The 268379-nt window shown below is 40.5% G+C and overlaps 10 protein-coding genes and 1 pseudogene across 18 annotated transcripts; 5 read left to right on the top strand and 6 right to left on the bottom strand.

Annotated features, from left to right (window-relative positions):
• The first annotated feature begins 33567 nt into the window (after nucleotides 1-33567).
• LOC119723668 (transmembrane protein 70, mitochondrial-like) lies at nucleotides 33568-35800 on the top strand. Its single transcript, XM_038194453.1, has 2 exons — nucleotides 33568-33922; nucleotides 34667-35800. The coding sequence occupies exons 1-2, from the start codon at nucleotides 33722-33724 to the stop codon at nucleotides 35243-35245; spliced, it is 780 nt and encodes a 259-aa protein (XP_038050381.1). The 5' UTR covers nucleotides 33568-33721; the 3' UTR covers nucleotides 35246-35800.
• Nucleotides 35801-40396: 4596 nt separating this feature from the next.
• Nucleotides 40397-114808, bottom strand: LOC119723666 (1-phosphatidylinositol 4,5-bisphosphate phosphodiesterase gamma-1-like). 4 transcript variants are annotated; one of them, XM_038194450.1, is made up of 34 exons: nucleotides 114701-114808; nucleotides 112019-112212; nucleotides 90511-90660; nucleotides 90076-90169; nucleotides 77903-77950; nucleotides 77209-77290; nucleotides 76373-76453; nucleotides 74789-74823; nucleotides 74123-74174; nucleotides 71388-71495; nucleotides 70840-70955; nucleotides 70061-70146; nucleotides 69617-69737; nucleotides 68442-68527; nucleotides 67417-67551; nucleotides 66647-66711; nucleotides 65962-66078; nucleotides 64154-64338; nucleotides 62773-62973; nucleotides 59370-59492; nucleotides 58179-58356; nucleotides 57501-57569; nucleotides 57180-57283; nucleotides 55644-55789; nucleotides 53932-54086; nucleotides 53388-53484; nucleotides 51980-52086; nucleotides 50897-51005; nucleotides 50414-50562; nucleotides 50171-50288; nucleotides 48355-48513; nucleotides 47834-47922; nucleotides 47209-47399; nucleotides 40397-42564 (listed from the first exon to the last, which is right to left on the bottom strand). In XM_038194450.1, exons 2-34 carry the CDS (start codon nucleotides 112209-112211, stop codon nucleotides 42528-42530), a joined length of 3786 nt encoding a protein of 1261 aa, XP_038050378.1. In that variant the 5' UTR covers nucleotide 112212; nucleotides 114701-114808; the 3' UTR covers nucleotides 40397-42527. The 4 variants fall into 4 exon arrangements, with proteins under 4 accessions (XP_038050378.1, XP_038050377.1, XP_038050380.1 ...); XM_038194449.1 differs by lacking the exon at nucleotides 62773-62973 and adding an exon at nucleotides 61586-61789; XM_038194452.1 differs by lacking the exon at nucleotides 62773-62973.
• A 983-nt stretch (nucleotides 114809-115791) lies between these two features.
• On the bottom strand, nucleotides 115792-124458 carry LOC119723664 (dolichol-phosphate mannosyltransferase subunit 1-like). 2 transcript variants are annotated; one of them, XM_038194446.1, is made up of 10 exons: nucleotides 124392-124458; nucleotides 123361-123485; nucleotides 122684-122783; nucleotides 121926-121959; nucleotides 121153-121229; nucleotides 120509-120534; nucleotides 120157-120252; nucleotides 119483-119551; nucleotides 118515-118629; nucleotides 115792-117340 (listed from the first exon to the last, which is right to left on the bottom strand). In XM_038194446.1, exons 2-10 carry the CDS (start codon nucleotides 123465-123467, stop codon nucleotides 117236-117238), a joined length of 729 nt encoding a protein of 242 aa, XP_038050374.1. In that variant the 5' UTR covers nucleotides 123468-123485; nucleotides 124392-124458; the 3' UTR covers nucleotides 115792-117235. The 2 variants fall into 2 exon arrangements, with proteins under 2 accessions (XP_038050374.1, XP_038050376.1); XM_038194448.1 differs by having other exon boundaries at nucleotides 123361-123482; nucleotides 124392-124429.
• LOC119723663 (tRNA-dihydrouridine(20) synthase [NAD(P)+]-like) lies at nucleotides 124459-135351 on the top strand. Of its 3 annotated transcripts, none has more exons than XM_038194445.1 (13): nucleotides 124459-124531; nucleotides 125618-125787; nucleotides 126148-126193; nucleotides 126888-127023; nucleotides 127582-127690; nucleotides 128603-128668; nucleotides 128802-128959; nucleotides 129144-129312; nucleotides 130708-130829; nucleotides 131567-131713; nucleotides 132192-132279; nucleotides 134055-134128; nucleotides 134622-135351. In XM_038194445.1, the coding sequence occupies exons 2-13, from the start codon at nucleotides 125632-125634 to the stop codon at nucleotides 135013-135015; spliced, it is 1665 nt and encodes a 554-aa protein (XP_038050373.1). In that variant the 5' UTR covers nucleotides 124459-124531; nucleotides 125618-125631; the 3' UTR covers nucleotides 135016-135351. The 3 variants fall into 3 exon arrangements, with proteins under 3 accessions (XP_038050373.1, XP_038050372.1, XP_038050371.1); XM_038194444.1 differs by having other exon boundaries at nucleotides 124476-124530; nucleotides 125623-125787; XM_038194443.1 differs by having other exon boundaries at nucleotides 124479-124537; nucleotides 125625-125787.
• Nucleotides 135352-135880: 529 nt separating this feature from the next.
• Nucleotides 135881-143349, top strand: LOC119724000. The gene is made up of 4 exons (XM_038194922.1): nucleotides 135881-136154; nucleotides 136372-136435; nucleotides 136690-142675; nucleotides 142893-143349. The coding sequence occupies exon 3, from the start codon at nucleotides 136895-136897 to the stop codon at nucleotides 142325-142327; it is 5433 nt and encodes a 1810-aa protein (XP_038050850.1). The 5' UTR covers nucleotides 135881-136154; nucleotides 136372-136435; nucleotides 136690-136894; the 3' UTR covers nucleotides 142328-142675; nucleotides 142893-143349.
• A 2441-nt stretch (nucleotides 143350-145790) lies between these two features.
• Nucleotides 145791-173761, bottom strand: LOC119723660 (lysophosphatidylcholine acyltransferase 2-like). Of its 3 annotated transcripts, none has more exons than XM_038194440.1 (11): nucleotides 173475-173761; nucleotides 171673-171821; nucleotides 163305-163525; nucleotides 155921-156094; nucleotides 153503-153596; nucleotides 152453-152590; nucleotides 151386-151511; nucleotides 150579-150726; nucleotides 149879-149977; nucleotides 149108-149246; nucleotides 145791-148422 (listed from the first exon to the last, which is right to left on the bottom strand). In XM_038194440.1, exons 1-11 carry the CDS (start codon nucleotides 173598-173600, stop codon nucleotides 148211-148213), a joined length of 1626 nt encoding a protein of 541 aa, XP_038050368.1. In that variant the 5' UTR covers nucleotides 173601-173761; the 3' UTR covers nucleotides 145791-148210. The 3 variants fall into 3 exon arrangements, with proteins under 3 accessions (XP_038050368.1, XP_038050367.1, XP_038050369.1); XM_038194439.1 differs by lacking the exon at nucleotides 163305-163525 and adding an exon at nucleotides 159811-160031 and having other exon boundaries at nucleotides 173475-173760; XM_038194441.1 differs by lacking the exons at nucleotides 171673-171821; nucleotides 173475-173761 and adding an exon at nucleotides 159811-160031 and having other exon boundaries at nucleotides 163305-163396.
• A 131-nt stretch (nucleotides 173762-173892) lies between these two features.
• Nucleotides 173893-183190, top strand: LOC119723661 (UPF0183 protein C16orf70 homolog). Its single transcript, XM_038194442.1, has 12 exons — nucleotides 173893-174126; nucleotides 175444-175610; nucleotides 176463-176506; nucleotides 177338-177503; nucleotides 178723-178823; nucleotides 179355-179467; nucleotides 179835-179968; nucleotides 180752-180832; nucleotides 181087-181169; nucleotides 181744-181849; nucleotides 182102-182233; nucleotides 182869-183190. Exons 1-12 carry the CDS (start codon nucleotides 174063-174065, stop codon nucleotides 182944-182946), a joined length of 1269 nt encoding a protein of 422 aa, XP_038050370.1. The 5' UTR covers nucleotides 173893-174062; the 3' UTR covers nucleotides 182947-183190.
• A 7935-nt stretch (nucleotides 183191-191125) lies between these two features.
• On the bottom strand, nucleotides 191126-215523 carry LOC119723999 (RAB11-binding protein RELCH-like). Its single transcript, XM_038194921.1, has 26 exons — nucleotides 215268-215523; nucleotides 213496-213634; nucleotides 211679-211840; nucleotides 210824-210882; nucleotides 210498-210611; nucleotides 210029-210232; nucleotides 209626-209714; nucleotides 208694-208834; nucleotides 207910-208056; nucleotides 207125-207302; nucleotides 205725-205837; nucleotides 204438-204600; nucleotides 203480-203617; nucleotides 203153-203317; nucleotides 201561-201732; nucleotides 200146-200305; nucleotides 199240-199363; nucleotides 197666-197714; nucleotides 197044-197233; nucleotides 196205-196387; nucleotides 195998-196061; nucleotides 195332-195470; nucleotides 194064-194180; nucleotides 193583-193671; nucleotides 192990-193045; nucleotides 191126-192757 (listed from the first exon to the last, which is right to left on the bottom strand). The coding sequence occupies exons 1-26, from the start codon at nucleotides 215490-215492 to the stop codon at nucleotides 192604-192606; spliced, it is 3534 nt and encodes a 1177-aa protein (XP_038050849.1). The 5' UTR covers nucleotides 215493-215523; the 3' UTR covers nucleotides 191126-192603.
• A 3801-nt stretch (nucleotides 215524-219324) lies between these two features.
• On the bottom strand, nucleotides 219325-232314 carry LOC119723659 (annotated as a pseudogene).
• A 1569-nt stretch (nucleotides 232315-233883) lies between these two features.
• Nucleotides 233884-241668, top strand: LOC119723658 (carbohydrate sulfotransferase 15-like). The gene is made up of 8 exons (XM_038194438.1): nucleotides 233884-233990; nucleotides 235808-236311; nucleotides 237628-237892; nucleotides 238325-238408; nucleotides 238918-239065; nucleotides 239357-239522; nucleotides 239907-240051; nucleotides 241029-241668. The coding sequence occupies exons 1-8, from the start codon at nucleotides 233985-233987 to the stop codon at nucleotides 241211-241213; spliced, it is 1503 nt and encodes a 500-aa protein (XP_038050366.1). The 5' UTR covers nucleotides 233884-233984; the 3' UTR covers nucleotides 241214-241668.
• Nucleotides 241669-243231: 1563 nt separating this feature from the next.
• LOC119723657 (alpha-N-acetyl-neuraminyl-2,3-beta-galactosyl-1,3-N-acetyl-galactosaminide alpha-2,6-sialyltransferase-like) lies at nucleotides 243232-249855 on the bottom strand. The gene is made up of 5 exons (XM_038194437.1): nucleotides 249673-249855; nucleotides 248827-249070; nucleotides 247570-247946; nucleotides 245019-245126; nucleotides 243232-243658 (listed from the first exon to the last, which is right to left on the bottom strand). Exons 2-5 carry the CDS (start codon nucleotides 249052-249054, stop codon nucleotides 243415-243417), a joined length of 957 nt encoding a protein of 318 aa, XP_038050365.1. The 5' UTR covers nucleotides 249055-249070; nucleotides 249673-249855; the 3' UTR covers nucleotides 243232-243414.
• Nucleotides 249856-268379: the final 18524 nt, after the last annotated feature.

Below are 268379 nucleotides of genomic sequence, written 5' to 3'. Positions count from 1 at the left end.
ACGCCCATGCTTTTATCTACCACGTTGGGGACACTGGACATTTGTTAGCAATAAATTATGACTGTATTGATAAAAAAATAATCAAACGCGCTCGCTCGCTTCTGGCAAGGTCAAGCGCGCACCCGGTTTGTCAACAGTGTATATAGGCCTATAATGCGGAAATGGGTCTTTGTTGGCCTCGTTGTTGTTTTTCTCTCTCCGGCCGCAAGCATTTCCCGTGATCTATGCAACAATTATCTTTTATCTACCGCATGCAGGTGCACTGAACAATTCCTGGGTTAATTTTACCCAAGCAAGGGTGAAAACTTCAACTACCCAAAATTGGGTTGTCCTTTTCACCATTGTTTGGGTTAGAATTTCTGTTAAACTCAACCAAACTTGCTGTCTTACCAGACTAAATTTAATTCGGTCTTGTATAATCAAAAGTTGTGCTTGAATTTAACGGGAATTCCAACCCAAAACAATTATTGCAGTTTTCACCCTTTGCTGGGTAATATCAACCCAGGCAATTTTTCAGTGTGTAAAACGGGAATGTTTTCATCCGGCACAGTCCAAAGAAAAAAAAGACGAATCAGGATGCAAGTTTGTTTTTGAAATTTATATCTTTTTGTATCATAGGCCCTTCTTGCAAGAAAAAAAAACAAGAAGGGAAATTATAGCATGCAGATGTAGCTACCAATTTTAACACATGTTAACAAATGGGTCTATTGTTTGGCCTTGTTGTTTTTTGCTCCCTCTGCAACCATCTCCAGTGGTCTATACAATAACCATCTTTTATCAACCGTGTTGGGGGACAATGGAAATTTTTAGCAATAAATTATGAATGTGTTATTAAAAATTATAAAGCGCGCTCACTCCCTATAGACTAGGTCAAGTGCGAGTCCTGTATCACCTGTTCCTATGGCAAAAGTTGCTACGACAACAGTCTGTAATTGTACACACTCAAAAATTGCCTGGGCTAATTTTACCAAAGAAAGGGTGAAACTGGAATCACCCAAACTTGGGTTGCTATATAACCAATTGTTTGGGTTAGAATTTCTGCTAAATTCAACCAAAACATGTGGTCATTCAAGACCAAATTTTATTTGGTCTTGTATGAGTACAACTTTTGGTTGAATTTTTAACATAAATTATAACCCAAACAATTGGTTATAGAACAACCCAAGTTTGGGTAATTCCAGTTTTCACCCTTTCTTTGGTAAAATTAACCCAGGCAATTTTTCAGTGCAAATCTTTATCTACCGTGTTGGAACAATGGACATCTTAACCATTACTTTATGCATTCATTAATTAAGGGATTTAGTGGATTTATAGCGCGCTCGCTTCTGAGGAAAGGCCAAGCGCGCATCCGATAATCACCTGTTGCTATACGGCAACATGTGTCAACAGTCTATATTGTACATGTATACAGGTGCACTGAACAATTCCTGGGTTAATTTTACCCAAGCAAGGGTGAAAACTGCAACTACCCGAAATCGGGTTGTCCTTCACCCAATTGTTTGGGTTAGAATTTCTGTTCAGTTCAACCAAACGTGTCGTCATACTCGTGCATCATCACTTATTAATGTCAACAATGTAACTAATTGCAGATGACGATGCTAAAGCCGGAAATAAAAACATCTAGGAGGTTGGCAATTGCCCAGGAAATATCGATCGCCCAGTGCTTGCATGCACGAGAGCACGTGAAATTCAATAAACATCGCTTTGTACGGGCACTGTGCCGTCTATAATATGGGGACAATTTTTGCGTTTGGTTGCGTCGAGCCATTTCTCCTCGCGTATCTCTTAAATTGCGACTATAGACCTTTCTGCGCTTAGTTGGCAAACTGCATTTTTGCCAACCACGGCCTGCAAAACTATGGAAGGTCCAACACTGCAAAAATAAAGAAGAGTTCTTACAGATCACCAAAATATTATTTGATACTTGAAAATACAACATTTTCAACAAAGCTACAAAATCATTCCTACACATGCCTTTTTACTATGTGTTGATGGCGTTATGAGGACTTTTTAAGAAAAATATGTTGCCTACCACGGCTTCAATATTTATGCGCCTACGGCAGCCCATACAAAATGGCGCCAATGCCTGTGCTCCACTGCTAGACCCACGTGCCCTATAAATCAAAGTGGCCCAGCCCTCAATTTGATTTTGGACCTTGGCACCAATGATTTATGTTCAAAGGACATAGGGCCTGTAAAATTGTGAGCCTCCTTGCGAGACTTTGTTGTCCAGTTGGCCACTGTAGTTTTCCTGCTAGTCCCAGCAAACATATCGGTACTGGGCTGATGCTGGCTTGTTATGGGCTTGTTCTGGCATTACCGTACAGTTTAAACGGTACAAAACCAGAAGCGGGCCATTACTGCAATCCTGGCCGAATATGGCTGGGCCCCCACCCTCCCCCTGGTCCCCGTTCAATGTTGTCTCTCATTGCGCGGTGTGTGCTCCATCAGCTGGAGAGAACTTAACATTGGCCGGGGAAGCGGGGGAGTGGGTGACTGTTGCTAGGCTCAGGAAGTGTCCCAATCATTTTGGCCGGGATTGTAGACACTTTCCCAGCCCCACCTAAATATATTTTTCAAGTCCAAAGGACAATGGGGTCAGAGAACCAGACTAGCCTGCACCCTTTAAAAAGCTACTGTAACGGCAGCTTTAATTATGTCATAGGGCATAAGTTAACCAATGCCATCCCAACTTCCTTCAAAAGATTCTGTGAAGCTCATCAGCCTAGCCCTTCCCGGCCCATCCAGCGCCCTAGGCCCTGTTTGCAGGACCCGGGGGGGGGGGGGGGGGGGGGGGGCACGTACGAAGCGCTATCGTAAAGGAGGCACATCGGTATCGTGAACAGCTCCCCTGGCACTGGCGTAGCCACGGGGGGCGTGGGGGGGGGGCGACAGCGCCCCCCCCCCATGAAACTTTGTCGCCCCCCCCCCCCCCTGTTTACTCGGTCTCGGTCTCGAGACCACTTTTTGCCGGTCTCTGTCTCGGTCTCGGTCTCGGGAGCTGTGGTCTCGGTCTTGGTCTCGGTCTCGGTCCCCTTTGGTCTTGATATTTTGGCTGGTCTCGAGTCTAGACCAGCCAAAACGTGAGGGGGGCGGATTCCGCCCCCGGCCCTTTTAGGGTTAAGTATTAAAGAATCAGTTTAGGGCAAATGTGACTGCGGTGTGATGCTAATGGACATGTCTCTCTTCACTTTCTAGTGAGTGAGACATAGTCCAATAACCATTGCTCCTCTTCTTATTTCTCGTTTTTATTGTGGGATGATCTGTAAAAACAACCACTTTATAGCCATCCTCATTGATTCCAAATACAACTGAGATTTAAATCTTATGAATCAAGACTGAAACATTATTTTTACCGTCAGAGTTTGTGTTTTGAATATGGAGAACAATTCAACTCTTTTTCCCCTAGAAATATTGGTGATTTTTTTTCTATTTTTCCTTTTCAATTTTTCCTTTATTCGTGGAGGCGGGAAAACGTTGTTTTTTTTCATTATATTTATTAATGGATATTCATCAATTCGTAGACCGTTAAATAGGTATTAGTGGTGGACAGCTGAATTTTGTGATCTCTTTATTAAAATAGACACGACTTGGGAATAGAGTATGCAAATTACGTGAAATGTTCAAAGTTACTACTCAATAACATGTTCTTTATCCCAATTATATTTTTTACCAAATGGAGCGTGCCATTTTTTTTATCATACGGTCACTTTCTTTTTGACTCGCCATGTATTCATCTTTTCATCTGTGATAAACACAAATTGAGCTACTGCCATAGTCACACAAAAATAGAGTCTAATTGCCTGCCTCGTCTCCTTCCTAAATGTCAATTGCATTTGCATGAGTCGAGAAGAATTGTGTTCCATTAATCGCTATATGCTGTTTACGGCCATCACAATAAACGATTAATATATAGGCAATATGTCGTACTTGTTAATCACTAAAATATTCAAGTAAATCGACCAGCAAAGTAGCCGATGCGTGCGATACGATGGCACGGTACAAAACACAGAGAGGCGTGCGCACTGAGCCATGAATCCTAAAAGTACTTCTCGCCCACCACATTCAGTTTGTGACAGCGCCCTTCTATTGTGTCTGCCATATTCTCAAATAGGCTAATGACGATGATGACGGCGGGCAGATTAACAGAAGATAGATCAGGCAAATATGGTTCATCAATCTTCTATAGTATATGTGACGTTATTGACATTAAACAAAAATAAAGTGGCATTACATTTCAGCCTTAGCCAGGCCTTCCTCAGAGGTAAATGACAGAGGAACAAGAAACAAACATGTAGGGGACACACAAACATGCAGGGTTGGAAGGAGAATCACAAAGAGGGATGGGGGGCAGACCAATCCATATCTGGCTACCATCTCTCAATATTTTGGTCTACATGTACAAATCTATATTCCATGACTGAAATTTTAAAAAATAAATCAATATTTTCTTGCTCCAAATTTTTTTTCGAATCAGGTTTGCAAGGAGGTCCAATGAAAATTAAAGTTGCATTTAAATATCCGTTAGTGGTCATTGCTGAAACCAAGGGGTGGCTGTGGAGTTTAGGGTCCGAGTTCCTATAACAGATGAAACATCCACCTTTAACTTTGTACTTTTGTCAAGTCTCAACATGTTCAAGTTTTGCAAAAACTAGTACAAATTGTCGTACTCCTAAGTTAGAGTTTCTTCATCAGATTTACACTTTATAGTAGTTAAACAATATTAAAAAAAAAAAATTAAAATAGTGGCAAAAATATATGGAGTTCATCAAATAAGGTTTTCCCCTTCTTTAAATTAGGTTGTTTCCAATTTTGTTAATTGATTGTGACGATAACAAATTCTGTTGCCATGTTGTAATTTATGGCATGAAGCAAACACGAAGAGCACTCGCATGACACAATTAAGCAGGTACAAATGATTCCTAACTTTTAATCACTTCCTTCACATCCCCATGAACATCAACATCTCAAGGACAGACTGTTCAGCTGTAATTAGTGTCTTGTTGTTTATTTAGATTATTGTTATTTATTATCCGCGGTCTCGGTCTCGGACTCGGTCTCGGACCATTTCGGTCTCGGTCTCGGTCCGCCTTGAAGGGGCTGGTCTCGGTCTCGGTCTCGGTCTCGCAACATCAGGTCTCGGTCTTGGTCTCGGTCTCGGACTATCCGGTCTCGACTACAACACTGCTTTTTAATGATATATCTGTCCCTAAATCGAGTTGGAATGTGTTCGAGGGTTCCTTCAGAGTCTTTCTATGAAGTTTGAAGCGTTTATTTTTTTGACCAAAATTGACAAAAATTGCAAGGGGTTAACCTTACATTTGTTTATAAAATTAGGCTAAAATATGAATTTCTTTTTAATGATATATCTGTCCCTAAATCGAGTTGGAATGTGTTCGAGGGTTCCTTCAGAGTCTTTCTATGAAGTTTGAAGCGTTTATTTTTTTGACCAAAATTGACAAAAATTGCAAGGGGTTAACCTTACATTTGTTTATAAAATTAGGCTAAAATATGAATTTCTTTTTAATGATATATCTGTCCCTGAATCGAGTTGGAATGTGTTCGAGGGTCCCTCAGGAGTCTTTCCAGGAAGTTTGGAGCAATTTCATTTTTAGACCAAAATTGACAAAAATTGCAAGGGGTAAGCCTTACATTTTTCATGAAATTTGGCTAAATATGAATTTCTTTTTCAAGATATATCTGTCCCTAGATCGAGTCGGATTGCGTTCTAGGGTCCCTGAGGAGTCCTTCCAGGAAGTTTGGAGCCATTTCATTTTTTGACGAAAATTGACAAAAATTGCAAAAGGTTAGCCTTACAGTTTTCATAAAAATTGGCTAAAATATGAATTTCTTTTTAATGATATATCTGTCCCTAAATCGTGTTGGAATGTGTTCGAGGGTTCCTTAAGAGTCTTTCCATGAAGTTTGGAGCATTTTAGGCTAAGGGGTTAGCCTTACCTTTTTTTTAAATAAAAGTTGGCTAAAATATGAATTTCTTTTTACTGATATATCTGTCCCTAAATCGAGTTTGAATGTGTTCCAGGGTCTTTTACGAGTCTTTCCAGGAAGTTTGGAAAATTTTCATATTTTGAAGAAAATTGACAAAAATTGCAAGGGGGTTAGCCTTGCAGAAGACGGGGGGCGCAGCGGCGGAAGGCGCTTGCTGCTGCCGAAAGCTTCTGAAGAAATGCAGGGTCATCCCCGATGTCATTGCACTCGATCATGCATTGCGCAAAACGATCGATGAGGTGCAGGTGCGGATCCGGGGGAGGGTCCCCCAGCTCTGTCCAAAAAAAAAAAAAAAAAACAATTCATCGAAATCCATGGAAAAATGCGAAATACCCCCCCCCCCCGCTCCGACACGCAAAAACTGGTAACAATGTTCGCTTTCCACAAAAATTCGGACATCGGCAGCTTTGTTAGGGGTGTATGCACATTCTGTGATATAGACCTAGTTTTAATAATCATCAGATTTGAATAATAATAATAACTAGAGGTTGTAGGAACAACCACACGGTGTTGGGCCATGGATTACCGCAAACTTTGCCACACACATCAACTCAAAATATGCATGTTTAAATCCATGTTTGACTTTTCAACATGCCGCCAGAGGGCGCTCTAACATTTGATGACGTCACCTGTAATATTGTTGTACAGTACTGCCCAGACACTCGAATCGTTGAAAGCAAGTTTGCATCTTCTGCCAATTTCAATGAATAAGGCACTTCCGGTTTTGACCGGAAGGAAGGGTCACGTGATTTTGCACTTAATACCAAAACTGAAGACCCTGCAATATTGTATCGATTGCCATAAAAACAAAATCAAATCTGTAGCAGTTGATTTTATATTGATTTTCAAAGATTAAATCTAGAAATCTTTGATTGCTTGTAATACGATACTTGATGACGTCATTATGACGTCATTACCAGAAAGTTCAAGAGCTATTTTAACTGTGCTATATACAGCCAAATCTTGATTATATCTATCACGGTATATTTTCTAGCAATTTTTGAAAGTTTAAAGGTCTTTTTATTGTAACTTCCGGTCTGATGACGTAATCATTTTTTTTTCGCACAGGTGTTGCCTGCATTATGGCCATCATGTACATTAACTTTGAAGCGATTACCGAAAACTTCGCCACAGACATCAAGTGAAAATGCGTTTTTTACGTTTTTTTAACCTGCCGCTAGAGGGCGCTCCAACACTTCATGGCGTCACCCATTATTTTTTTTGAAAGGTCAATCCAGGCAGACACTTCAATCGTTAAAAGCAAGTTCATATCTTTTTCCACTTTCAAAGTATTAGGCACTTCCGGTTTCGACCGGAAGGAAGGGTCACGTGATTTTACGCGCACAAAATAAAATGAAGATCATGTATTACCATGTCGATTCCCGCAAATTTCAGGTTCCGGTCTCTCATGGTTGATTTTATATGGAATTTCAAAGATTAAATTTATTAAACTTTGAAGTGACGTCACGTGATCCGTGATGACGTCATGATTACGTCATTGCAAAAAAGCACATCTGCGGTAGGTTGTGCATTCATGTATTGACAATTGAAGTTCATATATGTTTTCATTTTGACACACAGTTCTGGAGAAGGAATGTGTATAGAAGAAGAAAAAAACTAACTAGAGTTTGAGGACAAACACACGGTGTTGGGCTAGAGGTTTTGCTTTTTCGTATTGTTGATTATTGTTGTTGATTGTTGATGTTGGTTGTTGATGTTGATGTCGATTGTTGATTGTTGATGTTGATTGTTGATTATAGTTGATGGTAGTTGTTCATGTTGATGTCGATTATTGATAATTGATTGTTGATATTGATTAACATTATTGATGTAGATTGTTGATGTTGATTGTTGATGTTGATGATTTTGTTAATGATTGTTGATTGTGATTGTTAATGTTGATTACTGATGTTGTTATTGATGTTGAATGTCAGATTGTTGATGTTAATTGTTGATGTTGATTGTTGATGTTGTTTGTTGATTGTTGATGTTGATGTTGATGTTGATGTTGATGTTGATGTTGATTGTTGATGTTGATTGTTAATGTAGATGTTGTTGTTGATGTTTATTGTTGATGTTGAGTGTTGATGTTGATTGTTGATTTTTGATGTTGATTGTTGATGTTAATGTTGATGTTGATTGTTGATGTTGATTGTTGATGTTGATTGTTGAAGTTAATGTTGATTGTTGATGTTGCTGTTGATTGTTGATGTTGATTGTTGATGTTGATGTTGAGGGTTGAGGGTTGAGGGTTGAAAAATAGCGCGTGGAGTAATTATACAAAGGATAGTAAAAAAGAGTCAGGTGAGGATCTGCACGCGCGTATGCTGCTGTACTGTAAACTTATCTAGTACAATTGTTACAAAAACCCATTAAATAGCTCATATCTCAAGTAAAGGTCGCACACCATTGGCGCAATACAAGATATTGCTCGCCATACCCTCTTTACTCCAATGTGCATGTTTTTTAGAAAATAACGCCAAATTTAAAAAAGCGCCCAACTTTTTGCCAGCCCAATTTTTGAGTATCATATGACGGGAAGTTCCCTTTTACGCAATCGCAGCACACTGTTTTTCGGGATTTTCCCTCTGTACGCAATTATCCCCATTTGCTGTACACACAATGTACGTGGCATTAAATGAGCGTTTCAATGCATAGGCGTGTTCACTTTCAAACTTCAAGGGGGCTGCAGGGCAACTTCTAGTAAATTTATTGTAACGAAACCGTAGGAAGTTTTAGACCTATTATTGAAGTGCCATTTAAAGCACAAAACTGGATTATATCTCTGACGGTAATTTTTTAGCAATTCTCAAAGCAAAAGAGGTCTTTTTATTGTAACTTCCGGTCTGATGACGTAATCATCATTTTTTTGCGCACAGGTCTTGTCTGCATTAAGGTCATTATGTATATTAATTTTGAAGCGATTACCGCAAATTTCGCCACAGACACCAACTGAAAATGCGTTTTGGACATGTTTTAACCTGCCGCTAGAGGGCGCTCGAACACTTGATGGCGTCACCGATCATTTTTTTGGAAATGATTAATTGAAGAGCATGTATTATCATGTCGATTCCCGCAAAATTCAAGTTCTGGTCTCTCACGGTTGATTTTATATTGAATTTCAAAGATTAAATGTATTATTTTTTGAAGTGACGTCACGTGACCCATGATGACGTCATAATGACGTAATTGCAAAAAGCACATCTTCAGTGGGTTCTGCATTCATGTATTGACAATTAAAGTTCATATTACTTTTCATGTTGACAAACAGTTCCGGAAAGGAATGTGTCTTGGAGAAATTAAAAAAAAAAAAAAAAAAAAAAAAAAAAGTAAATTCTTACAATAACAATAGGTGTTGGGCTCAGGCCCAACACCTAAAAACCCTAGCAAAAACAATAGGTTTTGGGCTAAAGCCCAACACCTAACAATAGAATTTGGGCTAAAGCCCAACACCTAATAATAGTAAACCCTTACAATAACAATAGGTGTTGGGCTCAAGGCCCAACACCTAAACAAAAATAAACCGCGTCGCCGCACCACTTTTTGAGCTCCATACCAGAAACCGGAGACTTTTTTTTTTGGCCATAAGGCCAAAAAAAATATAAGTCAGTCTCTGGTCAGCGCGCGCGTCGATTTTAATCATGCGCGTCAATCTTTTTTCCCAAAATATTCCGCTGTAGCTCCAACAGCGCCCTCTATTGCCGCACCTCCTCAATTTTTTTTTATCAAAGAGCACCAAGGAATGGGAAATTGCACCAAGGCAAATGATCGAGAGCACCAAGGCAAATTATGGAGGACACCAATGTACATGAGGACCCCAAAAAAGCAAAATAGTACCCCACCTTGTCTGTACAATCCAAGCTTGAAGAAAAAGAAAAAAAAAAGCCGCGTCCCCGCGTCAATTCCGGAACTTCGGTCTGACCAGAGACCGATTTTTTTTTTTTTTTGGCCTAAGCACTATTTTTTCACAAAGGCATAGTATCGGATGAGCTGAACTTGGACAGGTTTTTTAAACAATGCATTAGAATTATAGGCGTTGGTCTCGGTAGAATGTACGATGTGTTATCAGTTTATTTACTCAAAGTATCCGTAGAATGAAATAGGAATCGACTTGAATCGAATCCAGCTGGAATAGACGAAACACAAGAAATACAAATGTTTCCGGGGACGTTCGATATAAGACAGCCATCAGGAATAATCTTTGAGGCCCGCGACTGGCTGCATAAGTTAGATCACGAAGTCGAGCTTTGATACTGTGACACTCGTGTTAAAAACTTTAGTCAGAATGGACGAGCAACTATACGGTCAAACTTGACCGGTACTTTAGAATCAGCTGGGGCTGAAACGATCGGCTTGCATTTCCTGAAAATTGCAGTTAAGTTCTTAAAATAAAAAGAAAGAAACCGAGAACTAATTTGACACAGTTGTTTTTAAGGCTGGTACTTATAAGAAAGAGGACCTACCTTGAAGCCGTTGTATGCGGAGGATGCTACGGTAGCTATAAGCTTATGAAGGAAACGAAATCGAATTTAATGTACAATATTTTCAGTACTTCGTTTCACACCACCAACTGTCTTACTGATGGGTTGCTCTTCAAGTGAAATAAATAGCAACCGTGGGGCTTGAAATTTATCACGAAGTGTTAAACCTATTTGCTTGTACATTAGCTTACAGCAACCGCCCCATCCGAGCTCACAGATGACTAATTAAGCCCCGCCCAGTGGTGTTTGACCAATCACAGCCCTGATTTAATGTCCGACAAGCGTGCACAACTTTACGTCCGACATGCGTGCGCGCATCTTGTATCGGAAACATTATACTTACACAACAAGTGGTTTTTTGGTTATAATAATACGTGCACAGTGGGCGGGGCCTAATGGGCCGATCTATTGCTTTGCAACCTCCGTCCCACGGTGTCGAGCAGTACGCTCCCAGTGCCTGCAGGCTTTCTCAACCTGGTATTTGACCTTTTATTGTGCGTGTTAAAAAATCTTGCACATGCACTAGGTACGCAGGCGCGGATCCGGTGGGTGTCAAACACCCCCCCCCCCCGTTTTGATTCAAAACAATAATGACAATGATAGCAATGTGCATGATCGTCGGATTTGAACAGCGCCCCCATCGGATATTGCTTTCTGAAGTACAAAATGAAGATTTGCGCTTTACCGTATTTTATGGTTTGTTGGAAAAGGGAACTGGATTAGATATATTTATTTTGGATTTGCATATTTATTTAGAAAACACATGTTCCGGACAAAAGGTATTTCAATTAAGTTCTCACAAATATGTGGTCATAGTGTGTTTTTTTCCCTCAAACTTCCTCATTACGTGTATTTCACAAACAATACTGAGAAAACCTATGTTTTTGGGGTTCACTTTTTCGTGGAACAACCATGGCGTCACAGGTTCTAAAATGGGCCTATACTACGTAAAGCAGGGGCTGCACTTTAAATGTTGTCTTTGGGAAAGAGGAACTATGTGCTTCATATTTATTTTCTAAACACGTAGGCTTGTGCCGAACGAAGGTTTCAAACTAAAACGGAATCACCGTAAACCGTGTGGTCATGCATTAATTTCATTTTTAAGCTTCCTCATTGTTTTCGCACACAGTTTTGTTTAACAACACTGTGTTTTTCGAAAATATCAAGGTACAACCATGAAGTTCTAAAAGTTATCCACAAAGCAAGATTTGCACTTTACAAGTGACAGAGTAGATTTAATGAGGGAACCAAATTTTTTATGTTCAATTGTAAACACAGACGATATGTTCTTGCAACATGTTCACAAAATAATCATGTATTTTTTTGTACTCTCAAACCAGTCCTCATGTTTTTCGGGGCATTCGGGAACAACAGTACTAGTCTACTACATAAGTTCTAAATCATAATGTACCGATCGAGTCATCATCGGCGACCAGTGGGCCCCCATGCGCATAAGGCGGCCATCTCCGAATATCAACGTCTGCAGCGCAGCACGCCCAGTTTCTGGGTCCGCGATATGGGGTTGGGCCCGCGTGGTAATGAGTAATTCTTCTATAAAATCTGCACCAATCACGATTTGACTGCCCGCAAATTCTCTGCTACATTTGCCATAAAATGATGAACTTGGGAACATTTGCCATGAACTTGAGGGTCACAGTTAAATATAAAAAAACGAGAGGTTGTAGGAACAACCACACGGTGTTGGGCCATAGATTACCGCAAACTTTGCCATACACATCAACGCAAAATATGCATGTTTAAATCTTTTCAACATGCCGCCAGAGGGCGCTCTAACATTTGATGACGTCACCTGTAATATGTTTGTACAGTACTGCCTAGGCAGTCACTCACATCGTTGAAAGCAAGTTCGCATCTTCTGCCAATTTCAAATAATAAGGCACTTCCGGTTTCGACCGGAAGGAAGGGTCACGTGATTTTGCACTTAATACCAAAACTGAAGACCCTGCAATATTGTATCGATTGCCATAAAAAACGAAATCAAATCTGTAGCAGTTGATTTTATATTGATATTCAAAGATTAAATCTAGAAATCTTTGATTGCTTGTAATACCATACTTGATGACGTCATTATGACGTCATTACCAGAAAGTTCAAGCGCTATTTTAACTCTGCTATATACAGTCAAATCTTGATTATATCTATCACTGTATATTTTCTAGCAATTTTTGAAGGTTTAAAGGTCTTTTTATTGTAACTTCCGGTCTGATGACGTAATCATTTTTTTTTCGCGCACAGGTGTTGTCTGCATTATGGTCATCATGTACATTAAAGATAATATACATCATTTGCTTTTGCTGTAATTTTCAGAAATGGATGGAATTGGGGGGTTGGAAATATAAAGCAAATATAGTTACACTGACTTTTTTGAGGTTTTGGGTTCGAAAATGCTATAAAAACCAAGAAAAACGATCATTTTCCTGTAGTCTGGTTCCCTGACTCCATATAAGAAGAAACAGAGCAGTTTACATACATTGGGGAATTGTAAGGTCAGGGAACCAGTCTAGCTGGCTCGTACCCGTTCATAGGTTTGTAATCGATTGCAAACAAATGCAATGGTCAATTGGGGCCAGTATTTAAAAAAAAAGGCAGTTGTTTCCAACGCTGATCGGCCGATCAGCGTTGGAAATTGATACAAAAATACCACTTTTCTTGAAAATGACAGTATACCAGGTGCCATAATTTTACTGGATGCTTTAGACTGTCATTTACCAACATCCTATTAAGGTATTTCGCAAAACCTTGGTAGTTTTATTTTTCGATGTTTGCAAATGTTGTATATTCCCTTTAACTTTGAAGCGATTACCGAAAACTTCGCCACAGACATCAAGTGAAAATGCGTTTTTGACGTTTTTTTACCTGCCGCTAGAGGGCGCTCCAACACTTCATGGCGTCACCCATTATTTTTTTTGAAAGGTCAATCCAGGCAGACACTTCAATCGTTTAAAGCAAGTTCATATCTTTTTCCACTTTCAAATTATTAGGCACTTCCGGTTTCGACCGGAGGGAAGGGTCACGTGATTTTACGCGCACAAAATAAAATGAAGATCATGTATTACCATGTCGATTCCCGCAAATTGCAGGTTCCGGTCTCTCACGGTTGATTTTATATGGAATTTCAAAGATTAAATTTATTAAACTTTGAAGTGACGTCACGTGACCCGTGATGACGTCATGATTACGTCATTGCAAAAAAGCACATCTGCGGTAGGTTGTGCATTCATGTATTGACAATTGAAGTTCATAAATGTTTTCATTTTGACACACAGTTCTGGAGAAGGAATGCGTATAGAAGAAAAAAAAACTAAAAACCCTAGCAAAAACAATAGGTTTTGGGCTAAAGCCCAACACCTAATAAAAGAACATTTGTAAAGCGCCGGTATCCGCCAAAAATAGGCGCTCATGGCGCTCGAGGAGAAAGTCAAGTTAGGATTGTGTATTGTGAGAGTAAGCTTGTTTGTACAGGTGAGATTTTATGTTTGTCTTAAATGTTGTGATGGATGGAGATGATTTGATAGCCAGCTCGGGTTGGTTCCACACTCGGGTTGACGCTGCAGCAAAGGATCTGTCACCCCATAGAGTGGAGGTCCTGGGCTCGTGAAGCATCATGAGCTCACTGGAGCGGAGTCCGGTGCGTGCTGTTGAGTACGGGTGGATGAGGTCGATGAGATACTCCGGTGCATTGTTGTGGAGGATTTTGAACACGAATAGGCCAAGTTTGTATTTAATTCTGTATGATACTGGAAGCCAGTGGAGATCTGCTAGTACAGGAGTGATGTGAGAATGTTTACTAGTGAGAGAGATTAGTCTGGCACTGATGTTTTGTAGTCGCTGCAAACGGTTTCGTTGATTTTGGTTAATGCCATGCAAAAGTGAATTGCCCATGTCAATTTTGGATGTGATGAAAGCGTGAACAAGTATTTCAGTTGTGTGTTTGTCAAGATATTTTCGTATGTGTCCGATGTTACGGATCGACATGCAGACTGATCTAGAGATTGATGTAAGGTGAGGTTCCATGGATAAATTTCCCCAAAAATTCTTGTATTTCTCAACAAATTCTCGATTTATCAGTTAAAGAGGGTGGCAGGGACAATTTGCACCCCCCCCCCCTCAACTCATTAAATTTACACCACTAGGACTTTGTGCCTCTTTGTGTGAGTTTGTCTTACATACGCAGTGTGGACTTCCGAACAAAAGACGTCCACATAATGTAGGTAGCACCGACGTTGTGTGGACTTACCCCACGTCCACACAGTGTTTCCCCATTTCTGGAAAACAGGTTTAGAGGCATTTTTGGGTTAGGTTTATCTGTAGCAGAATGAAGAGAAACACTAAAGGGAATCATAGAAAAAAAATTGGGTTGAAAGAGTTTTCACAGTTTGAGAAAAATGAGTTTTTTCACTGGTTTTTCTTAACTACACGAAAGCAATGGAAAGTCCACACTAGTCATGTGAAACAAGTATGTGTGTGTGTGTGTGGGTGAGCTTGTCTTACATACGCAGTGTGGACTTCCGAACAAAAGACGTCCACATAATGTAGGTAGCACCGACGTTGTGTGGACTTGCCCACGTCCACACAGTGTTTCCCCATTTCTGGAAAACAGGTTTAGAGGCATTTTTGGGTTAGGTTTATCTGTAGCAGAATGAAGAGAAACACTAAAGGGAATCATAGAAAAAAAATTGGGTTGAAAGAGTTTTCACAGTTTGAGAAAAATTAGTTTTTTCACTGGTTTTTCTTAACTACACGAAAGCAATGGAAAGTCCACACTAGTCATGTGAAACAAGTATGGGTGTGTGTGTGTGTGTGTGTGTGTGTGTGTGTCAGACCAGTGGAGGGGTTCGTACCCCCCCCCCCGCAAAAAAAACTTTCTCAAGATCCGCGCCTGCATGTTACTGACTGTAAAAAAAAAGCAAGTCAGTAAAAGCCCCATGCAATGGATTTTTTCCAATTCAATCCTTAATGTACATTATAATACTTTGTTTTTCATTTTTCCCCCCAGTTTTAAGGGTGACGGGCTTTGTTATCTTGCGTTTTGTTCCCCTATTTTGCGAATTAAAGGATAAAAAAATCAAAAAGTTATGTGCTAGTCAAGCTTTCAGGGATCGGTCTGAGCCATAACAATGCCCTAGCCAATCCCTTAGCTCTCTTCCGGGGTCTCGGCGTCCCCGACCAATACACACTTCCTTCCCTGTCCATCCATATAACCCCGGAGGGCCAGGCACCATGTAAAAGCAAAGAGCTAAGGGAGGAACAGGGCGGCCCCTAAACCTTGATCCTCCGAGTGGACCAAATGCCCTGAACCTGTACGAAGGCGCCAGCCTGGAACTCGCGGACAGTACCAGCAGCAGTGCTTACCGGTTAAGCTAAGGTACTGTTGGTATTTTACGACGGGAAATTAAACATCTTATACAATGACTGAACGAGTGCGATTAAAACCAAAAAGACACCGACGGGATTCGAACGCGTGCCCCGCGCGATGCGTGGACGGCGAATCTAACCACTGGGCCATTCGGCTTTCTTAGAGGTCTTCTCAAAATAATAGGGGGAGAAACGTGGCACATTGGTGGGTCCATCTGTTTGGGCTCCATGGGCGAAAAGAAGTTGACATTTCGGGAAATAATGAGCCCACTGTTTTCATTTCTTTGAAAAATTGTATACGGCAGCCTAGTCGTAGGCCTACGTGTGCTAAACGCCCTTCTCATTACGCAACAATAGAAACTTTTATTATGCAAGCCTTTTTTGAAAAAGACATCAGGCGTGCAGGGGCGGATCCTGGAATTTTGGCGGGGGGGGGAGGGGTCAGGCCCGTTAGAGATGTTTATATGCGATTGTTGCGGACAGGCGGACCTTATCATTATTATAATTGTTATAGATGTACATTTTTTGTGTGCGTCAGAACGTGGGTGGGGGGTTGGGAGGGTTCAAACCTCTCTCAGGGGTTCCGCACCTGACTTCTACTCTTTGTAATTGGACAGACACAGATTCCCAACTCCCCTATTCTATTTTAAAATCATTCGGACGTCTTTAAAAAGAAAACGATTTTTTTACGGATTTGTTTGTTAACATTGTATATCAGGCCTATATGCAATTTCCGTTCGCTGTTCCCAACAGTCCTTCGTCAGCCTGTTATCAAACATTATTTTCGTGAAAAATAATATGAACTGGAAGTTTTCATCTTTTTTTTCCAAAAAAAAAACCCGACTATTAAAATGTAGACAACATTACACCAGGACATGCACCGCATTACACCGTGAGGGGCGCTGTTCATGATACTAATGTGCATAGCGCTTCGCTCGTACCCCCGCCCTGCAGCTTGGGCCTAGGACCATGGGCGTCGCCAGGATTTTTCTGGGGGGGGGGGCAAAACATTTCTTCCCCAAAAAATTCTTGTATTTTTCAACAAATTCTCAATTGATCAGTTTAAGGCGGGGGTTCAGGGACATTTTGCCCCCCCCCATACTTATTAAATTTACACCACTATGACTTCGCGCATCTTTTTCTTTTCTTTTTGTTCCTTCCCCCCCCCCCTTTTTCCCCTTTCTTTTCGGGGGGGGGGGGGGCAAGCGGCCCCCTTGCCCCACCCCCCGCCCCGCGACGCCCATGGCACAACTTCTTCCCCACGGATACGATCTTTCCGCGCCTTGTTAGTTAGAAAATGCCTCGTGTGATGAACGCACATGAAGCCCATGGACAGAAAGTTGCGATTTATTTCACTGGTATTCTTGTCAGTGTTGTAGTCGAGGCCACAACCTCCGAGGCCGAGGCCAAGGCCGAGGCCACAACCTCCGAGGCCAAGGCCGAGGCCGAGGACACAACCGCGAGGCCAAGGCCAAGGCCGAGGCCACCACATCCGAGGCCAAGGCCGAGGCCGAGGCCAGCTATCAAAACACGTAATAAAATATAAATCACTAAAACAAGGCTAAGATTATGTTGGAGTTTTAACATCTTTTTAGTTGAATTCACTGAGTTTTGGAGTGCCTGGCTTACAAATTTACAGTTTGCAATGGGTTTCCTCTTGTAGAGAGTCCGGCGAATTTTATTTTTTAAAGAAAGAAATCTCAAGTTTTGTATCACTGAAAGCAAATTACACAACAAAATCAATGGCGTTTGAATCAGGCTCATAGGTGTTTGCCCTTTGGAGATACAACAATTTAAATGGCCAAATTTTGAGTTTCTATTCTGTAAGATTTACATCATTTACTTTTAGCATGTTTTATAAATCTTATTTTCAAAACCTATCAAAATGCTTAATATCATAGGAATCCCCATTAAATAAACAACAACTTGATTTTTGAATCAGGTTTTTACCACTCATAACCAAAAAGTTACGACCACGACCCCCGACCTTCGCACTGTCCTGGCGCGCGCCGAGCAAACACCGCGATGCGACCAGACAATGCCAGACGGCCCGCCGTTACGAACGGGCAAAGCATAGTTCCAATCCCGCTCCACACAACGGGATAAGTGACCACGCATTATCACTGTTAATACCGCGGTACCAGACAAAGTCTGGCAATGGCCAATCCCGCTCCAAACAACACGGCAACACGGACCATGCGTGCATGATATCACTCAGTTCATCAAAATGACCATGAATTCTCGGATCATCCGATTTGAATCCAATGGCTTCGAAGAATGTGAAGATCATGGCAAGAGGTAGGGAGTCCACAGGTTTTGGCCGTATATCTGTAACCACGCAAAATTAGTCAGTATCAAACCGTGCTACATGTAATAAGTATCAACATGGCTCTAAAATACAAAAAGTATCCTGGTACCACGAGGAATACTGACTCGTATTATTAAAACATTCATTCAGAACTTTGCATTCATTTGGATGGAAAAACGAATTCTGAAATCGCGCTTTCCATATCGACCATTTGCGCCAAACATTACCGTGTGAGCCGGAACTTTCATTTAAATCACCGTGTAAAAATAAAATCCACTTGATAAATCGTAATTGTTTTTATCATATCTCTATGAAAACAAATGGTACGGACTAGTACACTCGATCATACCCAGAAAGTTCAGACTTTTACTGAAACAGTGGCCTATAAAAAGAAATGATCAAGCTTGCCGCACCTTGCCGCAATTCATTTTTAAAGGTCGGGGTACAGAGGCGAAACGTGAAAATTTTGTACAACACTGCAACCAGACTAGTCTACTACCAAATGTTATTGTACGCAAATGGGATTGGTGCCAGACTTATGTAGTCTGGCACGCGGTAACAGTTATAACGCTTGCACGCACGTGGAAAGCTGAAGCGCAGGCTAGCCGAAGATGCTACGTACGTGGGTACGTTCAATGCAACCATTTCCAGTTCATTTGTGCGTACATTGTATATGCGTTCGTTTCACGGAACCCACTGCGGCAGAATCTCGAGGGTTTGATACGGTAAAAAATTAAAATTAATTAGAATAGAAAACACATCAAAATGGGCGGCCTCGAGCCGGCCTCGACCGATTCGCCGAGGCCGGAAGGCTCCGAGGCCGAGGCCAAGGCCGAGGCCTTGCACCTCCGAGGCCAAGGCCGAGGCCGAGGCCATGAAAATCGGCCTCGAGGCCGGCCTCGAGGCCGAGGCCGGCCTCGAGACCTCCAACACTGATTCTTGTAGTATTCAGTAAGAATAGGACAGTAAAAAAAAACCCATTCACACTCGATTTAGAGTCGATAAAGAATACAGCGCAATACTTTTATCATTTTCATATACACTCTGTGAAATTTTTGATCAAACTTTAGTATCGAATAATTAGTATCGAAAAAATCCGAATTTTCTGTCGAGTACTGCGCGACTGGGATCGAGTTCATCGAGTACAATTTGTTGAGTTAAGGGACGAGCCCGAGTACAAAATTACGAGAACGTGCCGAGTACTTGTTGTTTTTTTCCCGAGTACATGTACTTATGATCGAGTACGGGCCAAGTACTGATTGGTACTCGAGTTGTACTCGTGTTCGAGTTCGAATACGAGTACTCCAACACTGTTGTGGAGACGATTAATCAAGAAAACCAAATTCCATTGAATTCAAATTGCGTGCTATAATTCATCGTGAAGTACGACACAATAGTTTTAAAATCAACAAAAACCGTTGAAGAAAAAATGAACCCAACAAAAACAAAAGCTACAGTGTGTAAGGGCACTCCCGTACATTTTACCAACATCAACTTCTTCCAATAGAGGGTGCGCGTAATGGTCACCACCGTAAAGCAACGCGGATTACGATCTGCTTAAACGTCGGCATTCAGTGAACAAAAACAACACACTTTGTGGAGATCATAAAACTCAAGAAAAACACATTGCACTCGTTCAAGTATTGTTCGAGACATGGGACACAACCAGTTTGAAAATCGACGAGAACACTTGAAGAGTAATATGATTTAAAGAAATCCAGTGTACCAATCGCGATCCAATCTGAATTCAAGTCACTTTTGAATTGAACATCAATAAAGCACTCTTTGTGGAGACGATAAAAAAAAAAAAAAACCAACTTGCATTGAATTCAAATTGGGTCCTGTAATTGATCGTGATGTACGACACAATAATTTTGAAAATCAACAAAAACCGTTAAAGAAAAAATGAGCACAACAAAAACAAAAACTACAGTAAGGCCCCCCCCCCGTACATTTTACCAACATCAATTTCTTCCAATAGAGGGCGCGCTACACAAATAGTGGCCACCACCGTAAAGCAACGCGGATCACGATCTGCCCAAACGAAGTCGGCATTAGGTAAACAAAAATAACACACAGTTTGTGGAGATGATAACTCAAGAAAAACACATTGTACTCAGTGGCGTAGGGGGGAGGGGCGTAGGGGGGGGGGGGGCGACAGCCCCCCCCCCCTGAGATTTTGAGTTTCTAAAAAAATTATCATTGATCTACATGACGCCCCCCCCCCCATGAAATGATCCAGCCCCCCCCCCCCCAGCGCCCCCCCCCCCCACCCCCCACTGAAAAATTCCTGGCTACGCCACTGATTGTACTGAATTGAAATTTCGTCCAATAATTGTTCGAGACATGGGACACAACCAGTTTGAAAATCGACGAGAACGCTTGAAGAATAAATCTAATTTGATTTAAAGAAATACACGGTACAAATTGCGAAAACTTCAATCTGAATTCAAGTCACTTTTTAATTGAACATGAATAAAGCACTCTTTGTGAAGCAGTGTTGTAGTCGAGTACCAAAAAACTCGAGTACAAAGTTTTCCAAGTACACACAGTGCCGAGTACGGGCCGAGTCCGAGTACTTTTTAGTCGAGTCCTCGGCCAAAAATCCGAGTTCGAGTTTTTCAGAGTCCGAGTACGGGCCGAGTACGAGTACAAAGATATCGAGTACATCCCGAGTACATTTTTTTATCTAAAGCATTATGGAAATTAGCACCGTTACTTACATGTGATATGTAAAGTAATTACCCAGTATTCCATGAAATTTAACACGCACACATATTAAAAAGTGTTGTTTTTGTTTGGTAAAGTTGTTTCAGACTTCTCTGAAATCCGCAGCCCACATGACTTGCATACTGCGCTGTGCTGCTCCTGTCCGTTAGCGAAATATTCTTTGTGATCTCCGAACCCCCAAGATATAATTTCTGACGAGGAAGACATGTCTACGTCTGGATGGAACTCGCCGCCATGCGTCAGAGAATGTGACGCGTTTCCAACAAAGAGTGATGCGCACAACCCATGGGCGTCACCAGGACCTTTTCTAGAGGGGGCAAAAAAATCCCTAAAAATTCTTGTATTTCTCAACAAATTCTCGATTTATCAGTTAAAGACGGGGGGGGGGGATTTTTCATAAAAATTGGCTAAAATATGATTTTCTTTTTAATGATATATCTGTCCCAAAATCGAGTTGGAATGTGTTCCAGGGTCTTTTACGAGTCTTTCCAGGAAGTTTGGAGAATTTTCATATTTTGTAGAAAATTGACAAAAATTGAAAGGGGCTAGCCTAACATTTTTCATAACAATAAGCTAAAATATGATTTTCTTTTTTTATGATATATCTGTCACTAAATGGAGTGGAATGTGTTCCAGGGTCCCTTAGGAGTCTTTCCAGGAATTTTGAAGCATTTTCATTTTTTGACCAAATTTGACAAACATTGCCAGGGGTAAGCCTTACATTTTTTTTTAATGAAAATTGGCTAAAATATGAATTTCTTTTTACTGATATATCTGTCCCTAAATCGAGCTAAATCGAGCTTTTAGAGTTGGGGGAGGACCTAGACTGGTCCCGGTCCATCCACTGCGTATTTTGAATGATGCAAAGTTATTGGGGGAGGGAATAGTCTGTGAGACCATCGCAAGTTAAATTGAACGTATGCGCGCGCCGACGTTGCCTGACAATCATGCGAAGACGCTGCGGCTAATAGCCTTGGCACATTCTGGAAGTGGCGTTGAACTTTGCGCGCGAACCAGTACAGTTCGCACATGCTGTGTCCCGTCCATTGATCTCCATACATGGTGCTCTCAAAAGTGGTAAAACGCGCCCTCTTGGGTTGGAGCACGGAGCCCATACGGAGGCCAAGTGTCCGGAGAAAAGAACTTGACCACATTTAGGCGCGGATGTGCGAATGCAGTTAAAAATATTCTTAATGATAAACTTTCCCGAGTGGGGACTTATCATAGCAAAGACACTTATTAGACTGTAATTAATTTGCAATATTTCCACCTTTTCCAAATATACTGATACATTATCGGTTGATTTTTGATACATTATCGGTTGATACAGTATCCGTTCCGTGGTGATACATTATCGGATACAGTTATTTTGTAGTTACATTATCCGTCGACACGTGATACATTATCGGATACAAATTTTACTACACTATCAGTTAATTGTTGCTACATTATCGGTTAGTGATACAATATCGGTCAATTTGTGATACATTATCGGTTGGTGATACGTTATTCGTTGGTTACTACATTATCAGTTGTAACAAGCCTTACAGTTTTCATAAAAATTGGCTAAAGTATGAATTTCTTTTTAATGATATATCTGTCCCTAAATCCAGTTGGAATGTGTTCGAGGGTTCCTTAAGAGTCTTTCCGTGAAGTTAGGAGCATTTTATTTTTTGACCAAAATTGTCAAAAATTGCAAGGTGTTACCCTTACATTTTTCATAAAATTAGGGTAAAATATGAATTTCTTTTTAATGATATATATGTCCCTGAATCGAATTGGAATGTGTTCGACGGTCCCTTAGGAGTCTTTCCAGGAAGTTTGGAGCAATTTCATTTTTTGTCCAAAATTGACAAAAAAATGCAAGGGGTTAGCCTTACATTTTTTTTTATAATATTTGGCTAAATATGAATTTCTTTTTCAAGATATATCTGTCCCTAGATGAGTCGGAACGTGGTCCAGGGGCCCTTAGGAGTCCTTCCAGGAAGTTTGGAGCAATTTCATTTTTTGACGAAAATTGACAAAAATTGCAAGGGGGTAAGCCTTGCAGAAGACGGGCGGCGCGGCGGCGGTAGGCGCGTGCTGCTGCCGAAAGCTTCTGAAGAAATACAGGGTCATCCCCGATGTCATTTCACTCGATCATGCGTTGTGCAAAACGATCGAGGAAGTGCTATTAGAGGGGAAATTCCGTCGAAAATTTCAAGTAAAATCACTCAAAAAATTGTCATGATTGCTTTTTCTGAAAAAAAAATTGATAATACTTTCCCCAAATCTTTGAAATTGTGCGTGTGAAAGCTTTGATTGATGTTCCTCTTGCATCCAGATGAATTTCTGCCTTGTTTTGAGAAAAGTCAATTTTTGGCCAAATTTGACAAAAAATGTAAGGCTAACCCCTTGTAATTTTTTCAATTTAGGCCAAAAAAACGAAATTGCTTGAAAGTTGCTAGAAAGATGCTCTAAGGGTCCTTAAACACATTCCAAATCGATTCCTGACAGGTGTGCTGTTAAAGGGGACATTCCGTCGAAAATTTAAGGTAAAATCACTCAAAAAATTGATTGCTTTTTCTAAAAAAAAATTGGATGATTTTTCCCCCCAAATCTTCGAAATTGTGCGTGGGAGAGTATTGATTGATGTTCCTCTTGCATACAGATGAATGTCTGCCTTGTTTTGAGAAAAGTCAATTTTTGGCCCATTTTGACGAAAAATGTAAGGCTAACCCCTTGTATTTTTTTCAATTTGGGCCAAAAAATAAAATTGCTTGGAAGCTTGTGGAAAGATGCTCGCAGGGCTCTAAAACACATTCCAAATCGATTCCTGGACAGGTGTGCTATTAAAGGGGAAATTCCGTCGAAATTTTAAGCTGAAATTACTCAAAAAATTAATTGCTTTTTCTAAAAAAAAATTGATGATTTTTACCCGAAATTGTGCGTGTGAGAGTATTGATTGATGTTTCTCTTTCATCCAGATGAATTTCTGCCTTGTTTTGGAAAAAGTCCATTTTCGGCCAATTTTGACTAAAAATGTAAAACTAACCTCTTGTATTTTTTTCAATTTTGGCCAAAAATTTCAAATTGCTTGAAAGATGCTAGCAAGATGCTTTAAGGGCCTTGAACACATTCCAAATCGATTTCTGGACAGGTGTGCTGTTATAGGGGAAGTTCCGTCGAAAATTTAAGGTAAAATCATTCAAAAAAATTGATTGCTTTTTCCAAAAAAAAATTGATGTTTTTTTTCTCCCCAAATCGTCGAAATTGTACGTGTGAGAGTATTGATTGATGTTCCTCTTGCATACAGATGAATTTCTGCCTTGTTTCTTTGTATTTTTTTACAATTTTGGCCAAAAAACGAAATTGCTGAAAATTTGCTCGAAAGATGCTTTAAGGGCCCTAAAGCACATTCCAAATCGATTTCTGGACAGATGTGCTATTAGAGGGGACATTCCGTCGAAAATTTCAAGTAAAATCACTCAAAAATTAATTGCTTTCTCTAGGAAAAAAAATGGATGAATTTTTCACCCAAATGTTCGAAATTGTGCGTGGGAGAGTATTGATTGATGTTCCTCTTGCATCCAGATGAATTGCTGCCTTGTTTTGAGAAAAGTCGATATTGGGCCAATTTTGACTAAAAATGTAAGGCTAACCCCTTGTATTTTTTTCACTTTCGGCCAAACAAATTCAAATTGCTTGAAAGATGCTAGCAAGATGCTTTAAGGGCCTTGAACAATCCAAATCGATTGCTGGACAGGTGTGCTGTTAAAGGGGAAATTCCGTCAACAATTTAAGCTGAAATTTAAAAAAAAAATTGATTGCTTTTTCTAGAAAAAAAATTGATAATTTTTTCCCAAATCTTCGAAATTGTGTGTGGGAGAGTATATATTGATGTTCCTCTTGCTCACAGATGAATTTCTGCCTTGTTTTTGGGAAAAGTCAATTTTTGGCCAATTTTGACTAAAAATGTAAGGCTAACCCCTTGTATTTTTTGCAATTTTGGCCAAAAAAGGAAATTGCTTGGAAGTTGCTAGAAAGATGCTTTAAGGGCCCAAGAACACATTCCAATTCGATTTCTGGACAGATGTGCTATTAGAGGGGAAATTTGGTCGAAAATTTAAGGTAAAATCACTCAAAAAATTGATTTCTTTTTTCTAGAAAAAAAATGGATGATTTTTTCCAAAATCTTCAAAATTGTGTGTGGGATAGTATTAATCGATGTTCCTCTTGCGTACGAATTTCTGCCTTGTTTTGAGAAAAATCAATTTTTGGCCAATTTTGACTAAATTGTAAGGCTAACCCCCTTGTATTTTTTTTTTTCAATTTTGGCCAAAAAGTGATATTGCTTGAAAGTTGCTAGAAAGATGCTCTAAGGGTCCTTAAACACATTCCAGATCGATTTCTGGACATTTGTTCCATTAAAGGGAAAATTCCGTCAAAAATTTAAGCTAAAATTACTCAAAAAAATTGATATTATTTTCCCCAAATCTTCGAAATTGTGCGTGTGAAAGTTTTGATTGATGTTCCTCTTGTACAGATGAATTTCTGCCTTGTTTTGAGAAAAGTCAATTTTTGGCAAAATGTTGACTAAAAATGTAAGGCTAACCCCTTGTATTTTTTTCAATTTTGGGCACAAAATTAAATTGCTTCAAAGTTGCTAGCAAGATGCTTTAAGGGCCGTGGACACATTCCGAATCGATTTCTGGACAGATGTGCTATTAGAGGGGAAATTCGGTCGAAAAGTTAAGGTAAAATCACTCAAAAAATTGATTGCTTTTTCTAGAAAAAAAATTAGATAATTTTTTCCCAAATCTTCGAAATTGTGTATAGGAGAGTATTGATTGATGTTCCTCTTGCATACAGATGAATTTCTGCCTTGCTTTGGTAAAAGTCAATTTTTGGCCAATTTTGACTAAAAATGTATGGCTAACCCCTTGTATTTTTTGCAATTTTGGCCAAAAAATTAAATTGCTTGAAAGTTTCTAGAAAGATGCTTTAAGGGCCCTAGAACATATTCCGAATCGATTTCTGGACAGATGTGCTATTAGAGGGGAAATTCGGTCGAAAAGTTAAGGTAAAAACTCTCAAAATATTGATTGCTTTTTCTATAAAAAAATTGATATTTTTTTTCAAAATCTTCGAAATTGTGTGTGGGAGAGTATATATTGATGTTCCTCTTGCATACAGATGAATTTCTGCCTTGTTTATTGCCGAATAGACAAGACACAGCACAAGAGAAGTGGACAATGACACCAGTGTTCTTCGAGTTGTTTACGTATGGCCAGAGCAGTTTTATTGCCAAATCGGAGAGCAAGTTTGTTCCTGGTCGATGTGTGAGCCACGGAACAAGTTAACATGTACAGTATGATTCAATCAGAAGTGTCGATCGATCTTTCGCTTAGGGCCCTACCGCTGGCTGCGCTGAATTGAGGCCCAGCGTTAAAATTAAAATCATGGAAACGGTGAACAAAAACTTCACACGATATTGCACAGTACAACAAACAAACGGGCCCAAAACAAATGCTGTTTGATTGGAAAATTCTCACCTTGAATTCCATCATGCATGGCATGTTTCAGCATGATGTCCAAGCCTGTGTACCACGCGGGAAACCTCGAGAGAGGGTCGTGAAGAACAAAGATCCAGCGTTCACACTGCAGGCCGACACGTTTAATATGTGTATTAAATGTGAATTAAAAGCAGAACTGGTTCTGGTGTACATTTAGTGTGTTAATTTGCCGTCCAAAATTGAACCCCCCCCCTTTTTGATTTTCGCGGCAACTCCAAATGAGGGCGCTGTTCATGCCGTAAACAAATGCAGAGAAATCCAGGGCCCGTAAATGACGTCTGGGTACGAGACGGATTAGCGAAGCTACTGTGCTGTGTGTATGTACAGCCGCCGCGTACCCGTACGTGGCATTATATGCACACGTACGAATGTGTCTACGTGTACATATGCACACGTGGACGTGCCACGGTGCCACCGTTGTCGAATGAAAACAACGACGACTTTCATGGCCGTGAAAGTTCCGAAGACCGTCCTCTTCTTTCCTTAGCAAATCCGATGAAAATGGTATAGATTCGTCCGCTTCGAATCAGAGTTCTAATGATTCAGACATTGACTCGATGTTTTTTTTAGGGGCATGCCCAAGTTGCTGTACAGACCAGCATCAAAGCACCACGGCTCAAAGTGCAGCGCAGAGGGACTACAAGTATTGTATTTTTTGCAATTGTTTTGGGAAAAGTCAATTTTTGGCCAATTTTGACTAAAAATTTATAAAATAAGGCTAACCCGTTGTATTTTTTTTGCAATTTTGGCAAAAAAATCAAATTGCTTGAAAGTTGCTAGAAAAATGCTTGAAGGGCCCTAGAACACATTCCAAATCGATTTCTGGACAGATGCGCTATTAGAGGGGAAATTCCGTCGAAATTTTAAGGTAAAATCACTCACAAAATTGATTGCTTTTTCTAAAAAAAATGGATGATTTCCCCCCCCCCCCCAAATCTTCGAAATTGTGCGTGGGAGAGTATTTTGATGTTCCTCTTGCATACAGATGAATGTCTGCCTTGTTTTGAGAAAAGTCAAATTTTGGCCCATTTTGACTAAAAATGTAAGGCTAACCCCTTGTATTTTATTCAATTTGGGCCAAAAAATAAAATTGCTTGAAAGCTTGTAGAAAGATGCTCGCAGGGCTCTAAAACACATTCCAAATCGATTCCTGGACAGGTGTGCTATTAAAGGGGAAATTCCGTCGAAAATTTAAGCTAAAATCGCTCAAAATTAATTGCTTTTTTAAGGCCAAGGCCATCGTGGCTTAGAGCAGCTCGCTGCTCTAAGTCACGATGGCCTTGGCTAAAGGCTATGCATTAATTAGCGCCGCGCCCTCCCTGAAGAGTTCCAACAGTGGCACAGACAGCGCATAAAAAAAAAGCTAGATTGATGGATACTTGGTCACGTAAAACGTATCAGTGATCCAAACCGATTTCCTGAAGTCTCTTGGGAGGGAAGAATCGAGGGCAAAATGCCCAGGGGTCGCCCTCCAAAAAAACATGTTGCGGTGGACCACAGACTGCATTAAAAGTGACACCAGTTTAGAAACCTATCGAGTCGCTGGTGGTTGCAGCAAGGCTTACTGAAATGGAGGAAAGTCGTCTTGCAAAAACCATCACGAGGTGACTAAAGAATCCCGGGACATACCGTTATTTTATTTTACCGTTTTGGATTTCCTCAAAAACAAAAACAGTAAACGAACCATTGACCGTTTAACGTTTTACAGTTTTGTAAAACGGCCAAACGGTTTTAAGATAAATACGATTATTTCGTTTTGCAGTTTAGTAAAATTCATTACAGCATAACGATCAATGATTTTTGTTTTTCAGTTTTACACAAATAACTTTGAAAAACAGCAAAACGGTCAGTATTGAATACAGACTGTTTTTATTTTTTATTTCAGTGTCATAGTTGACAGTCCGTGGCGCATTTTGTGGCGGTGGGCAAGGGGGAGGAGGGTGGATGCCGGGGGACCATGCCGTGCACGAAGAAGTGTTACCTTGGCATAATTAATGCGTGGTGTGATTCCTGGCGTAACCCTGACCCCCATCTACTGAGATTAATTGGTGGGGCTTAAAGAGTTGCGAGCAAAAATGGCGCTGGAAAATTTCAAGGAGGAAATTTCAGAATGGATACAGGGTGGTAAGACGTATGAAGAAATTGCAGATATTTTGAACGAAATTGGAGTTTGGCACGGCTCTTCAATAGCCAATATTCACAAATTCTGTCATGAGAACGACATAATTGTAAGAAGGGCAACTTCCCAGACAATGAATCGATCGCAAGGTCGACACATTAACATTCCAAGGTGCATTGCTTAATTGCCAAACCTGAATCCAAAAATGGTCGACAAGACTATTGACCTTTTTGTCATTGTCATGTTTTTGTAAAACAACACTCTAAAAATAAAGCAACTAACCGTTTATCGCTTTTTACAATTTAAAAAAATAACAAAAAAGTCATTGTTTTTTTGTGACTTAATACTGTTTGACCGTTTAACAAAACTGTAAAACAACAAAACTGTCAATTGTTCGTAGACTGTGTTTGTTTTTGAGAAAATCTAAAACGGTAAAACGAAATAACGGTTTGTACCGGGATTCTAATGTGACCGGCGTGCCGAAGGCGTTAACCCCCTAAACCCCATGCCACCGTCTCTAAAACTGCATTTCGTCATTTTCGTCTTGTCGTCTTCTCCTCATGTTTCGTCAGGTTTGTGAGCTACTATACCCATTGCCGGTCGATACAAGTCTGATCCGGGACTTTTAAGACGTCACTTTAATTATCCCCAGGTTTTTCTTATGAAATCGGTTAGTTCGTTTTTGAAAATTACCATACCAATGATGTTCCTATGAATGTGCCTTGAACAAAAACAAAAAAAAATTGTAAAAGGCAAAGCGAATTAGAGTATAGTACTTTAGCCTTTATTATAATGTAGCTAGAGTGCAAAGTCATTACAATGATGTTTGTTTTTTACTGGTACAGAAAGTCTTTAAAATATTATTGAGACTCCGACTGACAGCAAATAAAAAAAATACTTACTGAAATACGGTCACTCATTATTACAACAATAACCATAAAAAGTAAAAACTAATGTGTCTGTTCCACCGCGGGGCCAATTAGTAGACAATACATGAATCGCACTTGCAACAACGGCTGATGAGTTTGCAACTGCTGAGTCGGAGATTAGTATGCAATTAAGAGGCCTTGGGTTTTTCTTAGACCAATTAGGTTTATTTTATGGGAAATAATCTATAGGCGTATCGCCCACACCATCATGCATTGACGGTAATTTACTGTTCATGATATACCTCTGAAAGATCGAACCCGAGGAAAACCTCCATGAAAACCTCTTACACGGTTTGTAAACAAAATATTGCTCGGTCTATACAGCCAGACCCAATCATGCAGATGGCTGCTTATCGCCACAGGGCCAATTTCATCAAAACATCCTTTTACTAGTTATTGAAAGCGCAATTAATTTCAAATTAAGATGATGATGCATATATACATGCAATGCACTGCATTAAGGCCTAATGGGCTTGTAAGGAGTCTGATGACATTGAATATCCATTATTTGTCATTATCTTGGGTTATACAACGGTCATATATGTTCATTTTCAGAGTACATGCGTTAAATTAACCACTTCATGTATGCCAAAAGATACGAGTTCACAATTGTATTAGTCCTTTCCTCTGAAATGTGTATATTCGGCTCAAAAACGTAAACGTGAGTTAAAAAAAGAAGCGAAACCCAAATGTCGGGACCCTTGTTTTAGTGACGTTCTGCATGTAGCCCTTTTCAAAATCTAGGATATAAAAGCCCAATTCACAGGCTTTCTTTTAGTACAAGAATCATTAAAATCACTCATGTACTTTTCAAGTTTTAAAGTTCTGTCCACGGATCACAAAAAAGGTGTGCGTTCTTTCAGCAAAACGAAACAATTCACACAAATCCCAGTGTGATTTCTTTTCGTTTTCCTGAAAGAACACTTACCTTCTTGTGATCCGTGGACAGAACTTTAAAACGGTGGTTGTGTTTAAAATCCCGTAACTTGTAACGTACTGGAGTGATTTGAATGGTTCTTGTACTATAAGAAAGCTTATGAATTCGGCTTTTATATCCTAGATGTTGAAAGCGCTACACGCAGAATTTCAGTAAAACAATAGTCCCGACATTTGGGTTTCGCTTTTTATGACTCACCCTGTATTGAGCGGGAACAAATTTCGGTCTCCAAAACATTTTCTCGGAGTGACTAGTGCCGCCTGCGTTTGGCGACAATGATCGGTCACTTGGGGCGATTATGATTGATTCGCTTAATCATACACACGGTAAAATACCTATAATCGTCATAAAGTTATACCTTAGGGCTACAAGGTAGATTAGGGTAACTTTTCAATGTCTCCTTTATGTCACAACTCCTAATTAGAGGCAAAATTTAAGTGTCGCAAATAGGCTTGATCGATTGCCGTGGTCCAAAACATTTGTACCAACATTTGTGGGAGTAGGATAAGGGGAAATTGGGGTAGTAGGGGTCATTATTAAAGTTGAAAAAAAAATTGTGTCCACAACCCTATGTCTCTCTATGGCGTAAGGTACCTATTAATTATTGCAGTTGTGTTTTTTTTTTAAAATTTAGTTAACAAAACAGATTCAAGTTTGAATTTCAATTACCTTTGCCAATCAAATTCAAATTTTCCAGATTGTCTATAATATAGAGGAGAAATTTAAGTCTCTGAAACATAAACGGAGGAGCCCTCGTTAGGGGTCATTTCTACGTCAGAGTTGAGGCTGTGCAGACGACATTGGCCGTTTATTGGCGCGAAGTCGAAGGAGAAGCAGCGGTCAAATTCGTTGCAGTACCCGGCACACCTCAGGAGAGATTTGGCCTTCTTAGTCGCCAGGGGTTCGGAGTTTGCGATCGAGCCCGCCTTGAACAGCAGTCGGTACCTTGTCGGTGCAGACACTTTTTTTAGGAAATAAAAAAAAACCCAAATAAACAAACAAACAAACAAACAAACAAACAAACAAACAAACAGGGAAATAGAAAGTGATGAGTGAATTAATATTCAAATAACGAATGTTTACGAGTGCAATGGTAAGAATAATTCCATGAGGTGACAGATGAAATGAAATAGAACATTCCTTTTGTCACCGAATGAGATTGTTCTTTCCATTGCATTATTAGTTATATGATTTTTATAACACCTGGACAAATCCTCGTCATCTGATTGGTCAGAGCCACCAACAGTGTGACCGTGCAATGGAAGTTCTATTTATATTTCTCCTCGCGGCCGGGCCGGCCGTGGCCGGCCGGCTGGGGCGTGGGATGCCGGGGACGAATAATTCAACATGTGATCGACGATCTATTTGTTCAGGCGTTGTATAACACGAACTGATCGCTAGTATCAATCGCCATACCCAGAAATAAATGTTTGGGGCAAATTTGCAATTAGAATTGGATTCTAGATGCTCTGTGGTGTGATCTGAAGCAATTTCTTACCACTTTTCTCCATGCTTTAACTAATATTTTCGTAGCAAAAGATAAGCAAAAGATTTGAACATCGTTTACGAGGTTGGAGTCGTTGAATCGGCTACCAGGATTCTGAGCTGCAGGCGTGGGGTTTGGGGCCCGCTAAGGGCCCCGAAAAAAATTGGATTCTAAATGCTCTGTGGTGCTATTTGAGCCAATTTCTGACCACTTTAACCAATATTTTCTAAGCAAAAGATACATTGAAGTACATAATAGGGCCCTGTAAATGAGACACAAGTTCAAAAATCTGGGAGGGGGGGGGACATATTGTGTCCCCCACCCTTCAAAAAGTGGGGGGGGGGGGGGGGGGGCATGTCCCCCTGTCCCCCAGGATAATTGACGCCCATGACGTGTGGCAAGTGTAAAAAAATTAACCTTGCTAATTTTAACCTACAATCATGGCTAACGTTTTTAAAGCAGAATCATAACGTGCATTTCAGAATACGAGTCCATATACGCCTAAGCCAGTGTGGTCAATTACAATCCGAAACCGTACGGTCAGATTAATTATTAACAATTAACTTTCCAAGTATGCATTTTTTCGTTTGGTAGTCCTATATTCACTGGATAATAGTTGCAAATTCCACTTTCGAATTTCCCGAACAATCGGGACCATGGCCTAATCACATGGCTTAATCACTTCAACTTTTTTTTTTTTTTAGTAAGGACACGAATAGCCCGACTGCCTCTGGCCGTACACTTTCTGTAATAGTACGGCCACATTCAGTCAGACTACGACACGAAAAGAGTTTTCGTCACACATTTATTCTTATTATACTTAACCCTGAAAAGAAACACTTACCCGTTAGTTCGCAATGAACGCGTAGAACAAAGCTCATCTGCATCATAAGGAAAAGTAGGCACACACACAGGGAGTTGTTAATTATCTGAGACATCGTTTGAGGATGCGTGGCCGAGACCAAAGCGCAAGGTAATGTGTATGTTTGGCGTATTTGTTGGTGCGTCCTGCATGAGCGCCCAGAAACGTCTGAGTATTATATTACAGCGCTGATGATTTTCGGGCGGCAATTACTTTTTCTGTCACTAATTAAAGTATAGTCACTGACCACGATGCGCATGCGTCTAAAAGCTTTATTTACGAGTCGGCCATACTAAACTGAAAGCGAGGTAAAATCTTCACTTTTGGAAGTTGAATACAGGATTCGGACTTATTCCTCTAAGCCGGTCCGTGACATGAGAAGCTTGAGAGGTCACTGTTAACAAGATGAATCTACCCTAGCATTAGGTAATTTGGTAGCGCCACCCATATTTCTCCTGATAATTTTTTGTAATAATGCAATTATATTCAAACCCCCCACCATCTCATAGTGTCCCAATTAAATGCAAATTTCCCTCCTCATTACTATTTTCCCCAGTGTTGGCCATCACTAACACCAGTCGCGCTTTACCTTAATTTAGGCATACAAGTGGTTTGAATTTCACCAAAACGGTGATCAACTGGAAAAGCTCAGATTGGAACCTTTAATTATGAGGATATAAGTACTTTCCGATCCTTTGAACGGCTTTGACATCATCTACTTGTTACACGACACCCGGCATGTGCACTGCGCTTTTGGCTCTCGCAAAGTCGCCGACTCGCGCCGTTGGGGGCGTTTCAACATGGCAGCCTCCATTCATGCCAGTGAACTGTTAAACGTGATCTAAAAAGAGCTTTAACTTTCCCCAGATTTCAGCGAAATTGGCCGTATTTGGCCGTAATCAAAGGCGGAGGTACACGGGCCGTGCATAATGGCCTTCAGCACACGTTGTTTTTCAGGCCTCTTTAGACTTAAACTGGTTCCTAAGCTAAGTCTGCGGTACGTCGGAAGCGACGGAATCCACCGTGTTCACAAGCATGGCGGAATGGGCATGTCGGAAGGGGCACAGTTAACATGGTTAATGACGTCGGGGAACGTTTTGAAGAGGTTAATGAGTGGCCATACTATGAAGGTAACTCTACTGTGACAGTGCGAGATTTTTTTGGGGGTTGAAAAGTATACATGTACAACTGTCACATGTGTCATGACTAAAACGTGTGCAATGTTTGCAACATGATTAAGTAATATGTAAAATAAGTTGAATGTCAGAAAGTTAACATTTGTTGACTCCATGATAGAGGTGACAGATTACAGAATGTTCTGGAGACAGCCTTTGTGAACAATGCCAATAGTAAAAAAAGATTCCCATATTTGGTCATCACTAATTTTTCCCTTCAGTGACCTATAGGCTATACTAGTATTAGCCATCAGAAAGTGATAATATGTATTAAAAAGTCCAATTTAGCAGGGAAAATATTGACGTATTTACTGAGAAAACACTTGGAAAATTTCAGACTAGTCTCATACTCATAGGGTTTGTGCACAGGGTTAAAAGTGATTACCAGATATGGGCATCTTTCCCAATAGTCTGTAGGGAGACCACGCAAGTGGTTTTCTTCAAGCGTTTGTGTTGGAGTTTTTTATTGTTTTTGATTCATGCAGGCATGCAACTTTTCCTCGGATCAGCTGATTTCCTTTTTTTTTTTTTACTTCCCATGTGTGCCATTCAAAATAAAAAAACCACTGTACAAAGTCTTGGAAAGATTTAAATTTCCCCTTTTTTTGTGACTTCCCAGTTGCATGCCTGTTCATAATGAATATGCTGTGGAGAATTAATATTGAGTTAATATATTTGTTAAAATTTTTTATCCTAAAGGTCACTCTGCAGTTTTCTCGACCAATGAGCCAACTCTCCAATGACGATGCAGACACTCAACGAATGCAACGAGTATTTGAACAGTCCAGTAGGCAACAAACGAAAGGGGACGGCGGGAGCAGGCTCATTTACGAGGTCCGCGGTCTGGGCATGATGCGCTTCTGCACCCTGTTCTTCTATGCCACTGCTCTGGTTGGCCTCTACATGTCACCGGATCTCATCTCTAGCGCCCTGGAGCACGAGACGGTCAACAGCGAGATGATCTTCGGTTTTTTGAGTGTCGGCTTTGGGGTGGTGGTACTTCCCGTCCTCCTAACAATGTTCAACAGCCGCCTGGTGTTGCGCATGTATTACAGCGAAGTGCACAAGTCTTACGTTGCTATGACACAGACTCCAGCCCTGACTCTCAGACGAGCGGAGTTCCGACTGAGCGACGTTGTCCCTACTGTGAAAAACCCTAACTCCATTCTTGGGTACTTTAAATTGAACACACTGACTGCCAAAGGCCGCCCTTACTTTGTCAATCCCTATAACTTTAAGCTGCCGAGTGATTTCAATCATCTCATGGGATACAATTAAATTCAGATTAGCGTTGGAACTTCTGTTTTCCTCTGCAGTGTAGCAGGCAGTAAATTAGTGGAGCATGGTGCTGAAAAAGGAGTTAAATTCCTGGTAGTAACTATGTGTGGGGTAGTCTGAGGATCAGACTACCCCACTAGACTACAAAATGTGGAACCTGTTTGGAAAAAAACATCACATAACAATTTTAGAGGTACGATATAGAGATATAAAATACCAGCCAAATGTTTAAAAATAAACGTGCAACCTGTTCTTAATAAATAAACAAAACAAAAATTGAAGCCACAGCCAGTCAATCCTTTGTGTAGGTAGGGAGTTCTTAAAATTAAAACTACCAGCTATTACACAAATTAGAACATTAATTGCATGTTCCAAAATGTAATTGTTTTATATTCGAAAGTGTAGTTGATGTTTTTATTGAGAGCTTTTAGTTGGTTTCTATTTTAGAATGTGTAATTGGTGTTTTAATATTAAGAGCTCCCTGCCTACATAAAGTTGGCTGACCATCATTGGGAAAAAACTTTTTTTCAAATACGGCCCCCAAATTAAGTTATTCCATTTTTTTGGCAATCGGTTACACATCTGTTAACGGCCGGATACATGCCAGCTAGTCTGTTTCCGACGTCTATAAATTGCTCGGTTTCGTCTGAAGAAGGATCAGGGGACCAGAGTACAAGAACAGCATGTTTTCCCTTGGTGTTTCCAGCATCTATGAACACAAAACTGTCAACATGTCATGTGTAACAATATTTGATATAAAATACCAATCCCCAAATCCATTCATTTATTTCTGAAATTACAGCAAAACAAATGTTGTGTATTACCTGTAAGGCCAAAAAAGAAAATAGTCGGTCTCTGGTCAGACCGAAGTTCCGGAATTGATGCGGCGACGCGGCTTTTTTTTTTTTCAAGCTTGTATTGTACAGACAAGGTGGGTACTATTTGCTTTTTGTGTCATTATACATTGGTGTCCTCCATAATTTGCCTTGGTGCAATTTCCCCAAACCTTGGTGCTCCTTGGTACAAAAATTTGAGGAGGCGCGGCAATAGAGGGCGCTGTTGTAGCTTCCGTGTTAATTTGAAGAAAAAAAAACGGTTGACGCGCATGATTAAAATCGACGCGCGCACTGACCAGAGACCGAGTATTTTTTTTTTGGCCTAACTGATAAGCAGCTGTTGGAGTTTGACCAGTCACAGTGCTTGAAATGTGATCCTCGAAGAGGATCAAATTTGTTTTGCTGTCTGTGACTGACAACAGCCAAGCCAATTCATGGTCATTTTTGTCAAGCATGCAGCAAAGGAAGACCTGATCACTAAAAAGGGAATGCAGAAAGGCAACCGTTTGGTTTCAGAGACAGATTTAATGTCATTCTTCCTCAGGTTACAGATTGTTTAATAAGAAAAACACAGAAGTGAATAAGGTCAATGTTGTTCCACAGTTATAAAAAAAATTGAAAGAATAAAACTATATCGATAGAAATCAATGAAATCTTATTTGTTACTAAGAAAATACAGAAGCCATTCTCGTGAAAAGATGCAAACTTTGCAAGTTTACCTAAAACTGCAATGATGTTAAATATAAATTTATATGCTTGCCGTTTGCGAAACAGCTGTTACAAAAATTACAATTGTCAATTTTGTTTGTGCAGTGTCGGGTGGGAAAAATCCATTACAAGCATTTGTTTCGACTTCAAAACTGCTTCAACTAACCTAACTTCCCCTAGAAATTACTAAATTGTACTCTTCTCTTTCCCCCATTCTTACAATTTGTGTCTCATAGAAGCATATTTGTGACGGTAAAATTTGCCTCTTAATAGGAGTTGTGACATTAGGGTGACAATGAAATTCTCCCCAAGGTATAACTTATGACGACCAAAAAAGTCTCCTTAAGGGTATATTTACAGGAATTAAATCGGCCCATAGAACATTTGGGTGAATCAATTATCAATGCAACTTGCATTTGTACACAATTTTGAATCTATCAATTTTTCCATTTTTAAATATTTTGTAATTTGTCAGTTCTGTAGACAATGTTTGTGTTACTTTCGGACCCCTTTTATTTTAATGTCATTAAGTCTTCTATCTACATTTATAATAATGAAGGAATGCTGCATAATTAGGAAATTAAATTCCCGATATCAACTTTTGGGAAAACAAAACTCATGGAACAAAAGTCCCAGTATGCTGTCGCTGAAAAAGATTTTCAAATTTTTTTTGATCAATTGTGAACATAAAAAATTGTTAAACTTTGTGAATGGCAATTAGACAGGTTCCTTGCCTCTAGCCTAATGCTGACCTAATCATCAAAGCCAAGGAACAGAACCAAAAAGTCAGCTTCACTGCATTTGTTTCGTTGACACATAAACAGAGCCAGATTTCCACTGCAACAATTTTAACTTTTTTTTTTTTTTTTAAAGAAAAAGAAAAGAAAATTCCCCTGCACTACCAATATACAGGTTTCTGATAAGCTATGGTGGCTTTGATAAAAGTTTGATGACTTTTTTTAAAATTTACACTGCACGATATAACACGTGATGCATAATAAATGAACCATTTACATACTTTATATAAATGACACATTTACACTTTATATACAGCAAGCTTTTTTTTCACAGCAGAAGAAAAAGTTTCACCGACTGGCCACTAATTTCTCGGTTGTTGAATTATATCAGCTGATGATGATGAAATATCCATTACTTATTTGTCTTTAATTGAATTTTAGAAAAATCAGGTTTGAATTTCGACATCTTGCTGTTAAGTATGGGAGAGTCCTGTAACTTGGAAAATAGTAACTACATATCGAACTAAGATAAGCACGGTTCAAGCCATGTACAGGAATGAACCTTAAATATTGATAAGCAACAAATCGCACAGACACTCTCAACTTGCATACATTTGAAGTGTTTGATGATGTGGAAACAGAGATAAAAAACATTCCGATGGGATTAAAGTTGAGAATTTCAGCAAGTTCCAGTTGCTGCATCTCATCTTGAGTATTCCTTTCATTACACAAATCACTTCTCCGTTTATGACTACGTTAATTCACAGTACATGTACATGATTTTGATCACATTCAACACTACTTAACTACACATAGGATGCAGTTGGACACTAATTAAGGCCGATAGAAAAACACAAAAGGACGCAACTCGAGACGCTGTTAAGGGCGATGCTTGGCCTTCCTTTAAGAGCCAAATAAGACAGTACAATGTTTGCATCAGGGCTGAATTAAGTATTCCGTAGGCCCTAGGCACCAGTGTTCGAAGGCCCCACTCTTCATTAGGCACCAGTGTTCCTAGGCCCCACTCTTCATTAGGCACCAGTGTTCCTAGGCCCCACTCTTCATTAGGCACCAGTGTTCCTAGGCCCCACTCTTCATTAGGCACCAGTGTTCCTAGGCCCCACTCTTTATTAGGCACCAGTGTTCATAGGCCCCACTCTTCATTAGGCACCAGTGTTCATAGGCCCCACTCTTCATTAGGCACCAGTGTTCATAGGCCCCACTCTTCATTAGGCACCAGTGTTCCTAGGCCCCACTCTTTATTAGGCACAGCACCAATTTCATGTTGATGCCGAGCTCAGAAAGCCTGTTGGCACACTGTTGTATTCCCATAGGCCCTCCCTTTTTTCGTAGGCCCCCGTTTTTGTTCCCGTAGGCCCTATGTACAGTGCCTAATGTGCCTATTGGATAATCCTGGCCTGGTTTGCATTCGTCCTCCAGAAAGTAGTCTTAGTCAAAGACTGGATTTGAATTGGATTCCGATCCTTGACAAGGGAGGTCGCTGTCAAGATGATGAATCGAATCAAGTCTTGGCAATATTGGCAGCGCTACCCAGGAAAATTCCGAGCTTCCTTCACATGCGCTGTATTCAAGCTAATGCATGCAGGCGAGGTATGCTCGGAATTTCCTGGGTAGCGCTGCCAATATTCCCAAAATCAGGATTTGATTCATCGTGTTTGATAAGAGACCTCCACCGCTGCAGGCAACTTAACTGCATTTGTCACGGAACTGGCTGGAAAATAGTGGGAAAATTCAAATTTACATTTGGACCAGGACTACCGGCAAAGTGGACACCCCCCCCCCCCCCGAGTCCAATAAAAGCAATTAGCTTTCTTGTGAACATTTTTAGTATGAAGTAGCGAAACAGAGCAGCACCTCTATCCCCAACAACAAAATATCCAATAGCCTTAATCATGTCAACTACACAATATACAGTAATATATACATAAAATGCACATTTTTCTATAATTTTTGTTTTGCATCATTGTTTTCACTGGTTTTTTTCCTCTCTAAATCAGCAGCTACCTACAGATTAATCACTTTTTTTTCGCATGATTTTTTTTTAACCGTTTCTGCCCTACTGTTTTGTTAACATTTACACTTCAACACACTGTAACTACAAAAATATATTTATGATGAAAATATTTTGATTGTATATACCTTGGTACAAATATAGAAATGTCTTGAATGTAACGTCATTTTGTTTTTTCTTCTGTGTAACATAAAAGTCAAAATGTTTTGCAGGCTTCCATAATCTGGCATTAAGATAGCACGGGTAACAAATACAACTAAGGATGTGGCCAAGCCCTTACACAGTACGTCCCCACAAAAAGTGTCCGTCTGACTATTTTTGGAATAACTACCAAACCATGAGGTCAATTTTGAAAATGTTTGGTTGTGCAGTTATTTCTTAGCCTTGGCCTCAACCCCTATGAGTTTCATTAAATATCAGTCAAGCATCACCACGCAATTATCAATTGATCACAACATTTTTGTACACTGTGACCAAGTTCCTTGCCTTGTTCAATTTCAGTGCTGTGTTAAGTAAGCTGGGTAAAATGCTTAGTTGTGAAAAGGGCTGCAGTTGGGATTGGAATCATTTGCCTGGCTATCAGTCATCATGGCAAGACCTCAATTTAATGTTCAAAGGCAAATGATTCCAATCCCAAACCACATCAGCTTTTTTTTCGCAACATGCAGTATTTTACACAGCTTACATAAAACAGCAATGAAACTGATTAAGGCATGGAACTTCGTCAGTGTCCAAAAATGTTGTGATCAATTGACAATTTTGCATTGATGCGTAACTGAAATGAAATGAAACTCACAGGGGTTGAGGCCAAGGCTTAGGAGTATCTGCACAGCCAAACAATTTCAAAATAGACCTGGTGGTTTGTAGTTATTTTAAAAACAGTCAGACAGGACATACTGTATATAAGGATAATGCACCTTACTTGAGGGAAAAAAACATGTATGGAATTACTACAGAGTGTGTTTTTTTCTTTAAAAAAACCCAGTTAACTGATAATATCTGAGGATTTGAAAATCATGATTGTTTAAATTTAAGGTACAATTGTTATGTGTTAAGTTACTTTCTTATACTAGACATAGTCACAAACAAGGACTTGAGTGACATGGAAAAGCTGCTCGAAACTTACAATGTGTATCCTTTGTGAAAATTTCCCTCTTCAACTACAGAATCCTCGATCGCTACTTGAAAAAAATATATATAATTTAAAAGATGTTCCAGATTATAAAAAAAAAAATCTGAAATGTCATTCTGCTTTTGGTACAAAACACAAAAATTGTTAGAAAATTGGAATAAGAGAATTGTTTTTAAGGCAAGCAAGGAGGACACTTTACATGCAGACACATCAAAGTATTTTTAAGTTACCATAGTTGGAGATCAGTATTTTTTTGTAAACACATGTACTACAAACTTTCAGTGCATATAAGTAATGTGCAGCAACTTTTACTTTGTTTTGTTTCATGTTGTCCTGCTTAATTTAAATTTGTATCTGGCCTAATTTTAATTGTGTGCGCCCTTAAAACAGAGCGCACTATTGTAGCAACTGACTCCCCTCCATTCAAAGACCATGTACAAAAAAAATTGACAAGCAACAGTTCTGTCTGAAAAGGCTACTCATACTTTTTTGAGAAATTGACAAAGTGGAATGTTTTGTACGACTTCTTGCATTAATTATGTGATATAGTTAAACAGAAAGTTTACTCAATGTCCTTGTTTTTTTTTGTGTCGTGTTTTTATCTCAAAAGACTTGTTTTGTTCAGTACATCTTAAGTTCAGTCACGGTGGTTTCAGGTGTGTACTTCTCGTTTAGGTACAGTCAAACTTTGTCGGACTCCTTTTTTTGCGACATAACTCAGAAAACCAAAGGAATCATACTGCATTATCGTTCACGGAAGAAATAATTATTTCAATGATAAAAACCACACTCAACATTACAAACAGAGCAACATAATAGAATGATTTCTTGCTTTGTGTTAGACGACAGTTCTCTTTTCATTCCGAAACTTCCACACAAAAAAAAGTGCCCAGATTTGTGTCTTTTTGTCCTCACAAAAACAGCCCCAGGTTTTGAATTGTCAAATGATTTAGGTCAAAAGTTCTGTTAATTACCAGTTTCCCAAGTTATTTTTACACAACAAGAAAATTACCACATTTTCTTAGTCTCTAAAATTTTACCCCGTTTTAGAAAAAGAACCGGAAAACACTCTTTAGTTTTAAACACTGTCACTCTTTAGTTTGCAAAAGGGCTTGTGCATTTTTACACCCGTCGTATACACACACACAACAATACAATACCGCACAAACTAAAAAAAACAAAACCTTGAAATGTCACATTTGTGGGAGGAACAAAATGAATGCATTCAGAAACAAACGCTATGTACAACTGCATATTAGATTCAACCAAAATTCATTTTTTTAAAGGTCTGAATAACGTTGTCAGAGTGTATGGACTGTTCCTTCTTGTGTTCGCGACTTGCTCATGCTAAAGAAAAACTGAACTGCATGGAATCCTTTGTGAATGACTTGTGATTGATTTGCGATTGACTTGCGATTGACTTGTGATTGACTTGTGACTGATTTGGGATTGACCTGTGATTTCAATGTGATTACAACTCCGAAGCAACTCTCGCTTACAACTCTTCCCCCGGATTGTAAAGGACCCTTACCTAAATTACAATGAAAGAATCCAACTAAAGACTGACCATGACTGAACTGGACAGATCCGGTCTGAACTGGATTGGACCAGATTGAACTGGATTGAACCGAAGTCAAATTTGCGGCAGCCTTTTCAGACAAAAAAAGTCTGGTTGGTCATCACGCATATCGAACAATGAAACTGAAAACTCCCATTCTCTGAGCTGTTTGTCAAGCACGTATGTACTAACACACTGGTTGTTGCTGCTGCTGGTTGAGACTGGATTGAACCGGGTTGAACTGGTATGATCTGCTCTGTCATACCAGAAGAGAGATGCTCATGCACTGTTGCTGTTAGTCTTCTTCAGTTTGGCGCTGGAGTGAATAAAAAGAGACACAAGATTGGAACACAAGACTGTTCACCAGTGTACACAAGCAAAGGTTTTGCGGTATTCGGAACGGATGTTGGATAAACGTGCAACAAGCGAGGCTGGAAATATCTGTCTGCGACCCGCTCGCAGCAAGCGAGGCCGGAAATATCAGGGTGTGCTACCCGTAGATTGCGGTCTGAACCCTTCTGGCATCGAGGTTCATGAAAACAATCCCGCGCCTGGGTCTGGTCAATGTCAAAATAATCCCGGCGCGAACTGGTTAAGATTGTTTCTGCACATTTGTTCCCTTTGTGGCATCTGCTTTTAAAGGTACACTTTGATTGCCAAACGTGAGTGTTTCAAATTGTTCGCTAAGTATATTTCAATTGACTGTCTTATAAGGAATCTAAAAGGAAACCACATTTGTTTACATCTACATTTCTGCCTTGCCTGTGATAGAGGATATACGGTGAACTCCGGCTAAGTCGGCACTCTCGGGACCAAAGAATTTGTGACGACTTACGCGAATGTCGACATACATGAATGGCCTTTTTGCACATATGATTCATTACACTAATTGGCTTCGATTTACCCTTGTTTATCTCCTTAATGCTCGAGTTGTTTCCAGCGAATTAATCCTCAAATTTTATCATCACGGGCTGGGGTATTGATAGTGGAGACCACATGTACGAAATAGTAATACATGTACGTGTACAGTTACGAATTAAATGCATGCGGGTCATTCCGTGTCAAATCAACACGCTTTTGGACCCGACCCTCACAGATTGAAACAATATTTGGTGTGATGATTGGCCTATATGAGAAACCCCCAGAACTGAATTTTTTTGTAAATTGACTCGTTAGTTTTTGAGATACGGGTCAACGAACTTTTGACTAATTAGCATGACCTCCGAATTTTAAATACTTGTATCTCAAAAACTATAGCGCCTACAAAGCCAAGTTGTACATCATATTAAAGTTCTTTGAATGGCCTCCATTTCATAAAATAAAACCAAAATCGTAGCATGAAGTGCAGAGAAAATGCGTAACAAAATGACCTTTGACCTCGAATTACGAAAAACAGTATGCTTCAAATTTTGTAATTTTTTTTCAAATGTTAGTTTATGATGTCAGCAACAATCTTAAAAAAAAATTGGGATGGGCGCTCTTAAAGTTTTTAAGTTATGATTTTTTGAAGAAAGCCTGTCCATGAAAAAGTATGCATAATATTAAATGTACATGTACATGTACATACATATATGTATACATTGTACTTGTACTGTGTACATGTGCACATTTTACCTGTGCATCATGTTTGCCCTTTACAACCGCATAGTCTCAACTCATATCCAAGTCAGGTGTGTTCACAAACACAAATGCCCCGCAACCGTGACTGTTCCCATGACATAACACCACTCTTTTAACATCAACTTACACGTACGTACCTTGGTCACATAGAATGTTCATTGACAGCATTAGTGTCTTCTATAGGTTTTATATGAATTAATCCCTAATCCCTATGATCTCAGAATAAATACAAGATTTTTATTGTTTTAGTCACTGTGACCTTGACCTTTGGACCCCAATGCGATAGGCCTATTTGGATTACCAAGAACGATCCACAAACCAAATTTGAAGTTCACATGTAAAGTATTTCTCAAGTTATTGCACTAACAAAATGTCTTTTGTTTTAGTCACTGGGACCTTGACCCTTGACCTTTCGGCCCCAAATGCAAAAGGGTTCTTAGGATTACCAAGAACAATACACAAACCAAATTTGAAATTCATATGTTAAGTATTTCTCAAGTTATCGCACTGACAAGATTTGTCCGGACACACACACACACACCCACACACGTTTGTTTTACATACGCTATGTGGACATTCCTTTGTTTTCGTGTAGTTAAGAAAACTCGGTACAAAAAATAACTTTACTTAAACTGTGAAAACTCTTTTAACCCAATTTTTTTCTATGATTCCCTATAGTGTTTCTCTTCATTCTGCTACGGATAAACCTAACCCAAAAATGCCTTTATACCTGTTTTTCAGAAAGGGCAAAACGTTATGTGGACACGGCTTAGTCCACATAATGTTAACACAACCTGCATTATGTGGACATCTTTTGTTCACAAGTCCACATAGGGAATGTAAGACAAACTCACCCCCACACACACCCACCCACACACACACACCCACCCACCCACCCACGGAAGGACAAGGCGGAAACAGTATGCCCCTTCGGCTTCGCCGCGGGGCATAAAAATATGTTATACCGGTCTACGTTACTGTCATTTTTCGCTCAACCAAAGTCTGTGTTGCAGTGTTCATCTCCTCGGCGGAGATCTTGTATACGCGTCCTGTTTCAGTGACCGGTTCCACTGCTGTTAGTACATCCTTGCCATGAATTACAAGTGTGTCTGGTCGATAGGGGAACTTGAAAGATGGAGATGGCCCATGGGGATGAAGGAAACTCAGTTCCACTTCTTGGGATGCTGGAAGGATCTCCTGAACACATGCTAGCCACCCGTAACAGTCATACATCACTGTAACATACATGTATCCCTTGATATCTGCAAAATCAATACATGCAGTTTGTCCTTGGACTTGGAGGCAAACTGGTTCCTCCCTTGAGTCTGAGGAGGAGGAAAAATCAAGCACCTTAATATTGTCTTTAGACATCGGACAAAAACAGTGCAGCTTTTGTGTTCCTGGAATGGTACGTGCAATTTGGAATCTTTGCCTGAGAATATCCGCTTCATTCTTCATCTCTCGCCGAGGAGATGAACACTGCAACACAGACTTTGGTTGAGCGAAAAATGAAAGTAGACCGGTATAACATATTTTTTATAAGTAATTTTGTTCTGCCCTTAATATATATGAGTTGAGACTATGCGGTTGTAAAGGGCAAACATGATGCACAGGTAAAATGTGCACATGTACATGTACATGTACACAGTACAAGTGTACATGTACATGTTTACTTGTACATGTACATTTAACATTATGCATACTTTTTCATGGACAGGCTTTCTTCAAAAAATCATAACTTAAAAACTTTGAAAGCGCCCATCCCAATTTTTTCTTAAGATTGTTGCTGACATCATAAACTAACATTTGAAAAAAAATTACAAAATTTGAAGCATATTGTTTTTCGTAATTCGAGGTCAAAGGTCATTTTGTTACGCATTTTCTCTGCTCTTCATGCTACGATTTTGGTTTTAATTTATGAAATGGAGGCCATTCAAAGAACTTTAATATGATATACAACTTGGCTTTGTAGGCGCTATAGTTATTGAGATACAAGTATTTAAAGTTCGGAGGTCATGCTAATTAGTCAAAAGTTCGTTGACCCGTATCTCAAAAACTAACGAGTCAATTTACAAAAAAAATCAGTTCTGGGGGTTTCTCATATAGGCCAATCATCACACCAAATATTGTTTCAATCTGTGAGGGTCGGGTCCAAAAGCGTGTTGATTTGACACGGAATGACCCCTGCGTGGTATTGACTGCATCATTCAATAAGACGACCCCCACAATGGACAGAGCGTATGCGTACAGCACCTGATTTCAACAAACTCTTTGTAACTTACGATGCATCGCTGCGCTGCGACGCGTCGTATCTCTACGATGCGTCGCAGCTACGACGCGTCGTGCGATCCATTTCACTAAACACGTCGTAAGTGCGACGCGTCGTAGGTGTACTTATAGCACAACTCGGTGACTGTTTTATGTCTTTAGTCAGCGTACAGTAAATAGTCGTCTGATATTCAACAAAGAGTCATCGGATCTCAGCTCGAAATTTGTTAAAACGTAAAACAAAATGGCGGCTGTGCACTGTATAGCTACTTTGAAATTTCAACTGCAATATTCCAGTGTGATTCATAATTATTCAATAAATTTTCTATTTACAACTTTACACACATTGCCTCGGTATTATAATCTCGTTTTTGTAACGTTTATGGTATTAAACTGGCTAAGAAAGGGACTCTTCTTATTTTGTGATGACCACTAGACACGTTGTAACTTGCGACGTGTTTTAAGCCGTTGTCAAGAAACTTACGATGCGTTCAACACATCGCAACTTTCGTGAAAATGGATGATACGACGCGTCGCGAGTTGCGACATGTTACATGTCGTAACTCCAGTTGCGACGCGTCGCAGCGCTTCGTGAAATCGGGTGCCAGCCTAGAGGGGGTACTGGTGTTGATAGGCTCACGTGCACGATGCATGCTTGCAGTACTGGGAAACTGTTTGGCTTGGCTGTGCAGCGACACCGCGTACCACTGATGCAGCGATCAGGGGCCGCACCAAACCACTTTTCACTCGACATTTTTTTGAATGCCGACTTACACAAAGGATTTTGTTGTGCTTTTTCACAATGGGGAGGGAACGAGAGTAACACGACGACTTGAGCGAAATTGGTGACTTATAATAGCCGACTTAGCAATAAATAAATCAATGGAAATGCATTTCAGACAAGCGGGACTTTAGTTAGACAGCCGACTTGAGCGATTTGACGAGTTGTACGATGTCGACTTGGCCAGAGATTACTGTATTTTGAAGCAGCGTTTTCAAACAGAAACAAGTCCGGAGGACGGAAAATGCTTAAACAATAGATTAGACGCTGAGGACATTCCGTCTATAATACCTTCTCTGCTCCTGGAGTCTGAAGAGCGCGTCCTGGCACCGTTCCAGCTCTATCGACTTGGCGTGGTAGGCTTCGTCCGGCCGTCTGGACGCCGAATTGGTTAGCTCCATGTCCCCGATCTGTTTGGTCAGTTTCTCGGTCTGGTCGCGCAGGCACTGGATGGAGGCGTACAGGTCGTTGTCTCCGCATTCCTGAACAAAGAAGCGAAAAACAAACGTTCAATAATGGAGGTTGTGAAGTCTGTCTGGAGCCAAAATGGCTCATCAGGTTTAGGTCTGGATTTCTGTGGCGTGAAACAAACTTAGAATATGTTAATAAGTGAGAGGTTTGCGGTAACACCATGTGGAATTATCTCTTTTGTGAGTATGTGTGGTTATGAAGAGAACCTGTTGGGTTAACTTGACGTTTCGGTGTCACCGCAAACCTCTTACTCATTGATCTTTCCACCATGCAAACCCCTGAGTCTTATTTAGAATATGTTCATACCCCTTTCCATTTTCCAGTGTATCGCAGCTTATTTGGCTGCACGTTCCCCCGTGCAGCCATTCCCGGACAAGTTCCCAAACCAGACAGCGCCCTCGTATTGTGTCCTCCGCATCTCAAATGGGCTAATGCTCATACTTACCCCGATAACCCTGTATTCTACATGGATGAGCAGTGAGGCCAGCTCTAAGAACTCCGAGTGGCCATTCATTAACGGCACTGTGCGATACCCTGTAAAAGACACGGAAACGGCAAAACTCAAGTCGAATGTCGTAAACAGATCAATCGTGTTCCTTCAAATGATCTTTTTATCATTATTGTAGCATTTGTTGACAACAAAGACCCTTCCAGAGTGTAACCCTCCTGCTATCTAAACAGTCACAGACAGTCAAAACAATCAATCCTCTTCCCCTGCCATGCCTTTTACGCAGGCCAGTCACCAACAGTCAGATCATATTTTTTTAAGCAAGCACCTTGACTAGACAAATTCAGTCACGGACGAAAGCAGGCAAGTGGTAGGCACAGCTGGCTTATCAATCACCTACAGTCAAAGCACAGCTGTAAAAAGTTACATCAACAGTCACAGCCAGTCAATCCTGCCTTATGTAGGCTGGGAGCTCTTAACAGTTGAAAACAGTTAAATGACAAGTTGAAGCCACGTACCTGTTCTGATTGCCCGAAGGGGCAGCGTCCTGTGACCCAGGAAGTTGGGGTCACCGAATACGTCTTCGTCTTGCAAGACGAAGCGGATGAAGGCCAGGTCCTTGTTGACGACGTCAAACTCGCAGCGCTCGTTAAATATCGGGTTGAAGCCGTTGTCAGCTGCATAAAACCAAAAAAATTAAGGATCTGGTGATCACTTGCTTCGGGTTTTTCAGTATCTGTCTATGGGCAGGGGCGTCAATCGCTTCTCAAAAGTGGGGGGACATACCTTGATCAGAACTGATGCGAGCGCGAAGCACTTACGTCGTGGGGTTCGTGGCCCGCTTAAAGGCCCCGAATAAATTTGGATATTAGATGCTCTGTGGTATGATCTGAGGCAATTTCTGACCACTTTCCTCCATGCTTCAACCAATATTTTCTTACCAAAAGAGTTGGTATAATTCAAAATCATTGAATTATTCTTAGCTGTAGGTGTGGGGTTCGGGCCCGCTCTATGGGCCCCAAAGAAAAAAATGATTCTAGATGCTCTGTGGTGCGATCTGAGGCAATATCTGACCACTTTAACCAATATTTTCTCAGCAAAAGATAATAATTTAAACAGCATTTTCGAGGCTGTAGTCATTGGATAAGCTATTATATTCTCAGCTAAAGGCGTAGGGTTTGGGGCCCGCTTAAGGGCCCCGAAAAATTTTGGATTCTAAATGCTCTGGTATGCGATCTGAGGCAATTTCTGACCACTTTAACCAATATTTTCTTAGCAGAAGATACGTGTAGTACATAAAAGGGCCCTGTAAATGAGACACGAGTTCAAAAATCTGGGGGGGAGGGGACATTTGATATTGTGTCCCCCACCTTTCAAAAAGTGGGGGGGGGGGGGGGGAAACATGTCCCCCTGTCCCCCCCAGGATTGATGCCCATGTCTATGGGCCAGTGTTGCAGTCCGGTCCATCAGAAGTTCTTTAACCAGTCACAGGGCATGAACAATAACAAAGGAATGCCTTTGTCCCAGTTCATTTGTAAAGCATGTGAAGGACTTCAGACTGGATGTCTTGTGGTTGACTTGTGATGGACTTGTGATGGACTTGTGATGGACTTGTGATGGACTTGTGATGGACTTGTGATGGACTTGTGATGGACTTGTGAAGACTTACATGTATGTTGGACCTAACTTCAACTTTCCTTATATTAGTACAATATAATCAAAATAATTACTGCATTCTTGACAAAATCACCCTGTTACGTTATCGTAAAAGAATTGGCATTACCCTATGACAAGCTGGCACTGATCACCGTGATTATGTGTTTATCGAAGAAATCAGGAATAAAAACCTCATAACAGCACGTTTTTATACATTTTGCACTTTCTGAAGATAATTGAATCTTTACCGAAGCCACGAAACTAGATTAAAAAAAAAAAAATTTCTGTTCTTCCACAAACCATTATTAACCCTTACCCTACTTGACCCTCCAATGCATGCCAATATGTGCCTCAAGAAAATCTCCTATGTTTTTTGCATGGCCCTCCAATATCTGCCATGTCATTTCAAGGGTAACTGGACAGGCATTCCAATACATGCCACAGAGAACAATGAGAGTCCTCTGATAACAAAGCTAGTGCCCCCAGCTGGTCAGTATCAGGCACCCTCCAGGGCCTCCAACTCCTGCCAATTGGAGCCTTCACTGCTACATAGAAGTATCCTCCAATAAACTGCAGCTGGAGGGCATTGGCATAACCAACTGACATGCAGTAAACTACCCTCAGAGAGTAAGGGTTAAACTGGCATTGTCTTAAAAAAAAAAACCCTTAATTGCCGACCTATTGTCTGTGTCTTGTATTTCTGGGTGCTGTCGCGTTCCACACCGATGATCTCCACTTCGACAAAGGGACTAGCGATACTCCGTCCGGTCTTCTCAAGGTGACGAGCTGCCAAAATCTGGAAGATAAACCGAAAATCAAAACCACTCAACCAACCGTAATGGTTTCGTTTTATTTATGCACAAACTGCACGGTTCAAAAATTCCGGGAAGAGGTGAGGGGAACAATTTTTTGACGACGTACCGTAATATTGAGATGAATGGGTTCCACTCCTTGCATGGTGCGGGGATCGTAGGGGTCAAAGTTGGGGTCTCTCATGCAGGGGGGTGTCAAGACGTAACCGCAGCGGCCGTTCAAGGCGAAGAAGCCTTCGTTGATTTGCATATAGCGGTCTGAAAACAATGAAGGAAAGAGAGAAAGAAAAGCAAAGTTGTTTATCCACTGTTGATCGTGCCATGATGACGAGTTTTACTTTGGCTCGTAGTTCACAAAAACGGCAAAGTCTACTGAATGTGACCAAATGTTAGGGAAGTTTTACTTCAAACTGAAATGTGAAGTCGCCCTGCCTGTTACTCCCTGTAGCGCTATAAACCACCCAAGCACTGTACGATTTTTATGGATTCATCAGAAAATAAATACAATGTAATACAAAGTAATACAATGTAATACAAAGTAATACAATGTAATACAATGTAATACAATGTAGCACAGGTGTTACTAACTGACCTGGTGTCTGGTAGTTGAGAGACACCATCTGTGTGCCGATGTTCCAGATTGGGACCGGGTCGTAGTTGGAGGAATCAAAGCGTTGGCCCTTGGGATACGTCCTACTGACCTGCAAAGACCCAAATAAAGACATTCAACTGGTAAGCAGTTTATTATCAAAAGACAATCTTGTTATCCTGGTTAACAGACCAATCTGTTAATATCCATTAACCAGTTAAGGCAACCAAAAGTTGCCAGAATTTGGGATATTTTGCTGTTATATATTTTCTTCTCTTCAGTGATTCGCTGTTGTGTCAGTACATGGCAGTAAGCCAGTGAGCAAACTTTTCTCACAGATGTTTCAAACGAACACATTTTTGGGTTCACAATATGAACAAAAACCCCTAAACTGAACAGTGTCTTCCTGAAATGACATCACAGCAGCAGCGCCCTCAGTTGTCCGGAAAAGCATTGAAATTTTTAAAAATGTTTAAAGAAGTGCCTTTCTCAATAAAATTAACCAAAAAGGGATGTTAGATAGTTTTCATATGTTTAAGAGGAGTAGAATATTGCACAAAATGTGTAACTAAGAAAAATTCATCTCATAAGACGCATGAAGCGTCTGGAACATGCAGTGTAGTTAAGTGTTGCCCAGTTTTGAATTGGGCATGGCTTAAGGCCAAAACCTGACTGGTTCATTGTGACCGTCCGCCATCAACTGGCTGTAAAGCCAAACAGGAAGTGTAAGGAAATACTTGCCTTGACTTTAAAAATATATAAATTCACATATACGAGTAAGAATGATTGGTGTCTTTTTCAAGCTAAATAGGTCTCTCTCACATGACGTCACTTCCTAAGCCTGATGCCACGTGCATCAGCCTTTCGGGCGTTAAAATTTTGTGACGCGCATCGGCTGTGCCGTACTTCAATTTTTTTGCAAGTTTAAAAACTTGGTGTTGAACACACAGTTGTAATTTTCCTACGAATATGGCATCCTATGAGAGAAATCTATATGCATTCACCTCAAAAATGGTTCAATTTCCAACTCTACAGCCAGTTAATGGTGCACATTCACAAATCACAAATTGGATAATTCGTCCAAACCTGGTGCTGGTTGTAGCACAGTAGTAGCTTGGATTTGATCGCTGTAAGGTACCTCTCCACCTTGGTCTCTGGGAATGAGGACATGTCGTAGTATTTGCCGGGAATGTCTGAAGGAAGGAACAAAAAGTAAATGAGATGTTTGGGATTTTTTTACCCAATCATCGGGGGGGGGGGGGGGGGGGGGGGGGGGGGGGGGAAGGGGGGAGGATATTCATTAGGTTCCCAATCCTAACACAGCCTACTTAAGGAGCAGCATCTCCAAGTCTCTTCAGTCTCCTGATGATGACTAGAGTAGGCTTGTTGAAACGTAAAGACCAAAGACAAGTTCTTTTAGAACTCTGCAGCACTGTTCTAATCAGAACTAAAAACTAATAGCGAAAGTTGATAAGCAGGACAAGTTCTTATTAGAACTAAACATCTACTGAGCGACGGTAGTTATTACCACATGGTGTTACCGCAAACCAAAACGATACCGATACTCCACCATGCAAAGCCTAAATTTTTACATCAGATTCCCTATTTTATCAATATATTGGAGCAAAGAAATTGACTGGGGAGGGATTCAAACCAAAAACCTCTGGGAACACATTCCGGTGCTCTACCAGCCCTGTGTTGGCGGTCTCCAAATTTTTAGTTTCCGTGTCCAACCTCGTATTGATTTTGCACTTTTCTGAGGAGTAAAGATGATGTAAGGTCATGGCCGTCAGTCAGATTTGGACATGAAACATTAAGTGCATCAACCTGCAAACACCCAACGGACAGCATACATAATACTACAGATGGAGTGCAAGTGAATAAACACTTTCACGGTAATATGCACCGTCTTGTTTACGGGGCAAAGTTTTTCTAAAAAGAATACGCGTTGCCTGGTGTGAGCGCATATTGGAATGAACGCATGATTGACGGTACATACATAGCAAAGAGTGTTAATTAAATTTGCCCCGTATGCAAGAAGGCACATATTCCCCAGAAAGTGCTTATTGTTGATGCATAAAAAAAGTAAAGTCTGTCACGAGCCAATGTGGCCCATCAGGCCGGCGTTTATCTCCGGTTTCAGTAGCATGAAATGACCAAGAATATTTCCATCCCTCCTGGATGGGCTAGTCCATCACAGGCTATTACCAAGCTAATGCCGGTACCCATTTACACTCCTGGGTGGAGAGAGGCAAGTGGGGATGAAGTGGCTTTCCCAAGGGCACAACATATGACCAGCAGCTGGATTTGAACCCCTGACCCTCTGATCGTGAGTCACGAACCCTAACCACTAGGCCACGCTCCCATTGTTGATACACGATGCTCTCCAAATCGTTACTCTTGTGGTCAGCGATGTATTCTGCAAGTCTTTTAGAGTAATCTAGAGAATGAAAAAGGAAGCGTTTTGAAGGACTGGAGGGAAGTGGACACTTACTATCTTCACGGAAAGGTACTGATCTGCAGTACACGATGAGATCAGAGAATTCCTTGGCGATGCGCATCTTGCGTTCATGCTTGGTCTCTTCCAATCGCTACAGTTTTTGGGAAAAAACACAACGAGTTCTATGAATAAATGCTGACTGTTAAACAAACTCTATACTAGCTTTTCTTGTTCTCTCTGAGTTGGGTTGGTTTTTTTGTTTGTTCAATTATATACAAATCTAGGCAGGCTAACAACTCTATCACGAAGCTCCCCTTCAAAAAAAGTGACCTTTTTCCTGTCCCTGTTACCTTGGTACTTTGTAAGTATCATTAAGAATGACTTCAAACTATGTTTTATTTTTGTGTAGGTAGTTTGAAATTTATGATCACTCTTGGAGGATGACTGCATTAACCACATTATCCGGCATTATTTTTCGCCAACAATTTTGAATTTTGCAAAAGGCAAAATTTTCCAGCCAACTTCTGATGTACAGCCAAACGCCACAAATACTGTTTTGCAAGAGTCATTTCAACAGTATTTGTACGATGTTTCTTACCCTGGCCTCTGCCTTGAGTGAGGCATCCTCTATCGTCTGAATCCAGTCGCTTAGGTCTTCGGTCGAAGATGCCGCCAAGTCGATGGCCCCTCGGTTGTTCAGAGGGGAGATTCTGAAGACGTTGGGGTGCGTGGATCGACTTGCGGGTAGCGTCTCTGTAAGTATTTAAATCATAAATATAAAAATATTTATGTAACTGAAAAGTCACGCTCATAAAGGGGGAGAAACACCAAGACTTCAGAAAACTTTGTAGAGAGTGAGTAAAAAAAACAACCGAAACCCACATGATGGGACCATTGTTTTAGTGAAGTTCTGCATGTAGCAATTTCAAAATCTAGGATATGAAAGCCCAATTCATAAGCTTTCTTTTAGTACAAGAATCATTCAAATCACTCATGTACTTTTCAAGTTATGGAGTTTTAAACAAAACCACAGTTTTAAGGTTCTGTCCACGGATCACAAAAAAAGTTCAGTGTTCTTTCAGCAAAACGAATCACATAAGGATGTGTGTGAATTGTTTTTGGTTTTGCTGAAAGAACGCACACCTTTTTTTGTGATCCATGGAACTTTACAACGGTGGCTGTGTTTAAAACTCCGTAACTTGAAAAGTACATGAGTGATGTAAATGATTCTTGCACTAAGGCAAGGAAAAGGCAAGGGGCATGACTGTTTCAAATTCTCTTCAAACATTTTGCCAACTTTGCCTAATTTTTAAAGATTGGAAATCTGAAAGGTCATCGATTACCACAAAAGCCTGTTTGAATTCCAAAGGCGCATGTGTATATCAAACTTCAAGAATTTTTCAGTTTTGGGGAAAAACGCAGCAGATAATAATGGGGGGGGGGGGTGGTTTGATGGTGACTGAATCCCACATCTGCAATTACTCACGTAATCCCCCAAAAAGACAAGTTGGAGCATGAAAAAAAATACGAAAATACAGTAGTTTTTCAGAGTTTTGTATTTACTTTGGAACAACTTCGTTTGTGCCCTCTATGATTTTTGCACAAATACAACAATTTGGTAATCCAAAAATGAAAAAGTGTCAAATCTTGCGCTTGGAAAATTGAACTAACTTTCTTACAGCCTTCAATTCATGATTACAATTGCTGATATTTTGTTTCGACTGACTGTTTTTGACTAATTGGTCAAAATGTTTTTCAGCTGAAATATGTGATTTTGTTGTTATTTATGTATTCATTTTTTGGTTCAAATGAAATTAGTGACAGTAAATCTTTCAATAATCTTCAACAGTTTAGTATACCTCAGTTGCTGACATTCTTGAAAAATTAAAAAAGTCCTCCACAGATTGGCCAAAAGCAACCTTCTGCGCTAAAAACCAGGATTTGTTTTCTTCGAATATTAACCCTAATGTACCTGAATCCATCAAAATCCACACCCCTGTTTTGGGTATACCTCCATATTGAAAAAGGATACCTCCATATTGAAAAAGTTGGGGGATTTTGATGGATTCAGGACATGGAACCTAGCCGTACTACAGGATTTTGATGGATTCAGGATACCTCCATATTGAGCAGTTGGGGGACTTTGATGGATTCAGGATCTCAACAGATTCACTCCCGGCTAACTGGTGGATTCTGATGGACTCACTGGCCACCAAATTTGTGTTGCATGGGAAAACTGACGGATTTTGGCGGATTCAGGATACTTTCTTGTAAATATACCCCAGGGGTTAGGGTTAAAAGTAAACTTACCAACAGCGCATCTTCGGATGTCAATAGCCCCCTTCTGCAGGTTGCCTAGTAGCGTTGACTCGGGACTGTTGTCGTTTGGTTGGGTCTCTTCCACGTAGTTGGAGGGGAACCACATGTTCTTCTTGCCGCCATAGTCTCCTTTCCACCTGAAACATTTTGATATTAGTACACTTTCTTATTTTGAATTTTTTAAGTTGAACAAAGAACTTGACTGGAGCGGGGTTTGAACCTGCGACCTCCGGATTACCGTTCCGGTGCTCTACCAACTGAGCTTTCCAGCCCTATGTTGGTGGTTCCCCATTTCGTCAATGTCTTTGTTCACGGGGCGCTAGTTAGAAGCCATAAACCAGTAAATGACATGTAGCCAGGGAACACGCCCAAAGTCACGATGCTAGCAACATTAGCAATGTTGCAAACCTAGGAAATAGCAGCAAAACTGTTTTTTTTTTTAATACTTTCTTGTTTTGATATTAGGATATTTTCCAATTTTGATTTCAGGATACTTTCTAACTTTGATTTTAAAGGGAATATACATCATTTGCTTTTGCTGTAATTTTCAGAAATGTATGGAATTGGGGGGTTGGAAATATAAAGCAAATATAGTTACACTGACTTTTTGGAGGTTTTGGGTTCGAAAATGCTATAAAAACCAAGAAAAACGATCATTTTCCTGAAGTCTGGTTCCCTGACTCCATATAAGAAGACTACAGAGCAGTTTACATACATTGGGGAATTGTAAGGTCAGGGAACCAGTCTAGCTGGCTCGTACCCGTTCATAGGTTTGTAATCGATTGCAAACAAGTGCAATGGTCAATTGGGGCCAGTATTTGAAAAAAAAAGCCAGTTGTTTCCAACGCTGATCGGCCGATCAGCGTTGGAAATTGATACAAAAATACCACTTTTCTTGAAAATGACAGTATACCAGGTGCCATAATTTTACAGGATGCTTTAGACTGTCATTTACCAACATCATATTAAGGTATTTCGCAAAAACTTGGTAGTTTTATTTTTCGATGTTTGCAAATGTTGTATATTCCCTTTAAGATACTTTCTAATTTTGATTTTAAGATACTTTCTAATTTTAATTTTAAGATACTTTCTAAGTTTGATTTTAGGATAATTTCTAATTTTCATTTTAAGATGCTTTCTGATATTGATATAAGGACTCTTTATTTCATAAAAAAAAAAAAACTTTCTTATATAGATATTAGGATACTTTCTTATTTTGATATTAGAATACTTTCCACAATTTTTCTCTCTAAAGGTGCACTGCTGTGAAGAAATCAAACAGCAATATTTTGTAATTATTTTTTTGACAATCGTGTGTTCGATCACCGTCCATGCACAAAGCTAAAGAGCGATTCAAAAAATAAACAATCATAATGCATGCGCGCAGGAGACCCAATCAATGGCTTTAAATGGGCCAACTACAGGTCCCCATATTTTTTTTTGGGGGGGGGGGGGGAAACAGTCTACAACTGTCAATGATACATCACTTGGCAGTTCGACAGACGGTTGGCAGTTCAATTGGCTTACCAGCCAAGGTCTTGCTTATCTACATTGGTGATGATGGCGTGCTTGCAGAATGTCAACTCATCATCTCGTTGGGCCTTGTAGTCATACAGGGCTTTCACTGTCACCTACCAAAGAAAAGCGTTTACGTTCAATGAAATAGGACAGAGTAGAGCAATTCTATCAATGAAAGGTGATGGTTAACGTTACCTCTCTAACTTTCCTCTTTGACCAGTTCACACCAGGATTATTTTGACGAGAACGGAACGAGGCATGGTTATTTCTGGTCTGCAAATGAAATTAGCAAATCACTTTTGGACAGTACTGGCATATTTATATATTTACCTTTGGTACAAACTGGTTTGGGTCCATGTAGAGTTCCGGGTTACCATACAAGGAATTCTCATCTGCTGCCTAAGGGTAAAAGCAAGGAAAAGCCTAATAACTAAATGGTAACTAAAAGCCTGTGTACGCGCCCGTGCCCATTGTCAATGGTCCGGAAATAAGCCACTACAGCAACTTAGAAGTGTAGTCTTTTTTATGAATGAGAAACGTATCAAGCCACAGAATGGTGTATAACAAATGTATAACAAATGTACAAAGACGTTGGCTGCACACTATCGACGGCTGTATAAATGCATGCGTGGCGTGTTTTGTCTACCAAACTATGCTGCTTTCGTTGGCCCAAATTGTGTCCAAAATGTTATGAATCTTAACAGCGAAGAAAATAAACATAATGAATCTATTTGTAGATAAAGTGTTGAGGGCAAACTGGGGGGGGGGGGGCAAACTGGGGGCAAGGAATCAACTTGGGGGAGGGGGGGGGGGTTGGCAAATCCCCCCTCCCCCGAAGCGCCACCACTGACCAGTTTACAACAAACCACCACATGAACTTCCACTTAGAAATGACCGTCTTCTATCTGTTTCTTCTAAAAAATCATTTTCTTTCAAAAGGTTTTGAAGAAATTGGGGCTGCAAATGATCCTATTTTCCTTTTATAATAATAAATGTTTTGTTTCGTACCCCTCCGAGTCGGTCCACGATCTCTTGGTTGACAGGGTACTTGAGCTTCATCTTGCGATAGAGCGGGAACTTCTCGTAGTAGGAGACCAACTCCACGATGCTCTCAAAGTGGGCGTTGCCGATGGCAAAGAGCCGGCCCTCCTGGTTGATGCGGCAGTGCTTGATCTTACCCTCCGCCCTGCAGTGGGAGGGGCCAACCAATGGAGAAAGATATAGATTATATGGTTTATTTCAACAAGTGGGCGTCGCCGATGGCAAAGAGCTGGCCCTCTCAGCTGATGGAGCATTGCTTGATCTTGCCCTCCGCCCTGCAGTGGGAGGGGCCAACCAATGGAGAAAGATATTGATTATATGGGTTATTTCAACAATGGGCGTCGCCGATGGCAAAGAGCCAGCCCTCTCAGTTGATAGGGCATTGCTTGATCTTGCCCTCCGCCCTGCAGTGGGAGGGGCCAACCAATGGAGAAAGATATTGATTATATGGGTTATTTCAACAAGTGGGCGTCGCCGATGGCAAAGAGCCAGCCCTCTCAGCTGACAGAGCATTGCTTGATCTTGCCCTCCGCCCTGCAGTGGGAGGGGCCAACCAATGGAGAAAGATATTGATTATATGGGTTATTTCAACAAGTGGGCGTCGCCGATGGCAAAGAGCCAGCCCTCTCAGCTGATAGAGCATTGCTTGATCTTACCCTCCGCCCTGCAGTGGGAGGGGCCAACCAATGGAGAAAGATATTGATTATATGGGTTATTTCAACAAGTGGGCGTTGCCGATGGCAAAGAGCCAGCCCTCTCAGCTGATACAGCATTGCTTGATCTTGCGCCCTCCGCCCTGCAGTGGGAGGGGCCAACCAATGGAGAAAGATATTGATTATATGGGTTATTTTAACAAGTGGGCGTCGCCGATGGCAAAGAGCCAGCCCTCTCAACTGATTTGCTTGATCTTACCGTCACACCGCCCTGCAATAGGAGGGGCCAATTACCAAAGGAAAAACGTATAGATTTTCTTGATTATTCAAAGAAGTGGGCGTCGCCGATTGCAAAGAGACAGCCCTCTTGGGTGATGTTTAAATTATCTAAAATGTTGCATAGCTACGCCAGGTTTTTTACCCAAGGAATAAGTTATGCACTGTTTCGTGAAATCATCATACAAAGCTAGCACTGCTAACTGACTGGTACCCAGACTTCTCTTACCTGAATGATATGGCGTAGGAGTCGTCTCCCTGCTCTCTCTTCCTGACCAGGAACGAGCCGTCTTGGTGGACTCGTTTCAGCATTTCTTCTGCCTGAGGCCGGCTCAACTTCTTATGAAACCAACTTAAAAAAAAAAAATTACAGAAATTGTTATTACATGCTCAGGATTACAAGATTAAGATTTTTTGTTTTGCAATGTATTGATTTGTTTAACCCTCCTACTATTTAATAGGCCACCAATGGTCAAAATTTTCTTCCTCACCTCCTGGCATTCTGTGTACAAACCAATGGGGGTCTTGACCAATATCGACCCAAGTAATAACAAGGCTGACAATGCATATTTCCATAGGAGGGTTAAGGAGTTTTGTCATGTTATTCTATAAACTTTCCACGCATATTTTTACACCATCCTTCAAGTCGAACATATAACTAAAGAGAGAATTTTTAACAAAGAAACTTGTCTGATTGGAACTCTTTTATTTTTAATGAAAGTGAATGACACTATCGCTGGATATTTGTAGGGTAACACTTGTGATATTTCAATGTACCCCTAGTTTATCTGGAGTTATTTGCATATACAGCACAAGATATTGTTGTTATTATGCAGAATTTACGAGATCCAGACAAAACATTTAACAACAAACACAGTGGAAGCCGTGAAAGTGACATCACATGCATGCTATCATAACCATCAAGAACAAAAATGGTGAGGCCAAGCTAACAGTATTAGAAAAAAATTACAGCATGCCAAAAAGGGGAGGATGCAGTAATAAAACTCATCAACTCAGGCTATTCACAATGCAGAGCGCCACCAACAGTTTGCCACGGAGAGTTCATTTTTCCCAGTGCATTGCGGGAGATGGTCGACAAATTCGCAGCGCGGGAAATTTGAAATTGTTTGTTTTTTTCCGGTCAGTAGTTTTGTAAGCGTATGATTCGAGTATATGTTTGCCCTTTTCTTTTCTTTGTATCAATATGGTGATTTTTGGTATAAGGCGGCAGAACGCTATGCCCCAATCTATAACAAATTAGCTCAAGTATCTACTGACACTCATTCAAATTTTTTGTTGACTGTAAACTTGAAAAGTTGACCCTCCATGGCAAACTCTTGGTGGCGCACTGCATTGTGAATTGCCCGAATTGATTTGTGCACAAACAGATGAAAATTACAAATGCCATCAGGCAAAAGTGTCAATCAACCAAAAATTATGAAACTCAAATGGTCAGGGAGGGCATTTTACACATAAGAGAGAAAACAAAGTGATATTAAAAATTAACAGGAAAAAGGCAAGGAACATAGAAGGAAACAAAGTGTAGGGAAGATTTTAAAAGCTATATTTGATTTTCTTATTTTGTTCTTAGGTAATCGTCGTAACTTGCATTGTAGTGTTATTACACTTGCAATCAGTTCCAAACTCAAGGAGTTGCTATAGTTGTGCCCTCCTTTGTGGATTCAAAATTATTTGAATCATTTGTGAATGACACAGTGTCGATGACTGATTGTATCTAACCGATCATTACCTTAATTGATGAATGACAAAACCCAATAAAGGTACTTGGTTACTTGGTTGGTTCTTCTCCTAAGGACTTCCACAAGGGAGTATAACTAGGAGGCCAGAAACACCAGGGCAAACCCCTTCTCTTAGCGATAAGTGTTACTGGGTTCTTTTACGTGCGTTAGGCCTTATACAACACACGGGACCTCCGGCTTAATGTCCCATCCGAAGGACGAAGCAATAATGGTTAAGTGCCTTGCTTAAGGGCACAAGTGTCCTGGCCCGGGCTCGAACCCACGCCACTGTTGCCTCTGAAACACCAGAGCACGAGTCAGGTGCTCTTAACCGCTAGGCCATGACACTCCAAGGTCTACCAGTTCTCGGATAACTTTAGATCTAGTTTCCTTTTTAACAGCCCAATTTGTGAATTTCTAGAGGAAATCGAATAACGAAAAACTGAAACGATGGAGTGAAATTTCAATGACTTTGCCTACTCTTCTGTGAAATAAGATTCAAAGCACTCCAAGGTTCTCATGAAAAATGCTGGGTACATTATTCCCTTTCGATACAAAAAATTGCAAAAATGAAATGTTTCAGTTTAATGAATGGCCTGATGCTTTATAATAAACTACACAATGTCGTTGAAATGATGTGTAATACACCAAAACGAACAAAAAAGTGTCAACTTTTTTAGTTTTCTCTGCTTTGGAAATAACTTACGGTTGGTTTTTATGTCCCAAAGCCTGGGGCACCGTGTAGGTCAGGATTAGCTCCAGACCGTTCCGTCCCCGGAGCGGCTTTTCGCGATAGAAGTTTACGAGATCGTACAGGTTTGAGAACGTCAGGCTCTCCGTGAGGTGGTACCTGGGCTGACCGTTTACGAGCTTGCTTTTGATTCGGCAGTGACTAACGTGTCCCCCAGCCCTGTTGTTTTGATATTTGATGTTTGTGGGTGTGTGAGTGTGTGTGTATGTTTTGATGTGAGGATGGGGGAATCAGACAGCGTTTCAGACAGAGGTGAAAAGTTGATGTCAAAGAAGTTGGAGGAAAGGACAAGACAAAAACGACCAAAGACAAAAACGACAAAAACGACAAAAGACAAAAACGACAAAAGACAAAAACGATGAAGACGATAGAAAAGGAAACCGGGAGTAGAAAAATGGACATGTGAAAAAAAGGCACAGAGAAATTTGATGGAATTATTTAAAAAAAAAAGGGACATAAAGATAAGGTAAAATGAAGCAAAATTTAAAAATGAGAAGCAAAAATGAAACAAATTAAAAAAAAAGGGAGAGGGAAAGAATGAAAGGGGATAAAATGGAGGGGAATAACACAAAATTTAGGATGAAAGCAGTAAAAAAGTAACACCATCACGAGTCAAACAGTTACAGAAAATGGATGACAAGTGAAAAGAAAACATTATGCAGGAAGAGAGTCGTTATTCATGGACCGGGTTTAGGAAAAAATGGGCAGAGCATGGAGGATGCAAAAAGAGGGACAACAAATGGTAGAACACAAGTGGTATGCGCAAAGTAAAAAAGTAATGCAGAGAATGGTTATGGCATATGTAGGAGAGAGAAATAAAGACAAAATAAACACAATACGATTAGTAACAAGGCATTAGGGCGCATGCACGGTCCATTGATAGGCAAGGAGGTTAACGTTGTTCACCACATCACACTAAAAAAAAAATTGGAGAAAAAAAATCCATGCGGCATCATGCAGTGTTGCGTTCTAGTAGAGTGCCACGCTCACATCCCGCAGAAACAAACAGAGAAAAAAAATACTGAAAGAAAAAGAAAGACATGCAGTTGGTGATTAGTATTGTCGAATCACACCACAGTTAGGCCACAGCTGGTGGGTGGTGGAGGGGGAAGGGGGGGAAGGGGAGGGGTCCGTCGACTTACTCTTTTCCCTCGTGGCTGAGGGGTTGTGGCACGGGCTCCGTCAGTAGGAGCTCGAGCCCCCGGCTGCGCAAGGGGCACTGGCGGTAGTGGGAGATGAGGCTGTAGAGACTATCGAAGCACGTGTGCTCCACCAAGAAGTACTTGGGCCGGCTCTGGTCTAGCTTGTACCGGATGCGGCAGTGGTTCACCTTGCCTCGCGCCCTTGGGTAATTTTGTTTTTGAGGGGGAAGAGGGGGGTTAGGTGATATACTTACAACAAAAGTCACAAAACTGCAATATTTGTGATAAATTTTTTTCATATTCTGGATTTTGCAAACTGTCCTGCTCCAATGAAGAAATTTGTAGCTGGAATTGAATTGAATGGAATTAGAAGGTCTCAATGACTTTAATACACAAATATAACAGGGTTTGAGGGCTGAAATAAGCCATGTTATATTTGTTTTACTTTACCTCATACATATTCAGTTGCCAAATTTCCCATTGCAGTACGCAACCTGGGCATACAATCTTGTCTAGCTCACCTCAGAAAAGTTCAGTTTTTTTGCAATACACTAACAGTTTCTACTGCACTGTGGACAACTTTTGTTTAGTTGAGGAGGCATCTTTATTGTCCACAATATTCTCCAGTTTGGCATCACTGAGCTCGGGAAAATGCTGATTAACATTTTTACGTGTGCGGTCATCTTTTCATGTGTATAGCTACCGTAGAGCGATGTTCACATGTGCGCACTACACCCCTGTGACAGTTCCACGATTGCTTGGTAATGTGCATGCGAAGTGGACTATGGCACGGATAACCCATGTGATAGTCTACTACGCATGCGCATTTACCCTGTGCGTGAATACTCGAATGCGCGCTTGGTATACAGCAAAGATAGTGGCTGGCATGTGATGATGAGTGGAACAGTGAGAATTCGGCTCTCGATCATGAATATGTTTGAGGTATAGTTATATTTCATTTTAACCTGTCAAGCAAAACTGCACTCACAATTTAAAAATCAATTTGACTATTCCAAACAGAAATGTGTTGACTTTATCTTGCACTTTTCACACACGTCAACATTTTTTCAAAGCTTGTACATTCAAAAAGTAGTTTAGTGGTTTTGCCCCCCAAATAGTAGTACACTACGCAAGGGCATTGTTAAGGAAGTTAAGACGTGTTGAACTCATCTCAAATTTTGTGAAATCCATCCTAAGATGAGTCGCGAGTTAAGATGAGTTACTCTACCTAAGACGCGTCACAGCGTTTCGTGAAATCAGCCCCTGGATATTTAATGTGATGACTCCTAAGCAAGTTTTTCCCTGCTAAGCAGCTACAGGTGATTCCACCATATATCTCTGTAGGGCTTTAACAGAGTTGTAATACTTAGTTTTTGCTTACCAGAATGACAAGGAGTAGTCCCCCTTGAAAGTTTCACTCTCTCGGACCAGGAAAGTGCCGTCGCCCTTCTGGTATTGGTTGAGCAGCTGCTCGGCAAGCATCCTGGGCGTGACGTCGCTGTTGCTGTTCAGCTTGCCGTGGAACCAGGGCTCGGAGAAGTGCAGCTCGTCGTTGGGTGTGGCTTGCTGCAAGACCAGGAAAGGCGTGAAACAAAAAAAAGGGATTTATCAGGATTGAAAATATGACTGTAAGGAGAGTATGCAAAATAGTGACCGCTCCGAGTGGTGCAGTAAAACTACAATCCTGGCCAAATCTCGCTGGGCCCCCAACCCCCCAGCCCCCGGTCAATGTTATCTCTCATTGCGCAGTGTGTGCTCCATCCCCTGAAGAGAACAACCTTGACCGGGGGAGTGGGGGAGTTGGTGACCGTTGGAGGCTAAGGTTATTTCGAAGTGTCCCAACCATTTTGGCCGGGATTGTAGCCTCCCGAGTTGATTTATGGAGCGCACTGTTTTACTGAGGCAGAGTGAAGTGCCATTCTAGTTTGAAATACTGGAAAGACACATATAATTACCCGGAAAAGTACTGAATTTAATGACATAAAGCTTTCTCAAATTGAGGTTAGGACTGGTATCGAATACATACACCCTGTGAAATTATGCTGCCTACAATTTCATCATTTGAAAGAAAACTAACAATGAAGGTGAGTTCCGAATACGGTGTCCGCAGGCACACTTTTGTTATGTGCCTTAGCAAGTGAATCCAGTTACGTGACCCAGAAATGCTTGACCCACGGAGTGCTGTGGCCCAGTGGTCCGGAGCGTTGAATGTGTGGCCTGCGGGTAATTCTGTAGGTTGTGGGTTCGAGTCCAGCCCGGGGTTATGGGGCGTGTGCCCTTGAGCAAGGCGCTTTGTCACTCATTGCTTCTCTCCACCCAGGAGTAGATGGGTACCTGTGAGGGCAGTGTTGGTTACTGTGTGAGGTTGATTACGGCCAAGAGTGCCGAAATGGCTGCCTACCGCCTGTCTACCGGCTGTGTATGCTCCCCAGGGAGTTGAGAAGGTTTCAGGAGTGCTTGCCCGTTGAAACAGGGAAAATAATAATTGTAAAGCGCTTTGATACCCCGTTGCGGCGTGAAAGCGCTATATAAATGCCTGCTATTATAAAAATGTTCTCATACGTATTCGCATTGAGCTGAAACTTCAACAGGCTAGTTGTTATGCACCCTACTTAAGATTTTGAGCAATTTTCTTTGCTTCAAAATAACAAAACAGACAAATGCACAAAAGAACAAATGATCTGAAGTATCTTTAAGTACATCAAAAACGAAGCGTATCAGCCTTGTTAGTTTCAAACTAAGTGCAGTGGAACGCCGCTATAACGGACATCGCAGGATCCACAGAAATTGTTCTTAATAGCGATCGTTCTGTATAGCGGTTTTAAGCTGCCAGTGCTCCGGTACTAATTTTGCAATAAATAGCGCCCTTCAGAACTTTCCCCCTTCGCGCCCTGGTACTTCTAGCTACTGAAAGATGACTCCGAACACGTGCCGACTATTGCATAATGTAATTACACAGATTTCGAGCTTACTACCAGTACCTACAGCAATGGGTGGCTTTCCCCTTCTATTCCTTGGGGAAATAATAGTCACTTTTCGCTCTTCTGTTGACATTTTTCAACAGCAATATTCGGTACATTTTGTACACACAAATCAAGAGCCAAGAACGGCGTTCGGTGAAGCCGAATGTTTGGTATAGCGGTGTTCGGTATAGCGACGTTTAACTGTACTTCAGTTTACACTACTTACCATGTCCAATTGGCTAGTTGTGTCGTCATCGTCATCTTGGTTGACAAGGTTTTGGGTTTGCTCGCAGTAGAAGAGCTTCTCTGTGGTCAGGACAAAGTAATGTGGGACCCATTCATTCTTTAATCGAGAGAGAGAGAGAAAATGAACAGAAACATTTTATCATTTTGGTCAATTGTATGTAAGATATTTTTTTTATGAAACTTTTTAATACTAGATTTCTGCCGGAGACTTTCTGCAATTCTGCCTGTGAACAATTAACAAATGAAAAAGCCATTTAAGGTAATATACATCATTTTCTTTTGCTGTAATTTTCAGAAATGGGGCCTTGGGGGACTTGAGCCTCCCCCCCCCCCAAGAGGTTGCCAATTTTTTTGGGGGGAGGGGGTTCAATTTATTTTTTTAGTCCTACGATTTAATCGTGGTGATATGCATGTGGCCTATTTTTGAGTAGTATAGTAGGGGTGTAAATGGCGCCACCAACGTCAAAATAGTCTCCCCCCCAAAAAAACCCATTATTTGCGGCCACAAATTTTGGGCAAAATTTTTTGAACAAATTCAGAACTTAACAAAAATTGAAAAAACCTTGTGAGCCCCCCCCCCCCCACAGCCAAATCCCGGGTGCGCCACTGGCCAAGACTAGAAATAATGTGGCTCTTATTACCCAAAACATAACAGAACTACTCACGTCCATTGGGTCTTCGATCTTGAGGATTCCGTTCTTCAGAGAGTTCCTCAAATCAAGACCAGACACTGTCGGGGTACAATTATCAAGCAAAGTAAAAAAAAAAAGGTTCGGAAAAAAAAATTAAAAATTGAAGGGATTTGAATCCACAGTGGGTTCTGGAAAAGAAAAAATCGATCAATCCACCACACTGAAACAAAAGCGAGGCTGCAGCTGTGCACAGAAAATTGGATTTTGAACAGAAAAATTATGCATTTTGAGGAGTAATTGCAGAATACCCCGCCACTCGGAAATACACCCCTAAAATCTCTGGCTACGCGGTTGGAATCACTGGACGAGAAACAATTCAAGTTCATTGCCGGCTACGCGGATACTGAGTGGGGGTCCCCTTGAGAACGAAGCAACACAAAAGAAATGGGAGCTGCTGAAAAAAATTCTAAGTCCAAACCAACTACCCTGTTGCCAGCTACGCGGATATGGAGTGGGAGTGCAGTGGAGTGTGACATGCGTAGGCCTGGTACGTACAGGTAGCGCTGAGAATGTTTATTGAGGGCAATCAACCATGACTCCGTAGCCGGCTACGAGGTGCACAGATCGAGTGGCGGGGTATTCTGCAATTGTGCCCATTTTGAACAGAAACAAATTTTGAATTTATCACAAATTCTCTGCAAGCAACTTTTTACTTCAAGCTGAAAAAGCAGGGTACATATAAATGATACTCAGTATAACAACTGGGAGGAATTGTTGTGATTTGTGACGTGAAATGAACTCACTTTCTTCAGTGGGTACGCTGAAGGTTTCATTGGTGCCCATCAGCTTCTTGTGCTTGAGTATGATCTTCTTTCTTAGCTGGTTGACCGTCGGCAGTATGGTGGCATCGCGATCCACTGGCTGCGTCAAAAGGGAGTCTGCATAAAAAACAAAATTGACAATAAAATCACCACAATTAAGAGACTGTATTTACAAGGAACAAACTTTAGACAGAACATTTTTAGTTTTAACCACTCCTTGGCAATAAAAAATCTAGGTTGAAAAAAAGTTATTTTTTAACTTGTGGTTGGTTTGTTTCACGTTCTAGGGATTTTCCTGTGACTGAGAAACAATTTGGTTTTGAGGTGAGCAAAGTCATGAAACAATATGGTAAAAAAAAAATATTTTAACAAAACAATGCTAACAAAACCGAAGAAAACTTCTACATTGATTATAAAACCTCCGAGTGAAGTGGTAGTTAGTTGTATTAAGCAGCACCGAGCTATGCTCTCCCAAGGAGTTCAGATTGTATATTTTTCATTGACCAGATGAGCAGGGGTAATAACAATGTTGTAGACTGCACTGGGTCGAATACATAAAAACTAGCAATTGCTTTTTCTAGGCTTTTGCTTACATTTTGATACATAAAATTAGCTACTGCTAACGAGCACAAGCTTCTACTTTTAAGCAAAAGCAAACCGCTTGTTTCTTGCAAGCAAACGCTTACCAGATTAGCAACTGCTTAAAAACGTGTACATAATAACAAGTTTTGCTTTTGCCATTAAGCGATTTCTTGTAGTGTTTTAAGTTCCCAACATAATAGCTTGAGCTCTTGCTTTTCAATTAAAATCGAGAAAGTTTCACCTCTGGATATAACAAAGGTACTTTAACACTTTATATCCTTTCACTTTCACCTGCAGGGTTTTAAAGCATATACATGCATATTGCTCAGAATATTGACTTCTCATGAGGAGGGTTAAAAAGTCCATGTCATTATAAAGAAGGCAGTCATTTACGTGTCAAGTTTTGGAATTTTCCCCAAACTCACCTCCAAAGACTTCCTGGAATGATGAAGCCATGTTGCGTTGCTGTATCAGTGTGCAGTGGTTCTCGATTGATAAAATGATGGGCAAACTGCAAACAGGGAAAAAGGAACGGTTCATCACTTCAAAAAATATATTTTCTTAAATAAATTTATTAATTTATTTATTTATGATCATTCAACAATTGGCTGGGAAAGCCCACAAATATTCTTTTCGACAAAAATCTTTCGATTTCTTTGGCAGAAGAATGGAAGATGTGGAAGGAAATTACAGTTTTAGTGGTGGGAGGAAAAACCCCAGAATCACATTCTAGGGGAAAACCACATGTCGGCCCAAGCGGGATTCGAACCGGGTCACAGCGGTGGAAGGCGAGGAAAGTACGGTTAAGCCACCTGATTCAACATGTAAAATTACAAGACATGCATATCTTTCAGGGAACTTATTCGATTGATGATCACACACTTCATTATACAGGGCGGGTAAAACAAAACGAAACCCGAATGGCAGGACCAAGTTTTGAATGAAGTTTTGCCTGTAGCACCTTCAAAATCTAGGATATGAAAGCCCAATCAATGAGCTTTCTTTAGTACAAGAATCATTCAATTCACTCACATACTTTTCAAGTTACGGAATTTTGAACACAGACACCGTTTATAAAGTTCTGTCCACGGATCACAAACAAGGTAAGTGTTCTTTCAGCTAAAATTCACAATTTCACATGCATCCCTATGACAATTGTTTTCAGTATGCTGAAAGAACACTTTCTTTTTTGGTGATCCGTGGACAGAACTGTAAAACGGTGTTTGTGTTCAAAATTCTGTCACTTGAAAAGTACATGAGTGATTTGAATGATTCTTGCACTAAAAGAAAGCTTAATGACTGGGCTTTCATATCCTAGATATTGAAAGTGCTACAGGCAAAACTTCATTCAGAAATTGGTCCTGCAATTTGGGTTTCGGTTTTTTTTTTTTTTACTCAACCTGTATTTCAGGTCTCAAGTAGAACAATGCTACCAGGAACCATAATCCTCAGCTTATTATCCTTCCCAACATCTTATACTCAGCTGCAAGTATGTGGATATATTTGTAGCAACTAATAGCGTTCCTCCCCCCCCCCCCCAGTCACGCTACTGATTCAACCAATCAGGGGCAACAACACATCCATAGAATATATAACTTACTCTGACTGCACCCAAGCGTGTTCCTTTATCGTCTTCAAAACGTCCATGAATTTGATTTTTGAAGTCAGTGTCAGGCCATGGTAGATAATGGGCATTCCTTCTGGCCCGTCCCAACAGTCAACTATTGACAGAAATTTAAGACGGTAAGTACATTTTTGTTAAAAAAAAGGAAACAGTTCCAATATGCTGTGATATAAACATTGCAAAGTTATCAGCTTTGCGGAGCCAACTTCTTAGCCAAAATGGAAGAATAAAAGTTTTTCTACGCCTACAAATGAGACACTATCGTTAGTGAATGAATGCTTAGAATATGCCAAACTTTCTAAAAACAAAACAAAACAAGGTATATGTACTGGTTATCAATCACATCAGAACAAGTTTTTTTTGCCAAATGATTAAAGATATTTCTGACAAGGTTTTGCTGTGTTTATCAAGTCGACTTACGTTCCAGACATCGGCAGCCCATGCGTAAACAACGGACGTACGCCTCACACGATGACTCACTAGCGATCTGATCCCCGGTAAGGTATCTAACATTGCACAAATAAGAATTGGTCAAGTATCCAACTGCACAAGACCAGTCACAAGTCCATCACTAGTCCAGTCACAAGTCCAGTCACAAGTCCAGTCACAAGTCCAGTCACAAGTCCAGACACAAGTCAAGTCACAAGTCCAGTCACAAGTCCAGTCACATGTCCAGTCACAAGTCCAGTCACAAGTCCAGTCACAAGTCCAGCCACAAGTCCATCACAAATCCTTTCACAAATCCTTTCACAAGTCCTTTACAAGTCCATCAGAAGGCCTTTCACAAGTCCAGTTACAAATAAGGGTTGAACAATGACAAAGGAATGCTTTTGTAACAGTTCATTTGAATAGCTAGTGACTTGACTTGAGACTGAAGGCCTTGTGATGGACTTGTGATGGACTTGCAGGGCCTTGTGATGGACTTGTGAAGGCCTTGTGATGTACTTGTGATGGACTTGCAGGGCCTTGTCATGGACTTGTGAAGGACTTGTGATGGATTTGTGATAGACTTTCAGGGCCTTGTCATGGACTTGTGAAGGCCTTGTGATGGATTTGTGATAGACTTTCAGGGCCTTGTCATGGACTTGTGAAGGCCTTGTGATGGACTTGCAGGGCCTTGTGATGGACTTGCAGGGCCTTGTGATGGACTCGACTCCAACACTGCCCAGAATAATGATTTTGTACAGATAAATACTTACGTATTGTGAGAGGAAGCTATCAAGTAGTTACAGAGCGGTTGGTCCAAGTCGTCCACAATCTCATCAAATTTCTTGTCCCAGATCTCATTATCCGGTGAGAACAAGTACAGCAGAAACTGAAAACGGGGACAAAAAAAGGTCAAAAGTCACTCCAAACGAAGAGCCATTAACAATTACATGTATATTTCAATAACATGTGCATATTTCTGTTACTGAACTCAGTACCCCTAAATGTTATACATTATACCATTATACCAAAAATATTGAAAATTTAGCTGTCTGCTGTAAAAACACACACTAAAAATACATTGAATGACAAATATAGTTAAACATCATATGAATAAAAATTGAAAGGTGGTGAAAAAATAAGAATACAAAAAATCAAACCAAAAAACCATACAAATCAGTTACATGTAGTTCAGAGTGTGTTCAATTTCCTATCCCCCCCCCCCCCGATGCCACTATTTGTACATTTGCCGTTTATACATGACTGAATTATCACATACATGACTAATTCGATATACATGTCTCGAATGAAATCAACGTACCTCTGGGACTGTGAATTTGGGGTCCGACTCCTGGCACGGTCGGCCGAGGTCCGTCAGAAACGATTCCATCATGGCCTTCACTGCGATAGGATTGTTTGCCGTGGTGTCCTGGAGCAGAGAACAAAAAAATAACTTGATGATCAATCTGTACTCAGGCAGCATAAAGAAGAAGAACAACTGCACGAAACCCTTTAATTTCAGCAGCAATCTGTGAGGTTTTGTTGTTGTTATTGTTGTTTCAATACAGGGTAGGTCAAAAAAAGCGAAACCCAAATGTCGGGACTATTGTTTTAGCGAAGTTCTGCATGCAGCACTTTCAAAATCTAGGATATGAAAGCCCAATTCATAAGCTTTATTTTAGTACAAGAATCATTCAAATCACTCATGTACTTTTTAAGCTACGGAATTTGAAACACAACCACCGTTTTAAAGTTCTGTCCATGGATCACAAAAAAAAGGTGTGCGTTCTTTCATCAAAACGAAAACAATTCACACACATCCCTATGTGATCTTTGTTTGTTTGCTGAAAGAAAAACTGCCTTCGTGTGATCTGTGGACAAAACTTCAAAATGGTGGTTGCGTTTAAAATTCCGTAACTTGAAAAGTACATGAGTGATATATATGATTCTTGTATTAAATGAAAGCTTATGAATTGGGCTTTCATATCCTAGATTTTAAAAGTGCTACATGCAGAACTTCACTTAAACAATTGTCCCGACATTTGGGTTTTTTTTTTTTTTACTCACCCTGTACAGTATTAAATGCACTGGAGGTTTTAATCATGCATACATTCTATAAATGGTGGGCCCAAAGTGTGATATTTGTCCTGTTCCAGTTACCTTGGTACTTTTGTAATTTGCTATTCAAGCAGAATTAATAATGACTTCAAACAATTTGTCTGTGTTTGGTACGTAGTTAACTATTCATAATCACTCATGGAGGACGACTGCATTAAAGGGAATATACATCATTGGCTTTTGCTGTAATTTTCAGAAATGAACTATTTAAGGGGTTAGTATAATAGATCAAATATTGTTACACTGACATGTTTGAAGTTTTGTGTTCGAAAATGCTGGAAAAACTAAGAAAAACAAAAATGTTCAAGTGGTCTGGTTCCCCGACTCCACTAAATATAAAATGGATCAATTTACAGATGCCGGAAAATTGTCAGGTAAGGGAACTAGTCTAGCTGGCCTTCACCCGTTCATGAACATGTAACTGATAGCAAACCAAATTTGGACTGAAAAAAAAAAGGTAAATTTGGAGCAGTAGTTGAAAAATAGTTTGGTTTTTCCAACGGAAGTCAGCCGACCACCGTTGGAAATTTTTACAAAAATACCATTTTCTTGAAAATGACTTCACACCAGGTGCCATAATTTTACAGGATGCTTTAGACAGTCATTTACCAACATCCTAGTAAGGTTTTTCGTAAAACCTTTGTAGTTTTATTTTTTGATGTTTGCAAATGTTGTATATTCCCTTTAAGGAGAGCATCCACAATTATAAAATCACAGATGTCAGATTTAACAGGGTCAGAACACGTGGACCCCAAATTTATATAATGACTAGCTTTTTAATAAGGACGTGACTTTGCGTTTAATTTTTTTAACGTTTAGCAAATATTTTAAGAACCGTTTAAATGGTTAGCCTTTCACGAAGGCTGACGCATGCTCATTACGTCTGCAGACCGGTGCGATTCAATAATGGCAGTCATTGAAAACGTAAAAACTTAACGCCGAATGTAATCAAGTATTGAAGTGCTTCAAAGGTTTTGTAAATGAAATAGGTTTGAAACCATCATTCATCATTTGTGCCATGAAGGTTTAACTCAAAGGAAGACTGTGTGAACGGTGAAAGTAGGTCCCTTTTTTATACTTTCGTTTAAATACTTTTTATACTTTTGGGTTTCATTTAAACATTTGTGGAAACTTTGTAAACGGATTTAGAATTGTTTTTGTTTAAACGTTTATAAACGTGTAAACGTCACATCTTTACTTTTTAACATCCAAATGGCTACTCATTCATGTTGGAAACAAATATTTACCCTAACCGCCCTGAATCCTTCAAAATACTCTTTGCCAAAGTGGAGGAATTTGGAGCATTGAGGTTACATGGCAAACGTGCGTTACTGATTTCATAGGATGCACTTTGTCAAGGTCTTGGGTCGGAGCTTGTGTTGTTTTTGCTCAGCCATGCATAAATATAGGCCTTGATTATGCTTGAAATCCTCTGTACTGCTCCAGGATGTCACTGGCCAAGCCTCAACATATTGACAGTCACTGCCGCAGGATTTTGCAGGATTCAGGCAGTGGTCACCCCTCCACGGACCACATTCGAGAAATAATGGAGGAATTTGCAGGATTCAGGCTACCGGATGCTATTTTTCCATGATTTTGCAGGATTGAGGCTACATCCCAGCAAAAAGGCCTGGGGAGTTAGGGTTAAGGCACCAGATATTTCTGATGGTGAAAAATATCACAAAAATACTGCAAATTGCGCCGTATTTAAAACTGAATTTTATATATTTTTTTAATTAAAAGAATAGGGCCAGGAGAAAATGATGCAGATGAGGATGATTAACTGGTATTTTTTTCTTATTTGGCCTAACAGTGGCCAGAGTGGGCTTTCTTCATTCCTTCAAAAACCATCAAAGCAACACCTCCTGATGGATTCTGAAGGATCAGGGAAGGATTAGGGTTAGTGCACAGTGCACGCAAATCTCGTGACTTCTTTACCTTTTGTTCTTGGGCTAGGAAGCGAATCATGCCATTCACAGTCACCAGATTTCTGCATTTCAAAAGAAAACACAACATTTTGTTTCATTTCAACACAATAAAAATAAGGAAATCAAATGAATATTTGTGGTTTCTTTTTTTAAATCCTCAAATATCACGCTAATGAAGACTGCACAAAGTACATTGCTTCTGGAAAGTTATATCAAGGGGGAAGTGTTGCAGTTATTACAAAGGAGGAATAAAGAAACATAACGTATTTACATTGAGATAGGATGATATGGAAAAGAAAACAGAGCAATTAAAAAAAAAATTGATAACATTTCTACATTTGTACAGTTGGTAATTTCTGCTTCCCCCTTCTTGGACGATAAAAACAATTGTGACTGTACCCTCAATACAGAAGTATTTCCCAAATTTCTATGATTCTTAAAACTACTGCACTGTGTGATGAGCTAAAATTCTTCAAATAAGCACCATAAATGCATGACAGAAATATTTCCCAATTTTCTCCGATATGAACCTGTACATGCACTGTATAGCAATCTCAAATTCTCGAGATAAGCAGCCTATATCATGTCGATCATGACAGAATACTTGACGGCCATTACACTTTTTAAGTATCAACTGTGTATTTAAGTCTGCCCAGTTTTTATCATTTGGTCTTACCGTTCATCGATGTACTCTTTGAATCTGTCAGCGACCTGTGAATGATCAAGTAAAAAACATTTAACAAAAAAATGGTTTGATAAACTTGTTGGATAAATATCAATTCATTAACAAGGCGGTTCTCGAACCGCACGTCTCGCCTGCTTTCACGAATATCTTTAAAGACTAAAGAGTGACCTTTGACCTTGGTGTGTGACCTTTGACATCATCATCATGAGAAGGTTCCCATGTTGCATCTAGGACCCAAATTTGGTTCCAATTGGACTTCAACTTTTCAAATGAGACCAATTTTAAGAAACTTTAACCAAAATACCACATAAATGTACCGTTACATGTACATGTACTACATACGTTTGTACATACAGACATAGTCATTGCACAGTCTCTTTCTTGAACAAAGTCCAGGCGAGACAATAATAACAACGTGTTTTTATAATGTGTACGTATCAAAGTCCAGTATTGGTGCTCAAGACGCTACAACATTATTACCCTGCTCATTGGGCTAATGAAACATTCCAAAGATAATCTCAGCTCCCTGGGGAGTATACAGCTCGATGCTGCCATTTCGGCGCAACGCATTCATGATCTAATCAAAGAACGTCAGTATCCATGTTACATGTAAGTCTAGGGGACAGTACATTGCCCTTTACATGTACGTGACATTGTGGACACAACACAAGAGCGCTATTTTGTAGTGGGTAAATTCTTTTGCCCCCATTTTACTCATTTGCAACCAATTCCTCTTATTGTGTCTGTCCATATCTCAATAAGACTAATAACGTTACAGGGATTCTCTGAAGGCCCTGAGAAATTAAACAATTGCTGCAAACTGCTCACTATACAATTAGAGCGACTTGAACTATACAAAATTTGAAAAAATTAGGATAAAATCTGATCAGGAGTAATCGGTTCCTTGAACATTTTGCTAGTTTTGTTTTACTTCCGTGATCCATGCAAGAATGGCATAACAGGGTCACATTGAACAAAGTTATTATAAAGATTTGGATTAAGCTCAAAGTTTGAAAGAATGACAACTAATGCAAAATGTTGACAGATCGACGACAGAAACTCTATGGGCTCCGTGCGCCAACAAAAGAGGGTGCGTTTTTACCACTTTTGAGAGCTCCTTGGATGGTACACCGGGTGTGCATACTGTACTGGTTCGCGTGCGAAGTACGCACGACTTATCTATCCTGAATGTGCACAAAAGTTAAGCCAAAGCGCCCTCGCGTATGAGCATCAGGCGTCATCGGCGTGCAAATATGTTCAAATTTAACTTGCGATGGTCTCCCAGACTAATCCCCGCCCCCAATAACTTTGGATCATTCGAAACACGCAGTGGATGGACCGGGAACCAGTCTAGGTCTCCCCCAACTCTCCTTTTCTGGCCGTTGAAGGGGTACTTGTGCACGGAGCCAATAGTCGCTCAAGATTTCTTTTTGATTTGGCAAAACTGTGGAACTTTGGGACAGATGATTTTGGTTCAACGGTCCTAAAGACACTTCCGCAAGAACACAAAACAAAAAAATGCAACATCCTCACAAAAAAATCTTTGAACTGATAGACAAGAATTTCTTGACTCACCTCCCTCTGGAAGATGAGGTTGTGGTAGAGCTGAACAAAGCCGTCAAAACCAATTTCTTGCTTGTTCCACCGATCCACTTCCTGTTGGCAAATTGCCAAAACAAACAAAAAGCAATTAACATTGGTATTTACCCTGTATAAAGTGAGCAAACAGTGTTGATGGTTTTTGTTTTGTTGATGTTTTTGCAAAATGCATTTTATTCTGACCTTGACTTAATTTAGAGTACAATAGTGCTGGTACCTGTAGAAAAATCCAAATTATGAAAAAATTCATAAATTCATATAATTTATGTTACCATGATTATTTTACAAGCTGCAGCATTTCAAGTTTAAATCAATTTAATCGGTTTCGTTGATGAGTTTGAGAAAAATAAATTTAAAAAAAGAAAAAAAGATAAGAAAAATGGGCTTGTGGAAGAAAGCGGGAATGAAAATATTAACTTATCAAAATTTAAAAAATTCGAAACTATTATTAAACAAAATCACACAGAACAACCACTTCATGGCTCCCCTAAAAAGAAAAAGTTAATATCATCCTGTGATTTAAATGACCAAAAAGAAAAAAATATGTTATTACCCCGAAAAAAATGTAAGTTATCTGCAAAATACTTTTACATATCATTAAACTTCAACCTTAACATCCCCACTCCATCAAAATCCATCCCCCAGTTTGATGGATTTTGGGGGACTTGGTCCTGCAGGCCTGGTTTGACTAAATATTGATGGAGCATGATGGACTTGGGAGTGAAGGTCTAAAGCAAAGCATGCAATGGAAGCAGTGTGATTGACGGATCCGGGCAGACTTGGTCCAGTATTTTGTCCGTGAATATACTCACATTGAAATATTCTTTAAGGTCCTTTGTGTTCATTTTCAGGTTGACGTATGGCATGAATGACTTCATGTCCCTAAGTGACACCCTGGAATGATAGACAAACAGAGAGAGAAAAATAGTTCATTGATGGCTTTAATTTTTTCTCATGTACAATAAGATAAAGTTTAAGTTCTTTTCACTGATCTGAATGGTCATGTGTGAAAATAAAGTCTCTTTAACCAGTTCGGGCCGGGATTATTTTGACATTGACCAGACCCAGGCGCAGGATTGATTTTCACGAACCTCGATGCCAGACGGGTTCAGGCCCTCATCTGCGGGTAGCACACCCTGATATTTCCGGCCTCGCTTGATGCAAGCAGGCCGCTGACAGATATTTCCGGCCTCGCTCATTGGCGTGTTTTTTTCGTCATCTGTTCCGAATACCACGTCATCTGACGTGAACTGGTTATTTCTCAATACACTAGAATTTCTGACTAGCGTCTGTTGAATAATGTTGGTGGAGCACTGGAAGGGCAATCTGGAGGTCACAGGTTCAAACCCCGCTCCAGTTATTTTCTTTCTTCAAAAAATATTGCGATTTCCAAATCTTTTGGGGTCTTATCCCCATCTGGACCTGCTGATGATCCACCAGATTTATTCCCTTCAGAAGTCCTTTATTCCGGATTTTGATTTCTCAGATCCACAGGGATATACTCACGTATCATTCTTTGTTTTCCCCATGGCGTAGAACTCCCGTCGTAACCACCTGCACGGAACAACAAAGATAAAAGATATATTTGTTTCAATTTCCCAAATTTCCAGGCCCTTAAGCCACCCTCACGTCGAACTGCGAATTGCTTGCGCCAAGACAGAACTGTTGGCTTCAAGAAGAAAAAGAATGCTCAGATCACAAAACTGAGAAATCGTGTGATTATCATGGAACAAGCGGCATCTCGACACAGAATAATCGCAACCATGCTCATGACACCCACGACGCAACGACGATTCACGACGGTCGACTGCGACTGATTCTGTACCTTTTCAGGTATCTGATCTCCTTAATTATTGTTTAGTTTTCTTTGTAAAGCGCTTTGAACATGTTAAGAGCACTATATATAAGTACTGTATTACACGTGTAAAGGTACCACTAAGGAAACACTTTATCGTTATTTTTTCGCAAGATGGGAGTAATGTCACATTCCCCCTTTAGAGGCAAAATTTTATTGTTGAAATTAGGTTATTTTTGTTGCTCGTGGTCTAATTAGTAAACATACCGAAATTGGTGGAAAAAGAACAAGGGAATATTGGGTTAGGGCACATTTAAATTTGAAAAATTGTGTGCACGAGTCTATGGGGATGACTTCCAAATGTCTAATCCAGGGTAATATTATTATGATGATTATTATTATTCCCGTCTGCCGGGGACACGTTCCATTACAACGCAGAAGTTGAATTTTTTCCTACTCTTGCATTTTAAAATTTATTTTGAGCACCAACTGGTACTAATCATCTTAAAATTGTCGCAACTACACTCAGGTTGCTAAAAAATCGGCAACTGATATGTTCCTGACGGTTGTAGCTCAGGCTCAGCTTGATCCTGAAAAGTCAGCCGCCAACTGATGTAATTCTGTGTAGGCGCAAGGTCGACCTAAGGCCGGCTTTACCAGTCCTTCTGATTTAAAAATCACAGGCGTGTGGAAAAAAGGCACACCTGGATTTTTCTAGGTGTGTGATTTTTCTAGGTGTGTGATTTTTCTAGGTGTGTGATTTTTCTAGGAGTGTGATTCTGCGGTTGCAGCTAGGACTGAACAATCTGGTATTTTGTTTTTATAATATTCATCTTGGTTTTTACAGTATAGCCATTTACTCTTCACCAACATACTTTTTTTTACACAAATTATGAAGTATAATTATGTCATAAATGTATGCCGAGGTGTGCGGTACAGAGGGATTCAGGCGTGCGATTATTGGCACTTCTCAGGAAGCTTTTAGGTGTGCGATGGCATGGGGGTGCGATCGCACGCCTCAAATCAGAAGGCCTGCTTTACATTGTACATGTAAATATCTGACTCCAACAATAATGCATTTTTTTAAAATAAGTAATGGCCTGGAAAAAAAGCAGAAAGGAAAATGCCATGATGTAAAAATAGAAACCTTTTGAGCTTACAAAGGAGATCATTCACGACTTGAAAGAGAAATTAACACCTGCAACTTTGGTTCTTTGTTTGCAAAGCCTTCAATAAAATTTATCAATAATGATGGAATTCATTTTTCGTTCATCATTTCACATGATTATTTATTAAGTATCACATTTCAAAACCAGTCCGCTGTCACTTCCTGGAATGAATGCATTGCTTCCTGGTCAACGCTCTTCCTCTGTTCAATACTGTCACTTTCCATTTTGACCACACGTACCAGGGTAGGCCTATGAATGTATTTTTAAAATCAATGTCAGTGGCTACAAATAAATGCAAGTGTAATTTCAGGGTCTGTTGTCTGTACATGTAGTGAACATGTCCGTTGGCAATGCACTATTAATTACAGCGTGTGCCAATTTGTTCAGCTTTTTATGAATTACAAAAGTCAACATTTCTTGTCCAAATCTTAGGAGGATGGGAAATGCAAAACGTGGCGGGAGAGGTCTGTTCGTGGCTGTATTTCCAGTAAATTACAGATTTTGAACAATAGTATTCTTTATCTTCCTATTTTTTTGCTTTTCTTTTTCCTTTTTTTTGGAGGGGGGGGGGGGGCTGAGGAGGGTGCATGCCTACTGTTTACACACTGCAATAATTGATGGGTGGCCGAGTATTAAAATTGGTGTACCCTCCCCCTTATAAAAAAAAATTGGGTGGGTGGGGGAGGGGATGTGACACCCCCCTTCACCCTAAGCACCATCGATATATCGATATTACTTGAATATTCAATATTATAGTGATATCAATATCGCCGATAGCATTTTTTTTTAATCATATCGAAATATATTGAAGTATTCGATATTGAGGAATCATATTGAAAATATCGAAAATGCGTTAGACTATTGTCAAAATAAATCTCCCGTTTGTGCTAAAACTTTGTGTTTATAGTTTGCTGTATAATGAAATAAAACTTGGCGGCAATTTGTGACTCAAAATAAAAACATCGGGAAATGACTAGCGGCGTCACTTTGTGCTCTGCGTTTGCTGAAATTCGCGGTCTCCCCCGATGTAAAACCTTAAAAGAAACAGCCCGTTCTGGACAAACTGTCAATGCAACGATTTGTTTTTAAAAATTTGAGCAATATGCTCCAGAGAAAACCGTGGAAAATTGGGACTTACGATGTTTTTTTAAAAATCAAAGTGTCATTTTTATGGTCTATAACTTTTACATGGGATACATGAAATCGATATATTGAATATTCTCGATATTGGATTTCCGATATCGATTATTGATAATTCAGATATCGACTGTGCTTACCCCACCCTCCATCGCAACCCATGACATCTTCACAGCAGACTAGTTATGTAGACACAACCAAATCTCAATTAAGAAAAAATAAATTTACATCACACGCACTTCATTCAAGTCAAATAAAAATCGCATTCATAAATCTCTCTTTAAAGGGAATACATGTACATGTGTATACGTACATCATTGGCTTTTGCTGTAAATTTCAGAAATGAACTACATTGTATTTGAGGGGTTAGTACAATAGATCAAATATTGTTACACTGACAAGTTTGAAGATTTGTGTTCGAAAATGCTGGAAAAACCAAGAAAAACAAAAAATGTTCAAATAGTCTGGTTCCCTGACTCCACTAAAATGAAATGAATCAATTTATAGATGCCGGAACATTGTAAGGTAAGGAAACCAATCTCTAGCTGGCCTGCACCCCGTTCACGAACATGTAACCAATAGCAAACAAAGTTTTGACTGAAAAAAAAATGGTAAATTTGGAGCAGAAGTTGAAAAATAGTTAGGTTTTTCCAATACAAAATACCACTTTTCTTGAAAATGACTTCACACCAGGTGCCATAATTTTACAGGATGCTTTAGACTTTCATTTACCAACATCCTAATACATTCGTAAAAATTTGGTAGTTTTGTTTTCTGATGTTTGCAAATGTTGTATATTTCCTTTAAACCTACATGTTAGATAATACTCTCCTCCTACAGATTCATAGCACAGATTCTGCATATTATATTTATGAGTAAGCTCCTTTCGTGTGATTAAATATTTAGCATTTTTCATCCCCATCGATCCCAATGAGCATATCAGCCGACAACCATTAATTTATCTCATCTTTTCTTATCTGCTCTGATGAAGGAAATGAAACAGATTTAATGTTCCTAATGTTTCGCTCATTTATTTGTCTGATGGAATAATAGTAGTAATATTAAGTAAAACAATACTAAGGCCAAAAAAAAAAAAGTCTCCGGTTTCTGGTATGGAGCTTGCCCAAAAAGTGGTGCGCCGACGCAGCTTTCCCCCCCCCCCCCCCGATTTTTTTGCTTCAAATGTCGGCTGATGACTGCAAATGGTGCCCGACTAAACTAAGTGCAAATATATGGGAGTCCAGAGAGGCCACATAAAGCTTATTCTCGACCATAACCCAATCTAAACACACGTTAAAATTGTGCAGCAGCAGGATTCCAGTCAAACCATTGAGTTTGGCGGTTTTGAGACATCATCTTTCATTGAAAAAAACCTTTTTCATTTTGCCGACGCGCATGGCTACGGCGATGCGCATGCATTCCAGAAACCGGAGACTTTATTTTTTTGGCCTAATGCTTCTAATGTCATATTATTAATTTTACTTCTGTAATAATTCATAATCGTTTGTGTTTTATAACTATTAAGTTTAAGTATTTCTCTTGTGTGTGTGTGTGTGTGTGTTAAATTCAAACTTATATGGTTTATTCACGGGGGTTGGCCAAGTACAATGTACAAGCTTCGGCTTTCTGCCAGCCTCCACAATTCATCACTCGATTGCTGTATACGTATATTCCACTCAAGGTACCGGTACAGTCCATTATTTGTTATTTGTGCATTACATAAAAAATGTACATTGTATGTTCCTTTGAAGCAACAAACGTGGTCAAATTCTAAAGAAGGGTGCTGAACAACTAACAGATGAAATTTAAGCTCAGTGAATGCTGTATATTCCGAGAAAAACAACATTCTAGGATTGCGATTTCAAATCCAAAGTTGCTGAATCATGTTTTGAATTGGGCCTGAGACACTTTCTCACTGAGCCGATTGCAGCTATGTGATGTTGCACTCTGATCAGACGAATTAAAGCAACTGCGCATGGGTGGGCATCGTGTCAACACTTGTGCGCACTTCGCCATATATAATAGCGAACTAGTAACGGACATTTCCAATGATGCGTCTTTAGACGCATCTTGGAAAGGCCTTCTTTCATTGATTTCTTCAAAACGACAGCATGCCAGAAAGAATTATTTCACAGGGAGTCTAGTCCCCTTACTGTCTTTCAACCGAGTATGTTTTTCAACAATAATTACGCCAGTTACTTTTTGGATAGCTGCAAATGATGGACTGTACATGAAGCTTTAAGTAATTGTTCAATGTTCATTATGATTATATACATGTAATGATGTTTGGAATTTTTATAAATTCAGATCAAAATCTATGCCTGGACAATATGGCTTTTTGCACATAAATACACCAGGCGTAAGAATGAATTTCAATGAAAAAAACCCAGGAAACTTGTGTAAAAACAGGAAAAAAGATGTGAAATAAGGCATAACAGGCTCAAAATGTGGGCAACAAATAAACAGGAATTCCTGCTTAAAGGGGAAGATTCTCATGCCTGATTCACATGTGCTTATGTACATGCATAATACATGCAGCTGCAAATGTACTGTACATGTATATATCCTGCTGTGCATTACACAGGGCCACTGATCTGACGTAACAGATAGGACATTCTTGGGATATGACTATCTCTGGGTTAAGGGCGTGTGACTGTGATATCATCCTACCGAGCATGGCATTAGCTTAATCAGCAAATAGTGCACTGTTATCATAAACATAACGTTTGGTGATAATAATGCAGATTACATGTATGCATAAAGTCATAAGGATCATACAATGTTGTGGCGCAAGCTGAAAGGAAGATCCAAACATTGGCAGATCCAAACCAATTTTTTTTTTTGGGGGGGGGGGGGGGGAGGGAGGGGGCAGGGGTGAGAGGGAGGGGGCAGGGGGGATAGGGGGTTAAGAAAATGGCAATATTTCTCCTCATGAAGGGTAATGTTGGTCGGCTGTAGAAAAATCCGGGCACGCTAACTATTCCATCACGAAGGCCCCCTTCAATGGCGAAAGCGCTGTTCAGATAATCCATCCAGGGATGTTGCTTTGTCAAGTAGCATGCGCAATGGTTTCTCCATTCAAGAGGGCTTCGTGAGTGCAGTGATCACGTGCCCCGATTTGTCTATTACCGGCACATATAAAGGTGAAAGGATGTGATGTTGTGAACGTTAACTATCCTCACTACAATGGAGTTCCTTTTTGGCAAGAACCAACAATGCAGCGATTTCTGTCGTGTACATAAAGCAAGTCTGGCTGTCAATGACGGAGTTCTCCACACACTGTAGTTTCAAGGCCTGTAAGATTATGACCCCTTTCACAATGATCTCTTTTGAAGGACTGAAAGACCACAGTCTTCACATTATACATGACTGGATATTGCAACCATGGTGCAACCTAGGACTAGGACCTATACCGTGGAGCAGCATAGCAAACATGTACATATAGTGCGCCTGTAGAGTACACCTCTTCCCGAATTTGTGGCGGCACAACGTCGCAAGTTCACCACGCACCAGATATGCAAAAAAACAAAACGATCCAGTGCCGCACCAAACAGTACTTTTCATCCCACAGGCATCATCATCCCACCTTAACCAAGACGAGTTTATAAAGGCGGCGAGGAAATGTGAATTTAAAAAATATTCTGGTGGCTCCAAAGCAAGCCTCCCTCCAGTAACTACGAAGCCTGTGGTTGGAGCAGAAAAATCATGCTCGTTTTATTTTTTCTGTTTTGTGTTACTTCTTTGTCAGCGTACTTGTTTTGTGTCATATTTATTTAGTTTGTGTGTGTTAACATGTATTCCCTGTAAAAAAAAAAAAATAATTGAAACGAAATTGACAGTCTATAATCTGAATAAGATGACGTTTTTCTCTTTTAAAGCTATAGTCCATCATTTACAGCTATCCGAAAAGTAACTGGCGTAATTATTGTTGAAAAACATACTTGGTTGAAAGATACCGGTAGTAAGGGGACTAAACTCCCTGTGAAATTATTCTTTCTGGCAAGCTGTCATTTTGAAGTAATCAACGAAAGAAGGCCTTTCCAAAGGTGCATCTTAAGACGCACCGTTGGAAATTTCCATTAGTAGTTGACACGACGCACACGCGCGCGCGCGTTGCTATAATTCGTCGGATCAGTGCGCGACATCGCGTAGCTGCAATCGGCTCAGTGAGAACATGTCTTAGCTAGAACATGGTTAGTTGTTCAGTACCCTTCTTTAGAGATTGAGCAATTTTGTTGCTTCAAACGAACAAAATGCACAAATTACAAATGATGGACTATATCTTTAACTTGAAGGTCTAGATGTACAGGTATGCATGTTCCACTACTTACAAGGTTAAACCACATGCACATCCAGACATACATGCCAAAGAGTGATACAAAACAACACAAGGACATTGTTTGATAATTCACTTGACATTTGCCCAGAAGCCGAGCAAGAAAGAGCGCCTATTTGCTTACACTTTCAGTGCGAGTCAAGAGCCACCGTGGGCATTGGCAAAAAAACGCTGCCTCTTTTTTCCCCCAAACACTATACACATGGAGATACTTTGCCATTGCAGACCAGTCAAGTGTGCAAGCGGTGAGTCTCCAGTGGCCGAATTGTAGCGGCGCAGAGCGGTGCGTTTTCCGCTCGCAAAAGGCAAAAGCAAACATTCAATTCCCCTAGTGTTTTTTTTTTTCTCAAACGGCAATAATACGAAATGACTTCCGCCTGTGCTTTCATCCTTGAGATACTTTGTGCCATGCTTTGTGGTCTTCAGTTATATCTGTAGTTTTCAATCAGGAAGTCTTACACAACCATTTGACCGGATCTCAAAAAAACGAGGCGAAAAGGCAATATTTTTCACAGTTAGAGTTTCCCTGTGTGGTATTTCTGAACAGCAAAGCGTCACGGATGTTGCACGGAAAGATGCTTGTCTGCATAGATATGAAAACATCTCGAGTACTTGTCTGTTACATGTGAATTACATGTATGTGCATGTACATGTGCATGTACCGGTACCTCATACAGTGAAGTACATTACATGGGGCTCATGTATACATACATACATTGTATACTTTAGGGTAAACATGTACACATGTACAGGTACAATGTACATCATGTACATTATACATGTACAATGCAGGTTCATACCATAGACGTTCCTGTAAAAACATTTCAACATGTTCAAGTACATGTAGTGATGTACCATGAAACTACAGAGCTTGTGGTGATCAGGTATCCAGATGAATCATCATATTTATCAGTGTTTTTTTTTTTGCCTACCCTAACCCTTGCACTGTATATTTCAAAACCAGTGTGCAGTTTTTCGAGGATTTGGCAGGATTGACATGATTGAGGAAGGTACATGTAGATCCCAATTGCCAATATTTCTCAAAAATCAGGCTTCATGCCACATCAAAGACTACAAAGATCAAATGTTCCATAAGGATTCTGCATGATGATGGGTGGTGAGACGAAGGATGTAGGATATGGTTGCAAACAAAAATGCAGAGAAACTTCACGTCAAAGGGAATGTACATCATTGGCTTTTGCTGTAATTTTCAGAAATGGACTATTTGAGGGTTAGCATCATAGATCAAAGATTGTTACACTGACATGTTTGAAGTTTTGTGTTCGAAAATGCTGAAAAAAAACCAAGAAAAACACAAATGTTCAAGTAGTCTGGTTCCCTGACTCCACTAAAGATGAAATGGATCAATTTATAGATGCTGGAAAATTGTAAGGTAAGGGAACCAGTCTAGCTGACCTGCACCCGTTCATGAACATGTAACCAATGGCAAACAAAATTTGGGCTGAAAAAAAAAGGTAAATTTGGAGCAGTAGTTGAAAAAATAGGAAATGTATACAAAGAGACCACTTTTCTATAAAATGACTTCACACCAGGTGCCATAATTTTACAGGATGCAAACAGACTGTCATTTTTCAACATCCTATAGTAAGGTATTTCATAAACATTTGGTAGTTTTGATTTTCGATGTTTGCAAATGTTGTATATATTCCCTTTAACTTTAGCCTTCAAATTATTTTGGCTATCGACATACATGTATGATATTCTCCTGAATGCAACAACATGCAAAATTGTCAAATTGAGAAGCCTACATGTACATGTACATGTACAGTGTTGCAAAATCCAAACTGCCTCAGAGTATGTGGTCACCAACTGCAGCATGGTACCGGTACAACTTTAGCATTGTTCAATGGGACTACATGTCAATCTCATTGTTTCAGAATTAGCCATTTATTGATGGCTCACAATGCAACAAAAAAGGTCCCACAGACTATTACATCTGATGCAATGTGTAGGGTACATGCAGCATCTAACTGGGTGAGGGTTAAAGATCATCATAAGTTCACAATGATCTTTTGAGTGGGTGATTATCCGCAACCGCCAAAGGTCTACATCGACAAATGTCTACATCACTAGTCGTGCCAGTCGCACCAAACCACTGTGAACTTATTTATTGCATGAATGATTCCACAACAATGCCTCTATAGAAACATAATTCACTCGGGAAATCCCCACAAAAAAACACGCCACAAATTCAGAGAACACCAAACACTGCCAAGTCTAGGTTACCCTTTTCTATCAATAGTTCCCAGGGTATTCTGGCTCAAATGGTTTCAAGTGACGCAGAATGACTCAGCATGCGAGACCTATCCACACACATTATACATGTATAAATCAGTAATCACTGACATGACTGAGGGTTTTTTTAATTACAAAATAATAGGGGGGCCTACAGGGTATCCCCCAGGGTGACCGTTTTAGCTGATTTTCGGCTAACTTTGACAGAATTTTTGTTAAAAAATGAGTTTGACAGAAAATTGGACAGAATGGATTTTTTTTGGCAGATTTCTGGCAGAATTCTGCAAAAATGGTTATTTGACAGAAAAACAGCAAATTTGAACAAAAAAGTGTACCTTTATTTAAAAAAAAATTCAATCCTTTCAAACAAACCCTTGCATTATGGGACAGGTTGGCTGGTCTAGGTTCTGAGGTTCGTGGCCGGATCCGCGTTTTGCCCGAAATTTTCCAATACTCTCACAACATCTTTATGTGACTAGATTGTTTATTATGTAATTTGAATCTTAATTTTAAAAGGCAATACTACCAATCTGCATATGATTTTACGTGTTTATAGTGTATTTCGAGTAATTCTGGGGAATTTGACAGATTTTTGATGTGCATTTAGCAGAATTTGGCTCTGACCTTACGGTCACCCTGCCCCCCCCCCCCCCCAAAAGTTGTGCAAGCACATTATAAATACTCTTGTGTGTCAGTGAAAATGCCATGGAAATCCGTTCATGCAAACCAGAGATCTAACGGATTATAAATAGGCTATGAGTTTTTCACCCATATTCCAATGGGATTTACACAGTTAGTGTATCATCGCATCAGATTGTCATGGGCCTTTTCACTCTGATGTAAATTAAGTTAACTGTGTAAATCCCATCCCCATTGGAATGGGTGAAAAACTTTTTTATAAATCTGTTAGATCTCTGGTTTGCATGAACGGATTTCCATGGCATTTTTACTGACTATGAATGCACAAGAGTATTTAATATGCTCCATCAAGATGAAATACTCATGCGAAGTAGTTTTTGAGAAATTTTAAAGGATATCTGCTTGCACAACTTTCTTTGGGACACCCTGTACAGCAATAAATATTCTTACATATTTTATTTTTTTAAGGGAGACAACTTGCTGGTCGAGATTGATTTGGGACTAATCACTCTTCATTGCCTGGCCATTCACTAACTTAGAAAATCTTTCAAAATTACTTTACAATGATGTAGACAACAATGCTTTTAACTTTGACGGTGTATTACATTTTTTTTAAATCCAAATTTCAGCTCTCAAACATGAAACCACTATGATCTGGGCCCAACTTCACGGCACTGCTAAGCATAAAAATTTGCTTACTACAAAAATAGTCTGGCTTATACATGTAAAAGCAGGTTACCAGCCAAAACTCCACGTGATGTATATTGCTCGTGATTAGTATTAAGCTGTAGTTTTTATAAGCCAGACTTTTTTTTGTGCTAAGCAAGTTTTTGTGCTTAGCAGCGCCGTGAAATTGGGCCCTGGATGTATTTCAAGTCACACCATTATGTTCCAAGTGTGAATGTGAACCTGTCGTTGGGTGTAATTTCAGTGTTTTCTTCCATTTCTTTGAATTTATCTTCAAATGTAACTACAGCTACGGTAGGCATCAAACCAAATCATTAAAAACCACAAAATATCCTCTCTCTTTTTTTTCAGGAAGCTGACAGACAGGCACACAACCCAACTAGCTCAGTTGGTCTATGGTTTTATTGGAACTATCCCAAAGTACCAAGCCCTGTGCGTGTGGGTCAGCCACTGACCGAATAATTTCTTTTCCGGAATTTTTTTTTTCAGATCATGATGTTGTATATAAATACTGCTTATAGATGATGTGCCAAATATCAATACTTTCATTTCGTTTCAGTTTCTCTGAAAAGTAATACATAAATATTGGTTTACCTCTGACCAAGATCTTTGAAAATAATTTCTCTTTCTCTTCTTATAAACAAAATACAGTGAGGAAACTTTGTATGGGATTCCCAGGGTATTGTTTTTGCATTTAAGCCTAACATGCCAGATTCTTCCAAATCCACTAGGAGTTTTTGGAATTTTTTTTGTAGGGTTACGAAAGGGGAAAACCCAGCTATTATTATTGAGGCTACATGCCAAAAGAAAGACTTTTTTTATTTAAAGAATTCTTTTTGTGGAAAGGGGATTCAGGACATTGTTGCATCTAATAGGTTTATGATTTCTTTGTAACTTTGTAAACGATATTCCTTTTAAGAAATTTTAAAAATTAAACAAATAAAATACAATTTCAACACAGACAAGTGTTTAGCAAAACAGTGGATAGCCCTATTTCATGATAGAAGCAATGTGCTCCAAACATTACCCAAAAAACTGTGGGCATAAGTATTGGAGTTGTTATCAATGGATATGGCTATTCACTGTAGTATTCCAATGGCTGAACATCGAAACCATAGTCACAAAATACAACAATCTGAAACGGCCCAAATATCAAAATAGTCGGACATGTTTACTACTACAGGGTGAGTAAAAAAGAAAAACACGAAACCCAAATGTCAGGACCATTTTTTTTAATGAAGTTCTGTATTTAGCCATGTTAGCACTTTCAAAATCTAGGATATGAAAGCCCAATTCATAAGCTTTCTTTTAGTACAAGAATCATTCAAATCACTCATGTACTTTCCAAGTTACAGAATTTTAAACACAAACACCGTTTTAAAGTTCTGTCCACGGATCACAAAAAAGGTGTGTCTTCTTTCAGCAAAACGAAAACAATTCACATAGAGATGTAAGTGAATTGTTTTCATTTTGCTGAAAGGACACTTACCTTTTTTGTACTAAAAGAAAGCTTATGAATTGGGCTTTCATGTCCTAGAGTTTGAAAGTACTACATGCAGAACTTCATTGAAACAATGGTCCTGACATTTGGGTTCCTATTTTTTGACTCGCCCTACATAGCTCAGATCTATTGGTGCATAAGACTTGCCAACAAACTTACCATTCTAGTCTGCTTGGGTAACTTGAGATTTTGTGGTCTTCTACTAGCCAGTTGAGGCCGACGATCCACTTGTGTCGTTCATCTGCATTGCCGGCTAAAATGAAAAGAAAAAAAGTGCAGATTTTTTTGAGATACAATTGAGATAACACTGTTTTCGTGATTTTTGATGCCAACATTGAGAGTTCTGGATTGAGGGTACTCATGGCTATATCACATTTTAACTGGCCAGCTGACCCAACCAAGCTCGGTGGTCGAGTGGTCAGACATTTGCACTGGTAAGCAGGATGATATGGGTTCCAGACCCACCCGTGGAACCTTGAGAATTTTTTTTTCTCCAAAACCTCTCACAGAGCACCGAGTACACGTTGCTTATAATAATTTCAATAATCACAATTGGTAAAGTTTATAATGGAAAATTGAGATTTTATTTCTTACCAACGACGGACAAGCTCTTGAGTCTGAACTCAGCACCGTAGCATATGACAAGACAGAGCGAGGTATCATACTTCTTGGCTTCATCTGGCCACCTCTCGAAGTCTCGTGAGTTCTTACCGGGACGAATCTCTTTTATCTCACGAATTTTAACTGCAAAGAAAAAAAACCCCGAAAATCCTTCAGTGAGTAATCCTATTTCTGGATGAAAAGCATTGCCCTCAAACACGACTGCTACGCAGACGATACACACGTAAATTGCCTACATGTATAGTGGAATTAACCAAATGACAACAAACATCCTCCTTTTTTGCCGATTTTTGTGTGTGTACCATCGTATGGAGGCATCTGCGTGTAGTCAAGGGATCAAGGTAGAAATTGATGGTTTTGGGTGTTTTCCCTCCTTTTTCCCATAAAAAAATTAGGGTAGGGGCTGTCAGCATAGGGTAGGTAGGGAAACCGGAAGCAGAAGTATTTTTTTTGGTCTTAGGGGTACAAAACATCCTGCCAAAGTAGTCAAACAACCAAACTTTCACATTACAAGCACATTTTTCTCAGAAAATACACTTAAAAAATTATTAGGATGTCAATTGTTGAATGTAATCCATTATAAGCTGATACTGTATCAGTATTAGCATCAAAACATTACATGTACATTGGTACAAATTATGCTAATTTGGGAAATTATCAATGTAGGGCCTACTGTAAACTATGCCAACATGATACATGTACCGGGTAATTACAGTAGATAGGTACTGGATTTTAAAGACAAAGAGCAAAAGTCCAAAGTTCAAATTGGGAGCGAAATGACTTGCCAAAAAACAAAAAAAAAAAAGTAAGAGAGATTTGACTAGCGCCCCTTGAACAAAGGGGCCAAATTGCCAAAATGGGGAGCCACCGACATAGGGCTGGATAGCACAGTTGGTGGAGCACCGGAACGGCAATCCAGAGGTCGCAGGTTCAAACCCCGCTCCAGTCAATTTTCATTGTTCAACTTTAAAAATGACTATAAAGCACCTAGTTAGTTTCCTTTTGTGGTTTATTTGAAAATAAGCAATCTGAATGAATTTTTCATTTTATCAGTTAAAATATTCAGATGACTTGGAGATTTTTTTCACATCCATTGAATAATTAAAAAAAAGATTACTTGTTCCATGTATACATATGTTACATGTGCTGTTACAAACCCTATTAGGCCAAGTAAAAAAATAAACTACATGTAGTTTCACGTCCCAACCTGCTCCCTTTTTCCTGCCCGCATCCTTTTATTAATTTTTGTTCACAATATATTATGCAAATATATTGTCAATATATTGTTTTTATTTGTTTCCAACAAAATTGCAGCAATGTACATGTAGAAAGGTAATTTACGGCTCCTTTGGACACAATTTTGTATATCAGCAAAATAGTTGAGAAAATGGTATACAAATATTGAGTGGCTCAGCGTGGAATGGGAGGAATATTATCGCAAGGTAAAATCTGGACTTTTCCATTTCACGAGGCGAAGCCGAGTGAACTGGAAAAGTCCAGATTTTACCGAGCGATAATATTCCTCCCATTTCACAATTTAAAGCCACTCAATATTTGTTTTATATAACTGACATATAGATCCTTGTCATTTGATATATTTGAACTTTTTTTTCAATACAAAACTGGAGGAAAATGTATCTCTCTCTTCCAACCACCCCTTCACGAAAATGTTTGAACCCAATGCTGTAGCGCTGGCTCTTTGGAACAATACCCAGTACGCGCTACGCGCAACGCTGAACGCGCTCACCAGCATGCATTTGCACACAAATACCGCGTCATGATCCTAACTGTTGAATAGTATTTCCCATTCCCCATGGGCGGATAGTACTTTTTGAGCCGTGGCGTGAATGGGAGCAATAACGAATGTCACGTGATGTGAGTTCCACCAATTAAATGACTAGGATCTGTACCGGTATGTCAGTTATATAATAGAATATATCCACAGTTGGAAAGTCTGCCATCTTGGGAAATAAAATAGCACCCGCCTACTTCATTTTTCCAAAAAGTCCGGACGAGAAATTATCATTTTTTTTTTACTTGGCCTTTTGTACATGTACATGTTCTAAATAAGATGTGTACCGGGTATGTAAAGTGAATCATTAGAGAGCTCCGTATTTGTAAACACTGCACAATGGAAGTCGTCACTAAGGCAACGAGGCCACATGTTTGCTAAGCCAAGGGTTTCAAGTCTTTGAGATTAACTTTGAGGATAAAAAATAATGCCAGATTTTGTGATGCGAGGCTGTCATAATGCTTTTCACACATTGCTATAATATCTCTGGAAATGTTGGTTGAAAGACGCAAAGTACAGACCAATAACAGTCGATATTCGCTCCCCGAGGTATTGGAAGTTGACAAACTAGTTCCCGAGGCGAAGCTGAGGGAACTAGTTTGTCAACTTCCAATACTGAGGGGAGCTGATTTCGACTATCCACCCAAAATAAACCATGTTATATTTGTTTTACTATACCTCATACATATTCAGTTGCCGAATTTTCCCACAGTATGCACCCAGTGGACTAACAAATCTCCGGAGTAACTTGTCCAGCTCACCAGAAGATAACACTGCTGAACCTCCGAAAAGTTCAGTTTGTTTGCAATACAGTAACTACGGTTGTAATAAAATTGTTTATGGACAACTTTCTTTTAGTACAGGAGGCATCTTTATTGTCCACAATATTCTCCAATTCGGCATCATTGAGCTCGGGAAAACACTAATTATCATTTACGTGTGCAACCATCATTTCATGTGTGGCTGTAGGGCGATGTGTGGCTGTAGGGCGATGTTCGCACATGCGACAGTTCCACGATTGCTTCGTAAAGCGCATGCGTAGTAGACTGTCGCACGGGTCACTAAGCATGCGTATTAAGCCTGTGCGTGAATACTCGCGCGTGCGCTTGGTAAACAGCAAATATAGCATCTGGCGTGATCGTGAATGGACCGATGAGAATTTGGCTTTCGGTCATGAATATGTATGAGGTATAGTAAATAAACAAGTACATGTATACCCCAACTTTCATAAAATGTGCTGATGTATGCCGTGCAAACAATAGCCAATTTTTTTGCGGGTACGGTAAATCCCTAATATGCTTGAATGCAGCATGAAAAGGAAAGCACCCACTGTTAAATTGGTCTCATGGAATTACAACAGTATTACTTCCTGGAACACGAAACACAGAGCAAAGAACAGGCAAAGAAAACAGACAAACCATAAAAAAATGATTCATGGAATTCCCTGGTTCCAATTTTGTATCCATAGCAACCCTCTCTGTGTGACCATGTTGAAAACATGGAAGCTGAATATTAAATGTATTGTCTGTCCTGTATCGGTATGTATGTAATATTTTTCGTTTTAAAGCTTTTCATATCTGAATCCATGCACAAGTATTCCTTTATGGTTACAGAGATTTAGGTAGGATTCTTGAATGCACTGCCTTCATACACCCGACACTCACTAAAAAGAAGCTACTTGTTTGAGCATATACTCAGATGAAAACTAATCATTTCAGCACATAATTTGAGCCATATGTGTTCAACCAGCACGCTCTAACCTAAACTCTTTGTAGACCTGTGAACAAAAGAGGTCCACAGGATGCAGGAAGCGTGAACACTTTGTGGACTTGCACACGTCCACACTGTACAAATGTAGGTCCCCCCTCTGGCATGTCTAGAATACAGGTTTAGACATGTGAGACTAGAGGAATTTTTGGGTTAGGTTTATCGTCATGAAATGAAGAGGAACACTCCAGGAAACCATGAAAAAAATTTGGGTGATATACATGTAAGACAGAGGGGTACCCCCCCCCCCCAAATCTCCCTACACCAAATACACACCTTGAACTATTTGTTACCTAACGCATTCCCCATCTCAAAAGAATTCCTGAGATTCTGGAAACACAATGACCAACACAAAGGAGGGGGTTCCCTCCGTTTCATATCGTGCTACATATGCTCAAAGAAGTTAGGCCTACATGTATGTCATGCATCCAGAAGAAATTAGCCCTTTCCAGCGCCCTGTTTAAGGGTACATGTAGGTACATGCACCGGTACCAGCAAAGCGACACACTGGTTCACGCAAGTATGGCAGAAAGTACCGCACTCGCACACACTTCTTTGTTCCATCTGCTGGGCTCTCGGAAGTGTTCAAGCAGTGTTATCTGCTGTTTGTACATTGACTCCATAAGAAGTACTTTCAAAAGTTTTAACGAGCATCCCTATGGCTTCCAATTTTATACACCAAGCACTGAATGCTGATACATGTACATGTATACTGAATATCTATTGTGGTCCGCAATTCCCTGTTATGTTCACCATGGCCTAGTTCCAAGCGCTTTCATAATCACAGAGCTAAATTTCCCTGATCCGGTCACAACCTCTTTTGCACAGTCCTGAATCCTCCAATTTCAATACGATTGTGCACACCCCCTAGGGAGTTCGGGTTAAGTCATGAAAAACGAGTGCAATAAAAAAAATGCAGGTTTAGATTGTTATGAGTTTATCCAACGGTATCGAGTTTGGAAGAGGAAGTGAAAATTGGGAAATTGGGGTGTGATTTTTCTGGGTCTGTTGTTGAACTCCAGATCTTTAACCTGGCATTACTAAAATTCACGAAATTCATATGTATACGGGTATTATATTGTACATGTATGCAAATTTAGGTTTGGTCGTGGGGATACACGTACGGTGCATTTTCCCAGGCAAAATGTCTTCTTTTATAAACATTACGATGTCGACTAAAAAGGATGTCACTGCATCTGCCTCAGCCTATTGACAGTCATAGCCGGAGGATTTTGCAGGATTCAGGCAGTGGTCACCGCTCCATGGACCATATTCAAGAAATTACGGAGGAATTTGCTGGATTGAGGCTATATGCTATTTTTCAATGAGGCCAATTGGAGGATTTTGCAGGATTGAGGCTACATCCTAGCAAAAAGGCCTAGGGAGTTAGGGTTAAGGCTGGATTTTAGGGCCTTGGCCTTGGCCTCGAGGCTTGAGGGCAAAAGCCTTGGCCTTGGCCTTGAGGGTTCAGGGCCTTGCAATTTTGAGTCAAGGCTCTTCAAGGCCCATAGATTTTTTGCATTTTCCAGATAAATCTGTTCGAAATTTTGCTGTTACCATTTTAATTGTATTACCATGGAGGAGGGAAGCACCCTGTAGATTTGTGTGCTGGGCACACTTCCACTTTTGTAGCATCACATTTTGTTACCATTGTAGTAGATTTGCTGCAAAAATATTCCGTACACTTGTGGGGCTAATGAGATGATCACTTTAATTGCATATAACTATGGAATAGATCTGATTGGTTGTATATGTCTCCCTGATAAGTGCTAAAGATTTGCATGTATCTGTTTTTAATGCTGATATTTCTGACCATGTTGGGCCAGCAAATAAAAAATTCCCAAATCAGTTTCTTGGATCCCCCTTTTGTTACACTTGGGAGAATTGTGTGTCAACATAGAAGTAAATCATTATTTTGTTTAGTTAAACCATATTGAAGACCTGAACTTATACTTTAATAGATACAGTGCAGTCATAAAATGGTGTAGGCCTATGCGAGCATGTTGATTGCAATTAAAGAAATGTTGTTCTTCGTAACGAGCAATTCGTGATGATAAGGGCGGATCCAGGGGGGCCAAAAGGGGCCATGCCCCCCCCCCCCCCAAAACCAAACGAAACCATTTTTTTTTATGTGACGTCGTAATAAAGGCAGGCAATGAGTACACCACCATCTTTTCCTAAAAAAACATTGGTTAAAATGGTCAGAAATTGCCTCAAATCGCACCACAGAGCATCTCGAATCCAAACATTTTTCGGGGCCCTTAAACGGGCCCTGAAGCCCAAGCCGTCATTTTTTGACCCACTTTTTTTGGGGGGGGGACACCAAAATTTCTTTGCCCCCCCCAAAAAAAATTGCGTGATGATGTGTCACTCATGTGACTATAATTAGTTCTATATCAGTGGTCATTTCATAAAACAGGGCCTTGGCCTTGAGGGTTAAGCCTTGGCCTTGGCCTCGAGGTTTGAGGGTCAAAGCCTTGGCCTTGGCCTTGAGGGTCAAAGCCTTGGCCTTGGCCTTGGCCTTGAGGGTCAAAGCCTTTGCTCCAACACTGACAGAAACATAACTGATAATTAATTACCGACTTCAATTATTACTCAGTTCAAGAAAACAATTACTACCAAATTAAGTTTAACTTTGAAAAAGGTGAAATATGAGTACTGTGCATGAGGAGAAATGATTGTAAATGTTCACAGAATGTACATATTGAGTAATGTTGTACTGTACATATGTGTACATCGGGTGGGGTTAAACCAGGCCAAACTGACCCGAAACATTATGTACATAAACCGAATCCGAACCGAACCCGATCTGAACTCCCCAAATCCAACCTGACCCGACAACAAAAAAAATCAGCAAAAACCGACCCAAACAGACCGGAACCAAACCGACCAGACAAAAAATTGAATATCGGGTTTGGGCAACTGTGTCTGCTTTTTGTGCCTGAACTTACCCGCGTCGCGTGAACATTGTCCTCTCTCAGTACACCATACAGTACGGTGAACACTCCTAACATGACCTACATGTACCTGTGGGCCCACACATAATAGACTGTGCGTGATAAACCGTAAACCACAAGTACATTCTTGCGGTAGGTTGACGTTGGACGTACTGGGCACAATAACTCAGCAATAATGTTGTACCGCGTGAATTTCTGAGCTGTTCGGGGTTTTTTTCCGGTTTATTTCGGTTTATTTTGGGGTTTTCACAAGATCACTTAACTGACCCGAACCGACCCGAAAATCTCAAACGCAAAATTGAAACCAACCTGACTGAAATTATGAAAAAACTGACCCGACTCAAAGTCAAAGTCGATTTTGGGTCGGGTCGGGTCGATTTCAGGTCCGGTCGGGTCGGTTTCGGGTCAGGTTTCCACAACATTAGTACATAAAACATGTACACATAAATGGTGAAAGTAATATGCAAGGAAACACGCAACACTTTTGTCTAATACAAGATAAAAATGACCTAGTTTTGTGTAGGGTCGTAGTACCAGGAACTACAGAGGAAGCATGTGGATTTGTGAATGGAGTCATGCTGCATAAATGAGTGAACATTATTTTCTTTTTCAAAGAAACCACCGTCATGAAAGCATTCATGTACTGTACCGGTACATGCATGTGGTTAATGAATACAAAATTAAATGTCACTGTGGATTCCGTGCTGAGTAACAGTGTGTGACATGGTGCAGCACGGTCTATGCTGGAGAACCTGTGAAGGAAATTAATTGGGTGCCCATGCTGCATGCATACAATTTACTGCATGCACTGCGTACGCAAGACCGATTTTTCTGAAGAATTAGTTCAGGGCCTACAAGCCATAATTATTTGCAAACATCACAAAACAAAACTACCAAATTATCATGAAATATCTCACTTGACTGCAAGTGAATAATAGGTCTCGTTCAAATGACGTCATTTCCTACAGACCATCCATGTGCATTGGCATTTTGAGCGTCAACTTGCATAACGCGCATCGGCTGCGTCATATTTCGAACACATTTCGAGCAACAAGCGCCGCATGTTTGGAACATTTTCAACACTGCGCAATGCATGCTTGATTGCATAAAATACGCAGTTGCAGTTCTCCTACAGAGATGGCCGTCATTGAGTGTGCCCTATAGTCTCAAGCATCCTGTGAAATCACGAGAACCTGGTGTGCTGTCATTTTCAAGAAAAGTTGAATTTTTAGTATCAATTTCCAACTATCATTGGAAAAAAACTTTTTTTCTTTCAAATACTGCTCCTACCGGGTACACCAAATTTATTTCACATTTTGTTTGCAATCAGTTACGCATCCATGAATGGGTGCGAGCCAATAGTCTGGTTCCCTGACACGACAATTCCCCAACGTTTATAAATTGCTCTGTTTTGTCTGAAGTAGGGCCGGGAACCAGACTACAAGAACAGCATTTTTCCTTGTTTTTTTCCCAGCATCTATGAACACAAAACTGTAAACAGGTCAGTGTAACAATATTTGCTCCAAGAAACACTAACCCCAAATACATCCATTTCTGAAAATTACAGAAATATCTATAGACCATTATGATGTTGTGGCCATCTTCATTTTTTCCCCATTCAAATCAACGTAACCAAAGCGAGGCTGGAAGGAAAAATAGTCTGGTTCCTTTTTGCACAAAAAGCATTATCATTCAGTACTGTTATTGGATACAGGGAACATGACTGAAATGGTGGCAGCATGATAACGGTCTATTACATGACCTTCAACCTCAATTTCTTAGCTCTGTTGGGAAGATCAATTCAAATTTTTTCTATGAAATACACAATATGAATTTTATAAGAACTGTTTAACCAAAAAGCTCTTTCTCAAAAGACAAAGTAACGAAAATCCTTCTCTTAAAGATGCATTTGCCATGCTCTTTTCATGTTTCATCCTGAAAACTCGATTCCTTTTCTTTAATTGCTATTTTTCTAGGAACAGAAAAGTATTCACTTTTTAAGTGAGACATCGGCCAGGGGAAAACAATTCAGCCCATGTTTACTTATTGAATTTTCACTTGACAAACCTTAGTTTAATTACTTGCGGCCTGACAATACTTCACCTCTCACGTGTAGGCTGGTTCCTGCCCCACAATAAGTATCGATTATGCACAGACCGAGAACCAGTTTGCTTGTAAGGCAGATCTATCTGATTTTACCCAACATAAACAAAACTTTTGTCTCCCAGAAGGTTGCAGATGACCAGGGTTGGAATGATACATACAAATTGAAAATATAGAAAGAGAGAAAAAAAGAATATGTTGAAGGGAACAAGTAACTTTTGATTGAATTAAACTTAAGGGAAAACAAAGGCTGGGCATAAATCAATTGTTTTAAAACTGCAGCTAAAGTTTTTTATATCTGTTCCAGATGCAGCTTAAAGGAAATATACAACATTTGCTTTTGCTGTGATTTTCAGAAATGGATGGATTGAGGGGTAAGTAGTTCATAGCAAATATTGTTACACTGACTTTTTTGAAGTTTTGGTTTTGTAGATGCTGGAAAAACCAAGAAAAACGTTGAAGAATCATGTTCTTGTAGTCTGGTCCCTGACTCCACTTAAGATGAAACGGAGAAATTTATAGATGTCCGGGAATCAGTCTAGCTGGCTTGAACCCATTCAGAGGCATGACAGGTGTGTAATCGAGTACATGTACAAAGAAAATGCGGACTATAAACTAAATATGATAAATTGGGAGCAGTATTTGAAAAAAATAACACTTTCTTTGAAATTGTCAGCACACCAGGTGCCATGATTTTACAGGATGCTTTGGACTGTCATTCACTAACAATCTGTTGAGGTACCGGGTATAATTTCTAAATAATTTGGCAGTTTCTGTTTTTGATGTTTGCAAATGTTGTGTATTCCCTTTAAATGCATGACCACATATGTTTTGCTACAGATAAAAATCTGAAATTCCTAATGAAAAAGTGAACCTTCTTAATTTCGGATGACAGCCCCTAATCGAATCTAACTGGGATTGGGCCCAGACCACCATCCGTCCAATTAAAACCGCAATCCATCAATAAAGCCTCGACCTTCAGAGTGTTAATGCAGAAACATCCATTAATTTCTAAAAAACCTCTCTGTCCATCCGTTCTTTCTTAAAAAATAAAATAGAAAGAGAGAGGGAGATCCACTCAGAGCAGGTTCTGTAAACACGTCGTTAAGAATCTCCCCGCTGCGTTATCAAAACAGCAGCTGGAAGTGTAGTTCATTATGGCCGAGGCAGAGCTAATCGATGTGTGTACATTAGGTATCAGAATGGGCAATGGGGAGGACTGTGCTGAGATGGCTCAGCAATGGGTAGAATTGGGTTAAATCCTTCCGTTAACTCAGACATGTATTCAGGGATTTTTTGCTGTCGTTTATACAGTACCGCCCAGAATTTACCATGGCACAATGCCCGTTTATCGGGACCTATTGGTTGCCGGGCATTGGGGGTCCCGAACCCTTTCTTAGAATTCCTAACCACAAGCCCCTATGCCCGCACTCTCCTAAACCACAAGCCCCAATGCCCGCACTTTCCTAAACCACAAGCCCCAATGCCCGCACGTCGGCATGCTTGTGAAATGATCAGGTACACAAACACAATGCCCGCAACACATTTCTTCGGGACACATAGAACACGATGCCCGCACTGAATTGAAATAAAACACAGCTCTATCCGGTTCGTAAGTGTGACGTCATCTCAACTTACTGTACATGGTGTAGCATGGCACCAATGGAACCGGAAGTTAACGCAACTTGAGTGTTTATCCAATGGGCGCTCGTAATCAGTGGTGCGTGCGCGTGTATGACGAAGTCACTTACGAACCGGATGATTGAACTGTGAGCCCTGCATGGCCCGTGCTCTTCTTCCACTCTTGAGAAAGGGGTGTGAAAATCTGGTCAAAAGGAATATCCCTCCTTTTTATAGTTAACAAGTACACAAGTTTTACAAGTAAACTCTTTGCGCAGTTCTGTTTACAAAAGCGATCTCTATTGTGAAATTTGTTTTGTGTTTATATTACTCGTAAGGATCGTCATCACACGCGCGGATCCAGATAGGGGCACACCCGGCCCGTGCCCCCCCCCCCCTTTCGCAACTGTTTTTTTCCCTACGAGTCTTCTTAGGGCGGGCGGGCATTAAATACATCCCTTTGAGAACATGGCTATCTTTTTCGTTTTTGAGGAGTCATTATGGCGGGCGGACGGGCGGTCATCAAATCAATCGCTTTGAACATAACTATCATACATAATTATCAACAAAAATATACAATGTATAAGTTCTGAAGGTCGCCTGTCAATCATTGTCTCAAAATTTCCTTCAAAGCAAGAATACTTTCAAAGCAAGAATATATTTTTATAAGACACTTTTCTATTTCCCGGCTGGAATAGGGGGCACATTTAATACAGCACTTGCATTTAATGCTTCATGTCCAAATATATTCCAAAATATGTTCTAGAGTAGAACATGTACCGGTACACGAAATAATGTAGGCCATGTTTTGTTTTTAATAAATGAAGAATAAAATCGTCATCCCCCTTTTTTTTTTATTTTCCCGGCCTCAGAGAGAGATTTACGTCTGGAGAGATTTACGTCTAAAATATTTTTTTTTAAAGCAAAATGATTAAAAAAAAAACCTAGCCCGTTAAAGTTGCACTCTAAGTTAATTCTTTTGTAGATTCCAGGGGAAATTTAATACGAATTATGCTCGTTTTTTCTTATTTTAAATGAATATGATCAGGATTAACAACATCCCTCAAATAATAGCGTCAAAATATATTCCAAAATATATTCTATAGTAAATCATTTTTACAAAATAATGTAGGTCATGCTTTTTAATTTTTAAATACACGAAGAATTAATCGTCCTCTCTTTAATATTTTCCCGGCCGCAGATAGAGAGAGACATCATATAAATAGGGGTTATTTTAATACGATTTAGTATATCTTATTCTCTCGGTTTATTTTTAAAGTAAAACGATTTCAAACACCCTAGCCCATTAAGTTCTGAACTCTCAGTTAATTCTTTTGTAGATTCCAGGGGAAATTTTAATACGAATTATGCTTAGTTTTTCCTAATTTTAAAAGGTATACGAACAAGATTATCAACAGCGCTTTGACTTCAAACTTAATTTCAAAATGTATTCCGAAATAATTATATTCTAGAGTAACATTTACAAAAATAATGTAGGCCATGCAGTTTTATTTTTAAATAAGCGAAGAATAAAATCGTACTACGAAAAAAAGACATCGGGAGCCCTACATTTAATGAATTATTTGGACTTGGAATATCATCCCCCAATCGTTTATCTATGTGCATGTACACAACACGGAGGTGAAATTTCACGTAAATTCAGTTTCCCACATTTTTCGCATAAAGTTTTCCCCTGTCTCTGAGAAAAAAAATGCCCAAATAAAATCTCAGCTCCGGAAAGCCTTTCCAGAGAATGATTGATAGCCGCATTGTTCAAATTGATACAATGCCACTCTAGTTGTTACAAAGCATATACATTTGGGTTCAGAAGTAGGCCACCGAACTTTAAGGCCTTTGAGAACTTGCCGCCAGCAATTGGAAGATTCTTAGATGATAAACAGTGATGATGGTATCTCAGCCAATGAAATGAGCCGGTTCCCGGCAAATAAATATGCCATTGGTTGCTTTCATCACTGACCGTCTGAGCCACAGGTGCATGGCTGCATGCCCATCACATTCCAACCTGGTTGCTTAGAAATACTGTTGCTAGGAGGCTCCCCTGTGATGCCTGGGACTGCCGTAATATTATATCAGACCATGATCAGACCAACACGGAGTCTAGTTTCAACAATGCCACACCGCACTAGTTGCCCGCGGGTCGACGTACCTCGTGCTCCTGAAGTTTGCGTTGATTTGGCAAACTTCTCAGTCAGTAGCCGTGTCGCAATATGAACAAGGTTTACTCCTCTCGCACGATCGTCCTGCATTACGTCTTTTTATATTGAGCATCCAGTCTAGTCCCCCCCCCCCAAAAAAATATATTAACAAGTTTTACTCCTCTCGCCCGACCGCATTATTTCTTTTTATGTTGAGCATGCAGTCCCCCCAAAAATATTAAAAAGTTTTACTCCTCTCGCCCGAGCGCATTAATTATTTTTATGTTGAGCATGCAGTCCCCCCAAAAATATTAAAAAGTTTTACTCCTCTCGCCCGACCGCATTATTTCTTTTTATGTTGAGCATGCAGTCCCCCCAAAAATATTAAAAAGTTTTACTCCTCTCGCCCGACCGCATTATTTCTTTTTATGTTGAGCATACAGTCCCCCCAAAAATATTAAAAAGTTTTACTCCTCTCGCCCGACCGCATTATTTCTTTTTATGTTGAGCATGCAGTCCCCCCAAAAATATTAAAAAGTTTTACTCCTCTCGCCCGACCGCATTATTTCTTTTTATGTTGAGCATGCAGTCCCCCCAAAAATATTAAAAAGTTTTACTCCTCTCGCCCAACCGCATTATTTCTTTTTATGTTGAGCATGCAGTCCCCCCAAAAATATTAGCAAGTTTTACTCCTCTCCCGACCGCATGATTTCTTTTGATATTGAGCATGCAGTCCCCCAAAAATATTAACAAGTTTTACTCCTCTCCCGACCGCATTATTTCTTTTTATGTTGAGCATGCAGTCCCCCCAAAAATATTAAAAAGTTTTACTCCTCTCGCCCGACCGCATTATTTCTTTTTATGTTGAGCATGCAGTCCCCCCAAAAATATTAAAAAGTTTTACTCCTCTCGCCCAACCGCATTATTTCTTTTTATGTTGAGCATGCAGTCCCCCCAAAAATATTAAAAAGTTTTACTCCTCTCGCCCAACCGCATTATTTCTTTTTATGTTGAGCATGCAGTCCCCCCAAAAATATTAGCAAGTTTTACTCCTCTCCCGACCGCATGATTTCTTTTTATGTTGAGCATGCAGTCCCCCAAAAATATTAACAAGTTTTACTCCTCTCCCGACCGCATTATTTCTTGTTATGTTGAGCATGCAGTCCCCCCAAAAATATTAAAAAGTTTTACTCCTCTCGCCCGACCGCATTATTTCTTTTTATGTTGAGCATGCAGTCCCCCCAAAAATATTAAAAAGTTTTACTCCTCTCGCCCGACCGCATTATTTCTTTTTATGTTGAGCATGCAGTCCCCCCAAAAATATTAAAAAGTTTTACTCCTCTCGCCCGACCGCATTATTTCTTTTTATGTTGAGCATGCAGTCCCCCCAAAAATATTAAAAAGTTTTACTCCTCTCGCCCGACCGCATTATTTCTTTTTATGTTGAGCATACAGTCCCCCAAAAAATATTAAAACGTTTTACTCCTCTCGCCCAATCGCATTATTTCTTTTTATGTTGAGCATACAGTCCCCCCAAAAATATTAAAAAGTTTTACTCCTCTCGCCCGACCGCATTATTTCTTTTTATGTTGAGCATACAGTCCCCCAAAAAATATTAAAAAGTGTTACTCCTCTCGCCCGACCGCATTATTTCTTTTTATGTTGAGCATACAGTCCCCCCAAAAATATTAAAAAGTTTTACTCCTCTCGCCCGACCGCATTATTTCTTTTTATGTTGAGCATGCAGTCCCCCCAAAAATATTAAAAAGTTTTACTCCTCTCGCCCAACCGCATTATTTCTTTTTATGTTTTTTTTTCGGCTCTTCGTTTTCTGTCGGCTTTTTGTGTACGTCGTGTGTGTATGGGTGAATTTCCCGACGTCGGCTTCCAGGCCTCTTGTGTTGTTACGGCGCGGTTTACACGTTGCCCGTTTTAGAAGGTAGTTTGTTGACTGCTAGGGATTATTGTCTGTGGTTTACACGATGCCCTTTTGCTGTATGCTCGGGGATTATTGTCTGTGGTTTACACGATGCCCTCTATTAATGACCGAATTCTAAGGAAGGGGGATTGGGCAAAGGGCATGCGGGACCATGATCGCAAACAGCGGGCAAAGGGACTTTGGTGTGGGCATTTGGGAATGGTAAATTCTGGGCGGTACTGTAGCTAGTCTGGTTCCCCGACCTGACAATTGCCCAACGTCCATAAATTGCTCTGTTTCGTTTGAAGAAGGATCAGGGAACCAGACTTCAAGAACAGCACTAAAATTGGTTTTTCCAGCATCTACAAACACAAAATTTTAAATAGGTCAGTGTTACAATATTTGCTATAAAGCAATAACTCCCAAACCCATCCATCTCTGAAAATTTTAGCAAAACTAAATGTTGTATAATAAACAATGTATTATTACCTAAAAAAAACACCTATAAATTTGAAGTAAAATGGTAAGAGATTTAAAGACTAACGCATGGTTGTGACATCAGATTCATTTTCCACACGGCCACTGTGCCTTTTTAAATGCATGTGCCCAAGGCACAACCATGACAACTACCAAGTATTAAATAGTTCAGTTGGTAGATTTGTACATGAAATCATGCATGTGTGCACGTACGTCGTACCCACCAGGAAGTTAGGGGGGAAAATAATACAATACTGCTGTCCAGTTCATACAATGTACAGCACAGAAGAATGGATATTCTACTTTATTGTACCCTAGACCATGATTGATAAACAAGTTTCCAAGAACATGTACTGGTACAGTACACTGTAGAACGGTGTTCCAGAAGTGCCAAGTCTTATAAAGTTATCTGCACTTTAACAACATGTCTCACAATAGAATGAACCATAAAATCACACACGCAAACAGGTTGAGCGCAGATACAGGAACATGCACAATGGTTGTAAATTATGCAACCCTACAGGTGTACTTGTATTCACACAATCCAAATTGTGCAAGGTTGGAAAATCCCGTCTGAAACAAAAGATGTTCCCATTCTTCATTCAGACGCTGTGGTGATTAGTCGGCTTTTTTCAATTTCAAAATTTGAAAAGGGGAAAATATATGTCAACAGCAAAGCCTGATAAAAATAATTCCCCCAAATAAACAAAAGCAAAAAAAAGCAAACAAACAAGCCAACCAACCATAAAACAAAAAACTCCAAATCCGCATCAGGACCACTTGCGGATCCAGGGGGGAGGGGGTGCAGAGGTGAACCCCCACCCCCCCCCCCCCCCCCTCCGGCAGTGACCTAAATTTTCTCAACTAAATCCGTTTTTCACTTGAAAGAGCCCTTCCGCCAACCCTCCCCCTTCCCTCCCCCCACGGCACACCTTCAGCGCCCCCCCCCCCCCCTAAGCTCTATGGATCCGCCCTTGAGGACAGTGTTAACTTTTGTTACATGTACATGTATGTACATGTACAATGTACACATGTACCGTACAAAAAATGTATACATGTGGTCAGTCAACACATAACTACATACCCGGTACATGTACTTTGATAAATATTGCAGTATGGAAGTATGGAAATGTTTTGGGGAACGATCACAACTTGTGATCGATATGCCACCCTGCTGAATCCTTCACTCCACGGAGCACTCTGACGAAAGATAATGTCAGTACAAGTAACAACTGGACGAAGTCAGAACACTCTGTTGTGATTGGTTGTCTCCGCATGAGTGGTTCACATTCCCGCTGTTCCAATTACCCGTTTAGATCCCCCATAATCCCTGCCATCACTTGTGATTTTGTGATGGTGGTTCAGCCGACACTACAGCAATGCTATGTTGTGACCGGCAGTCGCAAGTGAATGGTGAAATGAACGAGCAGATTTGTCGGAATGGTCTTTATTATGGGATGCTGACAGATGAAAAGATTCAAGGTTACAAACTGCCGAGAACTTCAAGTCACGTTCACATCCGGCAACACCAATACATGCAGACCGAAAGTCCAATTAAGTCACCCTCACGACATGAACATTTCATGTAATGAACACTTTATATTAGCCAGGGTGAAATCGGGGATTTCAAAATCCTGTTATCCTAATTTTATTCAAACTGAATAATGGTTATCTGATTTCACAGGAAATTCCCATCCAGCTCACAGTCATGCCAACAAAAAGTGACGAGTGAAGTGCCGCATAAAATGCCCTCATGGTGACTGGGTACAGTTTACAGGATTCACTGACTACTGGGCCTTTACAATTTAACACTCCAGAGATGTGATGTTGAAAAAATGGATGGGAACTACCGGTACATGTACCGGTATACCAAGAAGACCACTAGCAAAATTAACAGTTACAATCTGAGACCATCAAGCAAATTGACCTATCCCCGTTTGCGATGTTGCGCATTCTGCGGCCATGTATGCCCATGTAATTGGACAATATTTTACAAGCTGCGTTGACGCGATTCGACCGCGATAGGTCAATTGGGGGATGTCCATGGGGGATGTTCCAGTTTTTTTCTTTAGCCTGTGTCACTAAAGAATGGAAGGCTTAATATTTTTTAAGGTTGGTTTTGAATATCCCGTTTCCAAAATCCAAGCCTTGTAGTGGAATTCAAACCAAATGTAAAAAAATCTGGATTTAAATCCCACCACTATTTCAAATCTTCAAAAATTTTTTTTTGAAAAGCAGCTGGCTTAACAACTTCACATCGGATGACGTGTATACAGGCAAAGGTTACGTGGTATTCGGAACGGATGACGGATAAACAAGTGAGGCCAGAAATATCCGTCTGCGACCCGATCGCAGCGAGCGAGGCCGGAAATGTCAGGTTGTGCTACCCGTAGATGACGTCCTGAACCCGTCTGGCATCGAGGTTGGTGAAAAACAATCCCGCGCCTGGGTCCGATCAATGTCAAAATGATCCCAGCGGGAAGTGGTTAAGGAAGCTTGTGTGTAAAAAAAAAAAAAAAAAAAATCACTGCATTTCAAGGACATTTCCAATTAATGCCACAAATTTTCAAGTTAAGCATATTATGGGCAATTCCATGTTAGCAGGGACAAAAATCCAATTCATTCCTGAACTTCCTTTTCATTTTTAAGTTTATTGCTAATACATGTAGATGTAAGGACCAGGATATAAACCTTTTTAGTCAAATCTATATCGTTTGCTATGAAACATGTCACGTTTCTTCCTTGTTATGTTTGGCTTAAAAGTTTACTTTATGTGCATTTTCATTTGTTTGCATTTTTTCTTGGAAAAAGCAGTAGTCACAAAATTATTATGCAATTTACTAGTATGACTTTATACCTAAAAAATACAATGAAAATCTGCCCATTACTTTTCTTGAAGACATGTAGCAGCTGGACGTACATGTACCGGTACATGTAGAGAGGTATGAAATACGAGTGACGGAGAGATCTCTTTTGTATTTTTTTTAAACTGGTAGTAATTATATTTTTGACAATTGATAATTTGCTTCTCCCACCAATACCAAGTATAAAAGCAACAAGTAGGCCCTACTAAAACAAAACAAACAGCACATTATAATAGAGAGCCCTTGAAATTTGAAATGCGAGTGACAAATGAAATGTGAGCTTGACAAATGAAATGCAACTAACAATACCCCTTTTTAGTATTATAAGAATGCAGACAGAGAAACTCTTAAATTGCAATATTGAGGGAAGTGCATGCACAACGTATGCCTATTGTCTTAGGCCTATAGAAGGCGGGCATCATTTATGGTACCCATGATGCATTGCATCTCCATAGGAACAGTTCCAAGTTTCATTTCTATATGAACAGTCTGAACCTACATTTACACATAAAAAACTTGTACATGTAGGTTAACTCTTGAAAGTCAATTTTGGTGAAATAATTTATGCTCCTGCTGATTAGGTTGTGAGTTAATCACAGGTGTGTGGAAAAAGGCACACCTGGATTTTTCTAGGCGTGCGTTTTTTCTAGGTGTGTGATTTTCTAGGTGTGTGATCTGTGGTCCAGGGAAATTCGGGCATACAATTATTCACACTTCTCGGGAGGCTTTTAGGTGTGCGATGGTGTGGGGGTGTGATCGCACGCCTCAAATCAGAAGGACTGCAGTACAGGAATGGATGAACACAATTCATTATTTAACACTTAAGTATAAGTAGAGAGCTAGTGCCTTTGTGGCTGAGGATTATTACATGTACATTACAGTACCTTTGTAAATGTTTCAGAAAATACATTTTTTTCACTGTACATGTAATTAATATTTTGAGTCTTTTCAAACGACCTGTTGCTTGAAAAGACTTAGCCAAGACTTGATAAGAATTGTGGAGGGAAAGCTACATTTTGTTCACAACTTAATGTACAGACAAACTGAAATCTAACTCTAACCCCTCTAACTTAAGTACAGTTAGTTGTTGTATATATTTTTTACACTCATTTATACTTCAGTACGGTAGATACATGTATCTAGTACATATACATTTGGTTTGAGGAAACTTTTCAATTAAAACCAAGACAATTTTTGGCATGTCCATTTCACAAAATGCGAGCGACGGTTTTGTCCAACAGTGCCATGCATGCTCATATTTAGTATCATTAAATTGTCTTAATACCATAGGGTTAATGCCTTATATATTGAGTATTCCGTACCAAAAATGAAAGAGTAATTCACTGTAAAAAGTACATCACTGAGATTGTAAAAGGATGCAAATAAGTGAAATGTGAGTGATGCTGGAATCGGCCACATGTCCAAAACACTCTGACCCTTAAAATGTTAATGAAGTGCCAACACATCACTGAAACCATGGAGCTATGCTGAAACAAAACTCTTTAGACCTTGAGTTTCTCTGAACCACTTGCTAGAGTGCTTCTCATTTTACATACTGGTACATGTAGATGTGTAGTTACACAAATGTGCCCTTGGCAAGTTGTGAGGGGGGGGGGGGTCAGTAAATTTGTCCCAGATTGTGTGACCATGATGGAGGGATTTATATTGACTTAGGCCCTTTTCACACAAAGGCCAAAAAGAAAAACTAGCAAGATTTGAGAAACAATTTACAAACGGGGATTCACTCTATTGTGTAAATGTGAATGCTTGCTAAGCTATTAAATGTTATTCATAAATACCTAAGACAGTTTACGCGTTCCTATTGGTCGAGAGCTCGTCACGTGGCCGGTCTTAAACGGATGATAAAGACATGGCTAGCTGGTCTTAAACACTTTTCCAGTGTCACAATAAAATGTGGACTCCTAAAAATCTAGTGCCTCTTATCGTTTCATTGGTTGAACGTTCACAATCCTCACGTAGGCATGTGCAACACTACCAGGGAGTCAGAATTTTAAAGTTCTAAATTCAAAACGCAACGCGCCAGGTGCGTTCTGCGCGACATCGCGCAGAACATGATACGCGCGCGTCAATCTCCATAAAAGGGTTGTTTACATCTTACTCGCCAGCTGAACACTCCATCATTTTGCAAGAGGGATGTTTCAAAAAGCATAAAGTGAATTTGTTGAACAAAATCGGGATGTTTTGAACGAATTATATGATTTTTTCTTACCGAAAAGGTATTTATGAATGGGATCCGGCTCGGGTAATTATCAGCACCCAGACTCTAAGTGGTCTTAAACAGAGTGATAAAAACCTCCGAAGCACACATTTATTCCCTTATTTACACTGTACATTTAGATGCAGCTACATACTACATGTACATGTAGGATGTAAGCATACATGCCACTGACAAGGCACGTCACTGTGGACCATTATTTACACATCATGTGGTAACATCTTTCAAGCACCAAGCAACTACTTCTTTTCACTACATAAACCTCAATGATGGTCAGTTATTGTAAAAAAAAAATAATACGAGACTGAGAAACACTTTCAATTTTGTTTAGAAAATACACCCATTGACTTTGCACTCAACCACTAAAGTGTCATCCGGATACTGCATTCTTTTCTACTGTTATGTATAGGTTTACCCGGCCAATTTCCTAAAATGTTAATTCACTTCTGAAAATCGGTCATTCATGTTCGTCTGAATTTGAGAATCGCTCTGAACACGAGTTTTGTTTTTCGCTACCAGAGCATTCGATTCCATTTTAGTTCAATCAATTAAGTGATTGGCCGTCTGTTTCTCAAAACCGGATGCACGGACAATGAAAATGATTGAGCTTTCGTTGAATTGAAATGGGATTAAAGACGTGCATTCAAATTCAGACGAAAATGAATGACCTATTTTCAGAAGTGAATGAGCATTTAAGGAAATTGGCCAGGAAAACCTATATCGAAAAATTCAAACAAACATACTCACAAACAATGAAAATGCCCAGGGCCAATGTCATAGTGCCATTAGGCAGAAACTATTGCCTAGCAAGCTTAATAGCTGTGCAAAAATTATCAGGGAACCATTCATACCCCCAGAGACTGGCATGATATCTTGCTTTTGGTAACCCTGTTTTTGCTTAGCCTTGACCAAGCTTAAGCTTTCCAGCTGATCTGGTTTGTCTCAGCACTTGTCGCTCAGCTGCGCTAGTGCTACCGGCTGCACTGCGGCTCCATTGGACGTATGTTCATACCTGCACATTGTCCAGGGGTACCGCGCCAGTCACGCAAACAGCCCCATATTACAGACCATCCACGGACTCATGGCTCACTATACTGTCTCCAAATCATGTGAACAGATCCGTACAGGTACATGTATGTCGCACCACTGCTACGCAACTACCTGGCTTGGCAGGTACATACATGTCCAGTATGCGCTCCGTGCACAAGTACCCCCTCATTGGTAAGAAAGGGAGAGTTGGGGGAGACCACTCAGACAACATTCGAACGCATTACCGCCGACGACTGCTTTCACGCGAAGACACTGTTGCTTTGCGCACATTCACAATAAAATACGTTGTGCATATTTTGGGCTACACGCATGCAAACCTGTACGCATGCACGCACTGTGTCTCGTCCACAGGGCCTTCATAAGTGGTAAAAAAATGCCCTCTCTGTTCGCGCACGAGGCGGATAGCGCCAGCCACATGCGGAGCGAAAGAAGACAAGTTGATCAAGGCTACTTTTTTTTCAGAAAATAACTATTTTCAGCGATCAGACCCATGAAGTCGGCCCAGCTCCCAAACCCCCTACACCCCTTCCCCTGTAAGTACCTGCTCCGTCTGTCCGCCCAGTCTGTCGCCTCCACAAAATCTGCCGCGTCTCCATGCAGATTTCGAACGACCTCCTTTCCGGTCGTCGTTTGCCGTAGAAGCGCGTCAGGACGGTGCCCATTTTCAGCATCTTGGTGACGCTGGCCACCTCCTGGGGCGTCAGCTTCTTCTTGTAGAGGCTGTTGGTGGCCATTCTAGGGGGAGACCAAAAAACACAAGAGTTTGTCATATAGATTGGTATGATTTTCTGAAGGAAATTGGAGGTAACACAACGATGAAGATGACAAATCGCAGCACGAAAATAGAGATGGCTATCACTGCAGTGCACCGCAAATGCGCAAAATCGCGTTGATTAGCAAAGAGTCACCTATAACATGCGAAGGAAAATCGCATTTTCTACCCAAAAGATACTTATCAAAATTACCAGAAATAGTGTCATTAGAATTAAGAGAAGTCTCCTTTACGTTGCTGAAGTCAGTTTGGAAGGATTTAACAGGTTTTAAACAGGTTTTTTTTTATTCATTCCTGATGGACGGTGTGTGATTATGTAGCAGTATGTAATATAGCTACATTTTTGGTATTCATGTGTAATACTTTTGTTTACATGTGAATTTTGGCTAGGTCTTCATGTATTGGGTGGGACTTTATGTAATTTTTTTGCAGGAATGAAATTGCATTTTTATACAAGCACACATTTTTATCTTAATAATAGCATGTTTATTTTTTCCAGGTGTAATTTTGGGACTACTGTAAAATTGTAGCTAATATCTGTCATTGTTTTTTTATCTAAGCAGAATTTTATCCAAACGTGATTGTTTTCTAGGTCTTATTTGTTATTGGGGGACTCCATGTGATGTTTAACAAAAAGAATCTTCATTTTTTTCCCTTTAATAAGCAGATTTTTATGTATGTAGGCCTATGAGGCTATGTGCAACAAGTGTTTTTTTAATTACTCTCGCTACTCACGTGTTAGTTTTTTTATAGTGGATATTTTGCCGGAGGTAATGACGGCAAACTAACGTTTACTAAAGGTTTGCCGGCGGCAATCCATATCAACAGAGGTCGCTGTACTCTTTAAGATAGGGCTGCATTATAAGATGTATTAAATTCCCACCAAAAGTTGTGTAGCACGTTTGGTTTAGTGGTTAAGCAAAGGCTCTAGAAAGCGGGATGACTCGGGTTCGATTCCAACCACACCACATTTTTAAAGTTTTTTTTTCTCATCCCCAAATAAATAAGAATATTCTTCTTTTATTATTTTAACAGGTCTCAAACATTTTTTTTCAGAGTATTACATTTTCTTTTTCAGATTTGTGGCTCTGGAGGATTTTTTATAAAAGGGAAATATAGTCCGAAATTATAAAATGGTCTGAATCCCATCTTGTGAATACGAGGTTACAACGATAATTTTGGCATGGAGCCAGACTAAAATTTGTCACCGGAAAATGTTAAAGTACAAAAAAACAGTAACTGCGCATGTTCAGTGCATATCCGGCAAACTAACGTTTACTAAAGGTTTGCCGTCTCCGGCAAAATATACACTGCCTAGTTTTTTTACTCATACAGTGTCATATATTTTGTATGTTTTGTGAAAACTTTGAGTGTAATTTCTTGGCTACTTTTCTCAATTACAATTTCTTAGTTTAATTTTAACGTGAGGGCGCCTTTGGAAAGCAGTTTTTTTAAATAAAAAAAAATAAAAATTATCACTCTTTACTTTAGATTATCACGAAACAGTTGTATTAATGTCGGAAAAAATTCCGTACTCGGACGTCACTTTTTTCAATTAATTTTTCTAGCGCCAAAAGTTACATCTTTTATGGTTATTCCTCCACTTTCCCTCCTCTACTCTCACCCTCTCCTTTCCTTAATTTCTATTTATTAATCAGTCAGTTACTTCATCGGGATTCGAACCTCTGACGCTTGCTTGATACACGAGACTCTTAACTGCTAGGCCGCGCACGATCGCTGTTGCAATAATCAATCTTTGGACGTATTTGAAGTATCCATTGAAATAAACTAAATATTCATGAGAAAATAAATATTCATAATGACGTATTGCACTATCATTGGCAGGCTCATGCGACGTCATGGTTGTTGATGTCACGTGTATAACGTACCGCTGTCTTTCAGCCACTACAATCAGTTTTGACCGGCTGCTTCAAGTTAGTTCTGCATGACGTGTGCATCCAAAATGTGCTCTAAAAACACATTTTGAGTAAACAAATTTCACCTTTACACAGATTCCTGGATTTCTCTTGGTTCAAATGACAAGGTGAGGTGACAATTAATATGTTTGGCAGCAGATAAATTGACGTCCGAGTACGGAACTTTTCCCTTAATGTCTAGTATGCAAACTAAATTACACAGGTTTACTACATTAAAACTAACCTCGACCCCACACCACCCCCTATTTCAGGGGAGGGGCCAACCTAGGCCCATCCCTTAAAAAACATACCCTCACTCCCGCGCAGTGCATGCACAGCGCCTAGCGGCGGCGCATGCACTGCCGCACAAGCATGTCGACCGTACCAAAAACTTCACTAGAAATTTTAATTTAGCTTTACCCAACAAATATCCAGCCACGACCCTATTTCCCATGTCGATAGACCACACACACCAATGAAACGACTACAGTAATCCTATCAGGATAAATTTAGTGGAAAAATGTGAATTTTTTACCTGAAGTGAAGTCACCGGATCGAAGACAGTGTGACTCCGTAGTCATGCCACAAGCAGCTGTACTGTCGATGCTTAACGTACAAACTAGCAGGCGACACAGCCCTCTAGCGGTGAAACATAGACTCTTTTCAAGTCACCCTGATTGACTATCAGGTGACATGAAAGGATAAAGTGCAGCCACTAGCAGGTCTTGTCCAAAGCATGATTATTTTGGATTTAAAGAAAATTTCTTTGTTCCTACGGAAATCTTTATTTTGATGGAAATGGATAGAATTTTACCCGTATATATATATTTAAAATCATTATCCTCTTCGAGTTTCACTTAAAGCTTAGTGTAGGTTGTGGCCCGTGCATATAATTATGGAGAAACACTGCAGACCTTTCAAAGAGACTTTCATTTGGAGGTTTAAAAGTCAAATGGTTGAAAAATATTTCCACGAAATTGTGCATATTTTCACAGAAGATTTGATTATTTAGAAAGCAACATTTCGGCCAGTGCATTCTTGGGGACTGAAATAAAGGCTACAGTTTGGCAATTGTCACCGAATATCACTGTAGTGCATGGATTCCAGATTTTTTCCGTAATACTTCCGTCTTCTTGGCCCCCATTGTTTCGAGAAATTACGTGGTACAATCCACCTTCCATGCATAAAATTATAGACGAATGTGGAGTATCCAGTGCTGATTTCTTTCGACGAACAAGTTTTCCTAAGCATAATTCCCCACCCCTAAGGCTCAAGTTATTTGATCCATGGAAGGAAACAGGAATCAACTTTCAGTTTTATGACCGAGTTCCAATTTTCATTGTCAAACTTTTTATTATTAATTTTCATGTCTGCAATTGGAACGTCAAAAGGATCACTTCCATTGAACAAAATGGATTTGTGTAATTAAGTGTAATGCCTTAAAAAAAAAGCGTTCTCCGAACCGAAAATAAGCAGAATATACCCCCTCCCCAGATCCCCTCCCCGCCCCAGATAACCACCCATTAAAGCAAGATGAGCGCCCTCTGTTGGGCAAAAATGATTAAAAAGCGGCCTGGTGATTTTTCATAGCGCCCTCTGTTGAAACAAAATATACGGAACCACTGATTATATTTATACAGCATTGATAATTTTATTAATCTTGACATAATGATCCATTCATCATTTGTTTGCAATAAAATGTCCCCCTGTACTATTAACAAAGTTGGGTGCAGATCCCCTTTCTACCTCAGAAAACTACAGAAAAGTGACATTTTGTGATTAATATTTTAGCTCCAATAAAAATATGCCAAAATCCAGAGAACTTTTAAAAAAAGACTTGCACACGGGTACGGTTCTATCTGTTTTTAATTCTCAAGAAAAAAAGTCGTCGAAGTGAATCATTCACTTACGCAGTAGGATTCTAACAGTATCCTAACAGTATTTTTGGTGTTATCAAACTCAAGCCCTCCCCATCCAAACAAAAATTAGAATACAATTACATTAAAAAAGACCCAACCCTTTCTCTCGTTTACTTAAATTACATGTATTTGTCTTAAATTACTTTTCTCTTGTTTACTTATATGACATACATTGTCTTAAATTTCTAAAAAAGTAGTGTTTAGCTGCTCAACATCCGACCTCCCCCAAAACAGATTCCCTGTATGCGCCAATTAAAGGCATATACATGTAGGATCGTTCGCATTCACTCAAAAAAGTAACCAACCAAATTATTATCAAAAACGTTAATTGGATAAACCAGTTCGCACCGGATGACGTGTATACACACAGAGGTTTTGTGGTATTCGGAATGGATGTTGGATAAATACGCAGGAAGAGAGGCTGGAAATATCTGTCAACGACCCGCTCGCAGCGAGCGAGGCCGGAAAGATGAGTGTGCTGCCCGAGGGTGATGGCTTCAACCCGCCTGGCTTGAGGTCGAGTGAAAAGTAATCCTGCACCTTGTTCCGTTCTTGTCAAAATAATCCCGGCATGAACTGGTTAAAAATTGTACAATGTAATAAACACCCCATGGAAAGTTCTGTCTGGCTTGTCTATACCCGGCACGATTTGAGACGAAGGGGTACCCCCCAATCTCCCTATACCCTATGCAAACCCTAGACTATTGTTACCTAACACATCCCCCTAGAGATCTCAAAAGAATTCCTGAGATTCTGGTAACACAATAACCAACACAAAGGAGGGGGTTCCCTCTGTCTCATATCGTGCTACGTATGGGATTGTCTGTCATTTAGAAGACATTAAGAAATGTAGGTGATTTCCAACGATCAGTCAATTAACTGCATTTAGGAGTAAAGCGTGCTATTGACGAAATTGTATTTCATGATCAGAAGGCTGTGCATGGCTTTTCACTCCTTTTTTTTCAGAAAAGTGTGATATTCACTGAGCTGAAACTTCAACAGGTTTGGTTTCAAACTTTCTTCTTTGGATTTTGAGTGGTGTTATTATAAGCAAATGATCCTATATGCTTTAAAAGTATCAGTTGTATATTACTTCAGTGCCGTGGGGCCACACAGGCAATTTACAAAGACAACACCACGTAGTCAAATGCCTACGTTGTTGCAAACAGCATGAGAAGGCCTTTGGCAAAGCCGATGATCTCATTCCCTCCGAGTTTGGACTCGCCGTAGACACGATCCACAAAGGTGATGGGAACCTGCAGGAAAGTTGCAAAACGAAGAGAGCAAAAAACCCCAAACAAATGTGAGACAAACAGGTGGAGGTAACTTGACAACATTATATGAACTCCAAAATTGTTCAAAATTCAGTTTACAAACCGTTTCAGAACAGGCAAATTACATTGTTCTGGATCAAGATCAATCTGCAAGCAATCTCCCGTTATGGGATGTGTAGATTGCAGGTGTGTGTGGCTGGGGGCACTAATAATAATGTTGGTAATTTTGGTAATCTTGAAGAAAAATAAAGAGAACCGTTTCAGATTTCATCATATCCGGAATTTTTTTTTGGCAGTACACGTGTTCTCTAGCCACCTCAGAGGTGAAAGCTTAACTAACTCGTCAATGTTATATTTGATTTTGTCAGTTTTCATTGCGATCAGTTTATTTCATTCTTTTAGTTCCGGAGTTGTGATGCAGCCCATCAGTCGGTACCCACAAGTCGTCTACAAGCGCGGTCCACAACTAAGAGAGGATGCACTATAACAAAAAGAAATGCTTTTGTCACAGTTCATGGAAGAAGCTCGTCTCTTGACTTGAGACTGAACGACTTAAGATTAAGATGAAATTGACCACTCTGCTCCACACTGGAATCAGACTAGCTATCCCGAGTCCAATTATTCGAAAGATTTTAGTTAAGTACATGAAAATTTTTAATTCTAAAAATGGAGCCGCGGCATAGAAAAATAAACTTTTGCAGTCACTCCGAATGACTCCCGAGTCCAGTATGTAGTAACGTCTGTCATGAGCCAACATAGCTTATCAGGCCCGAGTTTATCTCCGGTTTCCTAGGCATAAGACGACTGAGAATATTTCTATTCCCCCTGGATGGGACGCTAGTCAATCGCAGGTTACTTCCCAGCTAATGCCAGTATACCCATTTACACTTCTGGGTGGAGAGAGGCAAGCGGGGTGAAGTGGCTTGCCCAAGGGCACAACATATGACCAGCAGCTGGATTTGAACCCCTACCCTCTGATCACCACTCACAAATCCTACCCACTAGGCCACTCTCCACCTACAGTCAATAAAAATGGAACATAACTTTGTCTGTCTGCAACCAAAATCTATTTGGGTTAATCCGAGTCGCTCTTAGTACTATTTTGTTCAGCTCAAATCTTGAAACATCAGCCTGACACTGGTGTTATTCTCCTCACCTCTCCTATGCTGTAGTTAAACTGTCTGGCCCTGACTATCATCTCCATTTGGAAGACGTAGCCTTTGGAGACGCAGGAATCAATCAATTTGTGCAGGACGGGCTTCTTGTACAACCTGCAAGATGAAAATAAAAAGGTGGCAAGTGAACAAGACTTGGGCTTGCCTTATCAAGCGGGACACGAAAGTCTCAGCTTGGACAATACTACGTCAGTCAGTGATTCAGTCAGTCGGTCTGTCAGTCAAAGGGCAAATGGCTGGCCCTCCTGGTCAAGCACAAACGACTTTCATTGTGAGGAGAAAAGCTACAGACATTTCTGAATCCGACTCTTTTATCTTTGCATTTCAGGGAGTTGAATATAACTCTTCTAGAATAAGCACTGTAAGAATTATTTATAAAAGCAACCTCGTTTTTGAAGAATTAATAACAAGGTTCACTCGTCAACCTAAAGTAAAATCAAAATTCAGGTCACAGGTGATGAAAAATGACAAAGGAGTGTCTCTGTCACCGTTAATTTGAATAGCTTGTGAGTTGACTAAAAATGTATATTTGCAACATATGTATTTGCAGTCAGGTGTAATTTTGGATCACGTTTGGAAAATTCATGGTCATTAGGAATGTGAACATGAAGCCCATTTTGATGGGAGGAGCTGGAATTTTGAAGAGCTTCTGTAAAAACATAGGTATAACTAACCTATATAAGATTTGAGGCTTTGCATGGTGGGGTATCGGTATCGTTTTGGTTTGCGGTAACACCATGTGGTAATAACTACAACTTAGAAGATATTAGTTCTGAAAAGAACTTGTCCTGCTTATTATCAACTTTGCTAAGTAGTTTTTTGTTCTGATAAGAACAGTCCTGCTGTAAGTTCTAAACGAACTTGTCTTTGGTCTCAACGTTTCGACTAGCCTGCTCTAGTCATCGTCAGGAGTCTCCTTTGGAGCAAACCAAAACGAAATATAACTAACCTGAAACTCCCTGTAAGGTCTGTTGCACCAGGCCTAAGAAGGATCTGTGTCAAGTAGTTTGCCCCACGGCTGGAGAAAAAAACCCAACAATCCTGTAAGTATCAGTCTTGACAAACTTCACACGGGAAAAAAATCAACCACTGCTGGATTGGTCTTCCCAGTCATCAATGGCTACTATGCATACTTATCACCTACAGATAATGGACTGCTCCAGATTTCACCATAGGCTCCGCCCTCGGCCTCCTTTAGCTTGTATACATTTTACACAGTGCTCTATCAGCTACCATGATCACCTGACCAATAATCGTGATTTGATTGGTCAATGCACGGTTTGATTGACAGGTTGGAAGGATGCACTGTATCATCAAGTCACACTTTAGCGAATGATGGTATTACAGAAAAAAAAACTGTGGTGACTGTTTTTTTTTCACATAACACAAAGTTTTTACGTTTCCAAAATTTAAATGTAAAATCCAAGGACACCATGCATACCTATTAAACTGGTTGCCAAAATTTTTTGTAGCTTTTCTTTTTTTTCCTGCTAAAACTAAGCATCAAGCCTTTTCAAATTTATAAAAAAAAATCGGACAAAAATTCAAGGGTCAAAATTATGCGCTGGAAATAAACACGATAAGCGTTCATTTTTTTAGATCTTTTGGCAAACCATTCCTTACCTTATAAGTTTTCTCTTAAAATCCCATCCGTAAACGCCTCCTGAGCCGGCGTAGCGAGTTCCCGATACAACATCGTAATCTTCCTCTTGCTGTTTTCTACATTTTGATATAAAATTTCAACATAAATTTGATGGGTTTGCGCTGTGGCTAAATATGATGGATATATATCTTGTGCAGTTCTTTGTTTTTACATTAACTATGAATCAGGTGACCAAATCTTAAAGGTTAAAGAAGAAATTTTATTTCAATAAAAGAGTTTTGTTACAAGTTCAAATCACAGAAATTTATCAAATGACCTGAAAAAATGTAGTAACTGATCAATCTTGAAATAAACATCTGTGAAAATACTCACTTTATGAATTCAGGGATGAATTTCGGCTGCAAGAGAAGAACAGAGACAACAACCAAATATCACTTCATCAATCTTAACGTTGTGCAAAGATTAAGCATAACAGTACACCTTAACCCTAAATCCCTAGGCATTTTTGCTAGGATGTTACCTCAATCAGGAAAAATCCTCCAACTGCCTCCTAGTAAAAATGGCAAACAGCCTCAATCCTGCAAAATACTCTTATTTCTTGAATCTGGTCATTGGAGGAATGACCACTGCTTCAATCCTGCAAAATCCTCCAGCAATCACTGTCAATATGTCGAGGCAGAGCTAGTGACATCCTAAAGCAGTGCGGAGGATTTCAAGTACAATCTAGGCCTACATTTATGCACTGCTGAGCATAAACAACACAAGGTCCGGCCCAAGACCTTGACACAGTGCATCCTCCGAAATCAGCAACAAACTTTTGCCATGTAGCCACAATCCTGCAAAATCCTCCATTTTGCAAAAAAAAAAAGATTTTGGAGGGTTAATAAACACTGAACTATACCAATATTTTGTAACAAATAGTTTACTTCTAGATTGGTGAATAGAATGCTCCACTGATCACCTTGGGAGGTTATAGTTTTACTATACCACTATAAGCAGTCAAGATATTTACTCACATGATGTGACAGGTCTGCATCCATGATGAAGATGAAGTTGCCTGTAGCATGCTTGATACCGTGTATGTAAGCAGTACCTGAAGACGAAATTCATACAGAGTATCATCAATGCTAAAAGTTACAATGTTGGGATTCTGGCACCAGGGTGGACTGTTTTCTGTAATATATGGGCCCACTTTCTTTTTAGTCCTTAGAATGCTTTTTATCATTCCAAAATGACTTCTGCAGCCATAAGCAGCCTTCTTTGAAATCTATTGACCCTTTTTCTGTAATTTTGAACAGTATTTTTGGGTAGAAAATGTGGTTTTCTTAAGCATTCTTTAGTTGATGCCATACACGTATCAACACGGTTTTGAGCGGGGCCCATTCACAATCATCTATTTTATAGGGTTGGCATCAAAAATTTACTTTCAAAAGTTTACCTTCCATACATCATTGTACATTAGTCTGATTTTTCCATTCATTCTTTTTTATTATTTGGTCCTTGTTTTTACTGGTGGATCAAGAACCAAATTTTCAAAGGGGAGGGGGTTAGTGGACTTTTTTTGACAATAGGGGAGCTCTTTTGACCCCTTTTTTCTATTTACGTTTAACAAAAGGAAATGAGTTGACTTCAGCATCATTTGAAAAAGTATTCTTCACCCCATCTCTGGTTTACAGATCAGCAGCCTTTTTTTTTGGGGGGGGGGGGGCAGAACAGACTTGTTCCACAAATCTTTTTGATCTTGCATTAGTTTTGTACTCTTTTAAATTGTGAGCAACATTTTACTTACCTAATCCAAGCTTTTTGGCTCTTGGTCTCAATACCTGGCAGAAAAAAAATGAAACACAAATTAAGAAATGTTAGACAACTCCTCTCTTTTGTGGACGAAAATCTGCAATCTTATCGCAAGATACATCTTTCATATTATGAATGTAAATGGCAGATAAAACAGAGTGCCAAAACCAGAAACTAGAAGTTAAAATGACTCGAGAGTTAAAAGGACTTGAGGCTAGTTCATACTTCAAGCCAAAGCAAAATTCATACAGTCAACAACGGTGGATGCGCCTCGAACGTATTGTTGATGTCACAGATTCATGATTTCGCGTAAATTTTTCGCGGGCTTTAGAGTTAAAATGACACGTCTCTGACTAAAACTTGCCTTAATTGCATGCAACAGTTCATCTGGTTAAAAAGTGGTACAGAGTAACTAACAAGTTCCATCATTGTCCATTGCCAAAGGGTCTGTATATTTCTAATTCTTAATCAAGTATATTGCAGTTTTGAGCACCATTCTTTTGGCATTTTGAAAGGCTAAGTTTGCACTCTTTGTTATGTTTTAATATGTTCTTCTAGTTCATATATCATCTCAATGAAGGTCAGTAATTGCAAAAATGATGATAAGATATGAATCTGGGACTGAGAAACATTTCCAATTTTGTTAGGAAATACTTTAAAAAAAATCTTGACTCTCCATAGACTTTGTACACAACCGCAGAAGTAGCGACAGGTTGTAACATTCTTTCCTAGGATTTTATTATATCCACTTACAATTTTATCCTTGCCGTAGATTTTTTCTAGTTGCTTCCCAACCTCTAGAGTACCGTCTGGGCTTCCATCGTCGATCACAATAATCTCATAGTCATGGTTACTTTATTCAGAAGAAAACAACAAATAATTATGTAACTTATCCAAGTAACTGGAAACATTCAAGGTAAAATACAACATTTTCAAACATCATAAAACACAACTTCCAAATGTTTATGACATACCTAACTCGACTGCAACTGAATAATAGTCTCAAGCATCCTGTGAAATCACGGCACCTGCTGTGCTGTCATTTTCAAGTGGAATTTTTGCATAAATTTCCAACATTGCTCAGTACAGAACGCAGATTTTTTTCATCATTTTTTTGCAAACTTCAGGACAGAATCCAACCGGGATGTTGGGGTGCATTGTACGTGAGTATGTCAAGAAATACCATACGGAGTTTAGGGAAAACTGTGCAGCAGTTTTCTGGCAATAGACTACATTTTGATGAAAATTTTTGTACTTAGTAGTCGTTTCGAAGTAGCCAACAAATTCATTGGTGATTCGTCTATGGCGCTACGCAGTGCACCATAGTTCTACTAGGTACAGCCATGACAGGCCAGAGCAGCTTTGAACTAGCGATTGCCACATTTATGCACAATTAATGAAAAAGTAAAAAAAAATGACAACATTTGTACCTTTCTGTAAACGATTTAACGAGCAACCAAACAATCAAAGGGAGGTTTTCTCGTTCATTATATGTCGGCAGAAGGACACTGTACTTGTTCTTCCTGGGCGGCGCCATCTTTCAACTACCCAGCTTCTAAAAAAAATATATATAAACAAATCAACTAGTTTATTTTTGGGGAATGTGTTGTTTATGTTTTTATTTGGAACGTGTAGTTGATATTTTTTTGTTAATGTGCAAAAAAAAAATCAATGAATTCGGAAAATTAGTAATAATGATATCGCTAAAATTAAAATGTGACGCAATGCACGAAACTCTTTTTTTTCTTATAGCTTCGTAGCGTAAATGGAGACAGTCCCGGCTGAAATTTGCATATAAGGCGAAGTAAAAAAAAACCCAAGTTTCTCGTCCCCGCCCGCTTCCTTTTTGGAGGCCGCCTGGATTTTTTTATTATTTTTTATTTTTGAAAAATGTAGTAGAAAAACACCGAAAAAGTCTACAAATTCATCGGAAAATAAATACCAATACCAATACAACTCTAAATGACACTGTAAATATGTTCAGTTCTCTTGTCCAACTTGTCTTTCATCTTTAAAAGTGTCTTTGAACAGTGGAACACCAACGGTTGCAGGAAATTTTGAAAAGGCGGTCATCTTAATAAAAAATAAAAAGCCCCGCTTCCTCCCTTTTTTCAAAAACCCTGGACGAGAAACTATTTTTTTTTTTTTACTCGGCCTAATTGAACGCCCCATTCATTCAGCACAAAAATAATATTGGCGCAAAAAAATTTCGACCTAGGCCTACCTACCCTATTTTTGAAAGGCACCCTACTCCATGTACTCGGCCCCGGAAGCAGAACTATTTTTTGTTTTGGCCTACAATTTGCTTACTTTTTTTTATAACTCCCTATAACCCTCCCGTCACAAAATTGTTGACCCAGTATTTCACATGTATTATCTTGACATGGTTAATACCTCTATGATTGGTTTAAATCCCCGATATATTATGCCAAAAAGTGAAATTTACGAGAATTTCGCTTACCGAGATCAGGTGCAATCTCCACTCTGTCGTCTGTAGCTGCACCGTCGGCTGTCAACGACTGAGGGCGCTTTAACTACGTATTTTCAACAAGTTGTTTCTCTCATGCTCTCATGTAGAGTGATCAAGCCGGCCGCACTCAAGTCAAGGTAAAGTATTAAACCAATTTTACTTGAATTCGTAAATTAGTTGAGCCAAAATCAGACTGAATAATGTTCGCGATCCGGTACCAGGAAAAAGGAACTCAAACAACTCGAGCGTTTGCCAACTCGACCCAGGTAGGACAACAACATGACAACTCCACCAGTCATGCCATAGATAGCCGCCAGTGTGACACTGACAACTCGAGTCTTCTGTGGCTGTGCTCAATATTCGATTCATGGGCGTCGCGAGGCCGAGGGGAGGGGGGGGGGAGGCGCAAAAAAAGCAAAAAAAGAAGCAAAAAAGAAAAGAAAAAAAAAGAAGAAATAAAAAGAGAAAAAAAGAAAAGAATTTAAGAAAATGAGGCGCGAAGTCAAAAAAAATCCTGGTGACGCCTATGTCAATATCATAAGCCTACAAGTCGTCCGTTGAGACGAGCATGACAAGGAGTCCGTTGAGACAAGTTGTCCGTTGAGTCAACTCACAAATTAATTTGGAAAGAATGTTGCAACCTGACGCTGCTTTTTTCTTCATATTATCATCTCAATGAAGGTCAGTCTTTGCAAAAATGATGATAAGGCATGAATCTGGGACTGAGAAACATTTTCAACTTTGTTAGGAAATACTTAGAAAATGTTCTTGACTCTTCCTTAGTCAGTTCTTTCGTAGACTTTGTACACAACCGCTGCAGTGGCGTCAGGTTGCAACATTCTTTCCATTAATTTTGGTGGGCGAGGCATTCGTGGCTGGTACATTCTGCGCGTAGCGGGCGTGAACGGTGATCCTGGGTTGGTGCAATGGTGGGGCTCAGTCGAAATTTTGTAATGTTTTGGAACAGGGTTGGCATGGTTGGGGAGGATTCGTTGGGGATTGTCCCGAGTTGAGGGTGGCAAACGGTCGAGTTGTCCGACATCCAGGAAAACGACTGTATTCATATCCGTCCCTGATACCTATTTCCCGTTGGGATTGATATATTGTCATAGACTCCAGTAACACTAGATTTCGCGTCTCACCATATTGGAATTTTCTGTTAGCAAAATATCATAACAACATTCATATGGAAAATGAAAACTTTTTTCGTTTTTCAAGTTGCAGGAGAGACATGTCCAATGCCGAGGATACAGAATCAGGGGGAGGAGCCATGGGCAACAGATTAACATATGCAAATAAGGTCATTCTTGCGCCAATGGTGCGGGTTGGCACATTGCCAACGAGACTGCTAGCTTTGGACTACGGAGCTGATATTGTGTATTGTGAGGTAAAATGAAAAAAACTGAAGATTGTATCTCGCTAGGAAGTTACGAATAAGAAAAAAAAGTTCTTCCCATCTTGGATTCTTTTCAAGATGTTGGCGTACTGTCCTATTTTCGAGTTTCACTTATTTTCCAGTTTTTAAATTGCAGCTTTTCTAGAAATAAAAAGTATTTCACTTTTGAATGAGAAAAATTGTGCATGAAATAATTAATGTACAACTTTTGAATTATTTTAGGCCAAACAAAATGCAGTTTTGGAGTGGAAGACTTGGCCCCCCCCCCCCATTGTTAATGTGGGACATATTGATGTATTTGGCTTTTAAAAACAAACTTTAACCATAGTTCTTTCTTATATTCCAACACAGGAGATAATTGACCACAAAATGTTGCAGTGCGAAAGAATTGAAAACGGTAAGAGCCACAATTCGGGCGATTCACCATGCAGTGCGCCATTAAGAGTTTGCAATGGAAAGTTCATTTTCCCCAGTGCATTGTGGGATATGGTTGACAAATTTGCAGCGCGGGACATTTGAAATTGTTCATTTTTCCGATCAGTAGTTTTGTAAGTGTATGATTCGAGTATCTGTTTGCCCTTTTGTTTTCCTTTTCTTTTCTTTTTATCAGTACGTTGTTTTTTGGGGAAGGTGGCAGAACCCTATGCCCCAATCTATAACAAATAAGCTCAAGTTGTGTACCGACACTCATTCAAATGGGCCATGTTTTGTCGACCGTAAACTTGAAAAATGGCAAACTCTTAGTGGCACACTGCATTGTGAATCGCCCATATTCGAACAATGAGAAATTTTATTGAGGGATCAACAGTTTTTCTTTTTGTTTGTTTTTCCCCCCAAATGTGGGAAATGCTTCGTGTGAGTTTTATCGTCGATCAATTGGGCAAAGTTTGAATTTTTAATCCAAATCTAAGAATTGATTATATTTTGTGTAGCGAGTGTGAATGCCCGCATAACAGAAAGTTACTACAATTCATACCTCAATACCAGTAAACCATACAATTATATCAGTGTTTTTATATTCCAGGTGTTTAAAATGATTTTCTAACTTATTTAATCATCTCTTCTTCATTCGTGTCTTTCTTGAACCGCAGATATTTTAGGAACAGTCGACTATGTGACAAGAAATGGAAAAGTGGCCTTCAGAACTTGCGACAAGGAGAGAGATAAAGTCGTCTTCCAGATGGGAACGTCCGACCCAGACAGAGCTCTCAGAGTTGCTAAACTTTTGTGAGTTTCCCAACAAACCTCTTGTCAAATTTTTCTTTAGTTAAAGCTTGTCTTGAAACTACTCAGAGTACTAAGTGAAACATAGCAGATCGTCCAAGTTGGACCTACGTTTGAAAATTACAGTAGTCTAGGCTGAAAATACTCGTAGAACCATTGATTCAAAATTAGGTCTTGTAAGTTTTGCTAAATTATTTTGCGCTGATGTTGTTATGTATTGTCCCAGTAACAGTTGAACTATCCTGACTATTGTACGCTGCTATAGTTTGAGGTGTAATATCAACAAAGTACCATGTCCAAATAATGTGGAGTCTCACAGCAATTTAACAAACACCTCAATCTACAACTTCCTTAGGTTTTTGCAATAAAAGATGCTCTTCATTTTTTTTTTTCATTTAGGCCCTTGAAAAACACTTCATTAGATTCCGGATGGACTTGTTTCATTCACCTCTTCTTATGCTCTGAACCACAAAATGTTTTTATCTTAAGACTTTAGGCAGATTAATTTGGCTCATTGTTGTGATTCAGACACGATAGATAATTTCTTTTATCCTCGTACAGAGAGAATGACGTAGCCGGCATTGATATTAACATGGGGTGTCCTAAGGAATATTCCACCAAGGGTGGCATGGGAGCAGCCTTGCTTACCGAGCCTGACAAAATTCTCAAGGTGAGTCACAGTTTCTGAGAATCCAGAGAGCCAGTTAGGGCTTTAGAAAAAAAAAAACTTTTTTTTTTCTTGCTTGTTTTTCTTCTTGCATTTGATCCATGCTTCACGACTTAAAGCTATAGTCCATCATTTGCAGCCATCCGAAAAGTAACTGGCGTAATTATTGTTGAAAAACATACTTGGTTGAAAGATAGTAAGGGGACTAAACTCCCTGTGAAATGATTCTTTCTGGCAAGCTGTCATTTTGAGTAATCAACGAAAGAAGGCCTTTCCAACGGTGCGTCTTAAGACGCACCGTAGGAAAATTTAAATTAGTAGTTCGTTTTGTTATTCGGCGAAGCGCGCGCAAGCATTGGCACGATGCACGCACGCGCGGTTGCTATAATTCGTCAGATCAGTGCGCGACATCGCATATAGCTGCAATCGGCTCAGTGAGAACGCGTCTCGGATGCTGGATTCAGGCCCAATTCCAAACATGATTCAGCAACTTTCGATTTGAAATTGAGATCCTAGAATGCTGTTTTTCTCAGAATATACAGCTGAAGCTGAGCTGAAACTTCATCGGGTTAGTTGTTCAGTATCCTTCATTAGATTTTGAACACTTTTGTTGCTTCAAACGAACAAAATGCACAAATTACAAATGATGGACTATATCTTTAATGTGGAGGTAGTAGCTGTGAAACCATTATGAACGAACGAAAAGGTTTAGAAATTTCTGTGATATTATTACAAACTTTAAGATTTTTTTTCGGTATATAAGGTTCACCAAAACAAATTGTTTTCAAAAGCAAATATGGGGCTGGACAAAATGGGTCCCCCCATGGAAGATCTTGTGTCCCTACCAATGTAAAAAATATTCACATACAAGCATTACATTTTGTATTAATCATTTTTTTTTTTTTTCACATACAGATTTTGACGACTTTAGTTCAAGGCATCTCCAAACCAGTCACGTGTAAGGTCAGGCTTTTACCCTCGGTAAGTTTTTCCGATTCGGTGCCCACTCAGAACGAAGAGTGGTATGAAGTCTTTCATCAATTTTACCTCAAAGTTTCTCCGTGGTTTGAGAAATGGCTAACTGATGCAATACGTGTTGTTTTGTGATTCTTAGATGGAGGACACCTTAGCCTTGGCGCGTACCATTGAGAGCACGGGGGTGGCTGCCTTGGCCGTACACGGGCGGACGAAAGTGGAGAGGCCCCAGCATGCGGTGAACTGTGAAGCCATCAAGGCCGTGGCCAACGCTGTATCCATCCCTGTCATTGCAAAGTAAGTCGGCAGATTTAAGAACAGAGTTCTGAAAAAGTCATGTTCTAATTGGTCAATGTACACTGTTTGATTTACAAACAGGATGGTCCAATTTGCACAATACATTTTCGTAAGTTTTTGGGGGGCAAATGCTGTAACTCCAACTTAAAAGTCTTTTTTTTTCTATTTTCCATGGTCTGTACAGTGGAGGTTCCAAAGAGCACATCACAACATACGAGGATATCGAGCGTTTCCGCCAGCAGACGCAAGCGTCTTCGGTCATGATCGCCAGGGAAGCACAATGGAACACCTCCATCTTCAGGAGACAAGGCAAACTACCTCACGATGATGTCATCAAGGGCTACTTGAAATATGTGAGCATTATGAAAGTAATGTTGTAGTCGAGTCCATCACAGGTCTATTCACAAGTAACAGAGGAGAAAAAAAAAAAAAAAAAAGAAATGCAGGGGTCAAAATTCATTGGAATAGCTCGTACTTGACTTTGGACTGGATGGCTTGTGACAGTGTTTTAGTCGAGACCGAGTAGTCCGAGACAGAGACCAAGACCAAGACATGAAGTTTCGAGACCGAGACCGAGACCAGTCCCTTCAAGGCGGACCGAGACCGATATGGACCGAGACCGCCGAGAATATATAACAATAACCTAAATACAAAACAAGACACATAATTACAGTTGTAAGTTGTAACCTTTTTATTCACGAAGATTACAGACAAAATTTTGACCAGTGGCAGTGTTGAAAAATGTACATGACACCTCACTTGAGCAAGAAGTACTTTCACGTGCAGTCCGAACCAACCACGATATATAAAGATTTGTTAACAAGGTTGACAACATGTTTTAACTGTCAACAGTACTGAACGAAGCGAACACAAAGTAATCGATCGAGCTGTAAATGCTACATATTGCCGGTCTCAACTCGAGACCTGCCAAAGTACTGAGACCAAAGGGGACCGAGACCGAGACCAAGACCGAGACCACAGCTCCCGAGGCCAAGACCGAGACCAGCAAAAAGTGGTCTCAAGATCGGTCTCGAGACTACAACACTGGCTTGTGATGGGCTTGTGATGGACTTGTGAGGAGTTGACTTATTTCTAGTTTATTTAAGCCACTCTTCCAGCCCTCAGGCGGAATTGAAAGGGCAGCATAATATAACAATATTGTATGACATATGTCACTGATTGTGAGACTAATTTTCTTTAGTTTATAACAACTATGGGCTCTGTGCACCAACAAAAGAGGGCACGTTTTTACCACTTTTGAGAGCTCCTTGGAAGGGACACCGCGTGTGCGTCCTGTACTGGTTCGCGCGCGGAGTACGCAGGACTTATTTGTCCTGAATGTGCACAAAGCTAAGCCATAGCGTCCTTGAATTTAACTTGCGATGGTCTCCCAGACTAATCCCTGCCCCCTTTAACTTTGTATCATTCGAAATACGCAGTGGATGGGCCGGGAACCAGTCTAGGTCACCCCCAACTCTCCTTTTCTGGCCGTTGAAGGAGTACTTGTGCACAGCTATGGGCTAGATTTAGCCCCTTCATTGTCATTAAGGTGTAATCCCATATTAGATAGCACTGCCCAGCTCACAAGTGTACAGTCAGTCAGTCAGTCAGTCAGTCAGTGAGATAGGTGCACATTAAGATGACAGTAGGCTGGTCCTGGGGACCAGGAAAAATAACATATCAGTTTAAAAACGGTTGCTTTTTCTAAATTTTGGTTCCCCTTTCGTATGCGTATTGATATTATGCAGGCAGTGGACTATGAGAACCCCCATGCAAACAGCAAGTTCTGTGTCTTACAACTCCTCCACGGGAACGAGGAGCTAAGCAGCCACCTGGCTGTACTGAAAACCAAGAACATGGCCGAAGTGTGGTGAGTGTTCTGAAGTGGAGGCTACAATCCTGGCCAAAATGGTTGGGACACTTCCTGAGCCTGCCACGGTCACCCACTCCCCCGCTCCCCCGCTCCCCCGGCCAATGTTGTTCTCTCCAGCTGATTGAGCACACGCCGCGCAATGAGAGACAACATTGAACGGGGGCTGGGGGCTTGGGGGCCCAGCGAGATTTGGCCAGGATTGTAGGCTTTGGGGGACTTCCTACAGGTGTCCCCACAAAACACCGAACCCTCAAAGCGCTCTTCTTTCTCAGCTTGTAATAAATTACATTGCAAGTATTGATACACATTTGACAAGTATAATTCATTAGCTTTTCAATGAGGACAACAATCTTTCCAAAGAAATTTTTTTTTATTGAGTTATGGCCAATTGAAAACAGTGCTGCTTTTTCATTTTGTCCATGGCACCTGATATCCGACTACCTCAATAAGAGCGCAGGCCGAAACTTGCATTTGTTAAACAGAATACCAAGTAGAGGACAGAGTAGAACAGAACAGAAATGTCGCATTTATTAAAGCAATTTAGCACCTTTAACCTACAAATAGTAAATCTTGCAACTTCAGTATGAATATAGAAGGGCAAAACCCAATTTAGTTGGTACGAAATCACAATTTCCCTCAAATGCATCGTACATTTTATAAGCTTATAATCTTAACAGAATCACCCTGAATTCTTGTCAAATTTAATTCATAACATTTTGTTTCACATCTAACAGCAAAATTTGGGGAATGGAAGGGTACTACGACAAGGTCAACGAACTCCACAGACTCGCCAGAGAGAGGAAGGAAAACGCCTTTGGATTCAAGAAACGGAGACTTGAAGATGGAACGGAGCTCTTTGAAATGAAGGTGAAATATTTCAGGTGAGCTCGTTGATCTTGATACCCTTTACATCTGAGGGCTTGGGGCAATTGTTGCCTGCAATAACAATGACCTGAGCCAAGTCCTCGGAAGGTTTTCGTGTACAAACCTTATGGGACGTGTTTTAAGTCCCACGATTTGACCATGGTGATAAGTATGTGGCCTATGTTCGAGTAGTATAATCGGGGTGTAAATGGCGCCACCAATGTAAAAATAGTCCGTCCCCAAAAAAAACCAAAATTAAAATAACCCAATTTTGTTTCTGCAGCCAACAACTTTGGGCAACATTTTTACCAAAAAAATGTGAAGATCTAAAAAAAAATTGAAAAAAAAATTGCGAGTCCCCCAAAGCCAAATCCTGAGAGGCCACTGATCGATGCATATATTTTACAATGGGAATACACTTTTAGAGGTTTTCATATACAATATCACTTGACATCATATCATCTGTAATCTTGATATTCTTCTTCTTTTCTCCAGGAAAGACTATCTCACAACGCAGACACCCATGGACATTTTGAACAGGCTTGTCTGCCATAACCAACTGCCTAGACCTCAGTTTACATTGGTAAGATGATCAAGAATCAGGCTTGTGCAATTTTTTTTCTGAACTGTTTAATAAAACTCTCAGCACCACAGATATTTTGTATAAAATGCATCTGCGCATTTATAGTATGTCCTCCAAACTAGTAGCAACAGGACCGCAATGCATATTACCATACCTCATACATATTCATGAGCGAGGAACTGAACTCTCACTGGTCCATTCACCATTACGGGTCAGCCGCTAGTTTTGCCGTTTACCAAGTGCACACGCGAGGGTTCATCACGTCTTGTTCCGTAGTTGTGGGGACATACACTCGTCTGTACGAGGTATTTGTGGGGACCAAAAACACTGTAGGGACAGCAGAAAGTCCCCATAACTCGGTCCTAATTTGCCTTACAATAAAAAACTTCCCCATAACGCGGTGACGGCCTACCCATGCAAAGGGTAAATACGCATTCGCAGTCAAGTATTGCATGGGTTGCCCGTGGAATAGTCTACTACGCATGTGCTTTACTATGCAACCTGGAACTATCGCATGGTGATAGTGCGCCCGTGGGTACATTGGCTCTAGCTGTGTAAAAAGATGGGGAAAGAATGTTGCATCTTGACGCCACTTTTTTCTTCATATATTATCTCAATGACGGTCAGTCAATGCAGAAATGTTGAAAAGACATGAATCTGGGACTGAGAAACATTTCCGATTTTGTTAGAAAATACTTTGTTAGAATATGAACTCAACTCTCCATAGACTTTATACACAACCAAAGAAGTAGCGTCAGGATGCTACATTCTTTCCAAAGATGGTGGTACACGCACAACTATGTTTTGCCGAAATCTCTAATGGAAAGAGTTCCACACCTGGACATCACTAGACACCCTGTGCAGAGATCCTATGAGACTGATCTGAAAAATTCCAAGTGTTTTCTCAGTAAATGCTTCAATATTTTCCCTGCTAATTTGACTTTTTAGGACATGTTATCACTTTCTGATGGATGATAGGTCATTGCAGGGAAATTTAGTGATGTCCATAAATGGAATTCTTCCCCATTTGATAGCTCAACACGCAATATACATTTTTTAAAAAGGCTGCCAAACAAAATGGCTGGGTTGAGAGACGGAAAATCTTCCAATTTGACTCGAATCAAATATACAGCTTTACACCCAAAATACAATCCACATGTAAAGTGCAACAAGTACATATGATTACATGAAGATATAGCTACCAGAAAGTTCTACATTTCATCAAACAAAATAATTGGCACATCGAAAGTTTTGCTGTGTGAACACTTCTAAATATCGACAATTTTCTACACTCACCGAAATTTGGCAGTTGGGTGAATTATCAGGCTCCAAAAGATGAGTTGTGATTCCAGCAAATGACAATTTCCATAAGAAATTCAGGACGTAATTAAACGGAGAGAATGATGAAGAGGAAGGGAGTGCCATCATACCACGGTGGTTGGTGGAGGAATGAGCCCATGACTGCATGTGAATCTTTATATATGGGGCGCGCCCTAAAAGGGCTCACTAAACACTGGGAATTTCTTTACTGCAAACTATGTGATTATGTAACTCAAGGCATAATTTAACTCAAGAAGCACAGCTACAAGTAAATTGTCGCCCCAAGAATGTTTTACACAAAGAGTAACACATGTATGCAAAAGGAGTGCCTATTAAAGTAAGTAATCAATCGACTACATCTGTAGGATGGTTGGTTATTATTAAAGCAGCGTCATGAAATTGGCCCCTGGACGAACTTTCACCTTTTTTTGTTCACTTTTTTGTAATTGTTGCAGGAGGTGGATGAATCCGAGAAAAACTACCGAGCGATTTTGACGATTGATGGAAAGAAGTACACTTCGACACAATGGTTTGTAAGAAATAATGCATAAATGTGACAGAAACACGGTTTGTGCTTGTTCACTTAAACCGTGTTCCTAAGATACTATTTTAATATATGTTGGTATGACATTGAAAATCTTCAACAGAAATTAAGCGGTTTTGTTGTAATAAAGGCGAGTGTTGGGCCCATAAGGGCCATTTCGTATGGACAACCATCAGCAAAATAATTCAACTGTGGTTGGCAGATGTTGCAATTTTTTTTTAGAGGAAGCAGCTGTTGATTGTGCAGTGTTATGCAAGTACCACAAAATTTACCTCAAAAATTATAACTTATTCTGATGGTAGGCAAACATTTACGACTGTGAAATAAACTTTTCAAATACACGAAATATATGCTAATCTTTACTTTCAAGTATTTGAATTCCAGTCATTTGCACAGAATTGGCTTGACCAAAAGTAGTCTGTTGTTTTATCATTTTTTTTTTTTTTTACGTTTGTCTATTTGTCTCTTTCTTTCTTAGGGAGATCAGCAAAACTTTTGCCAAGCAGGGCGCGACAAAAGTGTGCCTGCACGTAATGGGTCTTCTGGATGTGTCTAGACCGTTACATCACAAACAGCAGACTGAAGACAAGACCACACAGGAATTAAAACCGACTGCTGGAGGCGAGACTAACAAGGATGTAACTCACAACAGCCAATCACGAGAAGTGGCTACTGGACTGGATGCAACTGTATTTGACAGAGGGACTGGAGAAGAGTCTAGGCATATAGAGTCCAGCCGCTCACCATGTGAAATTGAGGCTGGTAAAGAGTCTATGAGTGGAGGTCAGATGTCAAATGATGAACTCGGAAAAGGAGCCAATAACATTGTAGATGGTTTAAAATACGTCCAATCACAAACTGACTCAAGCTGACGGGTGCCCTGTGAATAGAAAAATCAGAACGCATAAATTAATGGCTTAAGGTGGGGTAACATTTAAGGATAGTATTTTTTTCGAATTCTGTAAAATCAACTTGGAAGAATGGAAGATGTTACAATTGTTTTTTCGCTTCCTGACTGCGTCAACCATTTACTCTTTATTCATCGCATGCACATGTATTTCACATTTTGTACAAATTATTGGAAGAAATATAAATCAGAGATCAGTAAATGCATATATCTTCTGAGGCACATCCATTGCTTTCCAAGGTCAATCATTTGGCCTATAATTAGGTCATTTCATTTGAATGAATTAAAGTTTATAAACATTGCAAAAAAAGAAAGAAAGTCCACACTCATTGGAGGGGTTATAATTTTGAATCTGATCGTCTTATGATGAAGTCAAATATATAGACCTTTGGGGAATGTTGTTGGCTACTTTTGATACCCGTTTGCTACCCCAAAAATCGTCCAACATTGGCAACAGTTTATGAAAATTGATGCAGTTTGAAAAGGTGCAAATTTAAAGAGTACATGAATAGAATTTGTTGCATGACAATGCTACACCGCATTTGAAATTGAATGACCCATGCTTTGTTCGGGCACCGTGCAGTTGATAGGGACCGATTACGGGCATGTGTGGTGTCGCTCAGCAATTTCTCCTTGCGTATTCTATAAATTTGCAACTTTTCAAACTGTGTCATTTTTTTCATAAATGTTGTCAATCTTGGACAATTTACAGTCTTTGGTAGCAAACGGGGTATCAAAATGTAGCTAACAACATTCTCCAAAGGTCTATAAAATGACGTCATCATAAGATTCAGATCATCAGATTCAAAATTAAGACCTGTGCTGTACGCCTTTTTTGTTGTGTATGCCTTCCATACACAGGCGTGCCATACTCATGCTTAGAAGGGCATCGCGCATGCGCCGGCCTGTCTGAACCTTGTGGCAGCGGGCCTGTGTTTTTCATGTTCGCGCAGTCTCGACAACTATGTAAATAGAACGTCTAAATTATGAGTGTTCTTAGAGTTTCTTAACTTTTGTTCTGCATCCACATGTCCTTATGAGTTACACATTATTCTGCAGTTTGGACAGACGTCGTGGAAGAGTATGCTAGGTTTTCTAAACCTTGTGAGTGTTAACCTTTGAAGTTTGTCAATGTTTAAATTATCGTTAGAAGCCTAACTTTGGTTCTATTCTTGTGCGACCCTTGACATGCTCTATATTGTGTATTGTATAATGTACTGTGTATTCTATAATGTACTGTGTATTGTATAATGCGTTGTTATAATCATCTCGACTGCACACACATTGTTTAAGGGCCTACATTTATGGATTGTTTTTACAGCGTGATTACATAACACATCCATAGAGCTTCTGATTTTCCAGGAAGATTGGAAATCCACAAGTCTGTAAGTTTTTGTTGACTGGACATGGTAGCTTTTCATTTCATGTACACATACCTGTAATTATTTTGGTTTCACGGAATTTCTCACTATTTTGGATTCCCGATGTATTTGAATGTTTTGTATGATCACATGAGGATGTATCTGTCTTTTTCTTAAACTGTGTTAGGTCTTTATTGAATGCTTACTTTTTCACATATATGTACATGTACCATGTAGACATGCATAACCGATACAAGTTTTTTGTATTTTTCTTACAGTTTTACCGTATCTAGGCAAGGGAGTAGTTCTGGATTAAAGATGAGTAATTTCTTCTCAAGTGTCTTCCAGTTTACTTCTTAGTGCCGTGTGGTTAAACTACTGGATAGGGGCTTTCTCGTTTTGCTTCGAGGCCAGTATAGTAAAAAGACTTACGTCACCCAGTCGTCGACTCAACGTGTCTCCTGGAGGACTTCTGAATTCATCATGTCAATCAAGTCCGAAAAGCCAAGCCAACCGGACTTCAAAGAGGAAAACTCTTTGGAAATGCCATTGTTATCTGAAAATGGAAACTCTCACTCAGCCCCACAGGATAAAGCCCCCAGCCTGATTTCAAAACGGTCTAGTGCCAGTGCACTATCATCCTGTAACTCTGCTTCACTGAAGGCTCGCGCCAAGGCTGAGGCGGCCAAGGTGAGGTTGGAGTTTGCTCGCAAGGAGGCCGAGCTTAGAAAACAGAATGCGACACAGGAAGCTGCCCTCCTTCTACTCAACGCAGAAAGGGATGCTGCTATGGCGGAAGTGGAGGCTGCGGTTCTCGAGACCGGACAAGACGTAGGCGGATCCTCAAGGAAGAGCGATGACCTGAATCTTCCCAGCGGAGGCTACAAAGAACGAGTAGAACAGTACTTGTCCTCTTGTAAAAATGCAAGTAAAACTGTAGATTGTCAAGGACATACACAGGTTAATGATTCCCTTACTGCCCCCTCACCCCAGCATCTTGATTCAATAAAGGTAATTTCTGAGGTGAGCAACATGTTAATGAAAAAAGAGTTAGTAACTAGTGGTTTAAGAATGTTTAATGACGAACCAGGTGCTTACAAATCTTGGAAAGCATCTTTCAAACAGGCTACAGCAGAAATCAAAGTAAAGCCCTCGCAAGAAATGGACTTGATGCTCAAGTGGCTAGGAAAAGATTCTTGCAAGTTGGTAACACCGATCCATTCGATCCATGTCGACCGCCCGGATGTAGGTCTCAGCAGGATGTGGAACCTGTTAGATCGGAAGTACGGCACCCCAGAGGTCGTCGAGCAAGATCTGCAACAGCGAATCGAAGGCTTTCCAAAGATCTCTCATCGGGACAGTGCCAAGCTCCTTGAATACAGCCACTTACTCATGGAAATTGAGTATGTCAAGGACATGGACAACTGCCCAGGATTGCTACACCTCGACTCTGGCAGAGGGTTACGCCCCTTAGTGGAGAAGCTGCCGTACAACCTTCAGGAGAAATGGCTGATGGAGGGCGCTCGTTACAAAGACAAACACCAAGTGACTTTCCCACCATTCAAGGTGTTCAGCGAATTTGTGAGTTACCAGGCGAAAGTACGTAATGATCCCAGCCTTACAACGCCTCACGACCCCAAGCAACACGATGCCACCAAGAGGACTGTCAGTGTAAGGGCTACTGAAGTTGGGAACCTCAAGCAACCTAATGCCGGAGGAGAGCACTGTCCCATCCATAAGACCGCTCACTCCATCGTGAAATGCCGAGCCTTTCTTTCCAAAAACCAACCACAGAAGAGGGCCATTCTGAGGAATCATCATCTCTGCTTCAAATGCTGCATGCCGCAGCATTCTGCACGTGAGTGCAAGGCAAACGTCAAGTGTGACTCGTGTGGCAGTGACCAGCACATGTCCATTCTTCACAACGATCACCAGACCCAATCAACGGAGAGGTTGCAAAAGCCAACTAATGCTGCTCAACCGCAAATCACCAGTGCATGCTCCAAGGTCCAGGGGTCGATGTGCTCGGCCGGGATGTCCTGTGCTAAAATCGTCCCAGTTCTAGTGAAGTCAAAGAGGGACCAAGGCACTTGTGTCAAGACTTATGCCATCATCGATGACCAAAGCAACAAAACCATAGCAACACACAAACTTCTGGACAAGTTCAACATTGACTACGGAGAGGTCAATTACACACTGCGAACCTGCAGCGGAGAAGAGGCTGTGCACGGCCGGTGGGCAGATGATTTCGTAGTTGAGGACATCCATGGCACGGTGAGTGTAGACTTACCTGCTGTTACCGAGTGTTCTCTCATCCCAGATTTCAAAGATGAGATCCCCACGCCAGATGTCACCAAGGTGTATGATCACCTGAAAGGTGTAAACATACCGGAAATCGACAACAACTGCACGGCAACTCTGTTGATAGGGAGAGACGTCTCGGAGGCACACCATGTCCTGGAGCAAAGGATCGGACCCCCTGATACACCGTTCGCACAGAAGTTGAAGCTTGGCTGGGTTATCGTTGGCGAGGTGTGCCTGCAGGGTATCCACAAGGGTGACAATCATCGGAGCAAGATTTCATCATTGCGTACCCAAGTGCTCTTCACAGGACGACCTACCTTTCTTGAGCCTTGTCCGAATGAGTTTCAAGTGAAGCATCTATTTGACAATGACTCCGATGGTGTTAGCCTGTCCATCCAAGAGAAGCAGTTTGTAGATCTGATGAAGAGGGAAGGAGGCCTGAAAGATGGACAGTGGACAGCACCATTACCCTTCAAGCAACCAAGAGACCGACTGCCTAATAACAGACAGCAAGCCTTCAAACGTGCCCAAATTCTTCGAAAAGGCATGGAGAGGGATCCCACCAAGAGGGAGCACATGCTGACATTCATGGAAGGGGTGATATCTCATGGCCACGCGGAAGTTGCGCCCCCTCTTCAACCAGACGAAGAGTGTTGGTACTTACCTTTCTTCGGCGTGTACCACCCCAAAAAGAAAGACAAGATCAGGGGTGTCTTTGATTCTTCAGCCGAGTTCCTAGGCCACTCTCTCAACAAGGTACTGTTGAAGGGTCCTGACCTCACCAATGACTTGGTGGGTGTCCTCATGAGGTTCCGTCGGGGACGTGTAGCAGTTTGTGGAGACATTGAATCAATGTTCTTCTGTTTCTCTGTGTCGGAGAGACACCAGAACTTTCTTCGCTTCTTCTGGCACAAGAACAATGATTTCAACAAACCTCTCATCGAGTTCCGTATGCGTAAACATGTGTTTGGCAACACACCCTCACCAGCGGTAGCTACGTATGGTTTGAGAGATCTGGCTAAAGATGCCGAACCTGATGTCCGAGAATTCATCAACAATGAATTTTACGTGGATGACGGACTTGCGTCATGTGATGACAGTGACACAGCCATCTCGCTTATCAAGCGCACCAGGTCCATGTTGATGGAGAAGGCTGGTGTTCGTTTACACAAAATTGCTTCCAACTCCCAAGAAGTCCTCGATGCATTCGAGCCAGAGGAAGTCCAGAAAGACATAAGGAACCTCACGCTCAGCGACGGTGTACCCACACAGAGAAGTTTGGGCGTTCTGTGGAACATATGTGATGACACCTTTAGGTTTCAAACGGACCTGGAGGAAAGGCCCTACACGAGACGGGGTGTTCTGTCAACCATCAACGGGGTGTTCGATCCTCTTGGTTTTCTCGCACCAGTCATGATACAGGCAAGAGTCTTGTTCAGGGATATGACTGCACACAACGCTGGTTGGGATGATAGCCTTCCAGATGAATATAGAGTAGTCTGGGAGTCTTGGAAGTCTGGGTTAGCTGAGCTGCAGTACCTGTCAGTTCCCCGTACCTACCCAGCTCACCCTGATAATGGAGTGCTGCACATCTACTGTGATGCTTCTGAGGTGGCGGTTGCTGCGGTTGCATACTTGGTAGGAGCAGAGGAACCCAGGTCGGGATTTGTCTTCGGCAAATCAAAGCTGGCTCCTAAAGCAGGACATACTGTACCTAGACTCGAGCTTTGTGCTGCAGTCCTGGCGACGGAAATCAGCAAAGTGATATGCAGGGAGATGGATATTCAGCCTTCAGGTGTGAAGTATCACACAGACAGCAAGATTGTTCTTGGGTATCTGAACAATACTACCAGACGGTTCCACACATACGTCGCAAATCGAGTTCATAAGGTTCTCAACTTCTCTCGGCCTTGCCAATGGATGTATGTGCCCTCAGGCAAGAACCCTGCTGACTGTGGCACACGTCCGATTGCTACACAGAGCTTAAAGCACTCCTCGTGGCTTGAAGGTCCACAACAACAGGTGCCGATACCAACGGAGGTCACGTCATCAGAGTTCCCCCTGGTAAACCCTGAAGACGACATCGAAATAAGGCGCGAGGTGAAAATCCAGGTAACTAAAACCAAGTTGGAACCAGCAAATCTTGTCTCACGGGCCGACAGGTTTTCAACGTGGACCAGCTTGATCAGAGCTTTCAGCCTGCTTGTTCACGTGGCCAGGTCCTTCAGCACAAGGAATGAGCAAACCCAGAGTCATGTCAAAGATGTAAAACTCAAACGTGATGTCCAGACAATGATGGTGCGGATGGTACAAGAGCAGTTCTATCATCAGGAACTCATCTGCCTGCGAGAAGGTACACCCTTACCACGTGGCAGTCCACTCCTAGACTTGTCGCCAATGCTCAACCAAGATGGGCTGATCTGCGTTGGTGGACGCCTAAGGAAGTCTTCCCTTCCAGTGGTATTGAAGCATCCGGTACTGATTCCTGGAAAGAGTCACATTGCTAGGCTTCTTGTCCGACACTATCACAGTGTTGGCCATCCTGGTAGGCAGTTAACAGAGAGTTCTTTGCGCGAGGCTGGTTTCTGGATAACAGGCTGCAAGAGATTGGTGTCCTCGGTCATTCACCACTGTGTTGTTTGTCGAAGGCTCAGAGGGAAGTTGGCATCACAGCGCATGGCAGATCTCCCGGAAGAACGTCTCAAACCCGGCCCTCCCTTCACTCAGGTTGGCATAGACTGTTTTGGGCCTTGGGAAGTGGTCAGCAGAAGAACCCGAGGCGGGACTGCTCAAAGCAAAAGATGGGGAATGATATTCTCATGTCTCACGTCCAGAGCTGTCCACATCGAAGTCATTGAGGAAATGAGCACTTCATCATGCATTAACGCCCTGCGACGCTTCATAGCCTTGCGAGGCAAAGTCGAAGTGTTTTGGTCTGATCAAGGATCAAATTTTGTAGGAGTGATGAACGACAAGCTCTTTCAGTCTTACCTTGAGAAGAATGACACACAATGGAAACTGAATCCTCCCCATGCCCCTCATATGGGAGGAGTTTGGGAAAGACTGATCGGCGTGACCAAAAGGATTCTCAACGGCATCCTGCTTGAAACCAAACATCAAAGTCTTACTCACGAGACACTAGTCACTTTTATGACAGAGGTCATGGCCATAGTCAACGCTCGACCTCTCGTCCCGTTGACCTCCGACCCAGAGGATACTTCCTTCCTCACCCCATCAATGTTGCTGACTCAGAAACATGGAAGTATCGATGAAGTGATCGTCGAAGACTCCGCTTCCAACATGTACAGGGCTCAGTGGAAGATGGTTCAAGTTCTCGCCGACCGGTTTTGGAAACAATGGAGGCTCCGTTACCTCCAGAGTCTTCAGCACAGGCGTAAATGGATCAACCTGGAGAGAAACATTGCAGTTGGGGACGTAGTGTTGTTGAGAGATAAAGACATCAGGAGAAACCAGTGGCCTCTGGGTATTGTTGACGGTGTCAGTCCTGGAGATGATGGATTGGTTCGAAAGGTGAATGTCCGTTTGCCATCAACTGGAAAGACGTATGCCAGACCAGTGCACGAGTTGGTTCTGTTGGTGGAATCTGGATAACCAGATGCCTTTGTCTTCGTAGGTGTGAAGTCATTTGACGTCTATTGGACGTCGGTGGGGAGTGTGCTGTACGCCTTTTTTGTTGTGTATGCCTTCCATACACAGGCGTGCCATACTCATGCTTAGAAGGGCATCGCGCATGCGCCGGCCTGTCTGAACCTTGTGGCAGCGGGCCTGTGTTTTTCATGTTCGCGCAGTCTCGACAACTATGTAAATAGAACGTCTAAATTATGAGTGTTCTTAGAGTTTCTTAACTTTTGTTCTGCATCCACATGTCCTTATGAGTTACACATTATTCTGCAGTTTGGACAGACGTCGTGGAAGAGTATGCTAGGTTTTCTAAACCTTGTGAGTGTTAACCTTTGAAGTTTGTCAATGTTTAAATTATCGTTAGAAGCCTAACTTTGGTTCTATTCTTGTGCGACCCTTGACATGCTCTATATTGTGTATTGTATAATGTACTGTGTATTCTATAATGTACTGTGTATTGTATAATGCGTTGTTATAATCATCTCGACTGCACACACATTGTTTAAGGGCCTACATTTATGGATTGTTTTTACAGCGTGATTACATAACACATCCATAGAGCTTCTGATTTTCCAGGAAGATTGGAAATCCACAAGTCTGTAAGTTTTTGTTGACTGGACATGGTAGCTTTTCATTTCATGTACACATACCTGTAATTATTTTGGTTTCACGGAATTTCTCACTATTTTGGATTCCCGATGTATTTGAATGTTTTGTATGATCACATGAGGATGTATCTGTCTTTTTCTTAAACTGTGTTAGGTCTTTATTGAATGCTTACTTTTTCACATATATGTACATGTACCATGTAGACATGCATAACCGATACAAGTTTTTTGTATTTTTCTTACAGTTTTACCGTATCTAGGCAAGGGAGTAGTTCTGGATTAAAGATGAGTAATTTCTTCTCAAGTGTCTTCCAGTTTACTTCTTAGTGCCGTGTGGTTAAACTACTGGATAGGGGCTTTCTCGTTTTGCTTCGAGGCCAGTATAAGACCCCTCCAATGAGTGTGGACTTTCTGGGGTTTTTTGCAGTGTTTATGACACAGAAACTGCTATGCAGATGCAAACAATGCCAAACTCGGCACACAAATGTACAACTGGATTTTTCCAATCAACTTCTGTAAAGACATTTACATTTAACCTCCGTCAAAAATTGTCAAAAAAGGCGTACATTTCTACTTCTGAACTTGCCCACTCAAAATTTCTCAATGAAATAAATACTCTAGAAAAAAAAAATCAAAAGTCAAAATGTTTTCAAAGTGCTTACACTTCTTAATAGTGACAACTATGTTTGCACAAAATATGTATTTACAAGCTGTCAATCCTTGGCAATAAAAACTAGTTTCAACTTCCCAAAATAATTATTTAAAAAATGGTTTAACAGTATACTTCAAATAAACACTTCAGTTTCTTAATCTAAATAATAAATTGGCAAAAGTGTGTCATATTTTACGTTTTTCCCCAAAATAATTTAATTTCATTGAGTAGAATTTCACTGGTACTCCCGTTGCTGGTTACCATTTAATCCCAAAGTAGCAAAATTGTTGAGTACTACACACAGGGTGGCCCCCCCCCCCAAAAAAGTTTACCCTTTTTCAGAGGCAGATTTCTCCAAATTTAAGAGACATCAGTGTTGAAATTGTTCTAAGATATTCCTAAACTACAAGACCATGGTGGTATATAGTGAAAACGGCGTTGAAAATAAAGCTCAAGTTAAGAAATTACAGCCATTTACAGAAGAATGGTCAAAAACTAGTTTGTCCACGTCTATGGCAGTCATGTAGACCTAATTACAATTGTTGCAGTTCTTTGTGCCTGCAGTGCTATTGTGTTGACCATATCTCATAGACTTGCGTGTGGACAAATTAGTGTTTGACCATCTTTCTTTAAACTGTCAGCATTTCTTAATTTACTTTCAGCGCCGTTTTCACCATATAAGATGCTGTAGTTTAGGAATGTCTTGAAACAATTTTAACCTGTCTCCCCAAGAAATCTGAAAAATGTTTAACGTTTTTTTTCTGGACCACCGTGTGCACTAGCTTTAAAGCGCTTGCTTCAAAATGCCACTTTTTTTTTTCAAATAAAGTTGTCCGCAAACCAGTTCAGTAAAATAAATTCCAATGAAAATCTGAAATGGTAGCAACCATATGAACGAGCACAAATGTAATTTAAGGTGTATCGAGCTTTTTACCATGCAGCTATATATCACTACGTAAATCAATATATTTTTCAATCGGTAAAAAAATGTACATGTAGATAAGGTGATCATAAGTTTACTTGAAAAATATTTTTGTCTCTCTTGTAATAGCTTTTAGTGTAACTTACACTTTCATCTGAAAGACCCAAGAAAGGTATTGCCTTTTATTTTACTACAACTGCATGCTATTATGTTTCTATAAAATAACAAAAACAACTAAAACTAAAGGATATCACACACACAATGACACACCCAAGTTTACGTTACATACCTTGTGTGGACTTTCCATTGCTTTCGTGTAGTTAAGAAAAACCAGTGAAAAACTCATTTTTCTCAAACTGTGAAAACTCTTTCAACCCAATTCTTTTTCTATGATTCCCTTTAGTGTTTCTCTTCATTCTGCCACAAATAAACCTAACCCCAAAATGCCTCTAAACTTGTTTTCCAGAAATGGGGAAACATTGTGTGGACGTGGGCAAGTCCACACGTCGCTGCTGCCTGGTTTATGTGGACATCTTTTGTTCGGAAGTCCACACAGTGTATGTAATGCTTGTACACCCCTACTTGTTCCATAGTTGTGGGGACTCCACACAAGTTGTCTTAGAACTATAGTGCAAAGTCAAGCGTGGCAAAATCACCTTTAACTTACCGAGGTAAAAAAACATTTACTGGAATGTAGGCGTTATTTGCAAAAACATAAAACAAACGATGGCGTTGTGTAACGGACACTTAGCTGGTACACAAGCACTAGTCACTGTGAATAGAATTTCATGCATACCGGTGTGCATGGGACAAGATGGCGTTCAATGGTCCTTCGATAGTGGCACTCTTTTGGCATTTTAACACTGAAGGGCTGTACAGCCCGTCTAAAAAAAAACGTCAACATAAGTAAGTCGTTTTGAGCATCACATTAAAGAAAAAAGACCAGGCTTTCTAATACTTTTTGTTTCATCTCATTTGCTTTTGTCAATCCAGAGATAACTCCAGTTTACTGCGGAACACAAAAATCGATTTGTGCCACTTTCTGGTTGCGCTTCAAAACAACTCTGCCCATGCATAAAAGTGGCACAAAATCGATTTTGGTGTATCGCACTAAATTGATTATATTTCTGAATTGACAAAAGCAAATAAGATGAAACAAACACTATTGGAAAGCCCAGTCTTTGTTCTTTAATATTATGCCAAGTAAGAATGACTTATTTTGAAATTTCATATTTAACCAATTTTTTTTCAGATTGTACCTTTTTTGTTTGAGACAGGCTGTAGACTTGAGAACAAGTCACTAGACGGACATGTTTTGTTTGACGGCACCACCAACTTATAGTGCAGCGCCGTTTATTATTTTTATTACATCATGCTGGGTTTCGACGCGTTTGAGTAATTGGAGTTGACGTACATGCATATCGGGGTCGAAGATGCACTCTCTTCCCTGGGTGTTCGTGCCATACTGCATGCCACGTATGTGTATCTCTGAAAAGGATGCAGTGTCTGTCTGTATCGCGGCACGGTGCGCAGCGGGCTCACTAAAACCCGGCCAATTTAATACCAACTAACTGCATTCAAGTATAAGGGGATAAGTCACAGTGGCCACAAGCTTTCAAGTATATTTACATATAGTGTTCCAGGTTTCTTTGAACTTACTTTAAGTACAGAGTATCATTTTAAATTATATTTTCCTATAAAAGTGAAAAGTGCTAAGATAACCTCACTGCAAACCAAGCCAGATTTCTATTTCTAAAATGAAAAAAAATTGATGAATAATAGAAAAAAAATCAAGGTCATTCATCACTTCCAAAACAATGGATTAGCTTATTAAATGATAAATAAAATAAATACTTCTGACAACATTAAATGTCAAAAGGTGGCAATTATGTGGCTTGGCTCCCTATGCGATGATTTTCATTTTTCTGAACTCAAAAAGTGAACAAAAGCAGCAATTTCGAAGTAAGTTATACCTCAATGCAAAGTATAAACAACATAAGCACTAGCAGGGGGAAAAGTGAGGGCAGATTATTCGATTGAACAATGGGAAGAAACTTAAATTCAAAGTTTAGAAAATAAAAACGATTTCTGTATTGTTACATGGTGTTTCATTTTTCGAGCTTCGCACTTCTACAAAATATCAACCATAGCTTTTTTACATCTAGGTTACTTAGGTTTTATGTTATCCATTCTGATTTTTAAAAATTTACAGAATCATATTTCAAAGTTTAACTTTTGCATGCAATATGTACAGAAAAGTCCAGGCCGTTTAGTGCCTGATTTGCCTTCAATTTTCTTAATGCCCTAATAATGCCACACACAAACCTTACCTGAGGTGAAAAACAAAGAAAATACTTTAGATAGAAAAACACTTTGGTTGCTGAGTGCAACTCTACTGTAAATGCGGTGTATAAAAAAAATGCTAAAATACTGCTAGGCCAGCTTTCAGAGTATGGTTCTTAAAGGTACATCATTTGCAGCTATCCAAAAATTAACTGACAAAATTATTGTTGAAAAGCATACTTGGTTTTAAGATAGTAATGGCACTAAGTTCTCTGTGAAATTATTCATTCTAGCATGCTGTCATTTTGAAGAAAACAATAAAAGAAGGCCCTTTCCAAAGTTGTGTCAAGTGACGCATATTTGGAAATTTCTGTTAGCAGTTGGTTTGTAACTCGACGAATCCGTCCGTGTATAAATGTTTTGGGTCTAAGAAAATATCTAAGATATCTTTCCAAAGAAAAGTGGTTAAATTCTGAAAATGAAATAGGAGCTTGCCAGTAATTTCGACCATGCAAACTATCATGTCACCGCTAAATGAACGGTGTTTGGGTCCTACCATGAGTCTTCTGCTCCGACAGTTTTCCACACAATCCCAGCAAGCTTGGTGGTCGAGTGGCAAACATTTTCACTGTTAGCAGGAGGTCGTTGGTTCGAGTTCCACCCGAATAAGCATGTAATTTTCTTCTGCAAGCCCTCGGACAACAGTGAGTATTACACGTCGGCTTATAAAATACGTCAGTGAAGGGTGAAAAACCCACAATAAAATTTACATCTCCCCGATGCAAATTCCATCTTATAAAAATGTACGGTTGAGGTTCCCGCTGCTACATCAGAATAGAACCGGTCATTCGACCCTGGCAAGCTTTAAGGTCGAGTGGTAAGACGTCTGCTCTAGTAAGCTGAAGTCGTGGGTACGAGTCCCAACCCAGTAAACTAGTGAATTTCTCTGCAAGCCCTTGGACTAGACTGAGTGTTTACAAAATATGTCGGCGAAGGGCAAAACCCACTGTAAATTTGTGTTTTCACAGATTTTCAGGACTCGATTTCTAGAAGATAACAGTGGTCAAGAAAACCAAGTACAGAGACTGCACCCCACTAAGGAGATCATGGTTCCATGGCTAAATACTGTCATTGCTTACTGCATTCACCTATTAACCCTAGCCGCCCTGAATCCTTCACAATCCTCTTTGCCAAAGTGGAGGAATTTGCAGGATTGAGGCTATATATGCTATTTTTCCATGAGGGCAATTGGAGGATTTTGCAGGATTGAGGCTACATCCTAGCACAAAGGCCTAGGGAGTTAGGGTTAACCTACACTTTCGAGCTACAAAGAAAGATCATCATCATCGTCATCATCACATTGAGACGGGAGCCAAGCCGTCCTCATGTCAGTCTCTCTTCTTCTCCTCGCCCGTCTTGGCGGCCGACGCTTCCGTCTTCAGCTCCGTCTGGGAGCGTTCAATGTCCAGCTCGCTCTTTGTCGCGCACAGCTTGTTCTTGAAGTCGGCTTCAATCGTCTCCGGGAGGGTGGCCAGTTGCTGGTAGGTGATGAACAGCTTGGCGTACTCGGGTTTCTTCTGCATGTAGGCCTTGAACTCATCTTGAAGAAAATATTGGAAGGGGTCGACAAATTTATATGTCTGATAATAAGCAAGTTTGGTATTCCAACTGCGCATGTGCACATCAAGATTTGTCTATTTTTCTTTCGGGATAAAAATTCATCGTATGCGTGTAAAAGCATAGCAAGTACCAGCAAATTTGAAGAGATCATTGTGTTCTGAAGTATAACATTTTGCAAAAAGACTTTGGAAAGCGATGTGTTTTTAGGTGTATTGTGTGTCAAAACTTTTGTGCAAACAAAAAGTTCCATCTCTTTTCGATTGCACGAAAAATTGCACAGAATGCAGATTTGGTTACCACGTCCCCCATAGCCTTGTGTGCATTTATCTGCCGTGGTTATCCCGAAAGAAAATTGTTGAATCTTGCTGTGCACCAGACTATTTTGGAATACCGAACTGGCGTATTCTAGGCACAGTTTGGAGTTTCTGAAATGCAATTCTTGAATTCATCTCCAAATTGGGGGCAGGGGCATAACTAGGGTTTAACTTCTGGGGCATACATTTTTCAAGGAGGCACCCAAGGCAAATCAGATATATATTTTTCAATTCAAAATTTTAAAGGGGGCGGGGTCAAGGACATAATACTACATAATTATAATACATAATTTAAAATACATGCGAAACATTAGGAAATTAGAAAACAAACATTGGACATCACACATTTACCATATGTCACTTTTCTGCTGTTGTCTGCGTCGGCTTGCTTGAATATTTTCAGTGATTCTTCCTCTGCCATGCTAAATGCACTGTTCATGATCCGACACATGTCCTCGGGCTCAATGTAATCCTTGTCGCCGCCAAACATCTACAGAATTTTCAAAAAGAAATCAGTACTCATTAATAAAAAAAAAAAAAGTACTCATTAATATTGTTGGGTTCAACCCCTGTTCCAAATGGACTCTTTCTGGCTGTCAATCAAACAGTGAGCATCGACCAATCAGATCACGACTTTAGGTCAGGTGACCCTGATCAAACTTTGGCCATGTTCGAATTACTTGGCAACGGCTTGAAAAATTACAAACAGGTCTATGGCAGTGGCTGCGGCCGCTACCATGGACTTCTGTGTAATTCCCAGCCACAGCCAATTAACACGGAACACGGCCTCAGTAACAACACGAGCCGTGTCCGAAATGGGCTTCCAGAGCTACGGCTTTGCCTATTGTCAGCATGTGCCAACGTGTTTGCAACCGGCAAAGACCTAGCCCTAGCTCTAGACACAAGATTCGGATACTGCCACTGTACATGCTGTAAGAAATGTGCACAAGCCAAAGGTGGGCGGGGCTTGTAGTCAAGTACGGAACATTCCATTGTTCCACGGGCCTACATTTACTGGTCCCAATTTCATGAAGCCGCTAAGCGCAGAATATACTTGCTTAGCACAAACAAAGGGGTACAGGTACAAGTGTGGGGATCACACAGAAGATTAAGTACCCTTACCGCAAAGGCCAGTTTTAGCGTTTCGTCATTGTTGGCTGGCTGTGCCAGCAGAGAACAACCAATGACGTACTCCCTAAAGTCAATCTTTCCACTGCCGTCCTGCAGAAAAAAGAAAAAAAACAAGCAAAGAGGTAAACAAATATTTAAGTCTGTTTGGACAAGTGTGATAATTTGTAACATTGATAATGAACTTCAGTAACTATTATTTAACTCATCAGCAACTATACTACATTGTATTACAATGTGTTTACTCACTAGAAAATCAAAAACACAATGGAGTATTCAGGCGGTTTCAGGCACTACAGTGAGTTATAGGCAGGGCAGTTTGGGGCGGTAAAGTGACTACAGGGTTGATGTTTTGATAGAACTTCAGATTTTTATCAGTATTCATGCTGCTTATATATCCTCAGAAAAAGACTTTTAAAAAGGGGGGGGGGACCCCAATGGCACAAGGAACGATTCTCAATTTGACCACAAGCTCCACCTATCTTTGGGTAATTCATATATCTCACAGTGCCGGTGACTAAGTTTCACCAAGCAACTGGTCACCTGACCAAAAGTCCTGACCTAATTGGTCAATGTACAATGTTGGAGTGACAGGCACACAAGGGTCAACTGAAGGATTCCACTGAAAAAAAATACAAAATTATCAATTTTGTGAGCCCTGTTTAGAACACAAGCAACTTTACACTTTACTCACCCTGTCATAGAGAGCAAAGACCTCCTTGAGAGCAGGAGAGACGGGTAACTCCAGGTACTTGGCCAGATCCTCCATGTTGATGTAGCCGCCAGACTTGGCGATGTCGGCATAGGATTTCAACTTGTCTTGCAGGTGGTCCATCTTGACTCTGACGGGACGAAAGTGCAGACAAGACTTAGCTAAGTCCCAATTACTTGACTACGGATAGGCAGAAAGTATGGCAAAGGGCTTCAGTGGCTTCCATAGCCGCACGTGTGATTGCAAGTCGTAGCCATGTATTTTGGACAAGGGTCATTCTATAAATTTGGGGTCCACTTTGTCTCTTGTCCCTGTTACATCTGATTTCTATGATTTTATAATTCTGATGCACTCCTTATTGCAGTCGTCCTTCAAAAGTGATTATGAATAGCAAACTACCTACCCAACAAACAGATTATCAGTTGAAGTCGTTCTTAATGATACTTGAATGGCAAATTAAAATGTACCAAAGTAACAGGGACAGGAAAAATGACACACTTTGGACCTTAAATTTATAGAATGACCCACATGGCCATATTTGAGGTAACATTTTTCCGTCTCCTAAAATGTTTCCAACATGGTTTCAAAATAAGAGTTTGCCACAGACATGTTCTATCAAATTTTAAAACTTGTTAATTGTTCATTTTTTTTAATGTCCTTTGACCTTTGATTTTTAAAACATTACTATTACATCACTGATCAAACATTCTACAAGCGGTCCTTTATCGTAGTTGCTCTTTTTTTTTTTTTCAAACAATAAACAAGCACTGCTATCGCCGATTTACTCACCCGAGTTTGGTGAGCAACTTCTGGAACTCTACCAGGCCCACCTCTAGAGGGAGCCCCATCTCCTGGGCCCGCATCATCAGCCGACAGTCCTCAAAGGTGTGGTCTGTCACTGGCTTGTCAATCGCACTAAAGGGGGGGGGGGACAAAGGACGAACGATCAAAAAATATTCAACCTCCTCTAAGGCCAAACAAAAAAAATGTCGGTCTCTGGTCAGCGCTCGTGTCGATTTCAATCATGCGCGTCAATCTTTTTTTTTTCCTAAATGTTCCGCGGTAGCTCCAACAGCACCCTCTATTGCCGCACCTCCTCAATTTTTTTTAACAAAGAGCACCAAGGAATGGGGAATTGCACCAAGGCAAATGATCGAGAGCACCTAGGCAAATTATGGAGGACACCAATGTACATGAGGACACCAAAAAAGCAAAATAGACCCACCTTGACTGTACAATCCAAGCTTGAAGAAAAAAAAAAAGGAAAAAAAAAAAGCCGCGTCCCCGCGTCAATTTTGGAACTTTGGTCTGACCAGAAACCGAATATTTTTTTTTTGGCCTTACTTATAGCGGTCTTACTCTGTCTTGCAAAAATATCACATTATACAGATTGCATAATTTGGTCAAAATAAAGCTAAATTGTATAGAGTCAATATCACATGATATCTGTCACTGTTTTCGTACTTCTTGGAGTGCGGGAGTGAATATACTTTGAGGAGTTTAATGACTGCATGAAATTTCTCCATTAAAAATGGAAAAATTAGGTTATGCAAAAAAAACCTGTGAGTGGCAGGTTAAATCAAAAGCCATTGTGAAGACAATTTCTTGCTCAGCAGATATTTTCTGTGCTTAGTGAGTTTCCAATGCTTTACGTGGACCTGCTTATAGCGGGATATTCGTTGGGCAAATTTTTATGCTGAGCTAAACTAAGCTGAGAACCAGTCATGAGCATATGTACGCCACATGGCGTTTTGGCTGGTGACCTATCTCTGCTAAGAATATATCTATTGTGCTAAGCAAACCTGTACTTGGTAATGTTATTGGTTTTGTTATACTGGCCGCTGGGATCCACTTACTTGGCAATGACTGCCCGGACGTTGCGAGCAAACAGCTTAGGATCCTTGATCTCTGCCTCGCTGGGCTTGTAGACGGGCAGGAACGTGACCTGCAGTTTATTGCTGAAATTGCACAGGCTCAGCCACATGAGTTTCAGGCTGGATTGGGTCCAAAGGAAAAATCAAGATAGAGGTGTTTAGTCCAACTGACGTCTAAATTAAGGGACACCTTTTTGTTTGTTAAGTTGGAAAGCAGATTCGAAGTCGAAAACATTCACAGCAAAACTCGCCCCGAGTTGAAATGTGTTTAACTTTTGCTATAAACAGCTTGAAAAAATTAATGTTACGTCACAAATTCGTGTTTGCTTTTTGCCAAGTATTTGCGATCCTAGGTTTTTCTAAATGACTCAAACAGATGTGCCTAAGGAACAGTTCAGGCAGAGTTGTAAACAAGTCATCATAAGTCATCGTAAGTCCAGCACAAATCAATCACAAGTCATCATAAGTCAATCACAAGTCATCATGAGTCGATCACAAGTCATCATAAGTCAATCACAAGTCATCACAAATCCATCGCAAGTCATCACAAGTCAAGCACAAGTCAAGCACAAGTCAATCACAAGTCCATCACAAGTCATCATAAGTCAATCACAAGTCATCATAAGTCAATCACAAGTCATCATAAGTCAATCACAAGTCATCATAAGTCAATCACAAGTCATTATAAGTCAATCACAAGTCATCATAAGTCAATCACAAGTCCATCACAACTCATCTCATGTAAAGCCATTGCTTTGTCATTGTTCGTCCTCTGTTACTTGTGACTGACTGTGAGTTGGCTCAACTCGGTTGTACAAGTCATGAATATAGGACATACATTGTAAACCTTCCATTGAGAACTTGTGAACTAAATCTAAATCAACAGTTGAGGTCCTCATGAATACGTACGTTGGATTCATTGAACATTTGTTGAAAACACTGCAAAGCGTATCATGTTCTAACAGTAAAAAAATTATTTGATTTTTGGAGTTTTTTTCTCCAGAAAACTTGAAAAACAAGTGGCATACTTACGCTCCAGGCCCGTCCCACGTCCAAGTAAACGTGTCTAAAGCATTTTTATACTGTATGGCAACAGGCTGCACAGGCACACCAGGGTAGAAGGCACCTAATAAAGAAAGAGGTGAATTTTATAAATTCTTGAAAGTTTGTTAAATTTTATCAAAATAAATGACAGGAAATATAATTATTGAATACAATGTTGCTCATCTTAAATTGCCAATTAGAAAGAAGAAAAAAAAGAACTAAACCCTGAACATGTAAGATGCAAAATTAACTGATTGAAAACAATTATTATAATGCACCTGGCCAGTTTCCATTTGTGGTATATTTGAAAATTTGTAATAAAAAAACCCTATCCTCTCTGAGTGATCCCTGTTTGCTATTTCCTGGGTTTGCAGCATTGCTAATGTTGCTAGCATCATGACTTAGGGTGTGATCCCTGGCTAGATGGCATACATGTATATACAGGTTTATGGCTTCCTTGTTCAAGGATATTGCCAAATTGGGGAACCGCCAACATAGGGCTGAATAGCTCAGTTGGTAAGAGCACCGGAACGGCAATCCGAGGTCGCAGGTTCAAACCCCGCTAGTCAATATCTTTGTTCAACTTAGGAAAAAAATGATTGAAAACCGGCTAAAGTAACTGTTTTTATTTGACGTTCTGGGAGTTTATTTAAAATACGTCACGTAAAATCCCGCTGGCTGCGAACTTTCTTTTTTTAAACCAAAAAAGGCAAGCCTAATAAAGCTGGTCCCAGAGACCACAAAATTCTATCAAATGATCCAGAATTCAATTCAATTCAACATTTATTTCCAAGTAAAACAAACATTATTAGTAATAATTAGTAATAATTACATGAAGAAAATCAACAGTTGGAGGCATATACACAAAAAGCTGAAGCTTGTAAAGGGAATGCCTATTGAAGTTTAATGAACAATAAAGTATGATAGTAAATAATTACAACAAATCTACAAGCAATGGAGCAGAAGAAAATGTAACAAACAACAAACAAACAAACACTGAAAAATTGCCTGGGTTAATTTTACCCCAGCAAGGGTGAAAACTGCAACTACCCAAAATTGGGTTTTGCTTTACCCAATTGGCTGGGTTATATTTTCTATTAAATTCAACCAAAACTTGTGGTCATACCAGACCAAATTAAATTTGGTCTTGACCACAGATTTTAGTTGAATTGAACAGAAATTATAACCTAAACAATTGGGTAAAGCGTAAACCAATTTTGGGTAGCGGCAGTTTTCACCTTTGCTTGGGTAAAATTAACCCAGGCAATTTTTCAGTGTGCAAACACACGAACAAACACCCCAACACCCCACACAACCAATACTAACAAACAAACAAACAATAAACAAACAAACGAACAAAAGAAAAAGGACGAACAAAAGGTAACAAGTAGAAGTTGAAATACTAAAATATGATATCATAAGGGAAAGATAATGTTTGAATGATCGTATTATAATAAAAAAAATCCTGGCTGTGTCTGTACGTATAAAATGTAACCCTCATGAGAATAGCGCATCACCAAGCGGCACTGAAAAAACAGATGCTTGCCAATTTGCAATTGTCACCTAAAATAATACTCAACAGTAATGAGGCATAACCGCCACCTGACACCAACCTGATGGTGACAGACTGTACAGAAATGGAAAGCAAACTGCATTCACACCTACATTTCAAGAGGACTTCAATATTTTTAATATGTGCGGACATCTGTGGGAAATTGCCATATTGGGCACAGACTAGTATTGCTAGAAATACACAGATGTGGCCATGCAACATCTATACAGCCGTATTCGCTTCACTGGCCGTGATGAGGGGCAACGTGAATGGAAAACTCCAAGTTTGCTTTTCAATAAAAAGAAAATAAAACAGACCCATGGCTACATTGTACTACACACTAGGTAGTCTTCAGTACACCTTACATGTAATATTAGAAATAACTGGGCCTAATTTCTTGGCTCTGCTAACCACAGAATTCCGCGCTTACGACCACAACATTTGTGCTAACCGCGCTAGCAGAAAAATTCTGTGCTAACCCCGAAGGACAGAATCCTTAGTTACGGGATATGCGCATGCGCAGAAGCAAAAATTCCTCGCTAACGCGTGAAATATACTTACCGTAAGCACGGAACTTTCTGTTAGAGTAAGCAGGGATTTTTCAGTAATGGTAGGCAGACCCAAGAAATTGGGCCCAGGCCTAAACAACAATTGCCCCTTTGAAACATTCTGCCTGATTACAGCTGCCAAAATATACGATATTCACATAAATGCTTGTAGTAATCTTGGGGTATAAAAGACTACTTGGACTGGCTATTTTGTGGTAAAGTACTTCATGACACATGTATGGGAAGAGGCTTTAGTCACTTCCATAGGCACATGTGTAATTGCAAAAGCCACAGCCACAGCCTTACCTCCTTTGAACGTGATGAGGCAAGAGCCGTTCGTGCAGGTGCCTTCGGGGAAGATGACGATCTGCGGCCATTCGCTGTCCGGCTCACAACGCCTGTTAATTTCCTTGATCGTTTTGAGCCGCGAGTCTGGGTCCGTCCTGGAGACGTAGACAGGCTGAAGACAGTCCACCAGCGCTGGTTGTGGGACGGAAAACAAGTAAAAGAGAATACTTTTTTTTGAGAGAGACTTTCAATCCATTACATTGGTCTTGACCATCATAGTTGAAAACTACAGTTGCAAACCACCCTGTGCCCAAATTTATGGAGATGCTAAGCACAAATGTCTACTCAGAAAATGTTTGTGCTAAGCACGATTCAGCTGAGTACCAGTCACAAAGCAACATACAAATGCATGGCATTTTGGATGATAACCAGTTTCTGCTAAGCAATAAATAGTTTGGCGCTTAGCAAATGTTCTGTGCTTATCAGCTCCACAAAATTAGCCCAAGTTTTTAACAACATTTTCGGAATGACAATTGTTTTGGTTTACAACAGTTTCAAAGAAATTGTTGGTGTGTCTAGACTGACTGATGGGCTTTCTGTAAACAATACGGACCTCTTTTCTCGCAACCCCCCCAAAAAAACAACAATAAAACATTTCATGAAATTTAAATTTGAATCATAGATTATTAATCATCTGTGATTATTGCTCAGTAGATCGGCAATTAGCGTAGAGAATTCAGACAGAAAATACCGATCCATGTTCCGGAAGGCCTGCACAGAGAGAATCTCGCCAGCTAGACAGCACATACAGTGTACCCATGTAAAATTTCAAAAATGGATGGACAACAGAAAACACCAATGCAAAAAGGAGGGTAGTCTAGCGGCTAGACGTTGTTATGGTTTGATACGCGATAACCCGCCACCGCGAGAGGGCACTATCACGACCAACCAATATCGCCCACGGACTTGTCAGGAAGTCTGTGGGCAATATAGACCTTTCTTGTTTGTAAACATTGGCGCCATTTTATATGGGCTGCCGCAAGCGCATAATAGAAGCTGTGGTTGGCAACATATTTTTCCAAAAAAGTCCCCATAACGCCCTCAATACATGTACATAGTAAAAAGGCATGTTTAGGAGTTATGTTTTAGCTTTGTTGACCTTCCATAGTTTTGCAATTTGTGGTTGGCAAAATGTACAGTTTACCAACCAAGCATAGAAAGGTCTATTGGTTGGTCGTTATCGTGGCAGTGGGTTACTGCGTATCCAACCATAACAACGTCTAGCCCCTAGACTAAAAGGAGGGGGGAAAAACAATTTCCAACCATATTGAGCAAAAATCAGTCTTTTATAGCCATGCACCGAATAACCAATGCACATGCTTACACACTGTACATGCCCAGATGCAACATGCCTGCATGCTCAACTATACCATTCATGCCTTGCGTTTGCACATTTTTTTTTTTGGCCAGGATACATGAAGTACATGTGGGTCATTCCATGCCAACTCAACAAATGGTGCACATTTGAGGACTTCACTAAGGACCAACCTCAAACATATGTGAAGCAAAATTTGGTGCGGAATGTCTGACGTTGGTTTTTGGGGGGGTCAAGTTATCGTAAAAATAAACAATTTGCTTTTTGCAAGGGCTATATCTCATTCAATGAAGTTAATATAAGTGTAAGATTTTACATGAAAGTAGTTTCAATTGGGGGCTATTACAGGCAAAAAATTTGGTGAAAAAAATATTTTCAATTTTTGACTTACACCCCCCCCCCCCCCCCCCCCCGAACATTGGTCCAGATGAGTTTTCGGCCATTTTGGGGCCCCTTTAACTTAAAAATGAAACAAGCGACTTTCTTTCTGTTTAAATATTTGAAATCTACAGCAAAAAATAGCCCAGATTACCAAGTTTGAAATGTCTGGGGGGTATAGTTTTAAATATATGGCCCTTTAAACATTGAATTTCGTGACGCGACGCGCTTTTGGCCCCGCCCACCTCAAATTTCAAAATGCTGTTGCGCAAGAACGAAAAGTCGTAGAGACTCCAAATTTTCAGAATTTGCATTTCTCCTAAGTATCTTTCAGTACACCAAAAAAGAAAAAAATCCAAGAGGTGATGGTGTGCACCATTTGTTGAGTTGGCATGGAATGACCCATGTATAATATATGCATGAAATTTTTTCGGTAATTTTGATGTACACACATGCATCTATTGCTAGGTGAAGTGTCCATGCAAGTTAATGAATAATTTTCCAAATTTGGCAAATTACATGAAGCCACACGTACATCCTACAGTTACGATTTATCAAAAATTTTGTCAGTGAGTGGAACAGCATGAATACAGTGGAAATTTACGCAGTACTGCAGCAGCTCTAAATGTTACACATTAACTTACAAATCAGTGCCTGACTAAGTGAAAGGTGTGGCTGCCCTATTACTATGTTATAGCTGACTAAGACGACACATACAAAAATGATACACGTTGCCGCTGTCACTTGAACTTTGCACAACGTACAAGGTCTACTTTCTCATTCATATTCCACATTTCACATTGGTGTTCTCAAATCAGTAGGCTTTATGCAGACATAGGGCCTACATCTACAGGGTGAGCCACAAAGAAAGTGACCAATTTAGAAAAAAGTAACATATACATGTAACTCGCTCCATTTCATAACATAGGGATAAAGTACATGTTATTGACTAGTAACTGTGAAAATTTCACGTAATTTGCACACTCTATCCCCAAGTTATGTCTATTTTTCTTGGAGCACATTCAATTAAAATTGCCCGGTGATGGATTATCTGAACAATAGCTAGCACAATGCTTTTGCCATTGAAGGGGGCCTTCATGATAGAATGGAAAGCGTGCCTGGATTGATCTTTACAAACATGTCATGTCCAGCAGGAAGTATTGAAGGGCATTGGTCATCCACTGATTTCCTCAAACAAGTCTTTGTTCATGTCAAAAGTGAAAGGTGTGCATTGATACATGTACATTACACCTACATGTATTATCTATATCTTGTGTTCACAAGGCAGTATCTGTTTCATTTAGGGCAATCTTCAATTGTTACAGTTCTACTTGTGATTTAAACATTCAGTTAATAAGGGTAATAATAACATTCTCTGTTATGGGCTCCGTGCGCCAACAAAAGAGGTTGCCCTTTTACCTAGCAACGACGTCCCATGGGCAGGACACATATTTCGCTGGTTGGCGCGAGCACCGTTCCTTGTGTGTGACACACGTACACCAGGGGATTTGTACTATGTACACGTAGTGGCCGCGCTCCGCGGCAAAATATTGCAGTCAGGCAAGATGGCGTCGTTCGGTCACCCCCAACTGTATTTTCTTTGCCGGTGAGGGGGTACTTGTGAACGGAGCGGATATTGTGTGCTTGGATGCTGTAATTTCATTGGTCTAGGACGGCCACGTGTCTGGACCACGAAAATGCATGTCAAAACTGTAAAACTTGCAATGTAATTCTTCCATGACCCAGAAAACTTATCGCTGCGGACCGCAAAAGTTAAAACTTAAAACTTACAATTGACAGTTGACACTTGACATTTTGTGATATGTTTAGTTGCTGTCTGCACTGCACTGGGTTCTTAAAAGTTGACACAAGTCTGCGTTATTTTATCCAAAAAAGTCCAATGCCAATGCAACGAGCACCACCGCCCGGAGGATTTCAAGTATAATCTAGGCCTATTTTATGTACGGCAGAGCATACAAAGAGGATTTTAGAAGATTTGGGAGGGTTAGGGATTTAAGCTAGCCAGCTAGGACTATACAGTACTGCAATCAGCCTGGTCAGAATTGAATCGTACTTATCGTAATGTAGTAAAACACGCCGTAACCTGTAACAGAGGGCTAAGGTCTTTGTGCTCTCAAAATAAAAAAAAACCTACTTCCGAAAATTGGCACCTTCCCGTTTTCTTCCCTAGACACGCCACTGACCACTTCCCGGCAGGCAAAGATGGTCAGCGAGTCCATGAAGCTAGTGTGGGGCGCAAAGACAAGGAGGTGGGCCTCCGCGGGGGGCGCCCGACGACCTCTGACCTCGATCCAGTGGAAGCCCATCAGGAAGATGTGAACTCGGGCCAGGATCATCGCAAAGTTCTGTAGACTTCTGTACAACGTTGGGGAGATTGGGAATGTGATGAGGAAAGACACACTCACACAATGCACTGCATGGAGGGTAGGGTAAATGATTGACGGCAAAATACACGTTCCAAAATATTGAGAGGGCTCAGGAACCTGAAACTGATAAAACAGTTACGCAACATCTTCTTTACTGCAGGCCGCTATACATTGTAAATTTCATTTTGAAGGGGGGAGCATTTACCATGTTTACATAATGCAAATTTGATACACATTCACTAGTACAGGTACATATGTGCAATACAATCTTTGCAAGTCCTCAAGCCTAATTCAAGTCACAACTCACAAGCTATTACAATGAATTGTAAAACAAAAGCATTTAAAGACCGCAAAAAAGAAAGTCCACACTCATTGGAGGGGTCATAATTTTGAATCTGATCGTCTTATGATGACGTCATTTATATAGACCTTTGAGGAATTTTGTTGGCTACATTTTGATACCCCGTTTGCTACCAAAGACTGTAAATCATCCAAGATTGACAACGGTTTATGAAAATTGATGCAGTTTGAAAAGTTGCAAATTTACAGATTACGGAAGGAGAAATTGCTAAGCGTAACCACACAAGCCCGTAATTGGCCCCCGACCGACTGCACACGGCCCAAACAAAGTGCTCCCATGCAACAAGCGATGTGGGATAGATATTCTCTGCTGTTCGTTTCGGGCAGTGTAAGATTGTCAATGTTGGACGATTAACAGTCTTTGGTAGCAAACAGGGTATCAAAATGTAGCTAACAACATTCCCCAAAGGTCTATATAAATGACGTTATCATAAGACGATCAGATTAAAATTAGGATCCCTCCCATGAGTGTGAACTTTCTTCTTTTTTTTGCTGGTGTTTATGCATTTGTTATTGTTCGTGACTGGACTTGTGAAAGGACTTGTGACTGGACTTGCGACGGACTCGACTACAACACTGCCTCAAGTGAAGCGCCAGTCCGTTCAAATAAAAATGTGTCAAAAAAAAAAAGCATTTCCTTGTCATTGTTCACTGATCCCTGTTGCCTCACTTGTGACTTCGACCGGTGACTTTCCTTCCGTGTGACAGAGAAATCAGTAACACAAAGCTGACATTGGGAAAATCCATGTCAACAATTGCATTTTTCTGTTCTATTTCTTGGTGGGGTGCAACACGATGAATATGAGACTTCTGAAGTCCAAGTTCCATGCAAGGTATCAATATGCATAAAAGGTGTATTTCTGTTGTTCTTGAAATATCATAAATGCTAATGAGAGACTTATTGAATGATGGAAAAGGGTCACATTCTGCCATCAAACAATCCAAAAATTCTCCTGAAATACCCATGAATCGCAAGCATTCCCATCACTAAATTGCAACACTCCCATTCCACATGCATTTAGATGGTTTGAACTGTCATGCCTTTACGTCGGTTAAAAAATTACTGTGCGTGAAAAACTGTAAATGTTATATTACAGATATATCCCTTTGTAGGCTAAGTCTCAGCACACAGATAACAAGTTGTTCCATTGAGCTGTGACAGAGATATCCCTTTGTATGGTAACTACTGTTCATCATCATATGTACACTTACATGTATGATTTGACTTGTGATTGATAACAACACATTTTGTACAAATAACCCGACTTAACTGTTATTATGTACAGTAAGTGGTAAGAAATTTGCTCACGAATTAGGTGGGGTGTGCAATTATAGGTAGTAAGGGAACCGGGTACCGGATTGATAAAAACACTGGTAATCCGGTACCCGTTAATGTCCAGACTGTTCACAAAAGGTCTGCATGATAATACGCATCGGTGCGTCAAGTCAATTAAAAGCAAGATACCGGTACAAGTGTGTACTGTTGTATTCGAGTTCCTGCAAGTCCCTGCAAGTCCATCACAAGTCCTGGCAAGTCCATCACAAGTCCTGGCAAGTCCATCACAAGTCTTTCAGTCTCACTTTCAAGTCACGTCACGAGCTTTTCAAATGAACTCTTACAAAAGCCTTCCTTTGTCAATGATCATCTAGTTTCGTGACTGGCTTAATGAAAGGACTTGTGAAAGTGAAAGGACTTGTGAAAGTCCTGACTCGTGATGGACTTGAATACATCACTGCAGACTAGCAAGTTTGAAGTTTCATTTGCGATCACCGTCCTACCAATTAAGGTACACGTAACGTTTCCATTTGCAGTCAGAGTTGGAGTCAAGTCCTTGCAAATCACAAGTCAGTCACATGCCTAAAGTCGAGTCGCAAGCTCTTCATGTGAACTGTGACAAAGGCATTCCTTTGTTATTGTTCATCTCCTGTTACTTGTGACTGGACTTGTGATTTACTTGTGACGTGCAACAGACTCGACCAGGGATGTAGTCGAGTCCATCACAAGTCCCTGCAAGTCCATCACAAAGCCCTCCAGAACCAAGTCAAATCACAGAGCTATTCATGATTTGACAAAGGTATTCCTTTGCTATTGTTCACCCACTGTTGCTTGTGACTGGACTTGTGATCGACTCGACTACATCCTTGGACTTGACTACCACACTAGTCATAATACTGCAAATGCCCAGCAGTGTGTCTCGGCATTTCTTCATTAGGTTTCTACATTTAATTAAGTTTATCTCGACAAGTATTAAGGATGAAAAAGTGGGCGTGGTTTGAGTTGAAATGGGCGGAACAGTCTGCTTAAAACTAACTTCAGACAAGCTATCACTAACACTTTTAACACCATGCAAGACTGAGTTGTGCAGGAGTTACTAAATCACAGCTATTAACTTTGTGACAGTCAATATGCCTTTTAGTCTACAAATACATTTTTAGAATGTGAGTGAGCATATACTTCAGCGAACAAAATTTGATGCCATTTTTTGAGGTGGAACCAGGATCGCATCTACTGTGTACATGTTTGCACTTCAGGCTCCTTAAGGTTAACCAAATGCACGCGTGCCCCATCTTTAAGAAGGTGTGCATGCAGACGTGGTTTCCACCTCAAAAACGGTTTCTAATTTTGCTCACTGAATAAGTCTACAACTTGAGACAAATATTTCACATGGACACAAACACAATGTGACAAGCGTATGTACATGTATGCACCACAGGAACAAGCAAGTAACGTGCAACATCCACATGCTCAGGCAAGGTAAGGAAAGACTACCATGCAGTAACAAGACTCCAAATGAAAGTACGAAAACATTTGTGGGGATGCAGAGATTTGGAGGGGAAAAAAGCAACTGATGAGCCTTTTTACAACTTCTTTTTGCATCACTGACTCGTCAAACCTACGTACGTCCAATCAGCGGGTAATCTTTCATGCCTGTTTTCGCGATCACCGTCGGGTACCCCATCATGTAGAACAGCAGGCCGTCAAAGATGGTCGTGTGGCACGCGGCCACGGCAATGGGCGCCTCGCGTGGGGACGCCTGCATGCCCCGAATGTCCACCCGATGGAAACCCATCGCGAAAAACATCGCCCGGTACGCGAAACCCACGGGGAATCTGCGCAACAAGCTGCGTAGTAGAGAGAGGGAAACATAGAAAAGGGAAAGAAGGGGAAAATACAAAAAAAACCAAAAACAAACACAGCTAAGTGTGATGAGCCAGTGAGGTAAAGATTCCTGTTACTTAATTGTACATGTAACTGGGTCATTCTATAAATGTGGGGTCCACTTTTTCCTCATTTTTCCCCCAACAAATTAGGGTAGGGGCTGTCAAAATAGGGTAGGAAGGGTAATCGGAAGCAGAACTTTTATTTTTTTGGGCCTTACACAAAGCACACTACCTACCCAACAAATGACAAATCGTTTGAAGTCATTCTTAACCCTACATGTATATAAACACATGATAAATGGCAAAAATGTGCGGCTGATTTTAGAGGCACTGCGTCACAATCTTGAGCCAGACCTTGTGTTGTTTATGCTCAGCCGAGCCTAAATTTAGGCCTACATGTAGATTATACATTTGTACTTGAAATCTTCTGCACTGCTCCAACATATTGACAGTGATTGTTGGAGGATTTTGCAGGTTCGAGCCCGGTGTCACCCCTCCAAGGACCACATTCAAGAAAAAAAGGAGGATTTTACAGGATTGAGGCTGTGTGCAATTTTGACATGGTGGCAGTTGGAGGATTTTGCAGGATTGAGGTTTCATCCTTGCAAAAATGTGTTTAGTTTAATAGGGTTAATTAATGCAGTCGTCCTTGATACTCTAATGGCAAATCAGTTCAAAGTACTATAAAGGTAACAGGGACGGGAAAAAAAGGTCAAATTTTGGATCCTAAATTTATAGAACGACCCAACTGTCAAACTTGTGAGTGACAGTGAGTGCTGAGGTGAATATATTTCAAACTGTCAAGTCACAGCAATCACCTTGAATTTTGAATTGTGTACTCTGTTTAAAGGGCCAGGTTACACAAGGCAATTTCCCCAGGCAACTTGGGAGGGCAAGCAAATGCACTGCAAGCTAAAACAGAAATCTCGGAAAGAACATTTTACTACAGTCAGCAGAAATTCCTCAGAAACTCACATGTACACTGAGAGATGACTTTTTCAGTTGTTTTTCTACATGTACTGTAAATTGCCCAGAACATGTTTTCTATAAATGGCCTTGCATAAAACACTCCTCATGTCAAGGTTTTCGACATGGTTTGAGGGTTGATAGTTGATATTGGCTCCCCGAGGTATTGGAAGCTGACAGACTAGTTCCCAGACTAGTTCCAAGGATGAAGCTGCATGTACATGTAATATGACTATCCACCTGAACTAAACCATGTTTTATTTGTTTTACTATGCCTCATACATTTTCACACAAATTTCATGAAGTTCTGACATGAAGTTACGCAAAAGTTTTCTTGGCAAAAAGTTGTTGTGCCCTATCTCATCTTTTCATGTAGCTGCTGCATGCTGCTAGGGCATGTAGGGTGACGTTCGCACGTACACACTAACCCTGTGCGCTACCGTAGTTCCGCGATTGCTTTGTAAAGCACATAGTAGCCTAGCGAACTGGTAACCAGTGCAACAGTCTACTACGCAAGCTTATTTAACCTGTGCGTGAAACCTCGCGCACGCGCTTGGTAAACAGCAAAACTAGCGGCTGACACGTGATGGTGAATGGACCAGTGAGAACTCGGCTCTCGATCATGTATGAGATAATGTTAAATGCAGTCTGCTAGAGCCATTCAACAAATGGATTATTTTAAGGGGGTGCAAGGCCTCATGTTATAGTCTCTCCCACTGGTAAACTATGGTAAACAAAAGAGAAACTACTGGTTTATCAGAAGTGCCCTTTTAACCCTCGGACGCAGAAAGCCCATTTAGTAACACACTTACAGTAAGGGGTCCCCCGGGGACCCAGATATTTAGCGCCACGGTTTGAGGCTACACAACACTGTATCCACATGAACACAATCTTGCCATGTCTGTAGACTATACATAGTCTGTGGTCAAGCCGTGCACTGTCTACTCGCAAGTGACCTTGTTTGTGCACGTGTATATGGTGGGTCCCCGGGTGGGCAGAAATTGCGTCGGAGTTGTTTTGTGCGCGTGTATATGGTGAGTCCCCGGATGGGCAGAAATTGCATCGGTCCTTAGCCCAGGTTGTCATGCTCAGATATGCCTGACCCGGGGTCACACACTAAAGGTGACTGCATATATCCGTAGAGGGTGTCTCTTGCTAGGATTAGATGGAAGATCACCAGAATTGGTTTGAAATTTTTTTTTTAATTAAGGTAATTAACCAAATTGGGTCCCCAAAAGGGCTAGATTCTGCGCCGCAGGGTTAAACCTGTAATACCGGTACGTGTGGTGTCAGTTTCTGGTGTCCATAAAACATACATAATGTCAGCTGATCACTCGTCATGCAACAGTTAATCACACTCACACCAACAACACAAGTTGTTCGTTATCTGCATGTGGTTTATAAGTGAAATTTTGTTGGGGAGATCATCCAAAATTATTACCGTTGAAAAATTGTCAGCACCAGCCCCTATAATCCCCCCCCCCCAAAAAAATTATTCATGCCCATTTTAACGTCACTCAAAAAAATCAATGAAAGGAGTTTTTAGAAATGTGCAACATTGATAATTCCATAAAAAAAAAATCATTTATGACATTTATGACATTTGTAGTCGAGGGTAAACTAAGGTAAACCTCCTCATTTTTAAGTTTTTGTTAAAATTTCTCAGTACTACTTGGAGACACTAGGAAATAAATGTGTGGTTTCATACAGTACCGGAACATATCTCCTCTATGGTGTGCAAACATGGTCATTTTGGGGAGGAAGTTTGGCGTTACCCGGGTCTTTGGGTAAAAACGCCTGCCCAATATTAATTTTTTTAAGATGGCTTTACCACAGGATTCCCTGTGGTATAGCCCCAGTATTTTTTTCTTAATCAGGAACAAATCACAGTGGTGATTGCATGATAAACCTCATAGTTTTATTTTTTTTTCATGTTTCTATAAAAAAAAATACAACACAATAGATAAATACACTTATCTCTGTACCAACAATCACAAACAATACATGACATGTTTTACTCAAAATTGAACCCTTATTTGTATGTTTGTCAACTTAGCACTACATGTATATTAAACCCTATCTTCCACAATACAGTAGCCAATATTCACCGACAAATGACAGTTTACACAACGTACAATAGGCATGACACAACAGTGGACCTTGGACTTGTCACATCAATATTGACATACATAATGAAGCACAGTATTTTATTGATTTAGTTAAAGGTACATACTGGTAACATTTACTCTGTGCGCAAATGTTTTTCGTTTGACGCAGCGTCACTTCTATAATCTTAAGACAATGTAAGAAGGGTGCATGACAAATAACCTGTTGAAGTTTTAGCTATGCAGCTACAAGTAAACAAATTGAGACAACAGAGAAAATAGACACACTTTTGTTTCTGTCTCGTGACTGGATCCCATTGTTAAAGCACATTAATTTCACTTTCACATTAATTTCACTTTCAATGATGGTTTTCTTTCAATGAAAACATTTTCTGCCAGAAAAAAATTCCAAGGGTATTTGGTACCAATCCTACCAGTATCTTCACTTTCAGCAAAGTTATTCTCATTAAATCGGTACGTACATTAATTAACAGGTAAAATATGTTCCCACATAATACAAATACCCTTGAACAAGCGATTCCATGAAAGTATGGAAATTAGGCCAAAAAAAATAATAGTTCTGCTCCGGTTACCCTACCTACCTACCGCTACAGGTAGGCCTACCTACCTATTTTTTTTGGGGGGGGGGGAATGAGGGGGAAAAACCTGAAAACCATCAATCACTACCTTTTACCCTTAAGCTACAGGCAGACACCTCCATATGATAGTACACCAAAAAAATTGCCAAAAAAAAAAAAAAAAAAATCCCTCCCCACCTACTGGCACATGTGACCTATTTTCAAATGCCATGTAATCGGAGGCAGAAATTAATGAAGCCTGAAAATACATTTAAAAGTAATTTTGAAATGCTGAGGGTAAACAAATTATTTAAACCTTGTTCGTTAAAATGAAATCAACTCGCATTATTTTTTTGAATATTTTTTAAGTAAGATTTGAGGCTTTGCATGGTGGAGATACTAAATAATGAAAGGTTTGCGGAAACACCATGTGCGAATAATTTCTCAACTAAGAGAATGGTTCTGAAAAGAACCAGAGGTATAAACTCTTTATACCTCTTTATACCTCTGGTTCTTTTCAGAACCATTCTCTTAGTTGAGAAATTATTCGCACATGGTGTTTCCGCAAACCTTTCATTATTTAATATTTTTTAAGTTTCTTTTTTCTGGGTATAGGCCTAGCAGAGTAAATTTGTGAATTATTAATCTGCGAAAACTCTTGCACAGTTTTTGGTTGAACTGGAATTTATTTACAATTTTTAAAATGGCAACAACATTTCTGAAATTTAAAATGAGTAGCCCTGTGCAAGTGTGTCAGGCGTGGCCCAACTGTGACTCGTGCTTGGAGGCATAGGAAAGAGCATGAGCTGAGGTCCGTGGAAGGAAGTCATTCTGAGGTGAACGGAAATTTTCAATTATAATTTATGCAAACACAGACAGGCAGGAAACACACATAATCTACGCATTTTTATAGCTAAGGTGAGAGTATGATGTCATCAGTCTGGTACGGTACATGTGTGCATTAAATTTAATAACCTATTTGCAATTCGTCGGGTGCAACAAAAAGGGACGAATCGTCTACAGTCTTTGAGCAACTGATATGTCACTTTGTGGAGTGTGTGGTGCGACAGGCGAATTTGGCACATATGTAACTGGGATCTGGCCGTACATGGTCTTGTAAGAAATTGGGTTTTTGTAACTTTTCTATTTTTTGTGCTCTGTTCATAGTATGTAGCAATTTGAAAAACATGAAGTACATGTAAAAGCCACACTACCTTAACCCTAACCCCCTAGGCCCTTGTTGCTTACAACCATCCTCAATCCTCCAAAATCCTCCAAAATTTTCCAAAATTTTGCAACTTTGCCTAAATTTTTCAAATTGTCAGACAGTCCTGCCTCAAAATGCATTCATCCTCAATCCTCCAAAATCCTCCTCATACCAAAACTTTGCACTCGTGTTTAAATGAAGGATAACCAACGCCAAATCCTTCAAAATCATCAGACAGTCCTGCCTCAAAATGCATTCATCCTCAATCCTCCAAAATCCTCTTGTGCTTCAATCACCATTCATCCTCAATCCTCCAAAATCCTCATGTGCTTCAATCACCATTCATCCTCAATCCTCCAGAATCCTCATTTGATTCAATCACCATTCATCCTCAATCCTCTAGAATCCTCCAAAACCGCCAGGAGGATTTTGGAGGAGTGAGGTGGGTTAGGGTTAACGGCCGGTTCACACTCAGTGTGAACACGAACGTGAATTTGTGACGTCAGGGCAAGTTTTCGAGCTGCGAATTTACAAAAGTTGAACACATTTCAACTCCGGCAAATTTCGCAGCAAATGCTTTGTGACGTCAAATTTGCATTGCATTCACATTCACATGAAGTATGAACCAGCCTTAAGGCAAATAATTATTTGGAACTGGCTTTAGATACATGTACATTTTGATTGAAAGAAATCTACAGTTGTCAATTTCAGGCAACTCCAAATTACAAACGTGTAGCAACACTATTGATGCAGTAGTTGTACTGTACATGTGCATACATACATGTACATACAGAAAATGAGCTTCAAGATTTGTGATACAAAGAAATTACATATTACTTGCTTAGTTGTACTGAACAATGTACCTGTACAAAGCAATACATGTTAATGTATTATTGAAAAACAATTTCATAAAAAAGCAGCCTAACAAATTGTTACCTCCCATATTTGGCCATCACATAGTATTCCCTTGAATGCGAGTCCATTTGCAGAAAAAAAAATATAACCCCCACTCCCCCTCCCCCAGCAAGCTGATTTAAATTTGAAGCTCAAGACTAGTCTGGTGTCTGACCAACTGCTTAAAAAAGAATGACCATTTAGTAGTTTGGTTAGATACTGTTGAGAGAACATAAACAAAGAGTGTTCTAGGTACCATACGATTCTTTTGGCATACAGAGCGAGTCAAAAAAGTGGAACCCAAACCCCAAAAATTATATTTCATATTTTTAAAAAATATGTAGCACCGAAATAATAATGACTGGAAAGCCAATATCATAAACTACTTTAAGATGAAAAAATTACTGAAATTGCTTAATTCGTTCAAACAATATCGCCATTTTAACGCAAAAAACCTAAAACATCTTTTGTCCAAAACAAAATGTGATTTTAAGAATCGTTGTCACAATCGTCTTCAAACATCACCAACAATAAAACCTCAGTTTAAAAGTAAAAAATATTAAACAAAGTCCTTTTGAAGGCCAGTCTTTAAAAAAAAAAGTGGATTTTATAAATCATATTCTTTGCCTAACCAGGGTTGTTGATGTTGTGCCCATTCTTGAAAATCACGCATTCTTAAGAATGTGGATGCACATTCTTAAGAATGTGCAACTGGATCCTTGCGCAATCTTCGCAAAAAATAACTCTTCCAGATTGAGCGCACATTCTTAAGAATGCGCGACAAGATAACGGTCTTGTCGATGCCGAGCACCGGCTGCGCTTGGCAAGTCTAGCTGCATCCTCGTTCACTGATTCTCAATAATTATACTGTTGCAACGCAAGGCGCTGAAAAGTAGAGTGGATATGATAAGTATCTATAGGCATATTGATATGGGGGGGGGGGGGACCGGGAAAAAATAAGAGACATAATGGAAAGAATTCTGATTTTTGGGATAATAAAAGCGGGGGGGGGGGGGGGGGGGGGGGGAACGTAAGAATGAAGAATGTGAAGAATGAGAATGAATACTGCGACATCCCATAGTGCTAATGCTATTTCCCATTTTAATTGCCACCAATTTATTGTTCACACCCCACCATTACGTCGCAGAGCTGGATTCTATCTAGTCAAAAGAGCAATTTTGGCAGCTTCTGGACATCGTTTTTTTTTCGTAGCATGCATATGATACATACAGGGACTTGTAACTTGTCTAGCCTAAACAAAGCACTTCCCAGACTAGTTCCCAGTCCTCCGTTATTACAAAACTTCCCATAGTGGGCAGAAAAAAGCAATAATAACAGGTTTAATTTGATTCAAATTATCGTAGTTATACGAGTACAGAAGCATAGAACATTTTCTTTCCTCTTTATATAAATTGTTTCCCTTTTAACCGCTATACTTTTCATGTAACATAATTATGTCGTGCAATGTTTGTTAAGATTGGGCAAAATTTATAAATTGTGCACGTGATATTCCCACCCAATCTTAAGAATGAGCGCTCGTTCTTAAGAACGCGTGCTCATTCTTAAGAATGGGCGCTCATTCTTAAGAGTGCGCGCACATTCTTAAGATTGCGTGATTTTCAAGAATGGGCACAACATTGATAAAGATATTGTGTACTACAGTTGTTGACAGTTGTTAAAACAAGTATTCTGTGTCATTTTCTTTGTTGCTCCAAACAGTCAGAATACACACTTAACAGTTTTTGGGCGGTTTTTTTTTTTTTACTAAACAGGTTTTAGGGTCATTGCGTTTTACTAGTGATATTCTTTGAACGGATTGACCAATTTCAGCAACTTTTTCATCTAAAAGTAGCTTATGAAATTGGCTTTCCAGTCATTATTATGTTTGGTGCTACATGAAATATAATTTTGTGGGTTTGGGTTCCGCTTTTTTTTACTCACCCTGTATCTACTCAATGCGGCACTACAGAATTGTTGGATGGTTGTTTTGTGGGCAAGATTACCATATGCGAAGTTCACTAATTTTCCTCTGTATTGACTAACAAGCCCCCAGACAGCAATTTCATGTCATCAAAGTCAACTTGAGCAGTGAGAAAATACAAGCATTTTCTTAGAAAACACTTAGACTGTTTCAGTCCAATCTCATAGGGTTTGTACACAGGTTGTTGAGTGAACTTCGTATATGGAAATCTTTCCATTTTGTGTGCCAGCCTATTTTTCTTTATCACGTTTTCATAAATTGGGCACTTTCAATACACACTAATAATTTTGTTCTTCAAATGTTTTTTTTTTATTATCTCAAACCCCCCTCCCATCATCCAAAAATGTTGATCTTGAATTGTGTCTTTTTGAACTCACCTTCTCCAACCTGTGAAAGGCTTCTGTTGTTCAGCAGCGTTTTTTTTGTGGCCCATCACGATCACGCTGCAGAACAACCAATCGACGAACAGAAAGAGTATGGCAAAAATGGCACGAATGGGCACTATTGTCACTGACATAACGGCAATCTGAAGATAGTATAAGAAAAAGAACAGGGGAAATTTCATCGTGCTGAAAACAGAAATTTGTTAAGCATACATGAAATTAGGTTATCAGCCAGAACTATTTTTTAAATTTTGCATAGAGAGAGGACCTGAAATTTGATGGTAGACTGAGGGTATGCTTGACCGATACCGACTTCAGAAACCTTAAAAAACAGAAGGTTTAAAAAAAAAAGCAGTATTTTTGGTACGACGATCGATTCGATCTCATCCTTTTGGCTAAATCATGGCTAAATTCAAGGCCACACCAGCCGCCGATAGACTGCACCATAATCTGTCCCGATAGCAGGAACACTCAGCCGAGCTAGACATCCAGCAGAACAAATCCCGTAAGTTTTATAATAATTTCTGTCACGATTCCTTGTGTAATTCCACGCTAAAACTGTCTTGTCAAAAGATTGAATTCTACTTTCTAGACTTTGCATTCCTAATCACACTTGCATTGCAAAAACTAGACCCGTGAACGTGGCTTGTTGTAAACTACGCCACGTTCTTATGTCATTTCGAACCTGGCGAACGTGTCCCTCTGACTCCCTCCGTTACACACACTGGACGTTATTTTGCCTATGTAATAAGTACTCACATATGAAGCTGTCTTGAATTCTATTTGTACGTCAAAACTTGCATTTGACGAAAATTGAGGAAAATTCTGGCCCCGGTTCATGAAGTCCGTCCGCTACTGCTACTGCTAGCTGCCATTTTCTCCCAACTGACGCATGCGCATTGCGTTTTATTTTCGTATGATTCGACGGCTGTTTACTGTCGCAGCTAAAACAGACATCGTTTTTCGACAAGTTTCAAGTCCTTTCCTCTCTCACCGCACCGCACGCGGTCGCACGTGCGCCCGCGTGTGTGTGCACACACGTACTGCTGTACACGAGATGAGCCGAGCAGCCAATCGTCTGCGGGGTTTTTTTTTTCGGGGTTGCGACATGAAACAGCCGTCAATCTGTCCAAGCGACTCAGACGCGTCCGGGGTTATTTGTCAGGGTCAGGTTAAAATCTAATTTCTACACGTTCGTATGGGTCTTTACTGATGGGCAAATTTCGTCGAAATTACACGGCCGAAACAATCGGACGGGCAAATTTAGATTTCTAGGTGAGTACTCAACACCCATACGGAATTATGTATGTCGGATCGATTTCGCCAGGTTCGAAATGAAACAAGAACGTGGCGTTGTATACAACGCCACGTTCACGGGTCTATGCAAAAACCAGCAACGATCATGACGATTGCAAACATGAACTGTAGAATTTTGTCAAATTGATGTTTTACTGTGGTCAATCACTCCAAAAAAGATGGCATCAGGATAGTGCATTTCTACCCCCCCCCCAGCCCCGCCCCCAGCCCTCCCCCCCCCCCAAAAAAAAATTAAAACAGGTTTAAAACAAGTTAAATAAGAACTGCTGGTGTGTCAGTCAATGTTTGCATGTCAATTTTGTCAATACTAGTCTAATTGTTTAATTGTGTGATGTAAAAAAACACCACGGATTAATCTTGTCTTGCTAGTCGGCAATCTATAAAGCTTAAATAAACACTATGTAGGCCTATGTAAATATGTAGACCCATACAATAGATAAACCGCATGAAATTGCAAATGGCAATTAAGACGCACTCACCCTGATTTTATCCCAGCCACTCAATTTGAGTCTGTGCACAAACGGGTTGGCGATCGTCGGCATGATGAGAGATTTCGAACGGGGAATTCGCTCCCGTACGGGTGGTGTTTCCGGCCTTTGCTCCATGTCTGCAATGGAAATGCTTTACTTAATACGTGATATTAAGCACAAGGCTTTGAAAGTCTCTTGTTCTGGAAAAAATGGTCAAATATCAAGACATCTTCAACGCTGGATGACGGTTCCACTGCGCCGAGTTATGATTCTGAATTCTGTTTGGCGCCCTCTATCGCTAGCGCTTTGATCTCGTAATTTTCTCGTTTTATTTTCGAACGTGTAGTTAATATTTTTTATTTACATCAGGTATTTTTTATTTAGAACGTGCAGTTGATGTTATTATTCTTGGAAATGTAGACTGCGCATGCTCATAATACAGCTGGCTCATCATTGCAAAACGTAAACACAAACAGAAGTTGTTGGCTGCGTACTTCAATATTTTTTTGTCTTTTTCGAAACGATCGCGGTGTATGATTTGCCACCATTGTTGATGTGTTGATCTTGTTACATATCCTCATATGGTTTAGGTGAAAAATGTTGGATTTGGAGGTTGTGCCGGGCCGATCGCTCGGAAGTGACAACTGGGAATTCGTGCTCGGTAAGTCAACAATCCAACAAGGAAAACGACTGTACTTGACTCAAGTACAGTCGTTTTCCTAGTTCCGGATAGCAAACATCATTCAGGCTGCTTTCGGCTCAACTACTTCACGAATTCAAGTGACACTGGTTTAAAAGTTTACCTTGAGCTGAGTGATGGAGAGACTACAAAATAATTTCCCAAATTTAAGCTCTTTTTATTGTGACTTTACGACGTCAAAAGTACCGATGCCGCTTTTCCTAGTTCCGGATCGATCAAAAACTGATTCTTGCGGAAAAAAAATCACGCGAGAAAATCAATTTTTCAGCCAGAACCACCCCAAATCAAGCACATTTTCTGAAAAAGTATTATTTAATCGAAGTGGCTATCGTTACGGCAGCCGTTGTTTAGCGCCCTCTACGATACTTTTTTGATACGCACGCAGGTATATATATGGGTAGGATTTTGCACCGCGAGGTTGCGGGTTCGCATCTCAGTTTTGCACACGAACTTTTTTCCTTTTCTAACCTGAGGCTTTGGAGGATTTTTTTTAAAAGGGAAATAAAGTCCGAATTTCATAACGTTCAAATTCACTTTTTTTCTTCTAATTTTATATTTTCTTCTCATGTTTTTATAAAAGTTGCAGTACTACCGTAACGATAGAAAATGGGAAATGCGTTACGGCTGCCGTAACGATAGCCACTGCGTTATTTAATTTTCCAAAAAAGTTCATTCAAGAGAATTCCAGCAAATTTTCAAAAGAGAATTAATGTAAATAATTTTGAAACTTTTGTCTGCAGCGCAACGGCACGAACTCACGCACGGACCGAAAACCTTGCACACGGCACAGAATACGTCACACAAAATCGATTAACGCGTGTGTAGTTGGGTCGTAAGTGCACGCGCGATCCGGAACTAGGCAAAAGCATACGGTCATTCATTGGCGAATTTTCAAATATTAGAGACGCTACAAATTATTTTGATTGAACACACATTCGATGGAAGAGTTTATACGGCTGTAGTGAAGGAAAAAAATATTCGAAACCACACGGTGCAACATTGTCATTCGCGACTCTCAAAAATGCCTTAGACCTTATATGATCACTCTCTTTCACCGTAGCCTCTTTGATGGTCACTCATTAATACATGTTTTCAAATTTGTAGTGGCTATTTTACGGGATTCAGCCGCAATGCTATTTGGTTACGCCGCAACTTAGGGCATTGCAAAAACACCATCATAACCATTGTGAATCAGTATCACATTTATCATGACCCGTTCAATCAGAGCACTTTTATATAACTTTACTTTCTTCCTTCTTATTATCTGCCCCTCTTCAGGAATGCCATTCTCGCAAGCTGTCAACATCCTACGTCGTCAGTGTCGCATCATCAAGGAAGTGCAGGTCATCTACTGCGAGTCGGTCCCATTGGCCATCGATCTGGTGCTGAATCTCATCCAAGACGGCATCCGTCTCATTTTCGATTCGCACGTGCAGCGCCTTCGGGTAAGTATTGTTGATGTACCCTAACGTGGCGCGGCCCCTAACGTGGCGCACTTTGATTTTTCGCCTGTAGCGCCCAGCTAGAGCAACAGTTTTAACTGAAATTTCACAGAAAGTGAAATTTCATCAAGTTCTAAACACTCCCGTTCATAAATTGCGAGTTTATTTACCCGCTACAAAGTTAAAAGAAAAATTTATTTTGGCGTGATTTTCCGATTTTATTTTCAAGTGCAAAGTGAAACCTTTGAAAATGCCCCGAAAAATAAGAAAATAATTTTCTGACAAACATCTGGCTGGGTATGTAAGTAGAAATAATAATGATTTATCAGAATTGATCAAGTTTACAGAAATTCTTAAATGTTAATTTGGAATTTTCCGAGATTTATTTAAGTGCGCCACGTTAGGGAACACTCCGCCAATTTGTGCCCAATTTCCGGACGCCACCGTTTTTTAATTTCGGCTTAAATTTTATGAAACTGAAATTGTTCACGGAGGTTAAATAGCAAGCATTAATAAGGTAAAAGTACCATTATTTTACTGCATGAATTTGATGTTTGTCAAAAAAGAGGTTTGGCAACACTACACGAGGAAAGTTGGGTAAGCTTCGAAGTGCGCCGCATTAGGGAACACGACTATAAAGCAGACCTTAAATTATAGGCAGTGGATATTTGGCCAGCGCCGGTTTTCTTTTAGTAGATGTTATTTTCATGGAAGCTGGCCTTGATTGGCTGATATCAAAATTATGTCGCAATTGGCTTTCTCTTAGTAAATGCTAGTTTGCCGCAGAAATCCAAGACAACCACTGGCAAAGTAACATTTACAAAATGTGCACGACTTGATTTTTGTCTTCCACAGGTCATTGAAGTATACAACCTGAGCAAAGTTAAATTGAAATATTGGTGAGTATAAAGTGTAGTGTCCTAAAAATATAAACCTTTAAAATAGAGGCTGGTCCAAAATTTGAAACCAAACACTTAACAACAGGAAAAGAGAAAAAAACCCATTCTCATTCAGCTGATTGCCACTAAGCGATGTCACGCACTGAACCGACAAATTATAGCAACTGCACACGCATGTGCGTCATGTCAACGCTTGCGCTTACTTACAAACTAAGTATAAACAGAAATTTCCAAAAATGTGTCTTTAGACCCATTGTTGGGAAAGGCCTTTTAACATTGTTTTCTTTAAAATAACAGCTTGCCAGAGAGAATAATTTCACAGGTAGTTTAGTACCATTACCATTTTAAAACCAAGTTAGCAATTTCTTATTGTAACAACAGTTACTTTTTGGATAGCTGCAAATGACGGACTCTACCTTTAAAAGCATATTGGATCATTTACTTAAAGTAACACCACTCAAAATCCAAAGAAAAAAATTTAAAACCTAACTGGCTGAAGTCTTATCTCAGGGGATATTACACTTTTTGAGAAAACGGTGAAAACCATGCACAACCTTTTGACCATGAAACGTAATTTCGTCCATAGCACTCTTTACTCCTAAACTCAATCAATTGACTGATCGTTGGAAATCACCTACATTTCTGGATTTCTTCTAAATGACAGCAAGCCAGACGGAATAATTTCACAGGGTGTTTAGAACCGGTGCGTTCTTTAATCCAAGTAAGCTTGTTAATAATAATTTGGTAGGTTACTTTTGGGAAAAATGCAAATGATCCTATGTGCCTTTAAGTAGTAAATTCTAAGGTCTCTCTTTTATTTTCCTTTTTCAGTGGGAAGCATTTCAGCTCACCTTACGTCCAGCCAACCATTGAGCAAGTTGACAGTTCCTTTGGGGCCACCAAGCCCGCAGTCTACGACGCCCAGCAACAACTTTTCTCCATTAACTTCCGCGGATTGTCGTTTCTCTTCCCGATCGGAGAGGATGCCAAGTTTGAAGTACGGAGGATGAAAGTTGTTTTGTGTATCTGTGTGTGCTGTAATTAGCTTAAAAGATGCATTTCCCAAGCCATTTTCAAGTTTCATCCCGCAAAAGAGATTCCTTTTAGAAATTGTTATTTTTCTAGCAATACAGAAGTTATTCACTTATGAATGAGACATCGACCAAAAAAAATTGACCCACAATGACATTCAGTTATTGAGATATTACTTAACAAATCTCAAAGTACTTGCAGACTGACAATAATTACGTTCTTGTGGAATGGGCTGGTTCCTGCCTCACAATCAGTATCGATACTGTACAGGGGCCAATTTCATAGAGCTGCTTAAGCACAAAATTTGCTTAAGCACAAAAACGTCTTGCTTAATAAAATCAGGTTACCGGCCAAAACTCCATGCGATTGTTATGCTAAGTAAACAACAGCTAAATACCAGTCACAAGCAATGTACATCACATGGAGTTTTGGCCGGTAACCTAATTTTACTAAGCAATTTTTTTTCGTGCTTAAGCTAATTTTCTGCTTAAGCAGCTCTATGAAATTGGGCCCTGCAGACCGGGAACTAGTCTGCTTGTTACGCAGATCTGACTGTACCCAAAATGAACACCTTATTGTTCAGAGGGTACCAGGCACCCAAAAGAAAACAAAAACGGGTTTTTTGGGGGGGAGGGTAAATAAAAGATAGAAGTTGAAATTAATTAAGAGGAAAGTAAAATTGAAATTGATGAAGAACACAGATTATGCGGCTCTAACTTTTCAAAGGATTTGAGCAAAATGCTTACATGGTCTAGATCATTGAGTTCATTATGCACTTTCTGCCCGCTTATTTGAGGAAAATGATAACAATTTTAAGTGGTGGCAAGTCAATAGATGTAAGCTTTGCGGTACCTGCATATAGTCAAATCTTTGTTGTGACTGTGTGTGTTTCTGAAAAGAACCGGTTAATTACTCAGTGTTTTGACAAGTCTGCTCTGTTCTGGACACATGAAGACAGTGTCCTTTTCAAAACATGGAGTAACCAAACCGGTTCCTTATAGAACCATGCAAAGTCACTCAAGAGATTTGCCTACATGGTGCTACCGCTAACCTCACAAATATTGTTACAAAAAAAAAATTCTGTATGATTGGCCAGAAAAAAACAAAGACAGGAGAAAATGTCTTTGTTAGAGTAAATTCTGAACAATATTTTCTTTCTAAATATCTGATTCTGCTCTCAACAGCCAAGTGTTCACGGTTTGGGATCCATCCCTTTGCCCAGCAAGAACTCAGTGTTGGTCAGTCGGATCTATATCTACAGCGGTAGCAGTCTTGCTGAATCAAAGTGAGTTTCAAATATTCTGCGATGCTGCTGTTTGTTTTTTTAATTGAATCAGCCGTACCTTATTTACCCTTGCTCAGTTACTTTGTCATGCTCACAATGGAAATAAGTATTTCTGGTAATGACACCAAGGATTCCTCAAAAGCGCCCTAGGCACTGTAGCTCGCAAGCCTGAAGAAACCTGTAGAGAGAAGACAATGAGAAGAAATTACAGTTTTAGAGGTGGGAGGAAAACCCCAGAAGAATATTCTGGGGGAAACCCACGGAATCAGGTAGGGACTGAAAACCCAATCCACATGTGGCTGAGGCAGGAATCAAACCCGGGCCATAGAGGTGGAAGGCGAGGAAAGAACCACTGCGCCAGCCTTAAACCAAGCGAAATCTGATTTTAAAGTGAATCTGATACAGTCCAATTACACATTGTTTTGTGTGGTAAACATGTAATATAAAAAGTTACAACTTTATGTACACTCTAGAAATGAAAATTGGAAATTTTAAAACTTCTTGATTTCAACATGATGTTTTGTTTAATAGGCGGCCAGCCATTCCCATGAGCTCCTTCGGTGGCAATGTCTTCTGCGAGGCAGTGGAGGGAATCAGTGAAGACGGACTACCGGTTGGATTGAAATTTTCTCTTCTGACCGACGGTGAGAAACATTTTAGACCCAGATATTTACCATTCTGGCCTTGGATTGAATCAGACCTACTTAGAGCAGGCAATGACATCACGCTGCAAAACTTGCAAAATTTGCATAAATTAACATAACACACGGTTTCCCACCAATGTGAAAATGTTTTCAACTACACAATATACTGCTTTGAATTTCTGCTCTCCGTGAATATGCACTATGCTAGATGCCACTCACGCTTAACGGCTAAGGTAACAAGAAATTAGGGAAATAAACAAAGAGAAAATTAGCTTCATCAATTTTAATGTTGCAACTTGTGTCTTAATTTGTGAAGTTGCGAAATAAAATTTTACAGTTATTATCAAGGTTTTTAATTTTTTCACAGGACCAGGAGGTGGTAAGTCGCCAGAGTCTAAGCATCGTCCAATCAGCAAGGCGCTGCAGTTCGGAGACTCCGCCCAAGACGTGATAAGCGCCCTAGGGTGTCCCAGCAAAGTCTTCTACAAGTCCGAGGACAAGGTTCGGTGCACAAATGACGAGGACATCTTATTTACAGGCATATGGCATCATTTGCAATGGTCGTAATTTCATGAAGTGGACCAATTTAGAGGTTTTTAATTTATAGCAGGCGCTACGTCATTATTAAGTTTGGTTCATACTCGGCGCGACCTAAACATGTGAATTTGTGACGTCGTGGCAAGTTTTCTCACTGCGAAATTTGCAAAAGTTGAACACGTTTCAACTCTGGCAACTTTCGATGCGAATGTTTTATGACATTAAATTTGCATGGCATAAACCGCCCTTTACCCCTGCTCATAAAACACTCCAAAGACCAACTCAGCTCCCTGGGGAGTATACAGCTCGATGCTGCTATTTCAGCGCAAAGAAGCCAAAAGAAACCACAGGAACCATCTCTGCCCTCACAGATACCCATTTACTCCTGGGTGGGGAGAAGCAAGTTGTGACAAAGTGTCTTGCCCAAGGACCATCTCAGCTCCCTGGGGAGTATACAGCTCGATGCTGCTATTTCAGCGCAAAGAAGCCAAAAGAAACCACAATAACCATCTCTGCCTTCACAGGTACCCATTTACTCCTGGGCGGGGAGAAGTAACTTGTGACAAAGTGCCTTGCCCAAGGACACACGCACCACAACCCCAGGCTGGACTTTCATCGTCCCAACTTACACCACTCGCAGAAGTAAATAATTGTAAAACAAACAGCTTCTGGTTTAATTTTTCAGTCAATAGTAACTCATAAAGGAATATTTATATGATTATCATTTCTTGTATTTTTGACGTGTAGATGAGGATTCATTCGAAGACATTCCACAAAGACCAACCCAGAACCTCCGACTATTTCTTCAACTACTTCACCATAGGAGTGGTATGTACATCATTGAATGTTTAATATCTTTAGATAGACATTTGAATAACGTTGACTTTGGTTAGCAAATGTAGGGTTGTGTATTGTGGGTAGGCATAAGCGGGACCGGTTTAAAATCAAAGAATAAATTAAATAAAGAACTGATATTGGTGTTTGAGTTGATGTAAACTTTTATAAGAGTTGTAAAGTAGGTTTACAACAAATAAAATAATATAATTTAATATAAATAAAATACAACAAATATTTGTTGACAGGATATCCTATTTGACGCTGCCACACACTGCGCCAAAAAGTTCATACTTCACAGCAACTATCCAGGGCATTACAACTTCAATATGTGAGTAGCTTAAACATTTCTGGTTGAAACCTTTATTGTAAACCGTATAAGCCGATCAGCCTGGTGTTAATTATTGACATTAAGCTACTGAGAGTAATTCTATTCCCCTGGATGGGATGCCAGTCAATCAAAGGTTACTCCCCAGCTAATGCCGGTACCCATTTATAGTCCCAGGTTGAGAGAGTCAAGTTGGGGTAAAGTGGCTTGCCCAAGGACACAACAACGCTAGCAGTTTTGGATTCAAAATTCCAGCCCTAAGTTTAGGAGTTAACGAGTTCACGTCGGATGACATGTATACACGCAAAGGTGTTGTGGTATTCGGGACGGATGACGGATAAACATGCAACGAGCGAGGCCGGAAATATCTGTCAGCGACCCGCTCGCAGCGAGCAAGGCCGGAAATATTAGGCAGTGCCTCCCGCATATGACGGCCTCAACCCGTCTACCATCGAGGTTTGTGAAAAGTAATCCCGGCGCGAACTGGTTTAAGAACCGTACCAACTTTGTCCTACTCTCAAAAGCCATTTTTTTTTCCAAATCAAATTATAAATTTGTTCTCTCTGCGTGTCTGCAGTTATCACAGATGCAACTTTGAGATTTCCTTGCCGTGCGTGAAGGCTGGTCTAGAGACCGAGGTTTGCGACGATAGTGCGGTCGTCAACATCACAACATTTGTCAAGGTCTGATTCAGATTAATTTATCTAATAACATTTGAAGGTTTGCATGGTGAAAATAGCAATAAAATCAAACTGCGATTTGTTAACATATTTATGTACTACATTTATATCCATGTTGACTAATTTGTCTTGCTTCATTCGTGCTTTACCACAAATTTCATCACTTTTCTTTGAATAAACACAAGTCTCAATTACAACACTGATACAAATTTTAGCATTTCAAAATATTCAAATGTGAAATATTGTGTTATGCAGTGGGATTCCTTGAAGAAGCTTTTGGTTCGGCCATCCCAGAAGCCAGTTGTGCTGAACCGAGCCTCATCTATGAATACAACCAATCCGTTCGGCTCGACCTTCTGCTACGGTGTGCATAACGTCATCATCGAGGTAATAACATGCGTCAACTACAACCGCAAATTAATTGACATTAACCCTCCTTGTGGGAAGTCAATATTCAAAGCAATATGTAAAACCCTTCCAAATTAAACTCCGATGCAAGCACTGTTTTATTGGTTGAATGTTCACAATCCTCACGAAGGCATGCACAATACTACCAGTGAGTCAGTAAAGTTTCATAGTCCTAAATTCACACTACACCGGTACATACGGTTGCGTGCCACATCACGACGTATGCGCGACGCCCGAGTCATTCTCCATGTAAGGAGTTGTTTACCGGAGGCCTTACCATTGTATAGCCAGAGGGGTGTTTTGTTGATGGAACTCATTAAAAATTTATAATTTTTGACTTGTGTTGACTTTTGGACCGGAAAGTTTCGATTTTGTTTTTACCGAAAAGGTATTTATGAATGGGAATAAATATGTGCTTGGTCAGTATTAAACACTCTGTTTAAGACCGGTTGGAGTCTGGATTTGGCTGGGGTAATTATCAGCATCCAGACTCCAACCGGTCTTAAACAGAGTGTGTAACACCTGCCAAGCCACACATTTATTCCCTTTAATAGTACAACATAGTTACTTCAAACCAAACAAAAAATGATATTTTTTTCTGTCTATATTTACAGGTCATGCCAAACAACCACATAGCCTCACTGACTATCTGCGAGCCACATCAACCAATAGGGACGCCCATCGACACATGATTGCGCACTGAGAATTGACAGCAATTTTGAATTTTAAATATGTATAGAATTGACTTATTGTCTGTTGAGATAGCAAAGTCACATTTTTAATGAAGAGCTGATTTTTAAAACCTGCCTGCTTACGTATATGATATTGGGCCAGTAAATGTGGCATTAAAGACATATAGGATCATTTCCTTTTAATGCATGTTTGTTTGTTTCCAATAATAACACCACTCACAATCCAAAGAAGAATGTTCAAAACCTTACCTGTTGAAGTTTCAGCTCAGTGGATATCATGGGCGTTGCGAGGGGGGGGGCCAAGGGCCCCCCCCCCCCTTGGAAAAGCCACAACAACAACAAAAGGAAGAAAAAAAAAAGAGAAAAAAGAAAAGAAAAAGAGGTGCGAAGTCATAGTGGTGTAAATTTAATGAGTAAACTGATAAATCGAGAGAAATACACGAATTCTTTGGGAAAAATATGTTTTGCCCCCCTCTAGAAAAAATCCTGGTGACGCCCATGGTGGATATTACACTTTTCAAGAAAAAAGTGAAAAACCATGCACAAGTTTTTGATCACGAGACACGGTTTCGTCAATAGCACTCTTTATTTCCAAAAATCAGTCAATTGACCAATTGTTGGAAATCACCTACAATTCTTGATTTTTTCTAAATGACAGCAAGCCAGATGGAATAATTAGTACCAGTATGATCTTTAATCCAAGTAAGCCATTTTGATAATAATTCCGTAAAATGCAAATGATCCTATATGCCTTTAATAATACATTACATCGAATTATTTGATGGCAAAACTTGGAAACATTTTTCTGAATATGAAGCGAGTTGAATTTCAGTAAAGTTTTGCAAGTGTCTGCGAGATTCTGTCGTAACTTCCACCATACTTCAACCCAAGTCCTAAACACAGAACAAGTGCATCAGCTGAAACGTCACTAAACATCTAAGGGCATTTTATACAAATTTTAATTTTATTTATTCAAACAGTATTGGGTTCTTGGTTCTTGGTTGGCTCTTCTCCTAAGGACTCCGCAGGGGACTGGGAGTATTACCAGGAGGCCAGAAACACCAGGGCAAACCCCTTCTCTTAGTGATAAGCCACGTCCCATCCGAAGGACGAAGCAATAATGGTTAAGTGTCTTGCTTAAGGACACATGTATCAAGACCGAGACTCAAACCCACACTCTGCTGATCAGAAACACAAGAGCTTAAGTCTTGCAGGAACTCTAACCCTACACAGGCTCTACAAGCGAAATGTAGACCTACATGTATGTTGCTTTACGTGGACTACTCACAACAGTAAACTGATGAAGGCATTATGATAAGCACAAACTAGTTAATGCAAGTTCAGGTTTAATTAAAGTCAAACTTAAATGTGCAATTTGCACATTTTGCCCGAAAGCCAGTTTTCAACCGAGCGTGCAGAAACACAGGATTACTACGGCCAGTGGTGCAAACGGCCGTTTCAAAAACACTTTCTTATGGCTGGCAATAACACACGTGCCTATGGAAGTGGGTGTTCCCATAGATAGGCTATGGCCAAGTAAGGCCAAGTATAAAGGCCAAGTACAGAAATAAACCAGTTGTCTCAGCCCACTTCCTTTTCCCTGCCAGGTTTTTTTTTATCTTCTGTTTTTATACCTCACACATTTGCAATATATTTTGCACATTGTCTTTTACACGTTCCAGCAAAACTGTGACTAAGTAGATAGGGTTATGGCTCCTTTGGACACAAGTTTGTATCAGTAAAAGAGTTCAGAAAATGGAAGATTCCATCCGCCATCTTGGAAAATCCGCCATCTTGGAAAATAAAAATAAAATAAAAACACCCCCCTCCTTTGGTTTTCAGGAAGCCTGGATGTGAAACTGTTTCATAAATTTTACTAAGCCTAATTTGGACACATCGTTAATGTCGTAATGTTTTATTGGTGGCCAAAATGCTGTACAATTGACCACTTTGCATGTAATGTAACCGATAGATAGTTGTGTATATAACTTGTTAAAAATATTTGGGATTTACTACAGTGTTCTAGCATATTTAGCATTTTGTTTTCTATTTCTAGACTGAGAAACAGGGTTTAAATAGACATTTTAGTCAATTGAATTTATCAGAAAAACATTCTTAAATATTTGCAATGACACGTCATTCTGTGCACATAACTTATTGGCTGTTTAGTCATTATAATTTATTGTTGAAACATGGCCAGTATGTGAAGGTCTAAACAATGTATTTAGAATGTGAGTCTGTGTGCTATGTGCGTACGATACTTTGGTGTGATAAACGGAGGTCAGTATTGTATGGTGGGCATTTTTCATTTAATATTTTCTGGTTGCTTTCAAATGTCTGTGTGGCATGCACCCCACTCCCCTCCAACCCCCCCCCCCCCCCATCCCCAACCCCTACCCTCAATAATGGCAAACAAAACCTCAAAATGAGTGCGTTCGAGCAGCTCACCCGGATCAACTCAGGTAAAGGCAGATGGGGTTAGCCACGACAGCCGTGCTAATCAAAGGCTCAACCGCGGGCTATCATGATTCTCACGTGAAGCCCGTAGCCGTGGTTGTAGACACTGACAAAACGTCCGTTTCGGATTGGTATTAGTTTGAGATATACTGCTTTTCAGTCGATTGCAAAACTCAAAAAAAGTTGGGCTGGAATTGTAGCCTCAAAAGTCACAATGAACTCAATAAATGAAAACCTCAGACTTCAAATAAAGTTTTTTTAAATCCACTTCAGATTTCCACTGTCCGTTTCTCGGCAGTGTTGTAGTACTTGTACTCGGTACTCGTACTCGAGTACCTTTTTCAGAGTAATCGTACTCGAATGTCAAAGTACTCGTACTTGAAATGACGGTACTCGTACTCAGGCAGCAAAGTACTCGTACTCGACATGTTGAGATTAAACTCGATCATCAAAGTACATGTACTCGTACTCGACTAGCAGTACTCGAAAAAATTGGTATGGCTTGACTTAACACGGCCTCTTTAAATGTATCGATGCTTTCAGTTTGGCCATATTCAGAGATAGAAGTACTGCGTTCGAGCCGCTCGTACTCGGAAGTACAAGTACTCGTACTCGTACTCGGTAACCTAAGTACTTGGCAGTACTCGGTAGGAAAAAAGTACTTGACTACAACACTGTTTCTTGGAATGAACAACACATGCGTGTGATGTATATCAACCACTGACTCTGCTCTACAAGCAGTGTCTGTGGTGGCTGACCCGGGACAGCCCCGAGAATGACGTCAGAGCTAATGGAACGGCACGGGGCTGACCTGTGTTGACCCAAACTTCAGTTGCTCTATACAAGACTAATTATCAGCACAACAAAGACAACATTCTAATAATGTAATATACAATCTTTTTTCGTGACATACCTCCTTTTAATCACTGTGCTTCCTCACGAAGCTTGTACTATATATTTATTGCACTTGAAATCGGAGTGATTAATCATGGTTTAAATGCAATGCGTTCTTTTGAAACTACACAATTATGACAAATTATAATTTACTACAGCAGTGAGAAAAATCCAGATATGACCATTCTTGCTTGAGACAGTTAAGGAAGTACTGAGGACGTCAAGGACGATTATCTGCAAGAATTTCCAACATAATTTTGTGTGCACTGAAAAAAAGAGAAAATTTCAGTCAAATTATGAATGATAAAACTTGGTTCTTGACATTTAGCAATTGTTGACTGCTGCGATGTGGGATATGACATTTTTAACACCCGAGGGGTGCCGAGGGTGCAATATGCGCCCCAAGGGCAAGGGGGTTAAAAACGGCATATCCCACATCACAGCAGTCAACAATTGTTTTGTTATATCTTGCCAATAACTCAAAACGATAAATGGTTGTAACTTACTGTGTGAGAAATAAATGACAATCACTGTGATGTAACCTTTGATAACTGAAGGTTTTGATGTCCTGCCGGACATGAGACTGAGCGTTTGACGTTGCAGTTCTCATTGCGCAAAGCTAAAGCGCCGGCAGGTTCCACACGTGCGGGCAACGCGCGCAATGCACGCAGTGCGATATCGCCCTCAGTGTGTGACACGCATTTTTATTGTCCAGATAAGACCAATGAAATGACAGTATCCAAGCACAAGATATAACAATTTAAGATTACTACATTGACAAACTTCCACACCAATGCTGTTACAAAAATAGTAATACTTTGATACAGACAAATTTTTATAATATTTCTGTTACATTTTAATTTTTTGGTCTTTGTTTTTTGTTTTAAGGAATATGTCAATTGGCAGTTCAGAAATTGAGGTACTTTTAAATGATTGTTGTTTAAATTTCGATTGTATGAAAGAGACTGATAAACCTTTAATTTCTGCAAAAGTTTCAAAACCTTGCTTCGTTTGGCTTGTCGATCTCGGCCCCCTGATTTGGAGAATCCAACTTGATCTTTTTTGGCCATGTTCAGCCCCAGAAACATCAAATCCTATAATTTCAGGCCAACATTTGGATTCTTTATTTTTTCATTTGGATCAGACACAAAAAGACTTTCAAAAGTAATTTCAAGCCTGAGATGAAGATGAAACTGGAAACAAAGTTAGCGTTAGGAAACATGTGGAATGGACAACTCTATGCTATTTTGTACAAAATAAAAGATTACACTATTTTTGCCGAGCTTAATAGTGCTTAAACAGCAGGAATGCATTGCTTGTACACTGAAAAAACTAACCATTTGAAGTCAATTGTTAAGAGGTGCGATGATATAGAAACAAACGAATAATTACACTGATCTTCATTATCTGTGAAAGATACATTGCTTCCACGGCACAAGGGCGGAATAGCATTCAGGTTTCATTTTGTTTTCATGAAAATATACATAAGCACAATTTACACGTGACTGCTAATATACAAAGCCATTCTAGAAAAAAGTTTACAAAACTTACTACTCACCGGTGCAAAAAAAAAAAAAATGCATTTAACATTTGAGAGTCTTGTTTCTACATGACCAGGGGTGGATTTCTTGAAACGCTAAGACGCGTATTAGGAAGGGTTACTCGTCTTAACTCGCGACTAGGATCGATTTCCACAAACTCAAGACGCGTTCAACACGTCCTAACTTCCTTAGCAACGCGGCTGAACTCGTCTTGACTTAAGATCGGTCTGAGGGTCGTCTTATCTCATTAATTTGTGCGTTAATTTGTTTATCGGCTAGAAATTATTGCCATTAAAGACGAGTGTCGGCCTAGAGTTACAGTTTCGAGGAAGAAATGATTTGAAAAGATTTCTGATATGTGGGTAGTTTTAATAAAAATAGCTTTTTTACAAAATTTAATTATACGCCAACACAAACATGTAGACGACTTTTTTTTAAAATAGAGTGATGAAACGGGGAGCAAGAATGACTCTATCGTATCTAGTGTAGTGAAATTTATTGAGTAGAGTAATTTTTCTGATGAAAATTTGTGTTCTATGCACGCGCGCGGGAAGTTGGTTTTGCGCATTTCTTTTCAACGACTGTTTCGTCAAGCGGTAACATCAAACATGAAACAGCCATCAAATTGTTAGTTTTGATGCGTCTTGCTTAAGATGGGTTTAGTGAAATTGGTCTTAGGATGCATCTTAGCGGAGATTAATCTTAGAGTGAGGACTCGTCTGAAGTCCTAAGATGAGTAGCAAGATAAGATGAGTTTCACGAAATCGGCCCCTGGACCCAGGGTGGAACAAGAGAGGAAAGCAAACTGAAAATATTATGCAGGCTGAACAGATTTATGAATACTGATTTTTTTGATTATGAACCATGAACCCCAAAAATGTCTATAATCTTTGTGGGGGCATATCTGAAATTGGCACAATTGGGAGTCTGAAATTCTGTAAATGTGTATGAATTTTAGAGAATTTGATGTCCCCCCCCCCTTAAAAAAGAGAGATTTCGGATATTTTGGGGTTCAGAGTGACAGCACGCTGATGACTGTTCCTTTTTTTTTCATATCGGCCACATCCGATAGTGTATGTTACTGCATATGACGATATATCCAGATTTCCTACCCTCAAATGTATCACAGAAGACATGCTTAAAACTGCCTTTAACTTGACGAGTGATAGAAACATACTGTAGGCCTACAATGTGACTATTTCGGCAGACTTACTTAGCACCGTTCACATGAAATAATACTCCACTTGTTACAAAATATCTGTTTTTCTTCTTGATTCAAAGAGACATGGATCATCCCAATGACTACTGAATACTGAATTTTCAATTCCCAGCAAAGGCAAAGGGGACGAACCTGTGTTCACAGGAACGGAGTGCCCAGTACTTTCAAAGCAATTGGGCCAGACTCGAGTCCATGAAATGCTGCTGTGGGGGGATCGCCACACCTCCTCCACAGCGAGTCTGTTACCTTCCCAGCATTGAATAATGCCGGTACCCATTTAATACCTGGGTTGAGAGGAGTACTTAACAATGCTTGAGGTAAAGCGCCTTACTCAAGGCCACAACACGCGTGGCCACGGTGGGGGCTCAAACCCACAATCTCACGATCATGAGGCCTGTGCTCTACCGCTAGACCACATGTGCCCCACAAAGGCAGCATATTTAGTGTGCTACTCGGAGTGTTAATCAAATATATATTCACGAGAAACACAGACAAATCTGGCTCTTTTTAAACAACACTTCAAAAATTACCACTTCCACCTCAAACCCACAAGTGTCTCAATCATATTTATCTGAGAGAAAATGTCCACAATACACACATGCCAATTCATTGGTAGTCCTTAAATTGTTCAACCTGCTGTGAGAATTCCAGAAATTTTTGACCCAAAACCAAGATTTTTAGGCACTTTGGGTTCATAGTGTCCAGATGACAAACATAGCACACTGTTTTAAGAAGTTATTCAAATAATAAATGTGTATGAGTGCAATGGTAAGAATAATTTTATGAGGTGACAGATGGAACATTCCATCTGTCACCGAATGAAATTATTCTTTCCATTGCACGAATGTGAAACATTCATTATTTGTTTTATAAAACACTTGAATAAATCCTTGTCATCTGATTAGTCAGAGCCACCAACGGAAACTTTTCCGTATTACTATGTTGGGACAAACTGAAATTTATCTCAATAAAAAAATAACAAAAATAAAAACAATACAAAAACCGTACCACTACTTCACCTTATTTTGCATTTACATGTACAATAAACTTTTTTTTATCTTAATGCCAAAAAAAAAAAGTGTTCGGTTTCTGGTATGGAGCTTGCCCAAAAAGTGGTGCGGCAATGCGGCTTTTTTTTTTTTTTTTCTTCAAATGTCGGCTGATGACTGCAAATGGTACCCGACTAAATTTAGTGCAAAATGTATGGGAGCCCAGAGAAGCCACATAAAGCTTATACTCGATCGTATCCCATCTAAAAACATGTTAAAATTGTGCAGCAGCAGGAGTCCAGTCAAACCAGTGAGTGTGGCGGTTTGAGACATCATCTTAGCATGGCTACGGCGACGTGCGCAGACCAGAAACCGGAGCCTTTTTATTGGCCTAATAGCAAATGCACTAAACCAAATGCAAAACAATTCGTACAAAACGTGGAAATTTAAATAAATGTATATACATCCTTTTTTGCTAATGACAGAAGCATTGATATGACAACTAATTTTTAACATAGTTACTGATTTGTAATACTTAGTATTACTGTTAAATTTTTAATATAAGATGAAATTTTTGTAAACGTATACAAATTACGCTGATACGGTTACAAGTGAATTACAAAGAATATATCTTTAATTTTCATACATGGAATATTAAAGTCATTACACTTAATAGAATTTTATAAACAATTTTCAGTTGAAAATATTGAATATTAAAGGGGCACTGCGTCCTGAAATCCCCCCAATTTCATGTTTTGGATTGTTTACTTATCCTATTTCAAACATCTGGTTGAAAGGAAACCGACCTAATGTCTTACCATTCCCGAGAAAAGACGAAAAAAAACCCTGATTGTTTACATTGGACACGACAGAGTTTGATACGTGTTTCCTGTCGTTTTCATTTAATGTACAATACACGTTGTGTGTGTCTAGTGTTACACACGTACACAGCACCGTGCTCACGAACAGCGGTGACCAATCACCAATGCACAAAATGAGATTTCTTACACGTCCGCAAAAGGCGAACCCTTACGGCTGGAATCACAACTAGCATGAACAGCCCGACTTTTTGGGGTCGCAAAAGTGGACCCCGAAAGTCTCACACGAATAATACAAGAATACTACAAAAGCACCCAGTTTTTAACGTATAGTTGTGTGGATGTTTATAGCCTACTTTTAAACGTTCTTTCCAATTAACATCATTTTGTTCAAAACGCGTTTTGAAGCCCAATTGGGCGTATTCAGGACGCAGTGTCCCTTTAAATACTAAATTTGCCTGATTCCACGCACTCTGATTCAAAAGCAACCAAAGACTTTTTTTGTGATATTATAGGTACTAAAAATCGATTTGCATATATGCAAATATGGTGATAGCAAATTTCATCAACTCAATTTCAAAAGCGAATAGTACTGTCGCAGTGAACGTGATTCTTTATTAGCAGGCACTGATACCTTTAGCCAATTAACAGGCATATAAGCTGACTAAGAGTAATTTACAAGTGATATGTCTATGTATTGTGGAACTACGAAGCGAAACAAAATTACTAGCATTGCTGCCGTGCGGGACAGTTTTCATTTGAGAAATCATTTTCTTTTCTAGATTCAGTACTGAAATGTATAGAAACAATCTACGAAGAAACCAAGCTTCATTGGAAAGCCTTTCCTTCTGACTTGAAAAAAAAATCGGCAATGTTAAATTTTTTTATTGGCAAAAAAAAGCCAACTATAAATGAGCTTTCCCGAACAGCCACCGGCAACTGAATCTATGAGGCCTTTGTGGAGTAAAAACGATTCATTTCACAGGATCTGGGCGCAATTTCGTGGAATGAATGATAACTTGGATATTGCTCTGCAAATGAACATTGCCGGTAGAAAAAAAATCACCGACAAATACGACCACAAGTCACAAGCATTTTTACCTCTACAGCATTTCGGCTAAAAACATTTTTTTTGGCTACAACAATGTTTCGGCACTAAGCAGCATCCTGTTCGGGGAAGTTATATAAAAACTGGTCAATTTTAAACATGACATGTACACTCTCACCCCGTGACGCGACGATTCCGCGGCATAGACGTGATCATGCGACTTCCTCAAAATGGTGGTACGCGTGTTGATAACAACCAAACAATCTTCCACGGCCACGGCTGTTCATTTGGCCATTTTTTGTATACCCGCTGCATTCCGTCGCGGCGCAGAAGTTGACAATTTTCACATCTTGCGACTATTGATTTTTTTGTTTGAGCCGACTGATGCCGATTGTCTTAATATCGACGTAGTTACATTCAGGACGTAAAAAATTGGTGACTGATATATTCCCGACGGTCGTAGCTCAGGGGCAGCTTTATCCTGAAAAGTCAGTCCCAAACTGGTCTGGGTCATCGACCTGAAGATGGCTTTAAATTCCTCAATCCTACAAAATCCTTCAAAAACCCTCCTAGTGGATTATGAAGGATCCAGGATGGCCAGGATCAATGACATTCTACTATTGGTGCCAAAATTATTAGCCTCAATTAGCATACTATTAGCATAAATTAGCATATGAAAAATACCAACTTGTTACTTCTTGCGTGCGTGAAAGACGTTGGCTACTTTGGTGCGCTGGGCGCCGATCTTGTTGAGCAGCGTCCGCTTGGTGTCTTCGCTCATGTGCGGCAGGGGGCTGTGGAAACTGCCCGAGGTCATTGCACTATTGCTGGTCACCGACGAAGACCTGGAAAAAGTCATTCAACAAATTAATTGTTGGAAACCAAGGAACATATGGCTAAAAAAATTAAAAAGACAGAAACATTGATAAGTAAAATTTTCCAATTCCTGAAATTTAACATAGCGCTTCTCAAAGTCTGTGATTAAAAAAATTCACAAGCTCACTCAAGTTGGACTCGAACCCATAACCTCCTGACTACAAGTTCAGACACTGAGAAGAAAAAAACCAAAGGCCCTACCTTTCTTTTCCTCCTAGTTTGGCTTCGAACTCCTTGATCATAGATGCAACCACAGCCTACGTAAAACACACAAACATTCCAACAATATAAATAAACTCATTCAACGTGATTAATAACTTCCAGCTAGTCAGTGATAGTCCCCCTCCCATGCACGATTAGTTCCTAGACTCCTAAACATGCAAGAGTGACGATCAAATTTCAGGTTGTTAGTGGTACCATACTAAAAAAAAACTTCACGATTAACAAATTTCACTGTTAACTGTGTAGGAAAATTTCAAGATTGTCTCAACTTTCAAATCATGAAATGATTAACAATAACAAAGCTAAATATGGAAGACGGCGACGAAAACAAAAAGTTTTCAGGACAAAAAGGCAAAATAATTGATCCCACACTGTTGTTTGGCAGATTTTTAGTACCATTTCTGCTTCACGCCGAGAGGCGGTCAAAATCAGACATTGCGAAAACAGTCCATTTTACACTACTTCTCAACCGATATTGTATTTGCTTATGTTGTATGACCAATCAGAACGCAGACAGCCTAATAAATATGCATGAGGTGTTCTAAGATAAAAATTGCAAAGGGAAGATATACTTCATGCTCTGGCGAAACAATGTCGAGATCCGTGCGTAGGCAACGTAACCCCGGCAACATGGACTCCCAGATGAGGTCATTGGAGATGACTATGAGGTCAAAGGTTAAGGGTCAATCATTTGCATTTATCCCAAAAGTAACCAACCCAATTATTATCATAAAGCTTACATGGATTAAGGAATGTACTAGTACTAAACAGATACTGACCTATGCAGTCAACTCTCGTTAGTACAAACTCTGTTAATACAAAATTCTGGTTATAACAAACATAAAGCCTTGGTCCCGACTGTGCATTTATGTGCACAATGAATGGGATGTTCCTCTTAATACAAAATTCTGATATAACAAACAATTTGGCTAGGTCTGAACGAGTTTGTTATAACGAGAGTCGACTGTATTTAGTTCAGGACTACATCTTATTCAATCATTGTTTGGCGATAGTTCTGGAAGGCGTGATTTCTACAATTTAGCAAAAGGATACAGCAGCACGACAGCGCACTGTAGGCGTTGAACAGGGCCATGGCTAGCACAGATCGCCGTGTCTCATTGGCTGTGTTGTTATTGGTGTAGGCTATGGCGGCCAATCGTGGAAGGACAACTGTGGTGGAGAAAGAAAGCAAAAATAAGTGCTGTTACTGTGAAAATAAATAGGTGCTGTTACTGTGAAGGGATGTTCCGAATATACTGAATATTCCATCTTCGACCGAATGCCTGAATAGCATAAGTTCAATTCAAATATTAAAAAGATTTGAGCAATCTCGAAGAAATGATAAGAAACATATAAGTTGTGTGGTTTTATTGTCTGTCAAATGCCACACTTGCATTGAGTGCCATTTTCGTATATGATTTGAGAGCTTCCATGAGGCATATAATAGCTCAACCATCTTTTTAACCAGTTCACGCCAGATGACGTGTATACACACAAAGGTTTTGCGGTATTCAGAATTGATGATGGATAAACACGCAGGGAGTGAGGCCGGAAATATCTGTCAGCGACCCGCTCGCAGCGAGCGAGGCCGGAAATATGAGTGTGCTGCCGAGGGTGATGGCTTCAACCCGCCTGGCTTGAGGTCGAAAGAAAAGTAATCCCATGCCACACTCCGTTCTTGTCAAAATAATCCCGGCACAAACTGGTTAAAATCAGTCAAATATCAGCCATTTCGCTTCCTGTTCTTTAAGCTATTTTAACATGTTCTTTGTTAACTTTTGAACAAGTTGCACTCAAATGTTTAACAGGATCGGTCCTATTTGAAATCAAATATTCAATCAAGTCCAGGTTTGAAAATTCAAATACTGGATTATTCGTAAATGCACAGCCCTATTACTGTAAAATTTCAGCAAAATGAAAAAAAAAAGAATGTAATACAAGACCTGGAAATGTGATTTTATGTCACAAACTCTATCAGTATCTGCTCAATAGGGCACTACTGACCACACTTGGGTTTTTTTTCCCTTCTTGTTTTTTTAGCTTTTCCGCAGATTTGTGGAAAAGCTTTTGTTTTTGTTCTGATTTGTTTCTGGTCTTCTTCTTTTTGTTCTTCAATTCTAAATCCCAAAGACCTCGTAAATGTTTTTTCTACCCGTTCCATTTGACACAAAGTCATATCTCAATGAAACTCAATACAGACAAAGACCTTATAGTAAAGTCGTGTCCCAACGCGTGACATCATGATGACATCATCATGTGTCATTTTAAAAATGTTTTATTACATAACAAATTTGAGGCAATGTATGTTCAAGAAGACTTACACTCATCTCTGAATTTGGGTTCTGCGTTGGGTCCAACCTTGCCAAAAGTGAGTATGACCTCGGCCAGCAAGCTGTACTCCTCTTTGTAGAGTGGATCATCCAGAAAGGTTTGGAACTGGGAGTACACTCTGTCCAGGGTCTGACGGGGAAAAAAAAATTACTCAAATATTTACTCTCGAAAACAACTGCAAAGTCAAATCAGAAACTTGTACTGACTTTTTGAACTTGCGATATTAAGTTAGATTGACCAGACAATCAATTTTGACAATTATGTACCTTTAATTAATTTGATTTCTTTGCTTGTTAAACTTTAAAGGTAGGAATTAAGGGATATCTTGAATTGGACAACTTGGTGCTTTGACTTGGAGTTGGTAAAACATGACTTTGAGTTTGAATTTTAAAAAAATCACTTGCAGTAATTAATTAAAAATGCCAAGTGGTAATGTCCGACTCCTGTGCAATATTACAGAATCTAAAATACAGACTTCTCCTCCATTACCAATTTGTCATGAAATTAATAAAATCTAAGAAGAAAAAAAAGTTAAGAAACAATGGACAAAAGAACTGCTGCAATGATTGAAAGTAAAAAATTGCTTTATTTCAAATCCCCATTAATTTGTAGTGCATTAAAAACCCTGTTTCTATTGAAATAGCTGTTTCTCTTACCTCTTTTTGAGTTGTACTTTCCAGGATGGTTCCGAAAGCTGGAATGGTGGCTATTTTGACATTTCTATTAGGAAAAAGACAGCAATTTTAATTAATGACTAACTCTTAAGTTTCATTAATGAAATTGATACGATTAATAGTTTAAATAAAACACCTCCTTACTCGGTGTCCAGCTGCAGTAGTATAAGAAAGTTACAGGATACTTACATATCCTCGTCCCCTGACAATGTGATGAGTGCGGGAACCACCCTGCCGGATACCAGCGACTCATTGATGCCCTTGACTAGCGCACCAAACAGCTTGGCTGTGGCGGACCGGACCGCGGGCTTTTTGTGGACGACACAGCTCCAAAGAGCGGCCAGGAGTAACTCATGATACGTTGGGTGGGTGCTGCGGGGAGGGGGGGGGGGAGAGAAACACCAAAAATGTGTTAGATTGGTGCAGTGGTTCTTTCCTCGCCTTCCACCGCTATGGCCTGGGTTCGATTCCTGCCCTGGTCCACGTGTGGATTGGGTTTTCAGTTCCTGATTCTGTGGGTTTTGCCTGGAATATTCTTCTGGGTTTTCCTCCCACCTCTAAAACTGTAATTTCTTCTCATTGTCTTCTCTCTACAGGTTTCTTCAGGCTTGTGAGCTACGGTGCCTAGGGCGCTTTTGAGGAATCCTTGGTTTCATTACCAGAAATAATTAATAATAACAATAATACTTAGTTTGAAGAACATTCCATCAACACTTTTTTGACAATACAGGCGGCTTAGATTTACAATTGAAAAAAAAAACCCATCAAATTAGAACGAAAATTCAGATAGATTTGCTGACTGCCATGCATTGCAAGGTGAACTAGCATTTTTAAAGGACAAAATACTTGTCTGTTAGGCAATTTGTTCAAAAACATTTGTTGCCTGAAAGAACAAATTGCTCGTCTCTTGCAACTGGGTAACTGTTAACAACGACGCTTAGAGGGGAGGGGCAAAGGTTCTTGTACAAGTAGTCCATATGTCACATTAAAGACAACGTAAGAGAGAAATTTTAACTTTTTTAACTCACTGTAATTCCAAGAATGTGACCCTGATGCTGTCCAGCGGAGCGCCGCTCACAGCCAACGTGACCAACGACTCCTGGAGGAACTGAGACAGCTGCTTGCGATCCTCTTCCCGGTTGTAGCTGCCCAAGACCCCCGAGGCAAAGACCGGGAGGGTGGACCGTGTGATTGGCATCTGAAGTAGGGTCTCCGAGTCTGGAAATAGGGGAGTCAGGAGACAGAGTCACTTTGCTTGATAGAATTCTTTTTCATCGGGGAGACTTGAAACTTTTGACGTGGACACAAATTTTTAAACTGAAACAACTTTTGTGCAAATAATCCATTCTTTTGAACTGCATAAAAATAATTAGACGCCGTTTTGGTTTAATTTTGTTTAAGTGCACTTTTAAATTTTTGTTACAATATCTCATGTTTTTCCCGACAGCTCGGGGCGCAGCTGCTGTAATGTCAATTTAGGCAGATATTCCTCAGTTTTAGGTTCTGTACAAGTCATAATACCAAATTATCATTTCAATGAAAATTAATTCACCACGTATTACACAATTTTAAAGTCTGCAAAAAAGTTGAGTGACACTTGTTGTTTTTCTGCTTGCACTTTCATAAAATAATATTTGATTACTAACTTACCTAACTGGTCCTCTGGCACATTCAATACTGCTTGGAACTTGGGTTTTATCTGCCGAGAAAAAAAAAAAACGACAAAATTACATACGATTGCAGGTTTTTAGTTGCGCTTTGCTGCAAACATCAAAAAATATCACTACCAAGTTTTAACAAAATACCTCACTAGGATGTTGGTAAATGACAGTCTAAAGCACCCTGTAAAATTATGGCACCTGGTGTGAAGTCATTTTCAAGAAAATGGTATTTTTGTATAAATTTCCAACGGTGGTCGGCCGACCACCGTTGGAAAAACCTTACTATTTTTCGACTACTGCTCCGAATTCACCATTTTTTCACTCCAAATTTTGTTTGCTATTGGTAACATGTTAATGAACGGGTGCAGGCCAGCTAGACTGGTTCCCTTACCTTACAATTTTTCGGCATCTATAAATTGATCCATTTTATCTTTAGTGGAGTCAGGGAACCAGATTTCTCCACCATTTGTGGGTTTCTTGGTTTTTCCATCATTTACGAACACAAAACTTCAAACATGTCAGTGTAACAATGTTTGATCTATTTTAGTAACCCCTCAAATAGTTCATTTCTGAGAATTACAGCAAAAGCCAATGATGTATATTCCCTTTAAATCTTACACCGGCAGATCCTTCCAACCGACCCGGAATTTAGAAAAAGGTAAACCTCTCCTGTGTCCAACAAAAGTTAAAGCCACATAGGATCATTTGCAATTAATCACAAAAGTAACAACTGATTTAATGACAGAATCCTTGCTCAAAGTGAAGATAGGACTGGTATCAAATACCATGAGGATTTATTCTGCTTGCAGTGGTATCGTTTGGAAGACAATTAATGTTGAAGGTGGTTTCAAAACAGGGTGCCTGCAGGCACACTTTTAGTAGTAGTAACATTTATTTCAATGATGTCATTCATTACAATTATGTACAAACGTATACATTAGAAAAAGTCACTAGTATAATATTTGATAGATATGTACACAGTGATTAATTATAAAGTGTGAAATTAAATGACAACATTTAGGTATAAGGTTAAGCAGAACGCTTTTGTGCCCTTACCTATGGACAAACATACGACCAAGGGACAAACAAAACAATACGTGAGACAGACAGGACAAGCGTGAGACAAGGCCTAAATATTAATACACAAAATTATTGAATTTCAATTTATGAATATGATTCGAGAAAATGAGTTTTTAAATTTTTGACAAAGACAGATAGTGAAAGTAACGATTTAAGAGAATCATCTAAACTATTCCAGGACAAAGTGCCTCGGTGAATAACACTATTTTTTGACAATGACGTTCTGTTAAATTTTTACATGTATAAGCAACGTATCTGGTAATACCCATGCACTCCAGGCTCCGTAAACCGTTAGGGTTACCAAAATGCGGCATGAGCGCAAATGTGGTGCCACCTCAAAAAGTGGCTTCTATGTAATTTTGTTCGGCAAACTCCAGTACAGCTAACCCTTTAAGGTTAGAGTCAAGTGGCTCGGGTCCAGGTAAACCCCAGGTCCATCGCAAATTATTCATGGGGAGGGAGAATCAGATGAACAGATCTCACCTTTGAGTCTGTGAACGTTTTGCCAAACGTTCTGCAGATGTGTAGGAAGAGTTTGGCCATTGACTTGACGCTGTCTCTGTGCACAGCCTCCAGACGCCCCAACACCTCCAGTAACCTTGGAATGCTGTCCATAAGACACAAAAATTATGCTCAGAGAGAGAGAGAGTGAGAAAATACTGACTGATTTGTGACTGACTTACACGGTGACCCCCAAAAAATGCAACCCTAAAACATTTAACTTAAAAAAAAGAGAAGAGATTGGTGCATTTTTATGTTCTGGGTATCAGATTAAAGCCGAGAGCTTTTTCTTTCAAATACTAAAAAAAGTCATGAAAATAGCACTTTGGGTTGCTGAGAAAATGCCAATCATGTAAAAGTAGTCATTTTTCATCCTGTACACAAAAAATAACCACAGTAGGGGATTTTCACTGTACCTATTTGGGCATGTCCTAATCCTTACGAACAACACGGCACATAATATGACAAGATTACAAATGAATTTGATGGAAATACCTTTTACTTTCCACCTGAACAGGTATCTCATCCTTGTTGGTCCTATCTTAAACCCTTTCAGCATCACAAATATGTCAAAATACTAAAGAAATTGCACAAATGAAGGATAATTGCACAGTAGGCTTACAGTAAAATGTTTCACTGTTTGAAATACTTTTCTCAGCAACCCAAAGTGCTATTTTCATGGTTTTTTTCACTATTTGAAAGAAAAAGCTCTCAGCTTTAGTCTTATACCCAAAACTTAAAGATCCACCGATCCCCTTTTTTTTTAAAGGCAAATGTTTTAGGGTTGCATTTGGGGGGGGGGGGGTTCACCCTGTATAACTAACTCAAACGCAACTCTGATCATACATGATCTTGGACTCTTGATGATTGATTAGCCTGTGGACTTACAATTCGTTCAGGACCCACGTGTAGCCGGTCCAGTCTTCCACCGAGTCAGACTGACAGAGGTACCTTTCAAACTGCTGCACCAGGGCATTCAGTTGTTGCTTGTCGCCGACAATGACGGCGATATCGTGAAGTGGGCACAGGGGCTTGGGAAACCGAGTCACTTGAAAAGAGTGGACAAAATAGAAAAAACAAGCGGTAATTATGACACCACAATGAACCACTTTATGTTTGGTTCTGTACATAAATTTCTTTCTTTTGGATTTTTTTTTTTAAACCTAGAAAAATATTTCATAGAATTTTATTTCACCCATCCAACAGTGAGCAAATTATATTGTTGCCCTAACTTTGTATTTTTAAAATTGCATAAATGTGTAGATTTTACTTTGATTTCTTGGTTTTTTTTCTGTTTCTACTGTGACATTTGTGTGTATTCTTATAGAACTATCCATCCTAGTTTATAATTTACTTTATTTTGACTTAATGATTTCTCAATTGACTGATTCACATTGTTTTTCTTATTGCCGTTGGTTTTAAAGGCTGCTTTTTACACACCACGTATTCTTTATTTCACCATCAGAGGGATTGGATGTGGCATTTTGGTCAGGCTAGGGAGGGGGCGTTGTTTTCCTGTTCTGTCCTGGGGTGTCTACATGTACATGTGGGTCAGGCTTTTGAATTTGAATTACTATAGTGTTTAGTTTTCCATTTTTTAGAGTTTTAAATAATCACATTTTTAATTTTAATTTAATTAATATTCCTATTTTATTTACATAATTTGTTTGATTTGGTCTAGCTAGCGGGGAGGGGGGAAGTTGCTTTCTGTGCTGTCCAGGGCTGTCTACATGTGGTTCAGGCTCTTTAATTACTATTGTGTTAAGTTAAACATTTTTAGAGTTTTAAATAATCACATTTTTAAAATTTAAGTAATCTTGCTATTGTATTTATATAAATTATTTGATTTGGTTAAGCTTGCGGGGACGGCGTGTCTACATGTGGTTCAGGTTGTTTAATTCTATAGTGTTATGTTATCCATTTTTGAGGTTTTTTTTATTTAATTTATATTCCTTTCATTTTTTAGAGTTTAGTTTTATTCCTTTTATTTATATCAAATTGTTTGATTGTAAAGCGCCAGGGAGCCTTTTTTTTAAAAATGGATTCGGCGCTATAGAAATTTCCATTATTATTATAATTATTATTATTTCATGCTGCAAAAAAATAATTCTTCTACAGACCTAATGTGTTGCTTATATCTCACAGGTATCTTTGTTATTTTAGTTTAGTTAAGGTGAATGCACAAAAGATTTACATGTGTCTCTAACTCTGCCTTGTAATGCACACAAATTATTTGGTCTGCCAGTGAGTCTAGACACAAAAGTTGGTACTGTGGCTCTGTGGCTCTGTGGTCCTGTGAGTACCTTCTAATTGCAGGACTTCTTCATATTCGCCGGAAGGCTCCTCCTCCGTGTCGAAGGGCGCCCCCAAGAGAACCGAGGCAAAGAGGGCGGGAATCAGACACTGCAGGGTGGAGCTGAAGAGTTGAAGCTTTCTCTCGTCCACCGAGGACTCCCGACTGGCTCGCTGAAGATCCTGCCACATAAGGAAAAGAGGAGGGGGAATTTGAAAATAAAAAAAACTGGAAACCATTTGTTCTTAGACTGGAAATCCGAAATCAAGCTGGATCAATAAGCGAGTTCTGTATTCCAAAATAGTCTGGTGCACAGCAAGATTCGACGATTTTTTTTCGGGATAACCACGGCAGATAAATGCACACAAGGCTATCATGGCTATAGGGGACGTGGTAACCGAATCTGCATTCTGTGCAATTATTCGTGCAATCGAAAAGAGATGGAATTTTGACACACAAGACACCTAAAGACACCTCACTGTCCAAAGGTTTTTTGCAAAATGTTATACTTCAGAACACGATGATCTCTTAAACTTTGCTGGTACCCCGCTATGCTTTTGCACGCATACGATGAAATTTTATCCCGAATGAAAAATCGGCAAATCTTGATGTACACATGCGCAGTTGGAATACCGAACTGGCTTATTATAAAGAAGATTTGAAATTAAGCACAAGAAGAGTTTGATGCTTTGAAACAACGAGGTATACACTTCGTCAAGAGATCAACTGTTGCAGTTTTTTGGAATGAAACCAAAGTTAGCTTGTCTAAAATCAATCCAAGAATGACTTGACTATTTTTGGGGGTAATGTCAAAATGTTGGGGTTTTTTTTTTGGGGGGGGGGAGACTAGACCCAGTACAAGCTTCAACCCATTAACTGATCCCCCATACTGTTGTGTATACAGTGAAATCTTGATAAGTCAAACCTCAAGGGAACAGGTTCAAAATTTGACTTAAGCAGAGTTTTGAGTTAAGCAGGGTTGTATATCATTGTTATACTACTGAAGGCAATGGATTCTTTGTTTGACTAAACAGCTACTTTTAGTAATCAGAGTTTGACTTATCGAGATTTCACCGTATGCTCTTTTGTGTTTCTTGAATTCCATACTTGACATTATGCGGTATAAAATCAACTCAAACATGAGGAGTTTCACTAAGTCCTTTTTTACAATTCAGCAAGATTTAACAGTTAGCAAAGATAGAATGAAGATTGCCGGAATAAAGACATTTTCTTTTGGACCCGAACCTGGTAAAAGCTCCTGGACTCTGTACCAATCAAAACAAGAGACAGCAAGTGTCAAATACTCAAATTTTTTGAACTGTTTTATTTAAGGGTTGATTTTTTTGTGATTGGCTCAAGGAACTTTTTTTTCTGTCTTGATAGAGAGGAATCGAGACTTTCAAAAAGCCTGTCAACAGCAGTTTTTATCTGTTGTAAATAAACGCTTCTTAAGGGAACGTGCGGTTTCCGTGTACAGATGGTGCTTTGTAAAAATGGTGAAAGCTCTAGAGGACACACTGTGTGCGCGCACCGGTTTGCGCGCGCACCCTTGAGATGGAGTGTGCCATTGTGCACGGAGTTCACAGTCTGTTAACGGCTTACAATAGCTGCTAGTTCCAGTCTCTTTAGTACGGCCGTGATGAGGTTGGACTCCAGACGCCCCAGCCTGTAGGCCCAGGATGCGAAGGCCGGCAGGAATACTTGTCTGGTTGCTCCAAGCACGCTCTCCGAGGGATCTTCTAGTGTGGACAGGACTAGCTCTAGACCCTGAACAAACAAACGGGAGCCAAGAGGTTTGGGATAAGTGAACGAAACGTTAAGTGTGTCTCAGGTTTTATGGGCTTTTTTTGCATAACTTTTATTAATTGTAATATAACATGTGGTTTCCTGATCAAAATACATGAAAACTGTTCAAAACTTTTAACTTACTTGATTGTACTTATCTGTGTCTTCAGTCAGAGAGAAGACCAGACCCAGACTTCGCACAGCGACCTCTCTCACGCAGTCCGTCTTGTCTTGCAGAAGCTGCTGCAGCATGGACAGCACCAGGGAACTGCGGATCTCATTCTGAAAGTTCACAGAAAAAAATTTCTTTATTTACTCAAGCTCGTTCCTTTTGCTATGGGCCTTTTACGCAGAATCAAAGGATAGGACGTCAGCTACTTAGCAACCATTTATCATAGTTCATCAAATTTTGTTCTCAAACTGCACTCTTACTGTAGGTGGGAACCCTAAATTGAGTTATGCCCGAGCAGTTTTGTGTCTAATTTCATACTCTGCAAAATTATCTCGATACGCATTAGTTGACCAAAAAAATCTGCGAGATTTCACGAGAATACAGCACATCCAAAATCCTTCATGTTGTGAAAAGGGCTGCAGTTGGGATTTGATTCATTTGCCTGGCTATCACTCATCATGGTAAGACATCAGTCTAATGCTCAAGGGCAAATGATTCCAATCCCAAACCACATCAGCCTTCTTTTCTCAACATGCAGGATTTTACAGGATTTTTTAATTGATTAAGGCATGGAACTTGGTCACAGTGTCAAAAAATGTTGTTGTGCTCAAACGACAATTGTGGAGTGATGTGTGACTGAAATTAAATGAAACTCATAGGGGTTGAGGCCAAGGCTTAGGAGTATCTGCACAACCAAAAATTTTCAAAATTGACCTCATGGTTTTGTAGTTATTTTAAAAACAGTCTGACGGACACTTTTTTTGGGACATACTATACAGACACGCAACTGGGAATTTAGGAAAAACGAGGAAACTCCAAACCACACAAGACTTTGTACAGTGTTTTTTCAATTTGTAATGGCATTCATGAGAAAACGAGGAAATCAGCGGATCCGAGGAAAAGTTGCATGCCTGACTGTATAACACCCACCGGTAAGTATGGAGCCAGGGCCCCACAGGATTCGGCCACTAGTTGCCGTCTCTCAGGGAACTTGTGGGTGATCTGCTCCCAGCACTGAGGTAAGAGCTCGGCCTCGGCGCGCTCTGGGCCCACGTACTTGGCAAACGCCACGCAACCACTCAGGATCACTTGCCTGTTAAATGATTCAAAGCAAGGAACGTGATCACAGTTCTTTGACTAACAATAAGCCAATTTGGTATTTCAACTGCGCATGTGCACAACGATATGGGTCACTCAGGATAATCGAATGATCGAAGGCGCATGAGTGCGCGGGCGCATGACGCTCGCGTGTCGATTAACCTATCGCATTAGAATCGCGTCAACGTAGCTTGTAAAATATTGTCCAATTACATGATATACAAATGGACGCGGAACGCACAAAATCTGAGACAAACAAAACTTAATGTACACAATTCCATAGGGTTGTCTAAGGGGCGTGGCTAACTGGCAAACGGCGATACGTCAATTACGAGCAGAACGGGCGTGACGTAACATCGCGTAACATCACGTCAGCAATGTTATCCCGAATAACCTCGGGTCATTGAAATACCATACTGGCTTATTGGAATCCACATTTTAACTGTTACATTTGGCAATCGTTCACACACCGTTTTAACTTTTGAACATTTGACTTTACAAAGGCTTCTAACGGCCCCAGTGAGAATTTAGCTGCATGAAGGGGAGGCACTGAACACCGAACCTACTCCAGAGACACATTGAAAACATCTCACACAATCACAGCAATGTATGTGCTTGACCCAATAGATTGTTACTGCTCAATTAAAAAATGTTAACTTATCCTGCCTGGAATATGATCAAGTACAAAGTTGCTTCTAATGCTTTGCAAACAAATAGGTTTACAGATATTGTTGATTCTTATTAAAATAGAACAAGAAGGCAGATCAGTTGACAATCCAACACCAAGTTTTAAAATCTGGGTTCCGTTTAAATGTTTTAGAAAGTTTGTACACGGATTTTGATTATTTTTTTGTGTGTAAACATTAAAAGATGCAAGTGATATATCTACATTTTGTGACAATGTTCAATGACTTTTGCTGTTTGTGTATTGAGTAGCCGTTTTTTTCCCTAGATTAATTACTTGCAAAGGAAGAACAAGTAATGATCCTAAAATATGGAGAAAAAAATCACGATTGTAGGCTTTTCATGGTGGGGAGTTATACTGTAGCTAATGGCTCACAATTATTTTAAGAGATTGTACAAGACATGTCACCACTATCTTTTGAGATTTTATTTTACCTCTGTTCTTCATCAGGTTTCTTGATCAGGTTGAACAGCAGATTGAGAAGTTTGTCTCTCTCGTTAGGGTCAGGGTGGAGCGTGACCGTGCAGACGATGAGCGGAACTAGCTCCTGTCAACAAAAAAAACAATAAACAGGTCACGAATATTCATCTGACAGAGTCCGTCTTAAGAAAGTTTACCTCGCGGTGAAAATCACGTTTCCGCTGTACTCCATAGAATTGTGGATATTGTGTAGCCTGCTTATAGGCATCCAGAATCGTTCGCAATGACCCCAAAAAGTATCTACCGATTTTATGACAGAAACCTTACTCAAAGTGAAGATAGGACTGGCATCAAATACCGTGTGAAATTATTCTGCCTGAAATGGTCTCATTTGGAAGAAAACAATCATTGAAGGTGGTTTAAGAAATTGTGCTCGTCAGCACATGTTTTACATGTGTTGGCAAAGGAATCCAGTTATACGACTCAAAGTCTGTTTTTTTCAAACTGTTTATTGACTCAACTGAAACTTCAACAGGTTAGTTGCTATGCACACATCTAAGCATACAGTCGTGTTTTACTACACTCTCGAGGACAATGCTTTGTGTTTCCTTTTTTCCCTGTAATATAACACTCTCCCATAGACTAAGCACACAAACCTACTACAGAGGACCGATCTGAACAAACGACCCAACGCCCGAGGACTGAAAGGATATGTTGTTCTCCCTTTGTGTGCTGGTCCTCGAGGGTTATGTAGAACACGTACACAGGCACATGGCCAAATTGCTGTTTGATGTCCCGAATGTACTCGATTTTACTTCTGGGTGGAGAAAGGCAAGTGGGGGTGAAGTGGCTTGCCCAAGGACACAACGTATGGCCAGCATCTGGATTCGAACCCCTGACCCTCTGATCATGAGTCACGAACCCTAACCACTCGGCCACACTCTCCCACTATGGAGGATGGTTAGGGTTAACCCTAACCGCCCTGAATCCTTCAAAATCCTCTTTGCCAAAGTGGAGGAATTTGGAGGATTGAGGTTACATAGCAAAAGTGCGTTACTGATTTCATAGGATGCACTTTGTCAAGGTCTTGGGCCCGGACCTTGTTTTGTTTTTGCTCAGCCATGCATAAATATAGGCCTGGATTATGCTTGAATCCTCCGTACTACTCCAGGATGTCACTGGCCGAGCCTCAACATATTGACAGTCACTGCCACAGGATTTTGCAGGATTCAGGCAGTGGTCACCCCTCCACAACCCAAATTCAAGAAATAATGGAGGAATTTGCAGGATTGAGGCTATATGCTATTTTTCCATGAGGCTAATTGGAGGATTTTGCAGGATTGAGGCTACATCCTAGCAAAAAGGCCTAGAGAGTTAGGGTTTTAAAAGATAATGTCACACCCTGCCCACCCACCTCTCTCTTTGCGATGAGGACATTGGGTACGATGTGAGGTAGGCACCGGGCCAGCATCTGGACCACGCCCGCCCCGTCGTCAGCGATACGCGACACTTCCTCCCGTAGGCGTGCCTGGGTGACGTCTCTCACCGGCAAGACGGCTTCGTTAATGGCTTGCTGGAAGGGTGTTAATTCCCTGCAAAATCAGATTCCAAAAAAATAAGACAAAAAACAACGTAACATGTTTGCAAGCTGTTGTTTTTCAAAGGCTCTTAGTTAAAAAGTGTGCCGGTCATTTAGAGCTGAGGGAAACATAAGAATGAGTAGTAACAAGTTTCAAGATTTTTCAGGAAAACTTTGGCAAGAAATTAATTATTTTTAACAGCAACAATTTCAAGAAACATTCATCACTGTCAATTCATAAAGAAGTTTTGGGGTGCGTCTAACTAACTTTTCTTTTATGACCCAAAAAAAAACAGCATCACAGAAATTCAAAGTCTGTAATTTTTAGGCTTAAATTTGTGTCTGATCACAAACTTGGCAGGCAACTGGCCTTAAATGTCTTTTTGTTTCGTGTTGTTTTTGCCCTTTTGCGACATAATTTTCAATTTTATTCAACATTGTGTACTCAGTGCTTTCCAAGCCCTTGTTAGGAAAATTTCACAACAAAAAAAATATCTCAAAGAGTTTCCGGGATAAAAATGAAGGGCAATAACCCAATATTTTACTTTACATCTGCCCCACGCAAACATGCCATCAAAGCTCGAATGATCTTCAGTCAAGGACCAGCCATTTCCACAAACCTTGGGGACGAGTTCCTTTTCGTCGGTCTCTCCTGCCCGTCGTTGTCCTCCGGTCTCGTGGTCATGTGACCTCTGCTGTCGGCATCTTCCTCCGGTAAGTTGCTGGCCAGGTCCGGCAGGTCCTCTCCGTTCCCAGCATCCTCGGGTCTGTCATTTGGAAATTAGCCAATGATACTGTATGTTACCCGTCAAATTTGAAATTCTGACTCCATGAAATGCACACTCATTGGTTGACTGAAAATGTACTAGCGCTGAAAAACTGAGACGCGAAAATGAAAGCACAAACGAAAAGCGGCATAGCGCAGATAGTAAACAATACACATGGGCACACAACTGTGGCCATGTGTATTGTTTAATTATATTTAATTATATTTAATTTAACTATTATAAGGTTTATAGGACAACGTCGTAGCCAAGCTCCGTAATGTCATAACCACCAATGTGCATATTGGCCAGAATGCAAATTCACGCTATTTTGAAAAATCGCTCACGTTTCTAAGCTTGGCGTTTTATCACTATACCTCATGGTATACATTGCGACGTAAACAGGCCTATTGAAACTAGTACATTCTTATTTTTTCCCCCGTGCAAATTCCTTTACCGCGACATGATTCAACCAGGCCCTCGGTGTTCCAAGCCCTGGTGCAGTGAAGTATACCTCAAGTTTCATCCCCCATACTGACTCAATTCGTTGGAAGAGCATAATGTTTCAAATGACAATTACTGTTGAAAAAGAATGAAAAAGACTTCAAGAAATCATGATCACAATTGGTTTTCAAATAACCTGGTATTTGGTGCTTCCCTTTCTGTTGAGTCCGAGGCGGTGCCCGTTCTCTTCATGTATGCATCTGATGCTTTATGCGGAGTACCGATTGGGCTGACGCCAGGAGTAGAGGTTTTCAGCGTCTGTAACGCATCAACATCCCTGCAGTGATAACAAACCAAAAATAGGATGATAGAATCACCATTAAACATGTGGTCTGACCTCCCCTCCCCCTCCCCTCCCCCCTCCCCCCCCCCACCCTCCACCAAAAAAAAAGGCACCATGTTGTATACCTTGTGAATTGAATCCTCTTTCTCTGATGTATTCTATGAAATTTTAGATGACAAGAGTCATCTTATCCAAAATATGTTGATTAAAATTCATTCATAAATACCGAAGATGGTTTACCAATTCCTATTGGTCGAGAGACCGTCACGTGGCCAGTTTTAAACGGTTGATAAAGACCGGCGGGCTGGTCTTAAACACTTTTCCAGTGTCACATGAAATTTGGACTCCTATGAAATCCGGTGCCTTTTAGTTACCGTTTTATTGGTTGAACGTTCACAATGCTCACGTAGGCATGGGCAATACTACCAGTGAGTCAGTATTTCATAGTCCTAAATTAACACTACACCGGCACAGCAGCATTGTGCGCCACATCGCGCAGTACGCTCGCGCCTATCTCCATATAAGGAGTTGTTTACGACATGGACAAACCATAATATAGCAAGAGGGGTGTTTTGAAAAACATGAAGTAAATTTGTTGAACAAAATCGCTGGAAATTTATAATTTTTGCATTGTTTTGACTTTTGGACCGAAAAGTTTTGATTCGGCTCGAGTAATTATCAGCATCCAGACTCCAACCAGTCTGAAACAGTGTGTTTAAAACCAGCCAAACATTTATTCCCTTATTAAACATGCCTACTTGACCAAAAAAATGCATGCTACTAACTTTTGCATCTTCTGCATTTGTTCCTTCAGACTTTGGTTTTCTTCAGCATAGGCTGCGAGTTCCTCGCTGAGTTGTAAGACTTGTGCTTCCTAAACATGGATAAAAAGTGAAAGTCAAATGACTATTAATGACATCTAATGTTGAATTCTCTTGCTTCAATTTTCAAGTCTCCGAGGACAATGGCAAACATCATCATTTAATTTCCAAATTTTAACAATTCCTTCGCCAAGACCAATTCTCAAAACAAAGCATTTAATTTTTTAAATCACCGACTTCTAAAACATGTAAAAGCTCACATATTCGTCACAATTCCCATCTTCTCAATGATCACTGGTTTGTCATTACTCCTAGCTTCTCAGAACTCACCAGTTTTGTCAGATCTCCCTAGCTTCTCAAAACTCACCAGTTTCTCTCTCTCCTCGTCCATGGCCATTCCCAGGTCGGCCTCAACCTCCTCCGACTGCTCAGCCAAGATGCTGTCGTCCCCGCATCCTACCTCGGCCGTCTCCTTGGCAGGGATGACGTGCCTGCTGTAATCCCTGTATAGATGCAGCAGGTCCGGGGGACGGGAACGGTTCAGGCCAACGTCGTCCCAGTCATCAAAATCCTGTATGGAGAAAAAAAATGTGAAGAGATTTCACAAAATCAGTCTTAACCCTATGCTCTCCATGCACAAGTACCCCCTCAACGGCAAGAAAGGGAGAGTTGCGGAAGACCACTGGGAGACATTCGAACGCATTACCAACAACGCCTGACACTAACGCGAAGACGCTATGGCACAATTGTACAAAATTGGCACAGGAGATGTTGACAAACTTGGGGGGGGGGGGGGGGTTTCACCGCTACACAATTATTGTGTGAACAATACTAACCTGTTCTTCATTCTCATCGCAGAATGTGATTGAGGTGAGTTTGTAGTCACGTTGGAGTAGAAACTCGTTGATGAGAAAGTTGAGAGCTCGACGCTCCAGAGGTTTCATGGTGTCCTGAAAAATGAAAAAAGGAAAGAAATTTAAACACAGAGGACAAAGAAATATTGCTGACGATAGTCTTTACTAACAATACAAGACTTGGCAAACCTAAAAAAGCTTGCAGACTGCTTAAAATTGCAGACTGCATAAAATTATTGCTTCAGAACGGCTAAAAATGTTGAATTAGCTGTAGTGGTAGCGTGAGTTTTCAAAAGGATATATGTTACCTCTGCTATCACACCTTCAGCTGTCTTAGTGGTGTGGATTGGCGATGGAACTTCACTCTCTAAATCATTAAAAAAAAAAATGGTTTAAATAATGACAACCTCTCTCTGAGGAGTCCTCCTTTTCACGTGTAATGGTTAATAAACTCATATCATCAAAAAACACCAGGACATTTCCAGTCCGATTACGGACAGATGTGTTTCAATGAAAAACATGCGGTGCCTAAGACACCCAACTACTAAACGATAAGTGTTTTTTTTAACAATTTGGCAGGTGCTAGTTCTTTCAAAGCTTCAGATTTAAATCACTTTGTGTTACCTACTAGTGAGAATTTGCTTTGATTTTGTTTTGCTTTTCTTTTTTGAATTTGTGATCTCATTCCCATTTCCTGCCTGTCAAAAAAACAGTGTGCAATCGACCAATCAGATTGCAAATTTTGGTCAGGTGACCACAATAGCTTGGCCAGACTAAGATCAAAGCGCTGTACATTTTTACTACCCCTGATCATCGGGTCAATGAAACATTCCAAAGAAAAGCATTTCCCTGGGAAGTATACAGCTCAGTGCTGCCATTCCGGCGCAGAGCAGCTAAAATCAATCACAATAACCATCTGTACCCTCACAGGTACCCATTTACTCCTGGGCGGAGAGCAGCAATGAGTGACAAAGTGCCTTGCCCAAGGGCACCAAACCCCAGGCTGGACTCGAACCCACAACCTGCAGAATTACCCACAGACTATGAGTTCAACTCTTCATTTGAAGGCATTTTCGAGGGAAGCTTTGACTATTCTGAGACGCGTGGGAATTTTTCTCAGGATTTTCAAAAACATAATCAAGATTCCTGTTTCAAGCCTTTACCTGCTGCCTCTGTGAGGTTAGCCCGCAATGCCTTGATGGTATCCTTGGCCTTTCGTAGCTCAAACTCCAGCACGGCGTGCTTATCGTCCGACTGGTTGACACCATCGTCGGAATAGCGGGCCAGGTCCAGCGAGTCGAACGTGGTCTCACTGGATGTGCGATCTGTACAACATCATTTGGTGTGACCAAGAGTGTACAAAATTTAATTAGTTGAGACGACCTACTTTTTAGTTGACCTTCTTCAAATTTTCATATATGGTGAGGTAATAGACTGTATCCCCCCCAGGGAATGTCAGAGCCCCCAATCCCCCCCCCCCCCCCAGCCCCAAATTTAAATCTTGAATTGGAAAAAAAAAATATTCTGCACCGTTGAAATGATACGTTTCATTTGCCTTTAATGCCTCCTTACAAAAATGATGCACCCCCAGCTGTCCCCCCCCCCCCCACAGAAATTTAACCCCACTTACGCATCTGTAAAAACGTTGTTGTAAAGACATTTAGATTTTACACTGGCCTTGCAAAATAGACCCTGCAAGCAAGAGCAAAAAAAAAAAAAAAAAAATGTATAACTGAGGTATAACAAGATAATTGTTGTCTGTTGTGATATGATTCCATGGTTTTGTACACCTTGCATGCCTTGGCTTCACCTTTGGAACCACTTGCCTCCTCGAGTGTAGAAAATGCTATTGACCACATCACACAGGACAGAAACTATACAGTGGACTGTGAAGCCAGATAGAGGGGCATCATGAACGACTACATTGTTAACCCTAACCCCATTCAATTTTCTTTTGGCAACTTCTGAATATAACAAAAATCTAATGACAGCAAAGAATGCAGCCTGCTGAATCCAACAGACAACAACTGCTACAACAAACGGTCTTTCATTCACTACTCAGATGGACAAAGTCAAGTAGAAATGGCCCGCTGTCGGAGTTAATAATACTATAGCATGGCTTGGCTTCTTAACACAGTTAGGATTGTTTCAAAACAAGGAAATAAATTACGTTATATTCTTTATACCTGCACAAAACTCGTACAAACATGACAAATGGAACACGTAGGCTACCAGCAATTCTCAGAAACAAATTAATTTATGCGTTTGCTCAATATTCGTGAGTCCTCTCATGAACAGGGCAAATAATCCAAACAAAGTATGGTTCATTTAAACATTGTTGTTGTGGGATCTATCGCAAGTCCATAACAAGACCAGTCACATTTAAATTACAAGTCCATTAAAAATTCACAAATCACTATAGTGATTTGTGAATTATGAATAGATTCATAAATACCTGAGTTAGTTTATCCATTCTTATTTGTGGAGAGCCCGTCACGTGGCTGGTTTTAAACCGCTGACAAAACACCAGAGAGTTTTAAACATTTCATTCCTGCGCCGCTGCATTCTGTGCCACGTGTCACACATATACCAACTTTTAACGTTACATGCGTGAGACACATACCATAGACATATGGCCAGAGGGGTGTTTTCACAAAACATGTAGTAAAAGTGTTGAACAAAATCATTGGAAAATTGTGAATTTTTGACTTGTTTTGACCTTTGGGTATTTATGAATGGAAATAAATATGTGCTTCGCTGGTATTGACCTTTCGCGGTAGAATTACGTGAACAATAACAAAGGTATGACTGTATCACAGCTTATTTGAAAAGCATCTGATGGACTCGGGACTGCACGTCCTGTGATTGACTCGTGTTGGACTTCTGAAGACTTGCGCTGGACTTGACAAAACCTAATGAATTTTGAAAATTTATCGTTTTGAATTTTGAATGAGGATGTACGACAATTTTTTTGTCTTACGTAATGGATTGAGCTGCAAGGTGTTTTCCTGCCGTTCAAAGTTTCCCGGGTTGGAGAAATAGTCCCTGAGGCGAAGGAGCTCACGGCCGCTCTCGATGAGTTCAGTGTGCATCTCCAATGCCGTCAAAACCATCCGATCCTTGAAGAACATGCGAAACAAATGAAACAATCTTCAATAAAAGAGACTATTCAACCACCAAACAGATTCAACCACCCAAACAGACAAAATAAAACAAAACATAACACAGCGTGTATCTCACAATGAATAGTATTTACTTCATCAAAATTAAAATTGAATAAAAATTTATTAAAAAGGTGGTTGGGTATACTATATTACACTGAATATCTCAAACATTAACTACATGTACATGTATACTGCCAGTTTAAAATCCGCACACATTTGCCTACGATAAAAAAAAAATGTTCGGTCTCTGGTCAGACCAAAGTTCTGGAATTGATGCGGCGACGCGTTTTTTTTAGGGGGGGGGGCATTCTTTTTTTTTAAAGCTTGGATTTTACAGACAAGGTGGGTACTATTTTGCTTTTGTTGTGTCGTCATAAACATTGGGGACCTCCATAATTTGCCTTGGTGCCCTCCATCATTTGAGTTGGTGCAATTTCCCCATTCCTTGGTACAAAAATCTGAGGAGGTGCGGCAATAGAGGGCGCTGCTGCAGCTACCGCGGACAATTTGAAGAGAAAAAAAAGGTTAACGCGCATGATTAAAATCGACGCGTGCACTGACCAGAGACCGACTTATTTATTTTTTTGGCCTAACACTGCAAAGTTTTTAATGTGGGTGACTGTGGCCACATACATTTTATGAACGTATCCATTGAAATCAAAAGATGGGTGGTTAAGATTGAATTAGGCATGTTAGTCCTATTATCAGATTTAAATTAAGACGCTTGTTCAAGAAGAATGAATCTAAACATTTGTGGCAATAAAATCGTATCGTAACTACATTCTACATCAATTGAAAAAGTCTGAATGCAAGGCAATCGGGTAGTTTAGGACCCCATTCCATGCGATGAGAGAATGAAGACACTTTTTGTTTTGGGACTTAATAATACCTCAACATTTAGGATGATACAGCAGGAAAAGTCACTTTTGTTTGGAATCATCTAAATTGTTCGCTAAATACCATGTTGCATATCAGCTAGATTTCTGCGACATCGCAGAAAAAAATGTGCAACATCGCAGAAATCTGCGCAGAAATCTCGATGTGCGATGTCCCTTCAGGGCCACCATACGATTGTGTCGTGCGCAAGATGCACAAAACATCATGGACGACAGCAGTGATACTGGATGTATTTAATGGACAAGCAAAATCATCAATTTGCCTAGTTTTCATATTTGGGGGGGGGGGGGGGTCTATTTCAAGTCCATTATTAGCCTCTTGAATGACTATTGAATGTATGAAAATGTTTTTATTACTCAAAAATCACCTTCACAAGCAAAAGCAGACTTTTCTAATTTTTTTTGTGAAATTTCCAAATTCGTTTACACACATTTGGGTATCAACATTTCAACATGCACGAAAATTAGACATCTCAAAAAGGCAGCACTTTCTGATTAGCCTAGTTATAATTTAAACTACAAACTAAGCCTAAATAAATGTGAAAATCAAAATTTGACAGAGTTCGCAATGTTTTTGTACGTGTGGCCTTTATTTACGGAGGTAGCCTAGTCCAGTATTAAAATTTAAATTGGCCACATTTATGGGGCTAATGCATGTAGCCTAAAAATGTAGCTAGCCCTAGGCTACACACCTTCAGAAACTTGGCAGCGATTGCATCGTAACTCGGCTCGGCCGAATGACCGCTCAGGGCGGTCACTGGAGCAGTTTTACTCTTGGGTGAACCGGTGTCGACGATCGGCGTGTCCGTGTCGCCATCGTCTGTCGGGCCCAATGAGGGGGACTCGACAGCGGCCACGATGCTGTCCTCCACCGGTTCCTCATCCTCGTCGGCGAAAAACGGATTGTATTCCGCCATGTTTACTTGAAGTTGGTCTGGTTTTGCTAGCAGAGGGCGCTATTTAGAAAGACCAGAACTGGACAGGTGGGCGTGGCCGATTCGGTACTGGAACTTGGCGGGGGGGGGGGGGGAGGAGTGTTTCGCCTTTTTTTCACGGATTTCTATGAATTTTGTTTTTGGACAGAACTTGGCATGGGCATTGCGAGGCGGCAAGGAGGGGGGCGCTTGCCCCCCCCCCCCCCCCAGAAAAGTAAAAAAAAAAAAAAAAAAAAGAGGCGCAAAGTCATAGTCAGTGATGTAGTGCCTTGATGCTGGGCCTTGGCCTTAAGGCTGCCTTAAGGCTGGATTTTGGGGCCTTTGCCTTGGCCTCGAGGCTTGAGGGCAAAAGCCTTGGCCTTGAGGGATCACAGCCTTGCAATTTTGAGTCAAGGCCCTTCAAGGCCCATAGATTTTTGCATTTTCCAGATAAATCTGTTCGAAATTTTGCTGTTACCATTTTAATCGTATTACCATGGAGGAGGGAAACCCCTTGTAGATTTGTGTGGGGGGCACACTTCCACTTTTATAGCATCACATGTTGTTTCCATTGTAGTAGATTTGCTGCAAAAATATTCTGTACACTTGTGGGGCTAATGAGATGATCACTTAAATTGCATACAATTATGGAATAGATTGGTCATTCCAGCGGGTTGGGGAACAAAGTGTGACATATGACCATATTAAGAAAAGCATGAATGCCTTGCTAGCAGTTGCTCTACATAATATTTGTTGTTGGGTGTTTCACGACTGCAGAAAGTTTGAAATCGTTTCAATGTATTTTGCCAAAAATATGAGCAAAAAATGTAATTTTGGATGTAACATTGACCCCGTGTCAGTGTTACGTCCAAATATGACATTTGTTATCTGTTTTTTTTTAATTTCTTCGAAATATTACCCAAATTTACTTTGCGTACTTCTTACTATAGATGCAACACAATAAGAGAAGCTTTTGTTATGGTAGTCAGACATCAAATGGAGCAGAAATGATAGCTTGTTTGTGTGGATGTAACATTTACACGGTGTAAACCCCAAATGTCACATTTCCATTGAGTGATTTTTACACCGTTACATCCACACTTGAGGTATTGTTTCTGCCATATTTGAACCCTGACTATACCAAAACAAAAGTTTGTCTTGGTGCTTAGGTGTCCAGTTGTAAATATGCAATGTCAGTTTGGGTAACATTTTACATACACGTGTAAAATATGGCAAAAAAAGAAATTTTTGGATGTAACATTGAAACAGTGTCAATTATGTTACATCCGAATTAATACATTTTTGCTCATATTTTTGTCAAAGTACTTTCAAATGATTTCAAACTTTCTCAAATATTGAAACACCCTAAGACAAATATTATGTTAAGCAATTGTTTAGAATGCATTGATATTTTTAATAATATAACCAAATATATGGATGTAACATGCACTGCTTCCCAACCCGGTGGAATGACCCAGATCTGATTGGTTGTATGTCTCCCTGATAAGTGCTAAAGATTTGCATGCATCTGTTTTAGATAATGCTGATATTTCTGACCATGTTGGCCCAGCAAATAAACATTTCCCAAATCAGTTTCTTGGATCCCCCTTTTCTTGAACTCGGGAGAATTGTGCGTCAATATAGAAGTAAATCTTTATTTTGTTTTAGCTAAACCACATTGAAGACCTGCACTTATACTTTAATAGATCTAATGCAGTCATAAAACGGTGTATGCGAGCATGTTGATTGCAATTTAAGACATGGTGTTCTTCTTAATGGGCGATTCGTGATGATGAGTCATGTGACTATAATTAGTTCTATATCAGTGGTCATTTTATAAAACAGGGCCTTGGCCTTGGCCTTAGCCTTGAGGGTTAAGCCTTGGCCTTGGCCTCGAGGCTTGAAGGTCTAAGCCTTGGCCTTGGCCTTGGCCTTGAGGGTCAAAGCCTTGGCCTTGGCCTTGAAGGTTTAAGCCTTTGCTCCAACACTGGTCATAGTGGTGTAAATTGAATGAGTTGGGGGGGGGGGGGTGCAAAATGTCCCTGCCACCGTCTTTAACTGATAAATCGAGAATTCGTTGAGAAATACAAGAATTTTTCGGGAAAAGTTTTTTGCCCCCCTCTAGAAAAAGTCCTGAAAGAGAGATACCCCCTCCCCCAGATCCGCGCCTGCACCTCCTCGATCGTTTGGCGCAACATATGATCGAGTAGTGTGCAATGTCACTTGGCCTCCGAAAATAAAAAGGTGGTAAGGGGGAGGGGGGAGGGGTTGTTCAAAATAAACAAAACCTCACATGTTCCAAATAAAAACGCCGACTTCAATAATTGTATTATTTTCGTGCAGTTGCTGTTTTCATTTAGATTATTTGGAACTTGTAGACAAACCAATTATAAACTATAGGGGCCATTCAGTACACTGCACTCCTAAAATGAAAGTGGGTTTATTCAATTAAATATTAACTATTAACACCTGTTTTATGAATGTAAATATCTTTATTCATAAAGACATACAAAATATATGTACACAGCATTTTTTTATAAAAACACACCAAATTCACGTTTCAAAAAAAGGCAGCATGGTGCTATTCTTTCAGTATCATACTGGATGGAATGTTTCTGTCTTGTGTTTTTTTAGTGTGACCATTTTAAAAAAGATACAGCATCTACAAAACAGAAAAAATATATATATCACAACACTCTTGCATAATCTTTGTTTAATATGTACTCTTGATTAAAAGGAAAAGCAGCCAAAATAAGTCAAACCTATTCTCATACACCTTTGACCACTGAAAGATCTACAGGTTTAAAATATAGAAAAATAGAACTGATATGAAGCCTCTAAACATTCATTACAAAAAAAATGTTCGCACACAAAACTAGAAATGGCTTTTGAAAATATAAATAGAAAGTTGTAAACTCTAGTACAAAAGTAGAAGGAATAACTAGCACGGCATTATTTCTCTTTTTTAGTGAAAGAAGTAGAAAAACAAGTGAAGTTCTCACTATATACAAAAGATAAACTATGTGGCAGCATCACGATATACAGCATTTCTCCCCAAAAAGTGTCTAACTATTTTTGAAATAACTACAAAACCATGGGGTCAATTTTAAAAATGTTTGGTTGTGCAGATACTCCTAAGCCTTGGCCTCAACCCCTATGAGTTTCATTTAATTTTAGTCACGCATCACTACACAATTGTAAATTGATCGCAACAACATTTTTGGACCCTGTGACCAAGTTCCTTGCCCTATTCAATTTCAGTGCTGCGTTAAGTAAGCTGGATGAAATCATTTATGTTGTGAAAAAAGCTGCAGTTGGGATTTGAATCATTTGCCTGGCTATCAGTCATCATGGCAAGACCTCGGTTTAATGCTCAAGGGCAAATGATTCAAATCCCAAACCAAATCAGCCTTTTTTTTCACAAGATCCAGGATTTTACACAGCTTACATAAAACAGCACTGAAATGGATTAAGGCAAGGAACCTGGTCACAGTGTCCAAAAATGTTGTTGTGGTCAATTGGCAATATTGCATTAATGCGTATTAACTGAAATTAAATGAAACTCATAGGGGTCGAGGCCAAGGCTTAGGAGTATCTGCACAACCAAAAATTTTCAAAATTGACATCATGGTTTTGTAATTATTTTAAAACAGTCAGACGGACACTTTTTTGGGGATCCACAAAGAGAATATGAGAATTTTGTTTGTTGACTTTAGGACTTTCAAGTAAAAAAAAAAAAAAAAATATTAGTTTCCTGTCCCCACTTGCTTCCTTTTTTAATGCTGTTACAATATCCGAAGAACATAAACAGACGAGACAAATTAAAAACTTGAGGGGATAAAATTTAGTCATGGACGGAATGGGGCCTAATTAAACAGTGAAACATCTAATGCCTGTCCCTGCATGTAAGTGTCAGACATATAGACCGACACAAAGAAGCATTAATTAATAAATTAATTTAGTTTGATAACCAAAAAAATCACACACATACACATTTGCATACAGCAATTAATCTGGTGCAAAAGTGATTAACTTTTGTATTGCTACAATAAACACCAGCAATTTTCAAAACAAATCTATGTGGGTGGTAAAACTCAAAACAAAACAATAATGACATCTCCCCTTTGCAAAATAAGAATCATCTCTTTTAGTGTTTCTTTTTTGCCTGACTTTCAGCCTTGCTGACTTCACTCTCATTGGTTTAGGGTTCATTTTGGCAGCGCTGGTGCTGACTGGTTCGTCTGTCAGTGAGTGCCTACGCTGTGACGTGAAGCTCTTCCCTGGCTGCATGGAATCCCGCCCGTGACCTTTAGCCCTGGGGATGCCGCTCGAAGTTGCCGTTTTGGGTCGAGAGGGTCGATCACCTCCTCTACCAGTTGCTGATGACAGCTCCAGATTAGCCATGTCATCAGAGACTTTCGTAGCTACGGCCGAGACCGGTCTTGGCTTACGCGCCATCTGCCTGGCACTGCTGAAAGTCGCAAACGCGGACTTGGGACGACCGAGAACGGTAGTATTGGCATTCGCAGTGGATTTTCTTGAGGACGTTCGGTTGGTGGTGCAGCTCTTACAGGACTTGGGCCTGGGAGGAGGAGGTTCATCTTCTTCCTGTCTCGGCTGTCGGATGTGCAAGTGATAGCCAAACTCTGTACAAGAGCCCTTGCAGTAATCCTGTTTACAGCGAGAGCATCCAGTGTTGGGCGGTTCGCGCTTCACTTCGCAATCTCCAGAGCACAGCGGCTGCAGGCAATCCGGGGAGCAATTCCTGCTTTGTCTTGGTCGGGCCAGGGCACTGTGCGCCCGCTCTGTGGGCAACGCGGCCGTGGAGTTCCAACCTTTTCTAAGCTGCATGGCTGACGCAGCTCTCTTGGGTGGCATCGAGCGCTGGCCCCTCTCCCATTCCTCGCTGGCCATCTGGAGCCGCTCCATCTCAATCAGACGATCGATGAGTTTCTCTTCGATTCCGTCGGGCACTGCTCGGACAGCGTGCCTCCAGTCCTCCTTGAGTAAGCTCAACTCCAGCAGGTCCAGATAGCAGTAGGGCTTGCTCAGAGCCTCTGGGTATGGCTCCTGCTTCTTTTTGCCGGCGCTGGAGCTCCGATATCGAAACAGCCCCGATGGTTGTCGATATCCAAGTCCTCCGGCGGAAGGTCAAAGTTCGGCGGGGTTCTCACCCTGTACACCCTGTCCTCCGATTCCTCACCAGACTCATCATTGTCGTCATCGGAGATTTCCGGCTTGGCCTTGTTTGAAACAATGTCAAAGGGGCCAGGATGTGAGTCGCCGTTGTTGGTTAGCTTTCCGTCGCTGAGGGCGCCGATCATTCTTGGGGTGAGCTGGTCAAATTCGGCCAGTCTGCCATTGAGGGCGGAAGTGGATTGCGGTCTCTGGGTGGGCTGCTGCAATTTCGGACGAACCGTGACTGAAGAGTAGGGTCTTCTGAATAAAAAAAGAGTAAACTAAAAGTAACAAGGTGAATCTGGAGCAAAGCGGCGGTGGTTGGTAAATGGTCAACCAATCCTATTTTAAAGGTTTGAAATACACTGCGTGTTTGTTGCAACAGTTGTTGAAATTCAGACATGCCAAGAAATGGGCACTGATGTCCAAATTTCAAATATCCCCCCCCCCAAAAAAAACACCAAACACCACATGTATACTTCTGACATTTTTGTCAGCACACCAGGAGCCACGATTTTACAGGATGCTTTGGACTGTCATTCCTTAACAATCCAGTAAGGTATTTCGTGATAATTTGATCATTTCGTTTTTTGATGTTTGCAAATGTTGTATCTTCCCTTTAAGTACATTTAAAAGATCACTTTCAAAACTGCAAGGAGTGACTACATGTGTAAATAAAAAAAAATCAACTGTTTCAGTTATTCGGAACAACTAAATGGAAAATTAATGCATACAGTTAATCGTCTGAAAGCCAAATCAGAAAGAATGAAGCCTGACGCCACTTTCTTCAAATATCAACCTGAAGGCCGGTCATTGCGAAAATGTTGAAAAACATGGGACTGAGAAACATTTCCATTTTGGTTAGAAAATACTTTGAAAATGAACACGGCAAAAGAAGTGGCGTTTGGATACTACATTCTTTCTGCAAAATCGAATTGAGTAAAACTGAATCACTTCTTATATTATTAGGATCAGCTTGACTATCTGCAAAACCAATCGGAAACAGGCGCAATCTAACCTTCTGTGTGATCTCTCGACTGGTCTGCACTGGAGAGCCAGCTCTTGTTGGACGACCGATGCGTCCCCCGCAGGTGCCGAGCTAATGCTGGGTGCCTGGTGGGGTAAGCTTGCCGCAAGTTGGCTGGGGCGTATCGTGCGGACTGTCCTGTCTCCATGGGTGTAGAAGCTCTGAGGATTGCATTTTCAACAACAACATGAAAATTAAAATGCGTTTATCTAACTTTGGTTCTGTAGGGGTCAATTTCATGGTGCTGTTAAGCATACAAATTTGTTAAAAAAACCCAAAAGTTATTTAGCAAAAACAGTGCGCCAGCTAAAATGCCATGTAATGTACATTACTTGTGACCGTGGTACTCGGCTGATTTTTGCTTGCCACATAAATCTGCTGAGCAGTATTTTTTGGCTTAGCAGTTCCATATAAAATGGAGCCATGGGCCCAATTATATGGCTCTGCTTACCGTTAGCGTAACATCCGTGCTTACTGTAGCAGAAAATTCCATGCTTACGGTAAGCGTATTTCACAGGTTAGCGAGGAATTTTGACATGCGTACATCCCGTAACTAACGATTGTGTGCTTACAGGGTTAGCATGAAATTTTTCTGCTAGCATTGTAAGCATAAAATGGTGATCATAAGCGCGGAATTCTGTAGTTAGCAGTGCCATGAAATTGGGCCCAGGTCACAGGGGTGAAACCTCTGAACTCTACAGGTCTGCCCCCTATTGAGAATGCACATAAGTTATTCAAGTTTAATAATTGATTACCATTTTTAATTAAAACAGAATTCACCTTGAATCCAGCATTGTGGTACTTGCTGATCTGTTGATTGACTTCTCGCACCTGAGCTGAAAGTTTCCGAAATGTGTCCTGTCAAAACAAAAAAGAAACAAACTCTTAACTTTTTTTTTAAAATCTGCATTTAAAGGTATAGTCCATCATTTGTATTATGTGCATTTTGTTCGTTTGAAGCAACAATAGTTGTTGAACAGCTTTTGCTGAACAGCTAACCTGATGAAGTTTCAGTTCAGCTTCAGCTGTATATTTCGAGAAAAACAACATTCTAGGATCACGATTTCAAATCAAAAATTGCTGAATCATATTTTGAATTGGGCCTGAATTGCGCCCGAAACATATGACATAATCGGCTCATCACTGAGCCGATTGTAGCCACGCGATGTCGCGCACCGATCCGAAGATCGAATTATAGCAACCAAACTACTAACGGAAATTTCCAATGGTGCTTCTTAAGACGCACCATTGGAAAGGCTTCTTTCGTTGATTTCTTTAAAATGACAGCTTGCCAGAAAGAATAATTTCACAGGGAGTTTAGTCCCCTTACTATCTTTCAACCAAATATGTTCGTCAACAATAAATACGCCAGTTATTTTTTGGATAGCTGCAAATGATGGACTCTGGCTTTAAATTAAAATTGTTACTTGAATGAAACTGGTGCAAACTGTTCACTGACTGGATTGACATGAAATATACAGATCAAAAAATACAGTGGCCTGATATTTCATCATTAGCCAGGACTTCTTCAGAGGAACCAGTAACGTAAAAGTAATTGTAACTTAAAAGACCCCACTACATTTTTTAATTAACCCTTCATTTTAATTAAAATTGTAACTATTAAAAAAAATGATTTCTTAGTCATTTTTCACATTCTGTTAAGTTGAATCATGCTCACATCTATACTCCTTGTGTTGCCAAATGCCAACTCGATTTGTTTAAAAAGGTTTTAAATTGTTTTGCTCCAAAGTTGAACAGTTTTCTGTAGTTATTTTTTTGCACAACAAATTAATTTTCTCTGAACCGTTTCACGTGTTTGCCGACAGAACCAAGCTGCTAGGTATGGATTTCCGGACAATATCGACACACTACAGTCAGCATTTAGACAAAAATTGAAAATTGACATTTTCAATTATATTATTCTGAATTTGAAAAGTTGTCAATAGATGGCATTATTTTAAAAGTTTCTGTTTTTACCTCTAAATCTGATTTTTCTTTCAGACTTCTTCTGACATTGCTGGTACATCCCACTAATGTTATACATTGTAACTGACCCAACAACCAATCAACCCGAAATGTAATGAGGTTTGTCTCGGGGATTATAAAGTTGGCCTGAAATACACGTAGTTATAATAGTTTTTACTTGTAAAAACCAAAAACTGTTCAATAAAGAGGAAAAATTGTGCAATATAATAAGAAAAATTGTCAGTTGATCAAAAGGTTCCAATATTTTTCTATAAGAAACTGGCACATCCAGAAAAAGCAGAAATAGAGACGCCCCTGGAACACAATATACACTGGTAAATTAGCAGCTACACTATTATCAGTAAGGCCAAAAAAAAAATATTCGGTCTCTGGTCAGACCAAAGTTCTGGAATTAATGCGGCGACGCGGCTTTTTTTTTTTCTTCAAGCTTGGATTGTACAGACAAGGTGGGGTACTATTTTGCTTTTTTGGTGTCCTCATGTACATTGGTGTCCTCCATAATTTGCCTTGGTGCTCTCGATCATTTGCCTTGGTGCAATTTCCCATTCCTTGGTGCTCTTTGGTAACAAAAATTGAGGAGGTGCGGCAATAGAGGGCGCTGTTGGAGCTACCGCGGAACATTTTGGAAAAAAAAAAAATATTGACGCGCATGATTAAAATCGACGTGCGCGCTGACCAGAGACCGACTTATTATTTTTTTTGGCCTAATGTGTGTTTTTTTTTTACAGTATTGATTTTTAAAAACGCGGAATGATCAATGAAGTACTTCATCCACATCTTTTGTATTTACTTTGTCACATATGTTACAAAAGCAGGCAGTCTGTGAGGCACAGCTGTGTACATTCCCGCTGTTTGATAATTGACTCTTTTATCATTTTGTTTGTTTTTTTGTAGTTTTGTGAGCATTTGTGTGCTGTGGCCAGGACTGCACTGCTGGGAAGTTTTTTTTATTGTGAAATTAAGACATAATCGTGGGGACCTTCGACTGTCCCAACTGTGGTGTGTGGTCAGAACTACTCATCACACTAGAGCCTCTCAACCCAGGTTGAAACCAACCCGGGTTGAACTCAACCCTGGGCGAACCCATGTGAATTAAGACCGAGTCGTGAAAATTTTGAAAATTATTTTGTCCGACTTGCTTAGGAATCTTCAGCAACTCTAAAAATCATGTAACGAGTAAACTAGAAATTCATTTTACTTCAACCATAAAGTTGTGAGTGTCTTGTATCAACCTTGGTAAGTTGTGCAATAACGGGCTCCACGGCAGACCCGTTGCTGGTCAAACATGTCATTTTCAGTCGCTACGCCACATCTTACGCCACCTAAAATGATTGCGCAAGTTACGCCCTATTTTATTGCGCAAAGTGCGGACTTACGCACTATCCAACTTTCGTGAAATGTGTCATAAGTGAAATGTTGCGCAGTGTGAAATGTTGCGCAACTTAAGCAATAAATTGTGGCGCAAGCGGAGTTGAGCCATTGTGTAAGGTTTCGTGAAATCGGCTGCAGGTGCTTCTCAGAACCAATCAGCCTACACACCTTAACTTTTTTTTTTTAATTAAAAAACCCTATGTTTACCCAACCCATGTAAACATCTGACAACAGATGGTGTGGCAGTTTGCAGTCGTGAATAAATAAAAACATCAATTAGAGGGAAAAAAGTCAGTTGTTTCCAAGCATCTTGCATATGACGACAAGCTTTACAAAAATATTAAGCTATAGTTGGGCTGTTTTAATAAGCACACTAAATGCATGTCAGCCGCGTAACATCAATAGGCATGCTTTAAGCTTATAACATTCCAGGTGATGTCAACAGATGTTTTTGCCATTTTCAAGGTTATTTTGGTGCCTTTTGGGTTTTATGCCAAGTGTAAATTTACATATTCATGAGCAAAAGTGAGATGCCAGTTTAGGCAGAAACCTCAGTGTTACAGCTATTTCAGCACCAAAAGTTTCCACGAATTTTGGATATTTTGCTGTCGAACATTTTCTGGTTTTGGTGATTCGTTTTTGTTTCAGTACACGACATTAAGTCAATTGTATAAGCAAACTTTCTCACAAATGTGTTCAGTTCACAATTTGAACAGAAAACCCCTAGACTAAAGAGTGTGTTCCTAAAATGGCATTGCGGCAAAGAACGCCCTCAGTTGTCAGGAAAAGCACGGAACATTTTAAACATTTAAAGAAGAGCACTTTTCAAAAACAAAATAACCAAAAAGGATGTCAAATAGTTTTCATATATTTTAGAGGAATAGAAAGTTACACAAAATATGTTCCCAGTGGCGGTGCTACAGGGGGGCATGGAAGGCACTTGCCCCCCCCCCCCCAGTTTTCTCCCAACACCTAACCAACAAAGAGATTAATTATGTTTATTTTCATTGCTGTTAAGATTCATAAAATATGGACACATTTTGGGCCAATGAAAGCATTATAAACATCGGACCTTTAGACAAAACACGCCACACATGCATTAACAGCTGTAGATAGTGTGCAGCCAACGTCTTTGTACATTTGTTATACATTTGTTATACACCATTCTACTGACGGAAATTTCCAAAAATGCGTCTTCAGACGCATCTTTGGAAATTACCTTCTTTTATTTTTTTCTTCAAAATGACAGCATGCCATAAGGAATAAATTCACAGGGAGTTTAGTGCCATCACTATCTTTAAACCAAGTAAGCTTTTTAAGAACACATTTGTCAGTTACTTTTTGGAAAGCTACAAATGATCTACTCTACCTTTAAGACAGAAATTATCAGGTTTTGAGATACTGTCCAAAGGAATTAAACTTACCTGGGTGATTTTATACAACGTCAGATCTGTGGGAAAAGAATAGAACCAATAACAAATTTATCAAAGCCCAAAAGAAGTTCCATCATAGAAAATCTCACAATATAATTTTTAGTTATGATTTCATTTTAAAAAAAAAAGACTAAGAGTATTTTTAAAATAAATTGAAAATGTGATCATAACTTGGAATGGCACACACACAAAAATGCCTTCACCGTGGGAGTTGCAACAGAGGTTAAAATGTTTTCAAATCACTGAACGTGTATTAAAAAAATTGTGAAGGTCCCATGCAGTGAATTCCCATGCAGGAACACATTTTGTGCGATTTTCTACTCCTCTTAAATGTACGAAAAGTATTTAAAATCCCTTTTTGGTTAATTTTATTGAAAATTGCACTTCTTTAAAATAAATTTGAAATTGTTCATGCTTTTCCGGACAACTGAGGGCGCTGTTGCTGTGATGTCATTCCAGGAAGATACTGTTCAGTTTGAGGGGCTTTCTGTTCAAATTATGAACCCAAATTTTGCTCATTGAAAACATTTGTGAAAAAGGGGTTGCTCATTGGTTTACTTTCATGTACTGACACAACAATGAATCGCCAAAGAAAAGATAATTTACAACAGCAAAACAACCAAAACTCTAGCAACTCTTTGTGCTGAAATAGCTGTAACATGGAGGTTTCTACCCTGAATGACATCACAGTTTTGCTCATGAATATGGAAATTTTCATTAGCATAAAAACCAAAAAAGGCACCAAAATACCGTTTAAAATGGCAAAATGAAATTTAAAATAATGTTAAATGGGACACAAGGGTGCATTTTCAAGGATTGCATAAAAAATACATTGCATGGGCCTTTAAACCAAACTATCTATGAACCAGATGGTATCTGCAGTACAGGTCTACTAGAATGCAGCACATACCGTGTTGGTCATTGTCACGCTCCTGTTGAAAATTAGTCCAGGTTTTCCACTTGTACGTTGCCTTAAAAAAGACAGAGAAAAATAGGAAAGGATTGCCACTTCATTAACATTTAATGCATAAATTCGTCTGTATTTCAAAATAACATCGACATCTGTGACTAAGGCTTGCAATTTTTTTGTGGACTAAATAAAAAGGCCAATGCACTTACAGGCTTTCAAGCAGACCCAGGTGAAAAGGTAGGAGAATAGCAGGATCAAAATTTCAAAAACAGGATAAAAGTAGGACTTTGGAGGACAAAATCAAGATAAAAGTAGGATTTTTGCAGGCTTTCAGGAGTAGTTTTCGTTGATACCCATCCATGTCCACAGTGCAGCATAAGCCTCATGTGGCATTTTCTGTACTCACAACACTTGTGCTCCATTCTCAACTAAGCTCTTGGAAGTACAGTTGCAGTACTCCTGCGCCCAAGCCCTTCATTGTACGATTTATTTACATGCATATTTATGGCAGTGTGTAACACTGTTATGAACACTATTCCATGAGATTGAGTTGTGGGGCGAAAAAGTAGGAACAAGTAGGAATTTCAAGAAAAAAGCAGGAAAAGTAGGAGAAAGGTAAAAAAAAAACTAGGAACAAGTCGGAATACTTGAAAGCCTGCACTCATGTATACATAAGCTGTGCGATAGCACGCTTAAGATCCTTCAACTCTTACATGTACTTTTGAAGCCTTTATTTCTAGAAACATTTCTGAATTGCCCAAAATCCAACACATTTGTTTGGCTGTACTGCCATTGCTGTATTGGCTGTATTGTATTGCTGTATTTTCGGTAAAAATAATCTCGGCGCGAAGTGGTTAAGGCAAACTTGCCCCCAGGTGTTGCAAAAGTGACCTAAATTCTGGCAAAAAAAAAAAAAAAAAAAATCCAAACAACATTTTTGAACGACTTGGGAGGGTTAGGATTGAATACTGTTTTTTCAATTATAGTTCTCACCAAAGGGCATCACTGGAGGTTGTAGGGGTATGTGCCCCCCCCCCCCCCCCCCCCCTCCGAGTGGTCTTTTGGCAATATTGCTGTCACAGCGCCCCCCCCCCCTCCCATTCACTTAAAAACTTGTCTGGCAATACTCGTGGTCTCACCTGATCTAGGCCCGCATGCCTGGATGGGATTAAGTTCAATCGCTGGGGGGCGGTCCGCGGAGACTGCTGATTTGGCGTGGCCAGAATTGCTTTACCGTGGCAACCCTGGGGCTCGTCTCTCCCGTACTTTTGGCGGGGACTGCCTGTTACTGACTGCCCAGTCCTATTCCTGCCACGTGACTGCTGGAATTGTTTCCTGATAATAGAAGTGTTTTGAGAATGAGAAGCAGAAATTTAGGTTAAAATCTGCAAGACTGTCAGACTAGAGAAGTTTACTAAACCGGAAGCATTAACACTACACCAATATCCAACATAAGAAAGACCAACAGGTGTTTACCTTAAATGCTTTAAGTTGTGCAATGAGCAAGAACAATCCAAATTAAGGCCAAGTAAAACAAATAACCAGTTTCTCGTCCCCGTCCACTTACTTTTTTTCCCTGACGCTTTCTTTAAAAAAAAAAATTATTCACACATTTGCTATATATTGTGCACATATATTGGCAACAGCTTGTCTTTTTACTTCATTCAAACAAAATTGTAGCTATGCAGAAAGGCTTATGGCTCCTTTATGGACACAATTTTGTGTCAGCAAAATAGTCGAAAAAATAGAAGAATTCATATGCCATCGTGAAAAAAACAAAAAATCGCCCGCCTCTTTCCTGTTTTCGAAATGGCCAGACGAGAAACTATTTTTTTTTCACTTGGCCTAAAAGTCAACAATTTATGGGTGCAGACCAGTAAATCGGTCCGAAATTGCCTACGCCGGCCAAATCACGATTTGCATGCCCTCAAAATCTTCAGTATTTGAGCATGCTGTGGGCCATGAACTTGAGGGTTTGTAGAAAATATGGGTGGAAGCCGCGTGCACAGGACTGGGAGTGTAAGGACTGGGAGTGTAATTTGGACCCTAAAAGCGCTCTATTTTGCAATGGAGTGTAGTTATCGTTTTTCAAAATGGCGATGGGCTTCAGGACTATTTTCAGGGGTGATCATCTTCAGATGGAAATTTCTCCTAAAAGTCATCAGTTGACCCCCGAAAATTAAAAAGAAAATGAAAGATGATGAAATAAGCTTTAATTTGATGTGTGTCTCGAACACCTTGGAGAGTTGTGAGTATTTTTCCCGAATTTCTGAAGTGGGAGCACTTACCATTGGGGTCTATGGAAGTTTATTTACTGGTCTGCTACCTTAGTTCACAAAGATGAACAATGGACTTTTTTGAGTTACTTGCCCTTTAGTCTACCAGATTTTTTACCCTGAAATTCATGGCCCTAGATACTCACCCATGAAATGCCCTCTTTGTTTGGTTTCTTGGGTCTGGTGCCGGCCAACTCTGACTATAGACTGTGCTGAGGAGACTCATGTTGGCTCCGGACACTCCCAACGTCATTCTCGGTCATGGCCATGAGGTGGGGCTATTCCACAAGGGTCATTTGAGCCTGAAAATTAAACAAAAAAATCATTTGTTTTTTATCAAAATGGAATAAAAATAAATGTGATGACATGCCCCTAATCTCAAGTGATACTTGATATTATTTCCTAACAAGAAAACCTAATATAGTGAAGACAAAACAAAAAATGTTGACTACATTCCACAGGAAGTCAGATTTTTACATGCTTCCTTCACAGGCCAGTTACAAAACAAGCGGATATTTTGCTGAACTTGATCGTGGGTAATGTTGAAGTGATTTGCAATATTTCTTTTACCTGACAATTGCAAACTGATAGACCTTCAAAAAAAAGTTTAGTTAGGCCCAAACAAAAAAAATACTCGGTCTCTGGTCAGCGCGCGCGTCAATTTTAATCATGCGCATCAACCTTTTTTTTTCTTACAAATTAACACGGAAGCTACAACGGCGCCCTCTGTTGCCGCACCTCCTCAAATTTTTGTACCAAGAAGCACCAAGGAATGGGAAATTGCACCAAGGCAAATGATAGAGGGCACCAAGGCAAATTATGGAGGACACCAATGTATAATGAGGACACAAAAAAAGCAAAATAGTACCCACCTTGTCTGTACAATTCAAGCTTGGAAAAAAAAAAAAAAGCCACCCCCCCAAAAAAAAATGCGTCGCCGCATCAATTCCGGAACTTCGGTCTGACCAGAGACCGACTATTTTTTTTTGTTTGGCCTTATACTTGAATTACTTTTAATTCAATCAAGTGATCCAGAACTATTGCACTGACTGTATCTAGAATCCAAAATTTTCCGGGGCCCTTAACTAATCATGTTAACAGGCCCAAACTCCTCACTGTAAGGGCTTCGTTCTGTTCAAGGTATGTCTCCCCCCCCCCCCCCCCCCCACTTTTGAGGGAAAAAATGTTGCAACTTGACACCACTTTTTTCTTCATATATCATCTCAATGATGGTCAGTCATTGCAAAAATGATGATACCTGGACATGAATGGTAGAACGAAGTGGCTATCGTTACGGCACTCGTTGTTTAGCGCCCCCTACGATACTTTTTTGATACGCACGCAGGTATATAATTATTTGTTTCCCCACGTTTTAGCGTGCAGTGCGACAGCTCGGTCGATAGAGGGTAGGATTTTGCACCGCGAGGTTGCGGGTTCGCATCTCAGTTTTGCACTCGAATTTTTTTCCTTTTCTAACCTGAGGCTTTGGAGGATTTTTTTTAAAAGGGAAATAAAGTCCGAATTTCATAACGTTCAAATTCACTTTTTTCCTTCTAATTTTATATTTTCTTCTCATGTTTTTATAAAAGTTGCAGTCTACCGTAACGATAGAAAATGGGAAATGCGTTACGGCTGCCGTAACAATAGCCACTGCGATGGTAGAAACATTTCCAATTTTGTTTGGAAATACTTAGAAAATTTTCTTAACTCTCCATGGACTTTGTACACAACCGCTGAAGTGGCGTCAGGTTGCAACATTTTTTCCCTTTTGAGAAGCATTGATGTCCTTGAACATAGGCCTATTTTCATGAACAAACCATCACTCAAATTTCAAAACTGAATCTGACGTCGGAATGATTGAGGTTTCTTTTTTGGCAGTGGATATTTTGCCGGAGACGGCAAACCTTCAGTAAACGTTAGTTTGCCGGATATGCACTGAACATGCGCAGTTACTGTTTTTTTGTACTTAAACATTTTCCGGTGACAAATTTTAGTCTGGCTCCATGCCAATACTATCGTTGTATTTTTGTATTTACAAGATGGGAATCAGACCATTTTATAATTAAATAATAAAAGAAGAATATTCTTATTTATTTGGGGATGGGAAAAAAACCCTTAAAATTGTGGCGGGATCAGGATTCGAACTCGGGACATCCCACTCACTAGAGCCATGGCCTAACCACTGCACCAACTGTGCTACACAACTTTGGTTGGAATTTAATACATGTTATAATTCAGCCCTATCTCAAAGAGTACAGCGCCCTCTGTTGATATGGATTGCCGCCGGCAAACCTTTAGTAAACGTTAGTTTGCCGGCGTTACCTCCGGCAAAATATACACTACCTTCTTTTTTCGTGCCTTCTTGAGTCTTCGTTTCGTTAACTATGCCTATTGTGTAAACAGTGGTGTCGGAATACTACATACTATTCTATCCTTCCTCGGTGGTTATTTACACGTTTGTCTCTGGGCAATTAAACCATGGAGGTAGAATTAGATTAATTAGCCTTTTCTTTCTGTGACACACTTACCACGCAAAACACCTGACACCTGTCGCTTACTTCGTTGCCTTGGCTCTAATTGACTAGTCTGGATGTACGGGGCGGCATACCCCACAGCATATGGGAGGTCACCGCGGCGGATACCAGGTTACTTTTGTGAATTGCGCCACCAAGTGACGACATCAACTGGGTGGTTTGGGGGGGGGGGGGGGGGGGGGGGGGGGGGGGGGGGGGGGGGCGTGGGGGGGGGGGGGGAGATGCTTGTTACTTTTGGACAGGTGGCGATTTATTATGCGGAATCTATTCGTTCACATTGTACAGTTGCGAACGCTATGCAAAAGTGCTTTTTCCGTTATATTGAAAAAAGTTGTTATTAAAAGAGGGAAAAGAGGAAATTGGCGGTAAATATCTGTCGTCAGTCTGTGACTAAAACACACGGAACAGCAAATTTATAGAGTCAATTCACATAAAACATTTTTTTTAAATAATGAGACATCCAAAATGAGACAACTAAAAAAATCTACCCATATTCATTTTTGGAATAATTTAGTACGAATTATTTGCGGCCCCACAATAATTAAGCCGTCTCTTTTCTTTTCTTTGTTTTTGCATTTGAGCCGCAAAAGCAACAAAAAAATAATAGGGTTTTTAAGCTATTTTTTGTTAGCTTAGGTTTTTTTGACAGATGCCCAAACAAAAAAGGGTTTCTTTTTTTTTTTCAAATGAAAAAAATGTTTATTTCGGGGGGAAAAAACCCGAATTTGTTGAGGAGTACGGACCAGTGGAGTAGCCGGAGGGCGCCTGGGGGAACGAGCCCATCACCCCCCCCCCCAATTCCCAGTGCACCCCAGGTGCCCCCCCCCCCACCTCCCGCCACAAAAAAAATCTGAACTTTGCCAGTTGTCAAGAAATGTTCGTTTGAAAGTATCTTTTTTAGTTATTAAACAGAAGAGAAATATAGAGATGACTATTTTGGAGTTCCCTTGACCGTACGGCTTTAATAAATTGTGAATAAATTGATAATAAAAAAACACCCTCTAGTATAAAACGAGCTCGAGCCCCCCCCCCCCTTCACAGCACCCTGGATATTTGGGGCAATGTTCTCGGGTCCGCCCTTGATCCATAACATGTTGGACGTGCCCCCCCCCCCACCAGTGAAAAAAATCCTGGCTACGCCCATGGTATACGGAGAAACACAAACCTATGAGTGTGAGTGTAACATAGGCAGCAGGATATGATGAGAATTAAGTACTTGCTAAACAAAAGCCTGCGCATCATCAGTACGGAAAAGTCCACTTGGAGTTTACGGTGCGCTTTTCAACATAATTTGCATGCAGAATATAATGAAAACACATAACTTGTAATAAAATGACTGTGCTTCGAACATTATTCCTACGTTTTCTGCTGGTGGCCTGTGATTATGCGAACCCAGTTGCCTTGATAACTCACTCATAATGGCCCTGCAAGAACATTTACAGATAAAATAATAGTTTGACAATTGCACGAATAGTATGTTGATCACCGGTACCACGAAAAGCCACGCCTCTTTGGCTATAATTAACGCTGGCTGAACCAATGGTTAGTCTTTAAACACATGTCAACGTCACAAACCGAATTCTCTAACTATACACTGCGATGTTATCCGATTTTCCGTGTAACAGCACATTATGACCACTTATATAACAGTGTATAATTCCCGTGGGTGTCAGTTTTATGCTTGTCTGAACCATAATTGAATTTTAGTTTTACGAAACTCAATTCATCAACATGAAATGGTGAAATAATCTTGCAAACTGGGCCGGGAGTACACACCAACATGCAGGTAAGTTTCTGAGGAAAAAGCGTTTCGTATACACCATTTAAACGCAATAACCCTAAAACCTGTGTCGTCAAAAAAGCAAGTAGTTTAGTGTGTTTTCTGACTGTCTGGAACAACAAAGAAAATGACACAGAATACTTGTTTCAACAACTGTCAACAACAGTACACAATATCTTTATTAACGACCCTGGTTATATAGGCCAACAGTATGATTTATAAAATCCACTTAAAAAGAAAAGAAAAAAAGACGGGCCTTCAAAAGGACTTTGTTGAATATTTTTAAATTTTAAACTGAGGTTTTATCGCAAGTGATGTTTGAAGACAATTGTGACGACGATTGTTAAAATCGCTATTTTTGGGACGAAAGAGGTTTTATGATCATTATCTTTTTTCATCTAAAAGTAGCTTATGAAATTGGCTTTCCAGTCATTATTATGTTTGGTGCTATATATTTTTAAATATGAAATATAATTTTGGAGGTTTGGGTTCCTCTTTTTTTGACTCACCCTTTATGATGTGTTTCTTCCGTGATCGTTATAGCAGGGAGATGTCCATTAAAAGGATAATATTATTTTCTAATTTTGTTTAAGCAGAACACGCGGATATTCCATCTTTTGAATTATGCAGCTTTAGCCTATTATGCCAAATAATTCAAACAATCGATCGTGAATTTGGCCAGTAAAAAACACCCGTGTGAAATGTCTACAACAGCTGTGTATACTGCACGTATACTGCAAACAGCTAGTTAGATTTGACTACAGAAACTTCCGCCCAGCTGACTACAGCTAGGGTCGCTTGGTGCACGTTCAGTGACTGTTTTCTAATCAAATTTTAACTAGAAAAGACTAATTAAAAGCACGGTGATTTGAATAGGTTGACTTTAAGCAAGAACGAAACTCCTTTTTGACTTTTATCTCCTTGACTCATTTTGTGAGAACAAAATATTGAAAACATCATTCCGATTTCCATCCGCAATAATAATTTAGGGTAACGTCAATTGTAGGTGACGCTGTATGTGATTCTGTGCGAGTGTATAGGCTTACCACCGCAGCAGGTGTACGGCCTACTCACGGCCGGCTGCTTACGCTACTGGTGCACTCCACTTGTATTCCGTTCATATTTTGAAATAATGGTAATGTTATTTGCGCAACGTTGGCATGAAGTTAGCTCACTGTTGGTTATATTCCGGTAAAAAAGTGGCGAACAGTTGGGAAGAATTTAACCCTAAAAGGGCCGGTTTATTTTGGCCATCACACAGCCGGGGGCGGATCCCCCCCCCTCAGATCTCAGCCATCGAGTGACGAAAATTATGAAACTCGGTGCATGCATAGAACAATAATTTGAACATACCCAAGAAATTTCATGACTCTATAGGTCAAAGAGTTTTGGAATTATGGCTAATTAATTATTCATATGCATTATGCACCAATGGTAATTCTGCTTTGTGTATACACTACGTGTATGGTATGGGGAAATTCAGTTTTCACTCGCTGCGCGGCAACCCGTGGTCCGAATTTTTGGTATCAAAAGATGCGCAAGACTCGAGGATAAAAAGTCAGGACAGCTCGGGTCGCGAAAAAAATTTTGCAAGGGTATCCCGGGAAAAGTCGGGGGGGGGGGGCGGATGCCCTTTTAGGGTTAATTCAGAGTGTCGGTATGTTGAACGACCTTGGGTAAAATACCGTGACAAACTTTGGCTCTGTATGAACAAAAACAAGTTAAAGTTGTTTTTTTTCCTGGGGAGGGGCGGTCAACGCCCGGTTGACAATACACATTATAAGTTACCACTTTTGTTATTCCAATATCTTCATAAATTTCAGCTGCAGAAGGACTTCATATGCGTAGTGATCCTAACATGTGCAATCTTTGGTATAAAAATGCTCTTGGACGACCTCCAAATCAGTTCGACACATGGACGCCGCAAGGACACGCTGCTTAACGGCGACGACCCCCAGCAAGACTTTCACCGCCTGGACAACGTCCCGAAGGGAGAAATACCGTACGGGAGCGACATTCGAGCGGAGCTGGTCGAGGCTGACGAGCGGGACAATTCGTCGCCAGAGCTCAGCACGCTGATCGCGACGCGTGCCAACACCAGCAAACTACGCGACAAATGCCCCCATCAAACTGGCTTTCAAAATGTGGACGATGCTAAAGCAGTTCAAGCGGAGCCTGTTCTTAAAAACGACAGCGTACCAATTAAGGAAGATGCTAAAAACGACAGCATACCAATTAAGGAAGATGCAGGAGGACCACGCCTGAGATCTTCCGTCAAGCATAACTTCAGAAATTTGTCTAAGGCATTTTACAGACTCGCTCCAGACGTAAGTTACTTATAATTACAAGGGGATGTTATTTTTAAAGTACGAGGAAAGCCACATGAGGGCGCCTTACCCGCTTGCGGGAGTAGCATTAGGAGTTGTTCGCTCGCTTGAGCGAAAATGTACGAGTCGCTGACTTGACTCCTGAAAGGTTTGCTTTTACACATGTACATTTGTAATGGTTTAAGAGACGGGTAAGTCTAACTGCTTGTTGCAGTGTGACGCATAAACTTTACATTATAATGTACTGTCTATACAGTGGCGTAGCAAAGTCATTTTAGTGTGTGCGTGTGGGTGGGCGGGCGGGCGCGCCGGGTTGGGGGGGGGGGGGGGGGGGGCTGGACAGTGGCGCTGTTCAAACCGGACGATCATGGGCAATATTAGACAATAGATGGCGCTTTTTCATGAGCAGCACAATTACCGAGTGCCGGCGTTCGCACGACATTCCTTAAAGGGCACTTTTTAAAAACAAAGGGCGCTCGTGAAAAAGGGCACTTGTGAAAAAAGGGCACTATTTACCAAAAAATGGGGGAGGGGGTTAATACCCCCTTACCTCCCCGCCCCGCTAGCTTCGCCACTGCTATATGAAGCATTTAACTACACTGGTTTTGTGCCAATTGGGAATGAGGATCAAGTCGTACCTTGGCCAAGTCGCCGCGCCATAATTGCCCGCGAACTTGTATAATCACAACATTCGCCATTTCGCACATTATTTGCAAAGTTAAGGTGTGGGTTCTTCGACGCAATCAAATCTGTCCAGTTTATTTTCTTCTTGGGAACGACTTGACACCTGTGGACACGATTCATCGGCGAAGTGCGAGTTCATGAAATCAGAAACAGTTGATTCCTACCTCTAATGTCCTGAGACGTTAAAAAGATACACCCTAAAAAGTCCTTTGTCAGATGGGCCCAGAATCGGGGTGCTTTGTGACCTAATATTCTTTTCAGGGTCAAAAATAACACTTTCCTTTGTCGAAATGACACCTTTGCCAAGAATGATGTCTGGGTCAAAATGGGGTGCATACCTATGTTCCCCAATACCGATGTTCCCAATACCGATGTTCCCCGAAATCCTTACCATATAACCCTAACCCTAACCCTAACCCTGACCCTAACCCTAAGGATTTCGGGGAACATCGGTATTGGGAACATAGGTATTGGGGAACATCGGGTAGACCCCGTCAAAATGGCCTAGAAAATTATCCTGGCGAGCAGTGTTACTTTGCCCCTGAAATATATCGGGCCGGGTCAAATAAAATCAGGATCATCCGGGTCAAATCTTACCCTGACTTTCGATAGTGATATCTGATATCAACCAGATCTTCGATGGAGTGCCCGAGCGATTTCTTCACGAGTTTAAGAACCCGTGCTGGAGGGCACCGTCCCCGCTGGCCGCGGGAGGTAGACGCGTCAGTGCAGGTGCGGCAGCCACCACCACCCTTCGGTGCATGCCGTACTTCTTTCTCGCCGGAATGCCCAAATCTGGAACGACCGACCTCCACGCCAAGTTACACGGTCACCCGCAGGTGATCCAGACGACGGTGAAGGAGCCACATTGGTGGACGCGGCATCGCTTTCATGGAGGTTAGTTCCTTGCTCTATGGTTAGTTCAATTTTTTTGTGGCGGTTCCAGGGGGCCAGTATAGTCTTCTTTGTACCTCACCACTGACTGAATGTCATTTTGTGCATACGACTGATGTGGTTATCTATCCGGTTCGTAAGTGACTGCGTCATGCCCACACACCAATTACTAGCGACTTTGTACTACTTCCGGTTTCAGTGGTTCCAATGGTACTCCATGTGCAGTGGGCGTGGTTCAAGTTAAATGACGTCACGCTTAATACAAACCGGATAACACTGACTGACTGTCACTTGTGAATTAGACTGGTTACATTGTCCATTAAGTTACCACTTCAGTTATTGAAAGAACTTTTTAGCCATTCTAGAATGATAAATTATTTTTTGTGAATTGCAATTTTCAACTTTCAAGATTTAATTTTGGTTTTTTTTCGTCAGTGAGCTTACAGCGTTACCTTGAAAGGCAGTCGATTAACATTGCATCACGGCTTGTACATGGCGCAGATCCAAACATTGTCATAGGTGAGAATTACTAGCTGTAGGTCTGGTTAGGGTCACACACTGACCCCGTGACACGTTTCATTATGACCCTGTAAAAAGGGGACTTTGATTCAATGTTTATTTCGAACGTGCAGTTAGTAATATGCACTTTTTTATACTATTTTTTTTTTCGATTTCGAATGTGTATAGATGTTTTTTATTATCTGATCTTGTGCTTTCATCATCGATAGTAGAAAAAAAGACATCAGCATATCATCAACTACATTGTACTAACATTTAAATCATGTCTTGACTTGAAATGTTTTAAGATCCCCCAAATTTAGACTGTTTCTGGGTCATTTGACGTCCGCAACGCGTCGTTTGACATCCGCACCGCGTCGTTTGACGTCCGCACCGCATCGTTTGACGTCTGCACCACATTGTTTGATATATCAGCTGAGACGTTTGGCGCCTGCCGTCTGCGTCGAATCGTTTGATGCATCGGTCATGAACTTGGGCTGATCGGCTCCCCCTTGTCTCTCTTTCAACAGGAGACTCGTCGGCTTCAACGTTTTGGGACAACACGCAATGGCATAAGTTCTCCGAGGACATCAGCCCACCGAACATATTGTCTGAAATAATAAGAACGATCCTGCCAGCTACAAGGATCATTGTCATATTCAGAGACCCCGTCGATCGGTAAGTATGGACAAGAACGTAAAATTTCAGTTTGTAGGGTTGTGAGGAGGTTGTTAGCAGAAAATTTAACAGAATATTTGAAGGCAAATGCATCTTTAATAACATGCTTTCACTTTGGCCTAGCTTATATTGAGGTCAAAACAAACCAATTGCCACAAAATGCAATGTCAAAACCAAATCTGTTTTGCGGAGTGAACCTCAAAAAATAGCACGGGCAGTCATCTTTAAACAAATGAAAGTATGCATGCATGTGCTAAATTTGTTATGTTTCCGGCTGTTGTTGGATGATAGGTTGTACTCTGACTTCAACTACTTCAACCACCACAACTACGACAAAGGCCCGTCGATTTTTCATGATCTGGTCGTGAAGTTCATCGCCGAGTTCCAATCTTGCCTCGGGAAAAAAGCCACGGATTATCGCGACTGCACGTACCTTCTACAAAACAAAACTCAGACAGTAAGTTTTGTTTTTCTCTTCAATTAACTATTATTTAATCAGTTGATTGCACTATTAAGCATTTATAGTAGGCATAGTATGGGAAAATATTTTCTTCTCCATCCTTTGACGGATTGATCTGACATAGTTGCCTGTTATTGCCAAAATTTGCCGTTCAGAGTGTAATATTCCAATTTGTCTGGTCCACTATTACCAGTCTGTATCAATACAAACTATTCTTGTCTTTTTGGGGGTAATTTTGTCGTCTGCTTATTTTGGTCGCTGCTTAAATTTCATTTTGGTTTACCAACCTGTCCTGCCATTTTTTTTTATAGGGAATTGTAGGCGCACAGTGAATATTTTACAATGACACGTTATTATTTTCACGTTTCAATCTGATTCCAGAGGATGAGCCTCGGCATGTACTCAGTTTACCTCCGTGATTGGCTGAAAGTTTTCCCACGTGACCAGATCAGGGTTCTCCGATTGGAGGATTGGCATGCAAACTGCACGAGCATACTGCCGGAGCTGTACAATTTTCTGCAATTAAGTAAGTTCTGGGAAGCTTGCAGATTGCATCTTTTCTATCTTAAGTTTTAGTCGTTCTGTGCATCTCTATACTACGTGTCAAAAAAGTCATAATTTTGATCATTAATAACTCTTATGTGAAAAATGGAATTAAACCAAAATTTCGGATCACATAAATAAGGCATGACAAATTATATGGAGCGAGTTTCATCAACTTTGCGCAACAGTGTGAGATTTAAACGCAATACGAAAAAAATGTCTGCCACTTTCGACTTGGCATCCTCCAATATCGATACACTGCTGGAGACGAAGGCGAAGGCGCGTGCTGTGGCCGAAAGTTTCTGAAAGAATGCAGGATCACCCCTGATGTCATTTCACACCTCTTCGATCATTTGGCGCAACACACGATCAAGAAGGTATGCAATGATATCAGAGGTGATCCTGCATTTCTTCAGAAGCTTTCGGCCGCAGCACGCGCCTTCCGCCACCGTCTCCAGCGCTGTATCGACACTTTGAAAGTATTTATTTCGTATGGTGTTTAAATCACACCCTCTTGCACATAGCTGATGAAACTCGCTCCGTAAAATTTGTCATGCCTTGTTTACATGATCTGAAATTTTGATTTAATTCCATTGGTAAACAACAGAGTTATTTAAGATCAAAAATGAGACAAGGTTTTTTTGACACGTAGTACATGTATTATGACCCTCCGTGGAAAAAAGACTGCAGTCAACTAAATCAACCATAAATATGTTGCTCAATTAAACTACGCCCTCCGCGGAATATGAATGTATACTTTGCTTCAAATAAAGGGGAAACAAAAAATATTTATTTTAAATTCAAATGTTACATTTGTACAATCATTAATTTTCAGATTGAAACACACACGTCCGTCAGTGGCGAAAGCAATGTGCTTTCGCCATTGAAGGGGGCAGTCGTGATAGCATTGATGGCGTGATGGGATTGCTCTTTAAGACAATGTCTCATTTACTCACACAGAGACTCTGGACACGGCGAAGATATCGGAGATATGCGACCGGCGCTCGTCCAACGTCAACCGTGCACCAACCAAGTCGATGCGTCCAGACACCAGACAGATATTGACCGACTTTTATCGGCCCTCAAAAGTGGATTTGGCAGAACTATTAGGAGATGATAAATATCTTTGGATCGATGAGAAATGACGAGGGTTATGTGATTTTTTTTCTGAAACCTATAAAGCATTGGATACATTTTTTTTCTCATCAATATAGTTGGGAAATATTTATGATGATGATCATTTGATAATGTTTAAACACCATGCGTAATAAACTTAAAAAAAACACCGTGCAATACATTTCTCAGAGCGTGACACACGACACCGACAAGCGATATCAAAATATGTTTTTAATAACGACTTTAAAACTTTCACAATGCATTATTCACATGTGATCGATATGATTGCATTACTAAAAACCTCTTTAGGCTAAGGGTCCATACAATGCAATTTTTTTTAAATGGAATCGTTGGAAATACACCTTTGTGATCCATCAAACATTATGTCCATTTTAATGAGCAAAAGTGTGATGTCATTTCAGGCAGAAACCTTAATGTAGATCTATTTCAGTGCCAAAAGTTACCAGAATTTTGGACATTTCGCTGTCGTAAATTTTCTTTCTTCGGTGATGCACTGTTGTGTCAGTACATGTCAGTAAGGCAATGAGCAAACTTTTCTGACAATAATGTTCAATAAGCAAATTTTTGGGTTCACAATTTGAACAGAAAACCCCCGGTGAACAGTGTCTTCCTGAAACGACATCACATTAACATTCAACTGCGCCATCGGTTGTCCTGGAAAGCATAGATATATATTTTTTTAATGTTGGAAGAAGTGCACTTTTTTGATAGAATTAATCAAAAGGGATGTCAAATAGTTTTCATATATTTAAGAGGAGTAGAAAGTCGCACAAAATATGTTCCTCGGAAAAAATTACTTCATGAAGCCTTTAATATTTCCCGATGGAAGCGTAACGTAAACTGTATTGTCTAAATGGCAAACCTGATGGCTATCCTGGCAGTGGCGTATCCAGTGGGGGGAGGGGGGAGGGGGATTGGCAGGGGGGCACTGTGCCCCCCCGGCGAATTTTTTTAACAATTTGTTTTTAACAGCACTGATTGAAAGTGTTTATAGAGTTCTTCTGACATCAATCCCACCAAAGAAATCCCGCTCAACAACGATTACAATGCGCCGTGAAAATGTCCATTTAATAATATAGTATACATAATAATGGTCAGTTTTGAAGAGCGCCCCCATTTGAAAGATGGGTACCAGCCCCCCCCCCCCTCCCCCCCCCCCCCCCCCCCCCCCCCCCCCCGCTTTTTGATTTTACGGAGGGCAAGTGTCCGGAGAAATAACATGTCTACATTTCGGCGCGGATGTGCGGTTCCCCCCCCCCCCCCCCCCCCCGACATCAAAAGCTGGATACGCTGCTGTATCCTGGGATCATATAACCATGTAAAAATATGGTTTCACAAACCTATAAATAAATATTTCACAAAGGCCACAATTATTTCACAAAGACTTACCGAGCTTTAAGCAACCACTTTCAACAATTTAGCGTGGATTCGCATACAACAGTAATTAGTATTGGCACCGCCGTTTTAGTTAAATGGTCGGCAAGGTCCGGTTCTCAAACAAAGTATCCGTATTTTGCAGAAGTTAGACTTCGCAGAAATTGTTTAATGTTCGTGCTCTTTGCAAGGTTGAGTTCGAAAAGAGCGGCTGTACTTGCTAATAGCTCAACTACCTGCGTTGCAACACAGTAAATGGGCGTGTTTTCGTGACCGTGACCAGCAGACACTGTCATTTATCGGCTTTGGTCATTGGTTGAGCGTTTTCGTGACTTCGGTTGGCTAGAGTGACGTCACTGTTCCGACCAAAACCGAACCAAGGCCAAGGGTCGGTTACGTAGTGCATCTCAAGATGGCGGAAAGATAAATTCACGACATGTAACAAAACAGTGTTGGGGGAAAATAAGCTTGCAGTGCTTATTATTAATACGTACATCGTAAGTTTGTACATTTTAAATGGCCTGTAATTAATGTCTATACAACCTACATGCCCAGGTATTATCCCGAATTTCGCCGGGACTGGCCGCGAACACCTAAAAATTATCGATGTTGTCAAAATGTCCGCCATGTTTGTTTACAACTTTTTAAATTGTTTTCGGTTCAGCGTTTTTGTGCGCATGTGTAAACATGTTTCTGGTTATAAATTTGACGTCACAAACATGTTTCTGGTCGCGGTCTCGAAAACACGCCCCAGCCAAAGGTTTTTTTTCTTCTGTTTCTAACACAACAGTGACCTCGCTTTCGTCCCAGCAATATGGCGGATCCGCGGAAGTGGCTAACTGGGCCTTCGACCTTGGTTTTTGAGAAAGGGCGTATCGAGGTTTGCCAATGCTTTGTCCAGTTCCCACTCTGGGTAGTGGAACGAGATGTTATACCGCAGGGCCCAGCGAGCAAAGACTGCTTTTTCCGTCATGAAGCGGTGTCCGCCACGCTTGTTGAGCTCAGCCCCTCGGTAGATCGAGCACTCTTTGCCTCTGTTGTTGTAGTAGTGATATGGGAAGTCCTTTTGGGGGTTGTGTCTGTCAATGCAAGGACATCAATAACAATGTGAAATCGGTTATGGATTTTTCCCCTTCATCTATGTAAATTTAGCATTAAACTTATTGCTGTTGAAGAGCTAACGAGAAAAACCATCATACAAAATAATTATGAACTATATTTCCATCATCAAAGCTTTTATGTTCTTATATAATCTCGTATGATCTCGAAATTCACTTTTTGAGATAATCTTATTGTATACTTTACAGGGTAAGTATAAAAAAACAGAAGGAAACCCAAATGGCAGGACCAATTATTTAATGAAGTACTGCATGTAGCACTTTCAAAATCAATGATATGAAAGCCCAATTAATAAGCTTTCTTGTTTTACAAGAATTATGCAAATCACTCTTTTACTTTTCAAGTTACGGAAAACGAAAACAAAGGGATGTATGTGAATTGTTTTCATTTTGCTGAAAGAACACTTACCTTTTTTGTGATCCGTGGACAGAACTTTTAAACGGTGTTTGTGTTCAAAATTCTTGAAAAGTACCAAATTGAGTGATTTGAATGATTCTTGTATTAAAAGAAAGCTTATTAATTTGGCTTTCATATCCTAGAATTTTGAAAATGCTACATGCCGAACTTCTTTAAAACAATGGTCCTTTTTTGACTCGCCCTGTATTCAAACAAGCATACACTCTGAAATACCCAGGGTTAGATTTGATTCAGAGTCCAGGTTCTTAGTTTCTATTAGACCTTATACTTGTCAGAGTTAAAATGACACTTTTCTGAGTTAAAATGACACCTTTCTGGGTCAAAACGACACATTTCTAACTCAAAATGGACTCTTTTCTGGGTCACAAGGACACAAAATGACACTTTTCTGGGTCAAAATGACACTTTCTGGATCAAACAGACAATTTTCTGGATCAAAATGAAACATTTCTGCCTCAAAATGGACACTTTTCTGCATCAAAAAGACCCTTTGTGGGTCAAAATTATACTTTTCTGGGTCGACATGACACTTTTCTGTTTCAACATGACACTTTTCTAGGTGAAAATGGACACTTTTCTGGGTCAAAATGACACTTTCTTGGACAAAATGACATTTTTTTCGATCAAAATGACACTTTTCTGGGTCAAAATGGACACTTTTCTGGATCAAAATGACACTTTCTGGGTCAAAATGACAATTTACAGGATCAGAATTACACTCTCTGGGTCATACGTCAAACGGATACGTTTGCTAAGGTTTTGGGTAAAAATGACCACGAAAATGAGCGAGAGAAGTTTCCTTTTGAGCCATTTCGACCCTGGCAAGTATCGAGTCAAAATAGGACCTGCCTTCCGGGTCAAATCTAACCCTGACTTTTTAGAGTGTGCTGTTAAAATACTTACGCGCAATGATCGGCAGTCACCATGCCGTAAACATGGATTTCCTGGCAAACATCGATGGCAATCATAAGAGTCAACCATCCAGTGGATAACCACGATTTGGTTCCTCCTCTGTCGAAAACAAAGAGTCGAAAAATATAGAGCGTGTAAGTTGAGATTTTACGAGAATATACAGCATATCCGGGCACCATATAGGATCTATACAACTTTGGTAACGCCCTGTTTTGCGTCCTACAGTATGACTAGTCATGGACCCATCCAATCAAGGGCAATGATGGGTAGGCCTACTTCGAAAGAACAGAAAGCATTTCAATAACAACATATTGAAAATATTATGCAAATACTAAATGTTTGTGAGCGCAATGGTAGAACAATTTCATGAGGTGACAGATGGTATTTTTCATTCCATGAGGCTAAGCCGAGTGGAATTTTCCATTCTATCTGTCACCAAATGATTTGTTTTATACAACACCTGGATAAGTCCTCGTCATCTGATTGGTCAGAGCCGCTAAAAGACCGTGGAATGGAACTTTACGGCCCAGCCGTGCGTTGGGACGATGAAATACATGTAATTCAATGACACGTGATCAACGACCCACCAATCAAATGACGGAGATTTATTCAGGCATTGTATAACTCGCATTGTATTGATGACTATTATAAAATTAAAAATGTTGACCTCAACTTCTTTTCAACCGATCACGTATAGGTCCACCTCGATCGTCCCCAGGGCTTACTTTACATTCAACCTCGTTTCCAATAGTAAGCCCTGGATATGGATAGGAAACTTTCGTCCTCTGTCCTGATTCGATACCGCAATGGGCAAGTAATGGATTTATATCGTGTGCTTGGTGTTGTTATTTCCAACGTGCATTACGTGTTTTAATTGTTACGTCCACACCTTTCCTAATGTAATCCTTTGCTTTCCAATTTGCTAATATTAATATGAAACGTGATACTGCATATTGGCTTGAGAAGATTGTAACATTTTAACCTGAAACAGACACCACATACAAAATAAACGCTGATTTAACGCATAGCCAGGCACCAGACTATTCCTAATTTGCATACGTGTGCAAGACTTTTAAATATGTAAGTACCAGGGTGAGAGAGCAGGTAGTGGTAGGAGCGTACTGCTCGACACCAAGGGAACGAGATTCCGTATAGATAACAATTGGGTAAATTCAAACACAGGGTCTCTGACTAGACTAGTCAATGTTTGGTACCAAGACGTTCACAAAACACGTGAACGTGGACTGGCGAGACTATTTTTCATCCAGTCTTTGTCACTGCAGTATAAGATAATAATTGTAATTGGCATTCCCTGTTCTTTAATGCACATACAAATTCTAGGCTCTACATCTGTCAGCAAGCAAAACATTTCAACATTCAAAAAATATTCATCTCTGCCCTTGGTGAAAGATTTGTGCTCTTGATCATTTATGGTTGGGAAATAGGAGAAGGAGGGCTGATATCATCCGATGAAAACATCCATTCATTTGCACGCCAGCTTCAGACTCAAATTAATCATTGAGTTTCAAGACCATAGGACTGGGAGCTAAGCCAATGTAAATAAATTCCCGGATGTTCTCGCCCACCTATAGACCGTTTCATGGATACCGCCATCTTTGTGGTCACGTAGTCATCTCAGAGGGTTTTTACTACAGAATACTGTCCAATCATGTTTAGGCATGATGAGATGTATTTCTATAGATGTTACTCACGGGGAAGCCATTTTTGATCGTGTTCCCTGAATGTATTTTATAAATTATGAACTGTTGAATGGGATGGTGCCAGACTATTTATGCGTTCCAAGCCTCACTTTCATTTTTGTTATGTGGCTTAAAATATTAGGGAATGTTTAATCACAAAATTATATTTATTCATTGGAGCAGACTGGTATTAATTGTAATTAACTTATTTCATTGCTTTCATTTCTATTGGTAAGTTCAATATTAATGAAGATTTTTACCTCGCTTTCAATTTAATATGGCCGACTCGTGAATAAAGCCTATTGTAATACCCCCTGACATTCATAAATAATAATAAATAATAATAATAACTGTATTGATATAGCGCCTTTTTCCAAAGGATACGAAGCGCTGGGGGAGAATGCAACCAAAGACAGGTACGGAAGTATCATAACATTATGAGACCCATTATGTAGCACCTTTTTGGTAGGTGCTGCGGCGCATAATTGCTGCCAATGCCAGAAACACTGGGGCAAACCCCTTCTTTAGCGACAAGTGTTACTGGGTTCTTTAACGTGCTTTTACACAACACACAGGACCTACGGCTTTACGTCCCATCCGAAGGACGAAGCAATAATGGAAAAGTGCCTTGCTCAAGAGCACAAGCACCATGTTCCCACAGTCAGGATTCGAACCCATGTACCACGGCACACGAGTCGAGCACCGTAACCATTGGACCACAGTGCCCGGTCAAATTCCGCGCCCTCTCGAGGTAGACATTACCACGTGACCACAAAGATGGCGGTGTCCATTAAAATGTCTCTGAAAGAAAAGGCTTTCCGCTTTCGGAATATTGTACTCACAACGGCTGGCCCGTTTCCTTGGTGAAAAGTTTCGCAGCCTCCCCCTCCCCTTCCACCGTCTGGCCATGGAAGGTTGACACCGCGCTCAGTCGCCCGGTCAAATTCCGCGCCCTCTCGAGGTAGACACTCCGCCTGAACAAGCCCCACACCATGACCCTACTGCCCGACGGCAGTTCCTCGGGTTTCAGCCCAGTCATGAAGAAGTTCATGACACGGAGAGTCGTCCGGTTACCCACGTCGCGCTGGTAGCCCTCCACGGGCGCCATGTTCATCCTGATGGTGCAGGGGTGGCTGTTGATTTCCTGCCCCGCTTCTTTGCCGAGAAGAAACCCCGAGCTGGACACGACGGCGCAGGAGGAACACCTCAGAGTGACTGGCTGCGAATTGAAAATAGAAGTCCCGTATCTAGTTAAACCAAAGTAAACATAGGCCTAAACAGCACTGGAAACAACTTCGTTCCCAGGGTGTCGAGCAGTACGCGCCATTCACTACCTGCTCTCTCACCCTGGTATTAGATCATTTGCATATGCAAAATCTTTGAACATGTATGCAAATGAGTAATAGTCTGGTGCCGTCCTGTGCTTTACATCAGCGTTTGTTTTGTACGTGGTGTCTGGGGTAAAAACAGAATAAATTCATCTTGTCATCTTCCACACCTATTCTCAGACTATACAAACTTTAAACCTCTGAATAAAATCTACAATGATGCAAAAGGCATCATGGATGACACAACTGTATCAAGTACCACTCAGCAATATGTTATCGTGTCTTTTGTGTTGTAATCCTACACCTCTTCACTGGGATACCATGTCAACTTTTGGGAACACGAAACTCATCACCTTTCTGTTTTGTTTTATTCTCAACCCGGAGAAAGTTACATTTTCAGCGCTCTCTCACATTTTGTGAAGGGTTTTTCTCAAACAAAAACTTAAAATCATCGGTAAGATTTGACGGGTTTCCTTTTGGGATAAACAATTCGCCTTATGCGTGCAAAATCATAGCGGGTACCAGCAAAATTAAGGAAAATTGTCCAGTTCTGATGTAAGTTCTGATGTATTTTTCAAACAGCGAAGCGTTGTTTTTAGGTGTTTTGTTTAGCCCCAACTTTTGTGGGAACGAAAGTTTCCAAGTCATTTTGATTGAATGACAATTTCGATTACCACGTCTTCCACAGACTTGTGTGCATTTATCTTCCGCATTTTATTCCGAAATACAAATCGTGGAATTTTGTTATGGACATTATTTCACCAAGCTCACCTCATTGTCAAGCAGTGATTTGTAGTGTCGAATAGCGCCACCTACCGGCGGTAGCGTTGCACTGGTGTTCATGTACAGGCGATATGGGTCCCTTGCATCCACAAACGCATCCTCAAATGCACCCGCCCTCTCTCGATCTCGTGGTGTGAACAACCAAATTCCCAAGAAGAGGTAGCCGAGAGAAGCCAGCAGCGCCGATCCTACGAAATATGCCGCTAATTTTCTCATTACTCGCTTCTTGAAGCTGCCGAGTTGAATAAAGCCGAGTTGTTAATTGTATGCACCTATCAATTATTCTGCCCGCTCCCAGGTTGGGGGGGGGGGGGGGGGGGGGGGGGCTGGTACCTACCTTCCAAATGGAGGCGCTCTTATTATGCATACTGCAAAATATACTGAATTTGTCTTTTTGTGGTATGGGGAAGGCAGTATATACAGGGTGATTAAAAAAAACCCGAATTATTCAAATCACTTATGTACTTTTCAAGTTACGGAATTTTAAACACAACCACCGTTTTTCACCAACAAGTTCAGTGTTCTTTTAGCAAAACGAACACAAATCCGATAGGGATGTGTGTTAATTGTTTTCGTTTTGCTGAAGAAAGCACACCATTTTTGTGATCCGTGGACAGAACTTTAGAACGGTGGTTGCGTTTAAAACTCCATTACTTGAAAAGTACACGAGTGATTTGAATGATTATTGTACTAAGAGAAAGCTTATGAAATGGGCTTTCATGTTTTTATTTCGAAAGTGCTACATGCAGAGCTTCACTAAAACAATAGTCCCGACATTTGGGATTCGTTTTTTTCACTCACCCTGTATTACCCGAAACCCAAACACTTACTTACGTTATTCTTCATTCGTTTTCAACTTGTTGCTGGGAAGGGAAATACGTCCGTTGAATCAAATTCATGCTCTTGAACTTGGCATGGTATCTATACTGGAAACAAATCCGCCTATGTTTTCATTGTGACCTAGCTGTATCTTGCCGAGAGGCTGGTGAAATTTGCCGATTGTGTTCTATCGAACAGTGTGGCTTACACCGTCTATGCCTACAGCAATAACGGAGGAGGCAGCATGTATGCGTTCAAAGTCCATCCTGTTATCACTAGATAGACTCAGCGCGTGGCCGTGTGGTAATTATTAATTTTACGAGTTCCGTTTTGATTCTAATCTGGTGAAATATTACCAAAAAATCAATACACCAATCACTGCTATACATGGTCAGGGCCGTCGCTAGAGGGGGGTGGGGTGGGGTGGGGGGGGGGGGGGGTGGAGGGTGTGACACCCCCCCCCCCCATCCAAAAGTTCTTTCGGCAAATCCATACTTGTTGCCGGCAAATTTGTAACATTGAGGGCCTTTTTTACATTATTGTTGTCGGCAAATTTTGAAATCTGAGCAGGCTTTTTTGTTTGTTTTTTTGCTTGTCAAATATTTCGCAAAGTTTGTTGGCAAATGTTACATTTCATACCTGCCATACATTTGTCTGTCCGCAAATTTGTAAATATGAGGACCTTTTCTTGTTTTTTTTGTTGTTGCTTGTCGGATGTTTTGTACGCAGACTTGTCAAATTTGGTCCGACACCCCCCCCCCCCCCATTGAATATGTTCTAGCAGAGTTGTAGTCGAGTACTTTCTGAGTACCAGCTTAGTTACCAGAGATTATGATGGTTTAGTATGGAGAAAGCTGCATAATGCAGACACTGGACAGTAAATTCCCACCGAAAGAAATGAAACACTTTAGACAATCAGAATCTTGAAACCAACTAACCCTTTCAGACAAAAGTATTCGGAAAGTACTCGCCGAGTACTTTTCAAGTACTTTTAGGGTACTTCTGTCCCAAAAGGTTAATTAAAAATGAGTTTTATGTAACCAAAGTCTCAAATTAACATTTTCTCTAACACTGACCTCATTTTGCTGTCTACTGTCAATGTTTCTCTTGCGTTGTTCGTAAGAAACAGCTCAATACTTGGTAATAAACAAAGTACTCGGAAAGTACTCGACTACAACTCTGTGTTCTAGCGACGCCCCTGTACATGGTATCAAATTGTGCCAGAGACGTCTCGCCTCAAGGTCCAGATTGCTTACAAAAAAAGTAACGTAGTAATCTAAGACCATGAGATTGACAATGATCGACTAGCAGTAGGCCTATTACAGATTCAGACCGTAGACCTATCGTCAGAACAACGTCCACAGTGTATAGCCAAAAAGACAACATGCAAGCATCAAGCACTGCATGGCGACTCGATGTATAATGCACAATCATATTTTCACATAAATATATCCAAAGCAACGTTTTGCAATCCTCGGTTTCATGCTCCATGAACCGTGAAGTTCTATTTGATTATGAATATGCATTGTTCAGTTCATGACCTCGTGTTTGTATGGCCAGCCGCCCGGCGCCTGACAAACGTCATGAACTGAATGCACATTCATAATATTGCCCAAGCGCGCCCGCATAATGCATCCATTACAACGCGGCCGCCATTTCGAAATCGCATGGAGGAACATTTTTGGGACAATATTCGTAGGAGATGATAATTGAAAGTCGGGTTTTTTTGTCAGATGGATGAAGATTTTTAGATAAAAGAACGTTTTTTTCGAAAAGGTATGAGTTCCTCTACGACTAGGATTCTTAACTTTGGAAATTTCTGTACTGAATGAGAAGATAATCTCGATCAAAATCGGTAGCAAAATCGCTACGTCAGAGTTTAGCGTTTAGGGGAGCATTGGCTGTCTGGCCGTACTACAGAGCTTGCCATAGTACTGTACGGCCAGATGCGGTCGGGCCAGTTAAGGGAGCGTCTCATAAGTCGGGAACGTTCGCGGTCCAATGTACGTTCCGTTGGAACGCCAGGCGTTCCATTGGCATTCCATTGGGAACGTGCCGTGTTCCCAATGGAACGCGGGTGCGTTCCGCGCAATGAATGGAACGCACCGATCTGCGGTCCAGCTGGAACGGGGAGGGAACAGCGTGTTCCCGTCGGAATGCTGCACGGCGGGATATTCGCAGTCGGGTATACGTACGTTCATTTTTTCGTAATATTGCAGGCCTCGGAGTCGGAGTTAATTCAACGACATATTTTTCTGACAAAGTGTGTATCGTCAATGGTAAGCTCCGCTTTTATCGTTCTATTTTAGTTGGTAAATTTATTAAATGGTAAAGATATAAAAAGGATTGTTCTTGCACCAGCATACTTGAACGTGAATACGCAATCACCGTAGCGATTGCATGTGATGTGAGGTCGGGGCTACCGAAATTTCAGCACAGAAACGATATTTACATCTCCATCAACGTTCACTCGTAACTTGTGTTGAACTAATTACCCAAAACATCATAGGAATTTCACAATCACGTCCAAATATTACCTGTAAATCCGCAAAAAAACAAGAAAAACCTACCGTTCCGTGACTCACGGGTTGCCGGGGATCGGGACGCCATTTTTCCTAACGCAATACGGGCAAATATTCTAAACTGGTCCATCGTGTACGCGCTATGCTGGGAACGTTCCACTGGAACGCGCAATAAATCGCGTATTCACAACCATTCCGCTGGACCGTTCTCGCAAAGGGATTGTGCCGTTCCAACGGAACGGTGGCCTGTTCCCAATGGAACGCAGAGCGTTCCTGTCTGGGAACACGTCCGGGAACACCCCGTTCAAATGAGAACGTTCGAGCGTTCCGACTTATGAGACGCTCCCTATAAATAAATTGGGGGATGCAATCGGAGCCCAATCATCGTGAAAAATGTTACCCTTGACCTCATTAATGTGCCATCTCAACAGAGGGCGCTGTAACGAAATTACAGAAACCCAAGTTTACATGTTACCGCAACAAACTTATTCCAATCAACGGTACGCCGTGATTACAAATTACAAAATATAGAAAACACCTTGAAATAACAAACTTACTACGATTCAAACCAAAACAAAATTAACATCTTGCCGCTACAGTAAATATTGTCAAGACACGGTCTGGCAATCTTACCTCGATATGGTACTGCCCATACGTGTGACCCTGCATGACTTGTGATTGACCCGATTTCATTGACTGCTGTGATGTGGGACTGGTGCTGCGCCGGTAATGCGCCATAATGCCTCATGTTTTATGGGGGGGGGGGGTAAAAACGACATATCCCGCATCACACAGCAGTGGGCTTCGACTGGACTACATGTAAGGTAAAGAAAGGTTTGCGGAAACACCATGTGTGAATAATTTCTCAACTAAGAGAATGGTTCTGAAAAGAACCAGAGGTATAAACTCGACGTTGCGGTCAGTATGCTCTGACCGTCTTCAGGAGAGTGCCTAAACTCTAACAAAGTAAACACTTGAGTAGCAAAAGCGAAATCGAAAACTAGACAAAACCGATATTTTCGACCACGTCAGGGGCGGATCCAGGTCAGGGGTTAAGCTGCAACGATGGGAGGGTAGCTTTTTTTATGTGCACACATTTGTTTCCATCTTTAATGACCTGTAACCGCAATTTTACCTTATCCTACCCCCACGAACTTTTTATAACTGGACCACGAGCAATCGATCTAGCCTATTTGCGAAGTTAAAATGTTGCCTCTAAGTAAGGAATGTGTAATTAGGGAGACATTGAAATGTCTCCCTAATTCGACGTGTCTCCCAAAGGTATAACTTATGACGCTAAAATGTCTCCCAAAGGGTATACTTGTTATAATTATAATAATAACGATAAGGTGTCTCCCTACATTAAGTAATATAATAGTAATAATATAGTATAATAATAATACTAATTGAATTTCATGCACGCATCACTACATAGTTGTTAATTGATCACAACAACATTTTAGACCCTGTGACCAAGTTCCAGATTTTGTAATCAAAAATTTGGCCAAATATGTATTTATCTCTATCTCATTAACTAATTAGTATTATTTGTAAAGAAAAATCGTGTATTTAAAAATCCAAATGATATAACCACCGTACAACTCAGCCTTACAGTGTCAAATAAACCAAATATTATAATAGTAATAATAATATTTAAAAACTGAAGGAAATTAAACCTAGTACAAACAATAACCGTGTTTGTTACAAAAAATATGCGTAATTCTGTGACGTCACCCTTTCACCATCACATTCTTAACTAACTACTGGTTCCAAAAAACGTTTGAACCAACTAGGCTGCCGTGGTCCTATTTTGTTAATATTTGTGGGCTTATTTTAACCCAACTTATCCAAAGCAAAATCGTTAAGACCCTCAACTTCACCCTATTCATAACCCCAAAAGTTTTCAAACCCTAAAACTCTCACCTATACCTGTAAATCCTTACCCCAATACTTTAACCATATAAACAAAGCGTGTTGAATAATGAACATGCAATTTGTATTTTTATTTCATAGGCTTAATGAAAATATGCCCTCCACTAACATGTGACCTGACCCCTAAACCTCCCCAAACCCGGGAACCCTCACCCACACCCGTTACCTTTAAATCCCTACCTCGAAAACTCTAACCCTATAAACAAAGCGTGTTGAACAACGAACATGCAATTTGTGTTTTTACTTGAAAGGCTTAATAAAATGCACTCCACTAACATGTAACAAGTGAGGAATACTTAACATTACATTATCTTTACCAATTGTTTACATCACGATACTGTTTAACAGCTTTACATAATTCCGCTACACGTGACGAGGAGGCTGATTTACATTCAATAAACAATTTATATATCTGATCTATACTATAGTAAAATGTCCCAAACAAAAGTGTCCGTCGACTTATTCGTTATAACTCCACAGAAATACATGAAAAAGAATCAGGAACAATACACCACTGAAGAAGGACCGGGTCCGAACGCTTGAGAATTATTTAGGTAAGCACTAATTTGCCGGAAATTTTCTATACCTCCATATAACTTGCATCATGCACTTAATTCAGACGTAACTAATAATACAAATTAAAGCACGATAAATTTGGCAAAAAGGACACGTAAAACATTCCAAAATTGAAATCAGCCTGTACATAATAAAGAAAAACACACAACAAACTTTTTATAACGAAACACTTCCAGGCTAAATTATCAACGCTAAGCCAGTGAATGACTTGATCAAGTCTAAACCAGGTACGAAACCCATTTTCCTTCGGATCTTTCTGCTGATGCAGCGTTCGACCTGTGGCGTTTGAGAATAACAGGTAGCATAAAAAGGTTCGAGAGTAGAGCGGGTAATGAATGTGCATACCATGACGTCATCACAGCCATATTTGTGTCGTCACACTCGCGCGAAAATATGATCATCGGTAAGCTTGTGGGGCGACACTAGAGGGTGGCGCGACAGTAGAAAGAGGAATTGTTAAATGCGATGATCACGCATCGGTAAGTGGGACGACACTAGAGGGTGGCGGCGCGACAGTAGAAAGAGGACTTGTTAAATGCGATGATCATCGGTAAGTGGGGCGACACTAGAGGGTGGTTGCGCGACAGTAGAAAGAGGAGTGTTAAATGTGATGATCATCGGTAAGTGGGGCGAAACTAGAGGGTGGTGGCGCGACAGTAGAAAGAGGACTTGTTAAATGCGATGATCATCGGTAAGTGGGGCGACACTAGAGGGTGGTTGCGCGACAGTAGAAAGAGGAGTGTTAAATGTGATGATCATCGGTAAGTGGGGCGAAACTAGAGGGTGGTGGCGCGACAGTAGAAAGAGGACTTGTTAAATGTGATGATCATCGGTAAGTGGGGCGACAATAGAGGGTGGTTGCGCGACAGTGGAAAGAGGAGTGTTAAATGTGATGTTCATCGGTAAGTGGGGCGAAACTAGAGGGTGGTGGCGCGACAGTAGAAAGAGGACTTGTTAAATGTGATGATCATCGGTAGAGGGTGGTGGAGCCTGCCGGTAATGCTGAGCCTGCACACTGCCAAAGTTACCAGTGGCATCCCTACATGATTTTCTCGTGCAAATAGGACCCATTTTTGGACCCTAATTTTATCAAATCTGCTCTAAGATAATAGCCCAAAAGCTAGGGAGATGATCCTCGGCTATATTCGCACGATTCCACCGATTTTTAAACTAGACGGTCTCGTTTTAAAAAAAAAAAAAATTGTGGGGGCACTTTTCATGCAAATTAACGACTCGGACGCGTAGAAATCTTGAAACCCTAATCAAAATTGTTGCGCCCGCTGTAGCCTGTCGTGTTATTCGTCCCGTACGCGGTCAATCGTCGGCATATATCCTCATGCGCTAGCACATGCATGTAAAAATACAGCGCGAACAGCGACCTCACGCGGCCACTATTTTTATGCAAATCAGTTGGAGACGATGTCGAGCCTTGGTTCAATCGTCCATGTGAATTTTTGGGGGTGGTGCTCATTATGTTAATAGCCTTAGCTGACCTTAAATGTCGTTTTCCTATTGGTCGATCCTTGCGTGGAAACTTGCATAGTGAAACGTGGCACCGTACATAATCCATACACGAACACATTGTGTGTCTCTGCACACGGCACCAATGCACAAAAACTGTGGTTCCTGTCACGTCCGCAAAAGGACGGCTCGGCTCGTTTACATCTTTTCCAGAAGCACGTGGAAGGCGCTCTCAAATTTCTTACCCGCCGCTTCGGTGTAAATACAACACCTTTGGCTGTATCCGCGACGGAAGGAAATCATGAAGATGTCAGAAATGTTGAGAGACAAGATGGAGACGCAGGCTTCCGATCTTCAGTTTCCTCAAGCTTCACTTCACAACTCCGAAATTTCCAAAATCATGGTCTTCATGCAGTTGGGTGAATATCAACATTTTTTTTTATGGCAATGCTCTCTGACGACCGGGAAAAAACGTACTAGTACTAAGCCTATAGTTGCAACAACCGTCACTGCGCGCCCTTTCCTATGTGCTCTAGTGGGGCGGACTCTATATGCATTTTTGGGTACACTCTCTCCCAACACATATAGCCTAGGCGGTACTTCAACAAGTTCAAAACCATTTAATGCCATTTTGTCTGACCCTTTTAGGGGCGGGTCATGACGCTAAAAAGTGGGGGGCTGCGCCGGCAAAAGAACGATTCCGATAATTTCACCTTTTCTTTTCTTTTCTGCATTTGGCCAGCTCACCCATAGAGCTGCTCACCCAAGTGAAAATAAAATAATTCAAGAATTTCGCCATTGCTGGGAGTTGGCCATATTTTTAAACAGTAAGGGGCAAATGGAGTAAACAAACAAAAAATCGGCTGCAACAGGCAATAGTTTTTTTTTCAATCCAATAGGCCTATAGTTGGGCAATTTCCAAAGGTTGGCATTATACACTTCAGTCATTGTTCTGCATCCCACTTTTACGGAGATTGTACATTATGAGGCCGTTGAAAGAAACAGCGTTGATGCGAATTCAAATCCCTTTTGCTATAATGGCCCGGAATTACAACATTCAAAGAATTTGGCGTCTGTTAGGGGATTTCAAATTCCTGCTCTTAATAGTGGCCGTTTCTGTGTTATCCTCTTGGTCGGAAATCCTCTCAAATATTTCCTTGTTCGTATTTTACCCATATAATCCGAGAGCCCATTGAGGTCTCTCACAAAAGGTTTAATGGCGGCAGCGAGTAGGTGGGGTGTCCAACCTTCAAAACCGCAATTCTTAAGTGTCATACCCGTGCGTCTGGGAGGGGACACCGCCTAAATTTTTTTTTTATGTCTAAGTTTATTAGAACGATCATTCCAACACCAAACAGTCATGAAAGAGTCTGCTTTTGCAGAATTTCAACTTACGAATAAAAAATCCCGTGCAAAATTCACTTAAGAACGGCAAGTTAATTGCCGATTTCTGCACGGCTTAAAAAGTATTACGCAATGCACATCCAAGCATCGCTACCCACGTACTGCATTGCAAAACCACTGCAATGTAACATAGTGTAATATACGATATTATGCATTAATATTATGCCGGCCCAAATATTCGAGATAGTCATGATTTTGCGAATTACGCAATAATGCAACCTATCACGTTATTAAGAAATAAATGTCCGCGTTAATATGGCCCAGTTAGTCAATTCTCGTGGTATTTAGATTTTTTGACGATGTATCAAAGCCTACCTGATACATGAATGGACTGTAAAGCAGACTCACTCATGGCGGAGCCTGAATTATTAAAGAGAGATACATTACGAAGAAGGCCTGAAAGCAAGCAAAAGATTTAGGATGTATGATATGGCGAACACTTTAGTATGCTGGGGATCCTAAGGGCCATTTGGATTTTCTCCCCAGTTTGATGCGAGTCCTTTTCGGCATAAAAAAGGATGATACAAAATGGCCGGGATCGATGATTTTCCCCTTTAAAAACTGCTATTGAATTGGACACACCAAAGAAGCGCTGTTCTAAACGGGCATGTTTTTCTACTCATCCGGAAAACATAGATCCCAACTAACGGAAGTCATACGCATGTTTAATTAAAGTAACACATTTTTTACAGCTGTCCATGGAGTGTTAAACTTTTCCAACCAAAGGCGCACAGTTTCTTAAAAAAGAAAGTAAAAAAAACAACACCGCAATATTTCATATATTATCAGATCAATACATTCATGTGTATAATGGTTCATATAGGGCCTATAGAGTGATTCTTGATTCAAGACATTCTTTGATTTTGATCGAAATAGACCATGGGACTGTTATGAATGTGTACTTTTAAGTGGAGGAAGGGGAAAACCTATATATGTATAATTATTTGTTTATGAATTAAATGATTGATACCAAAAAAGTACTAATGAGGCCTATACATAATTATGCATAAATCGGAACCTCTACAATACCGTGAGATCAGGAAGTGGGAGTGTTTCTGGGGGTTTAGAAGTTTTTGAAAAAGAATGAATAATTCACAAATAATGCGTTGTAATTCCTAAACTGTGTAACACTCTGTTATTTTACAGTACATGTGTACGGTACGCGTTTATTTTTAAAATTACTGTCATGGTATTTCGCGATTCTTGGGGGCTGTTTTGCAAACTGATACGTATGCCTCAATGCTATTACGTCATTTCACAAAAAAAAGAGTTAAGCCCGGTTCATACTCTGCGCGAAAGCGAAAGCGAACGCGACTTGTGACGTCGTGGCAAGTATTCGCGCTGCGAATTCGTAAAAGTTGAACATATTTCAACTCGGGCGAATTTCGCAGCGAATGTTTTATGACGTCGAATTCGCTTCGCATTCGCTTTCGCATGAAGTATGAACCGGGCTTTACGGTTTGCGTTATTTCGCGGTAAATTTCGCAGATTTTGCATGATTTTTTTTTTATTCTTAACTTGACATTCTGCAAACGCTGACTCGTACACTACCGTTTGGTGTTGGAATGATCGTTGTGCTCAATGTTTAAACACATAAAACAAAAAGCACCTTAGAAGGCGGCTAATTATTGAACTTTAACTCGTTCTTAAGCACAAAATGCACGGGAAAAGCTATTCTTAAGTTGTGGATCTTGCATTATAGCCACAAGCAGCTTATAGTGAAGGTTTCGCGCTTGTGCTCAAAAGTTTAATTAACAGTAAATAATCAGTGCTAATTAGGCCATTCGTAAACATGGATGCACACGGGATTTCTCATCCTTAAGTTATTGGTTATTGATAAATTATTCGAAAACTATCTTTTCGCTTTGGAACCGTGCTTGTGCGCGATATTCTAATTAAAAGTCAATTTTTTTTGGGGGGGGGGGTCTTTAGGTGGTGCCCCCACAGAAACGCACGGGGTGTGTCACTTAAGAGTGACGGTTTTGACGGTTGGACACCCCCACCTACTCGCTGCCACCATCAAACCTTTTGTGCGCGATATTCTAATTAAACCTCAATGGGCTCTCGGACTTCTGCCACATCAAGAGTTCCGCAAGGAGCAGTGCTCGGACCACTACTGCTGACTTTACCTGCCAAGCAAGTTGACTTCACAAGTGAGACTATTCGCTGACGATTGCCTAGTATACCAACAAATATCACCTGACAAGGACACCTCAACTCTACAAAACAATTTCAAGTTGCTCGAATCATGGCAGAATGAATGGCTCATGAACTTTAATCCATCGAAGTGCTGTACTATCACATTTGCTTACCGGATTCCTCCAAAGAGATCCTACACCTTTTGTGGGGAGCAACTCACATCGAACACAGCTTGCTGCAGCCAAAACTCAGAAATTTCTCGGAGTCATCAGGCGGAATATGTGGAGCTGCCCAGAAGAAGTGAAATCCATGGCATACCCTATCTTTGGAGTATGCAGTGACTGTGTGGGACACACACTGAGTGTAATATACCGTAACACTAGACAGAGTCCAAAAATATGCAACAAGATTCTGCACAAAAAAATGACAGTATATGAAGAGGGAACAGTCACTGGAATCCTGAGCACATCAAGTGGGGAGACATGGAAGAGCAAAGGAAGATACAAAGGCTATCAGTGCTCTACAAAATCAATCATGAGCTGGTTTACATCTCACGAGCAGATCACCTCAACTGAAACACAAGAAATACCAGGGGGCACCAACAAAAATCCTACAAACGACATGCAACCAAGGAAGCCTACTGGAACTCTTTCTTCCCGAGAAGAATTACAGGATGGAAGAAGTTGCCAGCAAACGTCGTCAACTCTAGGACACTACTTGCATTCAAGGATAGGGCATCCAAGCACTACATTGACAATTACATGTAAGGCTATTTACTAAGGTCATCTACACATAAGGTCAGAAGTCAGTGTGATATTCCTGAGTGAATTTTACTGACTCAACCAGAACCAGAAACATGCACATTTCGTGGTTTTCAGGACGCAGTGCCCCTTTAATTTCGCCTTAGGAACTATTTTATCAACTTCCAAAACTTGTTGGAGCTAATATCGACTGTCCATCCTCAAATTAAACATGTTAATTGTTATATTTGTATACTGGCGTCTTTCGACTTTCCGATGTTTTTTTAGACATGATAATGCTCACTTTCTTCCTTGTAAACAACATGCTGATTGTAAAAGAAAATGGCCTCAAGGTGTTAACCTTCTGTATGGCCCTTTATTGGAGAAGTGATATAGGATAGTGGCCTTGAATAAGGAAGCAATGAACATTGTTAAAAATTGTTTAAACAACACCTTTTAAAAAGACCGTTTGATCGTTTTGCCTTTGCTAGCTATAGGGTGTTCACGGGCATCCGTTCATCAATTTTCCTGTAACCCTCGGACGCTATCATGCATGGCAGGCTGATAAAGCTGATGTGGTTCAACGTCGCAGCTACTCAAGGAATTCTTCAACACTGCTGAGTCTGGTAAGTGTTTGCACTTCTTATGTTACTGAATTATTGTTTTTAGTAATGTTACAGGGTGAGTAAAAAAAATGCGGAACCAAACCCCAAAACATTATATTTCATATTTAAACAAATATGCAGCACCCAAAATAATAATGACTGGAAAGCCAATTTCACAAGGTACTGTTTGATGAAAAAAAATTACTGAAATTAGTCAATCCGTTTAGAAAATATCATCATTTACACACAATAACCCTAAAACCTGTCTCGTCCCCCCCCCCAAATGCGATTTCAAGAATCGTCGTCGCATCTTTCTTCAAACATCACCAGCGATTAAATCTCAGTATAAACGATAAAACATATTCAACAGAGTCCCTTCGAAGGCCCGTCCTTTAAAAAAGTATATTTTATTTATTAAATTGTTTGCCAGGTTTGTTAATAAAGATATGCTACAGTTGGTAGTAGTTGTTGATATATGTATTCTGTGTCATTTTCTTTGTTGTTCCAAACAGTCAAAACACACAATGAATGGCTTTTTTTGGACGAGACGGGTTTTAGGGTCATTGTGTTTAAATGGTGATGTTCTTTGAACGGATTGAGCAATTTGTATATTTATTTAAAATAAAAAAGTAGCTTATGAAATTGGCTTTTCAGTCATTATTGTTGTCGGTGCTAAATATTCTTTTAAATATGAAATATATTTTATGGGATTTGGGTTCCGCTTTTTCTGACTCACCCTGTATAACGGCTCTTGCCTCAATGTATATTCCAAGCCATACGACAATAAAGGCAATAGGATGATTTGCTTTTGTTGAGATAATTTGACATATCCATATGCGTTTAGTTTGAGACATTCTGTGCACTATTTGACTGCCCGTCAGCGAACCCTGGGCCAGCTATGATATGACTTATGCTAAATCTCGAGTATGAGTCCCTTTTTAGAAAGAAATTCTCGGATTTTTGACATGGAAAGGGAGCTGGATAATGTGGCTACAGTTCCCAACAAATTTAAAGTCCGCAGATCAAATACAAAGTTGAAGATAATTTGACATGCACATCCATGTTTTGGCCAAGGTTATATATGTACAATATATTCCATTTGACTGCCTATCAGTTGGTGCTCTGCCAGCTAAGATGTGACTAGCAATATCTCATTTTTTAGTGCCCTTGCCATCAGTAATTCTGGAATATTTTAACATGGATAGGGACCTTGCTAGTGTGACTACATTATACAACACGTTTGAATTCAGCAGATACCTGTAGACAATTAGAGATACGTATCGATGTTTCGGCCGACTATATTTCTGTGCAGTATTCTCCATTTGCCTGCCGATCAGTCTGTTGGCCCTCTGCCAGCTATGACATGAATATGGCAGTGGCGTTGTCATCAGAAATCTCGAAATATTTTGACATGGATGCGGAGCTAGGTAATGTGGCTACATTCTCCAACAAGTATGGAGTTGGCTGACCAAATATAACTGGAGAAAATTAGGGATATGCAACTATGTTTTGGCTGAGGTTATTTCTGTGCGGTTTTGCATTTTGACTGCCTATTAGTTGGCGCTCCATCAGCTATGACATGACTTGCTATATCTCGACATTTAGTGCCCTTCTTCAGAAATCTCAGAATATTTTGAAATTTGAATATGGAGCTAGTGAGAGTGGCTACATTCTCCCACAAGTTTGGAAATGACGCAACTATGTTTTGGCCAAGTTTATTTCTTTGCGGTTTTCCATTTGACTGCCTAACTTTGGCGCTCAATCAGCTATGACATGTCTTACTATATCTCGACTTTAAGTGCCCTCTTCATCAAAAACTTCATCATCCAACTATTTTGACACGGATGTGGAGCTAGTTAGCGTGGCTACATTCTCTTATAAGTTTGGAGTCAGCAGTGGTCAGTTTCGTTTTTGTGCAGTAAGTCCCATAGCGAGGCCTGTCGGCGCCAGCCGACATGGCTCTCATGTATCGCGGTCTAAAGGTACCTTGACATGGATGGATTTGAACAAACTATAGCTTGTTGGATAGCGGATGAATAGGCCAACAAGCTGACAAATCGGCAAGGCTTCAGACTTGAAACTTTTGGAGTGAGCGTCAGATGTAGGTACATGATGCCCCCAGTTTCGTTTTTGTGCAGTAAGTCCCATAGCAAGGGCTGTCAGCGCCAGCCGACATGGCTCTCATGTGTTGCGGTCTAAAGGTACCTTAACATATATGGATTTTAACAAACTATAGCTTGTTGGATAGCAGATGAATAGATCAACAAGCTGAGAAATCGGCAAGGCTTCAGACTTGAAACTTTTGGAGAAAGCCCCAGATGTAGGTACATGATGCCCGCAGTTTCGTTTTTGTGCAGTAAATCCCATAGCAAGGGCTGTCGGCGCCAGCCGACATGGCTCTCATGTGTCGCGGTCTAAAGGTACCTTTAACATAAATGGATTTTGACAAACTATAGCTTGTTGGATAGCGGATGAATAGGCCAACAAGCTGACAAATCGGCAAGCTTCAGACTTGAAACTTTGGAGTGAGCTTCAGATGTAGGTACAGGATGCCCCAAGTTTCGTTTTTGTGCAGTAAGTCCCATAGCAAGGGCTGTCAGCGCCAGCCGACATGGCTCTCATGTGTCGCGGTCTAAAGGTACCTTTACATGGATGGATTTTGACAAACTATAGCTTGTTGGATAGCGGATGAATAGGCCAACAAGCTGACAAATCGGCACAACTTCAGACTTGAAACTTTTGGAGTCAGCCCCAGACGTAGGTACATGATGCCCCAGTTTCGTTTTTGTGCAGTAAGTCCCATAGCAAGGGCTGTCAGCGCCAGCTGACATGGCTCTCATGTGTCGCGGTCTAAAGGTACCTTATCAAGGATTGATTTTGACAACCTATATAGCTTGTTGGATAGCAGATGAATAGGCCAACAAGCTGACAAATCGGCAAGGCTTCAGACTTGAAACTTTTGGAGTGAGCTTCAGATGTAGGTACATGATGCCCCCAGTTTCGTTTTTGTGCAGTAAGTCCCATAGCAAGGGCTGTCAGCGCCAGCCGACATGGGTCTCTTGTGTGTCGCGGTCTAAAGGTACCTTAACATGGATGGATTTTGACAAACTATAGCTTGTTGGATAGCGGATGAATAGGCCAACAAGCTGACAAATCGGCAAACTTCAGACTTGAAACTTTTGGAGTGAGCCCCAGACGTAGGTACATGATGCCCCAGTTTCGTTTTTGTGCAGTAAGTCCCATAGCAAGGGCTGTCAGCGCCAGCCGACATGGCTCTCATGTGTCGCGGTCTAAAGGTACCTTAACATGGATTGATTTTGACAAACTATATAGCTTGTTGGATAGCAGATGAATAGGCCAACAAGCTGACAAATCGGCAAGGCTTCAGACTTGAAACTTTTGGAGTGAGCTTCAGATGTAGGTACATGATGCCCCCAGTTTCGTTTTTGTGCAGGAAGTCCCATAGCAAGGGCTGTCAGCGCCAGCCGACATGGGTCTCTTGTGTGTCGCGGTCTAAAGGTACCTTAACATGGATGGATTTTGACAAACTATAGCTTGTTGGATAGCGGATGAATAGGCCAACAAGCTGACAAATCGGCACAACTTCAGACTTGAAACTTTTGGAGTGAGCCCCAGACGTAGGTACATGATGCCCCAGTTTCGTTTTTGTGCAGTAAGTCCCATAGCAAGGGCTGTCAGCGCCAGCCGACATGGCTCTCATGTGTCGCGGTCTAAAGGTACCTTATCATGGATGGATTTTGACAACCTATATAGCTTGTTGGATAGCGGATGAATAGGCCAACAAGCTGACAAATCGGCATGGCTCTCGTGTCTCGCGGTCTAAAGGTACCTTAACTTGGATGGATTTTGACAAACTATAGCTTGTTGGATGGCGGATGAATAGGCCAACAAGCTGACAAATCGGCAAGGCTTCAGACTTGAAACTTTTGGAGTGAGACCCAGACGTATGTACATGATGCCCCCAGTTTCGTTTCTGTGCAGTAAGTCCCATAGCAAGGGCTGTCAGCGCCAGCCGACATGGCTCTCATGGGTCGCGGTCTAAAGGTACCTTAACATGGATGGATTTTGACAAACTATAGCTTGTTGGATGGCGGATGAATAGGCCAACAAGCTGACAAATTGGCAAGGCTTCAGACTTGAAACTTTTGGAGTGAGCCCCAGACGTAGGTACATGATGCCCCCAGTTTCGTTTTTGTGCAGTAAGTCCCATAGCAAGGGCTGTCAGCACCAGCCGACATGGCTCTCATGGGTCGCAGTCTAAAGGTACCTTAACATGAATGGATTTTGACAAACTATAGCTTGTTGGATGGCGGATGAATAGGCCAACAAGCTGACAAATCGGCAAGGCTTCAGACTGGAAACGTTTGGAGAGAGCCCCAGACGTAGGTACATGATGCCCCCAGTTTCGTTTGTGAGCAGTAAGTACCATAACAAGAGCTGTCAGCGCCAGCCGACATGGCTCTCATGGGTCGCGGTCTAAAGGTACCTTTACATGGATGGATTTTGACAAACTATAGCTTGTTGGATGGCGGATAAATACGCCAACAAGCTGACAAATCGGCAAGGCTTCAGACTTGAAACTTTTGGAGTGAGCCCCAGACGTAGGTACATGATGCCCCCAGTTTCGTTTTTGTGCAGTAAGTCCCATAGCAAGGGCTGTCAGCGCCAGCCGACATGGCTCTCATGGGTCGCGGTCTAAAGGTACCTTTACATGGATGGATTTTGACAAACTATAGCTTGTTGGATGGCGGATGAATACGCCAACAAGCTGACAAATCGGCAAGGCTTCAGACTTGAAACTTTTGGAGTGAGCCCCAGACGTAGGTACATGATGCCCCCAGTTTCGTTTTTGTGCAGTAAGTCCCATAGCAAGGGCTGTCAGCGCCAGCCGACATGGCTCTCATGTGTCGCGGTCTAAAAGTACCTTAACAAAGATGGATTTTGACAAACTATAGCTTGTTGGATAGCGGATAAATAGGCCAACAAGCTGACAAATCGGCATGGCTCTCGTGTGTCGCGGTCTAAAGGTACCTTAACATGGATGGATTTTGACAAACTATAGCTTGTTGGATGGCGGATGAATAGGCCAACAAGCTGACAAATCGGCAAGGCTTCAGACTTGAAACTTTTGGAGTGAGCCCCAGACGTATGAACATGATGCCCCCAGTTTCGTTTCTGTGCAGTAAGTCCCATAGCAAGGGCTGTCAGCGCCAACCGACATGGCTCTCATTGGTCGCGGTCTAAAGGTACCTTAACATGGATGGATTTTGACAAACTATAGCTTGTTGGATGGCGGATGAATAGGCCAACAAGCTGACAAATCGGAAAGGCTTCAGACTTGAAACTTTTGGAGTGAGCCCCAGACGTAGGTACTGATGCCCCCAGTTTCGTTTTTGTGCAGTAAGTCCCATAGCAAGGGCTGTCAGCGCCAGCCGACATGGCTCTCATGGGTCGCGGTCTAAAGGTACCTTAACATGGATGGATTTTGACAAACTAAAACTTGTTGGATGGCGGATGAATAGGCCAACAGGCTGACAAATCGGCAAGGCTTCAGACTTGAAACTTTTGGAGTGAGCCCCAGACGTAGGTACATGATGCCCCCAGTTTCGTTTTGGTGCAGTAAGTCCCATAGCAAGGGCTGTCAGCGCCAGCCGACATGGCTCTCATGGGTCGCGGTCTAAAGGTACCTTAACATGGATGGATTTTGACAAACTATAGCTTGGTGGATGGCGGATGAATAGGCCAATAAGCTGACAAATCGGCAAGGCTTTAGACTTGAAACTTTTGGAGTGAGCCCCAGACGTAGGTACATGATGCCCCCAGTTTCGTTTTTGTGCAGTAAGTCCCATAGCAAGGGCTGTCAGCGCCAGCCGACATGGCTCTCATGAGTCGCGGTCTAAAGGTACCTTAACATGGATGGATTTTGACAAACTATAGCTTGTTGGATGGCGGATGAATAGGCCAACAAGCTGACAAATCGGCTATGCTTCAGACTTGAAACTTTTGCAGTGAGCCCCAGACGTAGGTACATGATGCCCCCAGTTTCGTTTTTGTGCAGTAAGTCCCATAGCAAGTGCTGTCAGCGCCAGCCGACATGGCTCTCATGGGTCGCGGTCTAAAGGTACCTTAACATGGATGGATTTTGACAAACTATAGCTTGTTGGATGGCGGATGAATAGGCCAACAAGCTGACAAATCGGCAAGACTTGAAACTTTGGAGTGAGCCCCAGACGTAGGTACATGATGCCCCCAGTTTCGTTTTTGTGCAGTAAGTCCCATAGCAAGGGCTGTCAGCGCCAGCCGACATGGCTCTCATGGGTCGCGGTCTAAAGGTACCTTAACATGATGGATTTTGAAAACTATAGCTTGTTGGATTGCGGATGAATAGGCCAACAAGCTGACAAATCGGCAAGGCTTCAGACTTGAAACTTTTGGAGTGAGCCCCAGACGTAGGTACATGATACCCCCAGTTTCGTTTTTGTGCAGTAAGTCCCATAGCAAGGGCTGTCAGCGCCAGCCGACATGGCTCTCATTGGTCGCGGTATAAAGGTACCTTAACATAGATGGATTTTGACAAACTATAGCTTGGTGGATGGCGGATGAATAGGCCAACGAGCTGACAAATCCGCAAGGCTTCAGACTTGAAACTTTTGGAGTGAGCCCTAGACGTAGGTACATGATGCCCCCAGTTTCGTTTTTGTGCAGTAAGTCCCATAGCAAGGGCTGTCAGCGCCAGCCGACATGGCTCTCATGGGTCGCGGTCTAAAGGTACCTTAACATGGATGGATTTTGACAATCTATAGCTTGTTGGATGGCGGATGAATAGGCCAACAAGCTGACAAATCGGCAAGGCTTCAGACTTGAAACTTTTGGAGTGAGCTCCAGACGTAGGTACATGATGCCCCCAGTTGCGTTTTTGTGCAGTAAGTCCCATAGCAAGGGCTGTCAGCGCCAGCCGACATGGCTCTCATGTGTCGCGGTCTAAAGGTACCTTAACACGGATGGATTTTGACAAACTATAGCTTGTTGGATGGCGGATGAATAGGCCAACAAGCTGACAAATCGGCAAGGCTTCAGACTTGAAACTTTTGGAGTGAGCCCCAGACGTAGGTACATGATGCCCCCAGTTTTGTTTTTGTGCAGTAAGTCCCATAGCAAGGGCTGTCAGCGCCAGCCGACATGGCTCTCATGGGTCGCGGTCTAAAGGTACCTTAACATGGATGGATTTTGACAAACTATAGCTTGTTGGATGGCGGATGAATAGGCCAACAAGCTGACAAATCTGCAAGGCTTCAGACTTGAAACTTTTGGAGTGAGCCCCA

This window comes from Patiria miniata, unplaced genomic scaffold (assembly GCF_015706575.1).
Source record: "Patiria miniata isolate m_02_andy unplaced genomic scaffold, ASM1570657v1 HiC_scaffold_17, whole genome shotgun sequence".
Taxonomy (NCBI): Eukaryota; Metazoa; Echinodermata; class Asteroidea; order Valvatida; family Asterinidae; genus Patiria; species Patiria miniata.
Note: the sequence above shows the minus strand (reverse complement) of the source record. Positions and strands in the feature narration are given on the sequence as shown.

Excerpts from the sequence above, each read along its gene's own strand:
- LOC119723668 (XM_038194453.1), top strand. The coding sequence starts at position 33,722 with ATGGCCTTCAGCACACGTTGTTTTTCAGGCCTCTTTAGACTTAAACTG. Across the intron at positions 33,923-34,666 it reads TGAGTGGCCATACTATGAAG|GTCACTCTGCAGTTTTCTCG; the intron begins GTAACTCTACTG and ends TTTATCCTAAAG.
- LOC119723666 (XM_038194449.1), bottom strand. The coding sequence starts at position 112,211 with ATGGCCACCAACAGCCTCTACAAGAAGAAGCTGACGCCCCAGGAGGTG. Across the intron at positions 71,496-74,122 it reads TCCTAGCCCAAGAACAAAAG|GACACCACGGCAAACAATCC; the intron begins GTAAAGAAGTCA and ends TCTCTGCTCCAG. Across the intron at positions 47,400-47,833 it reads TAGAATACAGGGTTATCGGG|GAATGCGGAGACAACGACCT; the intron begins GTAAGTATGAGC and ends TTCTTTGTTCAG.
- LOC119723664 (XM_038194446.1), bottom strand. The coding sequence starts at position 123,467 with ATGGCGCCGCCCAGGAAGAACAAGTACAGTGTCCTTCTGCCGACATAT. Across the intron at positions 122,784-123,360 it reads GTTAAATCGTTTACAGAAAG|TAACCATGACTATGAGATTA; the intron begins GTACAAATGTTG and ends TTCTGAATAAAG. Across the intron at positions 121,960-122,683 it reads TCTACGGCAAGGATAAAATT|GTATTGAGACCAAGAGCCAA; the intron begins GTAAGTGGATAT and ends TTTTTCTGCCAG.
- LOC119723663 (XM_038194443.1), top strand. The coding sequence starts at position 124,494 with ATGCTCTCATGTAGAGTGATCAAGCCGGCCGCACTCAAGTCAAG. Across the intron at positions 125,788-126,147 it reads CTGATATTGTGTATTGTGAG|GAGATAATTGACCACAAAAT; the intron begins GTAAAATGAAAA and ends ATTCCAACACAG. Across the intron at positions 126,194-126,887 it reads GTGCGAAAGAATTGAAAACG|ATATTTTAGGAACAGTCGAC; the intron begins GTAAGAGCCACA and ends CTTGAACCGCAG.
- LOC119724000 (XM_038194922.1), top strand. The coding sequence starts at position 136,895 with ATGTCAATCAAGTCCGAAAAGCCAAGCCAACCGGACTTCAAAGAGGAA.
- LOC119723660 (XM_038194440.1), bottom strand. The coding sequence starts at position 173,600 with ATGGAGCAAAGGCCGGAAACACCACCCGTACGGGAGCGAATTCCCCGT. Across the intron at positions 153,597-155,920 it reads CCTCATCACGTTCAAAGGAG|GTGCCTTCTACCCTGGTGTG; the intron begins GTAAGGCTGTGG and ends TTTCTTTATTAG. Across the intron at positions 151,512-152,452 it reads GTCCGGGCAGTCATTGCCAA|TGCGATTGACAAGCCAGTGA; the intron begins GTAAGTGGATCC and ends CCCCCCCTTTAG.
- LOC119723661 (XM_038194442.1), top strand. The coding sequence starts at position 174,063 with ATGTTGGATTTGGAGGTTGTGCCGGGCCGATCGCTCGGAAGTGACAAC. Across the intron at positions 174,127-175,443 it reads CAACTGGGAATTCGTGCTCG|GAATGCCATTCTCGCAAGCT; the intron begins GTAAGTCAACAA and ends GCCCCTCTTCAG. Across the intron at positions 177,504-178,722 it reads GAGAGGATGCCAAGTTTGAA|CCAAGTGTTCACGGTTTGGG; the intron begins GTACGGAGGATG and ends TGCTCTCAACAG.
- LOC119723999 (XM_038194921.1), bottom strand. The coding sequence starts at position 215,492 with ATGGCGGAATACAATCCGTTTTTCGCCGACGAGGATGAGGAACCGGTG. Across the intron at positions 201,733-203,152 it reads GACTGGAACTAGCAGCTATT|GATCTTCAGCGAGCCAGTCG; the intron begins GTAAGCCGTTAA and ends CTTATGTGGCAG. Across the intron at positions 193,046-193,582 it reads TTGTTTCGCCAGAGCATGAA|GCTGTGGTTGCATCTATGAT; the intron begins GTATATCTTCCC and ends TGTTTTACGTAG.
- LOC119723658 (XM_038194438.1), top strand. Across the intron at positions 237,893-238,324 it reads GCGGCATCGCTTTCATGGAG|TGAGCTTACAGCGTTACCTT; the intron begins GTTAGTTCCTTG and ends TTTTTTCGTCAG. Across the intron at positions 239,066-239,356 it reads TTCAGAGACCCCGTCGATCG|GTTGTACTCTGACTTCAACT; the intron begins GTAAGTATGGAC and ends GTTGGATGATAG.
- LOC119723657 (XM_038194437.1), bottom strand. The coding sequence starts at position 249,054 with ATGAGAAAATTAGCGGCATATTTCGTAGGATCGGCGCTGCTGGCTTCT. Across the intron at positions 245,127-247,569 it reads AAGGAAACGGGCCAGCCGTT|AGGAGGAACCAAATCGTGGT; the intron begins GTGAGTACAATA and ends TGTTTTCGACAG. Across the intron at positions 243,659-245,018 it reads GTGACTGCCGATCATTGCGC|ACACAACCCCCAAAAGGACT; the intron begins GTAAGTATTTTA and ends TTGCATTGACAG.